The sequence below is a fragment of the Pseudorasbora parva genome, chromosome 22 (assembly GCF_024679245.1).
Source record: "Pseudorasbora parva isolate DD20220531a chromosome 22, ASM2467924v1, whole genome shotgun sequence".
Lineage (NCBI taxonomy): Eukaryota > Metazoa > Chordata > Actinopteri > Cypriniformes > Gobionidae > Pseudorasbora > Pseudorasbora parva.
Window position 1 is genome coordinate 3,440,616 of NC_090193.1, and position 246,387 is coordinate 3,687,002.

A 246,387-nucleotide genomic window follows, 5' to 3' on the forward strand; every position below is an offset into this window, starting at 1 on the left:
CACAAACCGATTAGAATAATGGATACCGTTTTACCAACTTCATTTTCAGAATATGCAAGTACCACACGTTATATTTTGTGAATGTGCTTGGCCCTCGTACTTCCGCTCAATTTTCATTTTCCTTCAGTGCTCCGTCTGGGACTGCTGTGTTTTTTTAGGTTTTCTCCGAACACATTTTTACCGGTCCAATCAGCGAACAGAGGGAGGGGCTGAGAACGATGACGTTGCTGTCATGCGCTAGTTTGAGTTGTATTTCAGTAATGGCGGCGGAGAAAGATGCGAACGAAACCATTCACTCCGTTGTGGCACCGCTGCCGAATATCCAGAAGTTAAAGCCGGAGCAATAACAGTCTTTGCTGGGGTTTGTTGGTGGCCATGATGTTGTGGCCCTCCAACAGGGTAAATTCGGGAAAAGTTTGATTTTCCAGATCGCTTCGTTAGTGATGAAGGAGTTTCTGAAGCTATTCGGACGGTGACTGTTTCTCGTGGGGTCGGAAGGTATTGCCATCATTTAAGTTACAGGGACTGGTCAGTTATTTTATTGCCGGCCCTCTCTCGCCACCCGTGTAAAAATCCCCGGCCGAGTTACCGACTGCTTTTGACAAACGCAAGGTCGTGTTGATGTAATAGCTGTCCTAATCCACATCTCTGAGTTTTCAAGAATATATCACGTCAAAATTCACTGTTTGTAATCATTTTTGACCACTGCAGAACACCATACGATTGCTTTGCTGTTATTTGGATGCATTTCTAGACTTGTAGCCTATTTCTTTAAAATTGTGGCAAGTATTTATTTCATATATTTCATTTTATTAAAATAAAAGCACGTAAACATTTGAATTGGTCTGTTATTAATCACAGCAGTTATTATAATACCAACCATATTACTTTTTTTTACAGCATACAATGATGTTACGGACCGCGTGAGCTGTTTTTTTTTTGTGTTCCCGATCACAAAACTCTCCTGTCCACCGCGGCGTGAATAAATCATAATCCGAATGCACGAGTTTTACTGCTGTTACAGTTTTACTGACTGCTGGTTCCCTTAGTAGATTTTCTGTTAGCGTGGAAACCTCTGTCAAATATTTCTGATTGGGTCCTGCAGACGGTAAAAAAAGGGTACAGAATTCAGCTCGGGTCACGCCTGCCCAGGTTCAACGGAGTGGTATCCACAGTGGTCAGCCCCGAGCATGCTCTGGTTATGGAACAAGAAGTACAGACTCTTCTGCGAAAAGAGCCCATAGAGAGGATCCCTCCCCAAGCAAAGATGGATGGAGGGTTGCGTCCCGTTCTAGGTCAGCGTCAGTTAAATCGCAGTAAACTAAAGTTCAAGATGCTTTCGCGGAAACAAATTGTTAGTCAAATCAGGTCTGAGGACTGGTTTGTCACAATAGACTTCCATGTCTCCATCCTTCCTCAACACAGGAGGTTCTTCAGGTTTGCTTTCGGGGCGAAGCTCACCAGGAGCAGATTCTTCCATTCGGCCCAGCTTTATTCCCCTGCACGTTTACGAAGTGCGTGGATGCAACTCTGGCTCCTCTGAGACTCCAGGGCATCCGCATTCTGAACTATAAAGACAATTGGCCCCTTCTGGCACAATCAAGACAACTAGTGGTTCAGCATTGAGGTGCTGTTCTCGCTCACATGAAAGTGTCGGGGTTGAGGCTAAACGCCAAGAAAGTGTTTTATCTCCAATACAGAGTACAACATTTCTAGCTTGGTGATCATGAGTGGTCACTTAGTTCAAGGCCTGTGGAATGGCTGTGTTTCTGGCACTCAGACACTTTCTCCCAGACCTGAGGGGTCAACATGTGTTGGTCCACACAGACACCACAGCGGTGGTCTCGTATATAAACCCGGTGGTGCTGCTCCCATGGGTTCTGGAGAGAGTACGCCAGCTCCGTTCTGGGGTGCATTACCCAAAACCATTGTTAGCCAACTATGGTCGCAAGTTTCATTGTTATCAACATAGTTCACCCAATCGGTGTTTCCCGAAACCATCGTTCCAACGAACATTCGCAAACAGCGTCGCAAACTTGCGTGGTTGCAAAGACCGCTGTTGACATGTGGTTAGAAGAGAGTTTCTTGTTTGCATGACATGTGGACTTAATAACTGCTTATCTTGACCAAAATAAACAAGCTGACATTTAGTACAATATATATCTTTTATTTTGAATACATAAAAATGTAATTTATGTCTTTTAAATTTGTCAAGAGATTTAGAGCACCGTTTTTGAACAGTCCACATGTGCGGACGTGCTCTACTACGCAAGAACGAGCCTATGACTGAATCTAGAAATAAAGCAAAATAACTGAGACAAATAAGAATTAGTCCTCAGGTGTCATGTCTATAATTTATAACAAAAAATCTATGAATTCGATCTCAAAATAATTAATTAAAAGCAGTTATTACTCCACCACTTGTGTGACACCATTAACCAGCGTGGTTGAAGCGTGGGGGAAACAATCGTGACTAGCTAGTTGATTTCTTCAGTGATGCCTTATACTATGGTAGTTGAGCAGTGAGTGTGGCTATTGGACATAGTGTCTCTCCTAGACGGCCCTCCGGTGAGATTCCTGTCAGGAGGGACCTTCTTTCCCAAGGGATGGGTCAATATTTCACCCCCACCCAGAGTTATGGGAACTGTGGGCTTGGCTTCTGAGGGGAACCAGCTCATAGATTCAGGTCCTCCTACTGAGGTGCTAGAGACTATTATTGACTCCAGAGCTCTGTCTATGTTTTAGGATCTAGACCAGGAGAAATTAAATCTGCCCAGTAAGGGCATTAGATGCTCACGGCCACAGTACTGCCCTGTGGTGTAAAACGACTAGTTGTTTGTGTGGTTTAAGTCCCCTTGTAAGGGAAAGCCTGCATCTCAGCAGACTTTGAGCAAATGGATAGCTGAGGCTATTTCAGTGGCTGATGAGTCGGCCAGTCAACCTTCTTCATTGAGGACCCGACCCCATTCACCTCGGAGTATGGTTATAACCTGGGTGTGGCTTCGACTCCGGGGTCTTGAGTGCTTGTGACATTGTGTGCACTAAGATTTCACTCAAACAGGCACCTGGTATTATGGCGGCGCAGGTATTGAGTTCCCACAGCGTTTGGACACAGCGTGAGTTTCCTCTCAGGGAACCATGGTTACATAAGTAACCTGAGACGTTTTTATTAAGTTAAAAATTAATCTTTAAAGATACTGAAATAATATAGTTTTTATTAAAGGGTTAGTTCACCCAAAAATAAAAATTAGATGTTTATCTGCTTAGCCCCAGTGCATCCAACATGTACAGTCTAAAAAATGCTTGGGTTGAAGTTGGGTTGAAAATGGACAAACCCAGAAATGTTGTTGTTTGAATGAGTCCATTCACTGGGTTCAAACAACCCTATTTCTGGGTTTGTCCATTTTCAACCCAACTTGGCTTGTTTTTAATCCAGCATTTTTTAGAGAGTAGGTGTGTTTATTTCTTTAGTAGAACACAAAGGAAGATTTTTAACTCCAACCGTTGCTGTGTGCGGTCATATAATCACGTGAATAGGTAATACAATTCAATAAGAGCAAAACAAACAATCACAAAAACCCTAATGCTCCTGACGACACATTGATATCTTAAGACACGAACCGATCAGTTTCTGTGAGAAACACAACAGTATTTGTTATTTTTTTACTTCATATCCCGACGAATCTCATCAAGTTTTCCCATCGGCTATTACTTCCGTCTGATAACGTCAAACTGGTGCAATCATATATATATATAAGTTATTTAAAAAGTGATCATTGAAAATACAGCAATAACATTATTTTTATAATTAGTTTTTGCAGTAATTAGTATTCACACTCAAAATGTTTATTATGCTTACATGTGACAGAATGTAAGCGGCAGCAACAGCCAATAATAATGTCTTGCATAACCAATCACGGCTGAACATTAGACTCGGTTTTGTCTATTTCTCACGCTTGACACGCTGTCTCTTTTAAGCTGTTTTTGGACAGATTTATTGCATGTGAGGATCATTTAATGGTGACTGCTGATCCATTAAAGACTAGATTAATTGTTTTTGCTCACGTAAGTGTAACATTTAGGCAAGATAAAAGTGCAAACAATATCATATTGTGAGAAAATAAAAAGCTTACCTTTTACAGAAACCCAAAGTGTGAATCCTGGGACTTTCCCCATCATAGAGCGCGAGTGGATCTATTAGGCAGATTAGGCCACAGACTATTGATTCCTGACAATTCCCTTCATTCTCTTCTAACACAGCATAATAATCAGAATTTGTGTGAGCTTTTTTGCATTGAAAATGTGACATTTAAAACCATTAGGCAAGTTTATTGTTGCCAAATCAGATTGAGAGGCCATTCAACTCAATAACGGACGTTATGAAGTGGCAACATGGGACTTTAGAGTGTCACATTGATTTCAGAGGAGCACAGATGCTTTTAAACAGCTGGAAACATGAAACATGTGCGCTAATAAGAATTGATATCCTCTAAACGCACCAAGTGGGTTTAAGAACTGGGTTCTGCTTCTTTTGTGTATGACTGCATTTGTGTATGTAGTCAGCATTGTGATATAAAAAGTCAGAGTTACCTTTATTAATTGTTTTATTCCGTGGCAGAAACAAGCTTCCATTGGTGAAGCAGTTCTTAAAAAAAATGCTGCAAATTCTTTGGTTTTCGAGCATCTTCTGCACATTTGATGCTCAGGAAGGCAACACAGTATGCTAAGAACCAAATGGATGTAGCTATTGTTATCAGGAGGATTGGTGTGAGTTGTTAATATTTTGCTTCTGGAGGACAGAATGTACACAGTATATTCATACACAAATGATTAAGGAATCTTTGAGCAAACTTCGGGTATCATTTGAATATCTCATTGCTGGGCAGTATCCTGGTTTTCAGTAATGAAAATATGGTCCCCCTATAAGAGACCTGTTGCTCACTGCAATCTAGATCCATATTAGAATATCATATTAATAAATGCAGGATGACTAAATGATATACAACTCATTTTAATATACTGTATATATATATATAGTGAAGTTAATAGATGTAATTTCAGGAGGAGTATGCCCATCTAATCTTTCAATTAATCTTTCAAAAAAGCTAACCTCTTCCCCTTTTTAGCTCCTGCAGCATCCCTCCTCCTCCCCTGCTCCTCCTTTTGTACAATGTTGTACACCACATTGGTGGTGGTTGAGGAGAGATCCCTGACACGAGTGTAAAGCGCTTTGGGTGTACAGTAGTACATATGAAAGCGCTTTATAAATGACTCATTCATTCATTATTTTATTCATTCAATTTGCCAGTTATAGGGGGGCAATCGGAGCTCGGGTAGAATATCCTCTCTGAGCCCTTCTATAGCAGACAGCAGGCCAAATCTGTTCACCACTTCCACTAAGATTATATGGGCACACAAACTCGTGAAATGTATAATGGAGAAAGCTCTCTCTAATTATGCTGTTAGCCACTTGATAAAATAATCTGAGATGTGGTTAAAACATGGTAAATCATTTAAACAAGTGTTAAACAATAAGGCTAACTGTGTTGAGCTGGAGAACAATCATTAGTTTCTGTCCATTAATGATCCAAACGGTTGCTCGACTATCTAATAAAACCCATCAGATACGAGGCTTTGGTGTTTTCCTTTCGGTAGCCCGGATATGACGTCAATAACGGGCAACGGAAGGACACGGTCCATAACACGGATAAAAATCGATGATTTCTCTGGATTTAAACATTGCTGGAAACTTTTAGGATAATGTCATTTCACAAGTCAACTAAATATAATAGTGTTTTTTGGATATTATTCAGTCTACAAATCTTACATATTGTGCCTTTAACAGATTATTGGTTAAAATACATTTAAATATTTAATATAAATACATATATTCATATTTTAATGATTTACTGGTCTGATAGCTTGATGAGTAATTGTAAAGTGTTAGAAATATCAGGATATGGCTGCTGTTTATATATATATATATATATATATATATATATATATATATATATATATATATATATATATATATATATATATATATAAATATAATATCTGAATTGTTTGATGGCCATGCATGGGGAAAGATTAAGAGTAGGTTTAATCCTAAACCCAAACTTCCCTCCTGGTTTTAAAATTATTCTCAGAATTTCTCATGAGTTGCCAATGATTGATTATATCGCTTCCTTGAATGACTATCTGTGTGGATCTGTGATATTTATGTCCCTGTGTTTGTTTGAGTAAGAGAGGAAGACAGAGAGAGAGGCGTGAAGTGCAGAAATGCATGTTTTTTGGGGGTGGGACAACTTCCAGGTCACACACACGCATGCACGCACCAACGCACACACTCACTCACACACACACACACACACACACACACACACACACACACACACACACACACACACACACACACACACACACACACACACACACACACACACACACTAACCTCTATCTAACCCTGCCTGAGGTCGGAGGGTGACAGCTTTGAGCACTTCATTAGAGTGATGAAACTGGAGAAAATTAGAGAGGGGAGGAGAAAAAGAGAGGAAGAACGAGAGAGAGAGAGAGAGAGAGAGAGAGAGAGAGAGAGAGAGAGAGAGAGAGAGAGGGAGGGAGGGGGAGAGAGGGAGGGAGAGAGTGAAGGGTGAAATGAGAAGTGTAGCATGCAGATGGGGCAGAGGAGGAACAGATGTGGAGGGGTGGGACTCGACAGGAAATTATTGTATGGGGATCATGTGGATTGGCCGGTTTTGCTGCTTTCTGTCTGCTTCCGCCGTATCATGGCTTTATCTCTTTTTTTTCATTTATTTCATCCCAGCTAACAAAAATATGGTCTAAGAGTTCTTTGCCAATGACGGAATGAAAACGTCATATCTGAATGTTTTTTCATGGTATGCAATCATTAAGGAAACATTTCATGTTATCATCCAGCAAACATTTTGAGAATGTAACATTTGAATGGTTTCTAAACATTTTGAAATAAGTAGTAAGATTTTTTTTTTGTTTTTTTTTTTGTGTTTGTTAAAGTTAGACGAACGTCCAACGGAAATGTTTCAGGAAAAAAATGCTGCTTTATTGTGATGGCCCACTTTTGAAATTCCATTGTAGGAACTTTGCAAACACATGTCAGCTGTCATTAGAGTATTATTCGAGTATTATTAGAGTATTTATTCGAGTATTATTAGAGTATTATTAGAGTATTTATTTGAGTATTATTAGAGTATTATTAGAGTATTATTAGAGTATTATTAGAGTATTTATTCGAGTATTATTAGAGTATTATTAGAGCATTACTAGAGTGTTTATTAGAGTATTATTAGAGTATTTATTCGAGTATTATTAGAGTATTACTAGAGCATTACTAGAGTGTTTATTAGAGTATTATTAGAGTGTTTATTAGAGTATTATTAGAGTATTATTCGAGTATTTATCAGAGTATTATTAGAGTATTTATTAGAGTATTTATTAGAGTATTATTAGAGTATTATTAGAGTATTACTAGAGTGTTTATTAGCGTATTATTAGAGTATTACTAGAGTATTATTAGAGTATCATTATAGTGTTTATTAGAGTATTATTAGAGTATTATTAGAGTATCATTATAGTGTTTATTAGAGTATTATTAGAGTATTATTAGAGTATTATTAGAGTGTTTATTAGAGTATTATTAGAGTATTATTAGAGTATTACTAGAGTGTTTATTAGAGTATTATTAGAGTATTATTAGAGTATTATTAGAGTGTTTATTAGAGTATTATTAGAGTATTATTAGAGTATTACTAGAGTGTTTATTAGAGTATTATTAGAGTATTATTAGAGTATCATTATAGTGTTTATTAGAGTATTATTAGAGTATCATTATAGTGTTTATTAGAGTATTACTAGAGTATTATTAGAGTATTATTAGAGTGTTTATTAGAGTATTATTAGAGTATTATTAGAGTATTACTAGAGTGTTTATAAGAGTATTATTAGAGTATTATTAGAGTATTATAAGAGTGTTTATTAGAGTATTATTAGAGTATTATTAGAGTATTATTAGAGTGTTTATTAGAGTATTATTAGAGTATTACTAGAGTGTTTATTAGAGTATTATTAGAGTATTACTTGAGTATTACTAGAGTGTTTATTAGAGTATTATTAGAGTATTATTAGAGTATTATTAGAGTATTACTAGAGTATTACTAGAGTATTATTAGAGTATTATTATTTTAGTGTTTATCAGAGAAATGTACTGGTAATTTTCCGCCAGTACATTATGCAGTAATTTTACAGACATTTCCATTAACCCTTAAAACACAAACTAATGCAATGTGTAATTCAAAGTACAGGTAAAACACCTGTAAAAAACAATACGGAAAATTCCTTCATATTTATACATTGTGCCCTATTTTTACGGACTTGTTTTTTACAGTGTAAGGTTAGATCTATTACAGTTAATCACCCCAGCATTTTTAAAGTCTTTTACCGTTAAAATCATTACACGATCATTATTGGCTGGAGTGAGCATGGTGCTGTCATGAAATAAAACAGAACACAGGGTCTCCAGATGTGTCTTGAATTATTTAACTTGACACTCTTAAAATGGTGTGGGATGCTGAACATTGATTACATCTCTTCTGGTGTGAGAACCTTTCACTTTACATTTGGAATATATATTTGTTTTGTTTGTCATTAACACTTATTTCAACACTTTATATAACACATATATAACACTTTATTTTAACATGTCCTTGTTGCATGTATTTATAACTATAAATTATGCTTAATTGCATGGAACTAAGCCCAAACCAAACCATAACCCTAACCTAATCAATAAGTATATGTAGTTATTACTTAGAGGTGGACAAATAACTTCATTACTTGAGTAAAAGTAAAAGTACTGCTGGTCAAATATTACTCTATTACAAGTATCAAAAGTAAATTTCCTTTTTTATGCCAACGCATTATTTTATTATTGTTGTATAAATGCACATTATGCCATCATGGTTTAAGCCAGTCAGTGACACTCCATCTGACATACTAGCATACGACTAACTTAAACTCATTTAAATACTTGAATAAAAGTTACAAAGCTCTTTATAAAGCTGCTGTCACTTTAAGGCCGAATGCACAGATCCAATACACTGATACACATCTGATATTCTCACACTGTTCACCTTTACTTAAGACATAATCGACTTTGTTTATGTGAATACTCGCCAAAATGTACATTTTGACATCTGTCTTCTTCCATTTTGCTATAAACTATAAATCAAAGTTCAAAAAATCCTGTGAAATCATTGAACTTCACGAGACTCTACAAGAGTGATTCCTGAAAGGCCTTAAAAACCCAAAAACCTTTTAAAGAAAATCATCCACTGACTTTCAAAGCCACTACAGAAACGACTTTTGATGTCAAGGACCTTGATAGAAATGTAGAAAGTACGATATTTGTCTTTCAAATGTAGTGAAGTTAAAGACATAAGTTTCCCGAAAAAATGATACTCAAGAAAAGTACAGATACTCAAAAAGTGTACTTAAGTACAGTACTCAAGTAAATGCACTTAGTTACTGTCCAGCTCTGCACTGTTACAGGACACACTTCCTCGTTAGTGTAGTGAGCATTTAAATACCAGCAGTTTGACTGACTAGTCTGCTGCCATTGGATTTGTCTTATTGTTGGAGCTTGAGCTCAGTGTCACTGGTATGAGTCTTTATTCCCTCCGTCTTCCACCTCTCTCAGCAGTTGCTGAATGAGGAACCTTCATAATCTACTAGTAGTGATTTACGGCTACTCTTGAGAATTACTTGGGCTTTTAATGGATTTATTGACCTCCTAAGACAATAAGGAAACTTATTAATAAGCTTACAATTAATATCTGGACTGGGGAAAAAATTGGAGGCATTTATACAGAGAAAAATGAATATGACTGACAGGATAACAGATCTGTACAGGTCACATTAGGCTGTATGCAAAATTTACATCAAATAAAAGAGCATATGGATTGTGCGCTTATTACAATAATGAAGAAACAATGGAACATGGCATCTCATACTGCATAGTGACAGCAAAACACATTTTACAGGCATAATAAAAGGAAAAGTATTTGTCACTATAATCTATTGGCCGCGTGGAATCAGAATAAAAACTATAAACAAAGATAATACAGATTTATTTTGTCTTTGTAAACATTAATGACATTTTTTTGTGAGGGTGGAGCCTACCTGGTGGCAGACAAGTACAGTTCAGCAGTGCACAATAGCACTTGTTATGTTTAAATTTTATTTTAAAATATAAAAAAGGTTTACCTTTTTTTCTCACGCATAAGAAGAAAAACCAAAATTATGAGATACACTGATCAGGTATAACAATCGTGTTGGTCCATCTTTTGCTGACCCCTTGAGGCATGGACTCCTCTAGACTCCTGAAGGTGTGCTGGTGTATCTGGCACCAAGATGTTAGCAGCAGATCCTTTAAGTCCTGTAAGTTGCGAGGTGGACCTTCACGGATCAGACTTGTTTGTTCAGCTCATCCCACAGATGCTCGATTGGATTAAGATCTTGGGAATTTGGAGGCCGAGTCAACGCCTCAAACTGGTTGTTGTGCTCCTCAAACCATTCCTGAAGCATTTGTGCTTTGTGTCAGGAGCATTATCCTGCTGGAAGAGCCACAGCCACCAGAATACCGTTTCCATGAAAGGCTGAACATGGTCTCAGCAATGCTTAGGTAGGTGGAGCGTGTCAAAGTAACATCCACATGGATGGAGGACCCAAGGTTTCCCAGCAGAACATTGGCCAAAGCATCACACTGCCTCCGCCGGCTCGCCTTCTTCCCATAGTGCACCCTGGGGCCATGTGTTTGCCAGGTAAGCCACGCGATCCGTACGCTTGTCCATTTTTCCTGCTTTTAACACATCAACTTTGAGAACAAAATGTTCACTTGCTGCCTAATATCTCCCACCCTCTAACAGGAGCCGTGATGAAGAGCTCATCAGTGATATTCACTTCACCTGTCAGTGTTCATAATGTTATGCCTGATCAGAATTGCAGGGTTAGAATTCTCAGTTGCAGAATTGTATGTTATAACTGTAAATCTATTGTGCCCATGTAAACAGCATATATTTATGTAGATGTATTGTTTACATGAAATCCATGTTTTAATACACTAATAATCGCCGGTTTGAGTTTTCATCAGTCCAATTCAATTCAAATGAGCTGTATTGGAATGACTTGTAAAGTATTGATAAAGCATTGGCCATTACATGAGCAATGAAGAAAACAATCATTTTATAGTACATAAAAGAATACATCAATAAATCATAAACAAGAAAAGTATTAATAATGCAAAACAACCATGTGCATACATTCAGACATGTTAAGATGTAAGAATATTTTTTACTTTAGTTTTGTCCTGTCTGACTCCCTGCTGTTGTGATCAATCTGGCGTTTCCCCAAATATCATATCATATCATATCATATCATATCATATCATATCATATCATATCATATCATATCATATCAATCATATCATATCATATCATATCATATCATATCATTTCATATCATATCATATCATATCATATCATATCTCTCTCTCTCTCTCTCTCTCTCTCTCTCTCTCTCTCTCTCTCTCTCTCTCTCTCTCTCTCTCTCTAATCTCACTCCGTTCAGTTGCTGGCGGTAATGCGCACCATAAAGCTGCTTTGCAAACCCAGTAGAAGAAGAAGAAGATCCCAGTATGCAACGCGGTCCCATCGCGCTTTTGTTGCCGGAAGACCCTCTGGAGAATGAACTCAAAGACAGATATTGAGAGGTAAACCACAAAATAACGCGATAAAATAAGATCTAACGCGCGCTGTGGATACAACGGATAAATTGAGTTTGCCTCCACAAAATCTTAATGAATGGAAGAAATACTGATTCATGTTTTTCATAGCACAAGAAATCAAGCACTGTAACTAAACGAACTTCAGTCAAACAGACGTAATGGTGTAACGTTAGCAGTTTGTGTGTGGCATTAAAAACCTGTAACATTTAACGATACCTATATTTAATGTAATAATTGTAGTAGGCTATAACATTGGGTGTATAGTCCTGACTTCCCCATAATATAATTGCATTTAACTAGCAAATAAATATAGTTCTGTAGAGCAGTTTAGGGTAATGCAGATCAAATTTAATACAGCAGTTCATAACCAAAATGAACTATTCACTAAGCAGTGCTGATAGGTACATTAATCTGTATTATATAATCAGATTCCAAAATTTACTCATCCTCAAGCCATCCAGGTCGATCTTATGAAGTTAAAATATCTATCTTCCGGCGGACCGCCTTCCTTATTCAACTAATGCAGAAAGTGTAGTGCCTCTTCTCGCATTGCTTTGCTTCACATAATGTACATGCACTTATAACAAAGAATGCCATATTTTAGTTCACTTTGTATCTTTAAATTCATATGGTACAGATTATCCTCTTCATTTATCCTGTTATCGTATTCTAAAAGTAGTCAGATTGATGTGTGATCTAATGGATTATGTTACACACTACAATTTTTGTCATGTAATTTGGAATTAGTAACCAACTACATTTAGTAAGTAATCTACACAACACTGGTTATGTTCATTTCAAATACTTTCCCACCTGATTAAAGCTCTTGCAACAAGCGTTCATGGATATGATTTCATTAAAACAATCAAAGCCATGTTTGCAATAGCCGTGCCAACAATCTGTTTAAACTGAGTTTATTAATTTCATTTGTAGGTTGGAAAATGGAGAGGCATCTCAGGGAAAAGATCTCATCGGTCTGCCCGGGCCGGATGCTGACCTTTTCTTTAATAGCTCTACAGTTGCTTCGAGGTTCCTGCAGGCTGAACTGGAGCTGAATGCAAGGTTACGGACACTGTCGTTTGGAAAATTGGTGCGATACACGTACAACCCGCTTGAGTACGCCTGGGACACACACCGATGCTACGTGGAGACGTACTGTCAGGAAGGGCAGAGCGTTCTGTTTCTGGGCATGAACCCAGGGCCGTTTGGCATGGCACAAACCGGGGTCAGAAGATTTTCATTCTTTATTCTCATTGCGTAATATCTATGTTTGCTCAGTAAAGAAATGAAGCCTTACACATACACAATGACAATTCTGCAGTTATTTGCTCATTCCCATGTTTGTAAGTCAAGGCGCTCAAAGCGCCTCCACACCAAACTCGCTCATCCATGTCTTTATGGCCTTGCTTTGTGTACTGGTGCACAGTCCATTTACCATTTTTACCATGTTGGGACAGGAAGGGGCCATGCTCAAACTGTTCCCACAAAATTGGGAGCATGAAATTGTCCAAAATGTCTTGGTATGCTGAAGCTATATATATATATATAAAAGGACTATTTGTTACTATTGTAAGATTACACCGTTTTCATGTTATTTTCATAATTTCTCATGGTTTTAATAAAGCAACAAGATCTATAGCAACTTTGGTAATTTGATGGAAACTGTGGTTAGCAATTTTTTGAAGGACAAATTTGCTGAAAATACACACTAACAGTGCTTGACATTAACTCCCGCCTCCCCTCATCACTTGCTTCATTTGCTCCAGATGAATATTGATGCTGTGGCTTGAATTTCGCTGTGGGATTGGGCGTATTGCACATAATTTTACTCATTCCCGCAGAGTTTTTGCTCACACCCAAAGTGCGCGCACATGAACTAAATTGAGATATTTTTCGCTGCTTATTACGTTTAAAGGTGCACTATGCAACTTTCCGTCCACTGGAGGGCGCCTATTCAAAACAAATCGTAGTTTGATGATGCAAAGTGTGAGCGCAGTATCTTGGGACATGTGGTCTTCACCTCACAGCCGGTGAAAAATAGGACTCGGGCAGAAATCACGTTCATGCATGCGGTTATTAACGTTACTATAGTGTAAAGCAGAGCAGGACCGAGTGTTGAAGAAAAGGAGCACGGCCTCTGGAGCGATTGTTAAACAAATACCCGCCTCGTGAATACCGGGACTTTTATTATGACGGGACGGGACACAGTCGCCGGGCGCTCGCACTGATCCGCTCTTCCGGTTATGGTTTTGAGGTAAAGGAGCTCTGTTTATCATATTAAATACATTTAAGTGTGTTTAAAACGATGTTATGACTTTACTCCGTGCGTTCAGTTGTTCACACTGCTAAGAGTAAAGCGCTCCTGCCAAATAAAAGCCTAAACCGAGGGTAGCGCAGATATGACGCAATTGACAGGCGACTCCCTCAAACGCAATGCTGAAACGCCCCTGTCCTTAGTTAAAATGGCAATTTTCTCACAATTTACAAATAGTTGGAAACATCTGGGATATTGTAGGTACTCAACTGAACTAAATATATAACACTGGCCTAGTGGTTTTTGGATATTTTACTGCAAAAATACTACATAGTGCACCTTTAAACAGTCAAATACACATTGTATTGACGAGTATTCACGTTAACACAGTCAGTTTTGTTTTAAGTGAATGTAAACAGTTGAGACAGAAAATGCTTGTGTAACAGTATAATGGATCTGTGTGTCAGGCCTTAAAGTGACAGCAGCCTAATATTCCTGCTGCCAAATTATAAGATAATATTAAAAATATCAATATGGCACTTTTTCCCCATGGTATTAATGTCAAAATTGTGGTCAGTGAAAATGCTTTGGTTACTTTTGAAAAGCACTAATAGCCACAGTGGCTGGTGAGCAAAAACAGCCCTGGACGCTAGTTACCGTTAGTTGCTGGAGAAGGCAATTTATAAAAGAATGCAAATCACTCTCAATCTCTTTGTTCCTTAACAAGGTTCCGTTTGGTGAGGTGAAAGCAGTTCGCAATTGGCTGAAGATCACTGGAGCGGTGGGCCGTCCAGCAGATGAGCACCCGAAGCGACGAATCACGGGCCTCGATTGCACTCAGAGTGAAGTGAGCGGAGCCCGTTTCTGGGGCTTCTTCCAGCAGCTCTGCGGCGAACCTCACAACTTCTTCCGCCACTGTTTTGTGCACAACCTGTGCCCTCTCATCTTTATGAGTGAGTCTGGCAAGAACCTCACCCCACCTGAACTCCCGGCTGCGGAGCGCGATGCCCTTTTGTCCTGTTGCGATAGCGCTCTTTGTCAGGTAGTCACTGCACTGGGCGTCTCAATGGTGGTCGGAGTGGGCAAGCTTGCTGAGCAACGTGCTCGACGTGCACTTTCAGAAGCAGGCATCACAGTGAGGGTGGAGGGCATCATGCATCCGTCCCCTAGAAACCCACTGGCTAATAAAGGATGGGCAAACATAGCTCGAGATAAACTAGATAATCTGGGCGTGTTAAGTTTGCTTACCAGATGATGATGATGACAGCTACTACCTCATACTCATTTTAAAATTCACCAAGCAACGCTTTTGAACCTTACTATTTCCATTTTAAATTACTTAATGTAATGAGACATCGATGGAAGAGGTAAGAGATGTTAAGCACATTAGGGGAGTACTTTATCACTTTATTTTATTTCTTTTCGTGTAATATTTATCAGTATGTGTGTATGTTTATGTGTCTAGAATTTTTGATGGCCCTTTTTTTAGGTTCTTTTGTATGTTAAGATGTAAAGTTTCACAAATATCTGATTTTATTTTATTCTATATGTGGTTTTTATTATTGTTTAGGGCTGTCAAATTGATTAATCACACTTAATCTCATCTAACATAAAAGTTTGTGTTTATATTGTGTGTGTGTGTGTGTGTGTGTGTGTGTGTGTGTGTGTGCGTGTGTGTGTGTGTGTGGGATGCAATTATGTTGGATGCAATTGATCGCATTAAATCTATTTGACTGCCCAAGTATTTATATATACATTTGGAGTTTGTTTCTGTAATTTATGACATTTGTGTACCTAGAAAAAAGGGTTAAACAAACGATTCCATATAAAACTAATAATTACAAATGTAAATGATTCAATTTGTCCTAACTACTGTACATACTGTTTGTAAGTCTTTCAATTTAACACACTAAATAATCCTCAGTGAGTTCAGGAGGATGTTTGTATTGAGCTTAATCTCATTTTTTCTTTAGATTGTAATTTCATTCTGTGGGGTTAACCTTCAATGTCGAGTCAAATGTGTAGGTGATGGCAATAAATTCTACCTCTTGTTCATCACCATCCTCTGATTTTGTGTTCATCTGTTCATCAAAGTGTCAAATGAAAGCAAATATATTCATCATGTCTGATGTGATTTTAAGAAGCTTCTTTCTTTTTGGCATGAGGGTCTGTTACCTCAGACCTTACAAAACAGTACAAAACAAGCACATGGCAAAATATAGATAATATGAAAAATAATGAAAAACCAGCCATGTATATTAGTTGAAGGAAGGCAAATATCTTTACTCGATCTGGATACACAGAGCAAAGCAGATTTTTTTCCTTGATACATGTATACATTACTCACGTCTTCGTAGAGACTCAGGTGTGCAATTGGGTTTATTCTGTCATCAGTCCGCAGGATCGAGTGAGTCTATCAATTGTTGCCCATGATTGTGTTTAATTTGTGCATATTCAGTTTAGCCCAGATCTCGCACAGCTAACACACACACACACACACACACACACACACACACACACACACACACACACTCACTCACTCTTTAAAGGCACTCAATCTTTGCGTCTGTTGCTGAAACGGGCCAATCCCAATTCTACTTTATACATCTTCGCCTACCCCTTCCCTTTGCCCTGAAAATATTCCCCTATGAAATAGCACAGCACTACTACACCGTTCATCATATGTCGTCAGTAGCTCCTACGTCAAAGAAGATGTGCCAATGTTTATCATGTCTATCAGTTTATAGAAGACAAAGGAGACAACAATATCTTTGACTATTTTTGCGCTGTATTTTGATTTGAAAATGTATGAGCCTTTGGGTTTTCTCAGGATTCCCTGGTTGATGCAGAACATACAAGACTGGTGGGTCATATTGCAATAAGCACGGAACTGTATAAGCACTGTTTGTTTACATCGTATTCACCTTTCATGGACGTAACCACATGAAAACTAAAGTGTTGATACCGGATGTGAGATAAAAAATAAGCAAATTCCCTGCCACTGGACTTTTATTTCTGACAGAGTATGCAATCAAGTTAATGAGTATCAGACATGAAAATAATACACTATATTGCCAAAAGTTTTGGGACGCCTTCCTTAACCTGCACATGAACTTTAATGCCATCCCATTGTTAATCCGTAGGGTTTAATATGGAGTCAGCCCCTTTGCAGCTCTAACAGCTTCAGCTCTTCTGGGAAGGCTTTTCTCAAGGTTTAGGAGTGTGTTTATGGGGATTTCTGACCATTCTTCTAGAAGCTCATTTGTGAGGTCAGGCACTGATGTTGGACGAGAAGGCCTGGCTCTCAGTCTCCGCTCTAATTCATCCCAAAGCTGTTCTATCGGGTTGAGCTCAGGACTCTGTGCAGGCCAGTCAAGTTCCTCCACACCAAACTCCTCATCCATGTCTTTATGGACCGACGCTTTGTGCACTGGAGCGCAGTCATGATAGGACAGGAAGGGGCCGTCCCCAAACTGATCCCACAAAGTTGGGAGCATGAAATTGTCCAAAATGTCTTGAAATGCTGAAGCATTAAGAGTTCCTTTCACTGAAGGGGTCAAGTCCAACCCCTGAAAAACAACGCCACCCCATTATAATCTCCCCTCCACCAAACTTTACACTTGGCACAATGCAGTCAGGCAAGTCCCGTTCTCCTGGCAAACGCCAAACCCAGACTCGTCCATGTGATTGTCAGACTGAAGCGTGATTGGTCCCTCAGAGAACACGTCTCACTGCTCTAGAGTCCAGTGGCGGCTGCTTTACTCCACTCCATCCCACGCTTTGCATTGCTCTTGGTGATGTAAGGCTTGGATGAGCTGCTCGGCCATGGAAACCCATTCCATGAAGCTCTCTACGCTGTTCTTGAGCTCATCTGAAGGCCACAGAAGTTTGGAGGTCTGGAGTTATTGAGAGTGACCTATTCTTTGACAAATGTGTGTAGAAGCGTCAGCATGCCTATAGCGCTTGATTTATACACCTGTGGCGTTGAAGTGCTAAAATCTAGCTAATCAAAGTCTTCAGGATTACTAGAAATGTCCAGGCAGGTGAGTTGGAGCTGGTTGAATTAAATCTCTGCTGGCCTTGTGATGCGATCTTGACTAGGTGACCTCCTGCTGACCTCCTGGCAGCATCGAGACATTGAGCATTAGCCCCTGTTTAATGGCTGATGCTTTCCAGAGCCATCGATACAATGACAAACGAGGGCTTGGTTTAATAAAGCAGAATTATACCAGAGAGAGGGGGAACCGGAGTGACAAATGAAGAGGTGTGGAGATCCGCTGAAGAGAGCTGATGAAGAGGAAAAGAGGAATGCAGAGAGCAGGACGGCCGAAGATAAATAATATCATCATTCTTTATTACTTCAGAGCAGCTCCGGGAAGAACACACACGAACACACACGAACACACACGAACACACACACACACACACACACACACACACACACACACACACACACACACACACACACACACACACACACACACACACACACACACACACACACACACACACACAACACACACACACACACACACACACACACACACACACACACACACACACACCAGGCATAACATTATGACCACCTTTCTAATATTTTGTTGGTCCTCTTTTGCTGACCCGGCGAGGCATGGACTCCACTAGACCCCTGAAGGTGTGCTGTGGTATCTGGCACCAAGATGTTAGCAGCAGATCCTTTGACATTTACATTTACATTTACATTTGAGTCCTGTGAATTGTGAAGTGGCGCCTCCATGGATCGGACTTGTTTGTTCAGCACATCCCACAGATGCTCGATTGGATTGAGATCTGGGGAATTTGGAGGCGAGTCAACGCCTCAAACTGGTTGTTGTGCTCCTCAAACCATTCCTGAAGCATTTGTGCTTTGTGTCAGGAGCATTATCCTGCTGGAAGAGCCACAGCCACCAGAATACCGTTTCCATGAAAGGGTGTTCAAAATCACTTTGTAACTTAAGTTACTAATGTAACTTTCTGTTCCTTCCTTAGACCACTTTACTGACCACTGCAGAATGGGAACGATATGAGGAACGTTTCCCCCTCCCTTGTAAAGGAGTATAAGCGTAATGTTTTCCATCCTAACTGTGCATTATTATATGGCTAGTTTATTTGCATTTTGCATGGCAATTTTTGGCCGTCTGTGACCTTATCAGAACAAACCTGCAACCAAGCAATGGCACTGTATTAGGATCTTGCAAAATCATGCAAATAAGCAGAAATTGATACAATCAAATAATGTATTGCATATCAACAAATAGTTGTAATGAATATACTTCATGGCACTGGCATGTTTAAGGTTTTCCTAAAAAAAAAAGAGAAATTTAGATAATAATTCTTAAATAATAATAATTGCCTACATTTTATTTATATAGCACTTTACATTTTTAAAGACAATCTCAAAGTGCTACAAAGGAGGTAAAATAAAATAAAGCAGTTCGAGCAATTAAGAATTAGGTTAAAATTAGCTACCAACTAAAATTAACACAAAAATGTAAACACTAAAAGCAATTTAAACAAGGCCTCAGATGTTGAGGGAGGGCTTCCACAGAAGGCTCTGTCCCCGGCAGTGCGGGTCTTTATCGTACGGGGATGGAGCCGATGAGGGTTTGTGGAGCGGAGAGAACGGGCTGAGATCTGTGGAGTCATGAGTTTGCTGTGGATACACTGGTGTGTGAGGAGGGAAACTTTACACTCGATCCCAGTGGAAATAGGAAGCCAATGTAGAGACTGAAGAATTGGTGTGAAGTGTTCATACACTCTTAGAAGAAAAGGTTCTATCAGCGATACGTATTTGTAACCCCTAAAAGTTTCTATAGAACCCTTTTTAAGTGCCAAAAGAGTTATTTCTTGTCATTATAGAACCTTTTTAGCTTAAAAGGTTGTTTGGAGTTAACTCTAAATGCTATTTTTTTTTTTTTTTTACCTTTTATGCTAAAAAGGTTCTATTATGACAAGAAAGAACTCTTTTGGCACTTAAAAATGGTTCTATAGAAACTTAGGGGTAATTAATTGAGATTTCTTACAGCTCTTACAGGTTGTTGGCCTTGTTTGTTTCGTTGCTTCTATTGCTCTCCCCTTTTTTGTAAGTCGCTTTGGATAAAATCGTCTGCTAAATGATTAAATGTAAATGTAAATGGTTACAAATACATAACGCTGATAGAACCTTTCAGGTTAATAACCTTTTCATCAGGATCCTAGCAGCACTGTTCTGTATGAGCTGGAGCTTCTGGATGCTCTTGCTATGAATCCCAAAGAGAAGAGCGTTATAATAATCCAGTCTTGAGGAGACAAAGGCATGAATTAAATTTTTAGCATCATGAAGAGTGAGTGAGGGACAGAGTCTGGCTATATTCCTGAGGTGACAAAAAGATAATTTGCACAGATATTTAATATGGACCTCAAAGGTTAAGTGTGGTTCGAACCTCACGCCGAGATTGGTGACTATAAATGATAGAGTTATGTCCTGGCCTGGCCAGAAAATGTAATACAGGTTATGCTGGATGATCTGATCTGATGAGTCATTCATTTAATTTTAATTTTTCCATCCACAAAGAACAAGAGGAAATACACACATCAAGTGTGGCTATACTGAAGAGAATACAAACAGCAGGGGAATAGAAAAAAATGAAGAGTACACACACACACACACACACACACACACACACACACACACACACACACACTGTGCAATAAAAATACCCATGGTAATTGTCTTCTTGCAATCAATCACAATTACAAATGAATACACAGTTTATGCATAAATACGTAAGTACAGGTCAGCACATTTATGTTACATAAATGTGCAGTAATTCAGAAGGATATTTCAAGAGTTCTAAATTCATTTATGATCGTCAATTGCTGAGTCAAAATGAACCGGATAAGTCGTTAAGAATTGGCTCTGTGAGTACAACACTAATCACGCTTGCTCTTCTTCTTCTGCTTTATTTATTGATGCTTTAACGTCTCCTCTAATTCTAGCTCGTCTGTGTTTTGATAGAGTCATTAAAGGAGCTCTAAATGAACTGCAGCGACGTCATGCTGTTCTGTACGTTATTTAACATATCCTTCAAAACAATATTACAAACCATCAATAACAGCAACAGATACGGTCAGGGGAGGGATGCGCTAGTTTTACTCATTGCTCGGCAAATACATTTTTAATATAAAGATCACGGGTAAATAAATCTAATATAAAGGTCATGGTTTAACATGCAAAAGCATGCATGGCCACTGTCTATTTATGAATTGACAAGATGTATTTTGATGTATATATGTGTATAAAAGGAAAGTTGAGTTGTTCAAAACAGCATGCGCTTAAAGACACTGAGGCTTTTTTTAAAACATCTTTTAATTTTGAGTGAACTGTAACTTTAAACAGTTTACTGACAGTGTAAAGACCATTGAAATCATACTGTACTTTAAAACTGAATGATTTTGGACTCGGCTTACGGCTGTTTAGATGAGGAAAACTAACACTTTTACTGTTATATATTGGATACAGTTCAAGTTCAAGAGTTTTTATTTGTCACATACACAGTTTTACAGAATACAACCGGCAGTGAAATGTAAACAGGTCCGCTCCATGGACAGCAAATAACAATTAACATAAAAAAGCACAATAAATTATAAAATAGGAATAAGATAAGGTGCTATATATATATACATATGTAGAATTATGAATAAATCAGGTAAAAGAAATAAGAGATGTGGAATAAGATAAGTGAGATAAAGTAAACTGGAGACTATAAAAATAAATACGTGGATAACAGAAGTGCAGGAGTGTAATGTGCAAACAGCATTATAATGAGTAGTTACATGAACACAAGAATAAAGTGCAGTGCAATATCAGTGTGTGAGTTTGTTAATACTGAGTGAGGTGAAGTCACATGTAGTTAACTGACAGCGTTCAGGAGTCTGATGGCCTGTGGGAAGAAACTCCCAATATGTGCAGTCATTTTACTGCCCATATTTGTCACAAATACACAAAGATTAATTTAATTTACTATGCAGTTATCACAAAAAAAGATTTGTAACCATAGTTGTAAAAAGTGAATTCCTTGACCACATAAATATGATCTAACACATTGGTTCCCAATCCCAACCCTGGTCCTGGAGTTCCATTACCAGTAGACATTTTGGATGTCTCTCTTTTATCTGACATTACCATTTCAGATCTTTAAAGGGCACATATTATGTCATTTTTACATGTACACTGCAAAAACTGCTTTTCTTATTTAAATCTCCACTGTGTGATATTTTCCCCCATCTAGCGGTGTAAAGCTATATGACCATCCAGTGAATAATAGTTTCTGTTCCTTTCAATTCTGATTTCGTTTTAACTCCTACGGTGGCCGATTTAGTCCAAGATTAACATGGATTCCAGTTCGACCTCGTCCATAAGTGCCATCGAGTGTTAAAACGCGAAAGGCGAAGCTTGAATTTACGGGTATGTCCCTCTCTGGCTAATGTACTTTCAAGATGGAGGGCCAACATGGCGACCGGCATTCGAACCCCTCACCCGTATGTGTTTTCAATGGCATATTATAAACTTACGAGAATACTTTATTACTTGAAAGAAGTAAATATACATTAATGAGCACATATATTTTTGAAAGAACTAAGTGTTTTTAGCCAAGAATAAACTAAAAAAGTTACACAGTGTAGCTTTAGTATTTTTGTCTTGTTTCTAGTCAAAATGTCTTGTTTTGGGAAAAATAACTCAAAATGAAGAGAGTTTTTGCTTAAAATTGGCAGTGTCCATCAACACTCGTGGGTGGGGCCTGTGAAATGTGACGTCACATTACCAGGAATCTACTTGTTCTAAGACACAGCTTATGCTTTATAAGGATTAAAAAAAGGAGTGGCTGGATGTACACACACTGCCAACACACATGTTCAAAAAGTGAATTTTGAATAATAGGTGCCCTTTAAGTTAGTAATTTGAACAAAACATTAAGCCACTCAAGTTATAACAACCACAATAACAAGGAACGTCAGGCTGTTTCTCAGGGTTAATTCTGTTAGAGGATGAAGCTCATGTAGCACCTGAATTTGAGGTGGCAATCGACAAAAATTTGAAAGATTGAGAGCAGATCTTTAACCTGTGGTCTTCGTGCAAATGCTCTTATTTGTTGCTCAGAATGTAATGAATGGCCAGCTTCGATGCGTCGTCACAGGTAGTGGTTGTAGTCAAACTCTCCTGGGTGTAAGCAGTCTGGGGCCACTTCAACCATTGATCCATTGTAACAGGGTTCACTGGGGGAAAATGCAATGTGATTTTAAACTTAGTGAGGGTGAATAATAAGCTCTCAGGTTAATATGCCTCATCTCGTTTACTTTCTTCCCCTCCCCTGCTTATTCAGCCTGCCTTCTCCAGTGCAGACATGATAGAAAAAGCTCTGCTGACAGTGGACAGTGACTCTGCTATAAAATGTATGTATATGTCACTTTACATGGTAGAGGCATCAAGGGATCATACATACATTTTGGATCAGTCTCCTTCCCACATGAGCGAATTATAGATTATCATGACAGAATATATGCTTATCAATGACTTGAAGATAGTAACTCCACATTAGCAACATAAATTCATCAACTAACCATTCAGAAATGTCCTTTCTCAGTCTATTGCTGCGTCCCAATTCACCTACTTATATTACGTCCTAAAAGTATGTACTCTTTTTGTGAAGAAAAAGTACATACTTTTGAGTGTGTAGCAGAAAAGTATGCAAGCTTTGGGACTAACTACTTCGCCATCTTTAACGGACTCTGTCGCTTAGTTACGTGCATCCCGTCACCGTTTATCTGCCCTGTCAATCATCGTCAGATTCGTCACAGTTCAAATCCTTCACATTCAGTTTAATCTCCTACCGTATCGGAGAGAAATGTAGCCGATCATTGATCTGCCATGTGTGTGTCTTTAATGCAGAGACTCTCCTCATGTGTTTGCAGTTTAAATATAATGATGCATTTAAAAGTTAATGGCCAAACGTGTCATTGCAAAAGTTCTCAATGCTGCTGCAGGTGAAATATAATGTGGACAACACTGAATAAATATCTTTTTGTCAGGTTAAATACTGATAATTGATCACTCAAACCTTTATCTAAACCCCTCCACTTAACCGTCGGACTCGCACATCTGTCATGTTTGTAGTTTTTTAACGCTTTTTATCCGCGTTTGTAGTTCTAATCGAATCCTCGTCCAACTCGCAAGGGGTTGTGGGTAATATCAGCCGTTAGAGTGTGCGTTAATCCGCACTTCAAATTCGGACCCGAAATAGTAAACCATCCGAGTATCTTTAAAATACTCTTTTCAACATACTACGATTTGGGACATACTAATTCTATTTTCGAGTACTATTTAGTTTGGATAGTGTGCGAATTGGGACACAGGGTATGTCACATCTGCTTGAGTCTATCCATCATTGTCCGACTCTAGTTTGAACATAAAAGTTTGAAGCTGCCAACATGAGCTCTTAAAGCTCCGCCCCCTTCTTGAAGGGGATTCAGTAGCAGCTCATTTGCATTTAAAGGGACACACAAAAAAGTGAAAATTTAAACATGCTATACAAATGATCTATGGGATATTTTGAGCGAAAACTTAACATAAACACTCCGGGGACTTCAGAGACTTATTTTACATTTTGTAAAAAGAGGGAATTTTAGGATCCCATTAACACAGGACATGAATGTATTTACAAATACTGAATCATGTACCTTGAATACATTACATCAGGGGTCTTTAGCCCTGCTCCTGAGGCCTGCAGAGTTTAGAACAGAGCATCTGAATCAGCTAATCAAGGTCTTCGGGATCTCTTGAAAAGTCACAAGCAGTTGCGTTGAAGAAGTTTGAAAAGTCCCCGGAAGCAGAGTTGAAGGGGGGGAATTTATATTTCCGCAATGCTCATCGATACTACATACACGCAACATGGCAACAGTTTGTTTACGCATGCATTTCTTCTAAAGCTGTGCAAAACACCTACATTTCAATATTTTAAGATTCCCTAACAACAACATTTTGGCCATGCCGACATTTACATTGCTACAATATGAAGGGAGTCCGTCTAGCATAAAACTGCCTTCGCACAATTTACTCTGCTACCCAAAAAAAAAAAAAAAAAACTTAAACTTAAACAAACAAAAAAACACAAAAAAGCTGATTATATATCCCAGATAACTACGAGGGGCAGGGTCGGATTTGGCCATGTATTCCAATAGTTCCCAGAAGTTCACTTGAGTGCTTATAGAGCTAAATCTAAATCTTTCCTTTTCCCCACAGACCATACATTACTATGAGTTAAAAGTTAAATATATATTTTTACTATATACACTTATGGTCCAATTATATTTTAGGTTTAGTAAATAATTTCCCATATTTGCCCCGATCAGTGAATAATATTTTTTACATTAAAAAAGACCCCCCACATCAACATCAAAATGCCTTACCCAAATCCAGTTTACTTCTTTTAATGATGCTTCCGGTAGTCATCTGTCTTCTGTATAATCAGAGGTGGCCAACCCTGCTCCTAAAGGCAACCATCCTGCAGTTCAGCTTAAACACTAATCAAATTAGCTAATGAAGGAGTTCAGGATTGCCAGAAAATTATAGGCATGCTTATTGACAATTGGAACTGAAGTTTGCAGGAAGGTAGCCATGCTATAAAAGAATAAATGAAGCATGTTAAAATGCATATGCAATGTCGACAGATAAGGTATATTTGCATTAGCCTTTAACAGACTGCAATTATTTTTCTCTTAAGACATTTCTCATTGAAAACATTTGCAATTATTAAACATGGAGCAAACCCAGATGGCCCCCCACAAACTGAAACAGATGTGAAGCTGTTAAATATGGAATTGAAACCTGTTATGCTTTCTCAAGCAAGCATTTAATTACCATATTAGGGTCATTGGTTGTAAAGGGACATATTTATCTAGCCTATTTCATTAACATTTTAGGAAACATGATTATTAACTTACTGCACAGTGAAGGAGCCATTTGCCAAAGCCAATCAATCAGTTCAGCATTTGGAGCCATATGACTGCTAGAGGTTTGACATTTGCTATCTGCTCATTTTGAGACGCAACTCGAACTCATTGTGTGTGATGCAAATATATCGAGGGTAACTTGTTAGCTTGTCCTACTATACAACTTGTGTTAATTGTGTAACATGCTTAACAAGAGTTGCCGGATAGGTTTCGTCAAAGTTCCGTTTCCTGACGAATCGGAAGCTTTTTTTGCAGTGGGGTTAAGGTAGTTGTGTTTGTTCAGTGAAGGTCCCCCGCCTGTATCTGTTTAACTAAACAGGAAACAACTGTGGTAATTTTAGATGTGAAGGGGAAAGCCATAAAGTTTTATGACGCGTTGGAGCAATAAAGTTTTACAAGTCTGTACTGTAAATAACTGAAACAAAAGTGGAGCCCGACAATGAATCCGCATTACAGCAGATGTCTCCTCTTGAGAACCACAGAAAACACCTCAGACGAGCGATCGCCATTACGCCCTTAAATAGCAAGGATATTATGAGGACATGTATTTAAGCAGAAGCAGTATTTTTTTTTTTTTTTTTTTTTAAATACACATCTATACACCTAACCACCTATTTATCAATGTTTTTTCCCAAAGCTGCCTTTTGTATGCCTGGACAGATTTTAATCGCATGTTGTTGTTTTTTTTTTTTTTTGTTTTTTTTGTTTGTTTTTTTTTGTTTGTTTTTAGCTACAGTACAGTCAAGGTGTTCCGACTGCGCCTTTTCGTTTCAATCTCACGAAAGTGCGTATAAATAGTAGTGTGCAATGAACGCCAAAACTCATATTGGCGTGTCTATGCCACGCTGTTTTTTCACACTCGTACTATTTATACGCATTTAGATGTGATCGGGTTGTTCAATCTGTGAGATATTTCTGCAATCAATTGTGATAAGCCTAATTTCCAGAGGGGCAATGCTAAACAAATGTTTGTTACTTAATAGTAAAAGACGTCTTAAAGTTGAGCATGTTAGCTCCTCGCTCACGTGAATGCAAAACGAGCTACAAAATATTAATTATAGTAGGCTAGTTATTATAATTGCCATTCGAGGTCACACTTTATTCGTGACCCTACATATTCATATTCACATAAGAGCGGATTTTTGTTGTTGTTGCTGGAGTTGTACGTGAATATGGCTGTTTTTATTACTAAAATAACTATTAATAAGATCGGTTATAAATAATTGCATTAAGACCAAATAGGCCTATGCTGTGAATTGTGATGACCAACTTAACATTGATAATCTTAGTAAACAAAACCATTCAAATTGCGATTAAAGAACATGGCAGAAAATATTTACACAAAATACTTTATAGGACACATATAATGTAGGCTATACTGAGGATCCTGATGCATTTTTCTGAGCGAACATGAAAATTTGAACGTATGGGGTTTTTAACCTATTCCTTAACAAAACGCATCACGAAAGTGCACAGACTAGAGATCTATCTATCTATCTATCTATCTATCTATCTATCTATCTATCTATCTATCTATCTATCTATCTATCTATCTATCTATCTATCTATCTATCTATCTATCTATCTATCTATCTATCTATCTATCTATCTATCTATCTATCTATCTATCTATCTATTTTCAAACTGGCGTGCTACTTCTGCCGGATAAAATTAAATATTTCAGTTAGCCTATCTATCAGGTACAGGTAGCATAATAAATTCATATAGGCTAGTCAAATTGATTTGACTATAGGAATTTATTATGCTAAATGATAGATTGCATAGTCTAAGATTGTAAATCTTTAAAAACACTGGTAAACAAATAGTTCAGTCTCCACACAGATCGGTAGGTTATCTCTGTAGGCTATATTAGGCGTAGGCTATAAAACAACATCGTCTTTAAAACAACTATCATTGCAGGGCAGCAAACATTTGGACATTCATTGACCGTTGAAAAGATGTCCCTCCGACACGTCCCGTGGATAAAGTCGAACGATGAATGCATTTGTAGGAAATCTTCTGTGTTACATAGCCTTTTTTTTTTTTTTTTTTTTTTTTTTTTTTTTTTTTTTACGGATTTATGCCATACAGCGACTATTTTTGGCCAGGGACAAGACGTTGCTGTCGGTGTTAGCTGAAATGGGGTTCGTGTTTTGAAGGGGAAAAAAATGATTATTTAATGATACCGTTATAAATTTAGCATTAGCGGACAGTTTTAAGAGCAACTGATGACCTAATGACTGTTATAAAATTTACTACCACTAGTTTTACTGTTTCTGAATAAGGTCTATAAAAACAAAAACAAAAAACAATGCAAAGCTAAAAAGAAGAAAGAAGAAAGACAAAAAAGACAACGAACACATGCAGCAGAAAGTGAAGAAGCAGCACAGTTAAATAGATGTAACCTTAACGTGTCCCATGTAAAGTTTCTTCATCCAAGGCTCGTTTCTGATCAGATTTGCCTTATGAATACATATATATATAACATATATGTTCCCCACAGGCTGGACCAAGGAGGTTTGTTCTCAGTGGTGATTTCTCTGAGATGTTGGCCGTTCTCTTACAGACTCGTTTTGTGTATCTTGGTTGAGATTTAGGATGCTAAAACTATTCTGCATTAGGTGACCGCATGTGAAGTGTCAGGTCTTCACAGTAGGCTATAATCGGATGCAGAGCCATTGTTGTGAACAGCGAAGGCCAGCGCATGAAGTCGTGTGGCTGCCAAAAATAGTCACGGTAGGAAGGCATAAATCTGTAGATTTATCACTGAAGATTTCCTAAAAATGCAAGATACATCCGTTCAACTTTCATTTTGGAACTATTTTTTCAACCATGACGGGACGTCTTTTCAACTATAGGCCGATTGAATTACTGCGGTTTCATAAACTGTATTTAAAATGTTATTATTTAGTCTACGTATTTGATTTGGTTTCCTTGATTGGCTTTGAGGTTTTCTCGACCCGGTTATAAAATAGGTTGAATCAGAAGCTTATTAATAGAGATGCGCAATATGATAGTTGGGGAGTTTATGTCTCGATGAAGAAAAGAGGGACTGAAGGCCGACAGCGTCCTCTGCTGTTACGCGAAGCATGGACAAGCCACAGTTCGGCATCGCAATTGAAAACTTGCCGCTAATTATTTTTTCCTTCAGAAATATGTTGAGGAGAAATGGAAAATAGGCCTACATACGGAACTCAGATCCTGTTAATAGAGCCATCACTTCATAACTTCAAAACCGTTTCTTAAGTTGGCTATTTCAATTCTTCTTGGTTATAAAAACAGAAACAGAGGCAGCATCACATGCTAGCAGCACAACTGTCAGGACAAAACCACACAAAGAAGACAACAATAGGCTTATTTCGTGGTACTTTTAACATTGAATTGAATTCGTTGAATACACAGATTTCATAAGAGCCTATACAAATGTATTTGTTAATTTCTGAATTGTTTGAACTGTACTGCAGTGAAAGACTTATAGGCTACTTTTGTCACTGTTGTTTTAATGGGGTTGTGTAAGTTAAGCTGACGTTAAATTTAATCGCCTTATTGCCTTCAATCATTCTGCATGTTGTAAACTGAAGGGCATGTTTAATTGAGACTTTGTTATGCAGATTTTAGGCCTACCTTCTAAATTAACCATCAGAAGTTTTTTAAGACTAGTCATGAGTGGACATGATCATGCGTTACATTTTAAAGTTTAAATTTCCTGGAAAATTGAGTGAAAAGTCTTAACATCATCTCAATATCACGATGCCAATCTCACCTTGTTATTTAAGGGTTGGATTTTATTGTCATTTTAAAGTTTCAAAGTTGCACACACGACTTAATAATGAACAGGAAAGGCAGTCGTTACATTCATTACAACTTTATTGAATATTAATGTGGGTAATTTTCAAGCATTGTATTCATTTTGCTTGTTATATTCCAAATTTTGAAAAAAAAAACCTATCATTTTTTTTTTTTTGCAGCGTATGGTTCTTACAGAACAGCACAAAGTAAAGAAAACCACAAAACTGTTTTTTTAATGAAAACTACACAAATGCTCATCAAAATTATTTGAATCTCATATATTTACAAACATTTACAATGTAGGCTACTTGTTATTATCGATTTTACAGTTTACGATAATAGCCTACATGATCATGTATAGCCTATTAAAAAATGAGCCTATTGGAATTTCCGTAATGAGTGTGGTCCAAATCTGCATCCCCAGTCCAACATCCAAGATATACAAATGACAATAATTGTTTTAAGAATAGTCCAACAAAGAGAAAATCAAATACAGTGAAGATAAAAATGTAGCTGTCGGTCCACCGTCCACTGGTAACATTTTTTGATTCACGTAATTTTAGAACGTAATTTTTTCTAATTAAACAGGTTTCCAAAATTTTCGGGAAATAATAAATGGAGAGGCAAATCAAGTTGCGCATCTATAATCGAAATATAACAGTTTTGGGTGTTTAATTGTGCAAATCATGAAAGTCCGACATGTATTTATCTCATTATTTTACACTGAATGCTGTAGATAAGGCGGTAAGGCCGTCAGTTCTGCTCCTTTTTCTCGGATGTTTCTCCTGTTTCTTCTTTGTCCGTGTCCTGGCCAGCTTCTACCGAGCCGCTGTCATTGAGGACGGATGTGAGATTGCTCTCCTTCTTCCACTTCATCCGGCGGTTCTGAAACCAGATTTTAATCTGGCGTTCCGACAGACACAACGCATTGGCGATTTCGATTCTTCTGCGTCTTGTCAAATAACGATTGTAATGGAATTCTTTCTCTAGTTCTAAAGTTTGGTATCGCGAATAGATTTGTCGACCTCGCCGTCTGTCGGACCCATAGCCAACTCCTGTTTAAGAAAAGAGATTATTTGGTTAAAATCAGAAGAGAAGGCTTTACATTTTGTATCCTAAAGCTATGTTAAAAAATGGCTGGCTAATGTAGATTTACTTATATTAATTACTGTCCCTTATTCTAATTAGATGTATTTTAACATTCTCGACAATAATTCTTAACGTTTATGTATCATTTGCAGTAGGCCACTGAATAGATTTGTTTGGTGACAAAAGGCATTTAGCGCAGGGTAAGGAGTTCCACCAATGCTTTATGGGGTAATAAAATGTGGGTTTCCCAGTCGTAAAAACAGGTCCGTCCTGCCTGTACTATATCTCTTTTATACTCACCACTGTGCGAGTTCATCCGCTGCATCCACGGATAAATTTGAATACTTCCTTTCGGTTCCTGAGACGCAGCCTTGCCTTGATCTGACGCGTAATCCTGGCTCAGTGAAGCCTGTGTTTGCCCAAGGCTTTGCCTGCAACTTGGAAGCACATCCTTGTCCTGGTAGAACACATTTGATCCGTACTCGTACGATCCTCGGCTTGACCCGAACATTACGTTTTCTTGCGGCGAATAGAACGGATTGGTGTATATCCGGTTTTGGGCCACGGCTGCGCCATATGGCGTGAAGTGTCGCACCGGGTCGTAGTTTGTTGAGCTGAGGGTTACATTGGACAGAACTTCTTGACCGCCGTTTAAATGGCACGAGAGCGGCGGGTTCGTAAAATAGGAATTCATAACTTTCCTTTAAACGCCACTTTTTCTCTCTCTCTACCTTCTCTTTTTCGCTCACGCACTCTTTATCCTTATCAGATATGTCTTATTTAAAGTCTCTTATAAATACTGTAAAATTTATTTCAGAACCCCAGCAGAGAATGTGCTCTCAGCCTTATGTTTCCAAATCTTCGCTATTGACAAGATGCCAAGATCTGCTGACCACTCCGATAAAAAAACAACAAGAAGCAGCAATAAAAGTATGAAATAATATATTTTCTTTGCCCTGTTACAACAGCGTAAGGAAAGGAACATAACGCATGCACACTCCTTATATTGAGATATTTAATTATTGATTCTCTCTCTCTCTCTCTCTCTCTCTCTCTCTCTCTCTCTCTCTCTCTCTCTCTCTCTCTCTCTCTCTCTCTCTCTCTCTCTCTCTCTCTCTCACACACACACACACACACACACACACACACACACACACACACACACACACACACACACACACACACACACACACACACACACACACACACACACTTCCAAACATTTCTAAAGTAGTTTGATGGAGGCTCAGCTTAATTTATAAGTCATTGGTATATATCTTTTTTTTCTGGCTCGTCAAATAATGTCCTGTAATACAGAATTATGTCCATAAGCCTCAGCCCCTTTAGGATAAACGAGATTAAGGTTTAGTAATAAAATTACGTAATTAGTGCCCTCGCTTCACTGGTTTGGTTAAAAAAATCGATTAACAGTATTCCCCCCAGACGCTTAACGACGCAAGGAGTGCAAGCTGATTGTTATTCATTTTATTGGGTTCCTATTTATTTTTAATGATTTAAATGATAACGCATAACATTTGACAGAAATTTAAGGACATTTTCATTTTCACAAATACATGCCAACTAGTTTGAACAACCGTTTTTAAAACAAATGTATTTTCTTGTGTCTGAGTGATCCGTTAAAATTATCACAGCCGTGTTCATTAAAACAAATATAAACCAATTTAAGATTTTATAGTTTTAAGCATGCATCTTATTCCTCTTGCTACTTGAAAAATAAACGCGTTTCATTGATAATTTAATGACATTTTTAAATAGGCCCTACACCAAAAATGCCCAGATAAATCACTAAATGAATCCACTATCAGGTGACGAGGCACATTATATCTTCGCTTTAATGGATGGCTCATGGCTGTTGCTTTAAAGGATGTTTAAAAGAGGGGGTGGTTTATGGTTTTACTGCAGAAGAATTCCTTAACGCATGTGTAAAGTCGTAAAGGAGACAAATGACATGGTGTAGGCCTACTGGCGTTAGCTATGCATATGCTATTCTTACAAGGAAACGACACAAAATTGTTCACAGTTACTTGAACTAAATCTTGAATACGACCCTGTCCTATACTTTAAGGGACCATTCTGATTCGTTTTTAAATGAATAACTTTTCCCATGTTGTTATTACAGTGATTTTCTCAAAGCGTAACAAGAACAAATGAAACTTCCCTTTAAATGACGTTATGTTAGAGAAATGGATGGGGAAGAAGCGGAAATAATTACTGATATTTTTCTGTAATATTTAAGAAATATAACAGGACGTAAACTATAACATTTCAGGCCATGGAATCTTAAATAACCTGTACAAAACAAAGAGATAAAACATAAATAAGGGCTGACACAAGCATCATGAAAAGCGATCAATACCTAGCGTTTTAAACTTGTTGCAGTTCGTCTCCTCATAATCGGACATGGAGAAACGTGCTGTTTCCTTGAGCTGTTTTAGGGAAGGGTTTTCGCTGATGTTCACCAGTCTTATCATGACAGGCGTTGCTGAATGAATATTGGCTATAATATTGGCTATAATAATCAATGATTTCGAGCGAGCGCTATTCGGAATGATGGAGTGCATTCATTTTATTTATGGAAGTAAGTTAAGCATTATTTAATTAGCACCGTTTAAAACAGTGTTTACAAAGTGCTGTGCAGAACAGAAAGAAACTGAGTAAAACATATCAAATGAACATTAAATCTGAACTCAACAGACAACCAGTAAAATGGCAGCACTTTTCATTAAGGTTAATTAGTTAACTTGAACAAATAATGAACTGCACTTCTACAGCATTTATGTTGGCTATCTTTGTTAATGTTATTTAGAAACTTACTAATGCTTAATTAAAATCTTGACTCTTAATCTTAATGCACTGTGAACTAACATGAACAAACAATGAAAAGCTGTATTTTTTTATTAACTAACGTTAACAAAGATTAATCATAGTTCATGTTAACTAATGCATTAACGTACAACCTCATTGTAAAGTGTTACCAGTAAAATAAACAGCAATATTTCAGTCCGATCTCATGAAAGGCCTATATAGCACAAATTGTATTTATTGTGTAATAAATACTAAAAAGTTTTTAATTTTATTTATTATTATTATTTTTAAATAATTTATAAGTTTTTGCGTGCATATAAGCACTCAATGGCGTGTAATGCGCACGTAACCCACACCACTAATCCTACCCAAGGGGTTTACAGTGCGGATCAAATGCAAGTAAAATCTAATTTAAGATATTGCTAATATTGCACGATAAATAAAATTGGTGCTGTAGATACTCACTTGAGATGTGTTGAATATTTCACATTTGTCACTGGCCCTCAATGTGCAGTGAATTTGAATTAAAGAAAAAAAGAAAGAAAGACATGTTGATGGAGTAGATTTGTGCAGGGAAGTGTTTTATTTCAGTTCTTTTTGGTTTGGCTGGCCTTTACAACTGTCCAGTGACGGCAAATGCTGTCGTCGTTAACACTTATTGCTTCGAAAATATTATATTCTGTAAATCTGTAATTTAAAAAAAAGTGTGTGTGTGTATATATATATATATATATATATATATATATATATATATATATATATATATATATATATATATATATATATATATATATATATATATATATAAAATAAATCTTACATTGAAAAACGACATACTGCCATCACACTACATAAACGAAGTATCTCGAAAAACGGTAACAACAACATCATCAATAATAATGAAGAATGACACATTTTTAAAATGTCAGGAAATAGCCTAAATGTTAGATTATGCTTAAAATTACTAAATTACTAAAATACGTTTTAGGTTTTAGTTTATTTGAATTATTAGTTAAATACAAAACGTATCTTATAAAATAGCCTAGTTTTTAGTAAAATATTTTTTTTAGTTAATTCTAATGATTAGATTACTATTGTATAACTTGAAGCTATTTTTTGTTTAACCCAGAGCACTGAAATATTCAGGAGGAGCTGATGACAGCAAATAATGATGTCCCCCTTCAGATGACCTTTTGACCTTATGAAATGAGTGCAAATAATGCTGGTTTTCTTCACCATTTGTACATGTGTGGTCAGTCACAGATGTTGCTAAGATAACTGATATCAATATATTGCTGTTTTACAAGTTATTGTATCATAATAGGCCTACATATTTGCGGAAATCCTTACAATTCTATTGGATGGAAATGGTCGATTTATTTATTTATTTGAATATTGATGCATGTATTTATTTATTTGCCATTGTTATGAATAATTGATAGTGCTCTTTATTGGTTTTTAGTTCCTCTTCTGCCTTCTATGGACTTACATGGCTGCGATTCAAATTTAAAACCCCTTATATCTCCTTTTTATTGTAAGTATGGTAAACCTAATATTTTTTGAATGATTCAGATTTATTGAATGACCAAATGTATGTTTACAACTCAAAGGACATTACTTCATAAATTATTGCACTAATGACCAATTTTGGGTCAAATATGGACGAACCTAACCATTGGGTTAAAAATGTAATTTAAAAAATGAACCCAACGGCTGGGTTTGTCCATATTTGACCCAAATGTGGGTTAAAACAACCCATCATTTTTTAGATTGCGGAAATGCTGAGGACGAATCACACATTAATGAACACTAGAGGGCAGTGATGCTCATACATGTCTACAAAAAGAAGTTCATTTAGGATTCTTCTCATTCTGTCTTTTGGTGTTTGTTCGCCAGCTCTTATTTAAAAACTAAAATATATTTCAAACAGACTTTATTCTATAAAAAACATCTCTGCGTTTACTGAAATGTCAAAGAGACATAGACCTAGCCTATATTTAAAACGGTACTATTTACTTATCTTACAATGGTTTTTGCAAGTGTGCTAACTCCTAACTGACTGATAAATGAAAGCGCCCAAACTTACCGACGCTTACCGACAGATCCGCGGCGTGATCGCGAGCATCTTCTCAAATTAGGTAATCCACATTTGGTGATAATCCATTCCTGTTTCCTTTCTTGACTTCTTTCAAAACTAAAGCTATTGATATTTGAAGCCCAAAAGCATTGAGGGGAGGTGAACGACTGTCAGGTCGATAATTATAGCGTTAAGACTAAACGCCTAATGTTCGGCGTTCAGCCTGACGGGGAACGAATAAGATCGAGGCAGAGACATCAGTATAAAGTTCATTATCATGGAGAGGACACCATGTGACGGAGCACAGCCAATCCATTCCTTGGCTAAGTCGTAAACTTTTATTACAGCTGTAAATTTTTCACCAAACAACCAAGAATGTCGCGCCTTCTTTCTATCATGGACGACCGCTTTTCGTGCTGTATGAATGCATTTATTCTCATAGCCTTCAGACTTGCATTCTTTAATCATTTACAATTTAATTTATATTGACACTTAAAAATAGATTAATAATCTATTACATAACTATCCATTTTAAAACTAATATATTAATTGCTCGTGTAGCCTATTATCCGTGCTATAATTCAGAGAACAGTTACCACCTTCATAAAAAAATTGCCTTCAAACTAAATGACAGTAGTCTAAATAATATAAATAGGCCTATTAACCATCTTAAATATCAAGACGTTAGAAGGTAATTATCTTCACCAGGAATGGGGTTACCCCGGTTCCAATTTTAGTTGTGTGTTATTTTATCATTAATGTTAGTGATGACCTGCCAGATGAACATTAGTCTTTGGCTAAATCCGGTACAATGCATGAAAGGGAAACATAAAAAAAATTTACATGGTCCCTTCTCAAAATTAATAATGCATAAAGAAATATACAGTGGAAAATGTCAGCGGGTAAGCGCATTAACGCTGAAGTAGGCCTATGTATCTGTCATTATTGTAGTAGGCCTAATAGTACAAATATATAAAGTACAAAAATATTTAGCTCAGCTTTTTAGCAGCTATAATAACACAGAAAACATTGAAACTATAAAAGCTTTAAAACGTTTGAATCAAAAATAGGCTACATATGTAGCAAATAATGTCGATTTTCACTTGTGTTAAACACTTTTGTTCTTTCCAGGAAACTATTTCACAATCGATGAACGAAACTGAACACGGCATTGGGAGAATTGGGCAGGGATGCGTTTCCCAAAAGCGCCGTAAGCCTATTGGTTGCAAATCTGGCAATTTAGCATAGAATAATGATCGACTTGCTTTTGGAAAACAAAGCCCGTATGGCTTGTTGGTCCTGAGGCCTACCTAATACTTTTTCTTTCTTTCTTTCTTTTTTTTATTTTTTATAAATAAACATATCCTCCTGGGTGACTCCAACACCTGAAATAGTGTCAGATAAAAAAAATAATAATCGTACGAATTATCCACCTCTTAAAATTCTTCCTAGATTGTGTTGAATATTCAGTGTTCATTAGGCCTAGGCTCAGTTCACCGCATTTGTGGGATAATGTTGCATCCCTCAAATTTGACAGTTTTCTTGAAATGAAGGGAGCAGAGATCGAGCTTGGAGAATAACTGGAGGATATAAAATCAGACATGTGCAAACTTGAATTTCGTTAAAGGCCTACATTAATTATTATATTAAAACGTGTGTAGTAGGCCTATGTAAGTTGGTAAAATTACACAGCTCTGCAATACACACACACCCACACACAGTTAAATAGAAAAGGATGTTTATTCAGATTGTTGTTTCTTTTCTTTAAGACGTGTAGAAATGTATTATTATGGTTATTAACATCGTGCCACAAAAAAATGCGAATAATCTTAACTTGTGCTGATCCATTTCCCAAATGACTGGTACTTTTGGCAAAACGTTTATAATAACCAATTGAACAAATAGTTTTACATTATACAAAAGCCAGAACAAGCATATTTAATTAAACCTAGAATTAAATATTAACGATAAAGTTGAATTCGCTATAACAAACGCCTTTCAAAAAGCATTTGCACTCGTTAGAAAGTTAAACGTTGTTGGTTCGTGTATTGATGTTGCAGCGAAAACTGAATTAAGTAAAAATATGTAATTTAGGGTAAATTGGGTGATTGGGACACAAGGTCAAATGGGGCAACTATAGCCCACAGAGTTTATTTGTTTCGCCTTAAGAGTGAAGGTAACTTTTGCTGAGTTAAATCTGTGAGTCAGCTTAATCAAAATTGGATGCCATCATTGGTGTGACATCATGTAGATGGGCGTTCCTTATGTGACATCACAGATGGGCGTTCCTTATGTGACATCATGTAGATGGGCGTTCCTTATGTGACATCACGTAGATGGGCGTTCCTTATGTGACATCATAGATGGGCGTTCCTTATGTGAATCACGTAGATGGGCGTTCCTGATGTGACATCACATAGATGGGCGTTCCTGATGTGACATCACGTAGATGGGCGTTCCTTATGTGACATCACGTAGATGGGCGTTCCTTATGTGACATCATAGATGGGCGTTCCTTATGTGAATCACGTAGATGGGCGTTCCTTATGTGACATCACAGATGGGCGTTCCTGATGTGACATCACGTAGATGGGCGTTCCTTATGTGACATCACGTAGATGGGCGTTCCTTATGTGACATCACGTAGATGGGCGTTCCTGATGTGACATCACGTAGATGGGCGTTCCTGATGTGACATCACGTAGATGGGCGTTCCTGATGTGACATCACATAGATGGGCGTTCCTGATGTGACATCACGTAGATGGGCGGTGGACGTCACACAGGAAGTTGAGCCTGAAATGCATGAAAGTGACGAAAATCACATAAGCTTTGGCTAGTTTTCATAATATGGTCATAGTTACTTTATTGCACAAAACTTTGATGGAAATATGAATATGATGTACCACATTTCTATTTTCAGAATTAGTTTTCTTTTTGTCCCATCCCACCCAAAAACTGTTTGTGGCAGTAATAGGCTCCACCACCATATTCATGTTCCCATCAAAGGTTTGCGCAGGTTAAATTTGTTTTGCAGGTGAACAGTTATTGGGGAGACCAAAATCTTTTTCATTTCTTTTTTTAAATACATTTTGGACCGGAAGAACCTTATTTACTTCAGTGAAATGTTTTCAATGACTTTTGGACTTCTTTTACCTCAAGTACTGTGCTGAGGTAGCCTGACAAGCCAGACCCACATCAAGATGTTTGGTCTGGAAACTCACCATTGACAGCTCAATCCGAGGGGCGGATAAACGGTTGTCTTTCAAACTCCCATCTGCACGCGATAGGATAGCGCTACACCAACCAGAGCAACGAAGGTGAAGCAGAGCTGACTGATTAAACATTCGCCTCGGCTAAACTATGAACACATCTTCCTGCTCTTTGTTCTTTTCTCAGAGAAAAGCTTAACTCCAAGTCTTCCAGAGTCGCGGTCAGAGCTGATTCGAAAGACCGCCGCCGTTCGCCAGTTTCTGTGTTAACTAGAAGCACGCAAACGCAACTCGGCCGTCGTCATTATGGCCCGCCCGCCGTCTCTATACATGATGTGATTTGGCCCTCCAGATTTTGAGGAACACAGCTCAGAATGGTATTGAGAGTGCCTAGACGACACTTGCGGGCAAATTAAATTTGCTGCCGCTAGGGTGCGTCTAGATTTCTAGGCTAGTGCTGAGGTAAAGCCTGTATAAATTGTGGATGGATTTATAAACAATTTATAAACATTAAAGTTGAAAAGAAATAGTCTTGATGATGATCAAAAAAAAAATCAATGAATTATGGACTAACTTGTTCAATAAATATGCGAACACTAGCCTAAATCTCTCTCCTCACATCGGCAGACAGCTCTCTATCTGTCAGGCATTCTGTAAAATGCTTAAATAGACCCAGTTCTCCTCCTTGATTGGTGGAATACAACCATAACCGGTCTCCCACCTGGTTCAGCAGCAAGCATCTCAGAGAAAGAAAGGCTGTCCCCTGCTGGTGGATAGTTGCAAATTCATACTGTTATCCCATAAATCCGTGCTGCCCAACTATACTCCAGTCCACACATCGGGTGTCTCCTTTATCTAACACAGACATTTCAGGTCCTGAAGTTTTATCACCCAGCTCACAAGATAAATCCAGACTGATTAGGAATACATGTGCAGTGTTGAGAGAACTTTAACTGGTTTGGGAAACACTGCTAAAATTACGAACGATTACCCTTATCATGTAAATAACAACAAAGAAAAGAAAATATATAATATAACAACAAAGAGTAGAGTATATGGTTAAGCATTGTAGCATGGATAATAAATGATTCATGTTTGTAACTCAACTTGATTTGACATGACGGCAGTGTTGACCTTTTATAAGTGTGCATTTTACATTGCCTTAATGGAGTGGAGATTTATTAATTGACCACTACACTCTAAAATATTCTGGGTAAAAAAACAACTCAATGTTGGATCAAATATGGACTAAGCCAGCAATTGGGTTGTTTTAACCCAGCGGTTGGGTTGTTTTAAGCAAATATTTAACCCAACCGCAGGATTAAACCAAGCCAATCGCTGGGTTAAAACAACCCAATGCTGGTTTTGTCCATATTTGACCCAACATTGGGTTAAAACAACCCAACATTTTTTTAGAGTGTGGGCTGTGTACACTATACACCTGTATAAGTAGAAGAAAACAATGGTATAAAATGACATTTCCAGTTATACGTCTCGTTCCATAAGGAACATAATTGTACCTCCACTGTACCTTTTTTTTTTTTTTTTGGAGAGAGTACCAGATAACGGACATAAGCACCAACAACTGCTTTCAACCTTGATCAAAGACAGCATATTGAATGATTTCTGAAGGTTCGTGAGACATTGAGGACGGAGTAATGGCTTCTGACAATTCAGCTTAGCAGAGAAGGAATCAATTAGCCTACATTTTAAAACCGAGAATTCAAACATTTTTAAAAAATGTGATATTTCAAAACATTATTGTTTTTACTGTTTGATCAAGTAAATGCAGCCTATCTTGTGCCTGCATGGTCTCTGATTTTTTTTTCTTTCTGCCAATTTACATTCTAATTATTAATTGTAATAGTTCTCCACATTCTAACTCCATATCGAGTTTTTCTGGAGATGATGATAAATTACTTAACGCGTGTATATGTCTACTTGTATTTAGTTTAGCTCATTTAGTTCTGCCTTAAATTAATTCATTGTTAGCTAACTGTGATTTCTGACATGGACACGGTCACCTCTGCAAATTGTAATGTAGACACATGCATTTTCTGTAAAGATGCTTTGAAACGTTATGCATTGTGGAAAGCAATTAAATATGAATTTAATGTGATTATACTCTAAAAATGCTGGGTTAAAAACGACCCAAGTTGGGTTGAAAATGCACCAACCCAACAAATGGGTTGTTTTAACCCAATGGTTGAGTTGTTCTTACCCAGCAATTGGGTTGTCTTAAGCAACATTTAACCCAACCACTGAGTTAAAACAACTCAACCATTGGGTTAAAACAACTCAACCATTGGGTTGGTGCATTTTCAACCCAACTTGGGTTGTTTTTAACCCAGCATTTTTTAGAGTGTACTATTTCTAAGATACGTTTCTCGAATCATGTAGCATCTTATCATCTAGAGTCTTAAATGCTTAAATATTAGCTTACATTACCAACCAAAGAGCACCCGAGAGTGTTGTTTAAAGACCAGTTTCATTTGTGCAGAGCAAAACTAATTTAATTAACTATCGTGACAAACGGAAGTTCTTATTTGCGAGCTAAGATTAAATTTTAAATGGCGCGTGTGTACAATATTTAGTTGTTTTCCCCAGCAAAACGACGTAGCCTATATTAGAACTAAGCCTTATATCATATCTTCAAATGAATCGTTACCAGATTAGTTTACCTGAACACACGTAGGCCCATAGTTTAAGTTTGTTTTAAAAATATTGAGAAACAAATCTGAACACATGAACAGTTTCCAATATTGTTTTCCCCAATAATTTCCACCTTTCATTCCATACTCAACCATGTTATGCATGCCAAGACTGGAAGTTAACAAGATGATATGAAGATAATTACAGTTAGGCTATGCAATGCGTTGCTGTTTTCGAGTAGGGTCTATAAAATGTAAAGTTAGTAGATTATTAGTTTTTCTATAAGAAAATAATCATTATGTTCTGTGCGTAATGAGAAAAGAGCTAAAACGAAAACAAACACAGGTAAATGGATACGAAAATTAATATAATTAAAATATAATTAATATAATTAGATAATTAATATAAAAATATAATGCATCTAACATGCATGTGGCTAAATGAAAAACATGTCTGTGACAAAACGCTTCAAAAGAGCTTCGACATTGAGGAATAATCGCGACTCATGAGCGATCAGTGTTGCATTGTACCTTGCTTTAAACATAATTGAATCTTGTAAATATTTAATTTACATGTCATTTCGCAATTTTGTAGGCTAAATGTTTTCTGTACACTAGTTGCACAATATTTTGTCACTATGCCAGCACTAGCATCATGTGTCGGTAATTTCACACGGTGCGTCAGTTTGAAAACAAATCATTTGGGGGAACTGAACATGCTGCCTCCAAAACAATGAGCTAACATTTAAATATGCACCCTAAGATTAAATCCCCTTTTCGCCAACAATATGATCTGTATATCTTACCAACAAGCTTGGAGATCGTTGCTTCTGGGTTTATAACCCCAATTCACCCACCGAGGCCATAGAATGGTCACCATATAAAACCGACGTTGAAAGGATAGAAATGATAGGCTGTATTGAAGAGCCGGAGGCGGTGGTTCATTTACAATGCCATTTGGGCATTATCCTGCAAGGAGAATTAGGCGGAAACGGACGGCCTTGATGAAGGCCAACTGACGTAATCAAGGCAGTTTCTTGTTGTCAATCCAGGAAGTCAATCTCAACAACATCAAACTACCTAAACCACGCATCAGCTGAACATGCTAGCCTACACGTCGAGGCGTTCCTTTAAAGGTAGTTGGATATGCCAGTTATAGGCCTAATACGACGTCTATAATACGACAGCATAGGAAAAAACACACAAAGACCGCACACGAACGCTGTTAAAAATCTGAAAGCTCTCCAAAGTGAATGAGCATGTAGTTGCCCTTCATAAAACCACCAGCAGACCGCAAATTCGACATCAATTCATTCTGCTGGACATGCTAATCTAAAGCCCCACTAACAATATGCATTTCAGATATACTATTTAAAAAAAGTAAAAAACGTGAGCACATTTTGTGCATGCTTTACTTAATAGCCTAGATATATTAATTGTTCTACGTGCTAAAAAAAAGAACAAACAAAAAACAACGACGTTCGTATTTCTAAACTATGGCTATGACACCAGTTTAACAAGAATAAAAATGATCCCATTTTAAAGAGCTCTACGGCATTACCTGAAAATGAAAGCCTAATCGGCTGCGAACGTTTAAATTACAGTAGTGCCGAAATCTGGGATTAGATTACCTTCTTCTCCCCGCGACGGTTTGCGCTCATGTTTACCTTCCACATATTAATTCCATCACGCTCCTCTGTCCTTGCATTTTAACCATTATAACAAACAGCCCCTGTGTAATAGCAGCCTCTGGGGCGAAGCGTCTTTGTGCTCCATTTGAAACGAGCTCCAGAGGAAAGACAGATTTACGCAAGCCCGTCCTACTCTTCACATTAAAACCCATCTTCGTTGCGACCGCTCTTTGTAAAATGCAGGTAAACTCCTGATCTTGCCACTCTTCTGAGTCCATATACTTTGATAAACGTTGATATTTTATTACGTTCTGTGACCACCTGGGTGACTTTAAAACAATTCATTGCGCATCGTGTACTGCGTTATTGAACTGTATCTCACTTTTATCGAAATTCAGGGAAACACGTTCAGGATATCCTCCTGAGACCCAGAAAAAAGATTTCCAATTTAGTACTAAGAAACACGCATAAGACACACGAATTAAATATATATTTTGATTTATGCTATTTATGTCCTCTGTAGTGGACACACTGTAAAAAAAGTGAGTTAATACAATGAAGGAAATTTGTTTAATAAATAGAAACTCACAATTTTATTGTATCTGAACCACATAAAAAAAAAAAGATAAATCATGAAAATAGCACTATTTGGCATGTTTCACTGCGTCATCAGAAATAAAACACACACAATTACACAATATGCTTACAAAATCTTTTAATAATCTTTTAATAAAGGTTGTTGAATCTCAAAAAAAAAAAGTTCATTGTATTAACTCAATTTTTTTTAATTTCAATTAACTAACATTTTTAAGGCAACCAGGTTACTTTTTTTCTAAATATTTTTTTACAGTACACAAAGAATCGACATGTAGGCAACAACAATGGGTTTTTTAATTTACCAATCAATTTTTAGTTTTCTGGAATTTTTTTCTTTTACAAAACTTTGTATAAAGACGATTCTCAACTAAGTTTGTGAAATATAACAGAATGAATTGAACCATTTTGCATAGTTTATGCAATATGTGGGTAACATGACCATTAATGGCTAGTCCTATTCAATACAATATACACTGCAGCTAATTTGCATATTATGTTCTTGGTGCAACATGAAAGGCCTAATGACAAACGAAGTGCAATAATAGGAGGATTAGCAACATTTTCATAATAATTTTCCCAAAATGTTTTAACTTCTTTTAAAATAGTTTGCATTGCTGTGCCAGGGCTTATATTCTTTGAAATTTGTTTCTATTTGTTTATTTAAAAAGGGGACAGTGTCCATTAATCAACATTCATGAATGTAAAAATGAGCCCAAATCCCAGAGGAGGAGGAGCTAAACCATTCATAATCCTAACTAAACAAACAGGAGCTAAATACTTATCTCAGTCCTCTTCACTGTTCCAGCACTCATTTACCCAGCTACAGCCTCTCCTGTCACCACTGTAACCGGCGGTCAGTGGGCCTCCCTCAGCTTCACCTCCACACCCTGTAACCTTACGGGCTTCAGTTTTGAAACTTGCTGTAATTGTTTTAGATGAAATTAGTATATTTATTAATGTTTGGGAACAATTCCTTTTTTGTGGTTATTTTTTTTGTGTGGCTAATTCTGTAGTGGTATGTCTGTTGATTCGGATTAGATGATTGTTGTTATTGTTTTGGTTTGTGTTTTATAGTTTTGTCTTGTTTCGTTATTTAATGCTGTGTATTAGGACCCGCTTGAAAACGAGATGATGCACCTCAAGGGTTTTCCTTAAAGAATAACATTTGTTACAAGTACATCCTCAGCCACACGCATTATATCCTCACACTCAAAATGGCATTCCCAGGTACTCATCTGGTTCCATCTCATGCCACAATGTGCATACCTCAAGCCCAGCCGCCTGGACTAGAGATGCGAGCTACTTCTGCCTTTGGTGTCCCAAAACCCGTCATACCAAACTGGCAACATGTCCTCCAACCAATACGCCTATAGGTCGTTTGTCACTTCCTTGAAATACGACCCATATGAGCGTTTACTAAAGTTGCGCCCCTATCAACAATATTTTAATTGATTGAGAACAACACACAGGAGCGTTTTCTAAAGTTTTCCTCCTATTGATAGCAGGACAATTTCACTTTAAAGCATTTTCCCCTTTTATCTGGTTAATATTTCAGGTTTTGCATAGCTCCATTGGTAAAGCATTGCACTACAACAGCAACATGCGATCGTGAGTTCGATCCCAGGGAACACATGTGCTCATAAAGTGTGTATGCACTATAAATCACTGGGTAGGTTTAGGGATGGTGTGGGTGTAATTGTAAATTAAAAACAATATTTTTGCTAAAAGGAAATAGGACAAATGGTGGTAAAAAGTCGCACATCGCATTAAAATGAACACGCATTTTGATTGGTAATAACAGTCATACGTCATTTCATGACATCAGACGTGACACTGTCATTATTTTTACGCCAGCTAGAGGGCGCATGACTTTAAAACGTAAATATACTGTAAGTTGTAATAAGGTGCTAGAAAAATGAACTATAGAGTCGTAATCTCATGTCATGACAGTTTTGTGGAGTACATTTTCCAGACTGGCACAGACCATATCTATTTCCTACCCAATTTCTCTGCATGGCTACAGTCTCAGGTTAAGCGTATTTCAAACAGGACATGCAGCCCTAAATTAAAGTGAGGTAACAGGACAACTAAGAGGGATCCACAGACACCTTCTTGCCCTAAGAACATATCCACTTAAATCCTTTACTCAACTAACAGTACCTCACCTGTTCAAGGACACGCAAGAGTACCCAACAATACTGTCCTTATAGGAGCATCTGCTAAACTATTGCTCTAATTTTAAACTACTAACACAGAGCAAATGATGAAGTGGAAAATGGATGGTAAGCATTGTTGGAAATGTGGAAGGATCCCACTTTCCAGGTATACTTAGATCGTCCCAACCAATCTCCAAAGGTGTTGCTTAAGGTATTTAAGGTCCTACTTAATAACAGAGATAAAGACATGGAGACATGTGCATTGTTAGACGATGGCTCTGAGCATAGCATTGTACTACCACAGACCGTGGAACAATTACACCTCACCACAGTCCGAAACTCTCACCCTACGAACAATACATCAGGATGTACTTTAATTAAATGGAGCATCTGTTTCCCTCTCTGTGTCACCTTTAAAAAGACCAACAAGAACGTTTCAAATTATTCTTGCCTCCACTCCTACCCCTTATTTACACTGCACACGTCTGAGAGGTTTTGTTCTGTCCTCCATGCGGCCAACTCACACCAGGAGCATTTCAGATGCGAAGCGGCTGGATTTGTGAGACCACAAGATTTGTTTTTCTTGATTTTTCCTGTTATTTCTTACATTTGTTCTATCATGGGTATAGTTAGCTATATTTCCATAATGACCAGTCCAGTCTACCAGTTAGTGTCTGGTTTAAGACATGCTATTTCTGGCCGATAAATAATGGTGCAAAAACAGTACATTGATGAGCATAAGCCTTAGTAAATCACCATGATTCATTTAAATACTCTCATCCCATTCATTTTGCATCTAAAAGGGAAAATCCTACAAATCCATATGCATTATTAAGGTCAGCCGTCATCATGATTGACAGCTTCTCTCACTTCAAACTCACTATTGGAAAGATTTGGCTCCCGCATTGAGTACTGCGCAGACTCAGCTCAAGATGTGAGCACCATGTTGGGACATTGGCGGCTTCACTTTTCTACAGTGAAAGAGAGTGAAGGTGTTGTCCATTTTTTTTTACTCAATAGGTTTGACATGCTTTACCTGATTGCACCTGTTCAGCCTGTGTATATGGGACAACCTAATGCACCAACTTCAAGGTCCTATGGGGTTCAGCCAATCTACACTCCATGACCAGCAATGTCTGCAACTTACAAGATGCTGAGCTCCTCAAGAATTCTGGCAATAACCCAGCAGACAACAAAACCCCTGAAAATCTTTAAAAGAGTTAACACAATCATGCCATTGGGGTAATGGACCAGAATTCTTGTGTTAGTCAGAAGCATCATGGCCAACCAAGCTAGCTGCTGACCCTGAACCAGATACTGAATTAAAGAAGTCAGCACTCTAGTCCTGATGTCCCACACTTTAACAAATTCTGGGTAAAAAACAACCCAATGTTGGGTCAAATATGGACTAACCCATTAATTAGGTTGTTTTAACCCAGCAATTGGGTTGTCTTAAGCAAATATTTGACCCAGTCGTTGGGTTAAAGCAACCCAATTGCTGGGTTAGTCCATATTTGACCCAACATTAGGTTAAAACAACCCAGCATTTTTTAGAGTGTACCTACACAGGGCAGCTCAATCTTCCATACTGTGAATCGACATAGTTGAGCATCCTGCAGAGAAGCTCCTTCACCAACAAGCATGAAGAAAATTATTTCCAGAAGAGGTCTCTCATCAAACCCACCCTTGTGTTTCTGTCTCCTGAATATGATGAAGATCCTGGGCTCATTAGGGTTGGAGGGAGACTATGTCATGCTGAACATATACATAAACATGAATGCCCTGCATCCTATGGTTCTCAATCTCCATCAACAACTAACTAAACTCTTTATTAAGGAATATGTTGCCAATCCCCTTCATCCTGGGATAAAAAGAGACCTTGCCGAGCCCAGATGTCACTATTGGATTTTAAGAGGCAGAGCAACCATCCAGAAACATCCTCTCATCTGTACTGAATGTCAAAAGTGGCATCCCCAACCTAACATCCTCATGTGACAGATCTCTCAGCTCATCTTAGGCTTTACAAGCCCCCTTTCTATCCCACTGCAATGGAATGGATTTCGACCCATTTACAGTAAAAATAGGGTGACAGACTGAAAAGAGATACGGAAATGATCACCCAATGCCTCCATCTGGATCTACTGTCTTCTTGATGTCTCTATGGAGATTTATGGCTTGAAGAGGCAAGCCTTTCGAGCTCTTCTCTGATAATGGCATCAACTTTGTTGGAGGGAACAGAGCGATTAAAGAGGCCTATGAAAATATGGCACCTTGATTAGCCTGACGCAATTAACCGAAAATCCCTTTCAGATTTATTTCTCCCAGTGAGCGGGTGAGAGAGGTTGAATCAGTGAAACAAGCCTTAAAGGCCATTCTAAAGGAACGGGACGGTCCCTGAAACTGTCCTCCGCACTGTTCTCATTGAGGTGGAGGGATCATGAATGCCTAGCCTTTAGGCCTCTCTCCCACAAGTACTGCATGAATCCTAGCCTGACAAGCCAGAGCCACATCAAGATGTTTGGTCTGGAAACTCACCATTGACAGCTCAATCCGAGGGGCGGATAAACGGTTGTCTTTCAAACTCCCTCTGCACGCGATAGGATAGCGCTACAACCAACCAGAGCAATGAAGGTGAAGCGGAGCTCGCTGACAGATTAAACATTCGCCGTATCCGGTCGGCTAAACTCTGAACACATCTTCCCTTCTTAAGAATGACTTCAGTGCCGTTCTTTTCTCAGAGAAAAGCTTAACTCAAGTCTTCCAGAGTCGCGGTCAAAGCTGATTCGAAAGACCGCCGTTCGCCAGTTTTTGTGTTTACGAGAAGCACGCAAACGCAACTCTACCGTCATTATGTTAAGCCCCGCCCACCGACTCTATACACGATGTGATTGGCCCGACCAGAGTTTGGTTTTTACAGCTCAGAAGTGTATTGAGAGTTGCTAGACGACACTCGCGGCAGATTATATTTTCTGCCGCTAGGGTGCGTCTAGATTTCTAGGCTACATGAATCCAGCAGTCTTTTAGGAATTAGGAGATGGAGGCATAGCCAAATACTTGCAGACCAATTATGGGCTAGATTTATTAACCACTATCTGCCAAATCTCCAGGATAGACAAAAACAGCAAAAGGATAACGACAAACTAGACAGTGACCAGACAGTGCTCATCCTGGAGCCAAATCTTCCACAAGCCCTCTGGCAGTGGGTAAGGTGGCGTGTACTTTTCCTAAACCAGATGAAGCATGAATGCAGCTCAGGTTCAAGATCAAATAAGGACTGCTGCATGTTTCTGTTCCTGTGAGTGATTGATCAGGAAACCACACACCCCTATGGGCAAATGCCTGTAATACCTAAACCAGAAGGTAGATCAGAAATAATTTTTGTTTTTCAGAAATAATCCAAAACAAAACCCTCCAGCGCTCTCTCTCTCTCTCTCTCTCTCTCTCTCTCTCTCTCTCTCTCTCTCTCTCTCTCTCTCTCTCTCTCTCTCTCTCTCTCTCTCTCTCTCTCTCTCTCTCTCTCTCTCTCTCTCTTGTTTCTCTAACCGGTGCTAACTGAATCCTTACACTTGTATAATATATAATAACTGTTATTTTTGTAACATTTGAATGGAAAACAAACAAACAAACATCAACTTTAATAACCGTCCTCTGTTCTTCCACTGTAGTGCCGTATTGTGTTTTCCAAAAAGCCCTGTTTCATTGCCCCTTTAGAGCCGTTTTTTAAAGGAGTTCTCCTTGTCCAGACACGTCATGACAGAATGCCCTCAGAGATTACATGCACTTTTTAAAGACAAAGTTGACCTCTCTGAAACGAAGATAGTGTAGGGGTGAGCAGGGTAAACCAATCCAGGGTTAATTGTAACCCAAATTGTTTAAAACTTTCCACACATACAAGTGTAACCCCTCCTGTTCGAACTACCCGCTCCAAGCGGGACTCAAACTCAGGTCCACCGGCATGAGAGTCGGACGCTCTAACAAGGAGGCTAAAGGCTGAAACCTCTAGTGTCAGTCACCAGAGCGTCTCTTGAGGTCAGAGGAGTGAGGTTTACTCGCACAGCAACTACTAGCCGGCCTCCATTACACCAACATAACCATACTTCATGTATTTACTAGTTGCCATAAAAATATTATATTATATATAAATATTATAGAGAAAAAAACTGCCATAATTAAAAAAGAACACTGAACATTTATTTAACCATAGCAAGAGTACATTTCTGACTTAAGATAATGTTTAATGTCTAATTTTGTGTTAATTTAAAATAAGACAAATCTTAAATTACTATAAACAGTTGAGATCGTTCTTTAATGTTGATCTAACATTAGCTGGGATTAAATCCCAGCTGCTCAGGTGGGGCATGTTGTCACATGGTGTTACAATGAGCCTCTATTATATTTATTATACTTATATTCTATACTTTTATGAATTCTGTTGAGAAACCACGAGATAAAGGTGAATAATGACTGAGAGTTAAGGTTCAGAAATAATCAATTATTAATGATAACTGTGTTGTATAGCTGTGTTTTGCAAAAAAAAAGTAAATTTTTAATAATTAAAAAATGCCATTATTTGATACTGAAAAAGTTAATAATTGTATTCTATCGACAAAATATTTGAGTTTGTCTTGTATATTTGTTATATTATATCAGATAGCATTTTAAGCTGTCATATGCTCATGTTATAATACCCACCTATGGGGCATGTTGTCACATTTCAATTCCATTTTTTCGGGGCAAATAAAGAAAAAAGTATTAATGAAACAAAATTACTTAATTGTATTAGACATGTGTGAAATTAATGTGGGAGAAAATAAATACTCTGAACCCCACGTGGATTTACACAAACTGAGAGAGTCAAAAAGTGATTTTACCCCGCTGTCCTCAGGTGAAAAAGACATAGGCCTAATCAAATGCATTATATATTTGTATTGTACTACAAAACATCTTCAATTACATCCATTGCACTTCACAATATCAAAACATTTCACTAATCAATTCATTAATCTTGACAAATATTTTTTAATATATCGCCATAACGCACCTTGCTCCTTTTCTTTGTTAGATTAAGACATTTTACCAACATTTTCGTAACCTTTTCGTCAGTAAGCTCCAGAATAGGCAATTTTTTTTATAAAGAAAAGTAAAAAGTGTCCGGTGCTTATTGGGTTTTATGTTTTATTAATTAATAGCTGCGCCTTTAAAAGTAATTTTATATGTTATGTGTAGGCTATTTTTATTCGTATAGGCTTGATGCACGTTGAAGGATTATTGTAGTAAAAACAAGAAAATAAACGTTTTTTTTTTTTACCTCTTCGTTTAAATAGTCCTACCGACTTAACATTTTCGTACATATTTACATGTATCTATGAAATGTAGTGAAAGCAGTACAACTGAAAGTGTAACGTGAACTCTTTCTGGCGGCAGAAAGAATCTCGGTTGAAGGTACAATAGGCAGAAAAATAACACGTAGCTTCTCTGCCTTTACAACCGGATGACTGGATGAGTTTTTGACAAGGCGTAAAATAAGCACACTTTAGCATATAGCTATTAAAAGAGATATTAATGAAATAATATACTTCATTATGAAATAAAACTATAGTGCAAGGGTGAATACTGATAAAGTGGGATCATATATATATATATATATAATTATCCCATGCTTTCTTATAATGAGCTCAGTGTTGATTTTAGTAATGTTATATGATATTTAAAGATATACATTTTGAAGCGTAACTGTCCCACTTTACCATTATTCAGCCTAATTAAATGTAATGTTTTCGGACTCTTCATTTAATGTTACAATTAGATTAAAATGTGGTTTAAATTATGTAGTAAAAAATATGTTTGTAATAAACAACTAAAGTTGCAATTTAGTACATATTAACTCCAGTATATGTTCACTTCAAATGTATATAAAAAGGACTAACACACAAGGCCTATTTATGTGCATTAGTATCACACATCAAAATAAGTGTTTGACAGATGATTACAACATAATGATTGAAAATGTATTTTTAAGTAAACGTTCAATTTGACGTTATTACAAAGTGTATTTTAAAAAGTGTAGTCTCTTTAAATGGCCTTTATTTCATTGTTTCATATTATTTGCAAGTACAGTTCATAAGCTAGGCCTACTTTTATTATTTGAACATATGCACGTTCAATATTAAGCGCATTTTTCACAAGTTACCAACAAACATGACAATTGATTGTTGAAAACATTCTTAGTCATTCATATTCACATCTGATAATGTACTGGATTTTTTTATTCGACTATATATATATATATATATATATATATATATATATATATATATATATATATATATATATATATATTCGAATAAAAAAATCCATATACATATATATATATATATATATATATATATATATATATATATATATATATATATATATATATATATATATATATATATATATATATATATATAAGCGGCAAAGAAGCGATAAAGATTAGGCCATATAGGCTACATGATTATATAGCGATAACTCATATACGATACAATTATTTAGCCAATTGTATCGTATACGAGTTATACAATCATGTAGCCTATGGCCTAATCATTATCGCTTCTTCGCCGCTTATTAAATCTCAAACAATACAATGGTGTGAAGAGACATTAAATGCTGCAGTTTTTCTTCAGTCTGTTGAAGCAGTGCTAATAATAAAAATAGATTAATACTGTTGCTATATGGTGTATGATCTTACAATTTCATTGAAACAACATAACGAACATGCCTTTTTTGTCTCAAGAGTTCTCTATTTGCACAGCATATCTCGGAGAAACATTCACGTAGGTTTCCTTTCAAAAGTAACTTTTTGTCCCTCGATGAAAAGTTCACAGTTCACAATAAGGGGGTTCCAGAAAAATATGGCAGGTGATCTCGGCTTAACTTCTTTTCCTTCATCCGTCTGTTCTGAAACCAAATCTTGACCTGTCGGTCGGTAAGGTTCAGCATTCTGGAGAGCTGGAGCCTTTTCTCTTTGCTGATGTAAACGTTAAAGAAAAATTCTCGCTCGAGTTCTCGGATCTGAAACTTGGTGTATGGACATCGCTTCTTCCTCACTCGGGTAGCTAAGAGCAATCAAACAAAAAAAGACAGGTCAAAAACTGCCACAACAATGCTGAAATCAAATGGTTTCATTGGCTGGATTTCATTGTGGATATGTAGCCTATCACTACCAGTTACTTTAATAATGAAAAACAACAATATTAGTAACAGTGTAGCCTATGCAATCTATTTGTTAGAATAAATGGAGACAACTAATTTTACAGTCTACATATATTCAAAATGATACACTATTGCGAAGGGATTATTTTCCCTATATTGCAATTTTCAGAATAAAGTTATGCATTTACAAAATTCTGCTAAATGATAGAATTATATTTGTGAAAGGTTTCTGCTGAGGTATGTTTTACTTACACTGGCTTCTCTCTCAGATGCTGAAAGCAATGTTCTGCTCTATGGCTTTTTATTATTGGCTGCTAACAGTAACATCCCTTAAAGCGTTCGGTGCAAGTTCACGATCAAAGGTGCTGTTTGTCACCATTGCCCCCTCGCGCAATTTCACAGACCAACAGATTGCGTGAAACATTATGTTTTTCCAGACCTTTCCCATTGTAAAAATTCGTCCCGTTCAAAGGAAAAGCTTTGTAGGTTATAATAAAATCCCTTGAATGCTATAAAACTCCACATAAAAATCTAATACGAAACACAGTCAACCTTTAACAGCGACGAACACGTACTAACCGGATTTGGTTTGGTTGTCGGTTTTTGTCCCCGCTGAGGTTTCAAAAGAAGCAGAGGTTGTGTTTTTGCAACTCTTATGCTCTTTCTCTACATCTACAGTACTGGCGAGAGCTGAAGACTCAGGCTTATTTCCAGAGCTGCCTTTCTGCAAACAGTTATTGTCCAATCCTCCATCTGCTCTGCTTTTGGTACAGTCAAAAAAACGACCCAAACTTTGGGAAATAACGTTGGTCTTTCCCATGCTGGAGTAAAAACCAGTACTGGGATGGTTAATACCCGGGTAAAAGTGGTGGCGACTGTAGAGATTTTCGTTCTTCAAAATTCCCGTCATGGTGGCTGACTGCGGGCAATCCCGGTCCTCCTCCGCATAAGATGAATAGTTCCCCCTGTGGTGCCACTTACCCGACGGATTGAGCTCATATGATAAATCCCTGACTGATGGAACTCGCGAGAAGTTAGTGGAATAAGAATATGTGATTTGCCGTGATTGGGACTGTGGTAAAAGCGAAGAAACGGCAGAAAACTCTGGGGTGTAATAGGTGCCGGGGAGGCAGGGGTTTGAGGCGCAGCCCGCCCGCTCTCCAACCTCGGAAGTCCTTTGTTTACAAGACTGGGAGCAGAAGTTGCCTAAATTAAACGAGTTGAACATTATTCCATTCAGTTCTCCGGTAGATGAAAAAGGACGATTTGGATCCGAACAGAAGACAATTTTGGGAAGGCGAGATGACGCGCTATATCCCACTAACTCGCCCTAAGACACGTGATCGAAAGTAGATATTCTCGTATATCAATTTGGAAACGTTGCATACGCGGGAGTGGTTCACTCAAGGTGCACGCGGTTGAAATGACTGTTTCAAAGACGAGAACATGGTGGCTTTGGCAGTATTATTTTTTACTATTTCGTATTGCATAATACCATGCTATCTATCTATCTATCTATCTATCTATCTATCTATCTATCTATCTATCTATCTATCTATCTATCTATCTATCTATCTATCTATCTATCTATCTATCTATCTATCTATCTATCTATCTATCTATCTATCTATCTATCTATAGGCTTTGCTATATCGTTCAATGCGTTCTCATGAAATGCGTGTATAATATAGGACGTATTGTATTTATCATGCGATTTATACGGCAAAATTAGTTTTTACGTGCATATAATACGCATCATCTCCACATTGGGTAGGTTTAGTGGTGTAGGGTGCGTGCATAATATATTTAAGGGAAAAAAAATATTTTCATATGTAATATATATATATATATATATATATATATATATATATATATATATATATATATATATATATATATATATATATATATATATATATATATATATATGTGTGTGTGTGTGTGTGTGTGTGTGTGTGTGTGTGTGTGTGTGTGTGTGTGTGTGTGTGTATTATATAAATAGACACACATACATACATATATATATATATATATATATATATATATATATATATATGTATGTATGTATGTGTGTCTATTTATATAATACACACACACACACACACACACACACACACACACACACACACACACACACACACACACACACACACACACACACACACACACATATATATATAATAGATTTCATACTGTACAAACTGTACATCCTATCCCCCTACACTGCCCCTGCCCCTAAACCTACCCATCACAGGAGACATTCTGCATTTTTACTTTCTCAAAAAAACTCCTTCTGTGTGATTTATAAGATGTTTTCCTCATGGGGACCTAAAAATGTCCCCACAAGGACAAGGATTTCGGATATTGCCATCTTTCTGGGGACATTTTGTCCCCATAACGTAGGGATTACCAGGCCACACACACACACACACACACAGGTTTGTTTTTGTGACACATGGGGACGTTCCAAAGGCGTAATGGCTGCCCCAATACCTAAACCTACCCAGGAAACATTCAGCAAAAACTCATCCTGTATGATTTATAAGATTTATAAGCAAAAGCTTCCCCCCCCCCCCCACACACACACACACACGCGCGTAAAGTAGGCTACAATGACAATAGAGAGAGTTATTGCAAATATGTAATAACCTGAACCATCACTTTTGGTTAATATAATCCATACAATTATTCTTTTCTTTCAAAATAAATCTTACTGACCCCATTTTTTTATTAAAGTAAAGTGGCCAATCCTTTATGGTCAAATGTATTGTTAATTTAATTTTTAGCCCATTTTAAAAACAGAAACGACTCGTGAATCGAGTTATCTCATCAGACTGCACACACACAAACAGTGTGAAACAGAATATGTGAAACAGAATATACAAAAATATTGATTTTAATTAATTAAACTGATTGTATTTGTTGTAAACGGAAAATAAAAATGTTAAACGTTAGTGCAAGAGTTAAGATCCTAACAGGTGATGAGCAATACAGTTCAGAAACAGAAATGTGACCAACCTATAGTTGAGATGTGTGCAATTGGCGAACATACAAATGAAATCATTCTTTAGGCGGGAAATGAAACCGCGCTTTATTCCTTGTGGAGTTCAGAGAGCGAGTGCTCCAGCAGTATTCGGTGACTGAGCCACGGCGCGCCATGATCTCTCGCTTTATGACGCTTCATTTCCTCCGCTGTTTCCTACCGTAGTGCTGCTGCATTTCCAATCACTTCAGACAGCTAGCTATAATGCCCTGTTCTTATTGCAAAATAGTTTCTTCCTTTCAATTTACCCAAAGCCATTTTCTTGTGACAGTAAATTGTTAAAATAAGTCTAAACCCGAAAAATCGTTCTTTAGGTTTTATAAATGTTTAGGCCCCTATTTTATTGTAATTATAAAAAGATAGGTTTATTAACCTACTCATGAACCTTAATTAAAAATATTAACATTTTATTGATTAGTAAATGAGAAAATGGCAAACTAATATTTTCCCAGGAAACCTGAAATGTGCTTTACATTATTAAAGTGAGAAAAAAAGCCATTTGATTTGATTAAAACAAACTAAAAATATTGTTGTTTTTTGTTGGTTTAACTTAAAAAAAGTAAGTAACCTGGTTGCCTTAAAATTTTGAGTTTATTGAAATAAAAAATTTGAGTTTATACAATGAAGGAAATTGGTTTAATAAATAGAAACTCAAAATATTATTGTATCTGAACCACATAAATCATGAAAATAGCACTATTTGGCAAGTTTCACTGCGTCATCAGAAATAAAACACACACAATTACCCAATATGCTTACAAAATCTTTTAATAATATTTTAATAAAGGTTGTCGAATATCAAAAAAATGTTCATTGTATTAACTCAAAATTTTAATCTCAGTGAACTCAAAATTTTAAGGCAACCAGGTAACTTTTTTTCTAAATATTTTTTTTACAGTGCAGGAAACCTGAAATGTGCTTTATTAAATTATTTGATTAAAACAAACTAGGTTACAATTAGGTTACAATAAAAATATATCAAAATACACTTTAAAACATCTCTGTATCTTATATATATATATACTTTTTTAAATCATTTTTAATTTTTAAATGCATTTAATTTGTAATTACTATTAAGATTCACATACACTGTTTTTTCTTTAGTAGTTTATAGTCAATGCATTCTATTTTTGACTTGAACATATATTTGTCTGCTGTTATTTTTTCCCCCCTATACATTGCTATTGGAAAAGCTGTGTGACAAGGATGTTTCCTGATCTCTTTTACGTTTAATAAAGTTTAAAAAAAACCCTGCATGTCTATTAGAAACTAAATGAAAATGTTTAAGAGGACATCTCCAATATTGACTCCATTTCTCTCTCTCCTAACCTCCCACTGCCACCTTCAAGGTCTGCAAGGTCAACGCCACAGACAGCGGCTGGAGAGAGCCCGAGTCTGGATCCGCTGGAGCCCTAAACCTTTACGACAAGGACATTTACTGAGGAAAGACAAAAGAGCGGTACTGTCGTGAATGCTGAGGTTTAACACTATACGCATGCAGTAGCCTGCTGTGGGTTGCTGTGAGTTTGTCTGCGGGTCAGCGACTTTATAAAGTGTGAGTTATCTTATTATAAAGACCATGTAAGGTTGGCCAGCAATATTGTATCACAAGACGACCGAATCATTTATTGTACAGACGCTGTAAAAAGAAATCAGGTCTCAATTGAAAATGTGATCACATCTAAAATAGTTGGTTCAATTATTTTTTTTTATCAATTCACAGAAATTCAATTTGGCCAACTGAAAAAAATGTAGATGTCATCAGTCACTAGAACATTTTCAGTTGGAGACCTGATTTTTTTTTTTTTTTTTACAGTGTATAATGAATGAACATGACGGGTTTGGTATTATTTTGGTGTGAAACTTTGAGCATGTTAAAAAAACTTAAGCTAACCTAAACAAATTAGGCTATTTCCGCATGGAAGAGAACAATGCTTCATTTGCAGTACGAATTCAGAAACTTAAGATCACTGCTAAAACTAAGAGATACAGTTTATGTCAGATACAATGATAGAAAACGGATACACTTATTGTGATCACATTTTATTGTAGGCCTAAATTAATTAAACACTTACACGGATACAATCATTTAATGCGTATTGGTGTAGCAGATATTTAACACAAGGAAACAAGAAGACATTGCACTGAATATAAAAGCCATTACCCGCCACAACAGTATCCCAGCAAGCAATTTTTCGCGTGCATACGATACGCACTTTATGTCGTATTATACTTACGAGCCCCACCACCCCACCACCCTAATCCTATACCCAAGAGCGTGTCATATACACGCCAGAGAGTGCGTATCATATGCACGCGAAAATGAGTTTTGGCATTGCACACTCGTAATATTTATACGCATTTACATGTGATCGGGTTGAAATAATATCACACCAATAGTAGTAAAGCTTGACACCGTCCACGGTCTGCAGTTTGGTCTCAGAACGAAGCGGCAAAAACGGCAGATAATTATTTCATCCTGAAATAGAAAATGCAATCGCAATCGCAAATGACAAATGTGCAAAAAATAGGCTACTAAAGGTGTGTGTGCTTGTGTGTGTGTGTGTGTGTGTGTGTGTGTGTGTGTGTGTGTGTGTGTGTGTGTGTGTGTGTGTGTGTGTGTGTGTGTGAGAGAGAGAGAGAGAGAGAGAGAGAGAGAGAGAGAGAGAGAGAGAGAGAGAGAGAGAGCCTGTTTATGTGGTTTATGAGGACACAAATTCGTATAACTACATGGGTATTACACTGGTATTACACTATAATTGTGATTTATGTCCTCATATTTCAAATAGCTTTAAAACATACTAAATGATGTTTTTTTGAGAAAGTAAAAATGCAGAATGTTTCCTGTGATGGGTAGGTTTAGGGAAAGGGGCAGTGTGTGTGTGTGTGTGTGTGTGTGTGTGTGTGTGTGTGTGTGTGTGTGTGTGTGTGTGTGTGTGTGTGTGTGTGTGTGATGGCTAGGTTTAGGGGCAGGGGCAGTGTAAGGGGATAGAAAATACGGTTTGTACAGTATAAAAACCATTACGCCTATGGAGAGTCCCTGTAAACCACATAGACCAACGTGTGTGTGTGTGTGTGTGAGTGTGTGCATATTTGTCGGTCAAGCTGATTATTTGGAAACCGCGAACTGAATGAATCAGCAGTCCGTTCAGATGGTTTATGAATCCTCTCAGTCGGGATCAGCCTCGCACTAAAGGTAAGAAAACGCCAGTTCCCGCATCAAGAGCCTTTTCTTCTTCATGCGACGGTTCTGGAACCAGATCTTCACCTGCTGCTCGGTGAGATTTAGCTGTCCAGACAGTTCCCTCCTCCGCTGTCTAGTGATGAACTCATTGAGGATAAACTCACCCTCTAATCCGCTCAGCTGAAGCTTTGAATAGGGTTTCCGCTTCTTTCGGGTGTGTGTGTGAATTGGGTACCATAGCGCACCTTAGAAAAAAAAGGAAATTCCGTAATGTGTTCATCCTGGCAAGACCAACGCACAAGCTACGAAAAGCACTTATTTGAAAGCGTATGCTTGGAACTCTTAGCTGATGATACACAGGGCAACCTTTTGAGCAATGTTGCTGAAAGATGTTGCTTGGGCACTTTCCCATTGAGAATGGGCAACACATTTCTATCTGGATATCCAAAGCCCACAGAAACATCTTTCAGCAACATCGCTCAAAAAGTTGCCCTGTGTATCATCAGCTTTAGAGAACAGGCATGCTTTCTCTTCCAGATCCTCATCTTCTCATAAAGACAAAACTCTATAAAGACTCACCTCCGTTTAGGATTGCGACACCTGTGTGGATGTCAGGGGGTGTTAGTGAACGCGTGGTGCCTAGTGGGGTCTTGGCCCCAGAACCAGAACCAGAACCCGAATCAAAGGACCGACACGATGGAGGGTTTGGGGTGGACTGTTCGGCAGTTAAGTAGTCAAATTTGGAATAAATTCCTCCGTTGTCCATTCCTTTCAGATCCTCCAGTCCGTTCTCTGCAGATACTGATGCGTTGTCCCGTTTAAGTTTGGTTCTGTTATTGTGACCACATGCACTCTCACTGTAAAAACATTTGTTGTCGCATTCATGATTAAATGTGGAGATTGGGGAAAAATAAGACTGTGGGAATCCAGTGCATGGTTCCGATGGGTTCCGAGGTAAAGAGCAGGCATTATCCCGTCTTGAGAAGTGGGGTGTGTGTAAGAGTAACCCCTCTAGCGGTCCTTCCGACGCACGGGAATTAGAGAGATAACATGCATCTCTTGTATGGATGTTCTCCAATTGTCCAGCAAACCTGTGATTAAGGAGATTGTGCTCGCCCATTTTGGCGGCCCGACTAGTGTTTATAGCAAATCCGACATTTAACAGGAAAACCAGGCTGAGCCCGATTGGCTGTGGATAGTGGTCACATGACACTGGTTGCAAGTGAGCTGCATGAAAGTGCCACCCAGTGTGTTTCTTGTCTGACAAAGTATTAACTTGATTTTAATAGTTTTTTTTTTATATAGGCCTACTGTAATGCCTTTGATAGCCTATACTGTTCCAAAAGAGGTATTTAGCCTATATAATGTTATTAAAACTGTTTACAGATTTAGATGTAGCCTACTTTATTTTTTTTTAACATTATTTGTGATTTAAAATAATTTACAGATTTAGTTGTACTTTTTATTATTTACTATATTGTCTGCAAAACAATATCATGGCGTTCATGCAATGATACGGAGCCCCTAAAGGGACATGTTGGTGGAAAAAAAGAAAAGAAATGTCACGGGAGGAAGTCGCTGCTCTTTCTCTCGCAGATGTTTTGCGTTCCCCTGAGAAACTTTGCATTTGTTATTGTTTATTAGTACTGTTTATAGGCCTATACAGTATGCAATTATACGAGAAAAATGAAAGTATCCATTCGTTACCTTTTCAAGGGAAAAGTCATTAAATCACAGTAATTAAAACATTAAAAAAAATAGGTTAATTATGGACGAACCCAGGGATTGGGTTATTTTGACTCACTGGTTGAGTTGAATGTTTGACCCAACCTGCTGGGTATTTTTATTTAACTCTACTATTGTTTAAAAATACTATTGCTTGCTTAAAATGAATACAAAGTAGGTTGGAAAGGAACATTCATTAATTAAAACAAAAAACAAAACAAAAACTAGTATTAAACTGCTTATTAAAGGCTTGCCTTTTGATTATTACTTTAATTATGTGTCTGATTCTGAATTTCCAACCTATTTTGGGTTCTTTTTAAAGCCAGCATATTTAAACAATAGTTGAGTAAAATAAAACTGCCTCTAGAAGGTCAAACATTTAACCCAACTGTAGGGTCAAACAACCCAATTGCTGGGTTTGTCCATATTTAGCCCAACATGGGTTATTTTTTACCACATCATTTTTTTTAGAGTGTAATACATTACACCTAAACCAAATACAGATTTGTATTTCATTATTTTAAAATATTTTTTGGCTGTTATTGTCATTTTATATAAGCAGTACAGACGTTAAATTGAGAGCAACATAAGCAAATTACACACAGGAAACTCGCATCAACCTCACACCATCACTTTACTGTTTAATTTAGAGTATTAATGTAATAATATGAGTTATTGAATATTTAATTCATAAACAAATATACATTAAATGTGCTTTCATTTAACCCTATCCATAATACGTTAAAACACATTCAGGGTTAATTTTGTAAGACAAAGTTTATATTTGATGCATAATTGAGAGTGAGCCAATTAAGTATAACTTAAGCACCACACCACTCCATATTCCATCTTAATTTATCTCTCTCTCCCAGAAGCGTAAACATCTAAAAAATAAATAAAAAAATATGACAAAATTTACACTAACATTTACAGGTTAGTTCACAAATTCTGTGACGATTATTCTCATGTCGTTTCAAACATAACCTTTCGTTCATCAAGCCTATCTTAACCAGTAGTTTATGAGAAGGCTCGATGGGCTGCCGCACACGGGTTCCTCTCAAAGCTTTGATGACCTGAAGCTTCCCTCGCTTTAGTCTCGGTTCAAGGTCACTGTCTTGTGTGTGTGTGTGTGTGTGTGTGTGTGTGTGTGTGTGTGTGTGTGTGTGTGTGTGTGTGTGTGTGTGTGTGTGTGTGTGTGTGTGTGTTTGTGTGTGTGTGTGTGTGAGACACATCAACAGTCTCGGTGTGTGTGTCTACACCAACGTCGCATTCCTTCATTCCTTGCCTTGTCTAACACCAAAAGCGTGTACTATTGAAACTGTGGGCGATCTAACTCGACTAGCGTAAAAAACAGAGTTTGAATATAAAGCTGATTTAATTTTAAACCAACAAAATACACCAACGATAACAAAAGTCTTGTGAATGATCTCCATCCATCCAGTCTCCAATCATATGATGACACTTTGTGTGTGTGTGTGTGTGTGTGTGTGTGTGTGTGTGTGTGTGTGTTAGAGCAGGGGTTTTCAAACTTTACGATGCCAAGGACCCCCGAATATGATGCACCTTTATGGGGGACCCCCTTAAATCCATATTTATGCGTGAAAAAAACACATTTGAACTGTTAGATAAATAGTAAGTCTGACATTTTAAATACAACATTGTTTCCGAATTTAATATACTTAATGTTGGACGAATAAACCTGAAGAAGGTGTTCAATAAAAAATGAGTTGTATAAGCAATTTTCACTGCTCTACGAGATAAAGGGGACTACAGTGAGAAAAACTCTCTAGCAAGATACAAAGCAAACATACAATTCTGAATGGTATTTATATGGCAAACAAGGTGAGAAACATTTAGAAATTAAACAGCTAGTTTGGTCGGACTATCTATTTTTGCTTTATCTTTTAATTATCAGAATTTTTTCTGGGGTCCCCTTAGAACCTTCTGGAGGACCCCTGTGTTAGAGAGTGGGACATGAGGGCAGAGACAGAAACTAACAACACCAACAAAACAAGCGCATGCTTTATGCAAGAGTCTATGAAATATTAGGGAGAATATGCCTATATGCACGCAAGGACAGAACGAGGTTATTTAACTGCAAAAGGCCAAATAAGCAATCTTTTAAATTGACTATGCCTATTTCTGTTTGTGCTCTTGAGTGGTTTAGTAAATGAAATGTGTGTGACTGATTTTTGATGTGTATACATTCATTCTCCCATCATCCCTCCTCCTCGCCCTCGCTCTTAATCTTTACATGTACACTTTTTGCCCACTAGAGGCGGTCTTAGACCATAGGTGCTCTGCGGACGCTCACTCAAAGCCTATCAGTGGAGATTCGAAACCAGAAGAACAGCGTGTTTTAAAAACAGCGAAGTGCACTGAGAATATTATCCAGAAGAGAATCCCGTATTGTCATGCACTAAACAAATATTCAGAAGCTGTTTACTGTTGATAGATAATTGTTGTTATGCTACACTAATATACACTGTAAAAAAGGCAAATTTTGAACTTTTGCAGTAGCCTACAATCGACTTGGATGTTTAAGTTATTCCAATTTTAATTGTTAAACTGCCTTTAAAAAACGAGTTACATCTTGTATAACTAATAATAAAAAGTTTAACATTTCTTAACTTTTTTTGATGAGTTAAAACAATGTAAAAACATATGTTGTCATAACTTATTCAACATATCATTTTTTTTACAGTGTGGCTATAATATGATATAATATAACCAAATACTGTAAGACTGCATGTGCGATATGAATTATTGTTCAAGAGTGAGTTTCTCTAAAGCATCGTTAATTAGACGCAAATTAGCCTACAAGCATTGTTCAACGATTTAGCCTTTCTCGAAATAACGGAGAACATTCGCAAACTGCATCGCAAACACACACACACACACACACACACACACACACACACACACACACACACACACACACACACACACACACACACACACACACACACACACACACACACACACACACACACACACACACACACACACACACACACACACACACACACACATACACAAACACAAACACACACACAGACTGACAAATGTTTGCAATGGTTTATTTATATGAAACATGTATGTTTAGACAAGTTGGCATCATTTAAACGTAACGTAACGTAACGTACAACGAAACGTAACGTACAATAACATATTTTCAGCGGAACTTATGTTTAACATTAACTGTCCACATTTCAACAATAAGCGAATAATAAATATGTTGTCCAGGGCCTTTTACGTTAGAGGCAGTCATCCATGGTCTGCCATCTCGTAACTTCCCAGTGGGAAACTGATGTCGATTTAACATCAATATGACATCAGACATTGAAGTCAACTCAAAATGACGTCACAAAATAGGTGTAGATTGGAAATGGACGTGTGCAAATTCCATCAAATTGAATTGAATAATCTTTATGTAAAATATGTATACATATTTTACATAAGGATTATTCAAGTCAACTTTATAGAATTTTACTAATAACTGAAATGCATAAATCTAGAAAAAAGGCTTTATATATATATATATATATATATATATATATATATATATATATATATATATATATATATATATATATATATATATATATATATATAAAGCCTTTTTTCTAGATTTTTCTTGTAGGAAGAAAAGTAGGCTACACATTGCTGCAAAAGATTACATTACGTTTAGATATAGGCCTACACATATAAACAATTACCATTACAGCTGTTTTTCTGTGATATACAAGAAAATCTGTCACATATAAAATATAAATAGCAGTGATTAATTTAACAGCAGACAGCAGTTTTGTTTACACTATCAAACACCACACCAAATATCTGATCGACACTTGTAAGAATCTAAAAATAACAATCCTCAGACCATAATCATTCCAGAATACGTAAAGTTAGTGTAAGGCCACTGCAACTGTTGGCCATATTCCAGACAAAACTGACAGATCCGAAAGCCGTTGAATGTGAAAATAGTTTTTTTTTCTGCTTGAATGATGAAATTGTTGGTGCAAACAACTCGACGACAGTCAGATAACATGCATGACTTTGCTTGACTTTGGTGCGAACTTCTTCTCCTTAACTCGGCGGTTCTGGAACCAGATGGTCACCTGGCGCTCGGAGAGATCGGTTGTGGCGGAGATCCGCCTTCTTTTTTCTTTGGTGATGAACTTGCTGGCTGCATACTCTTTCTCCAGCTCCTTTAATTGCATCTTAGTGTAAGGAACCCTCTTCTTACGACTGCGACAATACCCGTTAATCTCGGTCTGGAGCGGCACCACATCTGCAAAAACGATTTAAGACGGAAGAACATCTTAGAAAATTGCCAATGCCTTTCCAAGTACAATCACGCGACTCTAATAGCGAGTAAAACGACCAGTGAATGAGTGAATTTCTGATCAAGCTTTTAATTTTGCACTAACAGAGTCCATTTGCCGTAGCTAGTATTCATAAACTCTTTTTCTCATTAAACTGTTATTCCCTTAACTAAAACGAGTTGATACATCCCTCTCTAGTCACACCTCCCCCTCCCTCTCTCATTTCTGTCAATAGGGAGATGTGAGGGAAGATGTTTCGGCGGGACTTTTTACTGCGCCGAGCCGAAGTACTCTCAGAAGTGCTATTCCGCCATACATTGTAGTTCTCCTTTTTAATCCGATTAGAAACGCGCCTCGTTTTATTTTGTCACCATACTTGATCGTTCAACTATTTGTGTAACTGTATTTAAATAGGGGAAACGTGGAGGTGTTTGGTGGCTTCTAACTTGATCTCTGTTTGGTTCCATAGTGAATGAACCAAGATCGTCACCGCACGTCAGAGAGATTAAGAGCACACACTGAGACGAGAAACCGATGTATCAACTCATCTTAGTTAAGGGAATAACAGTTTAATATGAAAAAGTGGTGGAGTATCCCTTTAAGGGAACGACATGGCGTGAACTAGGGGCACAATCTAATGCTTTTTTACTTTCTCACAGAGGTGGACAAAGTACACAACTCTGTTGCTTGAGTAAAAGTACTACTGGTCAAATAGTGAAAAGTTGTAAAAACAGATTTTTACTTCAGTAAAAGTACAGAAGTATTTGTTTACAAAAGTACTTAAGTATCTAAAGTAAATTTCCTTTTTTTATGCCAATGCATTATTTTATTATTGCTGGATAAATGCACATTATGCCATCATGGTTTAAGCCAGTCAGTGATGCTCCATCTGACGTACTAGCATACGACTAACTTAAACTATTTTAAACACTTGTATATAAGTTACAAAGCTCTTTACAAAGCTGCTGTCACTTTGGCTGCATTTACACTGCAGGTCTTGATGCACAATTCCGATTTGGTGACTATATCCAAATATAGTGATTTGATGATTTTTGATGACCCGCTTACATCATCTTTTCAAAAGCGACCCGTATCTGATATTTGCATTTACACTGTACACTGAGAAACAGCCCAAGACGTTCTTAACCGGTGAAAGGAAGTAAAATAGCGCGATATGCGATGGACGCAGACAAAATGATTGCACAATGTTTTGCTGTCTGCACTGTTCTACACATCTTTAAAGTCGGCAAAACATTTCTCTCTTAAGGCAGAGAAAAAGAGGAGAGCCCTAGACGGGGTTGCCAGGTTTTCACAACAAAACCCGTCAGAATTAAAAAAAATTCATATGTTTTTTTACTGCTTACACGTTCACATGTCATATCCGATCTGAGCCACATAAGAGGAAAAAATCGGAATTGGGTCACTTGAACCATGCAGTGTAAACGGGGCCTTTAAGACCGAATGCACGGATCTAATACACTGATACACATCTGATATTCTCCCAACTTCACTCTTCTCTTTCTCCCAGATGTTTATATTGTTCATATTTTATAAGAGATGCACCAAGTGCCAACTAAACTAATCTTGATTTTTTTAAAACTGAAATATCCTTTCAAAGTATGGCTATGGGTGCACACACTTGTGCCCTAGAACCGTCTTCTTCCATTTTGCTATGAACTGATCAGTGTTCAAAAAAAGTTGGGAAAATGTATATGACCCTTTAAGAGTGATTCCTGACAGACTGTCTGAAACAACAACAACAAAAAACCTTCCACTGACTACCTTGATAGAAATGTAGTGGAGTAAAAAGTATGATATTTGTCTTTCAAATGTAGTGAAGTAAAAGTCCTAAGTTTCCAGAAAAAATAATACTCCAGTAAAGTACAGATACTCAAAAAGTGTCATTAAGTACAGTACTCAAGTTAATGTGCTTACTGTCCACCTCTGCTTTCTCAGTTCTTCAGAGTATTTATTTACTCCCACATTCATTTCACACGTGTTTCTGGTTGTGAGGGAAATATAACCTTGTTCTGCTTCCCAAATAACCCAGCGTTAAGGGAAGAGTGTATGCAGTTCTGCAAGTGTGTGTTCCTTCAGGTCATGAGTGGAAACCGCAGCGAAGAGAGAAACTGCATCAAATGTGTGTGTCATTGGCAAATAATGCATAAGTAGATATAATGTAAATAACACTAACCTGAATTTAAAGTTATCCACACTGTAAAAAATAAAAACGAAAAATGTACTGGTAATTTTCTGCTAGTAGCTACATTATGCAGCAATTATACGGACATTTCCGTTAACCCTTAAAACACAAACTAATGCAATGTGTAATTCAAAATACAGGTAAAACCTGTAAAAAAAACAATATGGAAAATTCCTTCATATTTATACATTCTGCCCTATTTTTACGGATTTTTTTTTTTTTTTTTTTTTTTTACAGCAGGGATAATTCCATGATGTGTGTGTGTGTGTGTGTGTGTGTGTGTGTGTGTGTGTGTGTGTGTGTGTGTGTGTGTGTGTGTGTGTGTGTGTGTGTGTGTGTGTGTGTGTGTGTGTGTGCTTGTGACTCTAGCTCCGCCCACTGCCTCCACAGACAGTTTGGTAAAGAATAGTTGCAGCATATCTGTCTTTCATGATAAAACTAAAGACTCTTGGGAGATATGAAGAATGCAGTACAACTCTATAGGCACTCAAGATTACATGAGATTGGCAGAAACTGTGTGTGTGTTCTGACCCTTTAAAGGCGCACCGCGCATTTGATTTTATTCTAATCTAAACAATGGATCAAAACTTGCCGCAGCACTTTCCTAAACATGCACTTTTCAAGATGCATGTGGAAATTAGTGCATATATGTAGCATGATCATGTAGTTTAATCACAACAATTAGTTTTATGTGCATATGATATGATGCGCAGTTTGATGCATTTTATGGCGTTTAGCCTTTTATACATACGAACCCCCACTACCCTAAACCTACCCAAGAGAGCGTGTTACATATACGCCATAAAGTGCGTATCATATGCACGCCAAAATGAGTTTTGGCGTATACATTCCACGACATTGCACACTCGTACTATTTATACGCATTTATGTGTGATCGTGTTGACATAAACCCACACCACGAATCCTACCCAAGGAGTTTACAGTATTGAATATATTTTGAGACAAAGATCTTAAAGGTTTTTACTTTTGTAAATAAGTTGCAGTTTTTCAATAACGGAAGAATATGTAAAAGTATGGTATGGGTAAAAGGCAGTGCATAATAGACATCCTGCTAACTTTTCCATTTGTTGACATGACATGGTCAGATTCAGATGGGAAATATCATCATATATCAAGTTGGGTGCCCACCTTAGAGATAATCATCATATTTATAATGAAGTCATCATTAAAAAAAACAACTAATAATAATAATAATAATAATAATAATAATAATAATAATAATAATAATAAACTAATAATAATAATAATAATAATATATATATATATATATATATATATATATATATATATATATATATATATATATATATATATATATATATATATATATATATATATAATAGCATATAATAAAATACAATTTATTGTTACTAATGTAAAATTATAGTAAATTATTATGGGGTTATTAAATTATTACACTCTTAAAAATATTTTTGTTTCTGTATTTTTAAAATATAGGCTAGTCTATTTTAATGACAGTATATACATTTTCTGAACAAACATTAACTCTTTCATTTATCAAAATAAACTGAAAATAGTGCAAACTTTGCTGAAGTGATTGTTTTGAACAATTAACTTATTTTAGCTGAAGTATTTGTGGCTCTTGGTCTGTGTCTGATGGGATAAACATATATTTTAATCTGCAATCATACATGGGAGTATATGAAACCACATTTTCTTTAGCCCTGTTGTACCCCACTGGTTTTAAATAACTTTTAAATGCCTTTTCCCATTTTAAGCACACAGAATAGAAGTTAATTTCAGCATTAAACTCTCCACATGCAAAACTCACTGACTACAGGTGCACAGTCGGCTGAAATCCACCCTATACTTAAATTATTAGATTACACTAATCTGGAGCAAATAAACCAAGTTTAGAAGAGACAATTTTGTTATCTAGATGACAAATAATATGATTAATAAATCGGACAATGTGTTTGTAAGAGTCACAAACAGTGTTATATATTTGTTAAGGCAGAATAGATTTAAAATGTTAACCTGTCCAAATATCATTGGCTACATTTGCAGACCAATGGTATTTGTTTTCAAGAGTGTAAAAGGCATATTCATTAAAGCGTAAAATGTCAACTCTGAATTTGAAATTATATTTTACTGACACTTGCCAATCAACGTCTGGAAAATAATGAATATCGGTAGGCCTATTAATAAAACTTTAATAAAGAAAAAAAAAAGGGGAACGAGGACTTGGCCTAGATGAACGTACTGCAAAAAATGTTTTTTTTTTTTTTTTTTTTTAAATCAGGATGCTTTTACTTGATAAGTAAAATGACATAATATATTTTTCTTGTTTTCTGGGGACACAATTTTTACAAAATTTTTTTTTTTTCAAAATGAAGTTGTTTAAAACAAGCAAAATGATCTGCTAATGGGGTAAGAAAAATATAATCTTGCTTCTGGTTGAGACATCCATATTAAATAATTATAGGATCTTCGTTAATCCTAGTTTCTATATTTTAAATTATATATTTTAAATTAAGATTATATGTATTTTATTTATCAAAATAAACAGAAAATAGTATTAACTTATTAAATAGGCTATATATTATTTAAAATATCAAAATAAAACCTTTTTTTATTATTATTTAAATTTTGCAGTGTATAGCCAAGACATTATATTTAAGATACATTTCCGCGGACGCTCTAAAATATTTGGGATAAATCGGGATTTTTTCTCTCTCTCTCTCATGCAGAGAAAAAATATTTTTCCCTCTGTAGCTTACAAGCAGGCCTGTACATTAGTATAAAGTATACAGCATTTCCAAGCTTTATCATATTTGCTGATATTTCATTTTACCCGCAAACTGGGAATTCCAAAGGTGGTTAAAATGTGTTTGTTCCTTTGAGCAGTATAGTTGCTCATCCCAGCCGTTCGCCAGCGCCCAGTGCTGATGATAACTGTCCACAGGCAGAGCCTCATGCCGTGACTCCGGGCGCGCGCTCATTCCTGCTACAACCGGGACGTCAAAATAGCCGGAGACAGGTTTATAAGAGCTGGCAAAGCTTGAGTAAATAGCAAATTCTTTGGATCCACTGGAAAGCTCTTCAGATGGTAGCACGCCGCTTGGTTGCATGTATTTTTCTCCAGGATGGTATGAACATGGATTCTGGTGCAGGTTTAGGTTGTGGGAGTACGGAAGTCGACATCCATAATATGGACTCCCAAATGGGTATCCACAGCTCAGGGACGTGCCCGGTGAGGGCAGGGGCGCAGGCTGGCTGATATCCGGGTACATTGGGCACTGGTGGTTCCCGGAGAGGCGTCCCAGTGCAGGGTGAGAGGCAGGACAGCTCCCGCTCAGCACCTCCATGGCTTTGATTTTAGGAGAATTAGCTACATTCATTCGAGGTTATTTCTTCATCACACGTAAACCAACGTGTCCGCCCAGCATCCATGAAGAATCCGCGAAATCGTTATAGGTCGTCGAAGCTTTTTAAAACTAGACTGACACCTCACTTCCACGCTCATGTTCTCCGTGCACGCATGCGCATCGTTCCTCCTTGATTACTCGCATAACTCGAATTAGATGAACGAGGGAAGATGCGTTTCTCTCTTAATATCACTGACGACAAAAGAACAGTCATCAAAAAATAGATAACTTTTTCGATGGCTTGTAAATTGTAGATTATTATTATTTTTTCATATTTCGGGAAGAGCGGAGCACAACCCAACGCTTTTTGACTTTATCAGTTTGTGGGGTTCAGATTTATTTTCTCCCACATTAATTTCACTTGTCTAGTACAATTATGTGGTTTTGTTTCATTAATGCAGTTTATACTTTTTTCTTGATTTTCCCCGAAATAATGGAAGTAAAATGCTCCACAGGTCGGGTAGCCTATATTATAACCATGACAGCTTAAGATGCAATCTGATATAATAATAATAATAATAATAATAATAATAATAATAATAATAATAATAATATATATATATATATATATATATATATATATATATATATATATATATATATATATATATATATATATAATATGTTGTCAATAAAATACAATTATTAACTTTTTCAAATACAGTAGATAATGTCATTTTTTAATAATTAAAAAAAAACAAAAACAAAAAATTTGTTTGTTTGTTTGACAACAAACACACCGAAAAACCGCTACAGGGGCGCGTTTCCAGTATAAACGACATAACCATATTGCATGGTTGAAGAAATCAACAAAACTGGTCACGACTGTTCCAGAAACCGTGAATGTGTCGTTCAGCCACGCTGGTTAATGGTGTCACTCAGGTGGTGGATAATAGCTGCTTTTAATGAATTATTTTGAGATCGAATTCATGCTTTTTTTTGCTATACATTTTTATCTTTCTCAATTATTTTGCTCGTCACTAGATCACATCCGCACATGCGCACTCTTAAAAAATGGTGCTTTAAATCTCTTGACAAACTAAAATACATAAATGGTATTTGTATGTATTTGAAATTAAATATTTAGATTGTACTAGGCTTATTGTCTGCTTGCGTATTTTGCTCAAGATAAGGGTTTATTAAGTCCACATGTCACGCAAAGAAGAAACTCTCTGCTAACCACAACTCGAGATCGTTTGCGACGCTGTTTGCGGATGTTCGTTGGATATAGTTAATATAATATTATAATCCTAATTGTGACGCAGTGTGACAACATGCCCCACCTGAGCAACTAGGATTTACCTCCGGCTAATGTTAGATCAAAATTAAAGAACGATTTTTAAATGATCTTAATACATTTATTTTTGCTATTGTTTAATAAATGTTCAGTGATATCTTCCAAAGATTAAAAAAATAATAATAATCTAAATAATGTTGATTTGGCAACTAGTAAAGACATTAAGTTTCGTTATCCTGGCATGCATGTGTGGAAAGTGTTAAACCATGTGTGCTACAACTAATCCTGCGTTAGGTTGTGCCCCGCTCTCCTTATTCCAAGAACAATTCAATTTTCGAGAATAACTGTAAAATATTATGAGTTTTAGATAAATCAATTAAATTAAATCTAAGGTTTTTGCAGACACTGAATGTAAATTCTATTATTGGCTACTGTGATATTTGTTCGAACAAACTTTTACCCAGTGTTTCATTGAACTGGCACACAATAAGGCTAAAGCTAAAGTGGAAATTGGGATTTGAAAAGTTTCGTTAGACGTTCAGTTCTGCCTGAGAAAACAAAATGATTCAAGTTCTGTGGCTCAAGATCCCATAGCCAGACCAGTGTTAGACATTGTTCTGCATAAAGACTTACATATAAGTTTCAAAAGGGCTAATACAATAAAAACACTAATGTGGTTCAGTGGAAACTATGGAAATTCGATGTAGTGAAAGCATACGAAGATAAATTCTGAATAGTTCTGAGTTTAGACATCCACAAACCATAATCCTGTAATAATCTCTGTTTATACACGTACTTAAATACATTTATCTTCGTGCAAACACTAACCCTTGGCAGAAGTAATACGAATTAGCCTAAATAAAACGAAGTAATCAGAAGCATAATTTAAAGTGTATACACTGCAAAAATAAGATTATTTTACTTGACCCATTCGCAGATAACTTTTTGAAGTGAAAAATATCTTGTGGAATTTTACTTATCTAGTGAATGCATCTTGATTTAAGAATGTTTAGATCGTTGGTCTGGAAACAACTAAAAAAAATACTAAGTAAGAAAAGCATCAAGATTCATTTCGTAGACTTCACATTTTGGTTGTGCATGTTAATTGCACTTAACTTTAATTATCGAGTAAGTTCGATTAAGATGTGGTAGCGGAAGTAGCCTAAATAATGGCTAATGGCCCAAACGCCATGAGCTGAAGGAACTCCAAGGTCAAGGTGGAATCGGAGACAAAGAGGGCCGTAATCCGTCTAGACAGACAGGAACGAACTTCACACTTTGTCGAGTTCACGTGCAACTTTTTCTAAAGACACAGGCTTATCGTCCTCAGTTGTTCTTTTCTATTGTGTAATTGTATACTAGCCTACTTTACTCGTTTCTAAATCTACTAAAGGGACCTTCGATTGAAACTTCCCTATCGGCCAGAATATATTTACACATTAGCATAGGCTACACTCAAAAGGCTTCCTTCAAATTTGCCAAGCTAAAAGTGTCCAATTGGAAATAATATAGGCCTATGAGGTTACACTTTACATCGAATTTCAATTCGTTAACATAGCACACGTTAACTGTGTGTGTGTGTGTGTGTAGTATACATTAAATATAAGCAATATATATATATATATATATATATATATATATATATATATATATATATATATATATATATATATATATATATATATATATGCAGAAATATTTCAAGTCCTACTCTTTTAATACCATTGCCACCATGAAATCAATAGAAAAGGCAACCCTATCTCACGACTATTTTACGAAGATACAATTACGAATGTGATGCTATGATTTTTGTAATAAAATAAATACAATTAAATAAAATTAACCATCCAACATAATCTCACTCGCATCTAAACATGACGGGACATAAACCTTTTCCCCCACAAACTATGGTTCATCTTTGCGAATTCAATATTTTAGTTTGACGTGAAATCGTTAGAAATATCCCCATACTAGCAATATACGTAACATCACGCAAAATCTTAAAAAAGCTAAATCTTTGTGATTGATGCTTGGTATAGTAAACAAGAAAACGGAAACTTACAAATGCCTTCAGAAAATTCTAAAGGTTAACAACAGCAGCTGTTCAGCATACTCCTTTATAATGTATCAGGTCTGATCAAAAGCTGGCTTGAAGTCCATTTCAAATTTCCCGTTAAGGGACAATACGTAGCCTATATAATTTTTCATTTCATAAGGTCATTGTAATACCATATACACCTAATAATTAGTAATAACTACCACTGATCAGTTCTTAACCCTGTCCAGATAATAGCGATTTTATGTAATTATAATTTGCATGCAAATGACAAATAAATAAGCTTGCATATCTTTGCACATCTCAACTGAAGACTTAAAATAGAGTCAACGGCAAACATTGTTGAGCAATAACACACTTTTAAAATCCCACGATGAGGCCAACTGGAAGAGTTGATGTTAGTTGATTACATTATCATTTGTGTGTTTCGTGTCCTAGGCTATGATAATTTCTGTATATTGGAAATGTATATCTATTTTTAACTTTCAAACTGCTTTGTGAATGCCTTTCATTATGCAGGCTACGTTATACGCCATTGGTATATTTCTGTAACGATTCAGCAAAAGACTGTGTACATTTTAATACAAGTTGTAGATGTTTAATCACGATATAACCATTCTTTAAATTAGGCTATAGCATAAACGAAATAGTCGTTCCAACAGCAGTTTCGACCTTTGCTCAAATATTTTTTTGTTGTTGTTGTTGAAAAATTTCTTATTATTACGAGAGTGTAGGCTAATTGGATAAAGAAATGTGTGATCCTCATAAAACACTGATCAAGGATTTAATAATCTCTCTGTTACACTGACATTGAGCACCATGCACAAAATGACTGTTCACTCATATTGCGTCTGCTAGACGCTTGTGGGAAAACTCCTTTTCTTGAAAATACTGAAGCCTTTATTTTAACATGCGATGCTGCTCAGCCAGCAAAGTGCAGAGCTATAAGAGCGCTTTCCAGGCAGTGTAACTACACAAACCAATTGGGGTGCGTCCTGCCACCAGCAAGCTGAACCTACCAAAATGGACTATAAAATAGTCCATTTCACCTTAGAAATCAGGTTAATTAGACTGAAGGACTGAAGCTTAAACCAGACACGGCTGTCTACGCTAGGTTACGTAACCTTAACATTCCCTTTCGAAATCGGTTCACCCGTATTGCGTATCTTAAATGCTTATGGGAACCCAGTTCAGAGTAGAACTTTAGTCAGAAATCCAACAGGGCCCATAAAGGATCAGAGCCCACAGAAGGAGTACCTAGTGGTTTGGGCTTCTCAGAAGCCAACACTCATGTAGACAGAAAGGACTCATGTCTGTAGTTCAGGCACTTCCAAGTTGTAAAATCTCACAAATGTGGACAAGGAAGACCAGCCGGCCGCTGCAAAAATGCCATCAATTGGCACACAACTGGACCAGGCTCAAGAGGAGGCCATGCCTCTCGTGGAATATTGTCTCTGGGACATTGAAGGCCCATCGAGGCATAGGCCAAAGAGATAGTGTCTTCTTTGCTTTGTGACCGGAAGCCCTTTGGTGCGGCCACCGAAGCATACATAGAGCTGTTCTGACTGCCTGAAATGGGCAGAGAGCTCTATATAGACCCTGAGAGCCCTGACTGGGCAGAGTAGGTTTAATTCTCCTTCATTTTCCGACGAGGGAAGGGCTGACAGTGAAAGGATCTGGGCTCTGAACGGAGTTGAGAGCACCTTGGGTACATAGCCATGTTTCGATTAGAGGATGACTTTGGAGTCGTTAGGCCCAAACTCAAGGCAGGAAGCATTCACGGAGAGTGATTGGCCTACTTGCTTGACCGATGCTAATGCTAGCAGGAATGTGGTTTTGAGCGAAAGTGGCCTTAAGTCAGCCGAATGTAGTCGCTCACATGAGCATGAAAGGCTGCTATGGCCGCCATGTTTACTTTGAGCATGGAGGGGGCATGGCCGGTAGCTCTTGTAAAAAAGAAAGTACTGTAGATAACCCTCAGTTTATTTGAATTAGTATTGGAGCTTAATATAGTATTCTGATATTATTTCATATATTATATATCGTAATTCTATATTTTCTTAGTATTAGTTATGTTTTATTATATTTTGGGATGTTAGTTTGCACTCTTTTAGTTATTTCACCTATAGAGACTTTTATTATGAAAGGCGTCTTGCCGGAAAAGTCAAACAGAGAGCTCGCGCAGACGTGCACAGAGAGAGCTCACACACGGAAGATAACAACACTGACGGAGACACGGAGCCATGCGGTCAGGGAGATAACACGCTTATTAAGGGCACTTTTAAGTGGATTTAAGCATTTAGATGCTGTTTGTTGTTTTCATTTTGTAGTATTTTTTGTTTGTTTTGTTTTGCACCTGGTTGAAAAGGAGTACAAGGTATTCATTTATATTTAAGCGCTTGTCTATACATATCATATCTTGTCTTAATGATTGTTTTATGTGTTTGTTTGATTTAAGAGTAATTTTATGTTTTTAGTATAAATGTTAGTATTAATGTCTGAATTTGTTGCTATAGTCAGTTGTTTCGTTTCATATGGATGTGTATTATTTTCAGATTGCAACAATTGTTTATTTTTCTTTTCTAGCTCTTACGTTGTTGTGAAGTCAACAAGGGCAATAAAGGGACAGTACAACATCAGTGCATGAGCAAATTCTTTATTAAATTCAACCGGGCTGTAACAGTAAGAGCTTCCCATCCATTGATTCCATTTGCTGATGTAAATGATGACAGACCAAGGATCCAAGTCATGCACTCCCATGAAAGAAATGGAAGCTTCAGAAATGCTATCTTCTCAAGATGGAGATACAGACGATGAGATGGAAGATAATTCGGATGGTGTAAAGACAGCTGAGGTACGTCAATCTGTACGCAAACGAATTCCAACTGAAAAGATGATTGCATATCAAAAAGAGGAGGCACAAAAGGCAGAGAGAAAGCTTATGCAGGCATATGAAAAATGGAAAGCTGAGGCTAGAAAGGCTAGAGGGCAGCTGAAAACAGACATTTCTGAGAGTCAACTAGCAACACTTACAGACACTTTGGAAAGTGAAAGAGACAGTGTGATGGAATCATATATGAAGGTTCGAAGTTATGTTGCTCCGTCTGCAGATACAAGGAGACGAATTGATGCATGCGATGCTGTGACAAAGGACATTGTAAAGATTGCTTATGAGAGGATTTCAGGTGTTGATGGAGACTTCGACAGTGAACAAGTAAAAGAACGTCTTGGTGAATTGCTAGATCGAGATTATGCTCGCTCTGTCTATGGTTCTACAGTCTCACGTGTCAACTCTAAGTCGAGTATACCCCTGAGTCAAACTTCACTGAACTCCATCTTGATGGCTAAACGAATAGAGGCAGCAGCAGAGCTTGCAGCAAAGGAAGCAGAGTACATAGCGATAATGGAGGAAAGGGAACAAAAAGAGAGACTGCAACTTCTAGAAGAGAAGAAAAGGAGAGAACTTGATGCTGAAGTGAGTGAGTTAGAAAGATTACAAGCAGTAAAGGAGGTTAGAGCAGCTAGAGCAAGACTTGAAGTTTATGACAAGGAAGAAACCATTTCCTCTGCTAACCAGAACAATAGGCTGCAGCAACATGTAAGCTTTCCTATACAAGAACCCGTGTATTCACGCTCAATTAAGCCAACAATCCATGAGAAGTCATCGCCACCTCCTAATACTGACGTGTCTTACCTTGCACAGGCTGTTCAAGACAGTATAACACTGAACAGACTTCCTATGCCAGAGCCAACAGTCTTCAGTGGTGACCCCATTCACTTTATTGAGTGGAAAGCTTCATTCCAATCACTCATCGACAGAAGACATGTCTCCTCAGCAGATAAGTTATACTACTTGAAGAAGTATGTCACTGGTTCTGCTCTGAAAACTCTAGAAGGCATCTTCTACAGAACTGATGAGGAAGCTTACAAGGATGCATGGAAAAGACTTCAGAATCGTTATGGTCAGCCGTTCATTATACAAAGAGCATTCAGAGAGAAACTCACAAGATGGCCTAGAATCCAGCCCAAGGACGCTGAAGGACTCAGAAATTTCTCCGATTTCCTGAATGCATGTGAAGACGCAATGCCTCATGTTAAGGGACTGGAAATTTTGAATGACTGCGAAGAGAATAGGAAACTTGTCATCAAACTCCCTGATTGGGCGGCTGCCCGCTGGAATCGTCAAGTTACAGAAACACTGAGTGAGACTCAAGATTTCCCAACCTTCCATGACTTCGCCAGCTTCATGTCAGTTGAGGCTGAGGTAGCCTGCAACCCAGTTACGTCCTTCTATGCTCTTCACGCCTCTGAAGATATTAAGGAGAAATATAACCTCAAGGTTGGTAAGAACAAAGCTAATGTCTTCCACACAAATATAGTCACACAGCATGAGAGTCCGAAGCCAGCTAGTAAGGTCTTCAAACCATGTCTGTTCTGTCAAAGCAGTGAACATCAAATTCATGATTGCTTTAAATTCTCTGCAAAGTCTCTTGAAGAGCGGAGACAGTTCATCAAGGACACAAAGCTGTGCTATGGATGTTTGAAGTCTGGACACAGTGCCAGAGACTGTCGTTCCAGACATACCTGCAATACCTGTAAAAGAAGACATCCTACCTGTTTGCACGATGATAGCTTCATAAGAAAGGTGAATTCCTCCTCTGTTCATAGCCCAGAGAATGCACACGAAAGGGTTGAGACAACGTCTTTAAGTGTAGAATCTGGATGCACTTCTGCTAACACTGCAATGATTGTGCCGGTGTGGTTGTCCTCACAAAATGACCCAGACTCTGAGAAACTTGTCTACGCTCTGTTAGACACACAAAGTGACACTGTCTTCATTGAATATGCAGTAAGACAAAGTCTAAAGGTTGATTCATGTCCAGTGACACTTAAACTCACTACTATGGTCGGAAGAGATTCTTTGATATCAAGTGAAAGAGTTTCTGGTCTTAGAGTTAGAGGCTTTAATTCCACAGTAGTTCTTGACCTTCCCCCCGCATACACTAAGGAATGTATCCCTGTGGACCGTGCACACATCCCTACCAGTGAGACTGCCAGGCGTTGGAAACATCTTGCTACTTTGACAGACAGAATTCTTCCGCTTCAAGACTGCGAAGTGGGTCTTCTCATAGGGTATAATTGTTCCAGAGCTTTAGCACCCAGAGAAGTGATTCTTGGAGCAGACAATGAGCCATATGCTGTTCGTACGGATCTCGGATGGAGCATCGTGGGCCCTTCCTTGATACATCATGAGTCACAAAGTGGTGTTAGCATGTGCCACAGAGTATCTATTAAGGAGATTCCTTCTTTAATCCCAGTTGATGTGATCAAAGTGCTGGAGTCAGATTTCAAGGATACTAAAGAAAACACAAGAGTGGTGTCTCAAGAGGACATTATGTTCTTGAATAAACTGGAAGAAAGCATTAGAATGAATAAAGACAGCCACTTGGAAATGCCCCTTCCATTCAAAAAAAGACCCTATCTTCCAGATAACGAGTCTCTTGCTGTCATGAGACTTCAACATCTAAAGCGGAGATTAAAAAAGGACCTGGAGTACAGGGAACGTTATGTGAAGTTCATGGAAGAAGTAATAGAGCATGGTGAAGCTGAAGGAGTCATTGATGAAGGAAAGGAAGGAGAAAAATGGTACATCCCTCATCACGGGGTGTATCACACGAAGAAGCCCGGGAAATTACGTGTAGTCTTCGACTGCTCTGCCAGATACAAGGGAACCAGCTTGAACGATCATCTTCTCACAGGCCCTGACCTGATGAACAGCCTGACTGGCATTCTTTTGCGGTTCCGACAGTATCCAGTGGCCTTGATGTGTGATATTGAGAAGATGTTTTACCAGTTCTATGTTGACGAAGCAGATCGGGATTATTTACGATTTCTCTGGTGGAGAAATGGAGATTTCGACTCAAAGCCTCAAACGTTCCGCATGAGAGTACATCTATTCGGTGCCTCATCGTCCCCTGGGTGCGCCAACTACGGACTAAAGCATCTTGCAAGAGAAGGTGAACATCTGTATCCCCTAGGTTCACAATTCATTATGCGAGACTTCTACATGGATGATGGAGTCACCAGCGTCGAAAGTGCAGAGAAGGCTATCCAGATGGCTCTAGAAGCTCGCCAGGTTTGCGCACTTGGAGGTTTAAGGTTGCATAAGTTTGTGTCCAATGACAAGACAGTTTTGGAGAACATACCATCCTCTGAATGTGCTGTTGACATTACATCTGTCAATCTTTCCCTCACTGACCAGCCTTTGGAAAGAGCCTTGGGCATTTACTGGCATCTGGAACACGATAACTTCAGATTTCGTGTAAACCTAAGGGACCAGCCAGCAACCCGTAGAAGCATACTGTCTACAGTGGCATCATTGTTTGACCCCCTAGGGTTTCTTGCGCCATTCTTACTCAGAGGAAAGGCTATTCTTCAAGAAATGTGCAGAAAAGGCATGGGCTGGGATGATCCTTTACCAGATGGTTTGCAGCCAAGGTGGGAGCATTGGAGGGCTGATCTTGCTAACTTGGAGAAGATCGAGGTGCCTCGTTGTATTGTGCCTGCTGAATTTGGGATAATCACAAGGAGAGAGATTCATCACTTCTCAGATGCCAGCACAAAAGGATATGGCCAGTGCTCATACCTTAGGCTCGAGAACGAACAAGGTGATGTCCATTGTGCTTTACTCATGGCGAAATCTCGAGTAGCCCCCCTTAAGGTCACAACTATCCCTCGGTTAGAGTTGACCGCTGCGGTTGTGTCAGTTGCAGTTAATGATCTGTTAAAGGAAGAAATTAACCTTGCAGATGCAGAGGCATATTTCTGGACGGACTCTCAAGTGGTGTTAGGCTACATAAACAACGAAGCTCGCCGCTTCCACACGTTCGTCGCAAATCGAGTTCAGAGAATTCATCACAGTACAACTCCTCAACAGTGGCGATACATCCCCTCGGAAGAGAATCCAGCCGACTATGCATCACGAGGTATGAGTGTCAATGATCTTGTCACTTCCAGCTGGTTCAGAGGACCAAATGTTTTGTGGAAAAGGCAAATACCTCCACCTGTGGATGTTAACACACAACTTCCAATTGGAGACCCAGAGGTCAAGAAAGCTCAGTCACTGAACACGCAAACAGTACAATATTCCTGCTTATCCAACTGTCTCACAAGGTTGTCCTCATGGTCCAAAGTCATCCAAGCTGTTGCACGTCTACTTCGTCGAGTTAGGAAGGACAAGTCAAGTGACCACAGTACAGTGGCAGAACGTGAGGATGCTAAGCGAATCATCATCAAGGACTTACAGAGTCAGGTGTATGCAGAAGAGATAGCCTTAATCCGTAAGGGCATGCAACCCCCACGCAACAGCAGGCTATACAATCTAAATGCCTTTGTTGACCATGACGGATTGCTCAAGGTGGGAGGAAGGCTTTGCAATTCTTCTGTCCCTAACTCCATTAAACATCCAGTGATAATTCCAAAGGAACACCATCTTACAAAACTTCTGATCGCTGATTGTCATGAAAAAACGGAACATCAAGGAAAAGGCTTGACTATAAATGAGATCAGATCAAGAGGAATTTGGATAACAGGAGTAAATAGGACTGTAGCCTCCTTTGTACGAGATTGTGTGAAATGTCGTAGACTTCGCAGACCCACCGAAGAGCAAAAAATGGCTAACCTGCCCGCAGAGCGTATAGATCCATCCCCTCCATTCACATACTGCGGAATGGATGTTTTTGGTCCATTCATCACCAGACAAGGTCGTAAATCATACAAGAGGTATGGACTTCTCTTTACCTGTTTCTGTTGCAGAGCCATTCATATTGAGATGCTGGATGACATGTCCACGGACGCCTTAATCAACGGCCTGCGTTGTTTCATCGCTATCAGAGGAGCAGTTCGTCAAATAAAGTGCGACCAAGGCAGTAATTTCATTGGAGCCAAGAATGAGTTTGCTAAGGCCATAAAAGAGATTGACACCAATCGTCTGGTAACGTTCTTGGCAGAAAAACAATGTGACTTTGTCTTCAACGCACCTCATTCAAGTCACACAGGAGGAGTTTGGGAGAGACAGATTAGAACTGTGCGAAATGTTCTTCATTCCACTCTGTCCTTATCTACTGGAAGGCTAGATGATTCTTCCCTTCGGACCTTCTTCTTCGAAGCTATGGCAATTGTAAATAGCCGACCGCTTACAGTAGATAATCTGAATGATCCTAAAAGTCCTGAACCCCTTACCCCAAATCACCTGCTCACTTTAAAAACTACCCAAGCTCTACCACCCCCTGGCAAGTTCATCAGAGAAGACATGTATGCTCGTAAGAGATGGCGCCATGTCCAATACTTAGCTGAGCAATTTTGGGGCCGATGGCAGAAGGAGTATGTGTCTAACATTGCAACAAGACAATGCTGGCTTACACCAAGAAGGAACATGCAAGTTGGAGATATAGTCTTAGAGAAGGCAGACGATCTTCCCAGAAATGAGTGGCGCTTGGCAGAAGTTATTAAGACTGTCGTTGACAAGGATGGTTTGGTAAGAAGAGTGAAGATACGTTTCGGAGACAGGAAACTGGGAAAGGATGGTAAACGTCTGAACAAACCATCAATGGTTGAGCGCCCAGTGCAGAAGCTGGTCCTTCTCCAGGAGGCAGCCTGAACTTCCTGACATATCCTTTGATCTATGCAGTCCATATATATGTTTCAGGTTTCTTTTCAACTAGATTGATATAGGTAATTTATTTTAGAAATCATTTGTGATTTAAAGTTTGAGATTTGTAGTCACTCATGATTTGGTGGGAGTGTAGATAACCCTCAGTTTATTTGAATTAGTATTGGAGCTTAATATAGTATTCTGATATTATTTCATATATTATATATCGTAATTCTATATTTTCTTAGTATTAGTTATGTTTTATTATATTTTGGGATGTTAGTTTGCACTCTTTTAGTTATTTCACCTATAGAGACTTTTATTATGAAAGGCGTCTTGCCGGAAAAGTCAAACAGAGAGCTCGCGCAGACGTGCACAGAGAGAGCTCACACACGGAAGATAACAACACTGACGGAGACACGGAGCCATGCGGTCAGGGAGATAACACGCTTATTAAGGGCACTTTTAAGTGGATTTAAGCATTTAGATGCTGTTTGTTGTTTTCATTTTGTAGTATTTTTTGTTTGTTTTGTTTTGCACCTGGTTGAAAAGGAGTACAAGGTATTCATTTATATTTAAGCGCTTGTCTATACATATCATATCTTGTCTTAATGATTGTTTTATGTGTTTGTTTGATTTAAGAGTAATTTTATGTTTTTAGTATAAATGTTAGTATTAATGTCTGAATTTGTTGCTATAGTCAGTTGTTTCGTTTCATATGGATGTGTATTATTTTCAGATTGCAACAATTGTTTATTTTTCTTTTCTAGCTCTTACGTTGTTGTGAAGTCAACAAGGGCAATAAAGGGACAGTACAACATCAGTGCATGAGCAAATTCTTTATTAAATTCAACCGGGCTGTAACAAGTACCAGTGGTACTTCACATGAATAGGGGTCTTGGTTCCGAGCTGAGGTTCCAGCTGGTGAACACTGGCCATTTAAGGCCGTAGAGGCGCCTTGTGGATGGAGCTCTAGTAGTGATAGTGATAGTGTTTAGGACTCTTTCTGGGAGATCCCAATAGGGGCCATACATGGAGGGGGAGTTGTCGCTGAAGAAAAAAAAAAATCAGATTTCAATGGTGAAATTGGCTGTTTTTATAGCCAGTAGCTCCGCCCATTTTGTCAGGCTCAGCGGCAGGACACGCCCCAATTGGTTTGCGCAGTAACGCTGTCTTGCCATAGGTTTGTCAATAGTGCAGCCAACCAGTTGCACTGCATTTTAAAATAAAGGCTGAATGATACTGAACTTTTTACACTGTTAAAGACTTGGATTCCCATGTTAAACATGGACAAAGTAAAAAAATAAATAAGTTAGACGTAGAAAATAAATCGGCCTAGAAAATCACAACTTTTCATTTTCCATCGGTCTTAGTCCACGATATAACTACAGAAGAGTCAAGTTTTAAATAGGAAAAATAAAGAAACTCTTTGGTCAATTTTGAGCGAGATGCTAACGTCTAATCAGATTTGATCAATTATGCTAAAAGTGCTACCGTTAGATCCGGAGATCGGCTGAATGGTTTCCAAAATGGTAAAACTCAACTGTTTAACTCTAGAGGAGATGGAAAGTGAGCCTTTTTTCAAAAACATTTGAGTGTTCCTTTTGAGGACATTCCACTGTGCAACATGTGCACAAAAGACGTTAAATTAGTTTATGTGGATATTTTAAAGTCTAAACATTCATTTTCATCCAGTTGTGTAAATCAGCTAAACACAAAAGGATTCATCAGCTCACCAAAGTCATATTAAAGATATCAGGATATAGACGTCTGAACCCCTTCTCATTGATACATAGAGACAATGGACACCGCTTGATCAGGTGGAACCAGGGATCAAACTACCAATCTTCCAGTTTGCATGAACCACTGAGCCACTACCGTTTAAGAGTAAGTTTGCGGATAACCTCAACTGTCCTTTCCAAAAACGGAGGTAACTTTCAGGGTATGCAACTCATTCTCTGACCATAACCTGCTCCAGAGCAGCTCATGATCCAGGGTAGTTTGCTTAAGATGTATTCAGATGTGTTTTAAATGATTAATATAGTTTTTAATATACACAAATTTGTTTCAGTTATATAATATACAATATTACACTGTATAAAAGTCAGTAAAAATAGGGCACAATGTACTGTATAAATATGAAGGAGTTTTTTGTATGTTTATCTATATGTACTGGCAGAAATGTTCCATTTTTATTTTTTACAGTGTGTAAAAATTCATATATATTTTAATACATATTTACATTTTAATGCAATTCAAATATATTATTCTTTATTTGATTGTCATCTCACACATGTATCTGCATTCAATTAATTAGCATCAAACAAACAATATAATCCTTACTCTCAGTGAATACAGATTACCTATTAAATTAAGACATTGAAAAAAATGATTGCATAAGCACCAAATAGGTGGCTGTTGCTAAGTTGGTTATGTAAATCACCATTAAACAAAAGAAGAAGAGGAAGTAGAATGGTACATTTCTTCTTAGCGTCTGTTTTCATGGTGAATCATTGATTCGTCGCTCTGTTAGGAATGTCTTGTGTCTTAACTCGGGAACATACCCTGAGTTGTCTGAACTTACTCCCGGATGCGTTTTTGGAAACAAGACAACTCGAGTAAGCAAGGTTTGGGTTAATCAACCAAGAGTTCAGGGTATATGTGACGGTAAGTTAACCTTGCTTTCTGGAATACACTCCTGGTTAATGAAACATCAACATAACCCTCACATAAATCTGTGAAAATAATTTCATTTAGATATAAACCTGATTTGTGCAAATTATACTGTGTTTAATTTAGTATGAGGACACATTAATGTCGGTTGTCATGTTATCACATTTGTATAGCTAAACAAGAACCCCCCCCCCTTATTTATCTAGATGAGACATCGCATAGGTTTCACTTGCTTTTATATCTAACCCTTACCTCAAAATAAAAACTACACTCACCTAAAGGATTATTAGGAGCACACACTAATACTGTGTTTGACCCCCTTTCACCTTCAGAACTGCCTTAATTCTACGTGGCATTGATTCAACAAGGTGCTGAAAGCATTCTTTAGAAATGTTGGCCCATATTGATAGGAGAGCATCTTGCAGTTGATGGAGATTTGTGGGATGCACATCCAGGGCACGAAGCTCCCGTTCCACCACATCCCAAAGATGCTCTATTGGGTTCAGATCTGGTGACTGTGGTGGCCATTTTAGTACAGTCAACTCATTGTCATGTTCAAGAAACCAATTTGAAATGATTCGAGCTTTGTGACATGGTGCATTATCCTGCTGGAAGTAGCCATCGGAGGATGGGTACATGGTGGTCATAAAGGGATGGACATGGTAAGAAACAATGCTCAGGTAGGCCGTATTTAAATGATGCCCAATTGGCACTAAGGGGCCTAAAGTGTGCCAAGAAAACATCCCCCACACCATTACACCACCACCACCAGCCTACACAGTGGTAACAAGCCATGATGGATCCATGTTCTCATCCTGTTTATGCCAAATTCTGACTCTACCATCTGAATGTCTCAACAGAAATCAGACTTATCAGACCAGGCACCATTTTCCAGTCTTCAACTGTCCATTTTTGGTGAGCTCGTGCAAATTGTAGCCTCTTTTTTCCTATCTGTAGTGGAGATGAGTGGTACCCGGTGGGGTCTTCTGCTGTTGTAGCCCATCCGCCTCAAGGTTGTGTGTGTTGTGGCTTCACAGATGCTTTGCTGCATACCTCGGTTGTAACGAGTGGTTATTTCAGTCAAAGTTGCTCTTCTATCAGCTTGAATCAGTCGGCCCATTCTCCTCTGACCTCGAGCATCAACAAGGCATTTTCGCCCACAGGACTGCCGCATACTGGATGTTTTTCCCTTTTCACACCATTCTTTGTAAACCCTACACACAGAAAAATAGGGTGTCAAAAATTGTACCTTTAGCTTGTCGCTGGGGCAGTACCCTTAAAAGGGCATCTTTGTACCTTTTTTACTCCTAAAAGGTGCATATTAGTACCTTTGAGTACAAATGCGTACCTTAAGGTACTACTATGAACCTTTTTGTGGTAAAAATGGTACAACGTTGTTCTTTTAAGGGTACTGCCCCAGCGACAAGCTGTTGTACCCCTAAAAGTACAATTTTGACACCCTATTTTTCTGTGTGTAGAAATGGTTGTGCAGGAAAATCCCAGTAACTGAGCAGATTGTGAAATACTCAGACCAACAACCATACAACACTCAAAATGGCTTCATTCACCTTTCTTTCCCATTCTGACATTAAGTTTGGAGTTCAGGAGATTGTCTTGACCAGGACCACACTCCTAAATTTCACTCTTAAAAGTTGTAACAGCAAATGTGTTACTGTTGTTACATCCTTGGTGACTGAAGATTTGCTGAGCCCCAGGCCATCCCCTATTGTCAGACTGAAGCGTGATTGGTCGCTCAGAGAACACGTCTCACTGCTCTAGAGTCCAGTGGCGGCTGCTTTACTCCACTGCATCCCCCGCTTTGCATTGCTCTTGGTGATGTAAGGCTCAGATGAGCTGCTCGTCCATGGAAACCCATTGCAAGAAGCTCTCTGTTCTTGAGCTCATCTGAAGGCCACAGAAGTTTATTGCTATTGTTTAGAGCTATTGACTGTGACCCTCAGAATGTGCTGACCACACGCTATGATTATTCGTAGCCTAACACTTCGTGGCAGAGTTGCTGTTGTTCCCAATCGTTTCCACTTTGCTATAATCCTACGAACAGGTGGCAACCTATCGCGATAGACACCACGCTCGACTCATGTTTTACTCATTGACACGACAGCCAGTGGCACTGACCCTCAACAAGCTTGTCTCTGGCGTGATGACTCTGATCTTCAATCAGATGGAAATGGACAAATATTCTGAATGTTATAATATTCTGATCCAATCTGACTTCTGACCTGTAATGTTGCCTTAATCATAATCATGCACTGTTTGTTCATTGGCCAGAGGAGAACTGTCCCCCGACTGAGGCACTGAGCCTGGTTTCTCCCAAGGTTTTTTCCTTCATTATGCACCTAATGGAGTTTTGGTTCCTTGCCACAGTTGCCTTTGGCTGTTAGTTTGCTTAGTTGGGGATACAAAATATTCAACTATGTTACTGATCTGCCTCCTTTGACACTACATGAGAATTGAACTGAGCTGGACGATGACATTACTGTTTTCTCCAAAAGCGTCTGTCCAGCCGAATCAAATTTGGTTTTTTTTTTCCTGTTACCACTGTAAAGCTGCTTTGAAACAATATCTATTGTAAAAAGTGCTATATAAATAATGGTGGCCTGACTTGACAGTTAACATTATTAAAGCTCACAATCATCTGACTCTCAGCTGATAAAGATATCTAGAAAAACAAATCGGACACACAAAAGTAGTACTCCATTTATCTCAGCTCCCCCACTTCTTGTGATGATCTTAAGAATTCCAGCTGCCAACCTAATTTGTTTTGTCTCTCATTGTTTCTCTTCTTAGTAGTTGTTATTCAATAATACATTCAATGAAAAGAAATATCTGACAGAAGTGGTCCTGACAGAACTTGTCCCATGCTTATGTGTGCGACAGAAAGCATTTGCCAGCATTTGCGTTGGGGACCTTACCATCATAAACATGCCAGTGGCATTAGAGAGCAGCTCACTCTGTTCACATGCAGGTGCTCTTTTTTACACAGTAGTTCAAAAAGACTTTTATGACCTCTCTTTTATGAGAGAGACCGTCTGCGAAAAGAAGAGATATCCAGCCCACCTAAGTATAGCCAAGAAAGAGCATCAAAATATAAGTTACTCTGAATCTATTTTTAGCTCTTGCCATTCAAAAAGTCGACATTTAGCAGTATGTATTCAAACACAAGAAACAATTTACTGAAATAAAACAAGGTCTTTGTATATTTTTGAAGATTTTCTTGGAAGATAAAGAGGCAGTGTTCCATGTGGATGTCTAACAACACAATCCTCTTAGTGTTCTTGAATATGTAGGGCAATTAAAACTGTGATTTTGGAGTATGACTTTATCACGGTTTAAATATGAAATGTCTCATAATGTCTCAAGACAAAAATGTCTGTGTACTGAGAACAGCTTCTATCTATGGTCTGGTAGTTAAGTTTGGTAAGTTTAAAGAGAGAACTCATTGTTTACAACTTAGCGACCATTCACATTTTGATGTTATCAATGACAAGATTTACTGCTGTTGTGAGTCAGAAGTCTGCAATCCACATCAATTTTCTCTGTCTCTGAAACCTCCCACCTCGCTTTTATGTGAGGCAAACAAAACCCCACCATGTGCGCAGTAGCGCCACCTTGCAGGCAAAAAAGAAGTCCCTAATAAAATTGTCTTTTATTTTCCTCACCCATCCTGCCTCCTCCACCCTTCACATTTTACTCTTGTTGATGGAAAGATTGTGGCAGTGGCTCAAAATACTATAGATAAACCCATATTTAACATGACTCTGTGCTCATGAGCTTAGCTGGCATAAAGAAACTGGACAACAAGTTATGCACATCTGTTGAGTCAAGAAAATGTTTTCACTTGAAGTTCCTCTATGTTCCTGAGGAGGGCAGTGCAGTGTGGTGACTGAGCTAGAACCCAATAGGTTATATTTCCTGGGGAACAATAAAGTGGTGCTCCTCTGAAAGTACAGGCAGGTTGGCCGCAGTTGAAACTGGTTTATTGGATATCAGTAAGAGTAGGACATAAGAAAAGCCACCCTGTTAAAGATGTTCTTAAGAACTGCTGGGGTTATGAATATTCACAAATAGCAAGTTTTGGATGGGATGCTAATAATGAGGTACAAAGAATGGGAATTTTTGAGTACGAAATAGTCAATAGACAATGGCAATATCATACCCCGTGGTTATTCCCAATGCCATTGGTCTACCTAAACTTGCTCTATCAGAGAAAGATTCCCAAAGATATGTTGGTGAAACAATATATAGCTCAAGAGTATCATGGGTGTACTCAAATATTTACTGATGGCTCAAAAGATCCTGAATCTGGGCTTACAGCTTTTGCAGTAGGTACTTCCACAGCTTTATTTTAAAACGTCACATTTTTTAAAATCTGTTTATTCATTAGAATTTATTGCAATTTAATTGGCCCTTCATTGGGTGCAAGAGGCACAGTTGCCTCAAGCTGTGATTTGTTCTGATTCCTTATCCAGCCTTATTAGCCTAAAGAATGATCTAAATAGATCTGACTCAAGACAGGGTGTTCTTATATCTTTTCAGACTCTATTCAGAATAAATCCGTCAGGGGTAAAAGTCTTTTTTCTGTGGATTCCTGTTCATGTGGGCATTGTGATAAATTAAATGGCAGATGAACTGGCAAAAAAGGCCTTTGAAACATACAGCAATAAATGTTACTGTACCTCTAGGGAAAGCTGAAATGAAGGGTATAATTAAAAATATAGTGAAGAATAGACGGCAAGAGTCATGAATACAGGAAGGAAAGAGACCATTCTTATTTGAAATAAATAAAGAAGTCAGAAATGTGAGAAAAGTTTGTGGAAAAAGAAGGGATGACAGTAATTGCTCAACTTCGTATTGGAAAAACAGCTTTGAATCAATCGCTTTTTAAAATTGGTAAACATAACACATGATTTTGCAGCAAATGTGGATAACCAGAAATAAATGAACATATTCTATTAAAATGTGCTTGTTTTTAAAGAAGAAAGATCTCAGCTCATAGAAGCTTCACACTCCAGCCCAGTAGGTGGTGGAAATGCACCAATACTGGTTTGGCAACCACTTTTAAAATACACAAGAAGAAGAAGAAGAAGAAGAAGAAGGCTGCGTCCGAAACATGGAAAATGCTACCTTCGGAGGACACATTTGAAGACAGGAAGGCATCAAGCTGCGTCCGAATCTAATGTTTGCTTTAGCGTATCCTTCGCTGCCTTTGATATCCCATAATCCTGTGCTTTCCATTCGGAGGTGTTGAGCCGGGGGAAAAAGATGGTGTCCAGAAGTTGCATTTGTGGGTCAGTTTGTGTGTAAATGTACGGTTTTTACCAACATATTACATTTCTGGTGTCATTTCAAGCGAGAAATCACTACTATAGTAATTAAATTTGTCTCTCCATTTTGCTGTAGATCATTAAACTGTTACACTACCTTAGAAGTCTGTCCGAAATTAGTTTTGTGAGATGCCTTCATGCACAAAACGCTGCCTTACAAGTCATTGTTTCATAAGGCAGCAAGGCAACGAGTCATCTGCCTAGGTTTTCGGATGCAGCTGAAGAAGAAGAAGAAGAAGAAGAAGAAGAAGAAGAAGAAGAAGAGTCAGGTGGAAAAGTTTGGATTGAGCTAGAACCCAATAGGTTGTATTTCCTGGGGAACAATAAAGTGGTGCACTTTATGCAAGAAGAAGAAGAAGAAGAAGAAGAAGAAGAAGAAGAAGCAGAAGAAGAAGAAGAGTCAGGTGGAAAAGTTTGGAAAAGGTCTCTCCATTGACAGACAAAGGACTGTAACACATTCAGCTCAAATTCAATCTTGAAGACGCAACTGGTATGAGCACTGTTAAATGCTTCAACTATATTTAGTGTAAAATATAAACTTTAAAGATGTAAAATGTCAGTATTGTGTTTTCACTTGCTTGATGGAACTTGCTGAATACCGATCGTTGTTAAGCTTTATATAATTTGTGTTGAACAATTATTTGAGTTTGAAAAGTGTGCTTTAAAGTTTTTGAGTTATTATACTTTATTTATATTAATGTATATTAATGTTTTATTTGATCTACCTTTTTAAGGGTTATCAACCTTGCTTTAAACTACTTCTTGCTTGGTACTGCTATTGCTACTGTTACTTGCTATTACAAGTACTGCAACTATCATTACTTCACCTCTTCAAACAGAAGAAAATAAAACAAAGTAGAGTCGATGAGCTGTCTTCTCTCATCCTTCAAAATTGTAGTGCCATTTTCAAGTTTGGGCAGAGCTGGAAAAGACTTTGGAAATCTGATTCTGAATTAAATCTGTGTTGATTTGATTAAATTTTAGTGTAGAACAGTTTTTTCTCTTAGGTGATTGTAGAATAATCATTAAACTCAGTTATATAAAATGCCCGATAAACTACTTTATAACATTTTATAGTGTGGCTGGAGAGCTGCGTGCCCTTAGGTTTGTTTTTATTTTTAATTTATTGCTGTGCTGCACGAGTGGCTATGCTTCTGCATGAACAGACTCTTACACAATACTTGTCTGTATTGGGGATGATGCATGACTTCGGCATGATGACTAAACGATCTATAAAGATTCTGATCAGTCACACTATACTCGTATGACCTTCTGAAATTACAAGAATAATATTTAATCATGGTCCTTTGCTAAACCCTAAAATGGTTGAACTTGAATGTGACACATCTAGGAGAACAGGAAAATTTTACCAAAATGGCAAGCACTTTTTTTGTCATAATGCAGATTTTTCTAATTTTCCTTTCCAGAGTCCAGAGATGGCTCCAGTCCCTTTCCAGGGTCCAGTGATGGCTCCAGTCCCTTTCCAGAGTCCAGAGATGGCTCCAGTCTCTTTCCAGGGTCCAGTGATGGCTCCAGTCCCTTTCCAGACTCTAGAGATGGCTCCAGTCCCTTTCCACGGTCCAGTGATGGCTCCAGTCCCTTTCCAGACTCCAGAGATGGCTCCAGTCTCTTTCCAGACTCCAGTGATGGCTCCAGTGTCTTTCCAGGGTCCAGTGATGGCTCCAGTCTCTTTCCAGGGTCCAGTGATGGCTCCAGTCCCTTTCCAGACTCCAGAGATGGCTCCAGTCTCTTTCCAGACTCCGAAGATGGCTCCAGTCTCTTTCCAGACTCCGAAGATGGCTCCAGTCCCTTTCCAGACTCCAGAGATGGCTCCAGTCCCTTTCCAGACTCCAGTGATGGCTCCAGTCCCTTTCAAGGGTCCAGTGATGCTCCAGTCTCTTTCCAGACTCCAGAGATGGCTCCAGTCTCTTTCCAGACTCCAGAGATGGCTCCAGTCTCTTTCCAGACTCCGAAGATGGCTCCAGTCCCTTTCTAGAGACAAGTGATGGCTCCAGTCCCTTTCCAGAGACAAGTGATGGCTACAGTCCCTGACTAGAGTCCAGTGATGGCTCCAGTCCCTGACGAGAGTCCAGTGATGGCTCCAGTCCCTGACGAGAGTCCAGTGATGGCTCCAGTCCCTTTCCTGACTCCGGAGATGGCTCCAGTCCCTTTCCAGAGACAAGTGATGGCTCCAGTTCCTGACTAGAGTCCAGTGATGACTCCAGTCCCTTACTAGAGTCCAGTGATGGCTCCAGTCCCTTTCCAGAGACAAGTGATGGCTCCAGTTCCTGACTAGAGTCCAGTGATGACTCCAGTCCCTTACTAGAGTCTAGTGATGGCTCCAGTCCCTTTCCAGACTCCAGAGATGGCTCCAGTCCCTGACTAGAGACCATTGATGACTCCAGTCCCTGACTAGAGTCCAGTGATGGCTCCAGTCCCTGACTAGAGTCCAGTGATGGCTCCAGTCCCTTTCCAGAGTCCAGTGATGGCTCCAGTCCCTTTCCAGAGTCCAGTGATGGCTCCAGTCCCTGACTAGAGTCCAGTGATGGCTCCAGTCCCTGACTAGAGTCCAGTGATTGCTCCAGTCCCTTTCCAGAGTCCAGTGATGGCTCCAGTCCCTTTCCTGACTCCGGAGATGGCTCCAGTCCCTTTCCAGGGTCCAGTGATGGCTCCAGTCTCTTTCCAGGGTCCATTGATTGCTCCAGTCACTTTCCAGAGTCCAGTGATGGCTCCAGTCCCTTTCCTGACTCCGGAGATGGCTCCAGTCCCTTTCCAGGGTCCAGTGATGGCTCCAGTCCCTTTCCAGACTCCAGAGATGGCTCCAGCCCCTTTCCAGGGTCCAGTGATGGCTCCAGTCCCTTTCCAGACTCCGGAGATGGCTCCAGTCTCTGACTAGAGTCCAGTGATGGCTCCAGTCCCTTTCCAGAGACCGGAAAAGGCTCCAGTCCCTGACTAGAGTCCAGTGATGGCTCCAGTCCCTTTCCAGGGTCCAGAGATGGCTCCAGTCCCTGTCCAAAGACCGGAGATGGCTCCAGTCTCTTTCCAGGGTCCAGAGATGGCTCCAGTCTCTTTCCAGGGTCCAGAGATGGCTCCAGTCTCTTTCCAGGGTCCAGAGATGGCTCCAGTCTCTTTCCAGGGTCCAGAGATGGCTCCAGTCCCTGTCCAGAGACCGGAGATGGTCCCAGCCCCTGACCGAAGTCTGCTCCAGTCCCTGGATCTGCTGTTTAGTGAATGTTTCTGGCTTTGTGAAGACAATTTACCCAGAAGACAAATTATAATACAGAATTATCAAGATTAACATTCATCAAATAAAAATTGGACAACAAATTATAAAGTGTTTAATTTGTATCTAGTCGTTTTCGCGGATCTGTGTGAATGGGGATAATTTTGATAACATTTTCATTTGTACAAAGAAAACACCTTTCTGCTTAAGTACATCATTGTCATGTAAATGTAGCCTACCCTTTTAGACACTGTAATGTTTCAATCTCCTTAAAGAGGGAAACCTACTCGTTCTCCTCTGTTTCTATTTCTCAATTTCTCTTTTCATGCTCTCTCTCTCTCTCTCTCTCTCTCTCTCTCTCTCTCTCTCTCTCTCTCTCTCTCTCTCTCTTCTTGCAGTTGTCCATCATTAATATTCTAGTGTCATACTACTGCAGTACTTTGCATGTGGAAGGATGGGTGTAATTTACCTAAAATGCTCCTTTTTTATTGTCTATTTCTCCTTAATCAGAGCAGCAAAAAAAAAAAAAAAAAAAAAAAAAAAAAGCAATTGATGGCACCACTGACTGTGCAGCCTTTTTATGGCAAGATTTACAGCTGATCTGCTGCAGGGGACACTTTATGGCTTATGCTACAAACAATGCTTATTTCCATAGAAGGATTAATCACAAGGCTAAAGCAAAGAGGTGTGTGTAAGTGAGAAGGTCTACATTTTACATATTTACTCCAGTCGCACATGTCTCAGTACGAATGTAATTTCTTGTCATTTGATCTACCCTGCATCAGCTGTAGTTATTTTTAAATTGGTTTATTATTGAGAATAATAGAATTATGCTCTGTTCTTGGATCATCAAAATATTAAAACAACAAACGAAACAAGACCATCTGGCCAGAAAACCAGCCAATCTTTATAGAGTCATCAGGCAAATCTGACAGCGACAAATCAGCTCTTCCTTTTAAACGGTTGGTTTTGAAATTTGTTCCCTGGTCTGACAGGATTTCAAAGGTTTATCCTCGTCTTGAGATAAGACAACCTTGGTTAGACTCTAGGTCTTTATCAGAAATGAGTCAGTGTTTGTGAGGTGATCAATATGCACTGCCCTGAGGTCATACACTTGAAAATGACCCCATCTATTCTCATTTCGAGAGCCCAGCTTTATGGTCTAAAAAGCAATCTACATCAGCTGAATATAAGACTGGTGCCTGGTGGGTTCACATGGGGGCAGATGGGAGATCCTACTCAAGTAGGTCAAAATGACCCAGAGATACAGTATACAGAATGGGGAAGAAAGGTGATTTAAGCAATTTTGAGGGTGGCGTGGTTGTAGGTGCCAGAGGAGCTGGTCTGAGTATTTCATAATCTGCTCAGTTACTGGGATTTTCACACACAACCATTTCTAGGGTTTACAAAGAATGGTGTGAAAAGGGAAGAACATCCAGTATGCGGCAGTCCTGTGGGAGAAAATGCCTTGTTGATGCTCGAGGTCAGAAGAGAATGGGCCGACTGATTCAAGCTGATAGAAGAGCAACTTTGACTGAAATAACCGCTCGTTACAACCAAGGAATGCAGCAAAGCATTTGTGAAGCCACAACACACACAACCTTGAGGCGGATGGGCTACAACAGCAGAAGACCCCACCGGGTACCACTCATCTCCAATACAAATAGGAAAAAGAGGCTACAATTTGCACGAGCTCACCAAAAATGGACAGTTGAAGACTGGAAAAATCTTGCCTGGTCTGATGAGTCTCGATTTCTGTTGAGATATTCAGATGGTAGGGTCAGAATTTGGCATAAACAGGATGAGAACATGGATCCATCATGCCTTGTTACCACTGTGCAGGCTGGTGGTGGTGGTGTAATGGTGTGGGGGATGTTTTCTTGGCACACTTTAGGCCCCTTAGTGCCAATTGGGCATCGTTTAAATGCCACGGCCTACCTGAGCATTGTTTCTGACCATGTCCATCCCTTTATGACCACCATGTCCCCATCCTCTGATGGCTACTTCCATCAGGATAATGCACCATGTCACAAAGCTCGAATCATTTAAAATTGGTTTCTTGAACATGAAAATGAGTTGACTGTACTAAAATGGCCCCCGCAGACACCAGATCTTAACCCAATAGAGTATCTTTGGGATGTGGTGGAACGGGAGCTTCGTGCCCTGGATGTGCATCCCACAAATCTCCATCAACTGCAAGATGCTCTCCTATCAATATGGGCCAACATTTCTAAAGAATGCTTTCAGCAGCTTGTTGAATCAATGCCACGTAGACTTAAGGCAGTTCTGAAGGCGAAAGGGGGTCAAACACAGTATTAGTATGGTGCTCCTAATAATCCTTTAGGTAAGTGTGTGTGTGTGCGCGTGTGTATGGATGTATGGATGGATGGATTGAAAGCTTATTTCATTGATATTATTTTATCCATTTTCTATTTTTAGTGCATTTTTTTTGGGGAGAGATTTCTTTTATTTACCTTTAAATTACTAGATTTAATCACTAAATAAAAATTTATTATAATTTGATTAATAATTCAAATTAAATTCAAAATAACTCACAACTTCATGCATAACCCTTTTAATTCAGCTCAAACTATCTCACATTGGGTGTCTTTGCCGACCTCTTGCAGAAAAATAATAATATAACATGATAGATATTTTATGACTCTAGATAGCCTTACTGCTCTATATGGAGCAAATGAGCTGTTCCGCTGGGTCCAACAGTCAGTTCCCTTCAGTATGCATACAGGTACACATGTAGACATTATAGAATATTTTGGGGGAAAATTTTTAGCATTTTTGGTTTGAATGTTGAACACTTAGGTTTTCTGTGTACTGAAGCATTCCTTGCATTCCATTCATTCCTAAGGGGGTCAAATTGACCCATGAGGGAAGGATTTGTTACTTTTTTAAATGTCAAGCACAAAACTTCTTGAATGCAGTTTACTTTTTTGTGGTTGAAGTGTTTAAAAAAAAAAGGGTCTTGGACCACTCAGATGAACACTCAATAAAAAATAAAAAAAAAACATTAAAAAATTAGTTTCGTGTCAAGATGAAAATAGGGAATAGCGAATACAATCAGTTGTATTGAAACACTTTATAATGGCATTTATTATTCTTCCAAGCTTTATAATGGCAGTAATGAGAGCCCAAAATTTGAAGCCAAAAAGTGCATCCACCCATTATAAAAGTGCTCCACACAGCCTTCTGAAGCAAATCGATGGGTTTTTGCAAGAAAAATATCCATATTGTTGGATCCATATTCGTTATGTCCAGCGTCATATGTTGTGCCTGTTAAATTTTTTCCGTAAGTAGAATATGGACAGCTGTCTGGTGGTTTCTTTCAGGCCTTTATTAACCCCCGAGCTGTGGGAATTACTTATATAATGGATGGATATGCTTTTTTATGCTTCAAATTTTGGTCTGCCATCCACTGCCATTATAAATCTTGGCTTAGCCAGGACATGTTTTAATATAAACTGAGGGGGAAATGCCTGACAAGAAACCCAAGAAGAAAAAATAACACAGAATTTGGTCATATGGACAATCAAACACTGTTCCCATTTTCCTCACTATTTCGCATTCCCGTTTGGCCCACCAAGCATACGGCTGTCATTATTTTTGTGGAATTACATTAATATTCTTTATGTGGTTTGAAGCCAGTGACAGTATATGAGGACTGCTGCACTAGGCAGATGGTGCAGCTTGGCTTTGCATACTAAGTACCTTCAACCCTTCTTCTATCCCACCACTCCCACCTCAGCCCCTTTATCTTTCACTCTACATCATTTTTACTTTACTTTCGCTACAGTTTCATTCTTTTCAAATAGGGAGAATTCCTTTTTACTGTTTTTAACACAACATTTCCCCCAATTAATTTCATAGTCATTATTTTGGCATTCATCAAGAACACACACGCACGCACGCACACACACACACACACACACACACACACACACACACACACACACACACACACACACACACACACACACACACACACACACACACACACACACACACACACACACACACACACAGCTTCCTCATTCTCCCCCACTGCTCCTGTTCCTCTCGCTCTCCTCATTATTTGTCTGATTTATGTCTTCTATGCATAATCTCAATTTACCATCATCATATTTTGCAGTCCCTATTGTCAGTGTTTCACATTATCCCACTCCTAAAGTCCAAACAAGATGAAAAATATAATTTTTCCCCACAGCATAGAAAACACAATACACAATGATGGTAACATTCAATGGATCCGTTTTGAATAATAATAAAAAAATAACGCCGAAATGTTGCAAAATGGCAAGTTACTAAACCTAACAACAGAAGAATTGGTAAAACAGTGTAAATACAGCTGGAAAACAGCAAACAGTTTCATATGTTTTAAAGGTTAATCACATTTTTTTTTTTTAGGGGGGGCTGATGCATAAGTTCATAAAAAAGGGCCTAGTGACGCCCATGGTTGTCACAGTATTAGCTTACTTGATCAATTTACACTTAACAGCTATCTCTGATGTAAAAAAATAATAATATATATATTCAAATGAACTGCTATAATGTTCTGCACCTGAAATGAGCATGGCGTGTGGTCCGTCCAGTACTAATATTCAGTGTAATGTTTTGCTCAACCTTATGATAGAGCGACCAGCATAGTAGAGAACAAGTAACCAATAAGTAACATACCTGTATATTTCGCTTTCTTTTTTTATATTTCCTCTTTTTTCTTTTTACGATACTGAGCCTCTGATGGCTTTGACCTTTTCATGATGATGAAACTAAAGAACGCTGTAACGAGTAGAAATATAGTGTGGCCCCTTTAAGAGTTGCGCGCGCTCCCTGCAAACGAAGTCTGCATGTTGTGTATGTGCGCACTGAGTCTTGAGCTCCCATGTGTGGGGATTATTTTCTGTTTTCTGTTGCTAACAGTCAGTAATTTTGTTTTATTATGCTGTGGACGGAAAGGGAGTTTGTGATGAGAGTTCAGCGGGGAATAAAGTGCGATCTGTTTGATGTTAATCGCCTCCGTGTTTGCATCCACTCCAGTTACATTAAGTGAGCTATCCGCATTTTTCACTCGGACACAAGCGTTACAACGCCACGGATGACGACGTGCCGCCCTCTACATGATCTCGTTTCATTACAGCAGCTCCACTATCACCATGGCGACTTCACTCCAAAAATCGCAACTAATCATAATGCCTTGAAATAGCAAAAGTACGAAATATTAATAATAAAATATATATGAAATAACTAAAAAATCTTGTTGGGGCGGGGGCTCATTGGCGCCCCCCAGCTGTTGGCGCCCTAGGCGACCGCCTAGTTTGCCTATGCCTAGAAACGGCACTGACTGTAGACCACAGAATCATTTTAATCTGAACTGCAACGGTGATCCGGCTGGACACAATGAAGTGAAGTGTATGGCAGTATGGCTCTGCAACCATCTCCTCAAGGTCATTTTTGTTCATAGTCTACAATTGGCTTTGAGGCCATCCTTGCAGGCGTGAATTTGCCCATGCGTACTGCATGTCCATGTTTTATGGGAACATGTTGTCCTCAAAGTTGATGTGTTAGAAGCAGGAAAAATGGACAAGCGTAAGGATTTGAGCGAGTTTGACAAGGGCCATATTGTGATGGCTAGACGACTGGGTCAGAGCATCTCCAAAACTGCAGCTCTTGAGGGCTGTTCCCGGTCTGCAGTGGTCAGTATCTATCAAAAGTGCTCCAAGGAAGGAACAGTGGAGAACCGGCCACAGGGTCATGGGCGGCCAAGGCTCATTGATGCACGTGGGGAGCGAAGGCTGGCCCGTGTGGTCCGATCAAACAGACGAGCTACTGGAGCTCAAACTGCTCCAGAAGTTAATGCTGGTTCTGATAGAAAGCTGTCAGAATACACAGAGCAGCTCAGTTTGTTGCATATGGGGCGGCATAGCCGCTGACCAGTCAGGGTGACCTCTGACCCCACCGAAAGCACCAACAGTGGCACGTGAGCATCAGAACTGGACCACGGAGCAATGAAAGAAGGTGGCCTGGTCTGAGGAATCACATTTTCTTTTACATCACGTGGATGGCCGGGTATATGTGCACCAGGCACACACGGCACCATGACGATTGGAAGAAGGCGAGCCGGCGGAGGCAGTGTGATGCTTTGGCCAATGTTCTGCTGGGAAACCTTGGGTCCTCCATCCATGTGGATGTTACTTTGACACGCTCAACCAACCTAAGCATTGCTGAGACCATGTTCAGCCTTTCATGGAAACGGTATTCTGGTGGCTGTGGCTCTTCCAGCAGGATAATGCTCCTGACACAAAGCACAAATGCTTCAAGAATGGTTTGAGGAGCACAACGACCAGTTTGAGGCGTTGACTTGACCTCCAAATTCCCCAGATCTCAATCCAACCGAGCGTATGGGGTCATTATTTTCGTAATTTAGTTAGTATTTTTTATTTTTTGCACTTTATTATAAATATGTACACCCCCGAATATTTCACTGACTAAAGGTGTTCAGTTTCTAGCCAAACACACACAGTTTCTGCAAATCTCGTCTATCTTGAGTGCCTAAAGAGTAGTATTGCATCCTTCATATCTCGCAAGAGTCTTTCATTTTATAATATTTAGAAAGACAGACACACTGTCTGACTCTTTCTGAAAACAGCCGAACTTGTGAAGGCATGCAGTAGGGGGAGTTAAAGACACACACACACACACACACACACACACACACACACACACACACACACACACACACACACACACGTGTCTAAAAACACAACCTCAGCGCCACCGACGGCTCCCGTAACCGAATGAAGCTCGATGATGGGCGCGCTCTTGCTCTCGCTCTGGTTGGTGTATGTGTGTGTGTGTGCTCATCCGGGGAAGTACCACCCTTTTTGATGTCATACACGGCCATACTCAAAAAAAAAACTTTCTGAAACTTGTTTGAATCCCGAAGGAGTGTGTTTGGAACAGAAATACTCCTTCATACGTCCAACATTTTTTTTCTTCATTTTTTATTTTTTTATTTTGCCCATGTTGAGCATGATAATCAACTATTTAACAGTGTAAATAAGTCAGAATGCATGAAATAGCATTTTCTTTTATTAAATATCCTCTTTGGATGATATCTGAGCCCGGAGCCCATGTACCACCTCCCCTTGATCTCTACGGGACACATTATGACAAATGCACTATATAAATGAAGGTGACTGGAGTTTGTGTTTGATTAGAGCTATAATGGTTGGAACCACATACCTGTTAATGATTCATATCACAAACCTACAAATCTAAAGAACAGACACTTTATAGATGGCCAAGAATCTGTCAATTTGTTACACAAGTGAACTTGTTTTTCCCCCTGAGTCATTGGTGATGTTTTGGACTTCGTTTCCCAGAGTGCAACAGAGGGGGCAGTTCATCAACATGTGCGTTTGTTATTGTTTGTTCCACTCACACAGTCAGTTTAAGTCTCATTAGGATCATAGACACTCGCACACAAGGGCATGAAAGGTCTCAGGTGATCTGATTCTGCAATAAACCTCTCTTTGTGTTAAGGTAAGAGTCAAATTGACCCTGTTATTTTAAACATTGTGTTCCTTTGATATTTTAAAATGCAGATTAAGACCATGAAAAACTTCCTCATAGTATTTATTGTTGGTCATTATCTACTGAGTTCCTGTAGTTGAACTTGTAGCGCATCCAAACCGAAGGTCAGGGGTTTAGTTCCTAGGCAGCACACAGTGATAAAAATGTTCTGCTTCATTCTGTCTTTGTAAGAAACTGTCTATCAAATGTACATACATGTAAATTAATGTGTGAAGTGGCAGTTTATTGAAAAGCTTTCAGCTCTCAACACGACTTTATATTTGAAAACTGTAATGTATTTTTACAGAAGTGCCTCAATGGTTGTGTTTATATATACAGTGATTCAATGAAATGTTGAAGATGATGAAATGAGAATGATTACAGTCTATTAGATTTGACTGCTGTGTAAACATTCACAGAAAGAACACCGTTACCCCATCTCTCACACCGTTTCACAACACATGGGAATCTAATATAGTCGTCTACGGTGACAAGCATTCCTGCAGTTTGTAGTTTAATGGAAAGGCACTAAATATAACTGACTACACAAACATGATTGTGCTGCTGACTCACATTTCCAGCCACTTGAGTTATTTCAAATGACTGCAAATGTTCAGTGATGTTCAAGTTGCAAAGCAAGTTTTGTTTTTTGATTGCTTTCTTTGCCCGTGCAGACCCCAGACCTGATTTATAACTATGGAGGAAAGCAGAGCTGTGAAGTTCAGAGATGTTGCTGAGAACTATTTCTCAGAGACGAGGGTGGACTGTCGCTACACTATAAGCAGACACCACAGTTGGAGCAGTCGTGACTGGATAGGTCTATTTAAGGTAAAACACAGTGTTTATTCAGGACAGAACACATGTGTCCCAATCCTGCATCCTTCATTGTTAAATGGGACGGTCTAGCCTACAGAGAAGGACTCTTGCTATTGCGCCAGTACAGACATTACTGGCGCAAATATTTTAATTTGCGTTAAAAATGTTGAACAGAACACATGTTGGGTCAGTTTTAAGCAGCACATTCGTTTTTTTTTTTTTTTTACCCAGCATAATGGGTTGATTCGTTTTTACTATACTAGCTTTTTGTTTCCTTACTTCATACAATTAGTAATGTGTACGGATTAACTTAAAAAAAAAATCCTCCACCAACCACTGGCTTCATGATAATTCCTGTATTTTCTGTCATATTTTATAGTATAGCATATATTATATCGTTTTTAATAAAAACTGCCTACATTTAAGCTATTTAAATACTGTAAGAAAAATTAAACATTTAGAAATAATTCAAGTAATCGAGCAGACTCTGTTGTCCTGGATCTCGTGCCGGAGCTTGTGTCGTGATCTGCCGGGGAACTTCTAACTTCAGACCACAGCCCTGCGTTTCTCTCACAGCCGAAATATGCTGTGACTGACTCTGTCAATAAACAACCAGTGTACAGTTCTTAGAACATATTTCAACAAAAGTATTTAAATTATGTGAATAGAATCAACATTATGCAAATAAAAGGCATCAGGTGTTTCCCTCGTTTTGGTGAATCACATCACACCCCTGTATGTTGCTTTCTATAAAATGAAATAGTATACAGCACGAAAACAAATTTGTAGATGCGATAAAATGTACACAAACCTGTATTTTACCAAAGATATGCACCAGTTTGACGGAGCTGCAATGCTCTCATGAAGATGCATAAAAAAGCCTGCAATAAATAATCCAAACACTGTTTTTGTTACGTGTGACCCAGGAACTGAGTGACACAAAAACTACCCAAGCACTGAAAGAATAACCCCCCCAAAAATACCCAAAAGGTTCAACCCAGGATTTGGGTAGAAAAAATAACCCAAGTTTTTTTTTAGAGTGCCACCTATCTAAATATGTTCACTAAAAAAAGCATCTGAGTAAGATATAAGTCAACATTTGAACGGCTTTAAAATTCAAGTGAGTCGAAACCGTATACCATTTAACAATGTAATTTGGCGGTTCTCAAAAAAGGCCACATTCAAAGGAGTCTTCGAATTGGGACAGCCTTCATCTTGTCACTGTTATGCATTCTGCCTTTAAAGGATGCTTGGGACGCAGAAAAGGGGAAAGGGTGTGGAAAGGGTGAACTTGCAAAGCGACTTTACATTTTTTTTATTTATCTCGTCTTGTTTCACAGGTGGGATGGCTGACAGTGAAAGATTACTACACTTTTGCCTGGGCTCTAGCACCAGAAGGGTACCAAACGGGAACAGATGCAAACTGCAGCGTGGGCTTTTACTGTAAGTTTACATTGAATATATATTTTATTGATGTTTGTTTGTTTATAGCCTATTGATACATTTGCAGGTCATGCATGCTGTCACATGCCTTACACCAGCACAAACAGCAAGTGAAATAACAACTGCAGTTCTTGGTAGAACAAGACCACTCAAGTTTCCATCTGATACTTTATAACTATTGCAACACTAGTGCCTGACATCTTTAAGGCTGTAGCAACTTAGCCCAAAAGGAAATATGAGTAATTCATTATAACTATTATACATATTTAGATCAGCTGTAATAATTAACTTAACTCCACAATCAACTAACCTAAGAAATGTTTATGGTATGGGAAATAACTTTATTACTGTACAGTACTGAGCGCATGTAGCCAAAATATGAGTATTAACTACACACACACACACACACACACACACACACACACACACACACACACACACACACACACACACACACACACACACACACACACACACACACACACACACACACACACACACACACACACACACACACACACACACACACACACACACACACACAGCCCCTGCCCCTGCCCCTGCCCCTGCCCCTGCCCCTGCCCCTGCCCCTGCCCCTGCCCCTAAACCTACCAATCACAGGAAACATTCTGCATTTTTACTTTCTCAAAAAAACATCATTTAGTATGTTTTTAAGGCCATTTGAATTAGGAGGACATTTGATATGTCCTCATAAACCACATTTATAGTGTAATACCAGTGTAATACCCATGTAGTTATACAAATTTGTGTCCTCATAAACCACATAAACAGGCTCACACACACACACACACACACACACACACACACACACACACACACACACACACACACACACACACACACACACACACACACACACACACACACAACCACACACACACACACACACACACACACACACACACACACACACACACACACACACACACACACACACACACCAAATACAACATAAATAATTATCTATTTAAATTATTTATTGGTGATAAAAACAAGACTTAATTAATTAGACTAAATACTTACACCAACATACAGTTTGGCAATGGGAATAAAACTGTAAGCAGGAAATTATAGCATTGTTTGAAATTCATCCTTGAGCATCCTTAGTTTTAACACACTTCATTTAAATGGGTTAGGATATTTAATGTATCAACTAAGTTTGACACCTGCATGCTTTCCCCATTTGAATAAAACTGTCCTGATGCGTTTGTTGAGGCTCCAGTTGATCTTCACAGAAGTTGTCTTGACGAGAGACTGGTGAATGGAAAGACAAGGCCGTAACCTGGCACAAACGTAGGCTTCCTTAGGAGACTTCGAGCTCATCTTCAGTTTTTCAGAATCAGCAAAGGGGAAAAAGAGGGCCTAATCGTGTGGTCTCGTGATCTGCAAAAGCATGAAGATGTCATGAGTGAGAGACAGTGAGCCAATGAGGAGTTACTTTGGAGGGAAACTTTATGATCCTTTGTTTTGCATATGTAATTTAATTGGGTGTTGATGGAGAAACTATTAAACATTCGTATAATAATAATATGCTGCATAGGTATCAACATATAATGGACATGTTTATATCCAGAAATTAAAATAGAAAATCATACATACGTGATCTTGATTAAGTAAACCTAAAAAATTTATTCAAAGAGTTTAGATTAATATAGTTTTTTGAAAATATGCAAAATACCTCAAAAGAATATGATTACATTAGTAAATTCGAGGCATGATTGTGCATATCTCAAGGGATTATACACCAATCAGGCACAACATTATGACCACTGACAGGTGAAGTGAATAACACTGATGATCTCTTCATCACGGCTCCTGTTAGTGGGTGGGATATATTAGGCAGCAAGTGAACATTTTGTCCTCAAAGTTGATGTGTTATAAGCAGGAAAAATGGGCAAGCGTAAGGATTTGAGCGAGTTTGACAAGGGCCAAATTGTGACGGCTAGACGACTGGGTCAGAGCATCTCCAAAACTGCAGCTCTTGTGGGCTGTTCCCGGTCTGCAGTGGTCAGTATCTATCAAAAGTGCTCCAAGGAAGGAACAGTGGAGAACCGGCCACAGGGTCATGGGCGGCCAAGGCTCATTGATGCACGTGGGGAGCGAAGGCTGGCCCGTGTGGTCCGATCAAACAGACGAGCTACTGGAGCTCAAACTGCTCCAGAAGTTAATGCTGGTTCTGATAGAAAGCTGTCAGAATACACAGAGCAGCTCAGTTTGTTGCATATGGGGCGGCATAGCTGCTGACCAGTCAGGGTGACCTCTGACCCCGCCGAAAGCACCAACAGTGGGCATGTGAGCATCCAATAATTGTGTTTGACCGGTTTAAAAGTCTGTACCAGGCCGTTTATGTCTATCATTTTTGGGTTTTTTTAGGAGTTTTCTAATCTTTATTCCATTTTTCCTGCCGTCTTTCAGCATCTTATCTACCAAAACCCGATGGGGAGGCGTATCAGTTTGTGTATGTGGATGAACATGGCGAGATATGTGCGGTCAGTTCTCCGTTTACTTTCTGTGCTCCAAGACCTCTGGATGAACTTGTCACACTGGAGCAGGAGAAAAACGGCGAGGAAGAGGAGGGAGACGACCTGCTGCTGGTGGTGCCGAAGGCTCTGATCCTACAGGTGTGGCTTCGTTCAACACATGAGAACTGAGAACACATTTGACTGTTATAACAGCTTTTCAAACACCCCAATTCAAATATGGACACCTAAAATGTAAAAAAAGTCATCATATGACAAATAATCAAATAGTTATTTGAAAGAAATTTAAATAAAAGTCAGTATTGTAAGATAAAAAGTTGCAATTACTATTAAGTTGTGGCAGAAACAAGCTTCCAAACAAAGGAAATGTTTTAAAAGAGGTGGATCTCACGAAAATGCGTATAAATAGTACGAGTTTGCAATCTCGTGAAATATATAGTTTTGGCGTGCGTATGGTACGCGTTTTTTTGCGTGCATATGATACGCACTTTATGGCGTATTATACATAAGAACCCCCCACCCCACCACCCTAAACCTACCCAAGAGCGTGTCATATGCACGCCATAAAGTGCGTATCATATGCACGTGAAAAACCGTGTACCATACGCACGCCAAAACTCATTTTGGCGTATACATTCCACGAGATTGCAAACTCGTACTATTGATACGCATGACCGTGAGATCGTGTTGTTTAAAACTAGTAGGCTCAAAATAGGTGGAAAACAGCCTGTTAGCTCTAGAACTGATATATTCTCTAGAAATGACATTCAGACTTTTGTGACTTTAGTACCCAAAAAACTTGAATATTTCCACAGAGTCTCTTAGAAGGATGTCAGCGTGATTTACAGGAGTTGCATAAGAGGTTTGAGGCTGCAGATGTTGAGGTGGAGAGAGAGAAGGAGAGATGGAGGACGGACAGAGATGAGTTTGAAAGAGTACGGAATGAGATGAGGAGTCAGATTGACGAGCTAAAAGACAACCTGAGGCAAAGCACGGAGAAAAATGAGGAACTGGAGCAAAAACAAAAGGTACAGTCAAAGGTGACACTTCATGATAAAGTTCCACTAGTTAATGTTGGTTAATGCATTCACTAAACTAAACTTTACTCAAAGAATGAGCAATGCATTTCTTACAGTATTTATTAAGCTCTGTTAACATTATTTAATACAAAAATCTTCATTGTAGTACATGTTAGCTCAGATTTGTTAAACATTTTTTTATAAAATGTATTAGTTAATGTTTAAATTAAAGGGTTAGTTCACCCAAAAATGAAAATTCTGTCATTAATTCCTTACCTCATTTTCCTCATTTTGTTCGTCTCCGGAACACAAATGAAGATCTTTTTTGATGTAATCTGAGAGATTTACACAACTACCATTTTCAAGCCCCAGAAAGGTAGTAAAATCGTAATTAAAATAATTCATGAGTCCAGGGGTTTAACCTCAATTTTATGAAGTGACGTGAGTGCTTTGCACAAAACCCCCACACAATTTACCACTTTATTTACAAAAACAGTCAATTCCACGAGCGTTCATGAGAGCACCACAGCATGTGTTTTGAGTTGACGTTGAGAGCAGACACTGTGTGAACATGCGTTGGAGATTAATATTTTGTAAATAAAGTGTCAGCTGGTCAATGGAGGGACAGAAAGCTCTCAGATTTCATAAAAAAAATCTAAATGTGTTGTAAAGATGAACAAATGTACCCTGTAGCCCAAGACTGGTTTCCCACTGAAGCTAAGCAGGGCTGAGCCTGGTCAGTACCTGGATGGGAGACCAACTGGGAAAACCAGGAGCTGCTGGTAGAGGTGTTAGTGAGGCCAGCAGGGGGCGCTCACCCTGTGGTCTGTGTGGGTCCTAACACCCCAGTATAGCGATGGGGACACTGTAATGTCAATGAGCACCGTCTTTCGGATGAGACGTTAAACCGAGGTCCTGACTCTCTGTGGTCATTAAAAATGTCCTTCGATAAAGAGTAGGGGTGTAACCCCGGCATCCTGGCCAAATTTGCCCACTGGCCTCTGTCCATCATGGCCTCCTAATCATCCCCCTCTCCTGATTGGCCTAATCACTCGGTCTACTCTCCACCAATCAGCTGGTGTGTGGTGAGCTTTCTGGCGCAATATGGCTGCCGTCGCATCATCCAGGTGGTGGTGCACATTGGTGGTGGTTGAGGAGATTTCCCCCTTCCATGTAAAGCGCTTTGAGTGCCTAGAAAAGCTCTATATAAATCGAACAAATTATTATTATTATTTATTTTTAAATGTCTCCAAAGGTTGGAATGACATGAGGGGCTGAGGAATTAATGAAAGAATTTACATTCTCACTAAATATCATCTAAGAATATGCTTTAGAAGAATTTTTCAACTAATATGGTTGACTATGCTATGGAGTCTTATTTTATTAAGTGGTACCCAATCGATTATTGGGGGCATGTCTCTAGACCAACTCAAATGTGTTATCAGAAGAGCAAAAACAAAAACACAGAGACCAACTGTATATAAAACCCTAAACTCAGGTCTCTTTGCCTTCAGGATGTGCAGAGCACCCATGAAAACATGTCTGCTGAACTTAGTGGACTCCTAGCAGAGCGAGCTGAAAACCATCAGCGAATCAAAGTCCTCGAACTGGATGCTGCCACTCTGACTCAACAAAAACAGGACATAGAGGCGGAGCTGGACAGGTGAACGGGGACTCATGCCGGTCTTCACAATCGCATATAACACTGCTTATGGACTGTTCATTTCAATAACATAAGTCAAATATATAAACGAAACATGCCATTTTCCTCTGCAGAATGAAGGAAAGAGTTAAAAAGATGACAACACAAAGGCGAGATGAAGAGAAGGAGAAGAAGGATTTGCAGGTGAGTTATATAGATTTTTTTTTTAAGTTGCCTTCATTTATATAGCGAGTTACACAATGCAGATTGTTTCAAAGCAGCTTCACATAATAAAAAGAAAAACGCCTGAATAAATGATGCAAACAATTCCAATTAATTGAATTATCTAAAGCAGCTCTAAAAAAGACAGTGGTGTCATTATTCATCATAATTCATCTTCAGTTCAGTTTACGAAACAAATTAAATATTGATTCAGATGTAAAGCAGCTCTGCAGAAAACAGTAGTGTCATCATTATCCAGCTAAATTCAGGTTCCTTCTCATCCAATAGTTTCAGTGCAGTCAAATGAAAACTATTCAGCTCAAGTCAGTTCAATAACTGTAAAGTTGATCAATAAAAAAAGAGAATGAAATTCTACATCAGTATGCTGTAACTTTACATTCTACATTGCAATATTTTTTGCATTCTGTAAAATAATTCTGAATAATTAATATTTATTTTAAAGGTACACCATGTACTGTATAGCGGTTAAAAATCAAAACTGCATGCATTTTGCGTTATAGCTTGACCCTTTAATACACGTTACTTCTTTGAAAATAAACTCCAGCACAACGCAACAATAACCATATTGAAGCGGCCGTCCACAACAGATAATGCTTTACAGTGCATTACAGTTAGAGAGCTATATATGAGAATGTATCTGTTTAATAAAACATCTCGCTCACCTGTTGAGTAATAAAAACACCATCATCTCTGTGTCACTTTTATAACATATCGAATTCTTCAGCTCTTGAAAAGCTAAGCTAATGTTGATTCTTGTTTTATTACGAGCTCAGTCGCCTTCTATTTTTGCCAGCAGACTCTCCTCTAGGAGCTCCATGTTCTCACTCGTTATGACAACTAACCTTTGACCTCCCACACCAGACACACATCACAGCAGAAACTTCTTTTTTTTAAGTAACTAGTAAAGTAACGCACTACTTTTAAATTTACAACAAAATTAAAAAGAGTTAGTTTTTCAAAGAAGTAACACAAGTTAGTTTGTTTTTTCATTGTACTGACTGACAGATCTCCTGTCCTTATGTTGAGAGTCATGAGTAAGTGCAGAGGCGTTGTGTGTTAACATGATGGGTATTGTAGCTCTTGAGTAATGTGAACATGAATCTCACTTACACAAAACAGATTCAGCATTCCTCAAAGAATAAAATCAATGAAATGCAAAATCAGAATACTACGCAAACCTCCAATAGTTAATATGATAAATAAAACAAATATTTTGTATGCATTTAATCTCACTTTAATGACCAATGTGCTTGCTGCTGACCTTCAATGATTCAGTTAAACTATACGCGAAAATGACTTCAGATTTTTTGCTTTTATTGGTGAATTAAATGCTAAACTTTCTTCTCCTGTGTCCTATTCTTCTGCAATCCAGAAAGGCAGCACAGCTGAAATGTTTGTTGGAGCTGCGCCCTCTACTGTACACATGTGAATTTACATTTCCTTCAGCATTATTATTCAAATTTTGGTGTTAAATGGCCTTTAAATTTGCCCCAAAATAAAACTTTTTGTAACTTTTGTAATGCAAAAGTAATGCAAAAGTAACATAAATTATTTTTCTTAAAAACTAAGTAATGCAATAAGTTACCTTTTAAGGGAGTAATGCAATATTGTAATGCATTACTTTTTAAAGTAACTTTCCCCCAACACTGATGACGAGACACACACAGGTGAATGACGCACACACACAATTTCCCAAATCATTCCAGCTAGGTCTAAAATATAAACACTGATGATAGGCTTACCGTAGTGAACCAGGGTATGACAAAAACACGTTTTGGAAGAAGGGTTGATGAGCTATCGATGTACTCATTATTTAAATTGTGTTCATTTTGAACAAAAAAAGTTTCTTTCTAACAGTGCTACATTATACATGGACTTCAGCGTTAAAGGGTTAGTTCACCCAAAAATGACATTTCTTTCATTAATGACTCACCCTAATGTCGTTCCACACCCATAAGACCTCCGTTCATCCTCAGAACACAGTTTAAGATATTTTAGATTTAGTCCGAGGGCTTTCTGTCCTTTGAATGTAAGTGTATGCCCACTTGCTGTCCACGTCCAGAAGGGAATGAAAACATCATCACAGTAGTCCATATGTGATGTCAGTGGGTTAGTAAGGCTGGGGACACACTGCAAGCGTGCTGTGAGCGTCTCGCCTGCGTGGCATGTCCGTTTTTATTTCGGCTCCCATGTTAACCGGTTAGAGCTTGCATACTGCCTGCGTCACACGCGCGGCTCACGCGTGCATGCTTCAAATAGAAGAGACGTTTCTAGGCAAAATAGCATAGGAAAAGATGTTTATATGCCATTTTGACACGAATACATATTAATAAATAACATTTTCATGTTTGAAAGTCTGTAGATTAACAGAAATGCAGATATAGGTCTAATTGTAATAATAAAAAACAACATAATTATCGATTTTGAAATATTAAACCTGTCAATACAGAACGAAATATTGTGTAGCCTATTTTGCCATCCATACCATAGATATGTATGGTCAATAGGCTACTGCCGACGTTGTCTTTGCTGTATCAATAGGCAATATATTTATATTTAACATGAAGTATAGGGCTTCCCAGCAGCAGCAGCGCCGCGTCAGATACGCTTCTGGTGTGCAAAGACAGAGAAAATGCCAGGCAGCCGCCCCGCGGCTGACACGCAGCAGAAACGCCACGCTTGCAGTGTGTCTCCGGCCTTAGACTCTCTTGAAGCGTCGACAATACATTTTGGTCCAAAAAAATAAATAAAAGACTTTATTCAGCATTGTCTTCTCTTCCGTGTTCCTCAAATAAAGAATCAAACGGTCATGAATCATGATTCGGATCGCGTGTCAAACTGGCAAACTGCTGAAATCACGTGACATTAGCGAATCTTATACGACATTATGTAACATTATACGAATCAATCTGCTGATTCACGACGTTTGAATCTTTATTTGAGGTTTGAAAGCAAACGCGGAAGAGAAGACAATGCTGATTAAAGTCGTATTTTTTGTTATTTTTGGACCAAAATGTATTTTCGACGCTTCAAGAGAGTCTTACTAACCCACTGACATCACATATGGACTACTGTGATGATGTTTTCATTCCCTTCTGGACGTGGACAGCAACTGGGCATACACTTACATTCAAAGGACAGAAAGCCCTCGGACTAAATCTAAAATATCTTAAATTGTGTTCTGAGGATGAACGGAGGTCTTACGGGTGTGGAACGACATTAGGGCGAGTCATTAATACATTTCATTTTTGGGTGAACTAACCCTTTAATGTCCCGTACTGATGCTGTAAATCGTCATTGTCATTTCCATGGCAGATTGAGAATGAGCAGATGCATACTGAGCTGCGGACCCTGCAGGAGCGTCTGGAGGCCAGTGAGCACAGCACTGACGCCCTCCGCAGGGACCTGAGCGAACTGGGCTCCATGCAGAGCCACAGCCATGCGGAGCTTCATCAGGTCAGACTGCAGTCAGCACAGATGAGTTTACAACTGTCCCAGGCCAACCTGGCTCTGCGTGAGGGGCAAGCCATCTGGGCCCAGGAAAGAGAGGCTCTGAGACAAAGTGCAGAGGTTACTACATTACTCCTACTTTTATCAGTTCACTCCATAACACTACTAGTAAGTGTGTGACTCGAAATCTTTGTGCTCTTGATAAAGCTGGATAAGGATCGTGTCCAGAAACTGAGCCGTGAGCTTCAGAAGAAGGAAGAGTGGCTCCAGGAAGAGAGAACGGAGCGAGAGAAACTGGAAGTGGAGCTGGGGAACGAGAAGGATTGTAACCGGGTAAATATTCCATGACACACGCATGGCCTATAATTAAACTTTCACCTCATTCAGCGCCTTCTGTTTACCCAGCACATATACGGGTCAGGTTACTGGTCTTGGAATAACACCAGTATGAGGCAAGAGTTGCTTAAAAAAAACTGTAAATAAGTTGACCAAAATAGAACTGAAACACCACTATAAATTGCACATGTATATGTTTACAAAAGCCCCCCCCCCACACACACACACACCTGATTATTCATGTAAATAGATGCCATGACACACTAGTTAACTTGTTAATAAACACTTAATAAAACAATTGGGGCCAAATTTACTAACATATTGTGTTGCCGCAAATCCTCTTTTGATATTAAAAAACTACTGTCAGGTTTTACTAAAGACACACAATGAAAAATTTGCGCTGAAAAGGTTTGTGTGTCGTCAGTAAATCACGCGCAGAACTTTCCACTCCAAACGGCTCTTTTATGGATTGCACTCTCACACTAATTTGCACTGTTTTGTAAATCCATTGATCTCGAAGTATTGAATGTGGAAAATACAATATTTTAATAGCATATTTTAATTTAAGCATGAAACAGAATTTTCTGTCGTCTTTTCTTCCCTATTGTGATGTTTACCGGTCAGGCATAATATTATGACCACTGACAGGTGAAGTGAATAACACTGATGATCCCTTCATCACGGCTCCTGTTAGTGGGTGGGATATATTAGGCAGCAAGTGAACATTTTGTCCTCAAAGTTGATGTGTTAGAAGCAGGAAAAATGGGCAAACGTAAGTATTTGAGCGAGTTTGACAAGGGCCAGATTGTGACGGCTAGACGACTGGGTCAGAGCATCTCCAAAACTGCAGCTCTTGTGGGCTGTTCCCGGTCTGCAGTGGTCAGTATCTATCAAAAGTGCTCCAAGGAAGGACCAGTGGAGAACCGGCCACAGGGTCATGGGCTCATTGATGCACGTGGGGAGCGAAGGCTGGCCCGTGTGGTCCGATCAAACAGACGAGCTACTGGAGCTCAAACTGCTCCAGAAGTTAATGCTGGTTCTGATAGAAAGCTGTCAGAATACACAGAGCAGCTCAGTTTGTTGCGTATGGGGCGGCATAGCCTCTGACCAGTCAGGGTGACCTCTGACTCCTGACCCCGCCGAAAGCACCAACAGTGGCACGTGAGCATCAGAACTGGACCACGGAGCAATGGAAAAAGGTGACCTGGTCTGAGGAATCACGTGTTCTTTTACATCACGTGGATGGCCGTGTGTGTGTGTGTGTGTGTGTGTGTGTGTGTGTGTGGCTTACCTGGGGAACACATGGCCCCAGGATGCACTATGCATGGGCGTAGATTACGCGGGGGACGCGGGGGACGTGTCCCCCTCACTTTTAATAAAATGTATTTTCGTCCCCCGCACTTTTACTGGGTCTCACCAATCCTGGTCGACCCGCTCCGAGCGGGATTCGAACCGGCGTTACCCTGTGCGGGGGCGGACAAGTTAACAGGGACGCTAACGACAGCCTTCTCTAATCTCGGTTGATAGCGCGTTTCTTGAGGTGCAAGTGTATTTACATAGAAACCAAACTGAATACATCAAGATTTAAATTCAGAGACAAAAAATAATCTATGCATGACCTGTCATTTTTTCCGAATCTTAATATGAGGAGGGCGCTCTCTCACAGAAAGTAGAAGTAATACCCTGTCACGCTGCAGCTGAGCTGAAGGAAAACAATCGTTATGAGTGATGAAACGTGACGACGACAATCAGACGATTGCGACAATGCTTTATGTGTTTTTCAAGTCATCTCAATGTAGGCTATTTATTGACAATGAAGTAGGCTATCATGAATAATGCAGCTTTTAATGTTTATTATCTTCTTCTGCTCACCAAGGCTGCATTTATGTAATCAAAAATGGTTAAAACAGTAATATTTTGAAATATTATTACAAATTAAAACAGCTTTTTTCCTATGTGAATATATAGTAATTTATTCCTGTGATCAAAGCTGAATTTATCATCATTACTCCAGTCTTCAGTGTCACATGATCCTTCACTAATCACTCTCAGATGAGGATTTCATAATCAAGAAACAATTTTGATTATTATCTGTGTTGAAAACAGTTGTGCTGCTTAAAAATGTTGTGGAAACCATAATAGCCTGCATGTTATTTTTCAGGATGCTTTAATGAACAGAAAGTTCAATGGACAGCATTTATTTGCATTTATTAAATAAATTATTATCTAATTTGTAATTTTAAAAAATATCACTTGTGATCAATTTAATGCATGTCTGATCAATAAAAGTATTAATTTCTCTCTCTTTTTTTAATTTGACCACAAATGTTTAGATGGTTTCCACAAAAATTAAGCATCACCATGAGCAGCACAACTGATAATAATCATAAATGTGTGTTGATCATCAGATCCTCATATGAGAATGATTAGTGAATGATCATGTAACATTGAAGACTTGAGTAATGAGGATAAATTCAGCTTTGATCACAGGAATAAATCACACTTTACTATATATTCACATAGAGAACAGCATGGTTTACATCAGAATACATATTTTTTTACATTGCATAAAATCTGTGGAGTCTTAATGCAGAAGTGTTTGTATATAAACCAATCATAAAATTGGCATAAAAAATAGGAGAATAGGAGAATAATATTTTAGATATTAATTATTGGTTATTGTTCAGCAGTGTATTTGATATCTTGCCCAATTAAAAGCAAGAGATTAAGCATCACCATGACCAATATAATTTTTGGATAAATTATATTGGTCCAAAAAAAATAATGGTAGGCTATTACGACATTTCTGTCCCCCTCACTTCTGAAAAGATGGCTACGCCCCTGGCACTATGGGAAGAAGGCGAGCCGGCGGAGGCAGTGTGATGCTTTGGCCAATGTTCTGCTGGGAAACCTTGGGTCCTCCATCCATGTGGATGTTACTTTGACACGCTCCACCTACCTAAGCATTGCTGAGACCATGTGCAGCCTTTCATGGAAACGGTATTCTGGTGGCTGTGGCTCTTCCAGCAGGATAATGCTCCTGACACAAAGCACAAATGCTTCAGGAATTGTTTGAGGAGCACAACAACAAATTTGAGGTGTTGACTTGGCCTTCAAATCAAGCATCTGTGGGATGTGTAGAACAAACAAGTCCGATCTGTGGAGGTCCACTTCGCAACTTACAGAACTAAAATGATCTGCTGCTAACATATTGGCACCAGATACCACAGCACACCTTCAGGGGTCTAGTGGAGTCCATGCCTCGACAGGTCAGGGCTGTTTTGGCAGCGAAACTGTTTTGTGTTAGAGGGTCATAATGCTATGCCTGATCTGTACGAGTGAAGTGGCTTCTGGAACAAGAACGCCAAAACTCATTTTGGCGTGCATATGAAACGCACTTTATGGCGTATGTGACATGCTCTCTTGGGAAGGTTTAGGGTAGTGGGGTGGGGGTTCGTATGTATAATACGCCATAAAGTGCGTATCATATGCATGCCAAAATGAGTTTTGGCGTATACATTCCACGACATTGCACACTCGTACTAATTATACGCATTTTTCGTGAGATCCGGCTGGATTGGCTGGTTGAATGGTTGTTGTTTCCTTTTGATGGATCTCATGTGATTATTTGGCCCTTGCACTAATAAACACGTCCTCAGAGATGGGAAGAGATGCCGCTGAGAGTCAACATATTATGTTAATCCTGGAACAACATTCCTGTCCTAACCCTATTCCCACCTCTAAACCTCACCCTACACATAAATAGGGAAATAATAGATTAATAACACTGATGTAGAAGCACAAAACCCTGATTGTAAGCCTTAAATTGACAAACTGTAAAATTGCCCCTTAAATCTGATTGGTTGATTGGAATGTTGGCATGTTGTACTGGACAAATTCAGGTTCTGAATTGGGGAAGAATCAGTTTTCCCTTAGCCTTTTGACGTATAAGAGGTCAAAAATACTGCAAGTTTCATACTTCCTCCCTGCAAAATGGAATTTCCTGAAATCAAGTTTCAAAAATGAATATTTTTTTAAAGAGAGAGATAACATTAGACAACCATAAGGATAGAGGTTACACAAAACCATTTAGACCTCAACAAGTCAGGCAGACACTGGATCTATAAACTCAGTCAGCCATGTATTAAACACAAGTAAGTGACACACACACACACACACACACACACACACACACACACACACACACATACACACACACACACACACACACACACACACACACACACACACACACACACACACACACACACACACACACACACACACACACACACACACACACACACACACACACACACACACACACACACACACACACACACACACACACACACACACACACACACACACACACACACACTTGTCTTGTGTTTGTGAGTATGCTAATCTACTATTGTGCAAATGTGTTGTCTAACACTATGTAAAGCCACCTTGAGCTCTGCAAAGGTGCTATATAAAAAAAACGTCTTCTTTTTCTTTTTTCGTCTTCTTTCCTCCTCCTCCTCCTTCTTCTTCTTCTTCTTCTTCTTCTTCTTCTTCTTCTTCTCCTTCTTCTTCTTCTTCTTCTTCTTCTTCTTCTTCTTCTTTATACTTATATAAAACACTCACCAATAGCAGTGATGTTTCAGTGTGCCACATGATGCTGGAGAATATATCAGAGAAGACATTATAATTCACACAAAATAATAATTTTACACAGGCTGAGCGAAATAATCCACTTAGGCAAAGGCAGGCATGAGTTGGATAAGTAATGTGGTTTGCTAGAAAGCAGTTTGAGGTTAGTGAACAGTCCCTCTACTCATACTGTATGAAGTTTTCTCTGTCGTGTGTAAAACATACAGGAACTCCGAGCCAGTCTGAGAGCCCTGCAGAAGGAACAAGAGCAGCATCAGCTGGAGAAACAGGTCAAACCTTTCTGAAATCTTTGACTGCTCTCATCATATCTGATGCTATGTTTGCTGATGGTTAGAGTTTTATTCACAAACAGGAGCTCTTAGATCACATCCATGTGCTGGAGCTGAGGCGAGACACCGAGACAGACGCGAAGTGGGCGGAGGCAGCGGCCACACCATGTCAGTGCACATCATCCATTTCTTCTCCTATGCAAACATACATAAACCGATGTAATGCTCATGATATTACAGTAAATCATCATCTTATTTCCTGCAGCTTGCATTGATAGTCCTCTATCAATTGAAGAAAAGCCACCACAAGAGTCTTTAGGTCCCGACAGTTCTCATGGGTCAACAGAGCAAAGCCAAAAGGATAATGAGAACGATATGATGGTAAGCACCACAAAAATGAAATATGGTTGAATAATATCCAACAGAATTTAACATCACTTTATAGCTATAGCATTTGAAGCATGACTTCCAAAAACACAGTAGGCTATTGCCCTCAAATATGATGTTCCCTTCACAAAATGTTATGTTAATGAGTCAAAAGTTGAAGGGTTAGTTCACCCAAAAATGAAAATTATTTCATTAATTACTCGCCCTCATGTCATTGGACACCTGTAACACCTTCGTTCATCTTCGGAACACTAATGAAGATATTTTAGTGTAAAGCTGAGAAAGGCTACAGAAAGGCCTCCATTGGCATTCAGTACATTTCCACTGACCCACTCACAAGACCCATAAAGGCACTAAAGACTTCGTTACAAAGTCCATCTCACTGCAGCGGCTGTACAATCATTTTACAATGCGACGACAATAATTATTGTGCGCACAAAAATCAAAATAACGATATAATCCACCAAATTATTGACGTGAACTCGACGCATGCGCGAGAATATGACGCAGCTCCGCCGTTTGAATCATAGCGAATACACGACCCGGAAGAGGAGAGCGCCGCTATCGCATGAGTTCACGTCAGAGACCTACACGGAAGACAATATCTTGGCAGATAAAGTCATTATTTTGATTTTTTTGCGCACAAAACCTGTTTTCGCCGCTTGGTACAATGATTGTCCAGCTACTGTAGTGAGATGGGCTTTGTAACGAAGTCTTTAGTGCCTTTATGGGTCTCGTGAGTGGGAATGGACTGAATGCCAATGGAGGCCTTTCTGAAGCCTTTCTCAGCTTTCAACAAAAATATCTTCATTTGTGTTCTGAAGAGGAAGGTGTTACAGGTGTCCAACGACATGAGGGTGAGCAATTAATGAAATAATTTTCATTTTTGGGTGAACTAACCCTTTAATGATGTTGTGCCAAAATTAAGTGAACCAAATCTTTTTCTTAAAACTGTCAATTTATTTCTCCAGCAGAACCTTGAACATGTTCCACAAAGTCTGAGAAACCAGAAATGTATATTTTGAATAATCTATTGCTTCATACTTTGAAACCTAACAAATTGGTGAAATATTTAGATTAAAACAAGTGTTTTTATGCTGTTACTTTTCATTTAAAGGGTTACTTCAGTCATTTAGCATTAATCTTTGTATCAGTAGAAACCCGGTAGCATATTTTAATTATGGTACTTTCCTCCCTCCCTGAGACGAGAGAATTATGCTTTTTTTTCTGGAAAAAAACCCTCAGATGGCACAAATATCCTAATTTTTTAGCCAGAGCCTAAAGACTACAGCCAGTAGAGGGAGCTATTTCTGAATTATCATGTTTTCAACTCACACAAAAGGGAAGGCTCAGCCTCGGGCATTCATAACGGAGCGGTGCAGAGAAGAGTGAGTGTTTCAACTTTTCAATGAGTTCAGGCGGTTCTGGTGCCGCGCTGTGATATAACCGGTAGCGGTGGCTTTGGGAGTGGGCTCGTTGGGCAGCGAAGCAATGCATTCTGGGAGTTGTTGTCTTTCATCCACATGAGACAAAAATACATTTTCTGTATATTCTGTAGATAATTTAACATTTCTACTACATTAATGACCCAGTTTAAATACAAAGCTTAAAGCTAAGTCACTGAAGTAACCCTTTAAATAAATGCTACTTGGATTGATATCTTCATATATAATAACTTTTCATTGTCATACATTAGAATTTAATTTATTTTTGTTGTTGTTGCACCAAACCCTTTATAAAAAGCAAGAGGATAAAGAAGTGGAGCCTTATTCCAGTGCCACTGCTGACAAACCTTTACTTTTTCCTGAACAGAAAGACAGTCTTCAGGTGATTATGATGGACAGATTCAGTAAACTGGAGCTTTTCTGTTGTTTTCTGTATAACTCAAGCCTGCTAACATCTTCATCAAGTCAACTTTATTTATATCGCGCTTTTACAATGATGATTGTCTCAAAGCAGCTTCACAGTGTTAAACAGAACAATATTGCAACAAAATTTGATTCAGCAGTCACTCTTAAAGCTGCACTGTGTAACTTTTTTAGTTTATTCTTAGCTAACACACTTAGTTCTTTAAAAAATATATGTGCTCATTAATGTATATTTACTTCTTTCAAGTAATAAAGTATTCTCGTAAGTTTATAATATCCCATTGAAAATACATACGGGTGAGGGGTTCGAATGCCGGTCGCCATGTTAGCCCTCCATCTTGAAAGTACAGTAGCCAAAGAGGGACATACCCGTAAATTCAAGCTTCGCCTTTCGCGTTTTAACACTCGATGGCACCGTGTCGAATGTGAAGAGGGGGATTGCCGTGTTAATCTTGGACTAAATCGGCCACCGTAGGAGTTAAAACGAAATCAGAATTGAGAGGAACAGAAACTATTATTCACTGGATGGTCATATAGCTTTACACCGCTAGATGGGGGGAAATATCACACAGTGGAGCTTTAATGACTGTAAGCTATTGGAAATGATATGAATGAATTGCATCTGTGGTGTAATTTCACTCCATTATTTAATATTTCCATGTTATTACAAAACAGTTTTTCACACCACCAGCTCCTTAAATTCTCACTACTCAACACATGAATGTTACAACTGACTAACAATAATTTCAAATTTTTAACAGAGCAATGGGTTTTATTTGTCACTGTGGCTGTCATTCGACTGTAAAAGTTACCTGGTTGCCTTAAAATTTTGAGTTCATTGAAATTTAAAATGGAGTTAGTACAGTGAACATTTTTAAAAATCGACAACCTTTATTCAAATATTATTAAAAGATTTTATAAGCATAATTGGGTAATTGTGTGTGTTTTATTTGTGAGGACGCAGTGAAACATGCCAAATTGTGACATTTTCAGGATTTATCACGTTTTTGTGTGGTTCAGATACAATAATATTTTGCGTTTCTATTTATTAAACAAATTTCCTTCATTGTATCAACTCAAATTCTAATGTTCAATGAACTCCACATTTTAAGGCAACCAGTTTACTTACTTTTTTAAGTTAAACCAACAATATTTTTTTACAGTGTAGGAATCTTGTGGCATGTAGGGTTTAGATTAAGTTTCATCCATGTAGAGGATAAGCCATAGCAGCATGCTTACTGCAGAATATCGCTCCAATAAAAACCAAGGCCTTTTCCCAAATTCCTCAAATTGAATCCTAAACCCTCGCAAACTTCCTCCACACTCTCGTGGCATAATACTGCTTTAGCATATCAGTCGCATGTAAGTGTTATTCACCGTATTTAAAAGAAAAGAAAAGAAAATGCTCCAGGTTTTTAAAACAAACGCTCCACATCGAGCCCGGTGTGAAATCTTCTCCGTGTTCTCCGTCTCCCCTACAGTGGTCTTACTGACGCCCCCTTGTGTTGAACCAGAGATGGAAAAGAAGAACCGGTGTGCAGCGCGTTTACATCAGTGCGTGAAGATCATGTGCTCCTGATCAGTGTGACATATCAAGAGTTTTCTGAACTGGCTTATTCTAATATATGCTAATATAGGTCTGTGGTATAGTTCCAGTAGTGTGAATGTGTCAGTATGAGTTTCCCGTAAGAGTAAGGTGATGTAAACTTCAGTATGCTGTCTAGACATGCCATTTATAGCGCATTCAGCCTAAATTATCTCTTGCGTATTACAAAAAAACCTATTTCAGGGTGCTAGGTTAGACTTAAAATAATGGGAATGAATTGTCAAATATTTGATGTAACAAATAAATCTTTTTGGATTTTTGAAGGAGCGAGGGTTCCTGAAGTTATAAAGGGGGAAAGATGGGGCTGATTCTGGGTCCCAGGGCTATTTGGGGGTTTCCTGAGGGTCCCCTAACAGCCATCTTAAAGGGATAGTTCACCCAAAAATGTTAATTCTGTCATTAATTACTCATCCATATCGTTCTAAACCCATAAGATTCCCATTAATCTTCAACACAAAAGCTTTCTGTCCCTCCATTAACAGGAATGCAACGACCTCTTTTATGCGTCAAAGTGTTCATAAAGAGATCGTAAATCTAATCCTAAGAATTGAGCATTTATATGATGAACATATGATGATCTCTTTATGAACTTTTTGAAGCGTAAAAGTGTTAATGTAAATGGAGGGACCGAAAGCTCTCAGATTTGATTAAAAATATCTATATTTGTGTTCTGAAGATGAAGAAGTCTTATGGGTTTGGATTGACATAAATGATGAATTTTAGGTAAACTATTCCTTTACCTGAGATGAGGTTTTCAACTTGATTTTAATTTTCTCTGTTAGGAATGTAATCTGTTTTTTTAGATAGGTATGCTGGTTGTTCTGTATCATCTGAAAATGTCAAGTGCGTTCAAGTGATCAGTTTTTTAATAACTCTTCATCTGTAGATTGTATCAATATTTGTTCTCTTGTTCTCTTTGTGATGCTGTTATGCTATCCATCCTTGATCTAAACTCTATCCTCGGTTTCACAGGCAAGGCTTGAGTTGAGCTAGTCCCAGACTAAAATGCATGTTTGAGCTGAAAGAAACTTGCACTGACAGATCTTAAATTAAATCACTGCCGTTGTTTGTCTCAAGAGGCACACCAGTAATGCTTTTTCTTCTTCTAAGGTATGCTTATAAAAACTATAATTAGATGTCCTAATTGCCTAATCCTGGCTTAATCTAAGCCCTGTCTGTGAAACCAGACCTATATGTCATCCTCAAGGCTGGTTTGACCTTGACCTTTGAAGAAAGAAAAAACGATTGTATGTTGTATGTTGTGTATTTATTCAATTTAATTATAATGCCTCTAGTATTGGATATTAAAGAGATTTGGCATATATTTTAAGTCTTTTAGTCTACCTTAAAAAAATAATTATATATATATATATATATATATATATATATATATATATATATATATATATATATATATATATATATATATATATATATATATATATATATATAATATTTTTTTTTTTTTTACAAAGGTAAAATAATGAATCAATTGGGTCAGGTTTAAAAATGATTGGTCCAGATAAGCTTAATAATTTAAATTCAAATTCTGTTGAAAGTGTAGCAATGACACTAACCAATAATAAATCAATTTATTGCAAATTGCATGAAAAAAGAATATTTTCAAAGAGTGGGCCTAAAAATCTAATAAAATGAATTCAAAAAGCATTTAAAGATTAGCCCATGTAGAAAGTTTAGCTAAAGTACAAATTCATCCACCTTCACCTTTGGTAAATTTGGTAGCAGTGTCTTGTTAAAATCCTGTATTTGATTTACCCAGCTTATTATAATTAAAAATTATGTATCAATTCTATATATGCACGATATGTGGACAGCTTGTCAGATTACTATCTTTTTTTATCTACCTCTTTCTTCTTTAAGTTTTGTTTTCCTCTTTTGTTATCTGCTATCTCACCTCCTCCATTACTGTACTTTTCCTCCTTTCTCACTCAATATGAAATCCATTGTGGCACACGCCGCGTTTACTGCCTCCTCTAAACCTTTAACCAAGAAACACGAGGCGGAGTGATGGCCCTCGGCTCCTTTACCTTTAATAATCAGACACACAGAAGACACGGAGAGACCCCCAGGACCACAATAGATGTCGATTTCATTTTTAAACCTCGAGCATCAGTCTTTTCCCAGATCAGCAGGTTTATGCCAAACACATTCTTTTCACCATTCTAGATATCTGCTGGTTAACCTTTCCAGCGCTGACTAATGTAAAATACTGTCAAGTTTGAGATTTAATCGTACACACAGAATTACAGTTTGAAGTTCAAGCACAAAATGCTAGCAAGGAAATAAACTAGGTTTATCTGCAGCATGTCCTTAATGTTTTGCTTGCTATATCACAGTAGCCTTATATCTTGCAAATCAATTATGCATGAAGGCAGAAGCACATAAAAACAAAGGAATGAAATATACGACAGGACCCGTCTAACGTAAGTTACTATGGAAACAGCCCTTGAGGTGGTCAGATAAACGAGCTCGTCAAACGCTAGCTTGTAAAACAATGTATAATGTATGGATCTAGTCTTAGTCTGCGCAGCACATTATCGATCTCGGTTCAAAGAACCCTAATTATGGCAGTGATTTAATTAGTCTAGTCCTCTTTCTCTGTATTTTTGTTCTCTATTCATCATAATGAACCTCCTAACCAAAAGCATGTTTCGTGGGATGCCAGTTAGTCTAAAACAAGATGCATTCATCACATTAAGTTTGTTTAAAGGGGACTTAGAAAATGTGTGATGGTTTGTCTGGATCAGACTCTATTCCTCTGGGATCATCAGAGTCTCTGAAGCTCTTCCTCATTGATTTGGACCTTCAGCCGTTGGTTCCCATTGAAGTCCATTATGAGGAGAAAAATCCTGGAATGTTTTCCTCAAAAAACTTCATTTCTTTTCCACTGAAGAAAGAAAGACATTTCATGAAAGACAGGAAATTATCAAGACATTTTCTTAATCCTTTAAAGGGATAGTTCACTCAAAAAGGAAATTCCTGTCATCATTGACTCTCCCTCAAGTTGTTCCAAACCTGTATGAATTTCTTTCTTCTGCTGAACACAAAGGAGGATATTTGGAAGAATGTTTGTATGTAAGCAGATCTTGGACCCCATTGACTACCATAGTGGTTTTTTCCCCCCTACTATGGTTGTCAATAAGGCACTAGATCTGCTTATATACAAACTTTCTTCAAAATATCTTCCCTTGTGTTCAGCAGAAGAAAGAAATTCATACAGGTTTGGAACAACTTGAGGGAGAGTAAATGATCATTTTTGGGTGAACTACCCCTTTAAAGTCCTCCTAACCATACCCGTTAAACACATTATTCCCAATAAGTACCTGTTTAGGCACTTTATTTCCAATATTTTCTCATTTTAATTTCATTCAAACATCTCTCCAAGCTGATATGCGATTGGAAAATGGAGAAGAATGACTTCGGAAAAAGGTGGAATCGAACTTGGGTGGTTCGAGTCAAAATGTAACGCCGCCCGCCTTTCTCACCACGCCATGCTCCTGTTATCAGACAGGTTTTCTTTTGTCCGGCTCAATCAGACATTGAAGGTGAGTTAGTGTAAATAGCCTCTGCCAACCAGGCGAGTTATTTGCTCTTGGTGTACTTTGACACTCCGCTTTGGGACTAATGGCACAGAATAAGACGCGGACATCTGGATGAAGCACAATCTGGATCTATGAAACACACACTCACGGTGAAGGTGGAGATTACATATAGAGGGACATTTTTATGCTCCCTTTAGTTCAGAAGGAAATCATGACAATACAGACTATGATGAGAAATTTCTTTATAAAATCATAACATTTGGAAAATATACAGAACACTTATTTCAAAGAAGAAGAAGAATCATTTAAAGTCATCAATACCACTTGTATCTTTGTCTTAAGGATTTTCATTTGGATGTACAGTAAGATTCTTGTGACAGTTTCCATGAGAGTTGTGCAAGGCGACTGGAACGTTTTTGCAAGGCACATAACCGAGAGAAATGCACAAAAAACTATTAAACACAAAATTAGAATGAGGAGAATATAAACAATGCTATCATATTTAAAAAGTGTTAAGAAACAGGGATTGTTTTACAAGAAATAACACATCCATGCTGCTTTTGTAACACCATAATTAGATCACAAAGAACCAAAAAACAATAATTTTGTAAAATTCAAAATGCACATTAAAACTTGTTTGTGTATTCTCCTTAGCAGTTCGAAGCCTTAAATGACCCACCATGTTTCCTATGATCCAAAACCCAAAAGAGACAAAGTCAAAAGTATAATTACAAATTTAGCAACAAATATTGCAAACAAACAAACAGTTAATATACACATATTCCAAGCCACCACAAAAGTCATTCTTCATCAAGAAAAAAATTGACCTCTACTGCAATAAATGAACAAATACAAGCATAAAAGGTAAACACTGTTTAAAAAAGAAACAGAAATAAAAGTCTCAGATGTAAAATACAATATCTCGTGTATAATTTACAAAACAGACATTGAGTCTGAAAAAACAATTCAAACCCTCTGACATTTCTCAAGAACAATAATATCCTGTGGCTTTTTTGAGTTACACTTCGCCATGGACTGCTACATTTATACATCTGTCAAAATTGAAGGGTTAATGCTCTTCTAGGGCCTTATTTTCAGAGATATGGCTGTGTTCCCTTGCTAATTACAACATATGTGGACGAGTGTACATGCCTAAACCTAAACTGCAAATTTAGCTTTGGTCTGGAAATGGAAGTATAGACACCAGAAGAGATCAAATCAGCCAATGAGTACCACTGTTTACTGCTGCAGGTCATTTTTACCCTGTCACGTATCCGGATCAGTGCATTTACATGAAGCTGCTAGACTCTATGATCACTGCAGGTTTATCCAGCACACTATGTGGTAATCATGCATTCATTTTGGTCTGTTTAAATGATCTAATTTTGATGTTGAACCACATTTGAAAAGTGGCTGATCATTACATTGTTGGTACATAAAGAAATAATCTTCCTAATAGAGACACACAAGGTCAAAAACCCAATTCATAGCATGCACCGCTGATTACAGATACAACGAAAATGTAACAAAGACAAGGATAAATAAGCAATAAATAAAAAAAACAGAAACAAACATGTATAGCCTATAGTGTGTATGTTTATATTTGAAAATATTTTAAGAAAAAAAGTTGAAAAGACGTCCTTTTGATGTATCAAATGAAATCGTTTGCAGCGACACAAAGGTAGAAAGATGATTTCTTTCATAAATGCACACAGCGTACAACCCTAAACCGCATGGCTCTGTCCCCAGTACCTTACTGAATGTGCAGCAGTCAGCTTATGATTTGATTTGGTAACACTGTTCTGTCACGTAAGGAGGTATAACGTTGTTATCAGCGGCGCACACACACCTCCACAGGGACGGAGGATGAACAAGGACACGATGGAACTAATTTTGTTTGCTTTTCCGTTATTCTCCTTCACTTTTAATGAAGTAATTTCACTTTTTCATCAGTAACACCCTACTCTGTGATCTCTCTCACCATCAAATATGTACGTTTGATTGTTGGACATGTACCATGGTATTCTGTAAAGATTCTTGAATTACAATGTAAATATCATGATATATAAATACCATGGTAACACCATAGTAGTTTTTTTTTTTTTTTTTGTCTAGTCTCATATAAAATGTTATTTTACAATATTTTGTCATTAACATTAAGGACTGTATTATATATGGTAATGCTATGATACTGAATGATTACCATAGTCTTATGGAACCGTCTAAAGAATGCTGGGTTAAAACAACTCGAGTTGGGTTGAAAATGTACAAACCCAGAAATCAGTTGTTTGAATGGGTCTGTTCACTTGTAGGTTCAAACAACCCAATTCCAATTTTCATTTTCAACCCAACTTGAGTTGTTTTAACCCAGCATTTTTAGAGTGAAGCCTATTGGTGATCCAATACATTTCAAAGAATGCCACATTCTAAAAAATGCTGGGTTGTTTTAACCCAATGTTGGGTCAAATATGGACTAACCCAGCAATTGGGTTGTTTTAATCATGTGGTTGGGTTAAATATTTGCTTAAGACAACCCAATCGCTGGGTTAAAACAACCCAAAACAAACTGCTGAGTTAGTCCATATTTGACCCAACATTGGGTTGTTTTTTACTCAGAATTTTTGAGAGTGCATGGTTTTACCATAGTATGCTGATGTTTTTAAAATGGTTTATTAGTTTTAACAAAAAGGGGAAAAAAAGTTTTTGTATTTTTTTCTTTGGTAGGGTATTATTAATTCATTATTTTTTATATATAAGTTTGAGAAAAGCTATTATTTCTTCCCCCGCCAGCATTTATTTTTATTCTGTTTTAAGTTGCCAGCCACTGCAAGCATTTTTGATCATTTTCACACAAATGTAATGGCTGCCCGAATATTCTGTTGTATGAATATCTGAGCATGCAACAGGCCTATAACATCCATTCTTTTTTATCTACATTTGAACGTGGGTAAATTTGCAGCATTTTGAAGGAAAAAATTAGAATTGCGTTTTTGTCAAAGACTACAAAGTTCATTAGCAATGCTTTTATCACTTGTTTCTGGTCCTTTTTTCCCTGTGTTTTGATCAAGAGATTCTCTACTCTTTCAGAAGATGCGTAACCACGCCCCCTACTGTATAACAGTAAAAAAACGGAAAGCCGGAGTTTAAGAGTTAAGAGTTTAAGAGTTAAAGAACCGAGTAAAACACTTTATTGAATCCTCTTGGATCTGCTGGAGCTGTGTAGGGAACCTTCGCCTAATTCATTTTTAGCTACAAGGGAAAGTTTTTGACACAGTTATGGGATTGAAAGGAATCGCTTGTGCATTCCACATATGCTCGGCTCATATTTGACACATTACTATAGAGATCTTAGTGTATTGTTGCATTTAATACCTAATCACGTGACTCTTCTGGATCCCAGAGTAAAATATTACATTTCAGCTTTTAATGTTACTTGTTGCGTAATGATACAGTATAGCTGAAGATCAAATGTACGTGAAGAGTGTGTGCATTCTCTGATCTAGAGACTGTACCGCCTTTGGTCCTTGATTTGTCCTGAGTGAAAGGTGTGATTTATAATAGTGTAATGAATGTGCTGTTATGTAATGTAATTTTCATTTCAAAATATCAATTTCAAAATGTAGTTTTATAATCTTCTAATGCCCAAAACCTTAAAATTTGTATAAATGTCAAATTTGGATGTAGAGTATGGCTGTAGGACAGTGAATTGATACTAACATGTTAGAGCATTTAGTAAAAAACATGTTCTCAAAAACGTGTAAAAACACATCGAAAGAAGCATAGAGTTGTTGAAAAGTTTGCATATACAAAATAACTGAGACAATGCAACATCAAGAGTAAAAAGTTATGCAGTAAATGTATGTAGAAAAAAAGTTTTTTAGACCTATGAATTGATCATTTATGCGATGGTTTGTTGTTTTTATCTTTTCTCATTGATCAGTTCTGGTTATGCATTCATACGCAATCATGAGCAATGCTTCCCTTAAAGAACAAAGATTTGGGATGCATTCTCAAATATTTGGCATCTCCAAACGTAGTACAAAATATGCATATACCAAGTAACTTCCAGATATGGCACAATGGCTTGTCTTTCTCTGGCCTTGCACTCGTTTTAATCTCTCTCTCTCTATTCAGTTAGAGTAACACTGTCTGAAGTAAAAGTGTTGTCAGGTTTTCTCAGTTTTTAGGTTGTTATTGTTACTGCTTTTAGATAGTTGAGAGAAACTTGATGTGCAAAGTTGTGCATGTTTACTTGTGTCATATAAAGTCATCATGGGGAACGATGTAATTTGTTTGACTGGATGATGGAAAATCTGTTTGTATCAACTGATCAGGTGTCTAAAACACAAAGAGGGAGCAGTTGTCTGTATGTATCAGACCCGCATACATACAGTCCTCAAGCGGTCACTGCGCTCGCCCTGTCGAACTCTTTCTAGCTCCGCCCATGTCCACTTGCAGGAGTCCCCATTCCTCGTCTTCACTATCCCCTGCTCTGTCCCGTCCCTCCTCTGCGCACTCATCCTCCTCGTCTTCTTCATCCTCCAGGGCGGACTCCTCGTCCCGCTCGCGTTTGATGGCCTGGATGGCTGGCGGCGGCAGTGGGGCGGCAGCTGCATTGTCTTTAGAGTCCGAGTTCTCCTCGAAGGCCTCTGGGTTCTCCAACATCTCTCGGATCAGAGGAGGCATCGGGCCTGGGATCTCCATCTTCAGAGTGATGGCTCGCTCCGCTCCTGAGGAACCACACAAGCATGATCAACCATCAAGGTTTTAATCTCTTCATTTAGGTCCAAATGTTACATATTTATCATGAGCTTATCTTAGACTTTGCAGCAAGTAGTCAGGTAGTACAACTAGTGGACCCTTTGCACATTTCTGAGCTCCTCATAAGCAGAAGTTATCATAGTTGGGTAAACTTCTATACTTCTGAGAGCTGTCTGTCCCTCATGTCCCTACAGCTACGCAACTACCCCTTTCAAGCCACATAAAGGTATAAAGACATCATAAAAGTAATTCATGTGACTCCAGTGAATAAACCCTTAATTTTATCAAGCGATGTGAGCACTTTGTGCAAAAAAAAAAAAAAAAAAAAAAATATATATATATATATATATATATATATATATATATATATATATATATATATATATATATATATGTGTGTATATAGGCTATATATATATATATATATATATATATATATATATATATATATATATATATATATATATATATATATATATATATATATATATATATAGCCTATATACACACACTCACCTAAAGGATTATTAGGAGCACCATACTAATACTGTGTTGTCTATTGGGTTGAGATCTGGTGACTGTGGCGGCCATTTTAGTACAGTCAACTCATTTTCATGTTCAAGAAACCAATTTGAAATGATTCAAGCTTTGTGACATGGTGCATTATCCTGATGGAAGTAGCCATCAGAGGATGGGTACATGGTGGTCATAAAGGGATGGACATGGTCAGAAACAATGCTCAGGTAGGCCGTGGCATTTAAACGATGCCCAACTGGCACTAAGGGGCCTAAAGTGTGCCAAGAAAACATCCCCCACACCATTACACCACCACCACCAGCCTGCACAGTGGTAACAAGGCATGATGGATCCATGTTCTCATCCTGTTTACACCAAATTCTGACTCTACCATCTGAATGTCTCAACACATCAGGCACCATTTTCCAGTCTTCAGCTGTCCATTTTTGGGGAGCTTGTGCAAATTGTAGCCTCTTTTTTCTATTTGTATTGGAGATGAGTGGTTCCCGGTGGGGTCTTCTGCTGTTGTAGCCCATCCGCCTCAAGGTTGTGCGTGTTGTGGCTTCACAAATGCTTTGCTGCATACCTCGGTTGTAACGAGCGGTTATTTCAGTCAAAGTTGCTCTTCTATTATCTTGAATCATTCGGCCCATTCTCCTCTGACCTCGAGCATCAACAAGGCATTTTCTCCCACAGTACTGCCGCATACTGGATGTTCTTCCCTTTTCACACCATTCTTTGTAAACCCTAGAAATGGTTGTGTGTGAAAATCCCAGTAACTGAGCAGATTTTGAAATATTCAGACCGGCCCGTCTGGCACCAACAACCATGCTACGCTCAAAATTGCTTAAATCACCTTTCTTCCCCATTCTGACATTCAGGAGTTCAGGAAATTGTCTTGACCAGGACCACACCCCTAAATTCATTGAAGCAACTGCCATGTGATTGGTTGATTAGATAACTGCATTAATGAGAAATTGAACAGGTGTTCCTAATAATCCTTTATTGACCACTTTATTTGCAAAGTATTTAAACAATTTAATGATGTCTTAACTACCTTTTTGTGGTTTGAAAGGGATAGTTACATAGGCTGTCAATGGAGGGACAGAAATCTCTCAGACTTCTTCAAAAAGATCTTCACTTGTTTTCCGAAGATGAACGAGAGTATTATGGTTTCGAATGACATTAGGGAGAGAAATTAATGACATAATTTTCATTTTTGTATGAAATATCCCTTTAATAACTCTTGAAACGCAACAGTGAAATAACAGCATGTGCTGGCACTGTCAAGCACACTTTAAACATATCACAATGCAATGCTCCATGATGTTATCACAGACTTGAGCATGGCCTACCTTTAGTGCTGATGCCTCGGAGGTCAGTAACCTTCATCAACATCCGTGGGAACATGTGAGGTTTGTTGGGACGCCGGCGGCGAGCGTAGATCTTTAACGCCTCTAGCAGAGGCTCCTGTAGCTGATCCACTCGATGAGGCTCCTCCAGGTCCATACGGTCTATTCGTTCAACCGGTCAGAGAAAGGCAGGACATGACAACAACAGAAGGAATAAACCAACCATGGAGTCAAAATGTTTATTAAAGAAACTAAGCAGTAACTACAGGAGGTGCAAAGAGTAATATAGCACTCAAGAGCTAAAGAATCTCACTCACCCACTCACTCACTCACTCACTCACTCACTCACACACTCACTCACTCACTCACTCACCCACTCACTCACCCACTCACTCACTCACTCACACACTCACTCACTCACTCACTCACCCACTCACTCACTCACTCACTCACTCACTCACTCACTCACTCACTCACTCACTCACACACTCACTCACTCACTCACTCACTCACTCACTCACACACTCACTCACTCACTCACTCACTCACCCACTCACTCACCCACTCACTCACCCACTCACTCACTCACACACTCACTCACACACTCACTCACTCACACACTCACTCACTCACTCACTCACTCACTCACTCACTCACTCACTCACTCACTCACTCACTCACTCACTCACTCACACACTCACTCACACACTCACTCACTCACACACTCACTCACTCACTCACTCACTCACTCACTCACTCACTCACTCACTCACTCACTCACCCACTCACTCACTCACTCACACACTCACCCACTCACTCACTCACTCACTCACTCACTCACTCACTCACTCACTCACACACTCACTCACTCACTCACTCACTCACTCACTCACTCACTCACTCACTCACACACTCACTCACTCACACACTCACTCACTCACTCACTCACTCACTCACTCACTCACTCACTCACTCACACACTCACTCACTCACTCACTCACTCACTCACTCACTCACTCACTCACTCACTCACTCACTCACTCACTCACTCACTCACTCACTCACACACTCAATTCAATTCAATTCAATTGTGCTTTATTGGCATGACATACATGGGTACATATTGCCAAAGCATTTCACAAAGCAAAACAGAAACATACATCAAACATATTCACATTTATATTTATATATACACATAATAAGCAATATATATATTATTAATCAGGATGTGTTCACTCAGTACATCTCAATTTGTGGCATTTATAGATATGCTGTGCTATATAAGTGGAAGCAGGTCCTTCACCGAGTAAGACCTTCAGTTTTTCGTGATGGTGTAGTGACTGGAAGTCAGGGACAATGTGTTGTATTTGCCCATCCAGTGAGTCTCTTAGGGCGGTGTATTTATCACAGTGGAGGAGGAAGTGTGCCTCTGTCTCCACTGCTCCTGATCTACACTCTCTACAGATACGCTCTTCTGTGGGCAGCCATGTCTTCTTATGCCGCCCTCTTTCTATGGCCAGCGTGTGGTCACTCAGCCTGTACTTCGTTAATAACGCTCTGTGTGTTGTGTTTCTGACTGAGATGAGATAGTTAGCCAGACTGTACTCTCTGTTTAGTCCCAGATAACATTGGAGACGGCTTTGCTCTTTGGTTTGATGTTTCCAATGCTGCATATACGCCTCTCTCTCGTTTTTCATTATTTCTTTGATTTCTGCAGATTTTACAGGAGCAGTGGTATATGCTTTGTTCATCAGTTCTGACACCATTACACAGAGATTACTTTTCTGGGTTTGTAGGGCTTTAAACTGAAGATCATCTTTAGAGCTTGAGTGAGTGAGTGAGTGAGTGAGTGAGTGAGTGAGTGGGTGAGTGTGTGAGTGAGTGAGTGAGTGGGTGAGTGAGTGAGTGAGTGAGTGAGTGAGTGTAGGTGGATCCAGAACTTCAAGGCTCTTTTTTTAATGGTTAGATTAAGGGGCAGTCGGCCCAGCTCCGCCCTGCATGCGTTGTTCGGTGTGTTTCTGTGGACGTGGAGGATGTTTCGACAGAACTCTACATGTAGGCCTTCTACAGGGTGTTTGTCCCAGACCTTATGGCTGAAGGTACTCGCTGGGCCCCAGACCTCACTACAGTGCAATGGGCAGGATGACGCTATCAAATATCTTTGTCCAGATTCTAATGGGGATGTCTATTTTAAATAATTTCATTCGTATAGCGTGCAGGGCTCTGCGGGCTTTTGCAATTAATGTTTTAATTGCTAATTTAAAGTTTCCAGTGGGTGTTAGAACCAGACCAAGATAATTATAATGTAAAGTGTGTTGAATTGTGCTGTTGTTTACAGTAAATATATGTTTATGTTCCAGATTTCTGGGTTTCTTCTGAAAAATCATGATCTTAGTTTTATGGGAGTTGACTTCTAAGGACCAGTCCTGGCAGTATTTAGTTAAGATGTCAAGGTTTTTCTGGAGGCCTTCTGGTGTTTTAGACAGAATTAGTAAGTCGTCTGCATACAGTAAATATTTGACTTCTGTGTCAAACAGTTGAAGTCCTGGACTCTCTGATTGGTCCAATAGATCTGCCAATTCATTAATATAAATGTTAAATAGAGTTGGGCTGAGGCAGCAGCCCTGTCTGACCCCTCGCTGTTGGGAAAAATATTCTGTTCTTTGATGACCAATTTTTACTGCACATTTATTTTTGTTATACATGTTTTTTTATCAAGTCATATGTTTTTCCCCCAATACCACTTTGAATGATTTTATAAAACAATCCTTTATGCCAAATGGAATCAAAAGCCTTCCTGAAATCGACGAAGCAAGCAAATATTTTTCCTTCCTTCTTTTGGTGTACATGTTGGTTTAGTAATGTGTGTAGTGTGTGAATATGATCAGTGGTTCGATGTTTGGGGAGAAAGCCAATTTGAGATTTGCTGATGACATTGTGCTGCTTTAAGAAGGCTGAAATCCGGGAGTTGATTATAGAACAGAATACTTTTCCCAAATTGCTGGTTACACAGATTCCTCTGTAGTTATTAGGATCAGTTTTGTCTCCACTTTTAAAGATGGGAGAGATGAGCCCTGTATTCCAGACCTCTGGAAAACACCCTGAACTCAGAATCAGGTTGAAAACTTTAAGCAGAGCGTTCTGAAGTTCAGGAGAGCTGTATTTAAGCATCTCATTTTTTATGTTGTCAGGGCCACAGGATTTATTCAATTTGAGGGATTTCAGTTTTCCACTAAGTTCCTCTTGGGTTATTGGATAATCTAGGGGATTTTGGTTGTTTGACTCAAGAGCGTTTAATTTTTCAAGGATTTTTAATTGGTTGGGATTATTTAAAGGGTCAGTTTGATGGGTATAGATGTTCTCAAAAGAATCTTTCCAAATCTGACCATCTTGTATGGCTGGTTCTTGTGGCTTTGTAGAGTTTAACCTGTTCCACATGCTCCAGAACTGGCCCTGATCAACGGTGTGTTCAATCTTTTGAAGCGTGTTGTTATAATGATCCAGCTTCTTCTGTCTCAGTGTGTTTTTGTACTGTTTCAGAAGCTCTGAGTGTTTGAAGCGTAACTCAGGGTTGACTGGATCTTTGTGTTTTTGATTTGAAATGAGTCGTAGCGCTCGTCTAATTCTTTTACAGTCGTGATCAAACCATTTTTCAGTAGGGTTATGTTTAGTGTGTTTTTTGTGCGTGTGTGGTGTCAATTTATCTAAATTAGCTTTTTTTGCTATATTTTCAAAAATGTCACACTCACTCACTCACTCACTCACTCACTCACTCACTCACTCACTCACTCACTCACTCACTCACTCACTCACTCACTCACTCACTCACTCACACTCACTCACTCACACTCACTCACTCACACTCACACACTCACTCACTCACTCACTCACTCACTCACTCACTCACTCACTCACACAAACACTCACTCACTCACTCACTCACTCACTCACTCACTCACTCACACAAACACTCACTCACTCCCTCACTCACTCACTCACTCACTCACTCACTCACTCACTCACTCACTCACTCACTCACTCACTCACTCACTCACTCACTCACTCACTCACTCACTCACTCACTCACTCACTCACTCACACAAACACTCACTCACTCACTCACTCACTCACTCACTCACTCACTCACTCACTCACTCACTCACTCACTCACTCACTCACTCACTCACACAAAAACACTCACTCACTCACTCACTCACTCACTCACTCACTCACTCACTCACTCACTCACTCACTCACTCACTCACTCACACACTCACTCACTCACTCACACACTCACTCACTCACTCACTCACTCACTCACTCACTCACTCACTCACTCACTCACTCACACACTCACTCACTCACTCACTCACTCACTCACTCACTCACTCACACACTCACTCACTCACTCACTCACTCACTCACTCACTCACACAAACACTCACTCACTCACTCACTCACTCACTCACTCACTCACTCACTCACTCACTCACTCACTCACTCACTCACTCACTCACTCACTCACTCACTCACTCACTCACACAAACACTCACTCACTCACACAAACACTCACTCACTCACACAAACACTCACTCACTCACTCGCTCGCTCGCTAAGTAATACAACAAGAGGTCGCAGTACCTCCACAGATGAGGCAGATGGCACTAAGTAGCCCTGTCTCTGTGTCGTCCATCTCCAGAGGTAGGAGTTGCCCAGCAAAAGCAAACACGAGGTCTGTGAGTGGGCCAAAACCAGCGTTGTGCATCTGTGTTCTGTTGAGAGTCAGCCCATCTGAGAAGGTCATAGTGTCCTGCTCTGGAGTGTAGCGAGTACAAATCCGCAACATCTGCATTAAGACAAAGTGAATCATACGTTGACAATTAAGAAATACACTATATGGACAAAAGTATAAGCACCAACAAGGACTTTACTGGCATTGCACTCTAAATACATTAATGTTGTTAAGCTGGACTATTTTTTATATTAGTGGGGATATATTTACCAGTATATCAAGGCAGGCAGATTTCAGTAGGGTGATCTGGTCTGCAATGGTGAGTGAAGTAAAACCTGGCAGACGTTTGGCAAACTCCACAATCTTTATAATGCACTTTGTGGAGAGCTCACTGAACTTATCCCACAGTCCAAGATCCAGCTGAACCCTGTGATCCGCGCTGGAGTTCTGAAACAGAGTAAAACATTGAGTACACTTTTCCATGCATTCCCATACATTTAAACCAATATATCATAAACAGTAATCATTGTTAAATGACTGAGAGGAAATTTAGAAAAAAAGGGGAAAGTCGTGTGTATGGATGAAGAGCAGTAGTGATGTCAGTAGGAGATATACACTGATCAGGCATAACATCATCAAGGCACCTGGTACTGGGTGGGATATATTAGGCAGCAAGTGAACATTTTGTTATTATATAAGTGTTAATAAAAATAACTCAAAGTTATTGTATTAGAAACAGGAAAAATGACAAGTGTAAGGATTTGAGCGAGTTTGACAAGGGCCAAATTGTGACGGCTAGACGACTGGGTCAGAGCCTCTCCAAAACTGCAGCTCTTGTGGGCTGTTCCCGGTCTGCAGTGGTCAGTATCTATCAAAAGTGCTCCAAGGAAGGAACAGTGGAGAACCGGCCACAGGGTCATGGGCGGCCAAGGCTCATTGATGCACGTGGGGAGCGAAGGCTGGCCCGTGTGGTCCGATCAAACAGACGAGCTACTGGAGCTCAAACTGCTCCAGAAGTTAATGCTGGTTCTGATAGAAAGCTGTCAGAATACACAGAGCATCTCAGTTTGTTGCGTATGGGGCGACATAGCCGCTGACCAGTCAGGGTGACCTCTGACCTCTGACCCCGCCGAAAGCACCAACACTGGCACGTGAGCATCAGAACTGGACCACGGAGCAATGGAAGAAGGTGACCTGGTCTGAGGAATCACGTGTTCTTTTACATCACGTGGATGGCCGTGTGTGTGTGTGTGTGGCTTACCTGGGGAACACATGGCCCCAGGATGCACTATGGGAAGAAGGCGAGCCGGCGGAGGCAGTGTGATGCTTTGGGCAATGTTCTGCTGGGAAACCTTGAGTCCTCCATCCATGTGGATGTTACTTTGAGACGCTCCACCTACCTAAGCATTGCTGAGACCATGTTCAGCCTTTCATGGAAACGGTATTCTGGTGGCTGTGGCTCTTCCAGCAGGATAATGCTCCTGACACAAAGCACAAATGCTTCAGGAATGGTTTGAGGAGCACAACAACCAGTTTGAGGCGTTGACTCGGCCTCCAAATTCCCAAGATCTCAATCCAATCGAGCATCTGTGGGATGAGCTGAACCAGCAGAGGTCTAGTGGAGTCCATGCCTTGATGGGTCAGGACTCTTTTGGCAGCAAAGGAGGGACCAACACAATATTAGGTCATAATGTTATGCCTGATTGGTGTAGTAACAGTAGGCTACTAATTTTTTTGCGTTGTAGTTCTGCTTTACTTTTCTGTAAAGCTTTACTTTACTGCTTTACTTTTTGTTGCACTAAATAAACATTTACACACAATTATGTGAGACATATTACTGCATGTTATCCTCCATTTGAAATATATTTTTCTAATAATTTATTTGTCACACAAAGTTTAAGTGAAATGCAAAATATGTGATTCACAGTTAATAGTCAAATCATCTAAGATACACGTTTCCTTATACATACACAAAATATATTTTAATGTACATTCAAAATACATTTTAACCATAATTCATAACCAAAATCCTGATGTTTGTTAAAAAGAGTCTCTGTCTCTTAAGAATAAAACCACTCTTTATTTTTGCTGTGGTTCAATGGATGTGAATGAAATATTGTACACTTTGCATGATCTCACACTCACGCCGTTGTTTATTTAGCTGACAGAGAGAAGGAGGTGTGTGAGAATGAAGTGTGGGAGCTCAGGACTCACGGTGGTGTATTTTCCCAGCTGACAGAGCGAAGGGAAGGTTTCCCTGTGGGCTTTGCTGACTTTGTTAACCAGTTCTTCCAGTTCTCCACTTAGCTCGTAGCTTTCTGGAAGAACAACCTCCTCTTTTACATCCTTCTTCTTCTTATTCCTGTCATTCCGCACTGCTAAATGAAGAACAACCAACAGAATTTAATACAAAAGAAATACATGTTGGAACAAGCAAAGTTGATCTTGGGAGATCATGGGAAGCTCCACTTTTGCTTAAAAGGTTTAAGGTAAGGAAAAATGGTCAGCGCCAGGCACATGGTCTAAAAGAGTCGTCCCTCTTCTCTTAAAGAGCCATTAGTGTGTGTTTTGGCCATGACATGCAGTAAACCAATCAGAGTCTGATCTCCGGTTCCCTTTAAATGCCAGTTGTGCTCGCACCATTGAGGATTCACTATTTACATGAGGAAAGACCGAACGCTCCTCCAGAGAGGAATCCTATTATTTGTAATATTTAAGCGTGTGTGTGCTGCATCCCTGCGTGTGTAGTAATCAAAGTGAATGCCAATAGGCTCATGTTACTAACACACCATTTTAATAACAAGAAATACTGCGCTATTGCATTTTTTGTTGGTCAAAGGTCAACGGTCAGTGGTTTTCAGTTCCTCAAAATTACGAAACACCAACAATGCTCCTGAACGCTCCTGGTTTAGAACAGACGCCCATGTGGGAACAGATGGCTGTGAAAATGATAACTGCGTTGGGTTGGAATAGCAAAAAAAAAAAAAAAAAACACACACACACACACAAAAAACACTTGTGTCACATTTTGCCGGGTGCATGATAGGGCCTGTGGAGTTCAATTTCTTTAGGGCTTTGTTCAAAACATTTTTTGAGAAAAATGTTCATACAATCATAGACTTGTAGCCTAGAAATGTAGACGCACCCTAGCGGCAGCAAATTTAATCTGCCCGCGAGTGTCGTCTAGCAACTCTCAATACCCTTCTGAGCTGTATTCCCCTAACTCTTGCCGGGCCAATCACATCATGTATAGAGTCGGTGGGCGGGGCCATAATGACGACGGCCGAGTTGCGTTTGCGTGCTTCTAGTAAACACAGAAACTGGCGAACGGCGGTCTTTCGAATCAGCTTTGACCGCGACTCTGGAAGACTTGGAGTTAAGCTTTTCTCTGAGAAAAGAACAAAGAACGGCACTAAAGTCATTCTTAAAAAGGGAAGATGTGTTCAGAGTTTAGCCGACCGGATACGGCGAATGTTTAATCTGTCAACAAGCTCTGCTTCACCTTCGTTGCTCTGGTTGGTGTAGCGCTATCCTATCGCGTGCAGAGGGAGTTTGAAAGACAACCGTTTATCCGCCCCTCAGATTGAGCCGTCAATGGTGAGTTTCCAGACCAAACATCTTGTTGTGGGTCAGGCTTGTCAGGCTAATAGACTAGTGAAATCAGTCTAAATATACAGCTATCATGCAAACTGAGAACAGTAAAGTTGGTGATGTATGACTGCTCTGAGTTTACCTTCCTTCGACATGCCGACCTCGAAGCACTTCTGCAGTCGGCAGTACTGACAGCGGTTGCGCGTCACTTTGTTGATCTGGCAGTTTTTGTCTCTGTGGCAGGTGTACACCATGTTCTTCTGGATACTGCGACGGAAAAAACCCTGAGCAAGAGAGAGAGAAGCTCAGAAATATAAGTATATGGACCATTCTTTAAAACTGATTCAAAGTCAGAGTTGGAAACATCTTGTCTTTTTTACCACAAATCTTGTATGTATGCAAATTGTATAATATCCCAGGTACACATAAATGTGCAGTTAATTCTCATATTGTATTTTCAGAAAGTTTTGGAATATTTCCCCAAATTTGATTTTTATTGTGGGAGTCAATAGATAGAAGGAAAGTTAGTATTAGTTAACATCTAAGATTTGAAAACTTTTTAACTGTGTTTTTTGGTTATTGGACAGCAGTTTGTGTCAATTTTGTAGAATGGCTTATATACACGTTTTTAGAAGTTTTAACTATAAAATTAAATTCTTTGTGATTTCATGGAGCTTAGCATGAAAGTGAGCACAAATCTAATGTTTAGTAGTGACCAGATTTATTAAACTTCCCCAGGGCAGTCAGCAGAGGGCACTATAGACTATAGTGTGAATGAAATCTAAAGTCTGGAGCTTGACATTAACACGAGGTGGCAGCACACAAACCATGACCTCTGCTTACTGTTATGAATGTGCTATTATAATGGCATTACAATGTAATTAACACAAATCTTGTTGCTAATATGGGATTGAGACATAACACTTTAGAGAATGTGTTCTCAGGTTTTGATTTGTGTCTGTGTAATTATAATATCACTTTAATCAAACCGTGTTTGTTTTTTTATAATGTCGTTTTGTTCAGTTTAAAAACATTTAAAGAAACATTTTATTTTTTACTTTACACCAGAGGGTTGATGTGCAGAAAACATAACGGCTAGCTTTTCTGATTGCATTATTATTATTATTATTATTATTATTATTATTATTATTATTATTATTATTATTATTATTATTATTATTATTATTATTACAACATAACAGAATATATGATGCATATTTATTTTAAAATCACAATAAGCCTTAAGGTACTAGAGTTATCTTTATTTATAGTAAGTACACTGAATTAAACTTTGACTAACAAAATGTTTCGAGCTTTAACATATTAACCTTTTCTTTGATATTTTAGATAATTTAGCTTGTGTTTATGGTAAAATGAATGGGTAAAAAGCTAAATAATTATTATATTGACCTACATTTTGGCCTATGTCTAAAGACGATATGCAATATTGACAATATCAAGTATGATATAAGGTAAAGCATAATTTTAATTTGTATGAATGTTTGTCTTTGTGAAAAGAAATAGCCTATTTTTGATTAATATTCACATTTAAAAGGCAAGGTTTAAACAAAATCAAAAATATAATTTGAGAAAAACAAATACATTTAGCTGCACCAACTTTTATTTTATTTTTTAAGTATTTATTTATTTATTTTTTAATTGGTCTAAAGTATCTTTTTTTTTAGTTGGTCCAAAGTGTGTGTGTGTGTGTGTGTGTGTGTGTGTGTGTGTGTGTGTGTGTGTGTGTGTGTGTGTGTGTGTGTGTGTGTGTGTGTGTGTGTGTGTGTGTGTGTGTGTGTGTGTGTGTGTGTGTGTGTGTGTGTGTGTGTGTGTGTGTGTGTGTGTGTATATTTTGTGTATTATATATATAAATAATATATATTATATATAAATAATAATAATAAAAAAAAAATAATAATAATCATAAGAAATAATAATAATCATAAAAAATAATCATAAAAAAATAATCATAAAAAATAATCATAAAAAAATAATCAAAAGTAATCATTATATATATATATATATATATATATATATATATATATATATATATATATATATATATATATATATATATATATATATATATATATATATAATGATTACTATTATTATTTATTTTTCTAATTAGAATCATAGGGTTCTTGACTCAAAATTAAACACTTTTTTGCCAAACTTTTGCTTGCAATAAAGTACATGTACAAGCATTTATAATTCAAATTTTAATTTTAAATTTAAGCAAATTTAATTAAAACTGGAAATGTCAACAAATTAATTCAAAACTAAATCAATAAAATGATACCCCTAAACGGTCCTATAAATGAAGCGCCTGAGAGAAGTCTACATAGAGCATTATAAGCGTGTGTACCTTACAGCCCTCACAAGAGCTCACTCCATAATGATAGCCAGAAGATTTGTCCTGGCACACGAAGCAGGGTTTGTAGACACGAGGAGGAGGGGGTGGAGAAGGGGAACTGGGAACCATCTCCTCTGAGCTCGTGCTCTGGGTCTCCACCGCTGCAGAGATCAGGAAGAAAACGAGAAGATATTACTGGTTATTACTAAGACAAGAATCTCCATTGCTTTTTCAAATCCCCAACCCCTACGGGCACTCCAATACGCTTTAAACATGTACAAATATATTACTCTTTAAACAACAAAACCACTTTCACCTTCTGTTCTCACAACACATTTAGGAGCCTGTGGCTTGGCAAGATCGAGTTTATGGCGCACTCTTGATTATTTAACAATATTTGGCACATCATCAAAAATAATGAGTTGAATATAGATGGATTGTCATTTTAAAGAATATTAAAGGGACCCGTTCTGCTTTTGTCCATGTTCGTCTGTCTTTAGTGTATAAAAGAATAACTTCTGTATGAAATGCCCCAATCTTGAGTTTTCATCCAGGTACTAAAATGTCAAAATATTCCGCATTTAAATAATTAATATGCAGAATAAAGGGGCGTGGCCTAGTTGAGTTAGTTAGTAGTGTGTTGAAACTGGCGGTTATGGTAAGGGGCAGGCCATCCACGTGATGTAAAAGAACACGTGATTCCTCAGACCAGGCCACCTTCTTCCATTGCTCCGTGGTCCAGTTCTGATGCTCACGTGCCACTGTTGGTGCTTTCGGCGGGGTCAGGGGTCAGAGGTCACCCTGACTGGTCAGCGGCTATGCCGCCCCATACGCAACAAACTGAGATGCTCTGTGTATTCTGACACCTTTCTATCAGAACCAGCATTAACTTCTGGAGCAGTTTGAGCTCCAGTAGCTCGTCTGTTTGATCGGACCCCACGGGCCAGCCTTCGCTCCCCACGTGCATCAATGAGCCTTGGCCGCGCATGACCCTGTGGCCGGTTCTCCACTGTTCCTTCCTTGGAGCACTTTTGATAGATACTGACCACTGCAGACCGGGAACAGCCCACAAGAGCTGCAGTTTTGGAGATGCTCTGACCCAGTCGTCTAGCCGTCACAATTTGGCCCTTGTCAAACTCGCTCAAATCCTTACGCTTGCCCATTTTTTCCTGTTTCTAATACAATAACTTTAAAGACAAAATGTTCACTTGCTGCCTAATATATCCCACCCACTAACAGGAGCCGTGATGAAGAGAAAATTTGTGATTAGAAATAATCTGTATTGATATGTGTGTGTGTGTGTGTGTGTGTGTGTGTGTGTGTGTGTGTGTGTGTGTGCGTGCGTGCGTGCGTGCGTGTGTGTGTAAATAGCCTCTACATTCAAGGCACTTTCTTTGCCTTTCTTAGGCAATGAAAGCCATGCTGTAGAATTATTGTTCATTATTAGTTAATGTTAACTAATGTAGCAATTTTAACAAACGAAACCCTTTTGTAAAGCGTTAAGGGATGAATTAATAACATGCTTTGACTGACACCCCAGCATGTGTTCGACTCGCTGTCACGCACCCAAATGGTCCCACAGTCTGATTCATAAACATCCTGGAAAGCAGCCATACAGACAAACATTTAATATAACACGGTTTGCCCAATTTAAACACCACCGTGCAAATCCGGTGTTATATATTTTGTGTAAGTCCACGCTGTCACTCGGTTCAACTCTCACCTCTAGACACCCTTTACCCCCCTCATGCTCTTGTTTCCTGGACCCTAAATTCCTCAGGCCTGGATGACTGGCTTTTTACTAGAGGTCCAGTCTCAGGATCCCCCGTAAAGCCCGTCTGTGGTCTGACCGAGGCCTGAGGCCTGCCTGACCGGCGCTTTATTGGCAGTGAGTCGCTTTGACCAGCCATTCACACCAGCAGCAGCTGTCCTCTCACTCTCCACTTGTAAAAAATGAGAGAAAAACAGCTAAAACGGGGCAGATTTTATTGCCCGCAGAGGCCTTCGCCCCTTCCTCCTACTGAATGGAGTGAATCCACCAAATGTGCCTCTCATTCTCTCTTTCTTCTCCTCCCTCTGTCCCTCCACGGGCACCGTTTAACAAGAGCAAAATGAGAGAAGGTATAGATGAGAAATCCCATAAAAACCAGGGGGTGGGGGAGACAAACGAAGAATGTGTGTGAGAGAGTGAGTTTCACTTTGACCTTGGCTTTGACAGCAGCTTTGGCTTCTCAAGACATGAACGTGAACCGAGAGTCCCACAGATACTGCCAATGGCCAATGATCTAATCACGACCTCAGCTGAGATAAAATATGCCGTATTGATGATGTGACATTTGGCAAACTATGAAAGGACATTTCGTTTCCAAACAGCAAACAGTGCGGAAATCTGTGCTAGAGACGTTCCAAAGTCACAACCCAGTTTTTTATTTTATTTTATTGTTAAAAGCAAATATTCAAACTTCAAAATATATGGACCTTAGTCCGGGTAGACGCCATATTTAATTTGACTGGAATGAAAACAAAGCTGTGAGAGGAAGAAGTACAATGTGTTCAATGGACCCAACTCATGAAGCAAAAGCACATTTCTGCGTAAACTGTTCATAGAGCTATATTACATAAATAGATGCATTCTTAATAAATATACATTATAATTTAAAAGAAATGAATACATTTATTCAGCAAAAATGCATTAAATTGATCAAAGGTACTGCATATATGTACTATATATACTTGAATTTTCTATTTATTAAAGAATCCTGAAAAAAAAGAAATTCCTCAAAAATATAAAAAAATGTCCACATTGATAAAATCAGAAATGCTTCTGAGCAGCAAATTAGCATATTAGAATAATTTCTGAAAGATCATGCATCTGAAGATTGCATGATGCTGAAAATTACAGTTTACCATATTCATTTATAAACTATTATTTTAATATTTCACTGTTTTACTGTATTGATCAAATAAATTAAAGCTCCACTGTGTGATATTTTCCCCCATCTAGCGGTGTAAAGCTATATGACCATCCAGTGAATAATAGTTTCTGTTCCTCCCAATTCTGATTTCGTTTTAACTCCTACGGTGGCCGATTTAGTCCAAGATTAACATGGCAATCCCCCTCTTCACATTCGACACGGTGCCATCGAGTGTTAAAACGTCAAAGGCGAAGCTTGAATTTACGGGTATGTCCCTCTTTGGCTAATGTACTTTCAAGATGGAGGGGCAACATGGCGACCGGCATTCAAACCCCTCACCCGTATGTATTTTCAATGGCATATTATAAACTTACGAGAATACTTTATTACTTGAAAGCAATGCAATCCTGTATGCATTTATGTATGTGTATATTTTCATTTATTGTTATTGTGTTTTTTTTATTTAATATTTTATCTTTTATTCTATTGTTTTGCTCGAAATAAAAATCAATCAACCAATAAATCAATAAATCAATAAATCAATCAATCAATCAATCAATCAATCAATCAATCAATCAATCAATCAATCAAACAAATAAGTAAATATACATTAATGAGCACATATATTTTTGAAAGAACTAAGTGTTTTTAGCCAAGAATAAACTAAAAAAGTTACACAGTGTAGCTTTAAGCCTTGTTTTATTGGTGTATGAGACTTCAAAATCCTAAACTTTTAAAAATGCATATGCAAGAATGGATTTGTGATTAGAAATGAATTCTGTTCTAGTTTCATAAAAAAGGAACAAAAAACAGTAAATATTAGACATGATTTAAGCCCTTGAGATAGGACTGAACAGACCTATTCCTCACAGTCTCCTTTAAATATGACCTGCTTACTGACTTATTTAAGTATATAGTCTATTGCGTAACTTGTAGAACATATTTTCTTACAATGCAAGAGGGTGTTCACACAGGACATTCTTGTGTTCACAAACAGAACAGAAGGCAGGGTCACAAGACACGGTTTTAAAAGTTGAACTCATTTTAACACAAAGCAATAATCATACACACAGAGCTGAAAAAGACATTTGCTTGATGCATGAGTATATTCTTGTGCAGGTTATAGGGTCAAGTTCTGATATTGAGTGTTTTATTTATTTTGTTTCTTTGGATTTTGTGCGGTTGTGTCTTTCAAACGTCTAGGCCTCTGGAATGCTGTAGTTCTTACACATAATGTTCAGTGAAACACAAGGTCGGGGTGATGGGCGAGTGAGTGGGTGAGAACGCAACCTGATCACGGTGTTTATGTAGTAACTTAGGCTGAATTGGCTTTATGTGTTTATATGGCAGCAATGCTTGAGTGACACAGAGCGGCTCTGAAAACATCAGCCCCTTTTGTGCTGGAGGAGTGGAAACCTGGCGCCACCAGAGAAATGACTGACAGACATAAAGGAGAAGAACGAAGGAATGCTATTCTGTTCCCATTCCATTTGCTCTCTTTGTTATATTTGACATGCTATTTATGGATTGTGGAGAATACATGAAGTAGTCTAAGGTCGGTTTTGAATCAAAGCAGGTGGAGCGCTCAGAAGAAACAGCTAAATAAAAAAATATTATTGTCTGAATTGGCATTTGACAGTATAATCCAATTTTAGAACAAACTAAAATGTATTTATTGATTTTTGAACTGGAATCCATTTTATGGACTTACTTCAATGAATTCAACAAGTATTATGCTACGTTAAAGGTTCCTACTGTTGTTTTGCTGCCTTCTACAATATGTTTACAAGCATCCAAGGTCAAAAAAACACTTTTATTGTCTCCTAATATCCACTGCAGCATCAGCTCTTTTCTCTCAGTGTCTGAACGGTTCAATCAATCAAGGATTCGTTTTCTCTAAACCCCGCCTTTCTGAGAGCCTGCTCTGCTCTGATTGGTCAGCTGGGCCAGTCTGTTGTGATTGGTCCACCATGTCAGAACCCAAACGCGCATTATCATATCTGAATCTCAGCTCTTGACACACAGTGATACGAACAGTAACGATGGCGTGGGTTTTACCGTCTCAATCTCATCAAAGTGGATTTGCTTTGGCAGCAGAAAACAGCGTCTTCTCCACATGAACAACACCAACCAAACTCTTCCAGTGTCAGACACAACTACAGCGCTCAAGGGGCAAAGAGACGCCGTTCAGCCAATCAAGACCAGAGACTGGCATTATGCAAATCAGTTACAAACCTACAGCAGGTTCAGCAGGAAGTGGAGTTACTGACGACTCGTTTTAGTTCAGAATCACTTCTTACTTTAAGGAGACAAAATCTCCACTTACCTGTTCTTTGATTTTTGAAACTTTTCAGATCTTTTACAGTCACAAACAGCTCTATAACACGACATGACAGGTAATTTTCCAAAATGCATAATAGGGGTAATTTAAAGCATTGAATTACACGCAAATAAAATTATGATTGTCTTTTTTAAAGTGGTCTAAATCCACAATTATACAGATTACTGTATGCCCACACTGTTTAGATAACAAACAGTGAAAGGTGACGCAGGTTTTATCAGTAAAGGAGTTTAGGACTTCAGCACGACAATCCAACTTCTCTGTGTCGACTCAGATTGCATGGAAGAGCTGACGGAAACACTGATTTAATCCGTGCCTTTCAGCAAACTCAGCAACACTATCAGGTGAGCGCCGTCTCTCTGAGGCCCAGTGCACACCTAGTATTAAAATTTGGCAAATTTAATTTTTTGCTCATTTTAACACACATATAAACACTTGGTGAGCCAATGGCATAGACCTCACCGGTGAACCTCATTTCACCAAGTACATGTTAACATCCTGGATTAACATCTTTGATTTGTATTTCAATTATCCTGTCAGATTTGAGGGAAAGATTTGGGTTGGGTTAGGGTTTAGGAGTGCGGTTAGTTGGACCTTTTTACTTTTAGCTCTAATATTTAACGTTTTATTTCATGACAATTATGTAGATAGCATTTTACAGTATATCATACTTCAATATTAAAGTATGCGGCTGTCAGAGCGGAAACAAAAGCTGCTGCTCTCCGTGTTTTTCATCCTCATGGACAACGTTCATTTGCAAATTGTGTGAGCTTATTTCTTCCAATACATCTAACGATCTGAAAAGCCCATACATTTACCCATGGACCCTTCCCTTGAAGAAATCAGGACAGAAGTGGACGAAAGCGGACAAAAGAGAGGGATTAAAACTCCAGGTGTAAATGGGTCATCATCAGAAAGAAGTCACCAGGGTTGCCAACTCTCACGCATCTGGCGTGATACTCACGCTTTCAGGCTCTGTCTCACGCTCTCACTCTGCCCAACTCAATCTCACGCCAAATTGCCAAACCTGCTTTTGATATTAAACAAAGCTATAAGCTTTAAATTTTTTAAATGTGTTTTAATGAAATTCAAACAATAAATAGCGTTTTGGCGATAATGTGGCATAATGTTAAAGCCAGAGGCGTTGAAAAGCGGAGTTGCATGCTGTCGTCTCCCTGCGGCGCGCGCTGGTCACGTGGCCCATGAGCGCCCAATACTTCTACCGCCGTTCAAATGCATTTAAATGGCTTAAGTGGATACACAACACTTTCACCATATAGATGTTTGCTGCAAGTTTTGGTAAACAGTACAGCATAGTGTTAGTGTTTATTGATTATTAAGTCAGCCATATTTACAGAATCGTTTTATTATGGACAGTGATAGAGATTCAACATTGTTAACATTAATGTTATTCTTGTATTTAGCCCTCAGGTATTCCTTACTAATAGGTCACACTCACACTCATTACATTATATTTATTGAATATTTTGAGGAGATCTTTTGGTACTAAATACAATTTTTTTTGCAACAATTATTGTAAATAAATGACCACTTAAAATATTTTTCTTCTAATATTTGTATTTCTTCTAAAATTTATATTACAATTAGTGTAGTAATTAATATTAAAATAGAGAATTCCAATTCAAAGAGGCAAATTAGAGTCATTTTGTGGCTAAAAAATATTAATGTTTATTTGTAATGCCATTAGGTGCCTTATGGCTCTTTAATAAATATACATGTATCTAATCTAGTTGCTCAAAAATATATTGCAGTCTTTGCATTCTAATAAATATTTAGATATGATGATCAAACACTAGATTTCTTTAAATGTGAAATTTCGAAACTTGAATAACTTGCATCCTAATATTTTTAATGAATAATGATACTTATATAAGCAGTCACAAGTGAATATTAAGGAATGGCACATATAATTTGACCCAAGAAATGTTTAAACTAGTGCTAAAACAAACATATTTTTTTCTAATTATGTACAGTATATATACTAGATATAAACTGATACTGAATCAAGATCAAAAGCATCAGGTGATGGACAGGACAAATCTAGGGCGTTTTGTGTTCCTGATAAATACTGTATTAAATATCATCTTTCTTCTAATTTCTCAGTCCTCTGCCTCTGTTTGTGAAATCAATTTAAATATGCCAAATGTATGTCTTGCTTGCTTGTTTTTAATGATGTGCACTACTTACATAAAGTAGGCTACTGGGTAAGCCTATGTAAGGTTTTTAAAAAAGTTAGGAAATTCAAACTTTAAGTAAGCAGAAATTACAGATTTTTATTTTGTACTCATATGTTATAATTACTCTCAACTTAAAATATTTGAGTAGACTGATTCATTTAACTTATCATGTAATTTCAATTATTTTGGAAACTTGGAGGAAGTGGAAACATAGAACTAGCTAATTCAATAAATGCTAGGTTGCTAATTAGAAACACAATGCTTTGATTGCATTAGCATAGCAAGTGCCCAATGGCAAAAACATTTAACAAATATCTGTTCTCAAACTAAACTCATGCTCCACTCAGCCATGATGGTAGCCCCCCCCCCCCCCCCCCCCCCCGAAAAAAAAGCAAAGCAAAACATTAAACAATACTAAATCTCAGTAGCTCAGTTTCCATTAAACTGAAGTTTGTCTAAATTAAATGAAACAAGTTCAGAAAACTCAAAACGAACTATTAAAATTTACTTACAATGTGTCAGTATTACAAACTCAAACTCAAAAGACCATTCTAAATACTCATAAAAGTTCATTTGATTTAACTTTTTTGTTTAAGTTAAGTTTTCCAGACTGAAAACAATGAATTATTTCGAGGGTTTACAGGGTAACTATAGGTTTAGGTTAGGTTTAGGATTAGGATTAGATTCAGGGTAAGTAACAGTTATTACCCAGCTAATTACTAAAGTATATGCCCACGTCATAATGAATGTACTGGCACAGAAAAAGGATGTTGTTTTTAAGGCAGAGGAAAATAAAATGCAAAATCGCTCATACATTAATCATGTACATGTCTAATATATTTTGTATCAAACACACACACACACACACACACACACACACACACACACACACACACACACACACACACACACACACACACACACACACACACACACACACACACACACACACACACACACACACACACACACACACACACACACACACACACACACACGTTGGTCTATGTGGTTTACAGGGACTCTCCATAGGCGTAATGGTTTTTATACCGTACAAACCGTATTTTCTATCCCCTTACACTGCCCCTGCCCCTAAACCTACCCATCACAGGAAACATTCTGCATTTTTACTTTCTCAAAAAAACATCATTTAGTATGTTTTTAAGGCAATTTGAATTATGGGGACATTTGATATGTCCTCATAAACCACATTTATAGTGTAATACCAGTGTAATACCCATGTAGTTATACAAATTTGTGTCCTCATAAACCACATAAACAGGCTCACACACACACACACACACACACACACACACACACACACACACACACACACACACACACACACACACACACACACACACACACACACACACACACACACACACACGTAATGGTTTTCAGAGTGAGGGCAGAGATGAATGGCTCTTTCATTTCTTCTGCGTGGTTGTACTGTATGTGTGGATGGATTGAACTGCATGATTGAGTCACAAAAAGCTACAAAAGGCGTTCATGAAGCTCTTGATGTTCTGAATTCCAACATGCGGAGAGCAAAAGCAAACCAGTGCACAAACAGATTTGAAGTGAACACATTTTTCATATAGGAATGAAGAAGAACATTTCCAAGAACTCTTTAATAGTCAGGATGCATTTCAATGCAGCAAACATTGTTTGTCTTGACTCTTTTTTTAGTCAAATGCTGACTCGGTCGATTTTACAGGCTTTCTGCGTGTTGTTAGATTTTGTAACATCTCACCAACATTCGACTTGAAGTGTTGCTGAGAAATTTAACAAGTTGGGTCAATCCAGGTTTGCTTCCAAAACCAGATCGTTGTAAATGCCAACATTTCTGAACATTTGATATGGGATTGAGGCATTAAAACCTCATTTGATTGGCTAATCCTTAAATAATGAGTTGTTATTGTTTTTAGGTGTTAAATATTTCCAGGACCGTAATAGTTATAATAGTGTAACAGCTTATTAGTTTAACAAATATACTATTATTGAATGAAATCATATGCAATTTGTGTTTGCTATTGCAATGAACTCAATTGCTATCGCATTCATCAACATTAATATTGTGTTAATAGTAATAAACAGACTTTTTATGTATTCTTGCAGATGGGGAAGTCACTTTGCAGAGAGCGTTAGCTGTTCCTTGACTTGATTCAACAGCTGAAAACTCGTGTGTCTTAGTCCCTCCCTGTCGTACTTCTAATGTTTTAAACTCTGTATTACTAGCACTTCTCTTCGTTTTATCACCCCTGTAAGACAACCTCCAAAAAAATACAACTCTATAGGTCGTTTTTCAAGCACCTTATTACAACCTATATTTATGTTTTAAAGTCATGCGCCCTCTAGCTGTCGTAAAAATAATGACGGTGTCGTGTTACGTGACGTCATGAAATGACGTATGACTGTTGTTACCAATCACAATGCGTGTTCATTTTAATGCGATGTGTAAATTTTTTACCACCATTTGTCATATTTCCATTTAGAAACATATATATTTTTTATTATTTACAACTACACCCACCCATCCCTAAACCTACCGAGTGATTTATGGTGATATAGTTAGAAAACACTTCTATGCGTCGTATTTAATTAATTAAAATATTGTCAATTGGGGCGCAACTTTAGTAGACGCTCCTATGAGTCGTATTTTAAGGAAGTGACAAACGACCTATAGGCGTATTGGTTGGAGGACATGTTGCTATAAGATGGATCGCTTGTTGTATTCCTCACTTTAGATATCAAATATATCATTTTGGATAAAAGCAGCTTGCATTTGAGTCAGACTTGGCAAAAGACTGTTTTAGGTCAGGGTTAGTCTGTTTGTATTCTGCATCCATTAATGCATTTTTTCCAAGTGTTTGTCCTCTGTAGGGTCTCGGGGTGCTGGAGTCTATCCCAGCATCTCTGGCCACATGCAGACACACACACACACCCTGAACTGATGACCAGCCTGTCACAGAACAACACACAGACATACACACACTCACGGTTACGGATGATTTAGTGCCTCTGATTTACCCATTCTAGGAAACCGGAGCACACAGGACTCACACACACACGCACAGACTTCCCCCTGCCCTGGCATGTCACCATTTTGAAAATAACACCCTCAAATATTTCAAAACACATAATGCTCATGCCTGTGGACTGAGCCGGTTCTTGTTTTCACACACATAACAAAGGCCACAGTCTCTGGCAAGACTAAAAGCTCATTTAATCCTCTAACAAGCTGAGCTCGAGTCAAACCAGCACCTGTGTGAAACCACTGAACATGAGCTAATGCACACGACGCCTCTGCCGCCGCATACACCGGACTGAGACATCAATGCAGCTCCATATTCATATACACTGGAGAAAATTAACAAGCCATGAAGTGGTTTTCTATCAACTCTTCAAAAAAGAAGAGTTTTTTTTTTTTGTAAGTTATACAAGATTCAACTACACTGTAAAAAATCAAGGTCTCTAATTTAAATTTTTCCAGTGACTGGAACTTTTTCTGGAAACTATTTTCTTTCTTGTTTTTTCTAATACATTGTCGCTGTTTTGTTGTGTATTCTGATTTGATTGTTGTATTAGTGTGTCTGTCTTTGTCTTATTGTGTTAAATATAGTTTTTCCTTTTTTTCTTTGTATGTATATCTCCTGCCAGGGGGTCTGAGATGGAAATTAGCCTAAGGCTATAATCTGGCATATTTACATTTGTTTTAATTTTCATTAATATGCATTGTTCCCCCTTTCTTAAATAAAATAAAATAAAATAAAAATGATCGCATCTATATTTTTCAGTTGGCCAAATTGAATTTCTCTGAATTAAATTGCATCAAGTCACAGAAATTCAATTTGGCCAAATGAAAAATGTCAGTCACTAGAAAACATTCAATTGGAGACATGATTATTATTATTATTATTTTTTACAGTGTATGCAATATAAAGAAATAATAATAATGATACTTGAAATTACTTGTACAGCCAATTTTATAAAACAAGTTTTTAAGTTGAATTATAGGATTTTTCTGTGTGTGTATTATAGATACTGTAATAAAAATATATGATCAGTATGTCAAGGCAACTTATGTTTTTACATTACTTTAACTCATCAAAATATGTGAAGCAGTTTCAGCTTGTTGATTATACTTCATTTAAGTTTGAATTGATGAAAACATAAGTAAACAAATAAATAAAGCCATCTGTCAGATCTAATACACACACATTAAATCACATTTAACCCATACTGTAAACCCTAACGCTTAAAATAATGACTTGGTTTGAGTAGACCCAACTCAAATTTAACAAATTAGTTCAAACTAATTAACTTTTATGAGTGTTTAGAACTTTCTTTTTCTTTTGAGTTCTCAAAACATGATACATTATAAGTAATTTGAATTGTTCCATTGTTTTGAGTTTTATTGAGTTTTGGAGAGGGTGATGAGTGGAGCATGAGTTTAGTTTGAGAACAGAAGGGTCGTCCCTCGTCTCTTAATGAGTCATGGGTGTGTTTTGGTGTAATGTGCAATAAACCAATCAGAGTCTCATCTCCCTTTCCCTTTAAAAGCCAGTTGTGCTCGCACTATGGGGGGGGATTCACTATTTACAGCGGAAACACTGAACGCTTCTCCAGAGAGGAATCCTTTTATTATTAATATTTAAACATGTGTGTGTGCTGCTGTGTGTCCCTGTGTGTGTAATAAGCAGAGAGTGTGTGTGTTGTACCCCGCCTATAGGCTCATATCACTAACACACACTTTAAATAACACAAAAAATACTGCGGTATTGACTTCAGAGCAGGTGTGTGTTTTCAAAGGTCAGTGGTTTTCAATCTAATTGTAACCGTCTAAGTCTAATTCTAGTTGGGAAGTAATAATTTTGAACTATTTTGCAAATAATATTTGCATTCATCTGCATTAAAATATGCACACTTTTATTTGTATACCTAGAATGTCAATATGTTTATTGTCTCTTCACACACAATTAGTAATGACATGAATCACATAAATGCATATTTTCAATTCAAAACGAAAAAAAGAGTACTTTGAGTAATTTGCGTCACTGAGTGTTACTGTTGGTCGTTTCACTTTTATCACAAAACAGTTCAAGTTTTGCTGGAATTGACGTATATATGTAGATTGCCGAGCGCTAAGGCAGACCAGACCTTTAAAACTTTTTGTGCAAAAACTTCAAATATTGGGGGGGACTAGTACCCATATGTCTATGGTGGTTACAGCCCTGGTTTACAGAAACCTCTACTATATCTGAACGCAGAATTAAAATGCAAAAGAAATGCAATTCAAAAAAGTTATTTATTTATTTATTTGTTTGTTTGTTTGTTTGTTTGTTTGTTTGTTTGTTTGTTTGTTTATTTATTTATTTATTTATTTTAATTTATTTAAAAAAACAATACTTTAAATATTTTGGGAACAGTGAAAAAAAGAGACATTATAGCATTAAAATACATTTAGTTTTATATTAGCATCCTAAAACTGGGTTGTAATAAAGTCAGATTTATTAAAGTAAATTTATGTCTGTATAAAGCAATTTATGTCTGTTTGACAAAATGTGCTGATCAATTAAGGATTGAATATTTTAGTGAAAGTAAACCAAAAGCCAAATGACATCTTAGCTCGAACCTGAACTGCATCTCCTGCACACATGGACCAACACATGTCCTGTTGGGATGACTGGTAAAACAGGAGCTGTCTTTCTTAGAAGCAAGTTGTTAAACTTGGATTGCCCCTTTTATTCAACTGCCTGCATACAAAGCTTTCTTCTTTATAGTACCTCATAAACGGACCCTTTTTATTTTGCCTTTTCAGGATGAAGCTGAGTCAACATTTGGCCACCCCCTCCTCAGCCACCTTCAAGTTTACTACACACCACCCCACCCGACCCAACCCAACCCAACCAAACCCAACCCAACCCAACCCAACCCAACCCAACAGAAAGACTAGACCAGAACCCAAAACATCCCAACAAGACCCCAACCAAAGAATCATCCCATCCAGACGAGAACTGAACCTCAGACATGAACTTCAGCTCAACAAAACATCACAATCTCTTTATAAAAGATACTAAACGGAGGTCAAAGGGGAGGATGGAGAATCTCAGTGCATTCATGTTAGTTCGTTGAAGTAAACCACTTTGCATTTAGTAACAAAACTTGGCCTTGAAGGGTTTGCTGATGTGAAGGTCTACAAAATATCCAGCAATGACCAACAATCAAGAGGAAACTCCTCTCCTGAAGCCCACAGACACTAGAACTAAAACTTTTAAACAGAGCAGTCTAGCTCCTAAGGGTATAGCAAAAGCGAACAAGTTCAAGTTTAGATGGAGAGGAAAGTCTCAGCTGTTGCTCATCTGAGGGTGAGAAGAGACATCAGACCATTGTAAAAGGACTCATTGTGGGGTGGGCCTTGTTGTGGGGTGCGATGTTCTTTCAAGCAGTCATTCTGGCTATAAAATGGCATTACAGCATAGGGGCAAATTCCAGCAGGGGCATGTGAAATCCACTCAGGCGCACATAGAATAAAACACAAGACACATTTGCATGGGCTGTGCTTCATTTGTCTAAATACAGCTCTTGTTTCTGTATTTGCCTTTCTAGTTTCCTGAGTGTGCTTTAAACTTGCAAGAGTCAATGCTGCATGAGTTATTTCCTCATGGAAACGTGTAATGAATTCCAACTGACTGGACAAAGATGGAGACAATAGGAAGAGTGCTGAATATTTGTCATGTAAGATTATTACAGACCAATCTTAGACTATTTACTGCAATGCAGAGTGAAGAACTTACTGAGACATTTCAGTTCAGCTGTTTCATATCAGCTAAATCACTTGGATCTCATTATGTGGCATTTAAATATCATTGTAAATATGTAGAATTTCCATATTGAAGAAACTTGCCAATGGATTTCCTGAGATCATAACGAGGCAAAATTAAGCAGAAAACCCCTAATCATCCCCTTCCCTTCTGGTCTCTGTCTGTCCCAATGGGCTCCCTAATCCTTTAATTGACTTTAGTGTATTCATAAGTGAATAAAGACATCCATGAAGGTCACACACACACACACACACACACGCACGCACGCACACCCACACACACAGCATTATGAAAGTGTTTTTGATGCATTAATTATATTTTGTAATGCACTTTATAAGGCGTTGTATATCATGATTGTTAAACTGCATTATAATACTTATTGACTTGTCAATTCACTCTTACACCTTTAGAAATTATGCATCAAAACACGTGCAAATATTATACTGTATTTTAACTTAAAATTATTCAATTCCAACATTTTGAATACCTTAAAGTGTTTTCTTTGCATTATTTAATATTTGTATATTTTATTTTATTACCATAGACCAAAAAATATCAAATTTTCTTTAATAATCAGGACAGTGATATAATATTTGACTTTTTTTCATCTGCATACAATAAAAAGGTAATGCTGTGTTTAAACGCCTTGGGCCTGTATTTATATATTCATTTCTGACCGTTTCAACCAAATATGAGCATCAATTATTTAGCTACAGCGTTGTCTGATATGTGCTTCACATATTTCATCACATCACAAAGAATTTGTTACACTCCACTATTAATAATTAAGTCACGTTTGCTGGACAACGACTATTTATAAATACGTAATCGCTGTCGTTATCATCACAATATTCATAAATATGCCATTTAAAAAAAAGAGCTGACATTAATATTATTAATATTATGCACAAGTATCAGCATTTTATAATCAATTTGTTCTGATGACTACAGGCAAAACATTAACAAAAGTGCTTTTAAGGCAGTTAGCACATGACAAGTTGCTGAGACTCACTTTAACAAATGCAAATGTGTAAAAGGACACAGAGATTCCCAATGTGGCCAGAAGCTGATAAGAACACATGCAGCAGGGGTGAGTATAGAGACTCATCACACTTACACTGCAGTCTGTTGTTGCTCCATGAGAAGGGCTCTAGTGCAGGGAAGAAGGAGCTCGCTTTCCTGAGCATGCATGAACTCTGAGCGGTCACGTCAAACAGGGGTCTCGCCCCGACCCCGAGAGCCTCCACACAGTCAAACATGACGTCCAGCCTTCAGCACCAACTCAAACGCTGTCCCAGATGTTTGTCTGTCAAGTGCAGATACAGCAGACGATGACCCACTACAGAGCAGAGTCTGGAGTTCTCCAGTCCGTCTGGCACTACTGCCAAAACAATCAATCACAATAGAAAGTCTCAAGGACTTGAGACTTCTGTTTCAGGTGTAGCTGTCACTCTAGCCAACTCAAACTCGTCTGAGTTCTCCGTTGAGTCAAACGGCTCCTGCGCAGGTCTATCCCGATCATCACCCCTCTGGTGTCTAAGCGGTTGAGTTCATGAGCTTTGTCAAACTGTCAGGACTCTACAGTGTCAGCTAACATACTGAGTCTCGACAACCTTCACTCGTACTGCTAGCTCAGCCCACAACAGAGGGAGAGGGGAAGGAATCACAGAGCGAGGGAAGGAGGGAGGGAGGGAGCGAGGAAGGGAGGCGGGTGCTTTTGTGGTCGGCTGAAAGACAAAACTTTCCCTTCCATTTTCTGTTGGAGCAATCTGTCAGCCTGCATCATATTTTATACCTTTACAAATGAAAACAAACAACATGACCTCCTCTCACTCCCTCTATCAATCTTCTTCTGCTCTTGCTCTGAAATACATCGCCTTTCTTTTCTCTGGGGACGCACTCTTTCATACGAACGTGTTGATGATCTCAGTGAGGTATATGAAGCAGGGCTGTGCCTTTTAAATTCCACTTCCTGAATTTAAATTGTGATGTAGAATTGTGATTGTACTTTGAATACAAGAAGAGTTCAAATAAAAATGTTTGAGACAAGTTTTAAAAGCATTACAATTGTATGTTTTTGAGTGCTTTTACGGACACTGAGAACAATAGATAAATAATTTTGAATTACTGTAATATTGCTACAATAAGACAATTTTTCAATTCTGACGTTTACACCCAAAAGTTAAAAAACTCTACAGAACATTTAAGACACTAAAGGGGGGGATAGTTTTTGACAATTCTCTGGCATTATAAATTCACACATTTACTATATTCTACATGGTGAATGGCATATAGTGCACTATATAGGAGATAGGAAATGATTTAGAAATGTAAATATGTTGTGCAAGCCGCCACAGCTACGGTCCAGAGTCACGACAGCACAGAGCGGATCATGTGATCGAGTCGGTCCAGAGACACCACAGCTCAGAGCGGATCATGTGATCGAGTCGGTCCAGAGTCACCACAGCTCAGAGCGGATCATGTGATTGAGTCGGTCCAGAGTCACGACAGCACAGAGCGAATCATGTGATCGAGTCAGTCCAGAGTCACGACAGGTCAGAGCGGATCATGTGATCGAGTCGGTCCAGAGTCACGACAGCTCAGAGTGGATCATGTGATCGAGTCGGTCCAGAGTCACGACAGCTCAGAGCGGATCATGTGATCCAGTCAGTCCAGAGTCACGACAGGTCAGAGCGGATCATGTGATCGAGTCGGTCCAGAGTCACGACAGGTCAGAGCGGATCATGTGATCAAGTCGCTCCAGAGTCACGACAGCTCAGAGCGGATCATGTGATCGAGTCGGTCCAGAGTCACGACAGCACATAGCGGATCATGTGATCGAGTCGGTCCAGAGTCACGACAGGTCAGAGCGGATCATGTGATCGAGTCGGTCCAGAGTCACGACAGCACAGAGCGGATCATGTGATCGAGCCGATCCAGAGTCACGACAGCACAGAGCAGATCATGTGATCGAGTCGGTCTAGAGACAAGACAGCACAGAGCGGATCATGTGATCGAGTCGATCCAGAGACACGACAGCTCAGAGCGGATCGTGTGATCGAGTCGGTCCAGAGTCACGACAGCACAGAGCGGATCATGTGAATGAGTCGGTCCAGAGTCACAGCAGCTCAGAGCGGATCATGTGATCGAGTCGGTCCAGAGTCACGACAGCAAAGAGCGGATCATGTGATGGAGTCGGTCCAGAGTCATAACAGCACAGAGCGGATCATGTGATCGAGTCGGTCCAGAGTCACGACAGGTCAGAGCGGATCATGTGATCGAGTCGGTCCAGAGACACGACAGCACAGAGTGGATCATGTGATCGAGTCGGTCCAGAGTCACGACAGGTCAGAGCGGATCATGTGATCGAGTCGCTCCAGAGACACGACAGCACAGAGTGGATCATGTGATCGAGTCGGTCCAGAGTCACGACAGCTCAGAGCGGATCATGTGATCGAGTTGGTCCAGAGTCACGACAGGTCAGAGCGGATCATGGGATCGAGTCGGTCCAGAGTCACGACAGCTTAGAGCGGATCATGTGATCAAGTCGGTCCAGAGTCACAACAGCAAAGAGCGGATCATGTGATCGAGTCGATCCAGAGTCACGACAGCACAGAGCGGATCATGTGATGGAGTCGGTCCAGAGACACGACAGCACAGAGCGGATCATGTGATCGAGTCGGTCCAGAGTCACGACAGTACAGAGCGGATCATGTGATCGAGATCGGTCCAGAGTCACGACAGCTCAGAGCGGATCATGTGATCGAGTCGGTCCAGAGTCACGACAGCACAGAGCGGATCATGTGATCGAGATCGGTCCAGAGTCACGACAGCTCAGAGCGGATCATGTGATCGAGATCGGTCCAGAGTCACGACAGCTCAGAGCGGATCATGTGATCGAGATCGGTCCAGAGTCACGACAGCTCAGAGCGGATCATGTGATCGAGTCGGTCCAGAGTCACGACAGCTCAGAGCGGATCATGTGATCGAGATCGGTCCAGAGTCACGACAGCTCAGAGCGGATCATGTGATCGAGTCGGTCCAGAGTCACGACAGCTCAGAGTGGATCATGTGATCGAGTCGGTCCAGAGACACGACAGCACAGAGCGGATCATGTGATCGAGTCGGTCCAGAGACACGACAGCACAGAGCGGATCATGTGATCGGGTCGGTCCAGAGACACGACAGCTCAGAGCGGATCATGTGATCGAGTCGGTCCAGAGCATAGACCGTAAAAAAATATGGACGACTCGACATCATCCGTTTCCGCTTGCCATATTTGAAGCTTTCAGGCGGCCTTGCACGGCGCGGACATCTTGGGACCGAGTCTGCGCAGTAGCGATTTCGGGACCGGAGTTGCGCAGTAGAGCGCAGGAAGTAGAACAGGAAGTACAGTCGCGATATCAAAAGCCCGCCCACACTCTCGCAGATGCAGAACAATTAATTATGTTGGTGTGAAATAAACAGTTATGGAAATGTAGAAATTAAAGCTAAAGCTCTAATCTGCTCCCAAAAATTTCGAAAAATGTCCGTTAGTGCCTCAGTGACAACTTCACTCAGAGATGCCGTCAGTCTCAGCTGTCAATCATGACGTCACCCCCCCGTTTTTATAGCATCAAATAACTAACTCAAACTAAACTTATTTTTAAAACGAACACCTGAAATGAAATCATCGTGATGATAACTGCCTTCAGTGACATAAACTACCTTTGGGGGAAAATTTTTGAAGTGTAATTTTATTATTTAGTTTGCCTCGCGTCCATTAGAAATCACAGAGGGGTGGCTATACTGGGACCGGTCACCGGGGGGCGATCGAGGCGCGAAAGCTTCAGTAAATGAGAGGGAGACTGCAGGCTTGGTCCAGAGACACGACAGCACAGAGCGGATCATGTGATCGGGTCGGTCCAGAGACACGACAGCTCAGAGCGGATCATGTGATCGAGTCGATCCAGAGTCACGACAGGTCAGAGCGGATCATGTGATCGAGTCTGTCCAGAGTCACGACAGCACAGAGCGGATCATGTGATCGAGTCGATCCAGAGTCACGACAGCACAGAGCGGATCATGTGATCGAGTCGGTCCAGAGTCACGACAGCTCAGAGCGGATCATGTGATCGAGTCAGTCCGGAGTCACGACAGCACAGAGCGGATCATGTGATCGAGTCGATCCAGAGTCACGACAGCACAGAGCGGATCATGTGATCGAGTCGGTCCAGAGACACGACAGCTCAGAGCGGATCATGTGATCGAGTCGGTTCAGAGTCACGACAGCACAGAGCGGATCATGTGATCGAGTCGGTCCAGAGTTACGACAGCACAGAGCGGATCATGTGATCGAGTCGGTCCAGAGACACGACAGCACAGAGCGAATCATGTGATCAAGTCGGTCCAGAGACAAGACAGCTCAGAGCGGATCATGTGATCGAGTCAGTCCAGAGACAAGACAGCAAAGAGCGGATCATGTGATCGAGTCGGTCCAGAGACAAGACAGCTCAGAGCGGATCATGTGATCGAGTTGGTCCAGAGACACGACAGCTCAGAGAGGATCATGTGATCGAGTCGGTCCAGAGTCACGACAGCACAGAGCGGATCATGTGATCGAGTCGGTCCAGAGTCACGACAGCAAAGAGCGGATCATGTGATCGAGTCGATCCAGAGTCACGATAGCTCAGAGCGGATCATGTGATCGAGTCGGTCCAGAGTCACGACAGGTCAGAGCGGATCATGTGATCGAGTCGGTCCAGAGACAAGACAGCTCAGAGCGGATCATGTGATCGAGTCGGTCCAGAGACAAGACAGCAAAGAGCGGAACATGTGATCGAGTCGGTCCAGAGACACGACAGCTTAGAGCGGATCATGTGATCGAGTCGGTCCAGAGACATGACAGCTCAGAGAGGATCATGTGATCGAGTCGGTCCAGTGTCACGACAGCACAGAGCGGATCATGTGATCGAGTCGGTCCAGAGTCACGACAGCAAAGAGCGGATCATGTGATCGAGTCGATCCAGAGTCACGACAGCTCAGAGCGGATCATGTGATCGAGTCGGTCCAGAGTCACGACAGCTCAGAGCGGATCATGTGATCGAGTCGATCCAGAGTCACGACAGCACAGAGCAGGTCATGTGATCGAGTCGGTCCAGAGTCATGAGAGCACAGAGCGGATCATGTGATCGAGTCGGTCCAGAGTCACGACAGCTCAGAGCGGATCATGTGATCGAGTCGGTCCAGAGTCACGACAGCTCAGAGCGGATCATGTGATGGAGTCGGTCCAGAGTCACGACAGCACAGAGCGGATCATGTGATCGAGTCGGTCCAGAGTCATGAGAGCACAGAGCGGATCATGTGATCGAGTCGGTCCAGAGACACGACAGCACAGAGCGGATCATGTGATCGAGTCGATCCAGAGACACGACAGCACAGAGCGGATCATGTGATCGAGTCGGTCCAGAGTCACGACAGCTCAGAGCGGATCATGTGATCGAGTCGGTCCAGAGTCACGACAGCACAGAGCGGATCATGTGATCGAGTCGGTCCAGAGACACGACAGCACAGAGCGGATCATGTGATCGAGTCGATCCAGAGTCATGACAGCTCAGAGCGGATCATGTGATGGAGTCGGTCCAGAGACACGACAGCACAGAGCGGATCATGTGATCGAGTCGGTCCAGAGTCACGACAGCTCAGAGCGGATCATGTGATCGAGTCGGTCCAGAGTCACGACAGCTCAGAGCGGATCATGTGATCGAGTCGGTCCAGAGTCACGACAGCTCAGAGCGGATCATGTGATCGAGATCGGTCCAGAATCACGACAGCTCAGAGCAAATCATGTGATCGAGTCGATCCAGAGTCACGACAGCTCAGAGCAAATCATGTGATCGAGTCGATCCAGAGTCACGACAGCTCAGAGCGAATCATGTGATCGAGTCGATCCAGAGTCACGACAGCAAAGAGCGGATCATGTGATCGAGTCGATCCAGAGTCACGACAGCTCAGAGCAAATCATGTGATCGAGTCGATCCAGAGTCACGACAGCACATCCGCTGATAGCTCAATAAACTGTGCCTTTACTAAGATCAACTGCTCTGGCTGAGCTGTGATATAAACTAAACGCTATTGGCTATTTTTAAAAAGGGGAGGAGCTGTTCTATATGTCCCGCCCTGTCTTCCTGTTTTACTGGAAATGAGATGACACATTGAATAATGCTGCGCTTTTTAAGGCACTTCAGTGGGACTTTAGTTCTTCAGTTCTACTTGTTTTACTCAAGTATCCTAATAATATAATTAGTAAACCTTTTGTATTAAAAAAAATTCTTTGTTGATTAAGGAAAATATACAGAAAAAAATTAAACTACATCACATGTCTAGGAAACACATGTATGGCTATCTTAATCTATACATCTCCACTTAAAAAATGTGATCTCTAAACAAATAAACAATTTAACAAATCGTCAACAAATAAATTATTTTATTAATAACGGGTCTCAGTATGAATAAAATACATACCAGAGATCAATGTTGTGTTGTGATGGCCTTTAGCACTTTAGTGCTGCTTAATCAGTTATAATCTAAAATATTCATATAACTAATAAACAGAATAATATTTCCATCTGCAGTATTTCAGTTCGCATTCCTCCTTCTTTTACTGTTTGATTCCTGTCCTTTCTCAATAAAAGTGGCAATAAAAGGCCAAAAAATTTATGAAATAGTTTCCATCCAGTTCAACAGAGAAGAAATGTGTTTTGGTTTGACTAGAAAGGTTATGGATGGATGTTGTGACAATTTGTGACCCGTGTAGGCAAAATGAGGTGCAATGATGAAGTAATATTATTTTCACATTCTCAGTTAAAAAATCTGATGTATAATTTGTTGGAATCAGACAAAAAATGACTGAGCTGCACCTGTTTGAAGTCAGCAAAGTTAAAGTTTTCTGAAGGGTTCAAAACAAAATCACCTAGCAACAATACCTTAAAATCCCTGGAAATAACACCAACATTTGACACACACACACCAAGTTAACACCGAATAACTATGAAAAAATATTATATATATATTCAACTTTTTATTTCAATGATCCCACAACTGTTTGATTAACATTAATGAAACATATTCAGACCTACGGATCTAATATAATGCACAGATTTAATATAATGTTACACATCAGATGCTTTTCATGGACAAGGGAAAGGTACTCCTCTCATGAAAATGTACAGAAAGTTTATATGTTCAATGCTATTTGGAGCATTGGGATCACAAGACAAGGGCTTAAATAACCAATTTTGCATGAAAACCTCAAATTTAACCAAAAGTGACATTTTTCACTTGTTTTGCCTGTAGCTTCAAATTATCCAATGTGAATTCTGACTCATTTTGCCAGCACGGGTCACATTTGAAGCCTTTCGCCACCTCATAGCCTGGCAAAAGCCCTCCGCCCTGTCTCTCTCTGATGTTTTGACTGTCACCATCGCTTCCAACCCTCACCTCACCTCTCCTCTCCTCCATGGGTTAACTACATCATCTTTATTTTTCTCTCATTTCATCAAGCGCACCACAACTTAATGCTGTCCAGATCTGCGGTAACTCTCCCAAACAGTCGCTACTGAAATATGCCGAAATCTACGTCAACTGTCCCTGTTGACTCTGTATTGAATTTCTTTATTCCTCCAAACTGTTCTTGACCCAGCCAAAGTCTGCATCCAATGTTCTTCCTTTGACATGTGTTTTTACGGTGGTGTGCATTATTTAGAAAGCAGTGCTAAAGGACAAAAACACATTTGACTCCGCATATTTACAGAGACTGTGTCAGTGAGGAAACTGTGAGTTACTGATGACAGAGATGTTTTGCTTTTATGCAATGTCCAGACATTGCAGTTTGTCATTTTCCAAAGTGAAACAACATGTTTATTAAAACATCTATTAAACATATTCATATTAAGACTAATGGTTAGTCTTTTAAACTGCATTTCTGCAGTTTGCTCTCATAGCACTTTGAATCATAAGTAATCGCTGACTCATGAGTCTCATTATAATCACATTTCCTCCAGAGGAGTGTGAGAGCTGCAGAGTGGCATGAAATTTACACAAACCCACAGCTTATATGATCCACCTTCCCTGCTTTTCCCTTTTCCTCCCCTCATTCAAGAGGATTGAACTCTGAAAGCCAGCCCCAGTGGGGTGCTAACTTTCCCCCAAAACTTCTGCCCACCCTCCCTCCCTCCTTCTCTCTATTGTTCTCTCTCTCTCTCTCTCTCTCTCTCTCTCTCTCTCTCTCTCTCTCTCTCTCTCTCTCTCTCTCTCTCTCTCTCTCTCTCTCTCTCTCTCTCTCTCTCTCTCTCTCTCTCTCTCTCTCATGGAGCCACTTGTTTATTTCCCCTAATTTTCCTAATATCATTGGTTACACTTTATTTCACTGGTCCAACTATAATTGACTTTGCAAATACATTCCAACAAAGGGTACATTTACACGACGTCACTGTTTGTTTGAGTTTTTGAAAAGTTTTACGCACAGACAACACCCGTTCGCAAAAACACTGTACTGTGCATGCCAGGCCAGTAGTTGGCGATGGCACTCTGTGAAGAAACACTACACACATGCACATACGCATTCTTCAATACTAACAATCAAGATGGTGAAAGCATAGCGCAAGAGAAGAGGGTTAGTGCTCGCAAAAAAATATCTTATAATTTACTCCCCATCAAGCCATCCTAGGTGTGTATGACTTTCTTCTTTCAGCCAAACACATTCAGAGTTATATAATGGAATATATAGCTTTATAATGGAAGTGAGTAGTACCTGAGATTTTGAAGCCCCCAAAAGTGCATCTATACCCTCATAAAAGTAATCGATACGGCTCCAGTGGGTTTTAATAAAGGCCTTCTGAAGCACTACACTGGTCACATGTAAAAGTAACATAACGCATTACTTTTCTAAAAATGTAACTAAGAAATGCAATATTGTAATGTATTACTTTTCAAAGTAGCTTTCCTCAACACTGATGTTATAAGATACATTTTGATTTTAATAAGGTATGAATGTAGAAATGAACATTAACTGAGTTTGATAAATGTTTTAGAAATATTTTTAATTGTTATTTTATTGTAGTTAACAAATGGGGAAAAGTGTTTTTTAGGTTACAAACCGGTGTTGTTTTATATTTGGGGAAATGCAGCACAAATACACTCCATTAAAATAAATAAAACACGTTTTTATCAAACTTTTCTTGTTTCATTAAAATGTTTTCTTTTTGTTTTGTCGCCATCTGTTCATGCTTATGTAGTCTATATGTTTCACATATATTTGGCAATGCAGAGACAAAATACGCTTAAAATGTTTTAGCCAATTTACAATGTACAAAAAAAATTCAAAATACTTGTTTTTCCTGTCATTTTTATATAAAAAAATTGCTTCAAACATTTTCACTAAAATCGAACCAAAATTCTAGTTTAAAGTTAAACACTCCTGCCTTCCCGTTTTGTAGACATCTGTTAATCCGCACATACGTTACCCCCTACTTCACCCCATACCTTTGCTCTCTCTGCCTCAACATTTTCACCTGTCTTTCAACACGTCCCCCTCCCTCTCTTGCTTTTCTCATTCTCTTGTTCTCTCTCTCTCTCTCTCTCTCTCTCTCTCTCTCTCTCTCTCTCTCTCTCTCTCTCTCTCTCTCACTCACACACACACACACACACACACACACACACACACACACACACACACACACACACACACACACACACACACACACACACACACACACACACAGTGACACACAGCAGGGAGCAGTACTGCACAGTCTCAGCCAGTTCTGTTCTCTCCACACCTTGAGGCAATTACACCCCCCTTCATACACACACACACACACACACACACACACACACACACACACACACACACACACACACACACACACACACACACACACACACACACACACACACACACACACACACTCGCAGGCCAAGGCTTGAGGACTGCAGAAAGGAAGGGGGAATGCAGACAGGAAAAGGTGCCCCATTCTGTCTCTTTCTCAGGCCCTCCTGCTTTTCATCTATCTGCCAATCATTCCTGTCCATCTGTGCCTCTGCTCCTTTAGTATCTTTGTGTGTGTGTGTGTGTGTGTGTGTGTGTGTGTGTGTGTGTGTGTGTGTGTGTGTGTGTGTGTGTGTGTGTGTGTGTGTGTGTGTGTGTGTGTGTGTCGTCTCTGTCTTTCTCCATTGGTGTCGGTGGCTCATCTGCAGCCAGGCCTTCGCAGAATCAAACGCACGTTTTTTACTGCCGAGCACTGGCGTCATGGGATCCCAGACAGACCGAACAAAACCTACTCTGTTCAAGCGGTTCGCTCTTCTTCCAGCGAGGAACATAAACCTGGCCCTCATCGTTTGTGGTCGGAGCTACGCAGCATTTAGGTTTGGATTTCTGACTGCATGTGTGCTGGATTTGCTTGTATTGGAATGTGTGGTTCCTTGGGGGTCTGTAGTGTGTGTGTGTGTGTGTGTGTGTGTGTGTGTGTGTGTGTGTGTGTGTGTGTGTGTGTGTGTGTGTGTGTGTGTGTGTGTGTGTGTGTTGGTCATGAATTGTAATCTGACCCTCAAGGGGGAATCAGTCTTTCCTGCACTACAGGGCACTTATGTACACATACAAACATTTGCAAATGTGCAATTAACTACATTTGCATTGCTAATAAATCTGCATAAGGAGAAGTTGATTATGTAGAAGTTGACTATGTAGAAGTCGGCTATGTAGAAGTTGGCTATGTAGAAGTTGACTATGTAGAAGTCGGCTATGTAGAAGTCGACTACGTAGAAGTCGACTACGTAGAAGTTGGCTATGTAGAAGTTGACTATGTAGAAGTTGGCTATGTAGAAGTTGACTATGTAGAAGTCGGCTATGTAAAAGTCGACTACGTAGAAGTCGACTACGTAGAAGTTGACTATGTAGAAGTTGACTATGTAGAAGTTGACTATGTAGAAGTTGACTATGTAGAAGTCGGCTATGTAGAAGTCGACTACGTAGAAGTCGACTACGTAGAAGTCGGCTATGTAGAAGTTGACTATGTAGAAGTTGACTATGTAGAAGTTGACTATGTAGAAGTCGGCTATGTAGAAGTCGACTACGTAGAAGTCGACTACGTAGAAGTCGACTACGTAGAAGTCAACTACGTAGAAGTTGGCTATGTAGAAGTTGACTATGTAGAAGTCGGCTATGTAGAAGTCGACTACGTAGAAGTCGGCTATGTAGAAGTTGGCTATGTAGAAGTTGACTATGTAGAAGTCGACTACGTAGAAGTTGGCTATGTAGAAGTTGACTATGTAGAAGTCGGCTATGTAGAAGTCGACTATGTAGAAGTTGGCTATGTAGAAGTCGACTACGTAGAACTTGGCTATGTAGAAGTTGGCTATGTAGAAGTTGACTATGTAGAAGTTGACTATGTAGAAGTTGACTATGTAGAAGTTGGCTATGTAGAAGTTGGCTATGTAGAAGTTGGCTATGTAGAAATTGGCTATGTAGAAGTTGACTATGTAGAAGTTGGCTATGTAGAAGTTGACTATGTAGAAGTTGGCTATGTAGAAATTGGCTATGTAGAAGTTGACTATGTAGAAGTTGGCTATGTAGAAGTTGACTATGTAGAAGTTGGCTATGTAGAAGTTGACTATGTAGAAGTTGACTATGTAGAAGTCGACTACGTAGAAGTTGGCTATGTAGAAGTTGACTATGTAGAAGTTGACTATGTAGAAGTCGACTACGTAGAAGTTGGCTATGTAGAAGTTGGCTATGTAGAAGTTGACTATGTAGAAGTCGACTACGTAGAAGTTGGCTATGTAGAAGTTGACTATGTAGAAGTCGGCTATGTAGAAGTCGACTATGTAGAAGTTGGCTATGTAGAAGTTGGCTATGTAGAAGTCGACTACGTAGAACTTGGCTATGTAGAAGTTGGCTATGTAGAAGTTGACTATGTAGAAGTTGACTATGTAGAAGTTGGCTATGTAGAAGTTGGCTATGTAGAAGTTGGCTATGTAGAAATTGGCTATGTAGAAGTTGACTATGTAGAAGTTGGCTATGTAGAAGTTGACTATGTAGAAGTTGACTATGTAGAAGTTGACTATGTAGAAGTTGGCTATGTAGAAGTTGGCTATGTAGAAGTTGACTATGTAGAAGTTGGCTATGTAGAAGTTGACTATGTAGAAGTTGGCTATGTAGAAGTTGACTATGTAGAAATTGGCTATGTAGAAGTTGACTATGTAGAAATTGGCTATGTAGAAGTTGACTATGTAGAAGTTGACTATGTAGAAGTTGGCTATGTAGAAGTTGACTATGTAAAAGTTGGCTAAGTAGAAGTTGACTATGTAGAAGTTGGCTATGTAGAAGTTGACTATGTAGAAGTTGGCTATGTAGAAGTTGACTATGTAGAAGTTGGCTATGTAGAAGTTGGCTATGTAGAAGTTGACTATGTAGAAGTTGACTATGTAGAAGTTGACTATGTAGAAGTTGGCTATGTAGAAGTTGGCTATGTAGAAATTGGCTATGTAGAAGTTGACTATGTAGAAGTTGGCTATGTAGAAGTTGACTATGTAGAAGTTGACTATGTAGAAGTTGGCTATGTAGAAGTTGGCTATGTAGAAGTTGACTATGTAGAAGTTGGCTATGTAGAAGTTGACTATGTAGAAGTTGGCTATGTAGAAGTTGACTATGTAGAAATTGGCTATGTAGAAGTTGACTATGTAGAAATTGGCTATGTAGAAGTTGACTATGTAGAAGTTGACTATGTAGAAGTTGGCTATGTAAAAGTTGACTATATAGAAGTTGGCTAAGTAGAAGTTGACTATGTAGAAGTTGGCTACGTAGAAGTTGACTATGTAGAAGTTGGCTAAGTAGAAGTTGACTATGTAGAAGTTGGCTATGTAGAAGTTGACTATGTAGAAGTTGACTATGTAGAAGTTGACTATGTAGAAGTTGACTATGTAGAAGTTGGCTATATGTAGAAGTTGGCTATATGTAGAATTTGGCTATGTAGAAGTTGGCTATGTAGAAGTTGGCTATGTAGAAGTTGGCTATGTAGAAGTTGGCTATGTAGAAGTTGACTATGTAGAAGTTGACTATGTAGAAGTTGGCTATGTAGAAGTTGGCTATGTAGAAGTTGACTATGTAGAAGTTGGCTATGTAGAAGTTGGCTATGTAGAAGTTGACTATGTAGAATTTGGCTATGTAGAAGTTGGCTATGTAGAAGTTGGCTATGTAGAAGTTGACTATGTAGAAGTTGGCTATGTAGAAGTTGGCTATGTAGAAGTTGGCTATGTAGAAGTTGACTATGTAGAAGTTGACTATGTAGAAGTTGGCTATGTAGAAGTTGGCTATGTAGAAGTTGACTATGTAGAAGTTGACTATGTAGAAGTTGGCTATATGTAGAAGTTGGCTATATGTAGAATTTGGCTATGTAGAATTTGGCTATGTAGAAGTTGGCTATGTAGAAGTTGACTATGTAGAAATTGACTATGTAGAAGTTGGCTATGTAGAAGTTGGCTATGTAGAAGTTGACTATGTAGAAGTTGACTATGTAGAAGTTGGCTATGTAGAAGTTGACTATGTAGAAATTGGCTATGTAGAAGTTGACTATGTAGAAATTGGCTATGTAGAAGTTGACTATGTAGAAGTTGACTATGTAGAAGTTGGCTATGTAGAAGTTGACTATGTAGAAGTTGGCTAAGTAGAAGTTGACTATGTAGAAGTTGGCTATGTAGAAGTTGACTATGTAGAAGTTGGCTAAGTAGAAGTTGACTATGTAGAAGTTGGCTATGTAGAAGTTGACTATGTAGAAGTTGGCTATGTAGAAGTTGACTATGTAGAAGTTGGCTATGTAGAAGTTGACTATGTAGAAGTTGGCTATGTAGAAGTTGGCTATGTAGAAGTTGACTATGTAGAAGTTGGCTATGTAGAAGTTGACTATGTAGAAGTTGGCTATGTAGAAGTTGACTATGTAGAAGTTGGCTATGTAGAAGTTGACTATGTAGAAGTTGGCTATGTAGAAGTTGACTATGTAGAAATTGGCTATGTAGAAGTTGACTATGTAGAAGTTGACTATGTAGAAATTGACTATGTAGAAGTTGGCTATGTAAAAGTTGACTATGTAGAAGTTGGCTAAGTAGAAGTTGACTATGTAGAAGTTGGCTATGTAGAAGTTGACTATGTAGAAGTTGGCTAAGTAGAAGTTGACTATGTAGAAGTTGGCTATGTAGAAGTTGACTATGTAGAAGTTGGCTATGTAGAAGTTGACTATGTAGAAGTTGGCTATGTAGAAGTTGACTATGTAGAAGTTGGCTATGTAGAAGTTGGCTATGTAGAAGTTGACTATGTAGAAGTTGGCTATGTAGAAGTTGACTATGTAGAAGTTGGCTATGTAGAAGTTGACTGTGTAGAAGTTGACTATGTAGAAGTTGGCTATGTAGAAGTTGGCTATGTAGAAGTTGACTATGTAGAAGTTGGCTATATGTAGAAGTTGGCTATATGTAGAATTTGGCTATGTAGAAGTTGGCTATGTAGAAGTTGGCTATGTAGAAGTTGGTTATGTAGAAGTTGGCTATGTAGAAGTTGGCTATGTAGAAGTTGACTATGTAGAAGTTGACTATGTAGAAGTTGGCTATGTAGAAGTTGGCTATGTAGAAGTTGGCTATGTAGAAGTTGGCTATGTAGAAGTTGACTATGTAGAATTTGGCTATGTAGAAGTTGGCTATGTAGAAGTTGGCTATGTAGAAGTTGACTATGTAGAAGTTGGCTATGTAGAAGTTGGCTATGTAGAAGTTGACTATGTAGAAGTTGACTATGTAGAAGTTGGCTATGTAGAAGTTGGCTATGTAGAAGTTGACTATGTAGAAGTTGACTATGTAGAAGTTGGCTATATGTAGAAGTTGGCTATATGTAGAATTTGGCTATGTAGAATTTGGCTATGTAGAAGTTGGCTATGTAGAAGTTGACTATGTAGAAGTTGACTATGTAGAAGTTGGCTATGTAGAAGTTGGCTATGTAGAAGTTGACTATGTAGAAGTTGGCTATGTAGAAGTTGACTATGTAGAAGTTGGCTATGTAGAAGTTGACTATGTAGAAATTGGCTATGTAGAAGTTGACTATGTAGAAGTTGGCTATGTAGAAGTTGACTATGTAGAAGTTGACTATGTAGAAGTTGGCTATGTAGAAGTTGACTATGTAGAAGTTGGCTAAGTAGAAGTTGACTATGTAGAAGTTGGCTATGTAGAAGTTGACTATGTAGAAGTTGGCTATGTAGAAGTTGACTATGTAGAAGTTGGCTATGTAGAAGTTGACTATGTAGAAGTTGGCTATGTAGAAGTTGACTATGTAGAAGTTGGCTATGTAGAAGTTGGCTATGTAGAAGTTGACTATGTAGAAGTTGGCTATGTAGAAGTTGACTATGTAGAAGTTGGCTATGTAGAAGTTGACTATGTAGAAGTTGACTATGTAGAAGTTGGCTATGTAGAAGTTGGCTATGTAGAAGTTGACTATGTAGAAGTTGACTATGTAGAAGTTGGCTATATGTAGAAGTTGGCTATATGTAGAATTTGGCTATGTAGAAGTTGGCTATGTAGAAGTTGGCTATGTAGAAGTTGACTATGTAGAAGTTGGCTATGTAGAAGTTGGCTATGTAGAAGTTGACTATGTAGAAGTTGACTATGTAGAAATTGGCTATGTAGAAGTTGACTATGTAGAAATTGGCTATGTAGAAGTTGACTATGTAGAAGTTGACTATGTAGAATTTGGCTATGTAGAAGTTGGCTATGTAGAAGTTGGCTATGTAGAAGTTGACTATGTAGAAGTTGGCTATGTAGAAGTTGGCTATGTAGAAGTTGGCTATGTAGAAGTTGGCTATGTAGAAGTTGACTATGTAGAAGTTGACTATGTAGAAGTTGACTATGTAGAAGTTGGCTATGTAGAAGTTGACTATGTAGAAGTTGACTATGTAGAAGTTGACTATGTAGAAGTTGGCTATGTAGAAGTTGACTATGTAGAAGTTGGCTATGTAGAAGTTGGCTATGTAGAAGTTGGCTATGTAGAAGTTGGCTATGTAGAAGTTGACTATGTAGAAGTTGACTATGTAGAAGTTGGCTATATGTAGAAGTTGGCTATATGTAGAAGTTGGCTATATGTAGAATTTGGCTATGTAGAATTTGGCTATGTAGAAGTTGGCTAAGTAGAAGTTGACTATGTAGAAGTTGACTATGTAGAAGTTGACTATGTAGAAGTTGACTATGGGCCAGACTTACTAAACAGGGCAAATTGGTATGTGAGCAAAATCCCATAAAAGCATCGATGGGAGTGGAAAGCTCTGTGTGTGATCTGCTGTTGTCACACAAATTAAAGAACACACACTCTAAAAAGTGCTGGGTTAAAAACAACCCAAGTTGGGTTGGAAATGGACAAACCAAGAAAATGGGTTGTTTGAACCTACAGTGAATGGAACCATTCAAACAACCTGATTTCTGGGTTTGTCCATTTCCAACCCAACCCAGCATTTTTTAGAGTGTAGATTCAGACGGATCATAATGACCAACATAATCTACCCAGAACAGTGCAAATTAGTGTAAGGTCACAAACAAACAGAGCCGCTGATAATCAGGTGCTGGTGATCTACTAACAAGACTAGTGCTGTCAAAACTAGTGCGTTAACGTGATGTGATTTTTTTCTTCAGTTTAACACGGTAAATAAACACAGCATCGTTTTTTTTTCCATCATGTTTTGGCTGCGCTACAATATAAACTCAACAAAATAACAGCACATCTCAGTTCTCTCAAAGATGCGCTACGTCCTTTCGAGTTCATTCTTTCACGATCGCCTGGGTAAAGCTGGGCATAGCTACACTCTGCGATTTCGAGCCAAACTCTGACTTGTGACTTTTTGGGTCACGCCAATTTTCAGGTATATCGTGCGTCTTTTGTCGTGAGGTTTTGTGCAGTGCACAGGGGGAAACGAGAGGCGACAAACCAATTAAATGGTCGGATGAATTTCTGACGTGTCAGTAATGCTGCTCGCCCCTCGTGAGGTTATCGCACAGCTGAAGAAGAGCCACAAACTGTTGCCCTATTTCCCCTCACTGCGCCTGCGTGAAAGCTGTTTAACCATTTCATTTTTAAAAGCAGCAAGGAAGAAAACAAAAAGAGGGAAATCTTTAAGTTAGTAGTCAGCTATCAAATAGGCTTTGGCTTTACATCGCATGCGATCTACTCGTACAGTGAGTAGGTAACCTTGCTGAACTCGGCCAGCTTAAGATCGTTCTTCACAAGAACTCAAGTCTATTCTTTGCGTTCTTGGAATTGAGAAACAGCCAGAGAAAATCACTTACTGCTCTTGACTAAATATTTTTTGTAGCTTTAATAAGGATGAATCTATATTAAATAGATCATTTATGCAGTGACAGTAAAGTGAATAATGCAGTGTTTAATAACATTGATTACATTTCTGTACATGTCCTACCTGTTAGATCAAATACTTCAAATAATTGTAATTATATTAAGAACTTCATAGTTGTCAACAAAACTCATCTGCAAGCTAGATAAAGTAGAAGAAGAAGATGAATGCAAACCATTTTTGCCGGATACACGAAGTACCAACACGATCATCCTATTTGAGAGAAATAGTAAAGATGAATGCATATATGAACAAGTTCTCCGTTTAGGAGTTTATTTGCGTTATCTGTCAATCAAAGCCTGCCCTGACAATTTGATTGGTCCAAGCAGCTTTGGATCGAGCATAGTTGCTCCACAACGGATCAAGTCCAGACCGAACTTCCCGACCTCAAATGTTGTAGGCGGGGCTAAGTTCCCCCATGGGCGTCGTCTAAACCAGGAGTGTTCAGGAGCATTATTGGAGCGTTGCTATTTTGCAATTTTGAGGAACTGAAAACCACTGACTATTGAGCAACACACACCTGCTCTAAAGTCAGTAGTGCAGTACTTTTGTGTTATTTAAAGGGTGTGTTTGTAACATGAGTCCACTCTGATTATTACACACAGGGACGCAAAGGAGCACACACACATTTAAAAAAAAAACAAAAAAAAAAAAATTACTCCCTGGAGAAGCGTTCGGTCTTTACGCTCGCAAATTCCACGATGTAAATAGCAAATGAGTGCACAACTGGCTTTTAAAGGGAAAGGGAGATGAGACTCTGATTGGTTTATTGCACATTACGCCCAAAACACACCCATGGCTCTTTAAGAGAAGAGGGACGACGCGTGTGCCGACTGTTTTTTCCGTTGTTAAACTAGCAAGACTGGATTCGGACACGCCCTACGTGCACCTGTGCCATGAGCATCACACATTGGGCTCAAATCGTTAAAATAGTGCCCATTGTGTTGATGTATTACAAAACACTTTTTGTGCTATTGAGGTGTGATACTGATAATGACAGGTTTGGTTGTATGGGGATGGTTAAGGGTCAACAGCAGCCTAGAAATCTAGACGCACCCTAGCGGCAGCAAATCTAATCTGCCGCGAGTGTCGTCTAGCAATAGAGTGCGGATCGGGCTGCATTTTTCTGTCCGAGCCCGACCCGCGTCCGACAGAGCAGTAACCGAACCCGACCCGAGCCCGACAGGCATTCAAATATTTATGTCCGAGCCCGACCCGAGCCCGACAGTTAAAATCTATTTTTTCCCCTCATATACTAATGACACGCACGTTTGTTTGTGTGGAAATCCTGCTTTTATTAAGCAACTGTAAGGAAGGCATTCTGAAATGTTTACAGACGAGCGCATCAGCGCGCACACGGGGCATCAAACGTTACACAGAGCCCAATCAAATAGCCAACTGAAATTAAATGAACAAAGGTCTGCTAAAAATGGCCCAAGCTAACAGAACAAAACATTAACGTCACACAATTTAAATGCTTATTGAAATGAAAGTCATCTTACCAATTTTCTCAAACTGTGGTTCCTAAACTGCAACATGGGATCTATTTACATAATCTATCCATCAAAGTTTAGGCTAATCGAGGTTATGCAGAAAAAGGATTGCATCAACTGCGGATGGCTTCAAGGCTGTCCTGCTGCCAGCAGCGCTGAAGTTGCGCTCACTGGAATGATGAGGATGCCGCGGGCAATATGCACGCACGTGCTGCGAGTTGTTGTCATGGCGACATAAACAAATTTCCACATGCAGGAAGACGGATGTAAGGGTTATATAATGCATGTATTTTAATCACAAAAACAAACCATTGCATCAAGTTAAACAGGCCCATTGGCTACTTGCATAATAAGCAGTTTTAAATTTAAAAGGTTCAATGCCTTTTCGCGCTGACGTGACCGAGCCCGACCCGAACCCGAACGTCATTTCTAAATATCTGTCCGAACCCGGCCCGACCCGTCGGGTACCGTCGGAACCCGTCGGGCTCAGGTCGGGTATCCATCCTCTATCTAGCAACTCTCAGTACCCTTCTGAGCTGTAATCGCCAAACTCTGGTCGGGCCAATCACATCGTGTATAGAGTCAGTTAAGAAGGGAAGATGTGTTCACAGTTTAGCCGACCGGATACGGCGAATGTTTTATCTGTCAGCTAGCTCCGCTTCACCTTCCTTGCTCTGGTTGGTGTAGCGCTATCCTATCGTGTGCAGAGGGAGTTTGACAGACAGCCGTTTATCCCGCCCCTCGGATTGAGCTGCCAATGGTGAGTTTCCATACCAAACATCTTGATGTGGGTCAGGCTTGTCAGGCTAGGTCAACAGGGTAATCATAGATCTAATTACAGATATTAATTACAGTTGAAATGACATGCAGATTTTTTGTTTGTGAAATATACAATGAAAAAAACAGATCTACAATAAGTGCATTGTATCAAGTGATTCATTTAAATGTTATTACATAGTAGATAAAGAAACCTAATATAAGTGGGACCCCAGTGTAGAACACAAGTTCAGGAAAAGAGCAGCGTAAACATTCTGCTAAGCATTTACTTTTGTGTTCCACGCAAGATGGTCATAGATAAGGTCAAAGGCCATTCAGAATTCTAATTTATAAAATTTTAATTTGAGGTATTCCTGTAACTGAACAAACAGAAAGATTCATGCACAGCTCGACAAACGCTACTGGCGTAAAAGCGCTCGACTCGCTCCTGTTTTAATGTCAGTAAGTCATGCCAGCTAACTTGTGATGGGACAGTTTCCCTGCAGCATGAGCAAAAGCCGGCTGATCTCTATCACCACCCACTCTCTCTGTCTGTCTGTGTTCCTCCTTTAAAGCTGAACAAATTACTATATAATCCTGTATTACTTTGCGATCTTCATTTTATTCAAATGAGTTTACTGGAATCCACTTAATCACTTCTTCCAATGTGTTTCTCTGTATCTCTCTCTCTCCATCTCTCTCTCTCTCTCTCTCTCTCCATCTCTCTCTCTCTCTCTCTCTCTCTCTCTCTCTCTCTCTCTCTCTCTCTCTCTCTCTCACACACACACACACACACACACACACACACACACACACACACACACACACACACACACACACACACACACACACACACACACACACACACACACACACACACACACACACACGCACACACACACACATGCACACACCACTGGTGGTTTAAAGAATTGGGCCAAACCCCAGAAATTCCACTCAAATTCTATATAAATAAATAACGAGGCACAATGTGGAGTTTGTGCTTTCACAGCCTCAGTCCTGCAGTAACCTCTGTGTTTGGCCATCCTCTGCCTCACTCTTAAAAGAAGAAGAATTTGCCATTTGTTTCAAATGCTACCTCTTTTTTTCATCACACAATCTGCATTTCTGACACTAAAAGCTCCACCATATCCCAACCATCATGTGCAGACACTATTGTTAAAGGGGTACTTCAGTGCTGGGAAGATGAATCTGTATTTAAACTGGGTCATCAATGTAGTAGAAATGTGAATTATTTTTGAATTTGGTTCCTTCTAGACTGAGAAAAGACCGAATATGTATTTTTGTCTCATGGGGATGAAAGACTACAATTCCCAGAATGCTTCGCTGCCCTGTGAGGCCATTCCCAAAGCCACCGCTACTGGATTACTGTGACTGAGTTGGAGAAGACACTACAATTAAAAACTGAACGTGTGTGTTCAATATAATGATCGAGTCGCCGCGCGAGTCTCACAGCACTGAGCACTAACTGCAGGAGTGAGATAAATGAGCTGATGAGCTCTCGTGATGAGAGCTGAGGTAATCGCGACTACACTCGCGGCATACATTCACAACGCCAGTTCACTCTGGCGCGTTTCAGTTCATGCCTTTGCAAGCTTAACTTTCATAGAAATTAATTTGAGAAGTTAAAAGACTTCCATTGCTCAGCATAGCTCCGTTTAAATGAGTGCCTGTAGCTGAGCTGAGCTGTGAGTGTGATCTCCATCCCTCATGCGCCGGTTCAAAACATGAGGAAATGGCTCCCTCTGCTTGCTGTAGTCTTTAGCCTTTGGCCAAACATTCCTCTGATGATGCAAATATCGTCAATTTGCGTCATAGGAGGAATTTTTTTCAGAAATAAAATGCATAAATCTCTTGTCTCAGGGAGATATGAGGAGGGAAAGCACAATCATTTGAATATACTCCAGGGTTTCTTCTGATACAAAGCCATATGCTAATCGCTGAAGTAAACCTTTAAAGTCCAGGGGCGGACTGGCCATCTGGAACACAGAGAGATGTGAAGCTTCTGAAAGGACAAATACTATTGGGTCAAATATGATGGGTCGCTGTGTGCCAGGGCACATTTTAGCCCCAGTCTGCCCCATCAAAGTCCCCATCAAGGAATGTCTGTTCACTTGGCGGCCATATTTGTAACACCTCCGGGCAGCTGTTTCGAACATCCAAGACCAAGGACTATCTGAATCAGTCCTGATCTCAAAAACTGCTTGCCGAACTAACAATTAAATAACATATTTCAAATCAACAGCAAAATCTTTTCATGCTGGACCAGCCAATGTGCATGTGCAGAGATAAGCACACATCTCAGAACATGAATTAATGACTTTTTTATTTTGAAGGGGGGACTTATTCCGCCATATTGCACTTTGCACTTTCTCCTATTCTTAAGTAATATTAGTGCGCTGTCTTTATATATCTAAAATCTTCGGTATAATGTAGCAATTTCATATTTTTGGTGCAGTGTGTGAATTTTGTGGTTTCATCTAGTGGTGAGGTTGTGAATTGCAATCAAATATTTCAAAGCACAAAGAGAAGCTACGGTGGCTGACACAGGACAAAAATGTCATTGTTGGAGAGAGCAGAGAGTGATTGCGCTCTGTAGAGAAGTTTGTCCTTTTAGGGCTACCGTAGAAACATGACAGCGCAAAATGGCGACTTCACTGTAAGGGACCGTGTGTGTCGATAGAAACAACTCATTCTAAGGTAATAAAAACATAACAGTTCATTATGTAAGGTCTTTATACACAACTGAAAATACAGTTATGTATATTATATGGCATTTCTGTCAATAGATCCTCATAAATACTACACACTGCACCTTTATATTACTTGATTGAACTTAAAAATGTAAGGAAGTGTTTTTTGTCAGTGTTTCTCTTCTTCTCTTCTGTTGTGAATGTCATTTAAAACTGTAGCTGTACAGAAGTCACAGGTTTCAGGAGCAAAAGTGTGCACTGGATTTTACTCATTCGTCTAACATTTCAGGACGTTAAACCCAAAGCTAATAAAAAGTAAAGTAGTCTTTTATGTCCAGTTAATAGAGTTGCTGTCAGTACTGAGGCTGAATAATGTTTCAGCGCTGATGTCATGAGCTGGAAGAGGGATAGTTGAGTATTAAAGGTGTCCTTAAAGGGATCGTTCAGCCAAACATTTTAATTCTGTCATCATTTACTCACCCTCACGTTGTTCCAAACCTATGCATTTCTATTTTCAGCTGAACATAAAAGAAGATATTTTTAAGATTGTTGGTAACCAAATAGTTAATGGACTCCATTGACTTCCATAGTATTTTTTTTTTTCATGCTATGGAAGTCAATAAAGTAATTCTTCAAAATATCCTCTTTTATGTTCAGCAGAAGAAAGAAGTTCATACAGGTTTGGAAGAACTTCAGCGTGAGTAAATTATGACAGCATATTAATTTCCACTTCACTTTAACAGCTTCTGTATCAACATCGTAGAAATGACAGAATCCACCATCCACCGCATGTGTGTCTTTTTATTTAAAGAAATTAAATAGTACTCACTACTATATGCAGATTTTCTATGTAGCTATATATTACATTTGCTATATTTGAGAGTACACTGCCTGGTATAATGTTTCCCACAATGCACTCCATTTCCAGTGTCATGAATGAAGATGCTTCAAAGACCCACTGAACACACATTAGGCCCAAATCATGCTCAGATACATGAAACCTCCTGTGAAACCTTTATTTTTAAGAGTGCAAGGGCCACTATAGCATGCATCAACATCAGGGGCCCTTCAAGCATTTCAATATTAGAAGAGGCTCAGCCCCCAATGTATACTAGGGTAGGCATGAACATTGAACTTTTATATATCAAAGGCTCAAGGGAAAGTTGATTTCTCAATTTATTACCCCTTTAAACATTATCTACTCCATGTTTGTGCAGTACAAAATATCTATACTTTAAAAAAATATTTACATTTATAATTTTCATTCATGGAGATAACATGGAACATGTGCCATGATTTGGTGGAGGATTTCTGTCACCTGGTGGAAAACAAATAGCCTGGTTTTACCAGACTCTCATACATTTCATTTGTACATAGAGTCTGGCCACTCTCCACTGACAAGGGTTTATTTCCGCGAAGCTGGGCACCCTGTTGAGGTTTAAAACTATTGGATCTGCCCTGAGCCACTCTGGATCTGCCATAACCAATCGCTAACGTTTGGTCGTGACGTATGTCATGCGCCCTTCGCCTGTTTCACTCATGGAAACCCAACAAAATAAAAGTGCACATGTGCATGCCACCTCAGTAATAAAACTATAGGATAAAACCTAAAACTCGTGCATTCAGATTGTGATTTATTCACGTCACGATGGAGAGGAGAGTTCTGTGACCGGGAACGCGGCGCTCACGCGGTCCGTAACATCATTGTATGCTGTAAATAAAATGTCCTATGCTTGGTATGATAATAAATGCTGCTATAAATAACAGACCAATTCAAATGTTTAAGTGCTTTTATTTTAATTTGTTTGAGTGGTGATGAAATATATTGCTCTTCTAAATTCTTGCCAGCATTTTAAGGAAATACAAGTCTAGAAATGCATCCTAATAACAGCAAAGCAATCATATGGTGTTCTGCAGAGGTCAAAAATGATTATAAACAGTGCATTTTGAAGTGATATATTGTTGAAAACTTAGGTCAGATTAGGACAGCTATTACATCAACACGACATTGCGTTTGTCAAAAGCAGTCGGTAACTCGGCCGGGGATTTTTCCGCGGGTGGTGAGAGACGGACGAAAAAATAACTGACCAGTCCCTGTAACTTAAATGATGGCAATACCTTCCGACCCCACGAGAAACAGTCACCGTCCGAATAGCTTCAGCAACTCCTTCATCACTAACGAAGCGATCTGGAAAATCAAACTTTTCCCGAATTTACCCTGTTTGGAGGGCCACAACATCATGGCCACCAACAAACCCCAGCAAAGACTGTTATTGCTCGGGGCTTTAACTTCTGGATATTCGGCAGCGGTGTCACAATGCAATGAATGGTTTAGTTCCCATCTTTCTCCGCCGCCATTACTGAACTACATCTCAAACTAGCGCTCGACATCAACGTCATCGTTCTCAGCCACTCCCTCTGTTCGCTGATTGGACCGGTAAAAATGTGTTCGGAGAAAACCTAAGACTACACAGCAGTCCCAGACGGAGCACTGAAGGAAAATGAAAATTGAGCGGAAGTACATAGGAGGGCAGAGCCAGGCTAGAAAACAAACACATATTTAACATGAAAACTACATGAAATTACCACTATAACCAGTAGATGTCTGCAGAGGACCACTCATTAGCTGATTTGCCATTTTAATTTCCTTTTATAGTTTTATAGGATTCATTATAAAATGAATATTATAACAAATAGAAATGTTATTGCACTGAAAGGAAAGGTCCCAAAAATGTCCCAAAAATGTCCCAAAGCCTTGTGAATTTAAATCATCAGAGGTGGACAAAGCACATAACTTCATTACCTGAGTAAAAGTAAAAGTACTGCTGGTCAAATATTACTCCGTTACAAGTGAAAGTTGTAAAAACAGATTTTTACTTCAGTAAAAGTACAGAAGTATTTGTTTTCAAAAGTACTTAAGTATAAAAGTAAATTTCCTTTTTTATGCCAACGCATTATTTTATTATTGTTGTATTAATGCACATTATGCCATCATGGTTTAAGCCAGTCAGTGATGCTCCATCTGACATACTAGCATACGACTAACTTAAACTCATTTAAATACTTGTATATAAGTTACAAAGCTCTTTATAAAGCTGCTGTCACTTTAAGGCCGAATGCACAGATCCAATACACTGATACACATCTGATATTCTCCCAACTTTACTCTTCTCTTTCTCCAAGACGTTTATATTTGTAATATTTTATAAGACATGCACCAAGTATATGCCAACTAAACTAATCTTGATTTTTTATAAAAACTGAAACATCCTTTCAAAGTATGGCTATGGGTGCACACACTGTGCCCCAGAACCGTCTTCTTCTATTTTGCTATGAACTGATCAGTGTTCAAAAAAAGTTGGGAAAATGTATATGACCCTTTAAGAGTGATTCCTGACAGACTGTCTGAAACAACAACAACAAAAAACCTTTTAAAGAAGGAAAAAAATCATCCACCGACTTTCAGAGCTGCTGCAGAAACGACTTTCGACCTTGATAGAAATGTAGTGGAGTAACAAGTACGATATTTGTCTTTCAAATGTAGTGAAGTAAAAGTCATACGTTTCCAGAAAAAATAATACTCCAGTAAAGTACAGATACTCAAAAAGTGTACTTAAGTACAGTACTCAAGTAAATGTACTTAGTAACTGTCCATCTCTGCAAATAAATAAATGAACGAACAAACGAACAAACAAACACAAAGCCCAGATTTTACAGTGGATGGGAAACTCTTGAATTCCTCCCACAGAATATAATCTATCAGTAACTGCACACACGCTGTCCTCTGCTTCTGATGTTACGTATTGAGGGATGAGCTGCCAACTGTTCAGTTTAATTTTTAAAGGGCAATGACGCGATTACGAATTAGTGTGCATATTAGCTAATCGCTCATTTTTAGCAGTGCTGGGTGAAAAATTAGAGGGCTAAAGCCTAGTGATGCCCCTGAGCAACATAAACTGTCTTCTACCATTGTTAGTTTGCTCTTTTAGTTCAACGACTGTCATTATACAGCAACAGTTTGAAGAAAATGTTGAGAACATCAGTCTAATGTGTTGTTATTCAGTTATAAACACATTTGACTGTAGAAAGTGGTAAGCTGTAATTTTGAAAATTGATAGTTTACCATGAAAGCCATTTCTGCCTGAATTTTTCTGCAGATTTAAATGGTTTTGTTGGCATAAATGTATTAAAACATAAAAAGATTTAGTTTAGACCATTTTACAGTATGCCGGGGTTTCTTACAGCCACAGAAATGGTGTAAAAGAGGACTGCATGCTTTCAACAGGTTAGATCATTTTTCGTGTCTGCATTGCATACTTTAATAAGTTTCTGGCCTTATTTTTAAGATGGTGAAGGCTTTAAAGAGACTGTCCTGCCCGTCTAGCCCATCTGTCTCTCTCTGTCTGTCTTTCTGTATATTCCCACTCTGAAAGAAGAAAGGATAGATTGATGGATGAGTAGATGTTATCTCTTATTAAATGGAGCTAATGGACCGTCTGTGTATGAAGGCACCACATAATGAGATAATCACATGCGGTGGTGGTTACAGAACTGTTGATGCAACTACTTTTTGTCTCTCATGAAAACAAAAGCAGTATGCCAGATATGATACGTCAAACATCCGCTATGTGTTTTAATTGTGTATTCTTTTCATTGAAATGTAATCTTTCTTCAGTTTGATGGTGTTTTTTTCATGCTCTTAAACTCTTTTCTGGCTATAAATAGACGTTTGTGTTTATTCAACACTGTGTGTGTGTGTGTGTGTGTGTGTGTGTGTGTGTGTGTGTGTGTGTGTGTGTGTGTGTGTGTGTGTGTGTGTGTGTGTGTGTGTGTGTGTGTGTGTGTGTGTGTGTGTGTGTGTGAGTTTTTTTTAGAAAGTAAACTGTGCAGTTTCCTGTGATGGGTTGGTTTAGGGGTTGTGTGTGTGTGTGTGTGTGTGTGTGTGTGTGTGTGTGTGTGTGTGTGTGTGTGTGTGAGTGTGAGTGTGAGTGTGAGTGTGAGTGTGTGTGTGTGTGTGTGTGTGTGTGTGTGTGTGTGTGTGTGTGTGTGTGTGTGTGTGTGTGAAATATCAGAACACAAATGTGTGTAATGACATGGGTATGACACAGGTATTATAAGGAGAGGGTGAAATATGAGGACATTACCCATGTTCCCACTTTTCAAAAGGCTTATAAATCATACAGGAGGAGTTTTTTTTAGAAAGTAAACTGTGCAGTTTCCTGTGATGGGTTGGTTTAGGGGTTGTGTGTGTGTGTGTGTGTGTATGTGTGTGTGTGTGTGTGTGTGTGTGTGTGTGTGTGTGTGTGTTTGTGTGTGTGAGAGTGTGAGTGTGAGTGTGAGTGTGTGTGTGAGTGTGAGTGTGTGTGTGTGTGTGTGTGTGTGTGTGTGTGTGTGTGTGTGTGTGTGTGTGTGTGTGTGTGTGTGTGTGTGTGTGTGTGTGTGTGTGTGTGTGTGTGTGTGTGTGTGAGCCTGTTTATGTGGTTTATGAGGACACAAATTTGTATAACTACATGGGTATTACACTGGTATTACACTATAAATGTGGTTTATGAGGACATATCAAATGTCCCCATAATTCAAATGGCCTTAAAAACATACTAAATGATGTTTTTTTGAAAAAGTAAAAATGCAGAATGTTTCCTGTGATGGGTAGGTTTAGGGGCAGGGGCAGTGTAAGGGGATAGAAAATACGGTTTGTACAGTATAAAAACCATTACGCCTATGGAGAGTCCCTGTAAACCACATAGACCAACGTGTGTGTGTGTGTGTGTGTGTGTGTGTGTGTGTGTGTGTGTGTGTGTGTGTGTGTGTGTGTGTGTGTGTGTGTGTGTGTGTGTGTGTGTGTGTGTGTGTGTGTGTGTGTGTGTGTGTGTGTGTGTGTGTGTGTGTGTGTGTGTGTGTGTGTGTGTGTGTGTGTGTGTGTGTGTGTGTGTGTCTATTACTCCAGGAGGTGGCGACTGACATGTGGTCTGTTTGATACAGCGGATCTGCATGTCTGAACACGACCAACATCAAGAACTAACCCTGAATCACAGCAGAAAACTGCACACTTTCAAATCACACTTTACTGGAAGAACATTAGCCTCATAAATTTTGCTCTTCATTATACCAAAATCAAATGTATATATTTTAAATCAAAAGTTTGGAATAATTAAGAACTTTTACGTTTTTGAAAGAAGTCCCTTCTGCTCACCAAAGCTGCATTTATTCATATGCTATATTTATAAAAAAATAATCAATAATATTAGATATATAATATATTCACATAGAACTGTTTTCTATGTGAATATATGGTAAAGTGTAATTTATTTCTGTGATGAAAGCTGAATTTTCTGCATCATTACTGCAGTCTTCAGTGTCACATGTAGCCTAGAAATCTAGACGCACCCTAGCGGCAGCAAATCTAATTTGCCACGAGTGTCATCTAGCAACTCTCCATAGACTGAAAAAACCAAACTCTGGTCGGGCCAATCACATGGTGTATAGAGTCGGTGAGCGAGGCTTAATATAATGACGGCCGAGTTGCGTTTGCGTGTTTTCTAGTAAACACAGAAACTAATGAACGGCGGTCTTTCGAATCAGCTTTGACCGCGACTCTGGAAGACTTGGAGTTAAGCTTTTCTCTGAGAAAAGAACAAAGAACGGCACTGAAGTCATTCTTAAAAAGGGAAGATGTGTTCGGAGTTTAGCCGACCGGATACGGCGAATGTTTAATCAGTCAGCGAGCTCTGCTTCACCTTCGTTGCTCTGGTTGGTTGTAGCGCTATCCTATCGCGTGCAGAGGGAGTTTGACAGACAACCGTTTATCCGCCCCTCGGATTGAGCTGCCAATGGTGAGTTTCCAGACCAAACATCTTGATGTGGCTCTGGCTTGTCTGGCTATGTCACATGATTTACTGTCCAATATTTAAGCAAAAAAAAAAAAAAATACAAATTTTGCTGCTTTATATATTTTGTACTACCATTCAAAAGTTCAGTGACAGTAATGACATTTATAGTCTTATAAAATATTATTAACGGTTATTAACAGTGAAAACAATGAGAATTATTATGAGCACCAAATCTTTATATTAGAATGATTTCTGAAGGATCATGTGACACTGAAGACTATGCCATATGAAAACGATATCAATAACATAAGAAAAGAAGAAATAGTTTTTTTTGGGCTACATCAGAACAGACACAAACTATTATTTTCAGTGTTATTCATAAGATGGGGTTCTTCTAAAGGCTACTTACACAGAGCTGCCATCTCTTTGGGAAGGTCTGCCCCAAATCGTCCAAAGAGGCTGCCATTGGCCAGGAGATCAAAAGGGGAGTGGTTTCGCATCGAACTGAAGGCAAAGGGGTAGAACCCTGTCATATGACTCACAGGCCTCTCCCTATTGGTTGCCATTTTGATGATGGCGCTCCTCCAGCCCAAAGACGGTCCTATCGTTGAGATGATGATCTGTCTCCTATCACTATCTTGCTTCTCACTTTGGAGCTTTTAATTAAAATAATTATTTTACAAAACTATGCGCTAATCATAAATCCATGATAAACATTTTTTGGTTTGCGTAGCACTGATTTGGAGGGAAGATGAACTCAGCGAGTGATCCAAAATTGATGAACAACAATAAAATCCAACAGGTCCCTGCAGAAAAACACAAAAGGGGAAAAAGTGTTTAAAACACTCATGTAATAGTACAACAAACAAAAACATTTAAATAGAAATTAGTCCATTAAATATGCCAGCTGTTCCTAAATTCACATTTTCACTCTCTCTCTCTCTCTCTACATTGCATAGGATGTTTCAAACTGAATTGCAGAAAGAAAGGAAAAATCCTATCTGACCGTTCAGATTGAAAGACATTTCCAAAGAATCTAATATTTCAATCTGATCTCAGACCACATATGAATGTGGTTTGGAAGGGCTTTGGAAAAGCCAGATTTCATGTGGTTTTCTGCTGTTTGGACTGTAAACAATTAAATGGATTTGAGCTGGATAAGCCAAAAAAAAAAAAAAAAAAAAAATTCTGCCTGCCCTAGCAAAGACTTTTTACAAATTATTTTTGTCATTTAGATGATAAAAAGTAGAGAAATGACATGAACCTGAGGAAAAGTGGGTTTGATATAAAGAAAGCAGGCTGGACCTGAATCCACTTTTCTAGCCTCGAGCACCGAGTCCGTCTGATGCATACTTCCATACTTGTAGGTGAAAATCAGTATGTGAGATGGATATGTCCGACTTTACAGTGCTCATAAAACAGCAGGCAAAAAGTTCCCAGATGACCTACTACTGCACATCTGATGGACACTTTACTATCCCATGAGGCCACGGGAGTGGATTTGTGAATGACAGTGAAGCTACGCAAGTTAGTGGATGTCCGAATGTCATTCATCACACACATACTTAACAGAAAATCATTTTTTAATGCTTGTGAATCAAGTTTAAAACCTAATGATGCACCTACTATATTGCATGCGATTTTGGATGCAGCGCGTGGCTCAAGTCACAACAAAACACTCGAGACATATGACATAAATGATATATTTATGGAAAGAAACCACTCAGATTCTTGATTTAAAGGGATAGTTCACGCTAAAATGAAAATGATCCCTTGATTTACTCCCTCAAGCCATTTTACGTGTATATGACTTTCTTCTTTCAGTCAAGCACATATGGAGTTATTTTAATATCTGGGCTCATCCAAGCTTTATAATGGGAATGAATGGTGAATCGAGATTTTGAAGCCCAAAAAAGTACATCCATCCATCATAAAAGTAATCCATACGACTTCAGGGGGTTAATAAAGGCCTTTATAACTTTATAAACTATAATCACTAGCTTTCGGTAATGTCCATACGCGAGTCTAGTTCCAGCGGATGAGTGACCTCTGACCCAATGTATGTACACTCTAAAAAAAATTGAGTTTATTGGAACGAAAAAAATAAATTATAAAATGAAGGAAATTGGTTTAATAAATACAAACTCAAAATATTATTGTTTCTGAACCACATCAATTTTTTTATAAATCATGAAAATTGCACAATTTCACTCTGTGATTACAAATAAAACACACACAATTAAACAACATTCTTACAACATATTTTAATAATATTTAAATAAAGGTTGTCAAATCTCTTAAAATGTTCATTGTATTAACTCAAAATTTTATTTCAATGAACTCAAAATTAGTCAATAACTCAACCAGATAACATTTTTAAAAATGATTTTTTTACAGTGTACGATATCGTAAGCTCAGGTGAGAGTCGACGTCTCTCGCGGTTTAAACAACAAACTCAAGCTCCTCCCACATTTCTCTTTGTTGTTTTAAACTTCTCATTCGTGTGTTGTTTTGCTCTATCCTCTGCACTTCCGCATTGGTCAGTGTGTCATGCGTCGGGTCAAAGGTCACTCTTCCGCCGGACTCCCATACGGACATTACCGAAAGCCAGTGATTATAGTTAATAAAGTTATAAATATGGATATTTTTCTTACACAAACGGATGGCTTTGCTTCAGAAGGCCTTTATTGACACACTGGAGCCGTATGGATTACTTTTATGATGGATGGATGCACTTTTTTGGGCTTCAATCAAAGTCTCAGTTACCATTCACCTTCATTATAAAGCATGGAAAAGCCAGGATATTATTTAATATAACTGTTCAGCAGAATGAAGAAAGTCATATACACCTAGGATGGCTTGAAGGAGAGTAAATTATGGGTGGACTAACCCTTTAAGTTTGAGATTTTGAGCGACTAATTTTGACAGATAAGAAATTTTACCTTGAAGAGATATAAAGACAAAACAGCGTAATCAAACAGACATGACGCCACTTGGCTTTAGCGAGAAACACTGTGAAAGAAATTGAAAGCCAACAAACAGATGAAATGAGGGGGAGAAACAGAGCGGGTCTCTTGTTGGGGCATTCATTTGAACGGCCTCCAAGCCATGAAGTGATTCCAGGCAATGCCATATGATTTAAATCAGAGACACAGCTCAATAAAGCTGCCTCTGTTCTACTGCCACATGCCCAGGGTGGAGGGCACCCGGCGCTCAACAACCCCTCCTTCTGCCTCCATCAGGACTTGATGGAAACTTCCAGAGCACAAACCATAAATGGTGAGGCCGACGTTCCATATCTTCATACAGATTACAAACATTAATTACAAATGTCCATAACCCACATGCATGACTGTAAGGCGTGCATCTTTAAAATCCAGGTCTAGCTGTTTTGCATACAAGACTTTCAGTTTATTATAGTAAGGAGGAGTGCCCATGGTTTTTACTTTAAATGTACACCTTTTTGCATTATTATATTTAAACTAAGACACAAGTTCACTCCTTTCAGTCTTATGAGTAGACTATTCTCTCTCTGTCCTTCTCTTTGTGTCTGTGTCTCTATTTTAATTGCAGTCTGTTGCTCTGTGTTCATTTTGGAGCAGAGCTGCAGTAAACTGTTCCACATGTGAGGCCTGTGCAGAATGGCCATGTTTCAGAACGCGTTAAAACTCAGTCCTGCTCTGATCATACACAGGCAAACACAGAAATACACCTCGCCGCCGCATGTACTGTTCTGAGCGGCCTATATGACCTGTTTAATATCTATTAAAGCCCCAAATCTGAAGTCCTTAAATCTTCCCCATCCCTCCCTCTTTGACTCGTGTCCTCTGAAAATCCCCCTGCTTGACATGTTTTCGTCTTCAGCGGTTTCTTCGTCTTATTCAGGATGACAGTTTTCAAGATGTTTTCAACAAAGCGATGAGAAGAGCAATCATAAAAAAATAGAACAGGATGAAAGAAAACAATGAGGATGTATTTTCAAAAAGAGTGGGAAAAATTTCAAGCATGGAGTAAGAAAAAGAAAGAAAGAAAGAAAGAAAGAAAGAAAGAAAGAAAGAAAGAAAGAAAGAAAGAAAGAAAGAAAGAAAGAAAGAAAGAAAGAAAGAAAGAAAGAAAGAAAGAAAGAAAGAAAGAAAGAAAGAAAGAAAGAAAGAAGGTAAGTAAGTTAGGGGAGAAAGCACTGTATGGAAAACTAGAAAATTAAACAGAATCCCCATTAAGGACAAAAAGTGATTGAAATGAGAATGAAAGAGTAAATGGAAGTGGAAAAAGCAAAGGCAGGAATGAAACATTCCTCTCTTGTGCAGTAGTTGCTCATTAATTAGATACACATTGGGCATAAGGAGAAGAGAAGTCTAGTGAGTGTGTGTGTGTGTGTGTATGTGTATGTGTGTGTATGTGTGTGTGTGCGTGTGTGCGTGTGTGTATGAGCCCTTGCAGCATATAAAATGCAAAGGTTTCATTTTCACCAGTAAAACGGCAAAATAATGAGCAGCTATGCAGGAGGCATGCCTATACGGGTTAATGACTTGTAATCAAAATGTACCCAGTATTCACCCAGAGTCTACCATACATTTCATTTGTTATACCGTAACCAAACCCAACCCCCTAAAACTAACCCTTAATAATAACTGTGTAGCATTTTTTAATTAGACATTATTTGTCTATTATGGAAGGACTACGAACAGCCGGATCCCTGACAATAAGAAACAGCTTGAAAACTCTGAAAGCTCACCTCTGTATCTTGCTGACAACTACATAATAAATATAACAATAATAAATATAGCTGCAAGCAGCAATTATCATGCGCAAGCACAATGGAAGCAAACAAAGAAGCTAGCAGCAGACCAACTGCAACAATGAGCAGACTAAAGACATTTGGAGACAATTTTAAGCAAAAAGGTTGAAAAACCATAAATACATTGAGTTGTATAGAGACAATATCATGTTTTGTTTAATTATAAGACCGCGAAGTGGCTCAGTCCCTCCACTTGTTGTGTATCCCCCATACATTAGCTTGTCAAATTTGGTGAAAATATTTAGATGTTATAGAGATTTGTAATTAATAGCATATAAAAAAGACCCCACAACTGACTTTGACTTTGCATTTTTTTGCCTTACTATCAAAATTCGGACATTTGGCCATATCCATTTAGTCAACCTGCTATGTTTCCAATTTTCCTAAAGTGGTTTCATCTAAACGGTTTTGAATATATTCACGAAAGTGTTTAAATGCTAAATCACAACGTTGAAAAAAACATAATGCGAAACCTAGCATGTTTGGTATCATTGGTCTCAGCAAGGATTCAGTATACTAAGGATAGATTCATTCATTCACCATCAGAAATAGCTTTTTTTGTATCTCCGGACCAGTAGGTGGTACTGCACAGAAACGCAGCTTGTAGCCTCAGGTCTTCCTTGTGATGATATGTACCAAATTACTGTATATAACCTCTCTGAATAGATTTAGCATGTTATTGAATATTCCAATGTTAATGTGTTTTGGTCTTGGCAGATTAGATCTGCTTCGCTACTGATACGAGCTGGACTTGCTATTACTAATAGATACACAGACACGCTGCATTAATAAACATACATAAACATACATAAAAACCATATCAGATCTAGGCAGGTGGAACTGGGGGAGGTGGAGGGTTTCCGATGAACTCTGATGGTGTGTAGCAAATTCACAACAAACAGCTAAAAAAAATCCTGTTTTGTTTTTTTATAAGATATTACCTATCAGTCTGCGCAGTATACAATTTCATGACTGGACTAGATTGATGTATATTTCTGTCATTTATCAGACAACAATTCCCTGCCATTGAAGGAAACTCATTTTAGAGGGTGCTTATACGTATCATCTGAAGAGTACAGAACCCCCAGATCAAAACACAGGCGAAGAAGAAGCAGCAACAAGCGATAGCATATGTAACCATATACAGATGTAAAATAGCATGATCATCAACATTGAACATCATATATGTCTAATGTTACTGAATGAAATGTCGAGCCAGGACGAGCTACAGGACTGTGAAGCTTATTCTTGATCTACCCCATCTGTGTTTTGATCATCGCTTTTTGATAAAATTCTCAGCTTTTTGTTCAAAATGTTGCTTTTTTATTAAACTTACCCACATTCAAGTGTTGATAAAAGAAAGTATGAAGCTAGAATAAAACAGGATTTTATTTAAAAGAAGAGGGTCTGTTCTTTCTTTTGATATATTTATACAACAAAATATTCTGGGGGCCATGAAAATTTGGTGAAAATGATCAAAAATGATTTTGGTTGCTGGCTGGCATTTCTTTTTTTTAAATGCTGGTTAAAGGGTTAATTAAAGGATAAAGTCGGTACGTCCACCTAAATCACTTTCCAACGTGATCGAATCACAGAGCAGTGCAAGATGAGCATTTGTGGTTTAAAACTAGACTTTAAAAAAAAAAAAAATGTCTGCTCATTTTGCTAGATAAGACCCTTATTCCTCGTCTGGGATCGCGTAGAGCTCTTTGAAGCTGCATTGAAACTGCAACGCGTATCTTCAGCCTGTTAAAGTCCACTATAAGGAGAAAAATCCTGAAAGGTTTTCCTCAAAAACCTTCATTTCTTTTCGACTGAAGAAAAAGAAAGACATCTTTGATGATATGGGGGTGAGTAAATTATGAAGACATTTTAATACAGTCATGAACTAATAATTTAAGACATTTTTCCACGCACATACACTTACTATAAGCTATTAAGTTCCATTACCCATGCTCAGCTTCTAGTTTCTGTGTTCTTTTCATCCAACACAAGCCCTAGCCTCCAGATGGACACGTGCTGTAGGGTCTGTCTGTCCTGTGGCACTCGGCAGGGTGCACACCTTTACACTGTCAACAAAAGCGCCTGTGTGCCCTGCCTCAATGCTGCCTTCATGGGTCTGCTCTCATTTACCAGCGTGAACCGAGAGAGAGGGTAATGAGGAAATGCCCACAAACTCTCTGTGATGCAATTCTGGCCAAATTTTGATCTTGCATAAGGATCGATAATCAATACTAAAGGTCTGGACAAAACTAAAAATGTTTTCCTATCAATTCATCCTTCATGAAAATGGTTTCAATTCATGTTACTTAACATGAGGAAAATCAGATATTTGCCTTGGTTTTCAGAAAGGCGGCACCACAAAGTTGTGTGAACTCGATTCGAGACACCCTTTTTGGCCAACAGTTCAGTCAGCAGCTTGGTCTCCTCAAATCTGCACTCTTAAAAATAAAGGTTATTTTAATATGGGTCCATGAAGAACCTTTAAAATCCACAAAACCGTTCCATGGCACAAAAGGTTCTTTATAAAAGGCTTATTTAGCTTATTTTAATGTTCAAACTCAGAAAAAAAGAACTGTTCACTGAAAGTTACAAAATAGTTCTTCAATGGCATCACTGTGAAAATCCCCTTTCAGAACCTTTTATTTGTGTGTGTACTCTTACTGTTACCAAAGATCCCCAGCTGCTCAATCAGGCAACTGTATCATCTCATCAGCTTGTCCCCCTCATATGAAACTCAAGGGTCCCTATGGCATTCACAATTTACAGAAATAAAGGAACAGGAAGTCATTCATGTCCAATGAGACTTGGTGACATGGCAACATGAGCAGATGAGACAGTTGGAGATATCACAAAGTTAACTTAATTCAACTTCACAAACGCAGACACTGAAGCTCACTTTATCACCATATCACAGAGATGGACATCACAGCCAGGCATGAAGACAAGGGCCCCATCATACACCCGGCGCAAAAGAGTTTTTTGCTAGTTTCAGCCTGATGTAGTTCTCATTTCCATGTCCAGCGCCATGTTTAAATACGCACCGCCGCATCTGTTCCCCCATCAGTGTGTTTGTTTGTGTGTGTGTGTGTGTGTGTGTGTGTGTGTGTGTGTGTGTGTGTGTGTGTGTGTGTGTGTGTGTGTGTGTGTGTGTGTGTGTGTGTGTGTGTGTGTGTGTGTGTGTGTGTGTGTGTGTGTGTGTGTGTGTGTGTGTGTGCGTGCGTGCGTGCGTGCGTGCGTGCGTGCGTGCGTGCGTGCGTGCGTGCGTGCGTGCGTGTGTGTGTGTGTGTGTTCCCCCATGGGCATCTGGTCTAAACCAGGAGTGTTCAGGAGCATTGTGGAGCGTTGCTATTATGAGGAACTGAAAACCACTGACCATTGACCAACACACACCTGCTCTAAAGTCAATAGTGCAGTATTTTTTTAGTTATTTAAAGGGTGTGTTAGTAATATGAGCCTATAAGCGGTGTACAACATGCATACACTCTGCTTATTACACACACAAGATCACACAGCAGCACACACACATTTTTAAATATAAAAAATAAAAGGATAAAAACACAAATGTGACTCATTAAGAGACGAGGGACGACCCTTTTAGATCATGTGCCTGGCATGTCGACAATTTTTTCATGTTGTTAAACTAGCAAAAGTGGATTTGGACACACCCCAAGTGCACCTGCGTCACTACTGTACTGTGTCAAAACTACTTGGGACTAAATTGTCCCACTTTTTAGTGTATCAAAGTATACTTTTCAGTAGTTTACTAGTTTACAACTAAGTTTTCTGTTTGTACTGCAACTACACTACAAGTGAACTTATACTGATAGTTTACTAGTCAAATACTTATAGCACTTTTTTTAGTTTATGAAAGTACATTTTTGTAGTAAACTCCCAGTAAACTAGTAGTTTAGCTTTTATTTTTAAGTATACTTTTCTCAGTGAGCATGACATCGTACTTACAGTACTATTTCTATAATATTTTTGCACTCTAAGGGCCAGATTTATCAAACAGGGCAAATTAGTGTGAGTGCAATTTTGCTTTAAATCACACGTTATGTATGACACAAATTAAAGAACCAATGCATAATGACCAACGCAATCTACCAGTTAGCGTCTGGTTTAAGACGGTTTTTTTTTTTTTTTTTTTTGCTCTGTAAATAATATCGCAAACACCAGTAAATTGACGATTTACCAAATTCTCCTAGACTGACACCGACTAGAATAAAGTCGTTATTTTGTTAGTCTTTTTTTTTTTTTTTGCACAAAAAGTATTCTCGCCTCTTCATAACATTAAGGTTGAACCGCTGGAGTCACATGGACTATTTTGTCGATGTCTTTACTGCCTTTCTGGGCCTTGAAAGTGCTAATTATTTATGTTAATTATGTTAATTCTTAAATTGCTGTATATGGAGGGGTCAGAAAGCTCTCGGATTTAATCAAAAATATCTTTATTTGTGTTCTGAAGATGAACAAAGGTCTTACGGGTTGGGAACGACATGGGGGAGAGGAATTAATGACAGACTTCACATTTTTGGCTGAACTAACCCTTTAAGTGGAATTGTAAGTACATTACTGAGAAGTACATACATGTTATTTTTAGGTTAAAAGAAGTATACTAATATCATACTGGAATAAACTTGTTTTTTTGTAAGGGTCCTCCTCATGAACAAAAACTAAAGCTAAAATAAACCAGACTATTACTCTTCTCTCTGCCTTATACTACTTCTCCTTAAAAAATAGTATTGGCGTGAGAATTGCATCTGTAAACCCCTTTGGATGAAAGTGTCTGCTAAATGACCAATGGCACAACATGTTTGGCTTGATTTATTTATTTGTTTGTTTGTTTGTTTATTTATTTATTTATTTGCTTGTTTGTTTGTGTGTGTGTGTGTGTGTGTGTGTGTGTGTGTGTGTGTGTGTGTGTGTGTGTGTGTGTGTGTGTGTGTGTGTGTGTGTGTGTGTGTGTGTGTGTGTGTGTGTGTGTGTGTGTGTGTGTGTGTGTGTGTGTGTGTGTGTGTGTGTGTGTGTGTGTGTGTGTCTAAATAGACAATCCTTCCTTATCTAAAATCTAAATTGTGATTTGGATATAAAGTATATAAAGTTTCACACTCCATCATTTTGTGAATATATACCAAACTTTTTGGTAACTTTTTTCAAATGTGGTATAACAATATAGTTAACAAATCAGCAGCCCAATGTAAATATGAATGCATTATATTTATGAATGCATTTGTTGGATGCCAACCTGAAAACTGTAAAGACTGTGGTTATATCAAAATTCGTCTGTTTTTTTGTTTTGTTTGTTTTTTTAGCTTCCTGACCAGCCCAACACAGCAACCAACGGCGTGAATTGTAGGTGGGACTTTCTGTTTGGCTGACCCATTAAAGACTTTGGCAGTGTCCAGGAAACTTATGTGAAAATAATATTTTTTTGCATTTTGTGATGTTATATAAAGGCACAGCAATTACAAACGGTTCAATAAGGTTTAAACGTTTTCATAACAGTGATGCGCTCTTTGAATGCAATCCAAAAGCCACACAATACATAACCCATTTAACAGACTGTTAATTGCTCTGAAGTCTTCATAGAATCACCTTAATTTATGACTTTGAGTAGGAACATCCAATTAGCTGTAAAAATGGCGTTTTGGATTCGGTCTGCCACGTCTAGTGCATAATAAAAGAGTGAGGAGAGAATTTTAATAGCTTTCCTGGCCAAAAAAATACGCAATTGCCATAGACACATAAACTGCATGTGTTAATTTAACTTCTGTGGAAATCTGACAAAGAAATGACATTATAACACACTGTATGTAATACCCTGGCACAAAGGGTATGAATTCTTCAAAGCAACCTTTTCAGTAAATGAACACATGATAAAAATGTTCATGAACTGCTCTCTTTGGATTTGAGCATTGCTGCTTGAGTAGAAAACTTCAAAATGAAATGATTTGATCCACTTTGAACGTGGATTTTAAAAAGGTCTACTCAGCACCTGGTCATGGCCATGTGTGACATACGCTGACATTGCTCCAGGTTCGAGAGCTCGTCTTTGATGTGTGCTAATGAATGGGGTTTGGCACCTCCAACAAGAGCCCTGCAGTTCCCCAAAGAAACGATGAACAGCCACAACGGCAAAACATGTCTGGAAAAACATGAACTAAGAGGGAATAATTACGTTGCTGAAATATGAGCCATAAATCAAGGTGCCTTGAGGGAGGTTGTGAACTTCAAACCAAAGGATGTGGTGCATTAAAACACAGACATATTAACACACATATGCAAGGCAGGGATTTTCACATGCATGCCTATGGGCTCACCAAATACAGATGGCAATTATTGTACACAAGCGTGCATGTGTCAAAACTGAGACTCTGAGTCACATATTTCATAAAAGCGGCGTGTTTAAATGCCCGCGCACGCAGGTGTGAGACTGCTCATGAATGTTTTTACACTCTATTCACAGCATGTGCAGCCTTTAAGGCTTTAAATTTTACAGGTACCGCTCCAAACTTAAAGCAAAAACGTAAAGATGCGGGTAATGGCTTAAATTTCCATCCTCTAATAAATTGGAACACAAGACTTTTCTCTCTCTAAAATATTTTTATGCGTGCGGTCACTGTTGGTGCACAATAACTTCAATTTATGAACGTCATTATGTCGTTGGCTGTGTAGTAAAAAGTGGGCCGAATATGCGTAAATATTCTTAATGGCCCTAGTATTGTATAAGGTTAGTAGACACTAGTACAGAGCTCATTATATGTGAGTTAAACCATGAACATGTTTATACAGTTGGCTATTTAATAACACTGTATCAAAGCGTTCTTACATAAAAAGTATGTCTTTATCCTGACACTGCTGCATTGACTACCCAGCCAACAGGGAACATTCTCAGACCTTCAGCTAACGTTCTCTCGAGGTTCTCTCAAAGTTCTGAACAAACGCTTCTCCAGTAACGTTATAGAGGGTTCGTTCGTTCATTGATGGAATTTTCCATGTTTTCACTGTTATACTAGCCTAGAAATCTATAGACGCACCCTAGCGGCAGCAAATCTAATCTGCCCGCGAGTGTCGTCTAGCAACTCTCAATACCCTTCTGAGCTGTATTCGCCTAACTCTTGCCGGGCCAATCACATCGTGTATAGAGTAGGTGGGCGGGGCCATAATGACGACGGCCGAGTTGCGTTTGCGTGCTTCTAGTAAACACAGAAACTGGCGAACAGCGGCGGTCTTTTCGAATCAGCTCTGACCGCGACTCTGGAAGACTTGGAGTTAAGCTTTTCTCTGAGAAAAGAACAAAGAACGGCACTGAAGTCATTCTTAAAAAGGGAAGATGTGTTCGGAGTTTAGCCGACCGGATACGGCGAATGTTTAATCTGTCAACGAGCTCCGCTTCACCTTCGTTGCTCTGGTTGGTTGTAGCGCTATCCTATCGTGTGCAGAGGGAGTTTGAAAGACAACCGTTTATCCGCCCCTCGGATTGAGCTGCCAATGGTGAGTTTCCAGACCAAACATCTTGATGTGGGTCTGGCTTGTCAGGCTAGTGTTATACAGTATGGGCACTATTACGCATCTTCTGAAAAACGTCAGAATTTTCTGATCAAAACAGATGAAGAAGAAGCAGAAATAAGTGATAGCTTGTGTTAGCTTCACTTCCTGCCTCCTGATAATACTTCATCTGATTGTTTTTTGAAGGCAGCATACATGTATCCTTCACTGCCTTTGCACTCTAAAAATGCTGGGTTAAAAACAACCCAAGTTGGGTTGAACTAACCCTAACCCTAACCCAGCATTTTTTTTTTTAATGTGTGATATCCTGTGCGTTCCATTCTATGACAGCTAAGCTAGAAAAAAAATGGCATCCGAAAGTTGTGTTTGCTGGTTAGTTTGTGTGTAAATGTACATTTTTGACCAATATTTTCCAAATCTGATGTCATTTCTAGGGAGAAATTACTAAGGTAGTAATTAAATATGTGTTCAGTTCTCACCAAAGCTCTCTCTATTTTGCTGTAGACCATTAAACTGTTACACTGTCTTAGAAGACTGTCCAAAATCAGTTGTGTGAGTTGCCTTCATGCACAAATTGCTGCCTTACAAGTCATTGTCTGATTAGGCAGCGAGGCAACGAGTCAGCTGCCTAAGTTTTCAGACGCAGCCCATATGTAAGAAGATGCATGAGTAAAATAAAGTGATCAAATAAGCCCTCCCCCTCCCCCAGGTGACACAAAGAGCCCCCCTAATGAAATGGTAATTCAGCAAACTTACTATTGAGAGCAAAAAAAAAATGTATTCAGTGAATTTGGCGATTTACATTTTCAAAACAAATCTTCTTCAGCAGCATTAGCTCATATGAACAATACTCTTTAGAACGGCAATGTTAAATAACACAATGTCTTCCGAAATATGAATCAGCAATGAAGTAGAGACCGTCCCCTGACCACAGACTTATAGTGTCGGATTTTCTCACACTGAATAAAACATAAAAAAGGTCATTTTTTATCCAAATTGCATGATATAAACTCACAATTGCACGTTATAAAGGCAGAATTGCATGATATACAGTTGCACTTGTGTGTTGTATAGTCAGAATTGTGAGACAAAAAGTCTAAATTATCTTCTTTTTTATTTTATTCAGTGGCGGAAGCAAGCTTTCATGTGCTTCTGATTGCTTTTGAGGGAAATGCTGTCCATAACTGCTGGTCTTGGATCAGTTTTCTCCGTAACGAAAGTATATTGGCCAAACTCCGGTGTTTTGAGTGATGAGAGGGTTTTGAGTTCGGCATGCTAGCAAATCCTTTTTGTTATAATAAGCAATTATGTAAATAAGAGATTCATTGTGCAGTGACACAAACTTGAAACTATTTCAAAGAAATCTAAAAATGTTTTTTAAAGGGGAAGCGCATATGTGTTGGTTCACCCTTCACCTATCATTAGAAAATTCACATTTAGTTTTTTTGGTGTTGTTTTAATATATAACTTGGTCTATTTCAGCTATATTAGGCTAAATATGCAATGTTATTGTACATTCTCTATGTCCTGGTGAAGGCCTTGCTTGATCATCAACATTAATCAGCATATAAATCAAAACTGCCTAACGTTACAGGATGAAATGTCGAGCTCTAGGACTGTGAAGCTTTGGGTGTGTTGATGGACTCAATCTACTCCATCTGTGTTTTGATCATCATTCTCAATCAGTCTTTGACAAAAAAATCTTTGCTCAAAATGTTGTGTTTTATGAAACTGACCTATATTGAATTGTTGAGAAAAAAAGAATGCATGAAGCCAGAATAAAACAGGGTTTTTGTTTAAAAGCAGAGGCTCTGTTCTTTCATGCACTGTAAAAAACATTTTTTATGTACAATCGACTTGGATGTTTTAGTTATTTCAACTTAGATTAGGTTAAATTGACTTTAACAAATGGGTTACATCTTGTATAACTTATATAAAAAAAGTTTTATATTTATATATATTAACTTATTTTGATGAGTTAAAAAAATGTAAAAACATATGTTGGCATAACTTATTGAACATATACTTTTTTTACAGTGTGTACAGATATTCATACAACAAAATATTCTAGAAACCATGAAACCTTGTGAAAACTATCACAAAAAAAGCTGGTGGTGACTGGAACTTTTTTCAAATATTCTGGCGGGGAAAGAGTTAATAATATTCTCAAAACATTAGCACAAAAATGTTATTTATTCATCATTCATGTAACTTTTCTCTTAAATGTTTTAGTTGGAAGTTCATCCAACAGTTTTTGAAATGTTACTACACTGTAAAAAAAATGTTTTGGTTTTGTTGGTTTAACTTAAAAAAGTAAGTAACCTGGTTGCCTTAAAATGTTGAGTTTTTTTTTTTATTAAAAATTTGAGTTGATACAATGAAGGAAATTTGTTTAATAAATAGAAACTCAAAATATTATTGTATCTGAACCACATAAAAAATGTGATAAATCATGAAAATAGCACTATTTGGCATGTTTCACTGCATCATCAGAAATAACACACACATAATTACCCAATATGCTTACAAAATATTTAAATAATATTTTGATAAAGGTTGTCGAATATCAAAAAATGTTCATTGTATTAACTCAAAATTTTAATTTCAATGAACTCAAAATTTTAAGTCAACCAGGTAACTTTTTTTCTAAATAATTTTTTACTGTGTACTTGTTTCACAACTTTTAGAGAACATTCAAAAGAAACAATCCCATAACGTTTGAAGAATGATAAAATGTAAACTACAGTATCGAGAACATTTGAATGTTGAGAGGACAGTCAGAAATAATGTTTTGATGTGAACGTTAGCAAAATGTTTATACTTCGGTTAGCTGGGTATTCTGATAATCAAATTCCCCACTTTAGATCAAGATGATTTCTAGAGGCTTAATTTCAAGTTAGAAATGATTTCATCCAAAACCAGGTCTTTGAATGATCATTTTGCATTCATAAAGAGATAAATTGTTGGTATTGTTGCAAGTGCTGTCACAGATGACAGCTGCTTTGAAATGAAGCACACAATGGAGCCGTTATATTGAGCAGATTCTGTTGGCTGACCCGAGGAGTGGAAAGGTCACGGCTGTATCACCTTTTAGTGCCTGAGGCAACGAGTGTGGGTCAGAGGTCACGTCTAATTGAGATTGTGGCCAGGTACTAACACACACTCAACTCATAGTGGGCTAAATTACATCTTTGTCTACTGTTGTGTGGATTATGTTTGAGCTAGACGTATTAAGCTCATGCTCTTTTATTTAAAACTGCAATTTTGACTTGTACACTGCTGTAAAAAATTATATGTTCAATAAGTTAATAACTCTTAATAATGAGTTACGAAATGTTAAACTTTTTTTTATTAGTTGTACAAGATGTAACTCCTTTTTTAATGTCAGTTTAACATAATTTAAGTTGAAATAACTTAAACATCCAAGTCGATTGTACTGCAAAAGTTGAAAATGTGCCTTTTTTTACAGTGTAGGCCTATATAATATAAACCGGTCCTGTCAAATTGATTAATCACCTCTTACCTTACAATTTTGTAAATATGTATACATATAATCTATACACACACACACAAACACACACATTTGTTTTTGTGACATATGGGGACATTCCATAGGCTTAATGTTTTTTATACTGTACAAACCGTATTTTCTCTCCCCTTACACTGCCCCTGCCCCTAAACCTACCCATCACACACACACACACACACACACACACACACACACACACACACACACACACACACACACACACACACACACACACACACACACACACACACACACACACACACACACACACACACACACACACACACACTTACAAACTTGTATGTTGTGTGCGATAAATCATGATTAATCAACTTGACAGCAGTAATGAGACATATTATGCCCCTTTTCACAAGATGTAATATATCTCTGGTGTCCCCAGAATGTGTCTCTGAAGTTTCAGCTCAAATACCCCCAGATCATTTTAAATGCAAATGAGATGCTGTTCCCCGCCCCTTTCCAGAAGAGGGCGGGGCGAGCTTCGGATACTCTGTCAACAACAAAACAGGCCAATCTTACTCAGCCTAAATGTCAGAAATAACCAGGTGTGGAGCAGCCGTAGATGTTTGAGCCGGAGTCGACACAGATGAGAGACTCATGGACTAGCATGTGCCGTCATGTTAATCTATAAATTGTTGTATAGGTGCTCGTGTGGGAATGTTAAAAAGTCTGTTGCCCGACCATACAATGTGTGTTTATGAATTAAGCACACGGTGAGCGTTTTCGGGATAAAACTAACGACACAGCTCTAGTCTCTGTGAATACAGTCAGAGACGATGCTAACTTTAGCCATATTAGCCGTACCGTGTTCTAGAAAGCTCATTCAGAAAGGACATTTGCAAACATTATCAACATATGAAGTGCCTTTCTTACTTATTCTTATGAAGTTAGAGCACGAGGCGTTGACCCATCCTTCAGAAATAACGTTTTGGCAAATCCAGTTGTACTGACCCTTATTAGGGAAGCAGTCATACGTGAAATGATATGCGCAAATATATAATATTTTACCGACATTCTTCGGCACATTTTGTTCAAAAATGAAATTCAACCACCGTCCTCAGAGGCTCGGAGTCTATGAGACTCATATGTTCGTTGGTACATCCAACAACAGCACATTAGTACTGCTTTTGGGGCAGACATCTTAATACTCGAGCGCTGATACAGCGAGTAAACAGAAATGGCGTCTCTGTGCTTCTCACTCAGGGGCGTGTCTACACTAAAAGGGCCAATCAGCAACAGCCATGGGCGGGGCTTCCCTACTCTTACTTACGAGCAGGGGAAATATGAAACAGCACATTATGAAAGATTGATAATGGTTGATTGGATTATAAAAAAGTATTGGATGGATTTTTACCATTATATGCAGGTTGTTCACACACACTGTGGACACACATCTGCGTTCAAACGGGAAAGGGAATTTAGCATAACTGTTCTCCTTTAATATAAACATAAAATATAAACATCTATAGAAATTAGTGTTGTCAAAAGTACCGACCGCGATAGCAAATAGACACCTGCATTCAAACGCTCTGTGTGTATCTGTGCAAGCGCTCCGTGAAAAGCGTCACTGATGTATTTTTACAACATGTTTGTGAAGCGCTGATCAAAGTAGCCAATCATAGGCCTATTTGATGAGCGCGTGAGCACAATGGCCAATCAGAGATGTTTACGATTACAGCTCAACAGCGCTCAAAGCGTCGTATTTTAAACATTCCAGTACCGATTTGGTATCGCGGTCGGTACTTTTGACAACACTAATAGAAATACTCAATTCAATAACACTTTAGAATAATGGTCAATGATTAACTAATGTGAACTAACCATGAGCATATCATGTGTTTCTGTATTTGCTCATCTTTGTTAATATTAGATAATATAAATACAGTTTGTTCACGTTAGCTCACAGAGCATTAACTAATGTTAACAAGATTTTAATAATGCATTAGTAAATGTTGAAATGAACATTAACAAAGATGGTAACACTTTATTTTAAGGTTCAGTTATTAACTATTACTAAGATATTGGCTGTTTATTACTACTTATAATGCACATATTAATGCCTTATTCTGCATGACCTTATTAACTCTTAATAAGCAGTAAATTAGGAGTTTATTGAGGCAAAAGTATACTAAAGTGTTACCAGATAAATAAATACAGTGCAGTTCATTATTAGTTCATTCACTGTAAAAAAAATATTTAGAAAAAAGTTACCTGGTTGTCTTAAAATTTTGAGTTCATTGAAATTAAAATTTTGAGTTAATACAATGAACATTTTTTGAGATTAGACAACCTTTATTCAAATATTATTAAAAGATTTTAAGCATACACTGTAAAAAAATTTGGTTGGTTTTTGTTGGTTTAACTTTAAAAAGTGAGTAACCTGGTTGCCTTAAAATTTTGAGTTTATTGAAATTAAAAATTTGAGTTGATACAATGAAGGAAATTTGTTTAATAAATATAAACTCAAAATATTTTTGTATCTGAACCACATAAAAAATAATAATTAATAATATGTTAATAAAGACTGTCGAATCTCAAAAAATGTTCATTGTATTAACTCAAAATTTCAATTTCAATGAACTCAAAATTTTAAGGCAACCAGGTAACTTTTTTTCGAAATAATTTTTTACAGTGTATTGGCTAATTGTGTGTTTTATTTCTGATGACGCAGTGAAACATGACAAATAGTGCTACTTTCATGATTTATCACATTTCTTATGTGGTTCAGCTACAATAATATTTTGAGTTTCTATTTATTAAACAAATTTCCTTCATTGTATCAACTCAAATTTTTAATTTCAATAAACTCAAAATTTTAAGGCAACCAGGTTACTTACTTTTTTAAGTTAAACCAACACGATTTTTTTTACAGTGTGTTAACTAATGTAGTTAACGAATGCTGGTTGTTCACACACATCAGTGTTCAAAACGGGAAAGGGAATTTTGCATAATAGATCCCCTTTAATATAAACATAAAATATAAACGTCTATAAAAAACTAAATTCGGTAAAACTTTAGAATAATGGTCAATGGTTAACATTAGTAAATGTATGAACTAACATGAACTAACCATAGAACTTAGCGAACTTAGTTCACAGTGCATTAACTAATGTTAACAAGATTTTAATAATGCATTAGTAAATGTTGAAATTAACATTAACAAAGATAAATACATAAGTGCAGTTCATTATTAGTTCATGTAACTAATGACCATTATTCTAAAGTGTTGCCCTTAATTCTGCTTAAAATAAAGGAGAATGTCAGGACAGTTTTTAACTCTTAGGTATGTCATCTGTTAAGTCTTAACCCAACATATTTCTCTAATAAGCCGCATGTAAACAGTTGTTCAAATTCCAAATGGTTCGAGTCACTTTCTTTGTTCTTTCTGGCATCTCCGCCAACTGTTGTATGTTTCCTTTTCTCTATTTCTCACCATCTCTCTCACAAATAATCAATCCAAACGCACTGCGGATGTGGCAGCCGTAACATATTACCACCGCCCAGTACAGCCGGCCAGCGAGCGCATATGGAGAACACTTCTACACAACTTCTGCCTGAATTATGTATGTCCTCTCCATGAATTATGCCAGCTGCAGTGAACTTCACTATTGTATTACCTGCTCAGTTTCCTATATCAGGTGGTACAGGATGTGCTGTGTGGAGAAAAAAATGTCTGCAGAAGATAGACAAAAATCTTCATAATTTACGTCTTACATAAATTTGCGTTTTATTATTCTAGAAAGATTAAATGCTTTTTTTCTTTGGCTATAAAGAGGTTTTCACAATGGTGCCAAAGCACCTTTCAGTCAACAGTTCTCATTTATTTCTCACTTTTAATAACCTCAAGATCTCTTTTCCATTATAAAGAACCTTTTGTGGACTGAAAAGTTTCCACGCATGTTAAAGATTCTTCATTAAACCATAAATGCCACTTAATAACCTTTATTTTTAAGAGTGTAGGGTTAGGGTTTGTGGTAAGGTGTGTGTGTGTGCTTGTGCTTGTGCGTGTGCGTGTGCGTGTGTGTGTGTGTGTGTGTGTGTGTGTGTGTGTGTGTGTGTGTGTGTTGTGTGTGGGTTTAGGGGCAGGGGCAGTGTAAGGGGATAGAATATACGGTTTGTACAGTATAAAACCATTAAAACCATTACGCCTATGGAATGTCCCCATATATCACAAAAGCAAACGTGTGTGTGTGTGTGCATGTGACATATGAGGTAACAAATGTGTATAATGACATGTGTATGACACAGGTATTACAATGAGAGGGTGAAATATGAGGACATTGGCCATGTCCCCACTTTTCAAAATGCTTATAAATCATAAAGGATGAGTGTGTGTGTGTGTGTGTGTGTGTGTGTGTGTGTGTGTGTGTGTGTGTGTGTGTGTGTGTGTGTGTGTGTGTGTGTGTGTGTGTGTGTGTGTGTGTGTGTGTGTGTGCGTGTGCGTGTGCGTGTGTGTGTGTGTGCGTGTGCGCGTGTGCGTGTGCGTGTGTTGACGGACAAGCAGAGACAGTGAGAACTAGAGACACAGACAGCGTTCTCTGCCTGGAGGAGCTGTCATTCACAAAAAGCTGTGAACAATGAGAAACTGCGGAAGGTGCAGTTAAATACAGCCTCTCTCTGTCAATCACACACACACACACACACACACACACACACACACACACACACACACTGCGACGTGTTTAAGAGAACTGATAAAGTGCGACCAGACTAGACCAACAACGCCAGCCTGACAGGTGAGACGAGCAGAGCTCAAGAAGACATCGAGCTGACAGACTGACCGATGATCTATGAAACACACACACGCTCTAATTATTGTGCTTAGTGTTCAGTTTACAAACTAGGTGTGTTTTTAAATCACTTACAGCGAACAATCGAACATGATGCATTACTGATGGTGTTATTTATAGTCAGCTCAACCATGATCATGAGGGTTTCAGGACATGAATTGTAATGTAAAGCACAACGTCAAAAAATATTGTTTAGGAAATGTAGTTTTATGTGTAATCCTGGGTGAGTTTTCATAAACCAGGTGCACACACAGACTAGTACTAACTGACCATAGTGTCCATATTAATATCACACTTACTACAGTTATTGATGTGAAGTTAAATCTCTCAGTCAGTGTGTTTAGTTTCCATGTGTGGTGGCGGCTCATGCCCGTTTTATTGTAAATTTATGGTGCATTTTTGATGATATTCCACTATTTTACTTGGATCTTTTCGGTGTGCATAAACACACATGCCATGAACATATCTATATGTAAACACAACGGAGGTGCTGTGGTTTTGTTTAGTGAAAGTTGTTTTTGAGCAGGTCTAAATATATATACGTATCTGGAGAGTCCCTCACACAGCTTCTGAAAGTGTGTGTTAGCCAAATAAATGCTGACAAAAACCCACCAAAGCCAACAGCAGCGGGCCGTGACGAGAACAGGGCTGTGCTTTGGAGATCAGTAAATATGGGTGGCACATGATAAGACGTTGTTTGGTCCGCACTGTTAAAAATAAAATGTATCCTAAAAGCACCGTTTTCTGGGAATTTTAGAGCACTAGTACCTGGGTAATTTTCGAAAGAACTAAAGAATAATGCACGTCCAATGAGGCTGCAAACCTGACTGCCATTGGATCTAATTGCCATCTTAATTGTCAAGAGCCAGGGGAAAATTTCACTGCTCAGATGTGAAAACTTGGAGTTACAGGAGATCGCAATTATGTATCATTATTGTCTTCTTCAACCCCCTTAAGAAATAAAAATAGATGTAAACAAGACAATTCGTGACATACAGAGTAGAGAGCACCCTGCTAAGAAAAATATGTTCTGAGAAGGTTGTGCTAACGTTCCCGTTAAGTCATGAAAACATTATTGATTATATGTTTTTTTCTTGATTCTTTTTTCTTCATTTAAAAAACGTTAGATGAGCATCCAACTGAACCTTTCAGGTAAAAACATTCCATGAATGATAATGTTTTTGTGCTAAATTATTATTAGCCTCTTACACTCAGGGCCATTTTTTGGGATTTCCGCCTGGATTTGGCCGACCCAAATTGAAAAGCTTCCCATACACACATACAGGGGTCTAGGTTCAAAATGTTGGTGTCATTTTACAGGAAACCCTTTGATGTTACATAAAACACTGCTAAAAGTCATAAACATGTAAGTAGATGTTGTCTAAGCTGTAATAACCCCTCAAAAAAGTAGGCGCTTTTTGATTTTTTTCCCCATGAATTCATTTTTGAAAGTGTGTAACTCAGGCCCTGTGTGCTCTAGGACCCTGCAGACAGTTTGGGCTATTTCCACTAAATCACAGAAAATAGTGGAAAAAAAGAAGTTTGTCTGTGTCATGTTGTGCCAGATTTACTCAAATGGGTCTGAAGGGATGATCCCCCTTTTTGACCCCCTTCCCCCCTCCCCCGACCCTGCTACCCCCCCCCCCCCTCTATCCACCATATACAGTGATATAAATGCAATATCCAAGTGTCATTAAATTAATTATACATGCTGGAAGCAGCCCAAAGTGTCTGCAGGGTCCTAGAGCACACAGGGCCTGAGTTACATACTTTCAAAAATGAATTTATATTTTTTTTATTAGCAAAAAGCACCTAATTTTTGGGGGGTTATAACAGCTTAGACAACATATACTTACATGTTTATGACTTTTAGCAGTGTTTTATGTAACTTCAAAGGGTTTCCTGTAAAATGACACCAACATTTTGAACCTAGACCACTGTATGTGGGTATGGGAGGCTTTTCAATTTGGGTCGGCCAAATCCAGGCGGAAATGTCAGCAGAGTAATTTAGTGTAAATACATTACTTTATGTAAAACAAATGCCAAAGTGATGCATATCTCCAGAACAACCTGTCCTCCAAAAAAATACGACTCTATAGGTCGTTTTTCAAGCACCTTATTACGACCATATTTACGTTTTAAAGTCATGCGCCCTCTAGCTGGCCTAAAAATAATGACAGTGTCGCGTTACGTCTGACGTCAGGAAATGACGGATGACTGTCGTTTACCAATCACAATGCGTGTTCATTTTAATGCGATGTCTGGACTTTTTACCACCATTTGTCATATTTCCATTTAGCAAAAATATTTTTTTAAATTTACAACTACACCCACCCATCCCTAAACCTACCCAGTGATATATAGTGCATACACACTTTATGAGCACGTGTTCCCTGGGATCAAACTCACGATCGCATGATCATATGCTGTTGTTGTAGTGCAATGCTTTACCAACTGAGCTATGCAAAACCTGAAATAATAAGCAGATAAAAGGGAAAAATGCTTTAAAATGAAAGTGCGCTACTGTCAATAGGAGCACAACTTTAGAATACGATCCTGTGCGTCGTATTTAATTAATTAAAATATTGTCGATAGGGGCGCAACTTTAGTAAACGCTCCTATGGGTCGTATTTCAAGGAAGTGACAAAGGACCTATAGGCGTATTGGTTGGAGGACATGTTTCTCCAGAAAGTAGAGACTCTAAGCTTTCAAATGGTCCCACATATGACAGCATAGCTCCTCCACAGACATTTAAAATGGAAAGTATATGCATGATGATGCCATTCCCATCCCTGTACAGGGTCCTCTGAGTTTAAGAGGTTAAAGTCCATAACTTTGAACAATTGGTTTAATAATGTTACCAGAAGGACGCTTGATCAGCCTTGCCACAACGTTAGCTGAACTTCTGAGAACGTTCTCTGTTAGCTGACGTGGAGAGCATAGCTCAAAAAAATGAGTCTCGGAAAAATTTGATGAGAACATTTGAGTTTCATCTGAGATCTCTGACATCAGATTGCAGACATGCGTAGTTGTTTTGGCAAAGCACATTGCAGGTCTCTTCTCTTTGACCTTCTTTAATCTCTTTGTTTTCTAGACCAACTAATAGAGGTTTAAAAGTGATCTCAATTGTGATCTTTCCATCTGAATGAACAGGTATAGAGAAGCTCTTTCCTGACCTCCCTGTTCAAACACACCACATATTTCCAGTACGGAAGCTAAAGCAATCCCAACACAAACATTTTATCACTCACGATATTCAAAACAGCCCATTTGAATATTTCCATTGCATTTGGATAATTACTCTGTTTGAGGCGGGTTTACATAACCTTCAACAATGTTAGTGACAATCTGTCCACATGTAATATTAATGCATCCATTCATCAAAAAAAAGAAAACAGAACAACCCTTACCACCGTGATTGACTTGTTTAAAAGACCATTAAGCAAACAAATTTCTTATTATATACTTTATTTTACTTGTACAGCTATGCAGTTACATGCAAGTAACCCTAATTATATAATAGGTATATGTAGTTAATTAGTATTACTTAGTTGTTAATTGTATAATTGCACTGTAAAACGGACATCTAAATGGTTAATGGTTACACCTTATTTTAAGGTGTCATTATTACAGTGTAATTATATATTTAAATATTTAGTAATATTGATTAACTTCATTAGGGTTAGGGTTTGGTTGAGGGTTAATTTGCTTGTAATTATGCATAATTTACTGCTAATACTATGGTAAGTACATGTAGTGTGTAACAAGGACAATAACATAAAGTGGGTTATGCTTTATTTTAAGGTGTCCGAGTTACAGTGTAATTATACTTTTATAATAATATTTAACTACATGTACTTACTATAGGGTTAGGGTTAAGATTAGGGGTTAACACTTTATTGTACAGTGTCATTGTTACACGTTACATAATAACTATAAATTATACATTTTACATAAAAATAACCTTAACTAACCCTAATCTTAACCCAATAGAAGTTAATTATTATTACTTAGTAAATAAGGGTATAATTACAATGTAACAAATACACTGTAAAAATAAGAAAAGTAACCGATTAGGGTTTGGTTTAGGGTTAGCATGCTTGTAATTATGCACATTTTATAGTAGTAACCACATGTTACTTATGTAACAAAGGCACTAACTAAAGTGTAACCGAATCATTCATGAATCTGTCTTCGCATGCGATCAGGAATATTGTGTCAACTCGAAACAAAGCCGGTTGTTTTGTAGTGGTTAAAGTGAGTGTGTGTAAAGGTTAGACAAAATTAAAAGCGAAACAGCTCTTGCTTTGATAAGGCACAAATCACCTGATGACTGATGTAACTACACCAACACAACAGATGTCCAGATCTCGATACATCATGAACAAGTCAACTCAAACACACGAGCTCACCTTCGTGGCGTAAAGAAAAAACATTACACTCCTAAGGATATTCCTGTCCTAAAATAAGGCTTGAATTATTGCATTCAGTAGAAACCATGTTTGGTGTATCGGAGAACTTCAGTAGTCTGTCATTGAAGCCGTTCCTGTAGATTTGCTCTCTGCCTGTACTTGATGATCTTGATAAGAAGACTTATTGAGATGTCACATGCAGTTGAGTGACACTTCTGGCACATTTGCCACGCAGACTCGCAAAACCAAAGCAAATTCGGTGAAAAGGACATTTTTTGCTTTCTCTTTCATTATCTCTAATCTTGTCCTAAACTCATCAACAGAAGTTTCCAAACTCTTACACTCGAATCAGTATGAAGGAATTACCTGTACAACACATTTATTCTTGCTCTGACATGTCTTTCTCATTCCCAGTCTCTTTCGCTTTTATGAGTAGAGCTGGAAGTGAACGCTGTGAATTGAAAGAAAACTCTTCTAAAGCGTGTGTGACTGTGGTCTGAGATCAGGCTTACCTGAGATGGAGATCCTGGAGGTCTGAAGGGTTGATCTGAGCCAACGAGAGCAGCTCTTGTATAAGTCAGATGCGTCTCTCTGTGTGAATAAAGGAGTCTGTTGCATTCCGTCTTTTCTCTTTCGCTCCCCCCCCTCCACTCACTCACTCACTCACTCACTCTACCTCCTCATTCGCTCTCTGGCATTCTTGCCCTCCCTCTTTCAATCAAACTTTCTGTCTTTTCCAAAAACCATGTCTTTTCCAACAGTCGTTGTCTTGCATATGGTAAAGTGTTGCCTTCTCTATCTCTTTCCCTCAGAAATCACCATACTCTTTGATTCATAAATACAGCCCTGGTCACGTGACGCGATACTTCAAATATACAGGGCTTTTTTTAGAAACCACAGAATGCCTTTAGGGATGGAAAATCAGCGGCAGAAAGCTTAAGTTTCCCCGTCTCTGCCCCTCTATCCGTCTATACGTCTCCCCCTATAGCATCTCTCCACCCCCTCCAGCCCAGCCTTCTTCTGGGTGTCAGTTTCTACATCCCATTATCCTTCCATCTCCTCAAACTGCTTGCTCTGCTTTTCTCTTCCCCCTAATTATTTCCCCCTCTCAAGCCATCATGATCTCTTTTGACTATTGTCCTTCTTTTCATACACGCCATGTTCACAACCAGACAGCTGTTCTATATCCAGAGAGATTTTCTGTCATTATTATTTTCATTCTAAGAATTATCTTTAAAAATAAAGGTTAAAAAAAAACAATCTTTTTCTTTTTTTTTCTACAGTGATGCCAACAAATTGAACCTTTCAGAGAACCTGTTTTGTTACAGTTTTTCTCAATTGTTTACACACATTTTCTGAAAGCATGCCTCATATTCTCAGAACTCTACACACAAATCCAAAAAAACACACACAATGGGTAAAACCCCTCAATTCTCCTGCAAAATGAAACTTTACATTCAAAACAATGTTATTTCTTCTCAAAATGGGATTTTGTTTTTAAATGAGACACACAAACCATCATACACTCTAAAAAATGCTGGGTTGTTTTAACCCAATGTTGGGTCAAATATGGACTAACCCAGCAATTGGGTTGTTTTAATCCTGCGGTTGTGTTAAATATTTGCTTAAGACAACCCAATCGCTGGGTTAAAACAACCCAATTGGTGGGTTAGTCCATATTTGACCCAACATTGGGTTGTTTTTTACCCAGAATTTTGTGTATGTATAGACATTTATAAGAACCAGCTGAACACTGATGTGCTCAATGTAAAACACTTCTCCATCCATCATAATGACTGAGGCCTTGTTTTGGTTCAGTGTTACACTTACGACAGACAGTACAAACATAAGTGTGTTGTAAAATATTTGAGAATATTGTTTTTATACTCAAAAAACAAATAAACTGTAAAAATGTTATTTTATTTTTCCTGCAAAAACAATGTACACAGTGTACATCCCATTCCCAACCAACACAAAGTTGCACATACTGTCACGTAACACTAAAGAAACTAAAGTGAGAACTCAATTGCAGAGAAATGTGAATTTATTAAACATAAATTAAACAACACAAAACAAAACCCACGAGGGGGCAAAACAACTAGTTCCAAAAACATAAACTCAAAACACACCAACACAGGGAAACAGGATACGTAGACATAACAAGGATTCCACAAAGACTGACAAACACAAGGAGCTTATAAAGGGAAGAAATTAAGAGGGAACAGGTGGGAGAAATGAAACACTAATCAGATAACAAGGGGGAGGGATCAGACAATGACGGAAGCACAAAGGCCATACTGACAAACCCCACATGTGCACACAAGACAGGACAGGCATGTGACATTACCCCCTCCTTAAGGAGCGGCTACCAGACGCTCCACTAGGGACGGGCGGGACAGACCAGGGCGGGACGGGAGGGACAGACCAGGGCGGGACGGGAGGGACAGACCAGGGCGGGACGGGAGGGACAGACCAGGGCGGGACGGGAGGGACAGACCAGGGAGGGACTGGCGGGACAGACCAGGGCGGGACGGGAGGGAAAGGGGAAACAGAGAAGGAAGGAACAAACAAGGGAAGGGTCAACAAGGAGGGAATGGGGAAAACAAAACTTTCAGGAGGCCATGGTGGCCCACAAAGTTCAGGCGCCCACGGAGGCGCGGTCAGAGCAGGACGCCTCAGCGGCGCACGGAGAGCAGGACGCCTCAGCGGCGCACGGAGAGCAGGACGCCTCAGCGGCGCACGGAGAGCAGGACGCCTCAGCGGCGCACGGAGAGCAGGACGCCTCAGCGGCGCACGGAGAGCAGGACGCCTCAGCGGCGCACGGAGAGCAGGACGCCTCAGCGGCGCACGGAGAGCAGGACGCCTCAGCGGCGCACGGAGAGCAGGACGCCTCAGCGGCGCACGGAGAGCAGGACGTCTCAGCGGCGCGGGCCAAGCAGGACGCCTCAACGGCGCAGGCAGAGCAGGACGCCCTAGCGGCACAGGCAGAGCAGGGCGCCAGGGAGGCGCGAGCAGAGCTGGACGCCTGGGAGGCGCGGTGAGAGCAGGACGCCGGGTCGGCGCGGTCAGAGCAGGACGCCGGGTCGGCGCGGTCAGAGCAGGACGCCGGGTCGGCGCGGTCAGAGCAGGGCGCCTCAAGGGCGCAGGGAGAGCAGGGCGCCTCAGGGGCGCAGGGAGAGCAGGACGCCTCAGGGGCGCAGGGAGAGCAGGACGCCTCAGGGGCGCAGGGAGAGCAGGACGCCTCAGGGGCGCAGGGACCACCGATACACGATCCACCGGCTCTGGGACCACCGGAATACGATCCGCCGGCATTGGGACCACCGGAACACGAGCCGCCGGCACTGGGACCACCGGAATACAATCTGCCAGCATTGGAACCACCGGAATATGATCCGCCGTCACTGGGACCACCGGAATACGATCTGCCAGCATTGGGATCACCGGAATACGATCCACCGGCACTGGGACCACCGGAATACGATCCGCCAGCATTGGGACCACCGGAACACGATCCGCCGGCACTGGGACCACCGGAATACGATCTGCCAGCATTGGGACCACCGGAATACGATCCGCCGGCACTGGGACCACCGGAATACGATCTGCCAGCATTGGGACCACCGGCACAGGGACCACAGGAACTATATCCACCGGAACCATCGGAACAGGCACGGAGGGAGCCTTCCTTCTCCTCCTCCGTTTCAAGACCACCGGAACAGGGTCCACCGGAACTGGGACCACCGGACTCAGGGGAAGAGCCCTCTTCCTTTGGCCAGTGAAATAATCCACTGCTGCATCAAACGTTAAACCATCCAGTGATCTAATGACGATCAACTCAAATGGTTCATCCAAGGCATAATTGAAAAGGTCCTTCAAAGCATTGTGGTTGTAACCGAGTCCTTCCGCCGCCCTCCTGAACTCCTGCGCAAACTCCCTTAAGTCAGTTCCCCGTTGCCTCATAGCAGCCAGGGATCTCACCTTGACTATACGGTCCCATTGGGGACAGGAGACAGTAGTGGTTGGTGGTTGCGGCGAGTCCGTTCTCTGCTGAGTTCTCATAATGGTGGAATCCTTCTGTCACGTAACACTAAAGAAACTAAAGTGAGAACTCAATTGCAGAGAAATGTGAATTTATTAAACATAAATTAAACAACACAAAACAAAACCCACGAGGGGGCAAAACAACTAGTTCCAAAAACATAAACTCAAAACACACCAACACAGGGAAACAGGATACGTAGACATAACAAGGATTCCACAAAGACTGACAAACACAAGGAGCTTATAAAGGGAAGAAATTAAGAGGGAACAGGTGGGAGAAATGAAACACTAATCAGATAACAAGGGGGAGGGATCAGACAATGACGGAAGCACAAAGGCCATACTGACAAACCCCACATGTGCACACAAGACAGGACAGGCATGTGACACATACACTACATACAATACAACAACCCCCCACCCCACTACCCTGAACCTACCCAAGAGAGCGTGTCATATATATGCCATAAAGTGCGTATCATATGCACGCGAAAATGAGTTTTGGCGTATACATTCCACGACATTGCACACTCGTACTATTTATACGCATTTATGTGTGATCGGGTTGCTACTTGCTATACAGTTGTATACAAAAGGTGTGTTTTAGATCTGCAATTTGAGTGTAAAGCAGGAACTGCGCTTGTAGTTTAGCAGAATTGGTTCAGGGTGAATGAGTTACATGTTGTGGTCATTGTGTCTCAAGTACCAGAATTTGTGTGTAAACCATTGAGAAAAACTGTAATCAGTGTCAAAAAATCTAAAGAACCTTAAAAGTTTCGGGGTCTTCATGGAACCATCAATGTGGTCGTTTTATGTCTCCTTTGGCTTTTAATGAAGATTTTGTTCTTTTATATTTTTTTGTAAAAAAAATAAAAGGTGAACAATTTCTTCTTTTGCGTCATATCTTTCAATTAATTAGTTGCTCCATTCACAGACACAAACTATTATATGTCTTCAGAGAATACAGCACAGTTGTAAGGACCATTTTATGCCGTTCTGTATCCTTTTTTGAATCTTGAAGGTCAAATATGCAAGGAAAAGAGACAGCAGAGCAGTTCTTCAGATTTTCTCCTTTAGTGTCGTCATATGCTTTTTGAAATGGCATGAAGGAGAATAAAATATTTTGGGGTGAACTGTTCCTTTATTCCTTGCGGGTGCATTTCACAGATGTTTCATAAAAAAATTATTAATAAAAAAAATTCAGGTGTCCTAAACCTGAAATGAAGGGTATTAAACATGCAATCACACACACACATAAATGCTACCTTTATGTCATCATCACTCATAAAAAGGCATGCCTCCACAGATTTCTCTTCATAAGCCTGACCTTTGATTTGTCTATTCTCTGGAGGACTCGTCTGGTTTCTGGTCTTCAGAAGGCTGCTTTGGTTCAGGTTTATTGTTATTCAGCATGCATTGGGTTGGCAGTAATTCTCAAATCTGACCCTAAGCACGTTTAACACACCCAAAGGTTTGTTAAGATTCGTTTTTGTCAATCGATAAGAATAAAAATTAATAATTAATCATGATTAAAAACATCAGAGTATAATTTTTATAGTGTAATAATTTCAGTTACTCTCCAGATTATTGTAGAAACAACTTAAAGAGAGTATAGTTTAAATATTTGTTATAATAGCAACCATTTTGTTAGGACGAAATGTATATCAATTGTGAGCAAGTTTCTTTTGTTTGCCTATGATTTATGAGTTATTTTATATCATTTAAGCATCAGTTTGACAGAAGAGCCACATGAAGTCTAACATGTTCATCTAATGAAAATGCTCATTTTCTACTCTTAGCAGATATTGTTTTCATTTCATCAGGCTCTTAATGATTTATGAAATCTTTTTGGATATCAGGTTTTTCCTAATATCATTCATCATTAGAAAAAAAACACATTTTTCACACTGAGAAAACTTGGTCCATATAACTCATGAAGGGTCAGACTTTAGAGCTCTTGATTCTACTTTGTACTTGCCCTTATGGAAATGTACCATAGTTCTTGTAATTTTGGCATTTGTTAAAGCTATAATTACAGTCAAGTCACCTTTATTTATAGGGCTTTATACAATACAGATGGTTTCAAAGCAGTTTAGGGATAAACAGGAAAATAATTATTCAATGATGAAAACAGTTCAGCCATGATTAAGCCATGCTTATGGGAAAATGTATATGTTTTTTTACAAACAATCTATAGTACGTTCTATGAAAAATAGCAGCCTAAACACTACTGTAAAAACGTATTTCAATAAAATATACAAAATTCTTGTAAGTGTGTGTTATGCCTGGTTCAGACTACAAGATATTTTTGTCTGTTACAATAGTTAGTGTCAGATTACGCGATTTTTACTCCTAAAATCTTGTCGTGTCCTGGACTAGAAACAGAGGGGGTCTAGTGGAGTCCATGCCTCGACGGGTCAGGGCAGCAAAACCAACACAATATTAGGTCATCATAACATTATGCCTAATCGGTGTATAATTAAATAATAATTGGTATAAATGACATACACAGTATAAATTTGGGGCGTGGGGGTTTTTACTTGTAGTCTTGGTTATAGCCCTCATCAGCTCGTTAGGAGTGTGTCAGATAAGAAAGACAGACTACATTCACACTGTCAGTCCAAGTATTTGTGAATCAGATTGGAATCTGGTCTAAATGATTGACTGTCCACACACTGTGCATCACATCTGTTCAGATCTGATTTGTCTTTCATTTTTTCAGAATATCAGCTATGGTTTCTATGGCAGTGACACTGTTGGCAGACCTATGCTACGAAACTACATCAGCCAAAAGGTGGGGTTTACAACACAGTTAAAATGTGTAGCTCTGTCATATGAGGCAGCAGCAGAAATGTAGGAGGCTGGCTTTATTACCATTGCAAAATCCAAAGAGACATGTAGACCAAGCAGACTGGCAGTATACTGTAATTTTCCACTCGAACTGCACTACACAACAACACAACCTTCTGTTTGCAATGATATCAGCATGTTTCCTACCCCAGCATTTACATGGCATGAGAAAGTGATAGGCAGAAAAGCTAAGCAAAATCTGATTAGAGCGGTCAGACGGATTTCCAGAAATCTAGAAAGGGTTTCAAACCACATATATGTAACTTGAAATAGATTTGGAAATTCTGTATTTCATGTGATATGCTTTATGTTCACACTTGCTAAATTAGCCTAGAAATCTAGACACACCCTAGCGGCAGCAAATCTAATCTGCCGCGAGTGTCGCCCAGCAACTCTCAATACACTTCTGGCTGTAAACGCCAAACTCTGGTCGGGCCAATCACATCGTGTATAGAGTCGGTGGGCGGGGCTTAACATAATGACGGCCGAGATGCGTTTGTGTGCTTCTAGTAAACACAGAAACGGGCGAACGGCGGCCTTTCGAATCAGCTTTGACCGCGACTCGGGAAGACTTGGAGTTAAGCTTTTCTCTGAGAAAAGAACGACACTGAAGTCATTCTTAAAAAGGGAAGATGTGTTTGAAGTTTAGCCGACCGGATACGGCGAATGTTTAATCTGTCAACGAGCTCCACTTCACCTTCGTTGCTCTGGTTGGTGTAGCGCTATCCTATCGCGTGCAGAGGGAGTTTGAAAGACAACCGTTTATCCCGCCCCTCGGATTGAGCTGTCAATGGTGAGTTTCCAGACCAAACATCTTGATGTGGGTCTGGCTTGTCAGGCTATTGCAAAATATGATTGGATTCCAATTGCAAAATAAAAAAAAATTAAAATTAAAATTCAGATTTGGACTGACTAGTCCAACAACAAGGCTAAACAAAATGCGCAAAGTGATGGGTCGCCATGACCGGATTTGAGAACTACTGGTGTTGGATGACCACCTGACCTACTAAAAATCATACCTAATAATCACATATACCATGGATAAAGAAAATATGTAGCTTTATATAAAACTGAAAAGTGTGTTAGAGTGACTCGAATGCAGTGAAAAAAATATAATTGGGAGAGAAAAAGAATAAAATAAAAGAGCAGTGTTGAAGAACTGCATGTTATTTTCCCTCAAATATGCATTATCTAAAAGGGTTGCTATGGTTTGCATGTGCAAATCCCTTTTACGGTCAATTAGAGCAGGGCAAAGGAAACAGATTAAAGGAAATAGATGTGAGTGACCAATGAAAATGAAATCATTTTTAACTGTGTGTAAGAGTGTATGCAGTGTCTGAAAGGTTGGGGCAGCAGTTTTAGAGGTCAGAGGTCAGCCCTGTTAGCGTTGTGCCAAAAAAGTGTGCAGAGAAACGGAGCATTGTACGTAAATATGTGTGATCTTAGGTTTGTTTGCTTGCCAATGAAAGAGGAAAATATTGTGAATCCAAGGATTGTAGACTATTAGCAATCATGCTTCTACATTTTCTTCATACTTTACCTGGGCATTTAATGTCCCTTTTCACAAGATGTAAAATAAGATGTCCCTTGAGTGTGTATTTGAAGTTTCAGCATGTTGAAAACTGTTCAGCCTTTTATGATCAACCTTGAGTTGGACAATGATGAAGAGACTCAAAAAGATGTTGTAAGATGCACAGAGCCAGAGAATATATGCATGAAGATAAAACAGATATAGTTCAGTTTAATTATGGTTATAACCTATGTTGTCAACTTGCTTTTATGACATGCTATTCCATTTGTGTTCGTACTAGAGGTGTGAACAAATAGTCAAATATTTGGACTATAATAAGATTCGAAAAATAAACTTACTTTTCAAAATGTTCTACGTTGCTTTGCTGGCTGTAAATGCATTATTATATTGTCATATATTGTCCTGTTTAACACTGTGAAGCTGTTTGAAATAGGGATGTTAACCGATGACCGTTTGACCGATGGTTGACCGCATCAACGCTAACCGATCAAAGTTGTCAGTTGTCGGTTAAAAAAAAAAATCTCTAAATTAGGCTATTATAGACAGTGGACTAAACGCTACTACAGTTAGCCGTCTCATTCCAAAATCTTTTTGTGTGAAGTGAACAAATCCCTCACACTCAATTTTTCATAACTCGCCTGTTTGTACTTAATAAACCAATAAAAACATTTGACGCGAGGTCACAGCGTTTGGGTTTGAGCGCTCACACGGTTTGCAAAAAGTAAACGGGCTAAAACACTCGAGGTTAGAGCCGGGGCAGACGACAGGATGAAGAGTCATTCCACATAAGATGGGCTTACATTTGGAAATATATTACATCTACATTTCAGTGGTAACACATAAGGTGTTTATTATCATCTTTCTTTATTATTGTTAGCACTAACTCGTACTAAAGCGGCCTCTCTTCGGAGCTGTCATTTTCTTAAATGAGCCGCAGCAATGTTTTAAATGAGCTTCTCACGCTAGACAAACACCTTTATTTTCAACGCGATCACCTTGTACCAAAACCATTTTGAAACTAAGGAGCCATTTGTCCTCCGATTACAAACAAGCTCCTCGGCGGCGCGTTTGAGGGACTCATGTTTTGCGCTGTAGAGGATTTAAAAAAGTGACTTGAGTGGAAGAGAGGCGGCGGCGCCGAGACAGTGTGTGTGTGCCATATTGCGCCAGAACGCTTACCACACACCAGCTGATTGGTGGAGAGGAGACCGAGTGCATTAAGCCAATCATTATATAGGGATTATGAGGAGGCCATGATGGACAGGGGCCAATGGGCAAATTTGGGCAACCTGGTTTTCCCAGTTGGTCTCCCATCCAGGTACTGGCCAGGATCAGCCCTGCTTCGCTTCAGTGGGAAACCAGTCTTGGGCTACAGGGTGATATGGCTGCTGGAAATGTTTTTAATTTTCTCAAAGTAAAGTCATTTAAATAAATAAATATTTTTGAATATTCGTTTATTTATGAGCCTAAATATTAAAACACAATATTTTGGAAATATTCCCATCCCTAGTTTGTACTGTATTGCAATAAAAGTGAACAGATGTGGCAGCTTGAGCAACTCTCTAATATGCTCGACTACAACAACTCTTCCTCTTCCCAACATGGCTGTTGTTGTGTGTTTTTGGGGGCAGGGTTTATGTAAATCTTCGGTTTAATGATGTCACTTACCTGTGAATAAGCTCATTGTAGTCCCTACCAGCCGTTTGTTGTAGTCCTTTGTAGTCTGTTGTAGTCCAATTTCTGTACAAGAAAATATCTCCCTTTGCTTTTAATCTTTGAACTTAATGTTATTTATGCTCAAACAGCAACTTTACACACTCACTAAAGTTAAAAAAGTCAAATCATAATCAACCACCTCTTAAAAAAAACTGTTGAACAATATTTAATCATGATTTTAATGCAAATAATATCTATAAAATGGAAGATATATATTTTATTCAGTGAATGGATTATTTTACTTACTTTTTTCTTACTAATTAATTTTAAAAGTACAGTGTTACAAGTCTTTCAAACAATATATGATCTTCAAATCTACATGCATAATACTTAATTAGTTATACTATAATTCATTTTAGAACATGTTAGACATGTCAAATTCTCCGTTTGATTCAAGAAATCATAAATATGTATTCTTTATTTTACATTATAGCATTGTATGTGTGTTATCTTTAAACAAAAAAACTTAAACTATTCTGTTTATTTCTAGGTTTCGATTTTTTAACAAATCAATTTTCAGAGAGGTCTCAGACATTTGGACCACTGTATTTACCTGAGTGGATTAACTGGGCATGACAGAAGCTTTCCTGGACACATCAGCATAAGTAACAAGTATACTTGTGCCATAAATATGGAATTAAAGAATATAACCGATCTATACAGATCAGTAAAACAAATATATAAGGGCAAGGAAAATAACAGAAAAAAGGAAAGTACGGTTGAGTGAGTTTTTAGAGAACATAAAATGGGGCCCCGCTTGGAAGCGAGCGGAGGAGAAACCGCAGAATGGAGTGAGCCTCGGGCTGAAGGAGGAAAAGAAAAGTGTGTGTGTGTGTGTGTGTGTGTGTGTGTGTGAGACACAGTAGGCTTTAATCAACAGCAAGTTGTCTGTAATGAGATCACTACACAGTCCACACAGATTGATGTCATGTGAAGTTCTTTGTGTGTGTGTGTGTGTGTGTGTGTGTGTGTGTGTGTGTGTGTGTGTGTGTGTGTGTGTGTGTGTGTGTGTGTGTGTGTGTGTGTGTGTGTTGGCATATGCATCAACACACCGACAACAACACACAAGCAGACATAGACAAAGACCTTAAGCAGAATGTAAACGTGTGTCGTACTCAAAAGTCCAAAACCTTGCACAGTCGGGGGCAAACACACAAAGAGCACACTGTGCTGCGTTTAAATGGACCTGGCAAGAACAAGAGGAGAAAATTAGATAGAATTGGTGAGAGAGAGAGAGAGAGAAAGAGAGAAGAGAGAGAGAGAGAGAGAGAGAGAGAGAGAGAGAGAGAGAGAGAGAGAGAGAGAGAGAGAGAGAGAGAGAGAGAGAGATTTTAGTTTGTGGGTTATAAAGTTAAGCTCACATCCTAACCAATGAAAGAGCACATTCATTGTGCAGACGCCCAAATGTGAAGTCATTTGTACATTTCCACTGCCATGGAAACACACACAAACCTGTTAATTACTTCATGCATGTTGACACAAGGCGGTGTGCTCGCATACAGTCCCATACACTCATATAAGCGTTAGGGGTGAACGGTGCATGTATTCTCTTTCGGTTCGGCACGCACCAAACAAACGCAGCATGGCCTACATAAATTAGGCCTAAATCTTAGCGTTGTGTCCTTATCGGTAAAAGTTAGAAATTCTCGTGAGTATTTCCATTTTACATAAAGACTCATTCTGACTGCAAGCGAGTCTCCGTTAAGGCCGGGACACCAAGTAGAGGTCTACACGGGTCTTAAACTTTTTACCCGAACCCGAAGAGATCCGTAATGTGCTACACGGGACCGACCCAAACCCGTCTATTATTTAAAAACCAGGACCTGGACCCATGCGGTTCTGAGAAATGCCAAAAACGTAGTACCAGGAATAGACCTGGACCTGAAAAGCTGGGACCAAACCCGGCAGGAAGATACAGACCAGACTGGACCTGATTGTCACATTATACCAAAATGAACTACACTCTCAGAAAAAAAGGTACAGTGCTGTCACTGGGGCGGTACCCTAAGGTACAAAGATGTTGATACTCAGATACTCACCCCTAAATGATATTTGTACCTTTTCGGTTTTGTACCCTAGGGTACCGCCCCAGTGACAGCAATGTACACACCAAAAAATTACTTGTTAAATTTACTTTAAAAATATGTGGTAAGTGGTTCAACACAATTATATTGAGCAATTTTTACCAATTTAGTTACATGAACAAAAAAAATTCAAGTAAAGCTGGCACAATATCTTTGAGTAAATGCAAATCATTTGAATTCGTCAGTGTTACATAATATTTATATGTGCCGTTTATTTAATGATGTTATGTTGAGTTTATTATGTAAGGTGAACACTGTTATCAATTTAATTTGCCTTTAAAACTTTTAGAAACAAAAAGCATATTTTTTAAAATAAAATGCAAAAAAAAAAAAAAATAATCACACTGGACAAACTAAAAATATTGAATTTAAAGCAGGAATTCCATTCAATGAATTTGAATATAAGTGCCCACAGCCTAAACACACACACTTCTGCGTAATGCTAACCACAAAATGACAAACTCCTCAATGTCCACCATAACTGGACATTAAACACTAACATAAACTATAACATCTTTCCCTTTACTGAAAAACACATAAAACAACACTTTAATCCATATTTTCTCTCCTAGCGCAGTCCCTTGCAAAGCATGCTGGGAACTACAGATCCACTGCCCAGTTAGTTACGTCAGCACAAATATTTCATGTAGTTTTAACGCAAATTAATTAAGTAAACTTCAGTTTAAATATATTAGGCTGATTGAACACAAACATCTAATTTCGAAACAACTTAATTAAGTAAACATCATTTAAATGTGTCTTATCTATGAAGGGCCTGAATCATTTTTTTTTTGAGTGTACCTTTATTTCTGACAGTGTATTAACAAGTCACGAAAGTCACAAAACTTAGCCTATAGCCGTCATCTCCCTTTCTGATAACATTACCTGATTGTGATGCATTACAATCCTTGCCAGGATTCCTCTCTTGTTTTTCCAAGCATGCTTAATTCACTCATCATTTCAGCTGTAAAAGTCCACTTTATGTCACGTTGTTGGATGACAAATGCGATTTCGCCGATTTGCATTTCGACTCGAGTTAACTCACATAATAACTTTGACTGTTTGCCCTTTTGAACTAATAACGATTGCTCGTTCGGTGCCATGGCCACTGACGTCAGCATGCATTATTTATTTGCTATCATCTCGGTGAGCCGAGTCTAATCACCAAAACTTTAAGATTAAACAAGACGGTTTATTCATATTATTATTAAACTCATTAGTGTTGGAGAGTTGACTCCAGCACTTTAATCGACTCTTTGTGTTGACTCTGTTGCTGTGTCAGAAATCACCCGCTTGTTAATTGATTCTCTAATCCCTATATAGTTCATGGCAGCTGAGTGCTGAGAACCTTTGTCACACATATTTATCCTACATAGACTGTAGCTCACTTTAGAAATAGATAACAGTCATAGTGACTTTCGTTTGTAATTGGTCCTTCTCAAAAAATCAGCATATTGTGATAAAGTTCATTATTTTCCATAATGTAATGATAAAAATTAAACTTTCATATATTTTAGATTCATTGCATACCAACTGAAATATTTCAGGTCTTTTATTGTTTCAATACTGATGATTTTGGCATACAGCTCATGAAAACCCAAAATTCATATCTCAAATAATTATGTTCAGTTATGCACTCAATACTTGTTCGGGAATCCTTTTGCAGAAATGACTGCTTCAATGCGGCGTGGCATGGAGGCGATCAGCCTGTGGCGCTGCTGAGGTGTTCTGGAGGCCCAGGATGCTTCGATAGCGGCCTTAAGCTCATCCAGAGTGTTGGGTCTTGCGTCTCTCAACTTTCTCTTCACAATATCCCACAGATTCTCTATGGGGTTCAGGTCAGGAGAGTTGGCAGGCCAATTGAGCACAGTAATACCATGGTCAGTAAACCATTTACCAGTGGTTTTGGCACTGTGAGCAGGTGCCAGGTCGTGCTGAAAAACGAAATCTTCTTCTCCATAAAGCTTTTCAGCAGATAGAAGCATGAAGTGCTCCAAAATCTCCTGATAGCGATCTGCATTGACCCTGCCCTTGATAAAACACAGCGGACCAACACCAGCAGCTGACATGGCACCCCAGACCATCACTGACTGTGGGTACTTGACACTGGACTTCAGGCATTTTGGCATTTCCTTCTCCCCAGTCCTCCTCCAGACTCTGGCACCTTGATTTCCGAATGACATGCAAAATTTACTTTCATCCGAAAAAAGTACTTTGGACCACTGAGCAACAGTCCAGTGCTGCTTCTCTGTAGCCCAAAAGTGTCTTGACCTGGGGAATGCGGCACCTGTAGCCCATTTCCTGCACACGCCTGTGCACGGTGGCTCTGGATGTTTCTACTCCAGACTCAGTCCACTGCTTCCGCAGGTCCCCCAAGGTCTGGAATCGGTCCTTCTCCACAATCTTCCTCAGGGTCCGGTCACCTCTTCTCGTTGTGCAGCGTTTTTTGCCACACTTTTTCCTTCCCACAGACTTCCCACTGAGGTGCCTTGATACAGCACTCTGGGAACAGCCTATTCGTCCAGAAATTTCTTTCTGTGTCTTCCCCTCTCGCTTGAGGGTGTAAATGATGGCCTTCTGGACAGCAGTCAGGTCGGCAGTCTTACCCATGATTGCAGTTTTGAGTAATGAACCAGGCTGGGAGTTTTTAAAAGCCTCAGGAATCTTTTGCAGGTGTTTAGAGTTAATTAGTTGATTCAGATGATTAGGTTAATAGCTCATTTAGAGAACCTTTTCATGATATGCTAATTTTTTGAGATAGGAATTTTGGGTTTTCATGAGCTGTATGTCAAAATCATCAGTATTAAAACAATTAAAGACCTGAAATATTTCAGTTGGTGTGCAATAAATCTAAAATATATGAAAGTTTAATTTGTATCATTACATTATGGAAAATAATGATCTTTATCACAATATGCTAATTTTTTTAGAAGGACCTGTACATCGGCTTCCTCCATGCTAGCTTTAGTTTTATTGATGGTATTCATGCAATAAATGGTTATAGATTTAGTTTTCCACCTTGTGTATAATAATTAAATTAACCATAAATCATTAAAAAACTCACATTAAGAATAAACACATACATTATTGTATGTATTTAGTATCTTTAACTCACCTTTTAAGAATGATCATGTGCGTTTAGTGCTATTACTCGACAACAGCTGTTTTCATGACTTTCCCTTCTGTAAATTAGGCATTGGCAACAGCAGGTAGCAACGTTGATAGCCACTCATCAAGCCACTCATTGCTAAATTGGACTAATTGTGGACAGTCACGCTAAAGGTGTACGGTTTTAATAAGGGGATTTTAAGGATTTGTGTCAGGGGAAACAATTTAACCGTGCAACAACTGCAATTTTGTCTTATTTCTGACCCTGTTTTGATGTAAAGTCATGGAGTTTATTCCATAGACTCCTACAGTGGAAGTCAGGAGAGAGAGAGAGAGAGAGAGAGAGAGAGAGAGAGAGAGAGAGAGAGAGAGAGAGAGAGAGAGAGAGAGAGATCGCTCGTGTTTTTTCTTTTTTTAAACCTTGTTTCCCGGCTCACACTTTTCTTATCGTAATTTTACAAGTTGAAAGTTACAAAAAACACACAAGCCGTGCTGACTGACTCTGATCAAGTGTTGTCCGAGTCTGATCACCTCAGATATTACACACACAATGTTAAACAGACCGGGGTCGGGTCCACAGGTCTCAGGTGCTCCATGCAGACCTCTAACACCAAGCCGTTTCTTTCCGGTTTGTTCCCCACCGTTGGCTCTAGTCAGACACGTCTGTTTTTTGGGAACAGATTCAGCATGTTGAATCGGCATCCATGAGAGAGAGAACCCTGATTGGCTGTTCAGCTTAGCAAATGAGAATAAAAGCCAAAGTGATGAAAGCTGTTATAATTTTACACCATCTTAATTGAGCATTCGAATGCATGAATATTTTCATAATAACATGAGCCGACTGGATTGAAGAAAGTAATTAGCATGACTGATAATCTAAATGCTAAGCAAGTGCTGCTTGGTTTACAGTTTGTATATCTGTAGTTCTAGTTTTTTTCTTTTTGAACGAAAAAAATAGACGATTAATATCTGCTGAGAGAGACTGACATTTACTTACACGCAGGAGCAGAACGCACATACTAGCTGACCGTCGCCTTTAGTCCTTTTGGTGTGTTCAAGCTCAGATTTTTGGCCAAGATGCAGTCAACGAGAGGCGACAATACAGTTGGCTTTTTTGGCGTTCTTTGGCGTCACTTTAGAGAGGCTAGCAGTAGTTAGCTTTGAAAGCCTAAGACCTTGCCCTCGCCCTTGCATAAATGTTTATGATTTTATCCAGAAAGATACAGAATATAAATACTTACTTAGAGTGTTAAAATATGTTCTAAGAACTGTACACTGGTTGTTTATTGACAGAGTCAGTCACAGCATATTTCGGCTGTGAGAGAAACGCAGGGCTGTGGTCTGAAGTTAGAAGTTCCCCCGCTGAACACGACACAAGCTCCGGCACGGTGAAAACTGGACAACAGAGACTGCTCGATTACACTTGAATTACTTCTAAATAAATTAGTTCTAAATGTTTAATTTTGACTTCTAGTATTTGTTAAAGCTTAAATGCAGGCAATATGTTTTAAACACTACATAAAATATGCTATACTGTAAAATATCATCAGAAAATAAAGGAATTATCAGTAAACCAGTGGTTGTGTGGAGTATTTAAGAGAGTTTCAACCAGTAAAACAAAAAGGTTTTATTTAAAAAAATGTAGTAGGAAGAGTGTTGCTGCTTTATTGACAGTATTGTACTCTTACACCCCTAAGGTTTAGCCCTCACATGTGGACATACAGGGTCCTATTTAAATGATCTGAGATCATGGTCTGTTCCATGGGCTGGTGCCTTGTCATGGTGGGACAGCTTGTGAGTCCCAATGACTCTGAGAGCTAAGCTGGTGGGGGATTTATACCCCGGGTAGCTTTAAGCAAGGCAGACAGGTCAAAGGCGAGAGACCAGACGAAACCCAGTCCAGCCTACCCTACTAGCCTTTCAGGAGCAAAGGAGCACCTCGCCAATGGTCATGGGGCAATAGACCTAGTCAGTTGGTCACTGCGGGGCAACTCACAACTACACCAACCGTCACGCACCTGTGTTCCGTTGGATTTTGTAGCTGTAGTCCAGAGGTGGAAGTTTGACCTGGGCATGCATGCTTTCACTTAAATTTTTGCCCGGGCGCTCTCTGCTATGAGCATCTCATCTCTCCTTTATGACGGCAAACTTTCAGCTTCCACGACTGGCAACTCATCAACTTCTGACTGATTTGGAATCTCATTTGGCGAGATGGGCAGAGCACTATAGCCTTCTCTATGCTCAGCCTGTCACAGCCAACACATTGACAATAACTGCTGCTGTTCCTGAGCACTCTCCTATGTCTGATCTGGATGCAGATATTACCATTGAGGAAGTCAAATCTGCAATTAAAGCATTGAAAACTAACAAGTCCCGGTGCTGACGGTCCCAGGCTTACAAGGTAGGTGGTGATGTTCTTGCCTCTGTCCTACATCATCTGGTTGTGATGTCCTGGAAGAGTGGATATCTCCCAGATGCCCTTAGAGATGCCAACATCATCACCATCTATAAGAACAAGGGGGACCGTGCAGATTCTAACAACTTCAGAGGAATATCTCTGCTCAGTCTTGCTGGCAAGATATTTGCTCGCACTATTCTACCACATCTACAAATCCTTGCTGATCGTATCCTCCCTGAAAGCCAGCGTGGGTTCTGTGCTGGCCGCTCCATAGCAGACATGGTGTTCTATGTTCATCAACTACAGGAAAAGTGTATTGAGCAGCATTAACCTCTGTTCTTGGTTTTTGTAGACTTGACCAAGGCTTTTGACTACATTAGTGTCATGGTTCATGGATTCACTGAGTCATTTTGTATATCTGTGTTTGGTTGTGTTGGAGGCATGGTCACTGATCACTGCAATCATTCACCAGCTGCACCTCATCTCACCTGCCTATTTAATTGCCTCACCTGCAGTCTGTGTTTGTCGATCATTGCAGTTGTCCCCGTGTGTTTCCTCATGTGGAGTCGTCTTCCTGGTGTCGTGTGTGTGGATTCTTCCATCCTGGATTTTCCCGTGCCTGGTCCTTGCCCATTGCGTCCCTGTGTCACGTATGCTGCACCGTCTCCTGACTTCATCTGCCTGGCACGAGTTCTCCAGACATTGAGTTTCTACTGCTTGTAATTATCTGGTCTATGTCAGTAATAAAGAGACCTTTTTGACTCACTATTGGATCCGCATCTGTTTTCCCACTTACCCGGCGTGACATAGTCAATCTGGACTTTTCCTCATCCTACAAAGACTTGGCTCTCCTCCTCAAGTTACTGAAGGTGATCACTGAGTTTCATGAGGGCATGAAGGCAACTGTACAGTCCGAAAGCACTTGCTCTGAAGAGTTCCAGATAAGGTGTGGAGTAAAGCAGGGATGTGTCCCTTTCAGAATTTTCTTCTCTGCCCTACTATGCCGTGCCTTCCCTGATGACTCGGGTATCCTGCTACACACCCACAGCTCAGGAAAACTGTTCAATCTGGCCAGACTGCGGGTGAAGACTAAAGTACACCATGTTCTGATACGTGAGCTGCTTTATGCTGATGATGCTGTCTTTGTTGCCCACTCAGAGGCAGATCTACAACTACTCTGCTCATCTTTTGCCACTGCATGTCTACAGTTTTTAGATCAGATGCAGATGGTTTGCAGATCAGTCTTTAAAAAACAGTTATCCTTGCACAACCTGCAACCCTGAACCCTATACAGTATACATTAGCAACACACCTCTGTCTGTGGTAGACAAATTCACCTACCTGGGTTCCACAGTATCAAACAACAATAACCCTGATGCAGAGCTTGACATGCGCATTGGGAGGGCATCATCTGTGTTTGGAAAATTGAGCACGTGTCTGGCACAACAAGAACTTCTCATTGCTCCTCAAAGTCTGTGTGTACCATGCATGTGTACTTAGCACCTTGCTATATGCAAGTGAGAAATGGACGACTTACAGGATGCACGAACATCGCCTCAACGCCTTCCATTTTTGCTGCCTCCGCTCCATTCTGGGTGTATGCTGGAAGGACGAAGTGCCAAACTCTGTCATACTTGAGAGAACTGGTTCCAGTGACATGTACACCATCCTTCGTGAACGCCACCTCTGTTGGACTGGACATATTTATCGAATGAAGGACACCCGCCTCCCAAAAATCTTGTTGTATGGCGAGCTGGCAAATGCCCCCCGCAAACGTGGTTTCCCCCATCTAAGTTTTAAAGACGTCATTAAGAGGGATCTTCAGGCCTTCTCCATCAACCTGGACAACTGGGAGGCACGTGCAATTGACAGACCCTACTGGTGTGCAGCAATTAACAATGACCGCAGGGACTCTCAGGAGTCCTATAAGTAATTTCTGGAAGAGAGAAGCTCTAAACGGGGAGCAGTTCGTCGCACTCGCCATGAACGGCCAAATTAATATTAGTAGAGCTCATGGTCTAAAGCGCACGCCACAGGTGCATTAGGGCGTGTCCGAATCCAATTTGGCTAGTTTAATGACGGAAAAAAATAGTCAGCGTGCCAGCGTAGTCATGGGTGTGTTTTGGGCGTAATGTGCAATAAACCAGAGTCTCTGGGTTTCACTATATATATACTATTTACATGGCAGAATTTGCGAGTGAAATTCTTACATTTTTTATATTTAAAAATAGGTGTGTGCTGCTCTGTGTCCCTGTGTGTGTAATAAGCAGAGTGAATGCACGTTGTGCACCGCCTATAAGTGCATATTACTTAAAATTGACAAATTACACAGGAAAACCCACAAATTTCTGGACCTTTATAAGGAAACAGCCTAACAACCAAACCAACATAAATGTTATAATAGATCAATGATAAATGTTTATATATATATATATATATATATATATATATATATATATATATATATATATATATATATATATATATATATATATATATAATTCCACAGGCCAGCGGGGGAATGTGTCACATGCCTGTCCTGTCTTGTGTGCACTTGTGGGTTTTGTTATGTTGAGCATGTGCTCGTGTCCCTGTCAGTTCCCTCCCCCTTGTTATCTGATTATTGGTTAATTTGCCCCACCTGTTCTCCCTCATTATCTGCCTTGTTTGTTCCCTTTATAATCTCCTTGTGTTTGTCAGTCTGGGTTGGATCCTTGTGTAATGTCTGCGTCTTCCGTCCTCCCCGTGATTCTGTTGGTTTGTTTAAGTTTGTATTTATATTATTCTATTATGTGTTTTTCCCCCTCGTGGGTTTTGTTTTGAGTTTGTTTTATTTGTTATAAATAAATATATTATTTTCTGCACTTGAGTCCTCGCACCATTTCCTTTGTCTGTGACGTGACAGACAAAGGAAATGGTGCGAGGACTCAAGTGCAGAAAATAATATATTTATTTATAACAAATAAAACAAACTCAAAACAAAACCCACGAGGGGGAAAAACACATAATAGAATAATATAAATACAAACTTAAACAAACCAACAGAATCACGGGGAGGACGGAAGACGCAGACATTACACAAGGATCCAACCCAGACTGACAAACACAAGGAGATTATAAAGGGAACAAACAAGGCAGATAATGAGGGAGAACAGGTGGGGCAAATTAACCAATAATCAGATAACAAGGGGGAGGGAACTGACAGGGACACGAGCACATGCTCAACATAACAAAACCCACAAGTGCACACAAGACAGGACAGGCATGTGACATTACCCCCTCCTTAAGGAGCGGCTACCAGACGCTCCACTAGGGACGGGAGGGACAGACCCGGGCGGGACGGGAGGGACAGACCAGGGAGGGACGGGAGGGACAGACCAGGGAGGGACGGGAGGGACAGACCAGGGAGGGACGGGAGGGACAGACCAGGGAGGGACGGGAGGGACAGACCAGGGAGGGACGGGAGGGACAGACCAGGGAGGGACGGGAGGGACAGACCAGGGGGGCACGGGAGGGACAGACCAGGGGGGCACCGGAGGGACAGACCAGGGGGGCACCGGAGGGACAGACCAGGGGGGCACGGGAGGGACAGACAAAGAAGGTACAGACAAGGGAGGGGTAAACAAGGGAGGAACGAGGAAAACAAAAAGTTCAGGAGGCCATGGTGGCCCACAAAGTTCGAATGGCCAGGGAGGCCCACCAAGTTCAAGCGGCCGGGGCGGCCCATAGAGTTCAGGCAGCCAGGGAGGCGCGGTGAGAGCAGGGTGCCAGAGAGGCGCGGTGAGAGCAGGGTGCCAGAGAGGCGCGGTGAGTGCAGGGGGCGCCAGGGAGGCGCGGTGAGAGCAGCACGCTTCAGCGGCGCGGTGAGAGCAGGACGCCTCAGCGGCGCGGTGAGAGCAGGACGCCTCAGCGGCGCGGTGAGAGCAGGACGCCTCAGCGGCGCGGTGAGAGCAGGACGCCTCAGCGGCGCACGGAGAGCAGGACGCCTCAGCGGCGCACGGAGAGCAGGACGCCTCAGCGGCGCACGGAGAGCAGGACGCCTCAGCGGCGCACGGAGAGCAGGACGCCTCAGCGGCGCACGGAGAGCAGGACGCCTCAGCGGCGCACGGAGAGCAGGACGCCTCAGCGGCGCACGGAGAGCAGGACGCCTCAGCGGCGCACGGAGAGCAGGACGCCTCAGCGGCGCACGGAGAGCAGGACGCCTCAGCGGCGCACGGAGAGCAGGACGCCTCAGCGGCGCACGGAGAGCAGGACGCCTCAGCGGCGCACGGAGAGCAGGGCGCCTCAGCGGCGCAGGGAGAGCAGGGCGCCTCAGCGGCGCAGGCAGGGCGTTGGGGAAACTTCTCCAGTCCAGCAGTATCCACCGGCACTGGGACCACCGGAATACGATCTGCTGGCATTGGGACCACCGGAACATGATCTGCCGGAACTGGGACCACCGGAACACGATCCACCGGCACAGGGACCACCGGAACACGATCCACCGGAACTGAGACCACCGGCACACGATCCACCGGAACTGGGACCACCGGAACTGCCTCCGGGGCTTCGGATAAAGCCCTGTGCTCCTTCCACGCATGCAGGACTGCCACCACAAAGCATCCCATCACAGCCCTCCAGGCCGTTTCCGGACTCGGGACCACCGGAACGGAGTCCACCGGCACAGGGACCACCGGAACACGATCCACCGGCACAGGGACCACCGGAACACGATCCACCGGCACAGGGACCACCGGAACACGATCCACCGGCACAGGGACCACCGGAACACGATCCACCGGCACAGGGACCACCGGAACACGATCCACCGGCACAGGGACCACCGGAACACGATCCACCGGCACAGGGACCACCGGAGCACGATCCACCGGCACAGGGACCACCGGAACATGATCCACCGGCACAGGGACCACCGGCACAGGGACCACCGGCGCACGATCCACCGGAACTGGGACCACCGGAGTGGTGGATGACACCCTGTGCTTTTCCCAAGCATGCAGGACTGCCACCACAAACCCTCCCATTACGGCCCTCCAGGCCATGTCTGGACTCGGGATTCCCGGACTCGGGACCCCCGGAACTGGCACCGAGGGAGAACTTCTCTGCTGAGTCCTCATAGTATGGTTGGATCCTTCTGTCACGTCACAGACAAAGGAAATGGTGCGAGGACTCAAGTGCAGAAAATAATATATTTATTTATAACAAATAAAACAAACTCAAAACAAAACCCACGAGGGGGAAAAACACATAATAGAATAATATAAATACAAACTTAAACAAACCAACAGAATCACGGGGAGGACGGAAGACGCAGACATTACACAAGGATCCAACCCAGACTGACAAACACAAGGAGATTATAAAGGGAACAAACAAGGCAGATAATGAGGGAGAACAGGTGGGGCAAATTAACCAATAATCAGATAACAAGGGGGAGGGAACTGACAGGGACACGAGCACATGCTCAACATAACAAAACCCACAAGTGCACACAAGACAGGACAGGCATGTGACAGAATGGGGACAATCGGCGCTTGGGCACGGTACAAGGCAACCACGCCTAGTGTGAGTACACCCTTAATCTAGTTTACAGTTCAGCATGGGTATTACATGTACATGTGTAACTACATGTGTTCGGTGAGACAAAAACTTTCTCAAATTAGCTAGTGATGTCATCACGAACCTGCCATGAACTCACGTCTGTCAACTACCATTACTGTCAGATTCCTGTCTGCTTTGCAGACATTCTTCTTTCTTGCCATTTTCCCTCACCTAAGCCTCCGCTACTTTCCACTCCTCCGTCTGTAATGGAACATCTATTTTTGCTCGAGTCGCCTCACAGTCGAGAGAAAGATGGTTACCGCAGTCTCTCTGTTTTTACTCTGCTCTTTTTTCTCGTTCTCTCTCTCTCTCTCTCTCTCTCTCTCTCTCTCTCTCTCTCTCTCTCTCTCTCTCTCTCTCTCTCTCTCTCTCTCTCTCTCTCTCTCACAATGATTGAATTACCATAAGTTTGTAGCCATGCCAAAATGTGCCAGGTTGTTCTGATTAAGACAGACATCATAAAAGTTTTAAAAACTCCAAATTATTAGGAGAGAGAGAGAGAGAGAGAGAGAGAGAGAGAGAGAGAGAGAGAGAGAGAGAGAGAGAGAGAGAGAGAGAACAAAAAAGGACAAGGAGGAGTTTGAATAATGGAAAAGCAGTTTGATGCACATATGGAAACAATTGTAGGTTTTCTGCCGTTTCTGCCAGGAGCATGAGTTTAAAATCACCACTAGAGAGACGCTGTCCTCTAATCCATTAGTCCATTAACCACTGCCTCGGGCCTTCTGATCTGAAATTGTGTTTGTTTTTGTTTTTTGTTGTTGTTGTTTTTATTGATTGATTTTTTTGATAATTATTTCTGAGACAAAATTATTTGCAGCATCATTAAAATAATATTCATTAGTCTAGCACTGTGTCCTAACTACATGTGATGTGCTTAGATTCCAGCGACAAGCAACTTGTCTGTCCATACCAGACGCAACTACGAGATGCGACAAAATCGATCAAAAACCACAGCCAATCAGAACAGTGTGTGGGCGGGCTCTCGCGGCAAGTGTAGGCTATGGTACAGAGATTAATTTTGATGGCACTTGCAAGGAAATGGATAAGTACATAATCAAATTCACAAATATTCACACCATTTAAACATTACTAAAAGTATATTCTGAGTTATTAGAACAATCTTTTGAACACAATATGTGTAATTTTTTTGTTATATTTGTTATAAGCATTATATTTTTGTTTCTCTGAAATATGTTTTTGTTTTTATGCTGCTGTAACACCTAAATTTCCCCTTGGAAAGTTGTTTATCATCATCATCATCGTCATAGAATATACTTGTTTGTTCACAGTTTAAATGTTTAATTTTAAGATCTGAGGTGCATTGTTGCTTTTAGAAGACCTATGTTACAAAGATTGGAGCACTCATTCAAAGTCACATTACACGCTTTTAACATTAAATAAAGCACAAACACTACCTGAGATTATCATTGCCATGTTTTGTGTTGTTGTCCCTACCGCAACGTCGCAGAAATAGAAAGCGTTTAAAAAAAAAAAATCATTGCATTTTGCTGTCGCAGGTTTTTTTTAGGACACAAATTTAAATTAACGTGGAAAAGATGCCTTTAATCCCGTGTTTTTATCGCGTTGCATGGCGTTTAGTTAGGACACTGTGTAAGCCCCTTTCACAAAGCAATCTAGTGGATCCCGGTAAATTACTGTAAAATTATTACTGTAAAATACTTACAGCACATACCGGTAATCTTCATTCTGCGTTTACACATCATTTTACACATAATAACACGGGTAATTTACTGGGAATGATTCTACCTTTGTTACTGGTAAATTACCAGAACCAATTAACAGTATTGTATTATGTGACAGCTGATTGGTTGATTGTGATCCATTACATCCCTTTCCATCGTCGTTTATCTGGCATTATCAAGATGAATGTGTACCAACAAAGTTTAATGCTGAGTTCTTGTCATATTTTTTATCATATATGTTATTGCTGCTGCTGTTATAACTCCTGCTGTTACTGCTACTGTTATTACTGCTGCTGTTCCTGCTACTGTTATTACTGCTGCTGTTATTACTGCTGCTGTTATTGCTGCTGCTGTTACTGCTACTGTTATTACTGCTGCTGTTATTGCTGCTGCTGTTCCTGCTGCTGCTGTTACTGCTGCTGTTCCTGCTACTGTTATTACTGCTGTTATTACTGCTGCTGTTATTACTGCTGCTGTTATTGCTGCTGCTGTTACTGCTGCTGCTGTTACTGCTGCTGTTCCTGCTACTGTTATTACTGCTGTTATTACTGCTGCTGTTATTACTGCTACTGTTATTACTGCTGCTGTTCCTGCTACTGTTATTACTGCTGCTGTTATTACTGCTGCTCCTGTTACTGCTACTGTTATTACTGCTGCTGTTATTGCTGCTGCTGTTATTACTGCTGCTGTTATTACTGCTGCTGCTGTTACTGCTACTGTTATTACTGCTGCTGTTCCTGCTACTGTTATTACTGCTGCTGTTATTACTGCTGCTCCTGTTACTGCTACTGTTATTACTGCTGCTGTTATTGCTGCTGCTGTTACTGCTGCTGCTGTTACTGCTACTGTTATTACTGCTGCTGTTATTACTGCTGCTGTTATTGCTGCTGCTGTTCCTGCTACTGTTATTACTGCTTCTGTTATTACTGCTGCTGTTATTGCTGCTGCTGTTACTGCTGCTGCTGTTACTGCTACTGTTATTACTGCTGCTGTTATTACTGCTGCTGTTATTGCTGCTGCTGTTACTGCTGCTGCTGTTACTGCTACTGTTATTACTGCTGCTGTTACTGCTGCTGCTGTTACTGCTGCTGCTGCTGTTACTGCTACTGTTATTACTGCTGCTGTTATTGCTGCTGCTGTTACTGCTGCTGCTGTTACTGCTACTGTTATTACTGCTGCTGTTATTACTGCTGCTGTTATTGCTGCTGCTGTTACTGCTGCTGCTGTTACTGCTGCTGCTGTTACTGCTACTGTTATTACTGCTGCTGTTATTGCTGCTGCTGTTACTGCTGCTGCTGTTATTACTGCTACTGTTATTACTGCTGCTGTTATTGCTGCTGCTGTTACTGCTGCTGCTGTTACTGCTACTGTTATTGCTGCTGCTGTTATTGCTGCTATTACTGTAATTGCTGCTGCTACTGTTAAAGGTGCACTATGTAGTATTTTTGCAGTAAAATATCCAACAATCACTAGGCAAGTGTTATATATTTTGTTCAGTTGACTTCTTACAATATCCCAAATGTTTCCAACTATTTGTAAATTGTGAGAAAATTGCTATTTTAACTAAGGACCGGGACGTGTCAGCATAGCGTTTGAGCGAGTCGCCTGTCAATCACGTCATATCTGCGTTACCCTCGGTTTTATTCTGCAGAAGCGCTTTTCTCTTAGCAGTGTGAACATGTCACAGCAGCGCCTAGCGAACGCACAGAGTAACGTCATAACATCATTTTAAACACACTTAAATGTATCTAATATGATAAACAGAGCTGCTTTACCTTTCATGGAAATAATGCATGCACCCGGGGACTGTGTCCCGTCCCGTCATAATAAAAGTCCCGGTGCTCACGAGCCGTGTGTTTGTATAACAATCGCTCCAGCGGCCGTGCTCAGCTCCTCAACACTCGGTCCTGCTCTGCTTTACACTAAAGTAACGTTAATAACCGCATCCATCAACATGATTTCTGCCCGAGTCCTATTTTCCACTGGCTGTGATGTGAAGACCACATGTCCCAAGATGCTGCGCTAACCTTTGGCGTCATCAAACTACGCCTTTGTTTAGAATAGGCGCCCTCCAGTGGACAGAAAGTTGCAAAGTGCACCTTTAAGGTGCAGATTCACTTGTCCGTGCAATACTTATGTCACGCCGAGCTCCACTTTATTCCTTTGTGTGACCTCAAGCGGCTTTAACGCACCCGCATAGCATTCCGGGAAGGCAGCGCTGCATTTGAACCGATTTGTCAAGAGTCAAGAGTCAAGAGGCATTTATTTGTCATTTGCATAATTAACATAGGGGAAAACTGGGCATTGAAATGCTTGTGACGAATGCACAAATGAGGGAAAGCGTCACAACATCATGCTTCAGTCGTGTCGCAAAAGTGGATCTCCACGGTTATTGATGCTGCTGTTATTGCTGCTGCTGGTACTGTTATTGCTGTATAAGTTCTTGCTACAGAAAATGCTGACCAGTATCTGAGGCTGAGCAGCAAGTTCATTGGCTACTGTGAAACAGGAACCAATCAGCTATCCAGAGTTTCATAACAGAATGAATTTGAACTGTGGGCATTTCATCAGATAAAGCTTTTACTGTGCGTTCACACCGCCAGCGGCGAGAGCGGCAAGCTGGCCGGAAGTCATTCATTTTCAATGGGAGCCGGGCGGCGAGCTCCGGCGAGAGCGGCGCGGCGCGGCGCGTCTTGTACGATTTGGGCGTCGAGGAGAGTTGAAATCAGCTCAACTTTATGGTAATGAGCTATGACGCGGTTTCGGCGGCAACAGGCGGCAACCAGTCAAAATGTAGAAGTGCTCCGCTTGAGAGAAATCCAGAGAACGCAGGCCTGTAAACTTTGGTTCCGACCACATTAGTTCCCAAGCAATTTGTAGGAGAGGTTGATCATTGCTGTGCGGGGTTTCCCTATCATTTATGACAAGATCATTCATAGTGATGTGTAATTTGTTAAGAAGTCGCGCAACACTATTTTATAGGCGCTAGAACGCTCGTTGTTCAGCGGGTGTGCAATTAATTCTTACTTTCACATTTAAACGATTTCATGAAGTTAATTTATACCCTACTTGTGGTCAGTATATCCATCAACATGCTTGTTTGATTTGCGGCCTCTTTAAATACAGTTTAAAAAAAGAAAAAACATTCGATCTACGTCAGAGCGGCAGCACGTCCACGGAGCTTTCTACAGCGTTGTTGTCAGGGCGGCAAGAGCGAATTTTGACGCTCTCGCCGGCGGCGGTGTGAACGCACGGTTAGTCTCACAAGATGGTACTGAAGGCAAGCAGAGCAATTGGAAGCAATCAAACACTAGAGCAACTGACCGTAACCACAGACTCCAGTCTCTTGGTTATGATGTTTCCAGATCAAAACATAAAAATAAAATAAAAGAGCAGAAGTATTACAGGCACACTTTTAAAAATGCAATATTTCCTGTAATCACATACAAGCTGTTTTTGGTATTCATTCATCAACTTTTGGGCAGTTCAAACCTGTAGTGTGCTTGCATATACATTGACTAACCGTGATTTGCCAATAATGCTGATTTCATGTGTGTGCGTGCGTGCGTGTGTGTGTGTGCACATATGCTTGTGTTTAAGAGTGTCTGTATGAATTAGGGCGTTGAACACTCCAGGCTCAAGATATTTTGCAAGTGTGTGTTGGCAGAGCTGTATGCTGAGTTTCCAAACACCACGCTCACTCTGTAATTACCAACATGCCCATCACAACATGTCCTGACAAAAACCCTTTTTCTTCTCTGGAATGGATCCTTCCTTCTTTAATTCCATCTTCCTTTCTGTATACAGTTTCACCTCAACACATGCAGACATATTGTAACGTGTGTATTTACATTTATGTTGCATTCTGCACATCAAAAAAAAAAAAAAAAATCTTAAGGTGAAAGCATTTAGTTGTTGACAATGAAGTACGGAAGTGTCTGCCTTCTAGCGGTTGAGGTGTAAAACTGAAAGGGTGCGTCTCAATCAGCTCCCTAGTTCAGTAGTCCGGGAGCTGATTGAGACGCACCCCAAATTACTCGCAGAGAATTTGGCATTTCCTGCATAATCCGACTAGACAGCTCAAAATCATTATTATTATTATTATTATTATTATTATTATTATTATTATTATTATTATTATTAGCATACCATTGTGAGCCAGGGTAAGGCAAGGAGGGAGTGTTAAACACAGTTTTTACTTGCTCATCTTTTCATCCCTAGTACAGTGAAATTATATTTTGCAAACAGTGTTAAAGGGATAGTTCACCCAAAAAGTGAAATTTCTGTCATTAACTCCTCACCCTATGTCGTTTCACGCCCGTAAGACCTCCGTTCATCTTCACACACAGTTTAAGATATTTTATATTTAGTCCGAGAGCCTATGCAAGTGTATGCACACTATACTGTCCATGTCCAGAAAGGGAATAAAAACATCATCACAGTAGTCCATATGAGACATCAGTGGGTTAATTAGAGTCTCTTGAAGCATCCAAAATACATTTGGGTCCAAAAATAACAGAAACTACAACTTTACGTTGTAGTTTACGTTGTAATAACGTTTTTCAAACCTCAAATAAAGATTCAAACGGTTATGAATCAGCGTATTGATTCATGATTCAGATCGCCAATGTCACGTGATTTCAGCAGTTTGACACGCGATCCGAATTATGAATCAATACGCTGATTCATAACCGTTTGAATCTTTATTTGAGGTTTGAAAACAAACGCGGATGCACTTGCATACGCTCTCGGACGAAATATTAAATATCTTAAACTGTGTGTGAAGATGAACGGAGGTCTTACGGGTGTGGAGCGACATTAGGGTGAGGAATTAATGACAGACATTTCATTTTAGGGTGAACTAACCCTTTAAGCTCAGTTTAAGGTTCCAAAAAGCAGGTTAACTCACTAAAGTTCTGTTAGTAACTATAGAAACCCAGTGAAACTAAACTACTTCTGTGTGCAAAGAAACATTCTGTGCAAGATATTATAATAGCAAACAGAATGCTCATTAAAATGGGTTGATCTGTTTTAAAACAAATATCTGATCGTTTAGCTTAGAAATGAATTATTACATTTAGTTTTTATACATTTAGGATTTTCATGTTATTGACATAAGACAGACAGAATGTCTTCAGTTCAATTGTAGTAGATCGACTGAGGTGGCAAACAAAATACAGATTTGCATACTTAGCTGAAAAGGAAAGATTGTCAAGACATACTTTAAATATTGACTTGGCAATACATTGTTTAAAAAAATAGTATTTAAAAAAAAGGGTATACTTGTTTAAAAATAAAAAGTATTTAGGCTTTTATAGACGGTACGGCAGACCAAAGGTATTTAATTTATGTTTCATTATATTGATTAAATTAAGCTTCTTTTTGTGGATGAACAGTTTTTGTAGCCTACCAAAATGTTGCCACCTGTGTTGTTCCTTTAAATTTTATTTCTGTCATTCTAATGCATTTCAATTCAAATCCAACTCATTAACTGAGAGGCAATTCTATCTTTTATTGATGTAAGCGCGCCATCTTGTGGTTCACATACTGAGCACAATTGTAAGTTCTTAGCAAAGACATATTAACAAATACTGATTGGCTAATTAAAATAAAAACAATGATAATAATAATACAAATTAAAATAGTAACTATACAGTGAATACAAACACGTCCAAATGCCACGATTAGGTTCTGTACTGGTTTAGTTTTTATTGTGTTTTAGTTTGACCTCGTTTACAGTGTGTATCGATTAATCCTGTCCACCTGTAGTCCTGTAGTTACCTCATTAGCTCTTTTGTCTGCTCTGTGTATTTAAACCCTGTGTTTGGGTCAGTTCAGTTGTCCTTACTGTAGTGTTTTATGGTTATTCTGTTCGGTATCCTGAGGTTTGTTTAAATAACTGTTGAAAACTGCTGCGATTAGATACTATTCCTCCTCGACTCTGCAGCCAGCATGCGACAATAACAGAGTAAAAACCTTCGGTAGCACTTTAGAATAATGAGCCATCATTATTCAGGAAGTAATGCAGGACCAATGAGAAGTATCAACACTTCAGATATACTAACTAATATAGAAACAAGTTGAACTAATCAGTAAGTAATATCGAATTTAGGACTGAGATAGTTCCTTAGGTAGCCTAATAATTACTGAAGGAGATTGGCATCACTAAGAGCTAATAGGTAACTATGATGACACATTATAAAGAATTACTAATTAATTACTAATCACAACATTAATGTCATTGAGACGTGAGCTTCTTTTTTTTACTTTTAAGATGGTTATAAATTGCATCAAGTGGACCATTATTTTAGTTGATTGCTATTGCCCCTTTTTACAATACGTAAAATAAGTTGCTGATGTCCCCAGATGTAAAGATTTAGCTCAAAATACCCCATAGATTATTTTTATAGTATGTTAAAATGTTCACTTTTTGAGGGAAAGGAAAAACTTGCCGTTTTGATTTTCCTTTAAATGCAGATGAGCTGCTGCTTATGGGGGCGGAGCTTCAAGATCTAGAAAGGAAACTGTTCAGCTTTTAATGTTCAAACCAGAGCTGGACAATGATGGGGAGACTCAAGAAGAGACATGTAGAATGAGACAGGATGTTTCTGAATGGTTAGTTGATGAATTGATGTATAGCTGATGTGAAGTTAACTATCTTCGCGTCATTGATTAGCATATTCTGTCATGATGTGCGTTCCCGAGGGCGGGGTTTATGTAAAGTTTAAGGTTAATGATGTCACTTTAATCCTCAATGCAACACGATCTGTAAAGAACTTTAAAATACCAGTAGCCTACACATTCAAGGAAAAATGCAAACCGCGTGTCCTGATGGCGTGAGCATGTTATTAATCATTATTTATGCGCGAGCGGTTTGAGTATTTATCTATCCAGCAAACTCTCCTGTGCATTCAATGATGTTCCCAAAACTCTTCTGCGCATGCGTATATGACGTCATCGAATTGTGAATGAAACCACCGCGCATGCACGTCCAGTACGCGTTGGATCTGATCCAGTACGTCATCGTGCTACAGGCTGCAGCGAGGACTTCTTGATCCCTACCAGCCGTTTGTTGTAGTCCTTAAAAGCAATTTCTTTAAAATAAAATATCTCCCTTTGCTTTGAATTTTGAGCGCCGTTACTTTGCAGATGTTGTTTATGCTCAAACAGCAACATTACACACTCACTAAAGTTAAAAAGTGAAATCATAATCAATCACCTGTTTAAAGCGATATCTTTTTTTTTTTTTTACTTAAAAAAATATTCCAAATCACTAGTCTCAGTTTCAGCAGAGTAACACGAGTAATTAGTGATGCATTTTATGGCTATATTCCGACTAAAAAAAGATGATTGATTACGTCTCAGACAGAATAATGTCAGTTAATAGTTATTAATAAGGCTAATATCATTCAGTAATTATTGATTACATAACAGGGCTCCTAAATTTGATATTACTTACTGATTAGTTAATCTTGTTTCTATAGTTATTAGTAGTAGCAGAAGTGTTAATGCAGTATTTATTAGTCCTGCATTACTTCCTGCATTAGTGACCGTTAGTCTAAAGTGTTACCAAACCTTCTTTAAATTCAGCGGTGAAATGATCCAGAACAGCAGTATTGTAAACCATCGATGATTATCAGATTAAATTTTGATTCTTGTGATCTTTAGTCCATATTTATAAGATATTGTGATATTTTTGTTAGTTTAATTAATAATAGTTTAAGTTTTAATCATATATTTGAAATTACTTTAAAAGTACAAATGGATCACTGTCTCCTGTGATAAGTGATTCAAATTGTTAGCATCCATTAATCTTTTAAGACAAACTACAAGTAACACTTTACAAGGTTCCATTAGATATCATAATCCACTGCCTAACAATGATCAACACATTTGTTACAGTATTTATTAATCCTAACATTAGTTAAAATTGCAGTCTGTAACTTTTTTTGGTTAAAAATGACCAATACATAACCAGCCAGCTCAAAGCGATCTCCTTACCTTCTCCTGTTCATCAGTGTACACACACACACACACACACACACACACACACACACACACACACACACACACACACGTAACCGCAACAGACTGCATTTCTTGAGAATATTGCAAATAAAATCAGTAAGAGCCATTTTGTCTATTTTAAACTGTCATGTAAGTGTGTGTCCGGTAGGGGTCACTATTGGGTACAGAATATAGTTGGGAACCTTCCTTCAGGTTTAAAAGGTATTGTTGAAGGAATGCCATGATTTGCAAGTGGAAATATGTACCAGTAAAGAACTGGAACTGTGAATTTATTGCCTGTTTGTTTGGAATTCTTGCTTACCTAAAATGAAGACCAGTCACAGTAAAATAAATCTACGACTACGAGCATATTAATGTGTGTGTGTGGGCATTGCAGTGAATAACAAGCCAGACGTGCGCGTCCATTAACAAGCACCGTCCAGGATCCCTCAGCTGTTTTAAGTAAAAGACTTTACAGCTTACATTAAGTTAAAAATACTGCCTTAGTATAGCATTAGATTCTGCTAGCATTGCTTTCAGCTCCAGTTGCTCCTTTTTCCTCTTAATCATCTGCTCTTGCTCCTCCAAGTCCTGTCTGTTCCTTTAATACTGCCAATACGAGCATTAAAGAAGAAACACTACTGCATGTACTCGCTTTGCTTGAATGTTTGCCACCAACATTTCAAATACTATCATCTGGATTAACCCCCTCAACCAACCCTCATTTGAAGTAAT

At 39.1% G+C, this 246,387-nt stretch overlaps 8 protein-coding genes across 11 annotated transcripts; 3 read left to right on the forward strand and 5 right to left on the reverse strand.

Moving 5' to 3' along the window:
* The first annotated feature begins 11,666 nt into the window (after positions 1 to 11,666).
* On the forward strand, positions 11,667 to 15,763 carry smug1 (single-strand-selective monofunctional uracil-DNA glycosylase 1). The gene is made up of 3 exons (XM_067431240.1): positions 11,667 to 11,803; positions 12,752 to 13,043; positions 14,800 to 15,763. Exons 1-3 carry the CDS (start codon positions 11,778 to 11,780, stop codon positions 15,325 to 15,327), a joined length of 846 nt encoding a protein of 281 aa, XP_067287341.1. The 5' UTR covers positions 11,667 to 11,777; the 3' UTR covers positions 15,328 to 15,763.
* Positions 15,764 to 29,929: 14,166 nt separating this feature from the next.
* On the reverse strand, positions 29,930 to 31,799 carry hoxc6b (homeobox C6b). The gene is made up of 2 exons (XM_067431421.1): positions 31,257 to 31,799; positions 29,930 to 30,922 (listed from the first exon to the last, which is right to left on the reverse strand). Exons 1-2 carry the CDS (start codon positions 31,648 to 31,650, stop codon positions 30,621 to 30,623), a joined length of 696 nt encoding a protein of 231 aa, XP_067287522.1. The 5' UTR covers positions 31,651 to 31,799; the 3' UTR covers positions 29,930 to 30,620.
* Positions 31,800 to 52,928: 21,129 nt separating this feature from the next.
* On the reverse strand, positions 52,929 to 54,527 carry hoxc11b (homeobox C11b). The gene is made up of 2 exons (XM_067431535.1): positions 53,879 to 54,527; positions 52,929 to 53,202 (listed from the first exon to the last, which is right to left on the reverse strand). The coding sequence occupies exons 1-2, from the start codon at positions 54,525 to 54,527 to the stop codon at positions 52,973 to 52,975; spliced, it is 879 nt and encodes a 292-aa protein (XP_067287636.1). The 3' UTR covers positions 52,929 to 52,972.
* Positions 54,528 to 59,532: 5,005 nt separating this feature from the next.
* hoxc12b (homeobox C12b) lies at positions 59,533 to 60,646 on the reverse strand. Its single transcript, XM_067432362.1, has 2 exons — positions 60,106 to 60,646; positions 59,533 to 59,771 (listed from the first exon to the last, which is right to left on the reverse strand). The coding sequence occupies exons 1-2, from the start codon at positions 60,644 to 60,646 to the stop codon at positions 59,533 to 59,535; spliced, it is 780 nt and encodes a 259-aa protein (XP_067288463.1).
* Positions 60,647 to 64,965: 4,319 nt separating this feature from the next.
* hoxc13b (homeobox C13b) lies at positions 64,966 to 71,180 on the reverse strand. The gene is made up of 2 exons (XM_067431609.1): positions 70,619 to 71,180; positions 64,966 to 65,545 (listed from the first exon to the last, which is right to left on the reverse strand). Exons 1-2 carry the CDS (start codon positions 71,163 to 71,165, stop codon positions 65,292 to 65,294), a joined length of 801 nt encoding a protein of 266 aa, XP_067287710.1. The 5' UTR covers positions 71,166 to 71,180; the 3' UTR covers positions 64,966 to 65,291.
* A 5,287-nt stretch (positions 71,181 to 76,467) lies between these two features.
* Positions 76,468 to 83,998, forward strand: LOC137058482 (uncharacterized). Of its 3 annotated transcripts, XR_010900705.1 has the most exons (4): positions 76,468 to 76,862; positions 77,072 to 77,339; positions 78,189 to 83,699; positions 83,909 to 83,997. XR_010900705.1 is itself a non-coding variant. In XM_067431766.1 (3 exons), the coding sequence occupies exons 2-3, from the start codon at positions 77,208 to 77,210 to the stop codon at positions 83,142 to 83,144; spliced, it is 5,088 nt and encodes a 1,695-aa protein (XP_067287867.1). In that variant the 5' UTR covers positions 76,468 to 76,862; positions 77,072 to 77,207; the 3' UTR covers positions 83,145 to 83,998. The 3 variants fall into 3 exon arrangements, 1 of the variants encoding a protein (XP_067287867.1); XR_010900706.1 differs by having other exon boundaries at positions 76,468 to 77,339; XM_067431766.1 differs by having other exon boundaries at positions 78,189 to 83,998.
* Positions 83,999 to 101,835: 17,837 nt separating this feature from the next.
* Positions 101,836 to 123,059, forward strand: calcoco1b (calcium binding and coiled-coil domain 1b). Its single transcript, XM_067431335.1, has 14 exons — positions 101,836 to 101,933; positions 102,638 to 102,791; positions 104,120 to 104,222; positions 106,659 to 106,864; positions 107,539 to 107,751; positions 109,257 to 109,405; positions 109,519 to 109,588; positions 112,943 to 113,197; positions 113,285 to 113,410; positions 118,276 to 118,338; positions 118,422 to 118,506; positions 118,604 to 118,719; positions 120,469 to 120,552; positions 122,075 to 123,059. The coding sequence occupies exons 2-14, from the start codon at positions 102,660 to 102,662 to the stop codon at positions 122,084 to 122,086; spliced, it is 1,614 nt and encodes a 537-aa protein (XP_067287436.1). The 5' UTR covers positions 101,836 to 101,933; positions 102,638 to 102,659; the 3' UTR covers positions 122,087 to 123,059.
* A 5,149-nt stretch (positions 123,060 to 128,208) lies between these two features.
* Positions 128,209 to 213,235, reverse strand: rargb (retinoic acid receptor, gamma b). Of its 2 annotated transcripts, XM_067431850.1 has the most exons (9): positions 213,123 to 213,235; positions 187,961 to 188,357; positions 143,083 to 143,231; positions 140,857 to 140,998; positions 139,338 to 139,501; positions 137,394 to 137,570; positions 137,033 to 137,237; positions 132,395 to 132,553; positions 128,209 to 130,492 (listed from the first exon to the last, which is right to left on the reverse strand). In XM_067431850.1, the coding sequence occupies exons 2-9, from the start codon at positions 188,115 to 188,117 to the stop codon at positions 130,167 to 130,169; spliced, it is 1,479 nt and encodes a 492-aa protein (XP_067287951.1). In that variant the 5' UTR covers positions 188,118 to 188,357; positions 213,123 to 213,235; the 3' UTR covers positions 128,209 to 130,166. The 2 variants fall into 2 exon arrangements, with proteins under 2 accessions (XP_067287951.1, XP_067287952.1); XM_067431851.1 differs by lacking the exons at positions 187,961 to 188,357; positions 213,123 to 213,235 and adding an exon at positions 158,469 to 158,933.
* Positions 213,236 to 246,387: the final 33,152 nt, after the last annotated feature.

Coding starts and splice junctions, on each gene's coding strand:
- smug1 (XM_067431240.1), top strand. CDS start 11,778: ATGAACTCAAAGACAGATATTGAGAG. Junction 11,804..12,751: donor TCAAAGACAGATATTGAGAG/GTAAACCACAAA, acceptor TTTCATTTGTAG/GTTGGAAAATGGAGAGGCAT. Junction 13,044..14,799: donor TTGGCATGGCACAAACCGGG/GTCAGAAGATTT, acceptor TTCCTTAACAAG/GTTCCGTTTGGTGAGGTGAA.
- hoxc6b (XM_067431421.1), bottom strand. CDS start 31,650: ATGAATTCCTATTTTACGAACCCGCCGCTCTCGTGCCATTTAAACGGC. Junction 30,923..31,256: donor GCGGATGAACTCGCACAGTG/GTGAGTATAAAA, acceptor TTTCTTAAACAG/GAGTTGGCTATGGGTCCGAC.
- hoxc11b (XM_067431535.1), bottom strand. CDS start 54,527: ATGTTCAACTCGTTTAATTTAGGCAACTTCTGCTCCCAGTCTTGTAAA. Junction 53,203..53,878: donor CGACAACCAAACCAAATCCG/GTTAGTACGTGT, acceptor GATTGCTCTTAG/CTACCCGAGTGAGGAAGAAG.
- hoxc12b (XM_067432362.1), bottom strand. CDS start 60,646: ATGGGCGAGCACAATCTCCTTAATCACAGGTTTGCTGGACAATTGGAG. Junction 59,772..60,105: donor TGTCGCAATCCTAAACGGAG/GTGAGTCTTTAT, acceptor TTTTTTTCTAAG/GTGCGCTATGGTACCCAATT.
- hoxc13b (XM_067431609.1), bottom strand. CDS start 71,165: ATGAATGTAGCTAATTCTCCTAAAATCAAAGCCATGGAGGTGCTGAGC. Junction 65,546..70,618: donor TTGGAATTCCCAGTTTGCGG/GTAAAATGAAAT, acceptor TCGTTTTTGCAG/ATGTGGTGCCGCTCCAGACC.
- LOC137058482 (XM_067431766.1), top strand. CDS start 77,208: ATGATGACAGACCAAGGATCCAAGTCATGCACTCCCATGAAAGAAATG. Junction 77,340..78,188: donor ATGGTGTAAAGACAGCTGAG/GTACGTCAATCT, acceptor TACCTTGCACAG/GCTGTTCAAGACAGTATAAC.
- calcoco1b (XM_067431335.1), top strand. CDS start 102,660: ATGGAGGAAAGCAGAGCTGTGAAGTTCAGAGATGTTGCTGAGAACTAT. Junction 109,406..109,518: donor ATAGAGGCGGAGCTGGACAG/GTGAACGGGGAC, acceptor TTTCCTCTGCAG/AATGAAGGAAAGAGTTAAAA. Junction 118,339..118,421: donor AGCATCAGCTGGAGAAACAG/GTCAAACCTTTC, acceptor ATTCACAAACAG/GAGCTCTTAGATCACATCCA.
- rargb (XM_067431850.1), bottom strand. CDS start 188,117: ATGGCAACCAATAGGGAGAGGCCTGTGAGTCATATGACAGGGTTCTAC. Junction 140,999..143,082: donor GCTCTTGTGAGGGCTGTAAG/GTACACACGCTT, acceptor TCTCTTGCTCAG/GGTTTTTTCCGTCGCAGTAT. Junction 137,571..139,337: donor AGCTGGGAAAATACACCACC/GTGAGTCCTGAG, acceptor ACTCTGTTTCAG/AACTCCAGCGCGGATCACAG.